This window comes from Carassius carassius, chromosome 20, assembly GCF_963082965.1.
Source record: "Carassius carassius chromosome 20, fCarCar2.1, whole genome shotgun sequence".
NCBI classification, from domain to species: Eukaryota; Metazoa; Chordata; class Actinopteri; order Cypriniformes; family Cyprinidae; genus Carassius; species Carassius carassius.
In genome coordinates, this window is record NC_081774.1 from 20276782 (window position 1) to 20520574 (window position 243793).

A 243793-nucleotide genomic window follows, 5' to 3' on the forward strand; every position below is an offset into this window, starting at 1 on the left:
TGTTTCCCTCAGCTACGTCTTTCTGCTTGCGTCTATAAGAGTGAAGCGCCTGTTTCCCGCTGACTAATATGAAATAAGATCATTAAATTGATTCCATATGTACATTTGTGGATAACTTTCCATCCACCAGCACATGCTTCAGCTCCTTTCCTGCACATTCCTCTTTATCTACAAAGATTTACCATCTGTCTGGCGCAAAAAAATCCATACTAATGTAAACAGTATAATATCGTATATTCTGTCTCATGATGTAATGATGGATATCTTTGTCAAACTCATCAAGTATTCCAACCTTGAACCCTGTAGCCTTTCACCAAAAACAAAATAACATAATAATATGCCATAATTACTTTGTTTAATCCTTACTAAACTGAAACATTAAACACTGTAACCAGTTGGTGAAAGGAATGCATTGACACTAAACTAATTGTATGTTGTAAATTATCATGCCTTTTGGGACAACATAAAAGTACTTTTTGGCAGTTCTGGACTCATTTTGTAAAAATTAATGACATGTGTTACTACCATCATCTCACAACAAACGCTTGACTGATGAATGCTGCTGATTGTGTCTGATGTCAAACTAATGGCTGTTTACAGAGTTTGTAGACATTGTCCTCATCCAGATGCCATCCAGTCATTAACTTGCTTATTGCAGACTCTCATTCATCAGTTTGAGCTGAATTCTAAGTTCACAGTGGTACAATCAAAGGAAATGTGTTCAGTGAGTATATTCTGATACAGTCTTATGATCACTTCAAGATGTTTAATGCGGTCTGTACTATCTTTTGTCTCATGGTGGCGCTGGTGCACTTTCTCACATGCTTAGATCATTTTTACATGAATGTCATTTGTGAATGACACATTGCGAATCAACACATTCAAATTCATAGTAGTCACTCTAAAAAAGCTTGAATAATGTCAAGATGACTTTAATGATAATGTCACAATATGTCATTCATCATAATGTTAATGTCAATATTTTTATAATATACTATATATACTTTTGAATTATGGTTTTACCTTTAGTCATAAATTAAGATAATGTACTTGTCTACAAATAATTTGTAATATTTCTTGCAATATAAATAAAGTGTTTATTATTATTATTATTATTATTATAAATAAAACTTATACCTATTACAATAATGGTGTCAGCTTGGAACAACATGATAATATAACTTACATTTATAATGGTTTATTACTATTTAATAATATACCTTTCATTTTTATGCTATTGTATTATTACATTTTAGCATTTGGTATTGTTTTACATAATTTTATTATTATAATATTATTTTTAAATTAATATTATTCTAATTATTTGTAATATATAGTAATATCATATCAATATTATGATACTTTGGGAAAGATATTTTACAGACAGGTGTGACCCCTTGAGGCCTGGTGGGAGGGCAAGAATCTCCCATGTCCAATATAGGAGCAATTAATGCACATCTGAATATTGATTGTAAACACCATCAATGAGCTTTCAAGAACCTCAAACACACCCTTCTTAGTGAAAGTTAACTAATCCTTATCCTCTGATGAAGCCTCTGCAGATGTTGTGGATGTGGTTAGTGTATTTTATTTATGTATTGATGTATTGTTAAATTCTTCCATTTATTATATTGTCATCTTACATTTCGAACAGTTGACTGTTGATGATATGACGGCGGGCAACAACTCCATAAATGTAAGATATTGTGTCAAAAATGCCCCTGTATTAGTTTTGTCTCAAAATTTTATATAAAAATAAAATATGATAGGCTATCACATGAGCACTGAGAGCAGTATTACACAAGTGCTGATTTTGTCCCATATATCACAAGCTAAATGTGATTTTATCAAGGCTGTCAGTCAATTAAATTTTTTTTATCAAATTAATTACATGATGTGACAATAATTTATGTAATTAATTGCACATTACATTTGGCTGTGAAAATGAACTATCCCTTTAAATCTTTTTTTCTTTCTTTTTTTTATTTATCTTTTTTTCTTTTTTGTTGAACTAAATTATATTATAATTATATAAATGATATAAAAGACGTTTGGAGTATTCCTATTGTAGTTGCATTACTGAAGTGCAGAATAGACATGTAAACACCTTTATAACAATATTGCCGTTTTTATTTCATTATTACTGTGTAGGACTTTTCACCGCATTTTGCAAAAGGATATATACACACGGGGGTGCTCAACAGTTTAACGCCAAATAAAAGAGCTTCAACACCCGCCGTCGTCTGTTTGCACATATAAATAATTAAATGCACTTGAAGTTTTCATAAAATATATATATCTTTTTTAAATACACCAAAAACTGTATATGGCATTATAACAAAGACAAACTATATGTTTATACGTGAAATTCTGGAGGGGAAGTCGGATGGTGTCATGTGGGGATGCAATGACGTGTTTTTCCCCCACTGATCTATACAAATGAGCAGGGCCGTTGCAGGCCAAATTGCTGCCCTAAGCAGAATTGTACTGTTGTGCCCTAGGGCTTAATATAAGGGTCAAAATACAACTTTAATACAATATGTGTGTAAGTGAAGTGAATATGTGTGTAAGTGAGCAGTTGTAGCTCTGGACAGTTACCCATGGCAATACATTTATAGAGTTGTCTGATTGAGTCCCCAACAACTTGTTGACATGCATGCAAGGATTTAAAAAAGAAAAAAAAGGGATTCATCAGTCACAGTGACCGTTTCGACTCACTCCAGATCTCTGTCACCTGATTACTGATCACCGGCACCTGCACTCACCAATCAAATCAGCTACATAACCACTCTCACAGTTTGTGATCATCTGGTCTACTGTTCACTACCCTGAACTATTCCCACATTCAGTGTGCACTTACCTGTATAGCCTATACCTTTTAGACTCCTGATGATCCTCCTGGGATTCTCCTACGTTGTGATCCTTAGTTCCTGGTTCCTGATCTCTGATGATCCTGCAATGAAAAGTATCATCAGCATAAAGCTAAGACCCATTGAACTGTTTCTAAGTCTGAGATTCTCACCTGCCATTTGCTCCCAACGATCTTCCTCCAAACCTGTCAATAAATCATCCTGTCATTTCACTTAGGCTACCTGTTGTTACTGGCTTGATTTGTGATGCTTATAATATGCATTTATTTTTACCTTACTTGCTCAATAACTCCAAAACGACTAGCTCTGGTTAATTTTTCTAAACCCCTCCTTTGCATGACGCTAATCTGTGTTGATTGGCGATTGGTCTTATTTTCATTTCATCATTGCTGCTTTGTGTTTTTACAGCTCCAAAAGCAGCACTTAGTGGCAAAGAATGAATTAGCATTTTCACTTAGACCAATGCCAAAAGACCAACAAGTGTAGTCATTATGCTAATGTTTCATGTTGGCGTCGACCTAAAACGACTTGTTTCAATGATTCAAAGTGGACTCATTCTTTTGAGAGACAATAACTTTATATACAGTGCACTTTCAGATTTAAAACTTTTCAGATTGTTTTCGTTCACTTAGAGCTATGTTACACAAGTGCATGAAAGTTAACTTTCGAAAATTCATAATAGGGGCACTTTAAGAAATCGTCCCCTTGGAATTATAAGGTTCTATCTGACAATTTTGTCAAAATTGAGTTATTCACATATTCTTATTCAGTGAACTTATTTATATTATGTGATAGATTTTGTAATGTTCTGTACATTTTGGGACTTTTTATTTAAATAAACAACAAAGTTGTATCTATACAGTCGAATGGAATGCAAAAACTTTGAAGCTCAAAATCTCAAAACTACTCGGAATGCAGATAGAACCTTATAATTACAAGGGGACGAAATGAGAATGAGACCAATCACCACGGATTAGCATCACACAAAGGATGGGTTAGAAAAATTTGAGAGTCGTTGAGCAAATAAGGTATTAAATTGAATTTTCTACCAATTATATTGTGTTTTATTAACTTCTGCAAAAAAAATTATAAAAATAAAATACACTTTTCACCACAGATTCAATTGTGGGGTCCTGTTGAGCTCGGGTGGTCACAGGCAACAAGTGATGGGAAGTTTGGATCATTTTACTGACTCGGATCTTTGAGTCTCGTTCAGCAAAATGAACAAATCTTTTTGAGTAATTTTGTTCACTTTAGCAAAATGTAATTACAGTAAAATGTTACTTCCATAACACATCTATTACTTACGCAAATGTTGATCACTCTACAAACAAGACAAAACTATAATGCTATAAGAAACTAAAAAAATAATAATTGTTTACCTGGATCTTTAGTCTATGCTAGCTCACCTCGCCTCTTATCTGGCAAGTCTTTGGGTTTGAGTCTTTCGTTTATCACGTGACAGTCCTATTAACTTAATCAAAAACACAAGACGAGTCACACTTATAGTTTTGAATGGGGAAAAAAGCAAGGCTCAAAATAGCCCCTAAATTGAGAAAGTTTATTACTGCAGCCCAGAGATCTCCAAATAGGGGCGGGAAATCCAAAATGGGGTGGGAGCTCCAAAATAGGGCGTGGTCTCCCATTGAGAGACAGGCGCATGACACGCATGAACAATTTTTCCTCAATCCAATTCAGTGCAAACTCAGCCCCACAGCTGATTCTGAAGTTTTTATTGTGTCAGTTAAAGTGTTTCCTACACTATGCAACAAAAAAAGGCTAAACCCAAAACCTATCCCACACCTTACCTTAACCACTGAAATTGACTGAATGAAATTTGTGCTGAATAGTGTAGTAAAGTTGCAGTTCAGGAGATTAACAGTTAATAAGATCATGCGATATGAGACTCACCTGACAATGGCACTTTTTTAGTTACACCCAGCATCACTACTCCCTTCTAGCCTGCGAATTTCGTGCCTCGGGATGGCCCCGTTGCTTGTAATAAAAGTAAAGTCTTTCCCCTTTCCGCTGGGATGGCTCCTGAGTGATTCCTGTTTATATCATGAAGCAGAGGTTCAGACTTGGGTCCAAACACCACTGGCCACAAGCTTTGGGCTCAGCTCTCAAGGAGAACATTAATATATATTGCATATTTTATTTAAGATGAACTAGAAACAAATGTTTAATTTATAAAGTTTTATTTTGAAATATAAGTCAGTAACAATTGGCTGAAGTCTTTGTGAAAGGAGACCCCGCCCCATTTTGGAGGTTCTGCCCACTTTTTTTAGTTCACGCCCCATTTTGGAGATCTCAGTTCTGCAGTTATACCCACTTGCATAAATTGCAGAAAACCCCACCTCTTTAATAATGGAGCCAATCGCTAATCGGTCAAGTCAGCGCATCCATAGACATCTATGAGCGCATCACAGGAGCTGCCGTTAGTAGTGTCGGTTGCTATAGAAACTGTCAGCACTCTGAGACGGGCTCTTAAGACTGCGCATGCGCACTGGCTGATTTCGCCTGAAAATAAGCTTTTTATCATGCTATTTGAGCAAAAGTAAAAAATTTATGGCACAGTTGTTGTCAGATTTCTTTGGTGATTTCAAATATAAAATTTAATCGTGAGCTTCGTAAACAGTTTTGGAAAATTTGATGTTTCCCCCATTCAGAGAGATAGGAGGTGCACTTGCATGCCCAACTCAAAAGATGAACTAATCAATTCTCTTTCTTACGGTGCCCGTAAGGTGACTTGTTCAGTTTACTTAGTTTTGTTGTGGCCACGAAATAATAACTCGTGGGAATGTGATAATATGTCGAGGCCACAAGATATTAATTTGTGGGAACATCATATTAACTCGTGGGAACCAGTGATGCGCGGGTCAATATATAAACAACCGATGTTTTCAACTAACCCGCCCGCAACTCGGACCGCAAAAAAAGAAAAAGAAAACATTATACCTGACCCGCTTCTTAGCCCGCGTTTTTTAGTAGTAAATCCGTCGTCCCTTTATATTAATTTAATTACTTAAATAGGCTATAGCCTACAGGATAATAAGCGTTATGACCGCACACAAGGCTTGCCACAAAGAACCAGTTAAAGTAATGATTATGACTGTGTCTAAATTAGCAAGGAGACATTTATTTGTTTAGTAATAAACTGGTGTTTTTTGTGTTGCTGCTAAGATGAAGGTGACCATGAGGAGTTGCTGTGAACGCCAGAGAGAAATGCACATTTCATATGGATTACATATTCAGATTATAGCCTATTTATTTTGTTTTTAATATTTTCGCTTAAAAGTAGACATTTCGAGCTTTCTGTAATATATCGCCTATATTTCTTTTTAAACCCACCGACTAAAAGATTAAGCCACTACCTGACCCAAAATATCACCCAAAGTTTCTACAGCTTTTTTCTTGTAATGCTGATGATAAATGCTCATCACTTCTGCTGCCGAAACTTTGTCAGCCTGTGGGTCATTTGCTTTATTGAAAATCGACTGCACTGATTTGCATGTTTCTTGATGATGTGCTTTTTTTCTGTGGTACTCACATGCACCATGTCGCTTCACGTCGTATTCTCCACCCTGTCCCACAGAAAAACTGCTTTTGCATAAAATGCAAAAAGCTCTCTCTGCTTCGCCATCTACAGGTCTTAACCAAGAGTATGTTGCGGTCTATTCGGTATTAAAAGTGCATCTTCTCTTTTTCGTGGCCACACTGGCTGCTTAACCTGACCGAACAGCGTGCGCGCTCTCCAATTTGAGATTGTTGACAATGTTAAGGATGTGTTCGTGCACCAGTCAACAGTTTGATTGACGTACGACTCAGCCTATCGACTAACGCTTTTATTGCTCTCCTCTGAACTATTGGGCATAAGTTAACAGTACGCCTATGGACGTATCCGTGTATTTATTAGGCAGTGTCGAATGAAAAAGCGGGACAGAAGCTCAGTTTGCGTGAGGCGGGACAAAGGGTAAAATTGCTGTACAACGTAAAGCAGGACAGGTGGTCATTCTATTCGTGCCAGTTATTCAGCCAGTAAAGTGTAGGCCAATGTATTTCAAAATTGTGTCTAGTACTATATAAATTACAATGGTTTAATTGGCATCTTTATTTAAAGCGACCAGACCGACCTCGACCCGAATATCATTAAAAATATTTTCGTAACCGCGGGTGACCGCAGGCACCCGCTCATTTCGGATCAACCCGCGCATCACTGGTGGGAACGTCATATTATGTTGTGGCCACGAGATCATTTTGTCAAGGTAACAAGTCACGACATCCTTGTGTTGTGGCCTAGAGATGCTCTGTTGAGGGAATAACATCCATTTCTCATGGCCACGACTTTTTATGTTGAGGGAACGACATGTTTTTCTCGTGGCCACGAGTTTAATGCGTAAACAAATCTGCGTGACCATAGAAACCCGGGATTATCAGAGATGGATTCACTCATATTTTATTTTGAATTACGATAATATGACGTTCCCACGAGTTAATATGTCGTTCCCACAAATTAATATCTCGTGGCCACGACATATTATCACGTTCCCACAAGTTATTATGTCGTGGCCACGACAAAACTAAGTAAACAGATAGTCACCTTACGGGCACCGTACTTTCTGGCTCAGACTGTATTGGTTAAGTTTATGGGGCTGTCACATGATGAACGAATGACTTAAACCCGAAGAGAACTACTCAATTGAGAATGGATTCCTACAAACGAGGATGTTTAAAAAATAAGGCTTTAGGAGCCTTTGGCATATTAATTTTTTTTCGTTTCTTTTTTTTTTTTTTTTTTTTTTTTTTTTTTTACTAATTTCTCGGTATATATGTGTTCCCAAAAATGTATTGAATATGTTTAACACACATACAGAAATGCATACGTGTTTATTTCTTTATCTTTAGGGGAAAATAGCACTGCCTATTATAACATAACACAAATATAACATAATTTAGAGAGGTTTAATATTTAATTTATTTTAGTATATTTACATATATTGTAGGCAATAAGGATTTATTTAAACAGTATTGTCAGATAAAACACAAAATTATTTATATAGCACCTTATACAAGTTGATTCAAAGCAGCTTCACAGTAAAGTCAGTGTGAGCATTAGAGTTTGTAATGAAATAACGTATAGCTTAAAGTCTTATTTTTTGTTATGTCAGTGAGTTTGTGGGAGAGAAAAAAAAATACTAGTTTCTTTTAATCTGTTACCTTACAGTGTTTTATATCTTGATGTTTATGCCGATAAGTTTATTTAGAGACATCTTTATTTTTAGTTTGAACCATGGGAAATGGACAGCGTTTTTCACCTGTTCAAAGTGGCTTTCCTGAACCTTTGAGGTCCCTGATTGGACAGAGGGGAAATGCAATTTTGTATATAAAATGAACACAAGCCTAGGTTTTGTTGTAGGATTTTCTCTGAACCAGGGAAGGATGAAGCTTTTAATCTTGGCAACGCTGCTTGGTCTGAGCCTTGCTCAGTTTAACCCAAACACCAGAGATGGAAAAACTGCCATTGTCCACCTGTTCGAGTGGCGCTGGGCTGATATTGCAGCGGAGTGTGAGCGTTACCTCGGACCAAATGGCTTTGGTGGAGTACAGGTATATTTAAAAGCAGCATTCTAATTAAGCCTGTAAGGAGTTCATAATTTTAGGCGGTTTTGAGAGAAAAAAAAATATAATAATAATAACCTATTGATTTCCCATTTCAGATCTCCCCTCCAAGTGAGAGCATTGTTGTCACAAACCCCTGGCATCCTTGGTGGCAGAGATATCAGCCAATCGGTTACAATCTGTGTTCAAGATCAGGAAATGAAAATGAGCTGAGAGACATGATCACTAGGTGCAACAATGTTGGGGTAAATATAAATGACAAATAGAGCATAACTTATGTATTACTTTATTTTTTTCTGTGTAAAATTCGTTTGTTTTGTAGGTGAACATATATGTTGATGCAGTCATCAACCACATGTGTGGAGCAGGTGGTGGATCCGGTACCCACTCAAGTTGTGGTTCGTATTTTGATGCCAACAAAAAGGATTTTCCTACAGTTCCTTACTCCAACTTGGACTTCAATGATGGCAAATGCAACACTGGCAGTGGAAATATTGAGAACTATCAAGACATCAATCAAGTATGAGATGATGTTATGTCAAAGTGTTCATTTCAACCATTAACTTATTGTGCAGAGTGGACTCTTGTCATTTCGTATTACAAATCTGAGAGCTGTAATAATGGCAGGTGAGAAACTGTCGTCTGGTTGGTCTTCTGGACTTGGCTTTGGAGAAGGACTATGTGCGTGGTAAGGTGGCTGACTACATGAACAAGCTGATTGACATGGGAGTGGCTGGGTTCAGAGTGGACGCCTGCAAGCACATGTGGCCCGGTGATCTTTCTGCTGTCTATGGCCGTCTCAATAATCTGAACACAAAGTGGTTTTCATCTGGTTCCAGGCCTTTTATCTTCCAAGAGGTATTTTCATTCATTTCCAAAATAAATATATAAAGGTGGCAAAATTTGTCTGTGACTTACTTGATATGTTATTAGGTTATTGATCTTGGTGGGGAGCCCATTACATCAGGAGAATACACTGGAGTTGGAAGGGTGACTGAGTTCAAGTATGGTGCCAAACTGGGCAATGTCATCCGCAAATGGAATGGAGAAAAACTGTCCTATGTCAAGTAAGTAAAGTTGCGAATTTATGTTACTATTAATTATACAGTACAGTCCAACAGCACTGGGACTTTCCACTGTTTTTATTACTCCTCTTGTCTGTGTTTGCAAATTCCAGACAATCTGTTGTACTATTAGTGGTTACAACATTAAGCCATTGCCAGATGGAGTCAAGTAATTGTACGAGTGAGTCACTGAATCATTAATTTAACCGATTTATTCAAGATATGTATTCATTAATTCAGGAACAAACAAGTTACATTTTTAAATTGCATGTGCAATTTGATCATTCATTCAGCTGATTTGTTTTGAAATACACATTCATTCAAAAACAAGTGAGCGTTTTTATGATTAGGTAATTTAATTATTCACTCGCCCCATTTTTTCAAAACAAGTGATTGTTTTTATGAGTAAACAACTGAGTCATTCACTCAGCCCATTTTTATAACACTGGTTCATTTAGGAACTAAACAAGTGACTGTTTTTAAGATTGAGCAATTGAATCATTCTCTCAGCCGATTAGTTTGAAACACTGATTTGTTCAGAATTGAAAAAGTGACTGCTTTAAGATAGAGAAATTGAATAATTTACTCTGCCAATTTGTTTAAAACACTGATTTTTCCAGGAGTAATACGAGGGACAGTTTTTTATGATTAACAATAGTTCTACAGTAATTGGAAATATTTAAATAGTGTAACACAGATAGTTTATGTAAGATGAAGTAAAAGTTATTCTATGTTAACTTTTGAACAATAAAACACAACAAGAAGTTGATATTGAGTGTAATATTGCATAGATACATGAACCTTATTGTTCATTTAAATATGTTCCCGGGGTATTCGCTCTGTTTTGTCATCTGGTTTTATTTATTGTTTCTTGCAACCTCAAACTGACAGATGAGCTGCTCTTTGTTTCAGGAACTGGGGTGAAGGTTGGGGCTTCATGTCTTCTGATAAAGCTCTGGTGTTTGTTGACAACCACGATAACCAGAGAGGACATGGTGCTGGAGGTGCATCTATTGTGACATTCTGGGATGCCAGGTGCAACCACATCTTGTTTTTTTTTTACAAAACAGAATTTGCTTGGCAAATGAAAACATAACATTTCCTTTCATCTGTATTCATCCTTCTCTTTCTAGGCTTTACAAAATGGCTGTAGCCTTTATGTTGGCCCATCCATATGGATTTACCAGAGTAATGTCCAGCTACCGGTGGGACCGCAACATCGTGAATGGACAGGTAGATGATTAAGCTTAGTCAAGTGAAAAAAACAACAACAACAACAAAAAAATGCTAATCTGGTTTAAGTTTTTTTTTTTTTTTTTTTTTTCTCGTAATAATTGCTCACTTTCTCATTATTTAGGACACAAATGACTGGCAAGGACCCCCCAGCAATGGTGATGGTTCCACCAAACCTGTTCCCATCAACCCCGACTCTACCTGTGGAGATGGCTGGGTTTGTGAGCACAGATGGCATCAGATCAAGTGAGTTTTATCCTACAGTTTAATTGCAAAATGCCTTACACTTCTGTAAGATTTATTATTATTATTATTTACTTATAATTTAATTATTTTTAAATTTATACTTTTATTCAGCAAGGATGCATTAAATTAATTTAAAAAATACATTAATGTTTCAAAAGACTTTTATTTAACCTAAAAATCTTTCAAGTTTAAAAGGAAAATATTTAATAATAAGCTTTGCCATCTCATGAATACATGGGAAAATATAAATTAAAATAGAAAACATTAATTTTAAGTTGTAAGAATATTTCACAACATTACTGTTTTTACTGTATTTTTGAGCAAACAAAAGCAGCCTTGATGCATAAGAGAAATCGTACCCCAAGCTTTTGCATGTTAATGTACCTAAGAATGAATAACTATTATAGTGAATGTACAATAAAATTAAACCTCACTCCACAGAAACATGGTGGCCTTCCGTAATGTTGTAAATGGACAGACATTCTCTAACTGGTGGGACAATGGAAGCAACCAGATCTCTTTCAGCCGTGGTAATAAAGGGTTCCTTGTCATTAACAACGATGACTGGTAAGAATCTATTAAGAAAGGTACAATATGAGAGAAGATTTTAGTTTGTACTTCTATTGGGAGATGTAACTGTATTTAAAACGAGCTACTATAGGATGTGCTGTGTATATAGCTACAGTCACTGTTATCGAAAGTATAAAATCTATAACATTTACTTGTGCTTTAGGGAGCTGAACGTTACCCTAAACACTGGTCTGCCAGGAGGCACCTACTGTGATGTGATATCTGGTCAGAAGGAAAGCGGCAGATGTTCTGGGAAAGAGGTGGTGGTTGGAGGAGATGGACTTGCTTCCTTCAGAATCAGCAACCAGGAAGAAGACCCATTTATCGCCATTCACGCTGACTCCAAACTTTAAATGACATTACTTAAATAAACAAGTAGCATGCAAGTTATAACTATTGTGATTTTTTTTACATGTTTTTGTCCTGTTGGCTCCAGTTGAAAAGTGCATTTCAAGTTTGTCTTTAGAATTTGAGTATTATTATTGAGTAAATATCTGAGTTTAAGAACTACTCCAAATTCCTTTCACGCTACATATTATTACAATGATACATAAAAAAGGACAAATAAATAAAGATGTAACTAATTTTTTAAGTAAATCTAAATATATTAATATAACCGTGAATGTACACTAACCAAACTTTACTATAATTTATTTAAAATAAGTTGTGTGTCCAATAATGGGCTGCTGTTTTGTCTCACGCATCAGTACAAATCCTTGTAATACTCTGAACACACTATACTTTTCAGTTCTTTCTGATCATTCCTAAGAGAAGCCCTTAAAGAGAGGACAAAAATAAAAGCTGCTTCTTTTCCTCAAAAACGGCAAAAGAAATGAATGCAACTCGGTCCTTGCAGTCCGTCACTCAGCATGATGGCCTATAATGACCTGTCAGAGATACTGGCCACACACTGCAGAACATAACCTAGCAGGTCTGCAGGGTCTTGCCTTAACGCATGCTGAGATGGACTAGTACACCCAAAGGGCCCGAGATAATGCATAATCTATTTCCCATCTAACATCAAAAGTGACACAAATATATTCCCTTAAACAATAGCTTTTAATAGCGTAGGGACCAGCATTTGATGAGTCCTAACCATGTATAATGTCAATAAAACCCGCTGTTAAACTCAGCTGTTTGAGAACTTTCTTTTTTTTCTTTTTTATATAAATAAAGGCAACAATTTTTTTTTCTTAATACTTAATTATTTCAATCAAATGTCTTCAGTAAATTTTGTATAAACACCTAAAATACATGAAACACATAAAGGGTAACAACTAAGTCACTGTTACGAACTCATTTTAAATGTACTAAGTTTAGAATAGTTCACCCAAAAATGGAAATTGTGTCTCTAATTACTCACCCTCAAGTTGTTCCAGTCGATTAAGACTTTCATTCATCATTGGAACACAACTGAAGACATTTTGGTAACACTTTCTATGTAGCCCATATTTTTAATACATTGTGAAGGTATTCTTTTAAGGCATTATAATGAATGCATAATGCACAAAAGAAAAATGTATTATTTTGACCCATACAATGTTTTCTTGGCTACTGCTAAAAATATACCTCAATGACTCATGAGTTTTTATTTATTTTTTATTTTTTTATGAATTATGCATTCCTTATAATGCTTTAAGTATACCCTTATAATGTATTATAAATATGGGCTTCTTAGAAAGTGTTACCATACTACAATACTGTAATGCAGAGCTCCTGTGAACGTGCATTGGAGATTAAAGCAGATATTATGCAGATTTTGAATATAATTGTGTGATTGGCACTCTTGCCACTTCAGAAAATTAACGTTAAACCACTGGAGTAACATGGACACTTCCATGATGTTTTCACAACATTTCTGGACCTTCAAAGTGGAAGTTAAGCTGTCAGTGGAGGGACAGAAACCTATTGCATTTAAAATATCATAAATTTACCTATCGGTAAGCCCTGACAAAACAATTAATTTAATTTACATTCAACCAGTTTAATATGAAGAGACAGTGAAATGTAAACCTTCTTTTATTTGTTTTTGCCCAACACTGTACTAGACGCGAGAACAGTCCACTATTTAGGTTTGTAATGTAATTGTAACTTAATGAGAGTATGACAACCATTGGGTTTCATTGGGATTGGGGGTGAATGAACGAAGGTCTTAGGTAAATCAGGGAATGGAACAAAGCATTAGAGTGACTAATCAATTTTCTTTTTTGGCTGATCTATCCCTTTGATTGATTAAAACCGAATCAAATCAACAACCACAATGTAAATAAAGCACAAATGATGAAATAATGCATCCATAGGTTAATGGCTCAGTGGATGCTGGGAAAAGGGTAAATAGGACCAAATCACAAAACCATTATTAAGTGTAAGCCTAAATGAATATTAGCACAACATGAAATGTGTTGGTGTCTGTAGAAACTGAGATTCACTGAGATTAATAAATGCTATATAATATTGTTCACTCTTAGTTCACAATTTACAAGCTAATTAGTTAAACTGAACCTTATTGGTAAGTTTTACCAATAAAACTAAGCTTCTATTGTGTTAGTTTACTACATTATAATAGATAAGGTACAAAGAGATGCATTACTCATTTTCCTGAATGTTGCCAGTTGTCCTGAAAAGTAGGTAAACATGGCATTTCAGCATTGATTATCTGTGAATATTTTTATTTATTTTTTTGCTAATTCATATGAATTTGTTAGGGGAAATGCAAACAGCATTGAAATGACAGCTTGTTTGTCTTCATTCTATCTTTAAAAAGAAGCATGATAAAAGAAAGTGTTCTGGACGTTTGCATCCTCCCAAAATTTTGTAAGGGACATTAAAAAAAAAGAAAACAAAGAAAACAAAACAACAACAACAACAAAACACTGTATTGCAGTCAATACACCTAGTTTTAGCCTTAACAGAGCTCTGGTTGTTTTTACTAGAGCCCCATCTAGACACAAGATCGGCTATTTGGCTTCCGGGAAACAGAATTCAGTCTTTGATCTTGGAGGGACATTTTCTTCCTGTTTTTTGGAGCTTTCATGCTGCTGCCACCACGTCGGTTTCACCTGAGTGCAGCTGTGGCAGGGCCGTCAGGGCAGCAGGGGCCCAGGGGGCCACCCTCTGCGCCCCGTCACACACACTCAAAAGCTCGACATATATACACACACACACATACACCTGAGCTCCAGACATGAGAGCTTAGACAGCAACGGTGACATTCACCACACCATCCCACTTTGTCGTCATGGCAACTCTGGTCTGATGATAATGTAGAAAACAATAACTTTATTATACAGATATATGAAGAGTGAGTAACATTTGTTTCTCTAACACTCTATTTTACAGTGTTTGTGTGTATATGGTAGCATGTTATAAGGTCTCATTATTTAATGTTCTTTAACGTAACTGTACATTTCTTACGGTATTTATTAATGAGCTGTAAACACTATTAACAATTACAACTTTTGATTTGAATAATAAATAATGAACATTAACATTAAGGCCCAATCCCAATTCTACCCCTTAGCCCTTCCCCTTTCCCCTACCCCTCCGTTTCGCACGTTCACGTGTCTCGATTCTCTTTTGGTTGGAGGATAAGGGGCAGGGCCAGATAGCCCTTCAAACGAAGATTTTTCGGGACCACACTTCAAATGAAGGGGTATGAATTATCTCGGCAAAAAGACACATAAATGTAAGCTTTTCTGACATAAATAAAGATTTTAACAAAAAGTAATAATTTGCATGTTACATTCAATTGTGAGTTCATTAACGGTCATGTTACTCAAAGAAATGTTTGCAAAAAATCGCTAATATTTGCTAACGTCATATCATTACAGACTGCATGATAGTGCCACAGCATATGTCTGATCAGGGCGATAACTGCCGTAGACTCATCCACCCAATAATTAGAAATCGCTGAACCATTTTCTCAAATATTGCCTATTCGAGAGAGTGAGAGAGAAAGAGAGAGAGAGAGAGAGAGAGAGAGAGAGAGAGAGAGAGAGAGAGAAATAAAGAGAAATGTAAGTTGCGTGTATTCGCGACTGTGTGTTTATCTTTTTAGAGTGAGTTTACTTAAAAACAGCGATTGTATCCTCTCGCCGCTGGAAAATATAATGCGCGATTTCCGATATGTGTGTGTCAGTAAGCAGCTCATTAATACAGAACGATGATTAATGGCTCTAATGCACACCAGTATATGTGTGTATTGAAAGAGCTAGACGACGTATGATGGCGTGTGACGTCATGGTAGTGGTGTCCCAATCCTTAGGGGAATATTTTTTCCCCTACCCCTTGACCCTCTGTTTCAAGGGACAAGGGGAAGGGTTAGGCGGAGGGGTAGGGGAAGGGGAATGGGTATAAAATAGAATTGGGATTGGGCCTAAGTTTATTAAATGCTATATATAAGCACATTTTTATTATAAATACTATTTTATTATATATTTTTTTTAATTAATTTTTTTTTTTTACTTTTTTATTACAAGGTGACACTGCACCATATTGGATTCAATAAATAATTGACCGGCCCTGCGTCTGTCTGGGTTGGACGGAGGGGAGAGCTGTACCTTCAGATTAGAAGCTCAAGTGTCACTGTTGCAGGTCAGAAGCTTGGACTTGTCATTTTTACTGATGTTTTTTGACATCGCCGTCAACACTGTCCCTTGTACCTACACCCCTGTCCCTTGCTCTATAATTTATTATGCTCACAGTGAACTTGACTGTCAGTGCACATATGGTGGACTGCCTAACCATAAACTTTTTTTCCTAATCAACTAAAGGTGGGAACGTGTGAACAGAAGCAAAACAGTTTCCAGAAGGTCCAAATATTATGCTTATAAATTCAAAAAATGTGAATAATCTAGATGGTTGAATTTAGATTAGGGCTGCATTTTTTTTTACACTATTTTTAATACTGTGACGGGTTCTCTAAATATAGATTTATGTGCAGTGGAGTTCTGAATTGAGGAGGCAAAGTACTCACATTTATTTTAAATAAATTCACGTACCAGTTACACATATAGAACTGGCTGTTTATTATTGCTTATAAAGCACATATCCTGAATGAACATGTTCTACCTCCCAAATCCTACCCTATACCTAAACTTAACAACTAAATAAATAAGTAGCAAATCATGATTTTACTTAGGCAACTGTTGTAGTTAAATGGTTAGTTCACCCAAATAGCAAAATTATGTCATTAATAACTTACCCTCATGTTGTTCCAAACCCGTAAGACCTCTGTTTATCTTTGGAACAGTTTAAGATATTTTAGATTTATATTTTTAGATTTAAAAATAAAATTTTTAGATTTAAAAACAAAGCAGTTTGTGATATCTGGTTCGCAAACGAATCATTCGATGTAACCGGATCTTTTTGAACGAGTACACCAAATCGAACTGAATCGTTTTAAACGGTTCACGTCTCCAATACGCATTAATCCACAAATGACTTAAGCTGTTAACTTTTGTTAACTTCTGTTAACTTTTGGAGACGCGAACCGTTTAAAACGATTCAGTTCGATTTGGTGAATTGGAAACAGATCCGGTTACATCGAATGTTTCTTTCGCGAACCGGATACCACAAACTGCTTTGTTTTGAACTATCTCAAAACAGACACGGAAGAGAAGACAATAATGAATAAAGTCGTAGTTTTTGCTATTTTTGGACCAAAATGTATTTTTGATGCTTCAAAAAATTCTAACTGACCCTCTGATGTCACATGGACTACTTTCATGATGTTTTTCTCACCCTTTCTGGACAAGGACAGTATACCGTACACACAGTTTCAATGGAGGGACTGAGAGCTCTCGGACTGAATCTAAAATATCTTAAACTGTGCTCCGAAGATAAACGGGGGTCTTACGGGTTTGGAACGACATGAGGGTGAGTTATTAATTACATAATTCTGCTATTTGTGTGAACTAACCCTTTAATGGTTTGGTAATTGCAAAAAAAAAAAAAAAAAAAGCTCCTTAAAATAAAGTATGAGCTTAAAGTGGAGAAATATTTATCAATATTAAATAAATAAGTCCTTTTTAATAATTCACAATGTATGTACAGGTGCTGCTCATATAATTAGAATATCATCAAAAAGTTTATTTATTTCACTAATTCCATTTAAAAAGTGAAACTTGTGTATTATATGTGACCGGTCTCTGTCGGGACTCTGCGTTGTGTTATAATGAAGGAGACCGGACAACAGAAATTTCACGGACCGGATTTTATTCTGTATGAATAAAAATAAAAGATCACTGCAAGCACGAGTCTGTGGCCTTCTTTCACATTTCAGCCTCTCTTCAGTCGCATTTACCGCGAACTGAAACCATTTACTCATTTTGATGTATTTGAGTTTCTAAAATAAACAACTCAATATTGTTTAACATTTCATAAAAAAAATAAAGCATTTTACATAAATTAAAAACAATAGAAACATAAACATGAAAATGAACATACCTGTATGAATAAAAATAAAAGATCACTGCAAGCTCGAGTCTGTGGCCTTCTTTCACATTTCAGCCTGTCAGTGAAAGGCATTATTTTAGCCAACAGAGCTTGCACACTCATGTTTACATTAATGATTTCTCTTCAACAATACATGCTTTAACTCATAACATAATTCCCACAAACATCGCACATGTTTGAATACGATTAAAGTACATTTCAGAACAAATTACATGTTATACTACGTTAAACAAAACTCATTTCAAACTTTTCAGACAGAGCGTCAGTAAAACCCACCTCTCTTCAGTCGCATTTACCGCGAACTGAAGTAGAGCAACCGGAACCGGAACATGACAGAACATTGCAAAGAGTCTTAAAGGAGCCACGCACCGTATTAAACAAAACTGAAAAATGACCGTGTAACCATAGAAATATGACATCTCAATTAATAGAAGAAGAATAATCAATATAAATCAATATTAGAAGAATAAATAAAATTCCAGAATACAAAATAATGAAAGAAATATAAGAAATGATAATAAGAAAGGGAGATTTTGAGTGAAATTAATTAATAAATATGACATCTGTTACATATATTAATTCATTACAAACAGACTGATATATTTCAAATGTTTATTTATTTTAATTTTGATTATTATAATTAACAACAATGGAAAATCCCAAATTTAGTATCTCAGAAAATTTTAATATTACTTAAGACCAATACAAAGCAAGGATTTTTAGAAATCTTGGCCAACTGAAAAGTATGAAAATGAAAAGTATGAGCATGTACAGCACACGATACATAGTTGGGGCTCCAATACTGCAGCAATGTGGCGTGGCATTGAGTCGATCAGTCTGTGGCACTGCTCAGGTGTTATGAGAGCCCAGGTTGCTCTGATAGTGGCCTTCAGCTCTTCTGCATTGTTGGGTCTGGCATATTGCATCTTCCTCTTCACAATACCCCATAGATTTTCTATGGGGTTAAGGTCTATGGAAGCGTATGGGTAGCAATATTCAATTTGGGATGTAATATGTAAAATGTCAATGTAATATGTAAAATGACAACGCATTTCTGTATTTACATTTACATTTTCCAATACATTTGTGCAACGTTTGGTGCAAAATGAAAATGAAAATTAAATTACATAATTTTCATTTGCCATTTCATACACCAGTTTTAATATGTAAAATGAAAACTAATTTTAACGCTTTATAAGTTGCAAATTTAAAATGAAAATGTATTACAGAAATGATTAGATATGTATAACATGTTCAAGCAAAAACTGTGGCAAAATTATCATTTAAATGCTATTTTTCTTAAATGCATTAACACTCACAGTCAAGACCCTTACGATTGCATTTTCATTCAGTGTCCCACAATGAATGTAGCAAAACTCAATGTGCACATTGAAAATGCATTCCGAGCCGATCACGTGTCCGCCCCCTCGCGCCATGTCAATCACTGCCTAAACAAGGCGGGGCTTGCAGAAGGTCAGAGACTCAAATCTCAAGAAGAGGATTCAAGTGACAGAACATGGACAAGACAGTTGGTCTGTGTACGTTTTGATCATTTCGGTTTATGGCTTCAATATTTCATTCGCACATTTCATTGTGGGCGGAGTTGAAACGCTGCTTTCATCTGATTGGTCAAATCGCTCCACCTTCAACTCGGTCTTTTCATTCTTTCAGGCAGAAAAGAGTCAGTGCGAGTGAAGCACTGTAATGTCTGAAACCACCACTCACTGTTAATTAGCATAATATTTGAATAAGTTGTAGCTGGGCACATAATTCGTGCTGCTGAGACCTGCAAATTATTTCTAGGTTGTAGTATTGTATGAATATTGTCCCACTGATAAATACAGTGCAAATAGTTCTGTCTCTTTGGATAAAAGTGAAGTGGAAATAAAAATCAATAATAGACTGAACAGTTCCATGTCTGTAAAATTTACCACTCTCATCTTTTAAGTCATAAAGCTCTAGGTATGTGTGTGTGACATTAATAAATAATTGTTAAAATTAATATAGTTACATTTCTGAAATAAAAATAGTAAAATTAGCTCTATGCTGCTCAGTGCTCCTGTAGCCTACCCCAGAGCACCCTCTCGAAGCTGTAGACGGTAATGTTTTCTCTTGGTTCTGAATAAATTTTTCCTCGTTATGACATATTTTTGGACTGATGTAACTTATACCGAAAAATACGGGTAACATTATTATTATTATTTATTATGAGAGTAATTGACAAAGACTAGAACTTTAATGTTTCACCAAATTCAGCTCAGATCTTCAGACTCGTTTGACTCATGTTGCTGTATAACTGGCCAGACTTACCTTCCCAAAAAAATCCTATTTAATTTTATTTCATAAATTTAACTATATTTATTTCCACTTCACTGTTATCCAAGGAGACAGAACTATTTGCACTGTTTTTATCAGTGGGACAATATTTATACAATACTATAACCTAGAAATAATTAAACGGGGTCTCTTGCAAGTCGCAGCAGCACGAATTATGTGCCCAGCTACATCGGATTCAAATATTATGCTAATTAACAGTGAGCGGTGGTTTCAGACATTACAGTGCCATTACTGAGCTGAAGGTGGAGCGATTCGGCCAATCAGATGAAAGCAGCGTTTCAGCCCCGCCCACAAGTGCGAATGAAATATTGAAGTCATAAACCGAAATGATCAAAACGTACATGGACCAACTGTCTTGTCCATGTTCTCTCACTTGAATCCTCTTCTTGAGATTTGAGTCTGTGACCTTCTGCAAGCCCCGCCTTGTTCACGCAGTGATTGACATGGGAGGGGGCGGACACGTCATCGGCTCGGAATGCATTTTCAATGTGCACATTGAATTTTGCTACATTCATTGCGGGACACTGAATGAAAATGCAATCGTAAGTGTGTTGACTGTGAGTGTTAATGCATTTAAGAAAAATAGCATTTAAATGATAATTTTGCCACAGTTTTTGCTTGAACATGTTATACATATCTAATCATTTCTGTAATACATTTTCATTTTAATTTTGCAACTTATAAAGCGTTAAAATCAGTATTCATTTTACATATTAAAACTGGTGTATGAAATGGCAAATTAAAATTATGTAATTTAATTTTCATTTTCATTTTGCACCAAACATTGCACAAATGTATTGGAAAATGTAAATGTAAATACAGAAATGCATTGCCATTTTACATATTGCATTGTCATTTTGCATATTACTGTACATTCCAAATTGAATATTGCTTCCCATATGCTTCCATAAAGGTCAGGCGAGTTTGCTGGCCAATTAAAAACAGGGATACCATGGTCCTTAAACCAGGTACTGGTACCTTTGGCACTGTGTGCAGGTGCCAAGTCCTGTTGGAAAATGAAATCTGCATCTCCATAAAGTTGGTCAGCAGCAGGAAGTAGGAAGTGGTCTAAAACTTCCTGGTATACGGCTGCGTTGACCTTGGATCTCAGAAAACACAATGGACCAACACCAGCAGATGACATGGCACTCCAAACCATCACTGACTGTGGAAACTTTACACGGGATCTCAAGCAACATGGATTGTGTGCCTCTCCTCTCTTCCTTCAGACTCTGGGAACCTGATTCCAAAGGAAATGCAAAATTTTACTTTCATCAGAGAATATTTGGACCACTCAGCAGCAGTCCAGTCCTTTTTGTCTTTAGACGCTTCTGACGCTGTCAAGAGTGGCTTGACACAAGGAATGCGACAGCTGAAACCCATGTCTTGCATACGTCTGTGCGTAGTGGTTCTTGAAGTTCTGACTCCAGCTGCAGTCCACTCTTTGTGAATCTCCCCCACATTTTTGAATAGGTTTTGTTTCACAATCTTCTCCAAGGTGCGGTTATCCCTATTGCTTGTACACTTTTTTTCTCCCACATCTTTTCCCTTCCTTTGCCTCTCGATTAATATTCTTGGACACAGAGCTCTGTGAACAACCAGCCTCTTTTGCAATGACCTTTTGTGTCTTGCCCTCCTTGTGCAAGGATTCAATGGTCGTCTTTTGGACAACTGTCAAGTCAGCAATCTTCCCCATGATTGTGTAGCCTACAGAACTAGACTGAGAGACCATTTAAAGTCTTTGCAGGTGTTTTGAGTTAATTAACTGATTAGAGTGTGGCACCAGGTGTCTTCAATATTTAACCTTTTTCACAATATTCTAATTTTCTGAGATACTGAATTTGGGATTTTCCTTATTTGAGAGTTATTATCATCAAAATTAAAATAAATAAACATTTGAAATATAACAATATGTGTGCAATGAATGAATATAATATACAAGTTTCACTTTTTGAATGGAATTAGTTAAATAAATCAACTTTTTCATGATATTCTAATTATATGACCAGCACCTGTACAGTGCCACAATCAATCAATAAATAAAAAAAAAGTTTTCAATACAAATTAGCAAAAAGTCAAGCTAAGATACCAAACAGGACCACAGGGAGTACCAAAGACCACTAATTCACCTTGCTTTACTACTATTCAGAGTCATTCAGAATCACCAAATCTCTGACCACCGCATAATCAGCGTTCGTTATAAAACTCTCTTGCTTTTAAGCCAAATACATAATTATATTATTTTCATTATAAAGTACTGATTCAAATTTATAATCAATAATTAATTATTATTCTACTACTCTGATTGTTTGAGTCTTTGAAGCAGCACTACTTATGGAATACATATGAGACACAGATTACATTCAAGAATGTTTCTCTCACTGTATAATGTTACAGAACATTGTCTGGTCAGTTGTCTGGTCTACAGTGTTGTGTTTCTGTTAATCTTCATGTTGACATAAAGATACTCTGGTGCTGCAGTTATTTACTAGTGAATGTATTGTGCATTCTGCATACAGTATATCGATGTAACATGTGGAACATACCAACTATACAAACTGTGTGGGGGGAACCTAAAATGAGCCATTCACTATATAGGCTACTACAACCAGGACGTTGCTGAAATTTTGTTTTTGAGTTTATTTAAAGAATGCTGTTGTCACTGTTGCAAACTCATATATAAATAATTATTCAAAAAATATAATTTCCCCTAAATTATGGGCCCCCTTTCCAGTGTAGGCCCCTGGGCATCAGCCCCATTGATAGAAACTTCAGCTCAACTGACTGCAAAGGCTCAAATGGGCCCTGCTGTAGTGATCTGAGCATTAGTGACAGGTCTCAAGAAGGTATAGAGGGGATCAAGGGAGGATTTAACCTTCTCGCCACCCTAAGGAACCTAATGATCAGGTCATGCTTCCCTACTGACTTCCCTTGCATTGGGTCATGTTAAGCAGCAATCGCAGTGACATAGACATTAAGGGCAGAGGGAGACAGCTTTCGTTCCAACACCTGCTCCAAAAAAGACATCACAACTCTGGTCCGGCATCTTCACCACTCTATGAACAGGTTCCACTTCAAGACATAAGCATGTCTCGTAGATGGTGCTCTCGCCGAAGTGATGGTGTCATCTACCTCTGGGGTAGATCACCTAGAACCTATGCGTTCTGTCCAGGGAACAGAAATTAAGTTTCCAGAGGTCTGGATGCAGGTGCCATAGGGTGCCTCAACTCTGAGTCAGTAGATCCTTCCTCAGAGGAATCTGCCAGGGAGGGGCTGTGGCTAGGAGCATTAGCCCCGGGAACCAAGTCTGAGTGGGCCAGCAAGGTACCACAAGCAGGAGATGCTCCTATTCCTCCATGAGCTTGCACAGTGTCTGTGTTAGAAGGCTTATTGGGAGAAACACATAGTTGCGCAGGCCCAGCTGTGTGCTTTTGCGTCCGTGCTGAAAGTTCCCTCAGTCAGGGAGTAAACAACTAGCAGTGAGAGGTCACTGGAGAGGCAAACAGGTCTCAAAAACATCTCCAAATCAACTGGACCTTCTGGTGATGGAGTTTACAATCTCTAGACAGTTGATGTGCCAGTGCATTTGGGGGCCTGTTCAAACCGCCCCACACTGTGTGCCCATTGTTTGTGGCCCCCCAGCCAGTGGTGGAGGCATCCATGTAAACCACAGCATGTCTGTAGACCTCTTCACTCATGCCCAGAGAAATCCCAGGTCTGACCACGGGGTGAAGGTTTGGCTGCAGGCAGGCATGACTTAGATCCATGTTTGTGGCGTAACAAACCCAGGTAAACCTTGCCCTTGGGAAAGGGTAGCAAAGGGGGCGAGTGTCACAGTTCGCAGGTCTGTGCATTCCTTCTCTATTTTGTGTGTGTCTGTGTGCGTGTGTGTTGCTGGGCAACTCATGATCGCTGATTAGCGATCAGGGTCAGCTGGTGCTGATCAGCTGCACCCTTTATATTGAGTTGTTTGTTGTTAGATCCCTGTCGGATTGTTGTTTGCTCACTCTTGTTTTCTGCTTCAGTGTTGCCTGTTCTCCCATTTGCTACTCTCACATCTGTGTGCTTTGCCGATGCCTTCCTGTGGAGTTACTGCCGGACTGTTGTGGAATCTTCTGTTACATTGAGGATCTTGCTTCTCTCTTGGAATCTGTTGTTCCTGTGACTGTTGTACGGTTCTCCTTCACCTGGCCATGCTGCGCTGCTTTAGAGAAGATGAAGAGAAAACTAGAGATGGACTTAAAAATCTATTCATATATGAATTGCCATTCTGTCTTCTAACGATTCTAATGGATTCACAAGTTTCAAAATCATTGTTCTAGAGCAGCGTTTCTTAATACTGTTCCTTGCGTCCCACTGCGCAGCATCTCTCTCTCTCATTCTACTCAGCTCTAACCATGAACTGTTCCAACACTTATTTTCACATACTGTACAGTAGCTTGAGAAGAGTTAAACATGGATGTGCGTGCAGTTGCTGTACTGTATTAAAGTTTTAATCAGGATAAAACCATGTATTAAAAGCTAACATAAGCAGTAGAAAGAACAAATAACATTGTATCTTAAAAGTATGAGACAACAGCAAACAATAAATTAGTCCTACCATTTAAAAGCTGTGCTTGCTCAGGTTTTGTATGATCCTCTCCAATAACATCCTCTGCTTCTCGATCAGGCTCAAACTGATAAGGGGATATTAATGATGCCGTTGTTTACAATACAACCAGAGCACATGTCACTGAGGTGAGGGGCAGGACATTAGACGTGTCCTAGAGGTGGTTTAGCCACTCACAAAACACACTGGGCTAGCTAACCAATCAGAGCCCATCGCCTATTTCAGAGGGAGGGGCTTCATAAAAGCAGGAAATGATCAGCGCATTTCTCAGAGAAGGGACAGATTGTTATGGAATAAAGGTAAATTATGTGAAAAAAAAAACTAAGCATTAACACATTAGACTGAAGCCCCTAAACACAATCAAGCCTAGAAATGAACCACCCCTTTAACCACCAGTACTGCTGTTGAGCCAAAAAAAGTACTATATCAAAATAATAATAATAGTATTTTTAAGTAATATAATAATACTACTGCTACTACTACCACTACTACTACTACTAATAATAATAATAATACACTTAATAATTATTCTTATTAAGTGTTTTTATAACATAATTAATAAAATGTGACAATACTATTTTATAAATTAAAAACAAGTTTTATTTTATAGTACATATGAATAAAAAAAAAGAAAAAACTTAAACCTACAATCCTTATACACTACAACTGACTGGAGATTGGTAATCATATACAGTATAACAGTTAGTTGTTCTAAAACGGTGATTGTGCATTAACAGCCGTCAACCATGTCAGCATACAAATGAGTGTTCTGAACATGATTTTATTACCTTATGCTCCTCTCTCTCTCTCTCTCTCATATATAATATGTCCTCATTTGGTAAAATAAATATTTTGATATGCTAGGTTGTTGAGGGTATTAACTGTCTTTTGTACCTCCCACTGGTTTAAACATTTCATCTGCTTGATTTATCCATTCTTCACAGTCAACACAGGGGTCAAAGGTGGAGGTGGAATGGTGCTGACTCCCAGAAAAAGTCAAGGGGAGGGAAGAAACAAGTAAAACCATATTGTTACTTTCATAAAAAGATTTTCCAAAAATGAATGATTGAATGAATGAATAAAAACATTTTTTTCAGTTTTTTTTTCTTTTACATAAAGGTGTGACATTCTTATGCACACCACTCAGATATCAGGAAACTATGAATTCATTATTCTTCAAACAAAATTATACCATAATCTGGCATGCGGAGTCTTCATATCACCTCCAATATCATGTCATTGAAGGTCATTGCCTTCATAACATCCCTTTATATATATATATATATATATATAAAGCCCATCTCCATATGCCCTACCAATACTATTCAAACATTTACACAACACGTGGCTAAAATATTTCAAGGAACTTTCAACAGATTTTACGGTCTAGCCATGCTTTTCCCCTCTCCATTGTTTGAACAGCTGTTTCCATTGACTGTTTGTTGACAGCTGACAGCAGCTGATATGACAACACCATGGTGTCCAAATACAGGCACTAATTCAAATGTGTTTATCCAGTAATTGCCAGCGATGTTGGAGGCGGACCCTGGGCCCCATTCCAAATGCTCCTGGGGCCCCTAGAGCTCTCTGCAGAGTAAGCTGCGATGAGAAGGAGCAGATGGAAGCATGAGTACTGCAGCACGTGCCCATCCTCCACTACCTCTCCCACATCACGGCCTCTGCTCTCATTACCCATGTGCTTAAAACCCCATCACACACTTCTGTGAGATGATTTTCCATCAGGTTATAATCACAGCCACATATTGCAGATGCTTTATTACTTTTTTGACTTTAAATAAACACATTACATGTGGCCTGACACACACTGGCGTCTCTCACAAAGGTCACATGATTTCAGATGATTAGGGTGTTGACTTTGGGTGTGTTTACACTTGTAGTTTGGTTTTCTTTGTTATTTTGGTCCCAAAAAAAAAACAAAAAAACTATTTGGTACATTTAGTCCTGGTTCAGGTAAGATAGAAATTCAAAGGAATTGGTCAAAACCTGATTAAACAACAAATTTACTGTAAATTCTAAAACGTGTCTGTGTATGCACATGCACATTTTTGCATGCAAAAATGCAACTCACAAAGAGCTTAAAGGGATAGTTCACCCAAAAATGCATTCAGCCTCCACTTATTCCAAAACTGTATGAATTTGTTTCAGTTGTTCAACATGAAAAAAATATATTTTGAGGAATGACTTTTGACTATTGACTTCCATAGTAAGAAAAAAAAAAATACAATGGAAGTCAATGGCAACCGTCAACTGTTTTGTTGCCAATGTTTTTCAAAATACAATTTTTTGTTTCCACCAGAAAAAAGAAACTCATACAGGTTTTAAACAAATGGAGGGTGAGTAAATTATGAAAGAATTTGTATTTTTCTATCCCTTTAATGTAAAATGTTTTGTACAGTGTGGATATTAGAAAAGTATCACAATGTACCTGTCACCACTCAAATATATGGAGAAATTCTATCTGTAAATATTGCATTTCACAGGGTGACTCCCAGTTGAATAACAGTCGATTTTAAAATGTCGATTTTAATGATCATTAGTTGACATAACTGGAGCCTGTGCAAAAATAGATCAGGACTATGCTGTCACCACCTGTGACACCACAAATAAAGCTAGCTCAACTATTTTGTGACTTGTCAAATCAATTATTTTGACACCACTGGAGCCAAGAAAAAAAAAAAAAGGTTAAATATTTATGAACGTGTATAATCACAGAAAGCATATCGGCAGGTGGGTAGATTAAAACAGGGTCTCGTAGATCAGGAATAGCCTGGAGGAAAACTTTATTTATTTGTTGTCACCAAGAATGTGATTACAAACTTGGAATGCTATTCTGCACAGAATCATGACATCGCCATCAGACGCACAATGACAGGTGTCTCTGCAGAATCACATAGCAGGGAATCACACACTGATAGATTACATACTATATTGCAATGTAAATAGTATGGAACGTATCTGACATGTAGAGGAATAGATCACAAAGTATCTGCTTGCATTGATTTTTTAAGAATATCAAACATTATAAATGAATCAAAACATAATGCTGACTGCTTCATCAGTTTTAAAATTATATCTCCAACCGATTTTTGTCAAATTTGCTATTTTCAACAAGAGGGAAGCCCACAGAAATATTTCAATAATATATGACTCCCTACGGCAACACAACACATTAAAATTGCATGGCTCGGTCCACTAGCTTTAGAATATGTCAAAACCTGTTTGTGACCCATCTATCCAGAACACCGCACTGCAGACTGCAGTTTAGATTTCACACACATAAACTGTGGCACATACAGTACCTGCCACATGATTTTTACCACCAGTATAAACCTCCATGCTCATTCCCAACACATGCAACTTTAAAAGCAAATCATTTGATATTATTTTAGTGTGCATATACACCCAAAAATATTAATTTCAACAAAGCTGAAAGATATATATATATATATATATATATATATATGCATACACACACACACAGTAGGGAGAGAGAAAGAGAGAGAAAGAGAGAGAAAGAGAGAGAGATCAGGGTTTGATTCAGGATTATTACCATTAACTAAAACTAAAACTAAATAATAAAACGGAAAATAAAATAAACGTTAACTGAAATAACCCTCTTGTACTAAAATAGCTTTTATCTAAAAAAAAATTCATTTCAGTATTTGAAATTAAAATAACTAAAATACAGACATTAAAAAAATAAAAATAAAAATGACAAAAACATAGCAAATTTACTAAAATGTTAATGTTAGTATGAAAACAGAAAATATAAATAAAAATTTAATGTAAAATACAACAACAAAAAAAGAATAATAATCAATGATACTAAAATAACACTGATCTGAGTCTTAAGTCCATTTACACAAATTTGTGTGTCATTGGGGAAAACAAATATTGTAAAATTTGTTACATACAAAATTTGTTGGCTAAAGCAGTATATTATATATGCAACTTTACATATGCATAAATGAACATTTTGAACAAAGAATCTGAATTCTGTTGTTTTATAATTGTTTTATTGATAAAATTTTGCTCAAAGCCTGTTTAATGGCAACGATGACTTCTTACCTCTAATAGTGTGTCAACATCATGGCATTTATTATTATTACTATTTATGTGTATTATATAAAAGGACATTTGTCTGAATATCTTAGACTGTACCAGCAAACATTAACCAGGTAGTCCAGGAGAACTATTTAATCACAATTAACTATATCTAAAATTCACATCTTTCCATATAGTCAGAATATGTTCTTTTCAGATTAATGATGCTTTATTCCAAAACCATTTCATTAGTTTTTTTGCTGCACTTATTTGATTTCTCAAGACTGTGTTTATGTCTCTTCTAAGAGCTGCTCTTTAGTGCCTATATGCCGGCAGCTTGATTGATTAGGTCTAAGAGGATTGCTACCTCAATGACAGGTGCCCAAATGAGAGTGGTGTTGGGACAGCATATTCTGGCAGGTCACTGCTGATCCTATTTGCTTCTGAGATAATGGCAATCTTTGCCATCAACTAAAATCCACTATAGGGCAGGTGATTTTTTGGTAAGAGTCAACTGGGAGATATATATTATATATCATATTATATATATATATATATATAAGTAATTTTTTTTGCAATTTCTAAAACGTGGCATGCAAAGATTTTAAGTGCAATGCGCAAACATGATTAGAAAAAATATATATATATATATATATATATATATATATAATATATATATAAATGGACAATCCAATGTAATATCACCACTTTTAGCCATTATCAACTACCTCAGTGTGTTCTGTCCTTCAGTAAAGTGTACTTTATACAAGTACATATTAATTAATTAATTTATTTTTTTGCAGAGGAAATGAATCAGTCTGCAATCTCTTGGTAAAGCACACACATTATTGAGAGCTGGTTATAAATCTGCTATAGAAAAGACATGAAGCAGACTCTCTCTCTTCTGGAAGTTAATTCACTTTCCCAGTATAATAGGTCTCTGTATGGGGTCCATATGGTTACAGCAGGGCAAGCTGGAGAAGAAGGGGGGTGAGTGGGAGATGACACACGTTTTAATGAAAACTCACAATGACTCCTGCACACCTGTGTTCATCCTACATGAAACTAAGCCAAATGTGGTTCGCTTCTCTTGCATGAAGTCCAAGGCAAAAATAACCATTTCATTCTAATCATTGTGTTTTTACTTTTAGGAATGTGGAATATTTTGGGATTTTGCTTTTATATTTGTTTGAGGTGCTGCCTGTGTCATCGGTTCACTGACTGATATGTCACTGTTGTGTCTGATCATAATATGTTGTGTATTTATCCATTATACACTGCTAGAAATTATATTTCTGAATAGCTGAGTGATTGGGACAGAAAAATGACAGATATGATCATTTGGTCCGTAATGAGATACTTTTGAAAGTCTTATAAAAAAAAAGAAAACATTTCCAAAACGACGGGGTTGACAGACGGAATTTCACAGTTGTTGTCAGGGAAACTGCTTCTTCCCAACTTCCCCAAAAGACAAAAATACTTTATTAGTATTCTACCTGTCTATCATCTTTTCTTTGACCCAATATGAACATTTATTTATTTATGAGCTTTTTATCCATTAGTACATTCATTATTTAATTTATTTATTTATACTCTCGCTTCTTTATTCTGAATTTTGGCCTGCTTTAACAGACAGCACAAACAAAAATATTTAAATATTTTACGATCTGCATCATAATCTTAACAATAAAGAAGTTAAAGCTTTTCAATCATAAACCGTTAACAAATTATATTTACTGCAAAGTAAACCTTTGCATCCACCAACAAACACTCACACAAACATATCAGATGGCCAAAACAGTCTGGACTGCGGTCCCCACAACATTTCAAATATTTATTACGGGCTCATCCTGAGATAAAACGTTACCCGACTGGACTGAAACACTGCGATTTGACTGGTTACGCCTCAGCGCCCAAGGTCAAGTTTTTGAAAACAGCATGTTATCAGAGCTGGGAAGGGTAAGCAGAGCAAATCTTCTCTGCAAGGTAAAGCCACTAGGGGCCCATTGCAGGCTTCAGGTTGGAGTGGCTTGTCAGGCATTCAGTCTATTTATTCTCTTCAGCTATCTTTTGAATAATTCACATCAGCATCAGGTGAGTCCTGGATGCTTGTGAGTCACAATGTAGTTACACGGTGATAATGATTATTGATTTTCTGAAACTACAAGAATCGTGGAATCATTTCTTAAATTCTGTCATCTTATTAAATAGCTGCTTCCTCTAAACTGTATTGTACAACAGGGATATAAAAAAGGCCCTTATGATTTCACTTACCAACCCATAAAACAATAAATAGCAACACCTATTTCACTGTAAAATCAGCTTGTGACATATGGCTTGACTAAAAGCATAATAATAGTAAAAGTAATACTTTATATTACTGACTCAAATATATGTTCAATCCTCAAGCATTCTCGAACATAACACATTTTTGTTCACTATACAATGAATAAATGTTACTATTTTGCTGTTTAGGCAAGAAATCTGTTCTTATCAGGTCTTACATTTTTTTAGTTGACTATTTAGTACCTGAACGATAATTAAATGAACAGTTCACCCAATTATGAAACTTTGCTGTTAATTTACTCACCCCAAGAACATCCAAAAGCAATATGGTCACAAGTTCTGTCATAATAGAGTTCAATGGAACTAACAACAATAGTTAGCTAACAAATGATATGGGAAGCACACCTACGATTAAAGAAGCTGACTTTCTTTCTTCAGTAGAACACTAAAGAACCATTCTAGCTGAATCCATAATCCTTGGTGATTACAGTATGCAAGCAATGGGATGGCGAGGATACTTAAACTACAAAACTAATAATTGTGACTCCTAATAATAATGATAAATCTTGTAAAGCGAAATGATCAGTCTGTGCAAGAAACTGGTTATTATGTATAAAAATGTATTACCTGTAATCCAAATCGAAAGACGAACAGTCCTAGAGCTAATAATTTCATTTTTGGGTGAATTATTCTTTTAACTCTAAGTTAAATTACAGCTTTACTATAAAAAGGAATAAAATCATATAAAACAGAAAAAAAAATATACTGAATATAAAATATACTTTTTTATACTGAATAGTAGTGTGTTAATTGTATTGTAGACTATATATATATATATATATATATATATACTATATATATATATATATATATATATATAAATAAGACACCATCCTAATTTTTTTTGTTCCTTTTCAGATTAGTCACAATATGGAAGAAAAGGTTGCTACTTCCAATTAATCGCAACTATAACTGTGTTGATTGTGCATTAGAACTCCAAATCTAAAAGTCATCCACACAGAACGGTGGCAAAAGCATACAAAGAGAATATGTGATCATGTTCTTCATTACCCATGCTGAGCTTCAGAATCAATGGCTTCCTGAGCAGCAGTTGAGCTGAGGTTCCATCTGCAGGCCATCTCAGGGATCTGGTTGATGTTAATGCCACCTGGGTGAGGAAATGAAGCAGCATCAGCACTGCAGAGGCCAAGCTCTGATCTCATCCCACCAAGATGACACAGCTCTGCTCCCCGATGAGATGAAGATACACTCTGGCCCTAGGATAAGGCATCATGGGAACACTTGGAAATACATCACAGTAAAAAAAATAAAAAAAATAAAAAAGTCAGGAAATATCAGAGATCTAGACAATTTTTCCTATTTTAAGGTACAAAGTAAATATGACTCATTTTTTCACACCCAAGTGTGCAAAAGGCTTTTCCTGTTTTTGCTATTTTACCCATCTAGATCAAGGTGTCCTGGTGGGATGTTCACACAAAACACAATAGCTTTCTATAGATATCTCTCTCATGTCTTTTCGTTGAGTATTCACAGAGTTACAGTTGATTTTAATGACGTGTTTGTAAATGAAGATCAGCGAAGACAAAGGCTGCAGACAGCACACCTTGTTTGTTATCATTATTTTATAAGTGCACAAAGTTTTGTTGTTATTATGTCTGTATCCAAAAAAAATAGACCCTTTACAGATTCGATTGATGTATTGCTCTCATCTGTACGATTAAAACTGAAAGTGTCATTTAAGTTCTTTTCGGGGTTAACAGGAGAAAATGACTCATAATGCGTATATGCGTTAATCGACTTCAGAGGGTTAATTAACTGTCAGCTGTTTCAATGGACCAAGTTGCCTAACCATTTTTACATTTATACACTAATTTAGCCGGTTTAATTCAGTAAAACATTCCACACTGCTACAGTGGAGTCCATGCCTCACAAAAAAAATTGTCTTTAGTGACAACCACTAGTGATAGCAGGTGCCTGAATACCAAATTGCTTTAGTTTGATTTCCTTGTTTATTTTTTAGCTAACTAACTAAATTGCTAGAATAATTATTCATGTTATCTGAGAATGTAATATAAGAATATATAATTATATATATATATGATGTAAGAAAAATGTATTTCATAGTGTCGACAAAAATTAACAAAATCACAACTTCCAAATGCTATCATCACATATGGTTTCAAATAGAACTGCTGAGGAAGTGACAGTAAATGTGTCTCTTTTTCCTTTCCTGTGACTGCTCTAATTTATCTATTTTTTTTTTTTTTTTGGTTTGCAAAAAAGGTGTGGAAACATGCTCTTTACTTGCTTGTTACTTTTGTGGAAACAACTTCACTTTAGCTCTTTGCAATTACATTTGCTATGATCTTCCATTTAACTGTTCAAGCTGTGCTGTCGACCCTGTTATTTCCTCTTCTTCAAACTCAGAAATGTGTAAAACGTGCATAAGAAATGGTATCTCTGCAACATTGTCAAATCTGTGCATATGAGCTATAAGCACTAAATTAAATTAAATTAAATTAAATTAAATTAAATTAAATTAAATTAAATTAAATTAAATTAAATTAAATTAAATTTAATTTAATTTAATTTAATTCACCTGTTGTCAGTGTAACATGATCCTTCAGAAATCATTCTGACATGCTTATTTGGTGCAAGCAACATTTCTTTTTGTTATCAATGTTGAAAACAGTTGTGCTGCTTAATATTTTTTTTTGTGGAAACTGTGATACCCTTTTAGGATTTTTGATGAATAGAAAGTTCAAAAGAACATAATTCTGTAACAATGTACTTTAAAAGTATTCACTTTCACCTTTGGTCAATTAAATGTCTTTCCTGAAAAAAAAAAAAATTATGAAAACAATTCCTGACCCCAAACTTTTGAATGGTAGTTTAATTATTGCCTATATACTGTTAAACCATGATATCTGTTTAATAAATGAGTGGGCTATGTTCTGTTGTAATGTAATTTCTTAATTATAAACTAACAAAAAATAAATTACCCCCCCCCCCCCCAAAAAAAAAACAAAGTTTTTCTCTAGTGCGTTCACAGTATGCTCCACATTCAGCTCAAGTCTCCAGTGTTCATGGGTAAAACCAAACTCAGTTTGCCATGCTGACATATTCCTGCGGAGAGAGCTATTAATCACAGAGCCAGTTCTTATATACTGTGATGTTTTTCTTTTTAAATAAAGTGTAACTTTGCATACTTAACCATTCAATCAATATGCTACCTAGAAACAGCACCTTGCTGCAGCAACAATTAATTCATGGCTGTCTAGTTCAACATTGCACTGTGGTGAATGTGACTTCCTTTTAGTGCTGAGAAGCAGCAGAGTTAGCACCAAACTAAATGGTCTTGTCACACAAACAGCTTAAGTTTAAAACAGATTCTAGACAGAATAAATAGAAAAAAAGTGCAAATAACATTTTCTTTCCTATCTTTTACCATCACTTCTGACTGAATTAATGCATCCTTGCTAAATCATTAACTTTTGAATGGAAGCGTGTCACGGTTTCAATAAAAATATTAAGCATTGTTTTTGAACACCAAATCGGCATTAGAATGATTTTGGAGGGATCATGTGACACTGAAGACTGAAGCAATGGCTGCTGAAAATTCAGCTTTATCATCACAGGAATAGATTACATTTTAAAATATATTCAGATAGAAGACTGTATTTTCAATCAAATAAATGCAACCTTGGTGAGCATAAGAGATTTTTTCAAAAACGTAAAAACATTTTAGCTATATTAACCGCCAATGAATAAATATATTCAGTATATAAGTAATATGATGTGGTATGTGCTAATAGATGACATATCCCCGAATCTCCCAATGCTCAAGCTCATGACAGCACTTTTAGAACAATCTCTGCTTTACAGCATTTGTGTTGGTGGTTTGTTTTGCTCTGTTCTCTTGTGTATTTCCGTGTGAGTTTGAACAGCTGCGTTTCAGGTTTGTTTACTTTTCTTTGACAGGCCTGACTAACAGAGGCGCCATTTTACTGAAATACTGTAGAGCCATTTGATGAGCATATGAAAAAAAGAATATTCCAGGCACAGAAAGCCTTCTAGATTTAGTAGTGGGCATCAAAAAGGGGCAATATGCTTAAAACGATTAGCTACGCTTCACTACACAGTCACAAACACACACAAGCTATAAACATCAAGGTAAGCAGCACAAAGCAGTTGCTGCATATAGTTCAATCACTATAGCATAGCTTTGAGAACATGCTGGTCGGTTTTGTCCCATTTTCAGTCACCAAGCCAGGATTATTTCATAAAACATCTTATGGGTTTTGCCAAAATTCCTGCCATTTATCAGCAAAATAATTACGCCTTTTCTTCTCCAGCCAACACTTTGCTCTTATCATTTTTAAACACGCAAAGTTCTGTCCTATTCCAAGCCTTGAAATCATTCCCCCCTTGTCCAAACATTGGTCACGTACGTAATCCACACTTTGTGTTTCACGAGGCAGTCGGCAGAGTGCATGTGTGGAGGATTAATTCCTGCTGCCAATCTAGAACACCCAGGGAGGATAGACCTTCACAACCTCGCCCTCACCTGTAGGCTGGATATCATTATTATCCAGGATCAAGCCTGAGCATTAACCACCAGAAGGCATTTCTTGATTGAGTATTGACAATCCGCTGCTGCCTGCAACTCTTTTGGATTGACTTGTTGTTAGGTGATGCCTGTCAAGGGATCAATTGAGCTGATGACAGGCGAGCATCTTTTTTCCCTCCCCGTACACTTTTCAGAGGTCAAATAATTCCATAGGCATAAAGTCTAAATAATAATTTTTTAACTGACACATTTTTGTAATTAAGGGTTAAGATTAGACTTTGTGAGACTTTAAGGATTAATTCAACCAAAAGGAACATAATATATGTCATCATTTACTCACTCTTACACTGTTGCAAACTTTCATTCTTAGGTTAAAAACAAAAGGAGATACTCTGAAGAATGTACTGGTTACTGTTTTCCATGCGGTTACAAAGAAAATGGGGACGGGAGCTTTCAAGCCTGAAAATGAGATGCAAAAGCATCCAAGCGAAAAACAAATATTCCAATATAATCCAAGGCTTCTAAAATCATACCTTTGATTAAAATTAAAATGTTAATCATTGGTTATTTGGTAATCATCTCCAGTGGGTTGCAAACACTGCATAGAGAACACCGATCTAAAAAGTGCTGATTCTAAAGAACTGCACTACTTTTGTTCTTACAGGTTTTAAATGATATGAGGGTAGGATATTTAAATTGATTTATGTTAACATTCGCTGTTGATTTCTTAAGAAATTAAACACATTAATCAGATGGCTGTGTGGCTATATGTTAATACCATATTTTACATATATAAACATATATCTGTGACCATAGTCATTATGTGTTCCCTATTAGTTTGGCACTGTAAGCTGGGAGAATAAACTTATGTGCTATGAGACTTTAATGAGCTGAAGGACATCTGAGGGCCAATGCATTTTCAGCCTCTGTCAGCCCCCCTCCCCAGCTCCATTATGCAGCTCATTTTGATACGGCTATAGCATCTAGTGAATTACAATTGGTGTTTGGATGATTACATTGTTGGACAGAGATATGCTCATTGCCCGGTGATCCGAGCAGTAATCAATATCTTTATGCAGACCCTCTCCAACTCCTGCATTTAAAACATTCCCAGCACACCATTTTCATCCACCCTAACATTAATTCCCTCAAAGACATCATGGCCCTGCGGCATCGACACAGAAATCTGTGCCTGGAAATCTGTCTACTTTAACCTACACAAAAGTCTCAGTTCACCAAATGTTATAGGGGAGTCTGGGCCTAGTTGTCACATATTCACTGGAGTAAAATGCGTAACAACTACCCCAGTTTTCTGTTACAAACTACATGTAAATATAAATAATTACAGCGGTAATATTATTTTACCCATAGATGTTTTCGTCACTGTCACTTTAGGGAATGGTACAAGCCATATTGTTTTAATCCATAGGCTACGGCGATATGATATGGAAACATGCATCTAACAATGTTATGAATATTTTGTATAAATAAATACACTTTAATATGAACAATGTACAGTATTACCAAAGTCGTATCTAAATGCAAATATAATGTAACGTAAGCTAACGATACGAGATCAAAAAAGTATATTTACAGTATATCAAAAAATACAAAACTATTGTAAGGTTGTATGACAGTTCAATAAACAAGAACTTCATATTGAGTAACTTAGATTTTAGAAGCAATGTTGCCAGTTCCTTTCTTTATTTTACCCCAAAAATTAAAAAAACTTCCAAATGAAGCTGCAGTGCAATAGCCTCGCATATCCATAGCTGCAATCGTTGGAAGTGGAAGAGATTTAAACTTATTTAGACCATAATCATAATGATAAATCTTGTTAGCTACTGAACACTTTGCAAAGATTGTTCAGAATATGCTCGGGGAAATGAAAACAGACATCATAACAGATGAAAATTCCCTAAACAGGAACAAGGTATAAGACTTGACATGACACACAATTTGACCTTAAAAGAATTTTAATAGTAATCTGTAGTGCTTCCAAGATGCCCACTCTCTTTTCACTGTGCTGAAAGATTTATATATTCTGACGGCAAAGTGCCTCATGTTAATTCATAGGTGCAAGAGCAGATTTAATCTGCCACAAACCCATGATGTTGCATGAAGGGTTAATTGAAGAGCATGGCCAAAGTTTGTTAAGGAAAGAACCAACAGAGCCATTCGATTCTTAGGATTCAGCATTGCAGAGATCACGCGCAAATGAAAACAGTGCCTTAGAACACGGTGCCCATAGCAGTGTGCTGCATTAATCAGGAAATCAATAGTGCTGTCGATCTGCTGCTTTGAAAGCAGAGTTGAAGACCTCAGTGGCACTAGACCAGAAAACTACCATCTCAATGGTAGAGCAGTCTGACATGGTCTTTAGCTTTTTACTTTACTTTCATTTATCTGTGATATTGACTCAGATTTGTTCCACTAAATTTTCAGTTAGCCATATGATTCATTTGATTAAGTTTGTTATGAAGATAGTAACTCTGAATGTGCATTGCAGGGTGAAATACAGAGCTCTCTACAGACAACAAACAAACATAAAAATGTATGAATATAACTATCAGTGTATTTCCCACATGGGCAGAGTTAAGTTTTGATTACTTAAGTTTCTCTAACTCAAGCACACATTAATATACAGTACAGAGCCCCTTATGGGATGAAAAGCTTCTGGCTGACCCACTATGAAAGACATGGTGATGGAAATATGTATGATCCATTTCCATTTGTATTCTCTTACAAGAAAGTTGGGTGTGTGCACACCAAAAGCGAAGCGAATATTCACATTACGTTATAGCTCTAGATTACTCATGGGATGATTTCATGTTACTCACGTAAATAAACACTATTAACTATAACTGTTATAATTTTGTCATTCATAACTACTGATTCTATTCTTGATTCTATTATTTTTTTATTTTAAGCTAAAACTTCCTGTACTCTGATTTTACTGTAAGCATATAAAGCAAACTACTTTGTCAGGCTGATTGCATTTTACCCCACCTTTGGGCAGAACTCCCCCTTGGTACAAATTAATTTTTTGTTAAAATTCTGGACATTTTTTATATATACTTGTTTGATCAATTATGATATTGCCACTAAAACTATGATAACAATTCTGGACACATTTAACTAGAACACGGCCTAGTAATGGAAGTACAGTAACAGTACATTAACCCCAACATCATTGCCAATCTCCCTTTGTTTGGATTGGAGCAACTCCAAGCGGCCATTTTGCAATGTCTAGTGGAAAGCCTTGAGAGAAGAGAGGAAGCTGTTGTATGGTAGAATCAGCTCCCAGCTGATATCCATGATGATGAAATTGTCTCAAATGCTCAAAAAACAAATATGGGTATAGGGTTTGGGTGTCTGTATACTTGAACATGTACTGTACAGCTATGGGAGTCAGGATGATTGTGTGTAGAGTGATCAGTATTTGAACATTCTCACTGATGTGTTCAGATGGTAGAAATTAAGGAATTCCCTGTATAGTTACCACAGACATAAGTATTAGAAACATAATTGAGGAAAATAAATAAAGCCTGCTTTTCTGAAAGGACCGAGTGTAGCTTTTATCCACCAGGGTCCCCCTGGTAGACAACGCCTCATTGGTGTTGCTCTCCCATGTGTACTTCAAACACTTCAGCCATCATATTCTGAGCTTGATCTGTCTGTTTGAAGATACTCTTTATGGTCAAAGTCCTGTGTGTCCTTTGTTATTGTCAGTCAGATGGATCTCAGCTGCATAAGCTGCAGGTAAAACAGAAGGCACAACCAACAAACAGACAAAAACAAACCAGCAGCTTGGGTGCAGTATATGTGAGCTTGAGAGCTGTGATAAAGGCATATGCAAACAGAATTAGAGAACTAATGAGGGTTAATGACTAAATTAGTTAAATGTTACAGCCTGGATTATTTAATAATGCTGTGCATGGTCTATACATAAAAGTAAAATTGAAGTGAAGTAAAACTAAAGTAAAAATCATAATTGTAGTGTGATGGATTTTGACTTTCAAAGCCTAGTCTAACAGTACTAAAAAAATGTTAGAAGAATCCTTTTGACATTTTCAAAATTGACATTCTGTGGAAAATTTCTGGTACAAAATCTTGTCAAAAATATCTGACCTCCAAAAAACCTTTCAACTTCATGCTCTCTGCCTGTTCACGCACAGAAACCTGACATTTACAGTACATACATCTGAATATATATATATATATATATATATATATATATATATATATATATATATATATATATATATATATATATATATGCACGAGAGTCAGTTGATTACATCGAATCCATCAAAATGCTTATCAGGGTTTCCCTGCTGTGAGCAGCTGCTTAATTATCAAGAAGAATCGTGTTGTAGATGCAAATGGGGCCTTTTGAACTAGAGCATCATGTTCACTGTCAGTCACTAAACTCATAAGCCCCTAAACTTTTCACAGGTCTTGTGACAAAATCAATATCTATTGTATCTGTTTAATTATTATTATATAGAAGATTCACAGTGTAATACAAATACCAAACATTAAAATGCTGACACTAAAATATTAATTTAAATTTAAATAATGCAATGAACATTAATTTAACAACATACAATGAAAATGTACATGACCGATTACAAAATAAATAAAAAATCTAAAGTGAAGTGTCACACAGGGAATCTTTTTTTTTTTCATTGTAAATTAAAAGGTGACTTGTTCTTTTACCGTACATAAAAGTATTTTACTGTAAAATTGCATGAAATCAGACTTCCGGTGGCGCGCTGCAAGATGGCTGCACAGCACTAGGCTCCTGACTAAAACCTCCTAATTGAACTTGTTTCTTCACGCTGAGGAAAATATCACATGTTATCAGAGCTGTACAAGTTTTATTTCAAGTATGGCAACTAAGAAATCGAGTTCACCACAGAAATCGGCAGCGGGTTGCAAACGAATCAAAACACTCGAGGACGACGTAGCCTCAATTGTTAACTATGCAATCGAAGCACAACAAGAGGCCATGCGCGAAATGGTTTCCCGCATGTTGACAGAGGCAATACAATCGGCCCTTAAGCCATTCAAGGACTTTATCGACGAAAACAACGCTGCTCTTCGTTCGATGAAAGAGGAAATGGATTCCTTGAGTAAAAATGTGGCGTCAATTACAACCAAAGTGGATAATATTCAAGGCAGTTTACGCAGCACTAAAAAGAACGCGAACCTCTGCCTATCTCAGCTTGAACAGATGCAACGAAAATGCAATGACCTCGAAGATCGGTCACGTCGCAAAAACGTCCGCCTGGTCAATCTACCAACTGGAATGGAAGGGGACGATCCGGTCGGTTTTCTACAGAAAATGCTACCTAATTGGATCCCCGACCTTTCGGCGCGCTCAAGTCTGATCGAGATTGATAGAGCTCACCGAGTGTATTCGAGTTCCAACTTACCAAAACCACGATCGTTGATATTCCGGCTCCTCCGTTATCCTGACAGGCAAGCCATCCTTCAGGGAGCCCGGAAAGCAAAACCCACTTTGCCCGGAGGAGCGCGCCTGGAATTCTATGCGGACTACAGTCACGAGACAGCTCAAAAGAGGAAAGCTTTTTCGACCGTAAGATTCAAGCTTCATCAGAAAGGCGCAGAAACTTTCCTAATCTACCCAGCATCGCTGAGAGTGTCCCACAAGGGTCAGAAATACTCGTTTGAATCACCAGAGAGTGCTGAAAAATATCTCGAGGGTCTAGATGTCGACGCGTCAGTATCCACTGTTCGTAGATCCTTAAACTTCCCGCTACCGGAGGAAATGGAGGGGTAGACCTGACCATAAGGTGACATTGTTTGAGTTTTTTGCTGAATAACAATACATGGACCAATTCTCTATCGGCTTTTTCGGACTTTAGTTCACCAAAGTGAAATGGTAAATTATTTTATTTACAAATATTTGCATTATGTCAAACTATTTTCAGTTTTCAAAACTCATTTTTCAATTCTCAAATTGTGCTGGTTGTAGATAGTTAATTATGAAGGTCTGGTTCTACTCAGAAAATGCGGACTAAATTACAATCCTTAGCTTAGTTAAATCTGGTTGCTGTAATTCTAGTTATGAGAATAGTGTATGTCTTACAGTTATTCTGATTTTGGAATATTTGTTCTTTTATTTTAACCTCCCCATCTGTCAAACTCATAGGGGGCTAAGAAGGTTAATAGTGTTCAGACATTGCCTCGCGATCGCCACAGACGTTTGCTAAAAAGGGAAGGGGGGAGAGGGAGGGGACGATTAGGCGCGTAAAGCACTCGGGACCTTTTCTGTTTTTGGTTTTGCTCATTACGGTTGGAACTTTAATGGTACACTCAATAACTTGCCCTAACCATTACATGCTAAGTTGTGAATGTCTGGTTACTACAGACCATGGTTAAAATAAACACGCTATCTTTAAACGTCAGGGGGTTAAACTCTCCTATTAAACGTACACAAGTGATAGATCTTTTACACAGGAAAAAGGTTGATGTAGCGTTTCTTCAGGAAACCCACCTGACTGCCATGGATGCTAAAAGAATGCAAAATAGGTGTTATATCCCCATAGTATCATCTAGCTGTAAATCTAAGAAGAAGGGAGTGACAATTTTATTTAAACGTAATTCTAACTTTACTATTGAGCACACAGGTTCCGATGAAAATGGTAGAATTGCTTATTGCTGTACGTTAATAGAAGGAAAGAGGTTAGCATTTGTTAATATTTATGCTCCGAACTCTTATGACGCCTCCTTCTTTCCAAATGTTTCCAAAATCATACTATCTCTCCAAGGCTATTCATTGATCATTGGATCTGATATGAATGCTGTGCTCGACACAGTTTTGGACCGTTCCAATCCTTCAGTTTCAGTAGCACAAACTCAGTCTTCTACAGCACTGAGATCGCTCATTAAAGATATAGATGTGTGTGATGCTTGCCGTATTCATAATCCAACAGCCAAAGAATACACCTATTTCTCCCCAAGTCATAAATCATTTTCAAGAATTGATTATATTTTACTCTCATCTTCGTTACTTGCAGGGCTTATCAATATTGAATTTCTACCACAAAGCGTTTCCGATCATAATGCTGTACTAGCACATCTTCAGATTAATACATCTTGTAAACCATCCCGATGGAGATTTAATAATTTTTTACTGCAAAATGAAGACTTTCTTTCTCAACTGAAAGCAGAACTGATTGAATTTATCAATATAAACAAGGACTCTGTTGATAATCAGGAAATGCTATGGGCTTCCATCAAAGGGTTTTTAAGGAACAATGCTATCTCCTTTTCGGCTAAGCTTAAAAAAATTCATCTTGAACAAATATCAATGTTAGAGAAAAGATGTGGGGAATTAGAAAAGGAATTAAGCAATCAGTTTTCCAATGATACACAACAAAAATTACATTTAGAGAGGGTCGCACTTAATGATCTTTTGCGAAGAAGAGCAGAGTATTTAATGCACATTACAAAACATAAATATTATATAGATGGAAGCAGACCGAGCAGACTCCTTGCGCTTACTCTTAAAAAACATGAACGACGTTTTAACATCCAAGCTATCCAGAGCTCAAAAAATGTTCTCACCTCACATCCCACCGAGATTAACAAAAAGTTCCTGTCATTTTTTGAAAAATTATATTCTTCAGAAATGCAACCCAGTAATGATCAGTTAAAAATTTTTTTTGATCAGTTGAGTTTAAACATACTTTCAAAGGAGGAAGCTGACAGTCTTGAATCTGAAATCACCATAGAAGAATTACACTGCGCATTATTAAGTTCAAATAAAGGAAAGTCCCCGGGAATCGATGGCTTACCAGTGTATTTATATCTAGCGCTTTGGGATCAACTTGGTCATATCTGGTTAGATACTATAAATGAGTCCATATTCAAAGGTCGTTTTCATAAAGATCTCAATACAGCTCTAATCACGGTTATGCCCAAACCTGGCAAAGATCATTCAGACTGTTCTAATTATAGGCCCATCTCCTTGATTAATGATGACGTTAAACTATATGCTAAAGTTATCGCCAGGCGTCTACAGTCAGTGATTCATAAACTAATTGACTCCGATCAATCAGGATTTATAACAGGTCGTTTGGCTTCCGACAATGTTCGTCGAGTTTTACATATCATTGCTGAATCCGAGAAGTTAGAAACACCCAGCGGCCTCCTGTTTATTGACGCTGAAAAAGCCTTTGATCGGCTGGAATGGAGCTATCTATGGTATACATTGAAGAAGTTCAATTTTGGGGATCATTTTATTAGAATGATTCAAACTCTATATGCAAATCCCATGGCCAGGGTTTCTACTGGTGGACTCATTTCAGATTCTTTTACTATTTGCCGAGGCACAAGACAGGGGTGTCCGCTTTCTCCTTTTATGTTCAACTTATCGTTAGAGCCTTTGGCACAGTATATTAGACAATGTAAACGTATTACCCCAATTCAGTTAAGGCTCATCAACCCATTCTATTTCTTTATATGCTGACGATACTCTGCTATTTTTATCTGATTTACAACGCTCACTTCCTAACGCCCTTCAAATTATAGACGAATTTGGTATATTATCGGGGTTTAAAATTAATCATCCTAAAACTATTTTAATGCCTCTCAATTCAGACGGTTTTAATTTTCCTATTCCAGGTAATATTCAGATTTCAACACAAGTCAAATATTTAGGGATTCAGTTGAGACCTACTTTGCCACTTATTTCCAAAGTTAACTATACGTCAATTTATGGGGGAGTTGAGTCAGATATTCAAAGATGGATGTGTCTGCCTTCATCTCCATCCGCTCGAATGTCAACAATAAAAATGAATATTTTGCCCCGCATCAATTTTATTAGCTCTATGCTTCCTCTCCCCCCACCAGTGAATTATTGGAAAAAGTTGGACTCTTTACTGATAAAATTTATATGGAATGGAAAGCGTCCTCGTATTAAGTGGTCTACACTTCAAAAAAGTAAAATAAAAGGTGGAATGGGCTGCCCTAATTTTAAATGGTATCACTGGTCTTTTATTCTGCTCTCAGTTTTGAAATGGTTTGATTCGAGCTCACAGTCTTCATGGAAACAACTAGAAAAAGATCGTATTTCACCAATTCGTTTGCAAGATTTTTTATTTTCAGGCCTTTCGCACAAGAAATGCTCACTGTATTATGGTCCTATAATTTCCTACACTCTTCAAATATTCAAAAAGATTGAAGCCTGTTTTGCATCTAAAACCTTATGGCACACTCATACCCCGATTTGGCACAACCTGAACTTACTGTCTGGCGGTCAACCTTTCATTCAGCCTTCCTGGTCTACAAAAGGCATTTTAACATTAAACGACATAAAAGGGGAAGATTCAATTTTGGATTTTCGTGACTTAATAGGAAGATTTAATATCTCGTCTAACACTTTATTTTTATATTTCAAATTACGTGCCGTGCTAAAGGCCCATAAGGTACCTTGGGGTGCAAATCTTCATACTCACCCAGTGGTGAATTGGATCTCAAACGCTCCAAGCACAGGAATTGTGTCATATTTTTATTTCTGCTTTCAAAATCTTAATACAGATAACTTTTCTAAAGCTAGAGCTTGGATAATAGATCTGAAAGTTTCTAACGGGACAATTGAATGGGATACAGTGTGGGATAATACATTCCATGCATCCACAAACCCAAATCACCAATTCATTCATCTTAAAGTTATTCACAGGGCATATCTAACCACACGCATACGATATGTAATGGGTCTATCACCCCACCCATTTTGTAATTTCTGTGGACCGGGTTGTGTGGACACTTTGGTACATATGCTGTGGGACTGTCCAGATGTGCAAAAATTCTGGGATAGGGTGCTTGATGTTTTGTACAAGGCGTCAGGGATTTGTATCCCCAAAGATCCTGTTATTTTATTGTTGAATGACAATTCTCAATTTCCTCTGTGTGAGAAGGTACGGAAATTCTGGTTAGCCGCCATGACCGCCACAAAAAAGTTTATTGTTCAACGATGGAAACCTCCCCATGACCTGTCTATTAAACATTGGCTTCACTCCTTACTGGAAATATTATACCTGGAGCTGTCATCTGCACGGACCAATCACGCTAATCCTAGGACTGTTTTGATCTGGGAGAACTGGATATCTAAAGTCAAGACATTTCTGGCTAATTAAGCTGCAGCTACGTATGGGTGTTATCATTAGCATTATTTAATTTGTCTTTCTCTGTATGAATTTTATTTTATCCCTTGTTATTCAGATACTGCTCAATGTCCCGAAGTGCAATGGGGTGGGGCGGGATGAGGGCTTTATAGGTAAATTAGTCACCTTGTCAATGTCACCTTTATTTATATAGCGCTTTAAACAAAATACATTGCGTCAAAGCAAATGAACAACATTCATTAGGAAAACAGTGTCAATAATGCAAAAATGATAGTTAAAGGCAGTTCATCATTGGATTCAGTTATGTCATCTCTGTTCAGTTAAATAGTGTCTGTGCATTTATTTGCAATCAAGTCAACGATATCGCTGTAGATGAAGTGTCCCCAACTAAGCAAGCCAGAGGCGACAGCGGCAAGGAACCGAAACTCCATCGGTGACAGAATGGAGAAAAAAACCTTGGGAGAAACCAGGCTCAGTTGGGGGGCCAGTTCTCCTCTGACCAGACGAAACCAGTAGTTCAATTCCAGGCTGCAGCAAAGTCAGATTGTGCAGAAGAATCATCTGTTTCCTGTGGTCTTGTCCTGGTGCTCCTCTGAGACAAGGTCTTTACAGGGGATCTGTATCTGGGGCTCTAGTTGTCCTGATCTCCACTGTCTTTCAGGGATGTAGAGGTCCTTTCTAGGTGCTGATCCAGCATCTGGTCTGGATACGTACGGGATCCGGGTGACTGCAGTGACCCTCTGATCTTGACACAGACTGGATCTGGTGGCCACGTTGACCTCGGAACAAGAGAGAAACAGACAAATATTAGCGTAGATGCCATTCTTCTAATGATGTAGCAAGTACATAGGGTGTTATGGGAAGTGTTTCCGGTTCCGGTTTACCTAATTAATGCAGCCTAAAAATCCTTTAACGGATTTGGATAATAAAAGCATATTAGTATGTTATGTGTATGCCAGGTTAAAGAGATGGGTCTTTAATCTAGATTTAAACTGCAAGAGTGTGTCTGCCTCCCGAACAATGTTAGGTAGGTTATTCCAGAGTTTGGGCGCCAAATAGGAAAAGGATCTGCCGCCTGCAGTTGATTTTGATATTCTAGGTATTATCAAATTGCCTGAGTTTTGAGAACGTAGCGGACGTAGAGGATTATAATGTAAAAGGAGCTCATTCAAATACTGAGGTGCTAAACCATTCAGGGCTTTATAAGTAATAAGCAATATTTTAAAATCTATGCGATGCTTGATAGGGAGCCAGTGCAGTGTTGACAGGACCGGGCTAATATGGTCATACTTCCTGGTTCTAGTAAGAACTCTTGCTGCTGCATTTTGGACTAGCTGTAGTTTGTTTACTAAGCGTGCAGAACAACCACCCAATAAAGCATTACAATAATCTAACCTTGAGGTCATAAATGCATGGATTAACATTTCTGCATTTGACATTGAGAGCATAGGCCGTAATTTAGATATATTTTTGAGATGGAAAAATGCAGTTTTACAAATGCTAGAAACGTGGCTTTCTAAGGAAAGATTGCGATCAAATAGCACACCTAGGTTCCTAACTGATGACGAAGAATTGACAGAGCAACCATCAAGTCTTAGACAGTGTTCTAGTTTATTACAAGCAGAGTTTTTAGGTCCTATAATTAACACCTCTGTTTTTTCAGAATTTAGCAGTAAGAAATTACTCGTCATCCAGTTTTTTATATCGACTATGCAATCCATTAGTTTTTCAAATTGGTGTGTTTCACCGGGCTGCGAAGAAATATAGAGCTGAGTATCATCAGCATAACAGTGAAAGCTAACACCATGTTTCTTGATGATATCTCCCAAGGGTAACATATAAAGTGTGAAGAGTAGCGGCCCTAGTACTGAGCCTTGAGGTACTCCATACTGCACTTGTGATCGATAGGATACATCTTCATTCACTGCTACGAACTGATGGCGGTCATATAAGTACGATTTAAACCATGCTAATGCACTTCCACTGATGCCAACAAAGTGTTCAAGTCTATGCAAAAGAATGTTGTGGTCAATTGTGTCAAACGCAGCAATACGATCCAATAAAACTAATAGAGAGATACACCCACAATCAGATGATAAGAGCAGATCATTTGTAACTCTAAGGAGAGCAGTCTCAGTACTATGATACGGTCTAAATCCTGACTGGAAATCCTCACATATACCATTTTTCTCTAAGAATATAATTGTGTGGATACCACCTTTTCTAGTATCTTGGACAGAAAAGGGAGATTCGAGATTGGTCTATAATTAACTAGTTCTTTGGGGTCAAGTTGTGGTTTTTTGATGAGAGGCTTAATAACAGCCAGTTTGAAGGTTTTGGGGACATATCCTAACGACAATGATGAATTAATAATAATCAGAAGAGGATCTATGACTTCTGGAAGCACCTATTTTAGGAGCTTAGATGGTATAGGGTCTAACATACATGTTGTTGGTTTAGATGATTTAACAAGTTTATACAATTCTTCCTCTCCTATGGTAGAGAATGAGTGGAACTGTTCCTCAGGGGGTCTATAATGCACTGTCTGATGTGATACTGTAGCTGACGGCTGAATGGTTGCAATTTTATCTCTAATAGTATCGATTTTAGAAGTAAAGTAGTTCATAAAGTCATTACTGCTGTGGTGTTGGGAAATGTCAACACTTGTTGAGGCTTTATTTTTCGTTAATTTAGCCACTGTATTGAATAAATACCTGGGGTTATGTTTGTTTTCTTCTAAAAGAGAAGAAAAGTAATCGGATCTATTAGTTTTTAATGCTTTTCTGTAGGATATGTTACTTTCCCGCCAAGCAATACGAAATACCTCTAGTTTTGTTTTCCTCCAGCTGCGCTCCATTTTTCTGTAGTCGTATAAGTTTTCTTTACTTTATTGCAAATATTTTGTAGGCTTTTTTCAAAATAAATAAAAACACTAAATTACAAAAAAAAAAAATTGCATGAAATGAAATTAAATAAAATGAAATTATGAAATGTTTGTCCTGGGAAATTTAAGAAAATCTACATATAAATATAAAATGTATTCATTCATTCATTCGTTCATTTGTTCGTTCATTCAGTCTTTTATTATTTTATTTATTCACGGTTAATGGAAACCAATCATTGCATGCATTCAGCTCAAAACATAAAAAAGCCACAAAAAGGAAGTGAAATAAGTTTTAAAAGTCACACTGCAGCAAGTCAATAAACTGGGGTGGTGCTAAGAATAATTTCCTATGAATTCACTGCAGCAGCTATGGGTTAAACAGTGGCTCACTAAAGCTGTGATGCTCTACTGTGCCCTGGCTATAGTGACTCACAGGATGGATGGGATGATCCACTCAGTAGAAAGCTTCTAACAAAACACATTAAAATCACTATGAGTAGCAAAAATAGAGAAATTAATTCTCCTAACCTAACTCCAATTCTGAAATTAGAAACAGTTCTGTTTTTGTTTCTTTGTTTCAAACTACTTATTTTACTGAGAGGCGTTTATTTTTGTTATAAAACCAAGATAATTATGAAGGGGTTAAAGGGAGATTGGGAGTGTGCAGAGATCAGGGTGTGTTGTCTTTGAGCGCTGAAGTTTGCAAAGTTGGGGAAAATCCATAGTCATGGAGGTTTTCCAAGGCACAAGGTCAGGAGATTGTCAACTAGACTGGACTGTAAAAAACACTGAGTATGCAGCATGATTTAAGCTATGTGAGTATTGAATAAACCTTATAAATAACTTCAGGGCTTGCATTTGTGACTAAAATGTAATATAAGCAGAGAATGTTATAGTTTCATAAACAAAAATATACACTGCAAGAATAATATTTTTCTGTGCCATGTTGGCTTTCTTTTTGTTTGTACTGCCATTTCGAATATACAAAGGTTTGGAGAAAAATACATAATGCAAATCATTCAACAAAAAGTCTATGCAAATGAGAAAAACTGATAAGCTGTAACCAGCAAAAGCACATCATAGGAATGTCCCTATCAAAGTTAAAACTGAACCCATGCTCTTGGTATGCAGTATGAGCCAGTTGATTTCAAGAATAAATTATTTACCTTGATTTCATTAACTCAGCATGGCAAAAGTAAATTTACTTGATGGAAAGCAATTACTATGGCTAACAGACAGGCCGAGGCAATTTGAAGGTTGTAATTTCATAAGACTTCAGATCAATTATAATGACATGAGGAGAATAGTGTTACTGTACAAGATCTAGAAATGGATATGACATAAAATGGCTGAAAATATACAAAAATGCCAAAGGAGATATAACTAGATATAACTAGTGTTCAGAAGTTTGGGGTCGGTAAGGTTTTTTCTTTTTCTTTTTCTTTTTTTTTCCCCGCTGCATTTGGTCAGTTATATTGTGAAATATTATTATAGAGAATGCCATAATTGTATAATCAGAATCAAGTATTCCAAAGAGCTTTATAATACCTGTAGTAAGTCTATATGTATTATATACTGTACATAATGTGAAGAAGCTCTACAATATATATACAAAATAATATGCATATGGCACTGGGATAATGAGATAAAAATCACAAACCACATTTAAAAAAATATAGCAATAAGGTTAGCTGTGAATCAATGTGATCAATACGCACGGCTACTTATGAAATTAAACATCATGGCATCATACTTACACAACAAGTCTACTATAATCTTTGATGCATGTTGCATATAAACATAATATCTTTATAAACAATGTATAATATATATACATCTCGGTGTGTGTGTGTGTGTGTGTGTGTGTGTAGAACTCTTCCAGCTTGTCAGTCAACACAGAGACATTGTATCCAATACAGAGTTAAATACAATCATGGTGCAAGCCAGTGGCATAGCAATGTAGTGGTTTGCTCTGGGCATTTCTAAAATAAAAATGGCAGAATGGTGGTGCAAGAGTGATCTCTAATCCTTCAATTCATAAGGAAAACAGAAATCGAGGTGAAGAGTCTTGTCAAAGAGAAGGATGCTGCATGGAATGTTAAAAGGGTGGAAACTAGCCACGGCAATGGGAGACGGAGGATAATATAATGTCACATGTTCTGTTTCCTGTCTGTCAAGTCTTGAAAATCCATTTGGCTATGTTTGTTTGTGGATGTGTGTGTTTTTGTTTTCTTTCTTCCGTTTTTTACCTTCCTGGGAAATATGCTGCTTAACCGCATTGTGATAAGAATACAAATTAATATGAAGGCTTTTTTTATATATCAGTTTTGATTTGCAGTATAATTTTAAGATAATTCTTCACCTCTTCCTCAGCCGTGGTCTTGTGCTAATGCCAATTCATTACAATATTTTTCATTGACTATAAATAAGAAAAAAAAAGTCTGGGTAGTTGTAATAGTTATATGTAAAATATATGGCTACTGCCACAGTAACCAGTATTGAATTATCATAGACATGAGCCTCCAGCATCTCTTCAGTAATGACTAACAGCTAAAAAACATTCACAATAATGAGGCGAGGATAAAGGAAGCCAGTGTTGATCAGGGCAGACTTCATTTCAATAAAAATATAGCTTGGTTATAGATGGTTAGCCTTGAGACAAGCTTTATTAGACAGAAGAATAATCATTGTTGGTATATGGGAGCTTTCCTACATAATTAGTTTATTAATATAATCAGCCCGCAGCCTTTCAGGCAGCTTCATGCAGCTTAGATTAGGATTGTTGGAGGAGAAAAAAAAGAAGAAAGGAAGAAAGGAAAACTTAATTATATTCATTAATAATCCTCACATATATTTTGAATGAGAAAGCAAACCAAATTACATGAATATGCCAAACATAAGCAGACCAAAATACAAAAGTTTGTGAGGATGCTCCAGGATATTTTATAAGAAAGAAAGGGGGTGGAAAAGGCCTTCTTGTTTTTTTTTTCTTCTTCTTCTGTAATATGAATAAAACATATCACATCTATTATGAAACTATAGATCAATGAACTGTGCACTGTGTATTTTTTGTTTAAGTTGTCGTATTCTGTCATCTCAGAGTTATAGTGATACCTAGTGGTGTGGATGCAGCATCACACAAAAAATAAACCAATAATAGAAATTGGCCATTTACAATTAATTATTAATTTAGTTAACAAGTCGAAAGTGTCCAGTAAAGGCAGATTACCAAAAAAAAAAAGCATTTAAAAAAAACATAGTATTTTCCTGCTCATGTGATCTCAATACACCTGTGTTCGCAAAAGAAGAAAAATGCAAATTGGGTGGTTCTCCATCAAGCTGCTTGAGCAGATGACGGTAGTAAGATAGTAACCTAGTAACCAACAGTAAATAAAAAAAATGGAAGGACAGCATCAACGGAAACAGCCAATTAATCACGTGAGTTTAATGTTCGCTACGTCAGAATTAATTCTGCAAATGTGTTTCCATCTCCCATTTTTCAGATAAGCAGGTTGTAAACAAGCAGAGCTGATGATAATCAATTGCGGATAATCTACTAACAACACAGGTGCAAAACAATCAACCTATCATTAAGCCCCTCCCCTCGAACACAGATGAACCAATGGCAGTTGAGTATCAGTTACACGGGACATGGATGTCTTTAGATTTCTGCGCCATAGAGAAACACTGGAAGATCCAATGCTCTCACTTGTAACATGGCTTGCAAACTCCCTGAGAGAGTAGGCAATATAACTTTTTTTTCATTATTTATTTATTTTATTTTTTTCGTTTCCAAAACCCAAATAAGACAGAGAAAACATTAATTTGGTGGTTGTCAAACTCTCATTAAGTTAAAATTTTCATCTGCTCAAGCAGAATGTTAAAGGTCCCGTTCTTCGTGATCCCATGTTTTAAACTTTAGTTAGTGTGTAATGTTGTTGTTAGAGTATAAATAATATCTGTAAAATTCTAAAGCTCAAAGTTCAATGCCAAGCGAGATATTTTATTTTACAGAATTCGCCTATAACGAATGACCCGTTTGGACTACATCCCTCTAGTTCCTGCAGTAATGACGTCACTAAAACAGTTTTTTGACTAACCTCAGCCCACAGGAATACACAAAAAAGGGGGTGTGGTCTTGTTTGCACTCCCACAGAGAAGAGGAAGAGTTGCGTTTGTAGATTGTGTTTGTCGCCATGTCATCGAAACGCTGTTATTTTCATCTCGGAGTCCAATCACCTTTGTTTGGGCTTCCCAGGGATGCTGTACTTAGAGATCAATGGTTACAATTTATGTTTAACTCAGTTCCCGAAAATTATAATCCACATGTAAAACTATGTGCAGCACATTTTGCTGAGGACAGCGATCTTCCTTAATCTCAATCAGTTTAATTCCGGATTCGCACAAAGATATTTCTTGAAAGATGGAGCAGTTCCCTCTTTGTCTGGAGAAGGCGTTGTTTATGGACCACAACCGGTAAGTGTATTTTATTATTTAAGTTGGTGCGTTTAACAGTTTCTGTAACGTATTACACAAAGGGCAACGCTGTTTAGCTTTGTTAACTAGATGTTAGGGCTGTGCAAAAAAATCGATTGCGATTTTCCTGCGCATCTCGTCAGTAAAGGTGTTCTGTGATTAGAAGTACATCTCCAGCACGTGCGTTCAGATCAAGATTGCCAGGTTTTCAAAACAAATCCTGCCCACTTGCTTCTTAAAACCAGTCCAAAACTAGCCCATTCGCGTTTCCAGGAGGGCAGCTTGTGTCGAATCACAACACAGGAACCACTGGCACAATCAGAACTCATTACGTATTTCTGAAGGATGGACTTCATAGAACAAGGAAGACATCAGCCCGTTTTTATCATAGACAGTAAAAGAAATGGACACAGCGACCCCATTGGAATCAACGGAGACAAGTGAAGTCAATTAGAAGCACGCACTTCCTGGGGGTCGAGAGAACTACGCTGACTCAAACTGATCTTGATGACGTAAATGTCACGTGAGCAACCTGTCTGACAATTGTAAGTCTTCTAATAGCTGTGCCAAGAGAAATCTGAATCCCCTACCGAATCTTGCAGAGAAGGCGAGCATGAACAGGAGCAGATTTTGGTAAGTATTCTGATTAATTATCTCCCTTGACTTTATGCCTCCGCGTCCCCCCGATTGCCTCATAGACAGTAAAAGATTGTCTGTGAGCTTCTCCTCCTGTCCATACGGTAATTTCTCTACTGTGCGACAGAGAGTCGCAGGTTATGACGCAATCATTAGCCTATTTTTTACAAAAACTGCTTCTACGGGACCATAATGTAAGATACAAGGTAATGGAGCCTTTCATACATTTTCGTGTTTCTTTAGAAATAATTAATGGACAAATAGAGTCTTTAAAAATCCTCAGATATAAAGTTATTCGCTGTCAAAGTGATACCAAAATGATTGGGAGTCAATGGAATGCTAACAGCAGGTGGTGGTCCGCTAGCCAATGGCGGCTCCCAGGGGTGCTTCAATAAAATATGAAACCCTGCCCCCCTGGTTTTTATGCCAGTGAAAACAGCGGTATACAGATAAGTGAATTGTGTGAAAAATACTGTGTTTTTTACACGCGAAACATGAACACGTTATATTGCACACTGTAAACACAATCAAAGCTTCAAAAAAGCGCGAAAAATGGGACCTTTAATTTCATCTTGTGCTTCAGCAAGGTATCTCTGGCTAAAACTAGCTAACGTTAAAGTAACATGCGTCCATGTTACATGTTACATGACTCAAGTCATGTAGGTAAAAACACATAAACAAAGGTCTACATTTCACTGTTTCTCCATATTAAACTGGTTAAATCTTAGTTAATTCATTTAATCTTAACCTTCGGTACATGAACAGTATTGATCCTTGATGTTTTGTGACGTGATCGTGACGACCTTAACATGAGGCTTCTCGCTCTTGTATTGTGATCAGTAAACCCTTGCTTCCAAATTAATCTTGTTACCCACCATATTTACTTTAATTTATTTTTTTTTTAATTAAGTTTTCACACTGACAGCTGCATTGTAAGATAGTTAGCAACTCTGTCTGTTTGTCCGAGTTAGTAAAAGCAGACTAAGGGGGGCAGGGCTTACCGATAGGTCAGTTGTCCTAAAGGTGGAAAAGTTTTTCTTTTGTATTTTTGAAAAGATTTACATACAGATTACAACGTTATCAAAACAACCTCCACTCACACATATCCACGAAACTGCTGCTGTTATATTAAAGTTTACATTTTTAAGCCCTTAAAATGCCATGAAACGCATAATTTTGGTTTTAGTTGTTACATGATTTCTCATTCCCCACATTTTGTGTGTGAAATTCTTACAAATGCATATGCAATAAGGTCAGCCATAAAAAAATAACTGTTTCACTGCATGTGTTCAGTAAATCCTGACATTTTTAAGGCATAAACAGGGTAAACGCTGACCAAAGTGGAAACCTAACTTTTAAACATCAACTATACACAGATATTCACATTCAGAAAGAAGAGAAATAGTCTGATTTAAAAATGGACCAACAAGCAAAAGCACTGAACATAACCATGTACATTTTACACTCACTGTGATTTTGGCTTAAGGAGGACAGGCTCCATTCAATCACAGACAAAAGCACCAGAATGAGAAACAAGGCACGTCCAGCGGATCACAGGAGTCAGTGGAATCAAAGAGGTAAAAATCTGAAGCGCTTAAGTCTGTGATGGTGAGGGCAGATAAAAGTCACTTTCATCAGAGCCAATTAAAAAAATAGAGGGCCACTGTTCTGGGACCCTCTTAACTTAATGGAGTATTTTCATACACCTTATGTTTGTGTGTGTTCAAAGGTTCTGCCTCACATCACCATCTCAGCTTTTAGAGACAATCTATAGAGGAATCAGGAAAAACAACCCAAACTGCAACCAAAAGGTCAACCTTGTGTATATTTTTAAAGCTGAAGCACCATGCCTATGCATGTACCCTTGTATTTTGAGTGAATTGTGAATGCAACTTCCAACAAAAGGATTTGACTACTAAAGACACTGTATCTAAAAATAACTCTTTATATATATATATATATATATATATATATATATATATATATATATATATATATATATATATATATATATATATATATATATAATTCAAACTCAAAATATGCAACTTCAGAAAAGTGTTGGCAATAATGAAGCAGAAATTAGTCATATCTCAACTTTGCCACAAAGTAAGCCAAAAAAAAAAAGAAAAGAAAAGAAAAGAAAAAACATGGTTATAGCTGTCCAGCTTAGTAAATAAAATAAAATAATTTTGCATCAAGATTTAAACTCACATCCTCTAGACTTCAAAATGATTAATGAATTAATGAGTTATTAAAGTATTTTTCTTTAGTCATATCTCACATAGGTCATAAGAAATATCTCACATAGGTCATAAGACACAAGGGCCCACTCAAAAAAAAGAAATAAAAATGCATATGAAGCCCATGTTTTTAAGTGGTGATTTTAGCAGACTTGTCAAAGTTTATTATGCTCAGCACACTAAGGTTTATTGGACGTGGATTTCCTATTATCCCTGCCTTTCCTGTGCGAGTGGAGCTATAAAGGAGTCCACACATGAGTGAGTGGGATAAGGCAGTGAGTGAGCGCAGTGGAGGTGAGGGCGAATAGGTATGCGTGGCAGCTCTCAGGCAGATGGAGAAGCTGCACTTCCACACGGTGGGATGAGCCTCAGGCATTTCTCTCTCTCCGCTGCTCCCCTGAGACTTCCTCCTCCAACCTCACACTCGCTCAGTCTGCCTAATCCAGCCCTGACAGGATGAGGCCAGCACACTCACATACACCTATGCCCAGACAAATACTCACAGACACTTGACCGTCCCTCATTAACACAGTTAAAACATCTCAATTTTTCACAAACACTCTTAACAGAATACATGTTTCTCATGACATTTTGATCTGAAGATTTATGCTTAAGAGGCTTGCAATTAGATTGGTAGAAAAATTAAAATGTCCCTACATATTCAATTATTTACATAAGAGCAAGTTTATTTTAAGGTCCAATTCTCACTATTAACAAACCATTAACTACGACTTTTGCCTCAATAAAGCATCAATTTGCTGCTTATTAATAGTTAAAAGGTAGTTGTTAAATAGGTATTGGGATGTAGAATGTGGTCATGCAGAATATGTGCTTTATAAGTACTAATAATCAGACAATGTTATTAATAGACATGCTAATAAGCGACTAAATAGTGAGAATGGGTACCTATAGTAAAGAGTTACCCAAGTTTATTATTAAACATCAATGCTGATTTTGTATTTTCCCCGTGGCACTTTTAATGCCACAATGGCATTTATATAATTTGGTTTCACAGGTTTTTTCTTTTTTTAACTATGAACTACTAATTACCAAAATAATATAATAATTATTTTAATGATTTGCGACCAGTGTTTAGAAAGAAATTAGAATGAAATGTTAATCTGAGCAAATTTGGCCAATGTAAATCAGGGTTATTATTGTTAACTAAAATTATATAAAACTATATTTTAAAAAATAACTTAATTCAGATGAAATAAACATTAACTGAAATATAATATAGCATTTCTCATTTTCAGTGAGTTTAAGCTACTAAAATAACCAAATTTAAATATATTAAAATTGAAAACTACATAGACGTGTTAAAAACTGATTTAATAAGAAAAAAGACGCAACAAAATTACTACAATTTTAAAACAAAAATGAAAAAACAAAACAAAACCTAATTCAAAATATGAATGAAAACTAATTGTACATTAACAATACTAAAATAAAACTGATATGAATTATTAAATGTATTATTAATTTTGCATTGTATTATGTTAACTTTGTCAATCCTAAAAATACAATATATATATATATATATATATATTTTTTTTTTTTTTTTTTTTTTATTTATTTATTTATTTATTTATTGCTTCAAATCTTACACTTGGTATATAAAATATAATAGGGAAACCACAATGTTAGGTTATATCTTTCAAATTAGACAGAGAGAAATTTAACAGTGTTAGGATACATCGATAATCATTCATTTTAATTAGCTCTCCCACTTCTTTAGCCATGTTGCTTTGTACGTCTCATCACTCTTTTATGTATGCCAATAATACAATACACATGAAAGTCTAATACCAAATGCTGTTTGTGTCTTCTTTTCCCTTCTGTTGTTTTTCACAGGTAAAGCTGCCAGTGTCATGCCACATTGACTTTGGTCTCCATTCTCAAGGTCAGAAACTACAAAGAAAGCTGTCCAAGCAGGATCAGGACAGGACAAAGGAACTGAATCACTGACCCCTTGTATTAATGAATAAGAGATGACAAAAGCATTTATTATTCACAGCGTGCTGTAGTGAGATTGGCCATTGACACACTTCCAAACTATGTAACTTCTAATCAATTTGCCAAATGAGACGTCATGAGACGCCCATCAAACTTGTAGACTTAATCATCTATACATCAATCATACATTACTGAAGGCAGAGCCTTTCATGCGCTCTCAAAATAGATACATTTCATACAGCTTCAAAAGATTTTAGATAATCTAATATGAATTCTTCCGTACTGTTTCTCAGTAGCTCAAAGGTCAGCAATGTGAGGACCAACAAGGAATCCAATATAAGAGATGGCTCTGGGAATTACATATGAAAAGGGTGTGTATTTCAGCCCCTGTTTGGAGATCAGATCCTCTGCTATTCTGTTATATGATCCAGATATGAGTTTTGAAGGGTCTGAAGATTGAAGATGTATTGGCGTGCTGGAAAACATATGGCTATTGTCATCACTGATCAAGCTGTCTCAGTGACATGACTCTGACCATACAAGGTCTTGACCAGTGTGATTCGCTTTTATATCTTGAGGCTTTAGAGGTGAGAGAAAATCGCAGCACTCTAATCTTTAAGCTAAATTACTCAAACAGTTGTAAGTAAGGTGGATGTTTACTCCATGTGTTCGATATTGACTGATTTCAGACAGGTTATTGATCTGATAGATCCAAAAAAAAAAAAAAGCAACCACCAAAGGCACAGAAACGCCGCAAATGAGATCTCTTACTTAAGTATTTTTCCCCTCTCCGAGACAGCAATTAGATAAAATGGATAGCTAATTTACTCTTTTGCTAAAAAAGACCATCATATACATCACCTCTGGAGTTGCAACAATGTTATATACATCGTAGTTAATTTTCTAAACATGTTTATAAAAAATATATATGTAAAATACAAACAATTTTATACATGTTGTGTGTGTTTTTTGTGTGTAATTTTGTAAAGTTGATCTGCTCTCTTGATATCTCTTTATAGAGACAATAAAAAAAACTGATAAGATAAATTCAGATGTTCTGGGCTGTGTTTCCCAAAAGCATTGTAATCTTAAATTGATCGTAAAAATGATAGCATGAATCATCTTTGACTTGCAGACCGTATCCCAAAACCATCGTACCTTAAGTAGTACTTGAAAGTCTTCATAGATCTATGAATGCTCTGGAGTAATTGTAAAGCCCTACGTGCATCGTAAGAAGAAAGAATTATAAGGTCACATGGAGGAAAACTGGCAGATTAAACCTTTAATTTTCTTCAAGTGCAATGTGATTAAAATGAAATCTTTTTTAGTTGTTGTTAAAATAAATGTATAAATTAAATAATTAAAAAGGGCAAACAAACAAGTAAACATAAATACACATCTAAATTAAATGAATGAAAAAAAAATGAATAAAAGAAGTAATGTAGGAATTATACAATGGCATTTTACGATGGCGTTTTAGTGCCACATTAAAATAAAAATACAAAACTATGAGAATAAAGTATTAAAATAAAATAATAATATTTAGTCAAAATTACAAAAATAAAGTCAAAATGATTTGTTTAAATCATAGAAATTAAAGTTATAATATTTTGAGAGTATGAAAATATATACTATAATATATATTATCATATATAGTGGATAAATAATATACTTTTATATTATATTATATTATATTATATTATATTATATTATATTATATTATATTATATTATATTATATTATATTATATTATATTATATTATATTATATTATGTCTGCGCTGTCTGAAATGCAAGTACTAATATTAAGAGCCATTCTATAAATTGACATTTTAGAACTTGAAAGATGGATAGCGACTCCTCAGTAGCACTTAAAGCAGTGCTACATGCAAATGTTTTAAGTCCATTTTTGGGAAACCCACATGAAACAATAACAAATGTTTGTAAAATGACTCAAAACACTAAGATCAATCATTATTTACAAACACAGCCCTGCAAATTCTGAAATTAAGTCAAATATTTCAGCAACACTTTATTTTAAGGTGTAACTTGTACTTACTATTATAATAACAATAAATTACACATAATTACATGCAAGAAACCCTAAGCCAAACCCTAACCCTGACCATAAATACATGTATTTAATTACAACCCGAATTCCGGAAAAGTTGGGACGTTTTTTAAATTTTAATAAAATGAAAACTAAAAGACTTTCAAATCACATGAGCCAATATTTTATTAACAATAGAACATAGATAACATAGCAAATGTTTAAACTTAGAAAGTTTACAATTTTATGCACAAAATGAGCTCATTTCAATTTTGATTTCTGCTACAGGTCTCAAAATAGTTGGGACGGGGCATGGTTACCATGGTGTAGCATCTCCTTTTCTTTTCAAAACAGTTTGAAGACGTCTTGGCATTGAGGCTATGAGTTGCTGGAGTTTTGCTGTTGGAATTTGGTCCCATTCTTGCCTTATATAGATTTCCAGCTGCTGAAGAGTTCGTGGTCGTCTTTGACGTATTTTTCGTTTAATGATGCGCCAAATGTTCTCTATAGGTGAAAGATCTGGACTGCAGGCAGGCCAGGTTAGCACCCGGACTCTTCTACGACCAAGCCATGCTGTTGTTATAGCTGCAGTATGTGGTTTTGCATTGTCCTGCTGAAATAAACAAGGCCTTCCCTGAAATAGACGTTGTTTGGAGGGAAGCATATGTTGCTCTAAAACCTTTATATACCTTTCAGCATTCACAGAGCCTTCCAAAACATGCAAGCTGCCCATACCGTATGCACTTATGCACCCCCATACCATCAGAGATGCTGGCTTTTGAACTGAACGCTGATAACATGCTGGAAGGTCTCCCTCCTCTTTAGCCCGGAGGACACGGCGTCCGTGATTTCCAACAAGAATGTCAAATTTTGGACTCGTCTGACCATAAAACACTATTCCACTTTGAAATAGTCCATTTTAAATGAGCCTTGGCCCACAGGACACGACGGCGCTTCTGGACCATGTTCACATATGGCTTCCTTTTTGCATGATAGAGCTTTAGTTGCCATCTGCTGATGGCACGGCGGATTGTGTTTACCGACAGTGGTTTCTGAAAGTATTCCTGGGCCCATTTAGTAATGTCATTGACACAATCATGCCGATTAGTGATGCAGTGTCGTCTGAGAGCCCGAAGACCACGGGCATCCAATAAAGGTCTCCGGCCTTGTCCCTTACGCACAGAGATTTCTCCAGTTTCTCTGAATCTTTTGATGATGTTATGCACTGTAGATGATGAGATTTGCAAAGCCTTTGCAATTTGACGTTGAGGAACATTGTTTTTAAAGTTTTCCACAATTTTTTTACGCAGTCTTTCACAGATTGGAGAGCCAAGACAAAGCTTCTCTAAGACAAAGCTATTATAGCTAATCATGTTACAGACCTGATATCAATTAACTTAATCAATCACTAGATGTTCTCCCAGCTGAATCTTTTCAAAACTGCTTGCTTTTTTAGCCATTTGTTGCCCCCGTGCCAACTTTTTTGAGACCTGTAGCAGGCATAAAATTTTAAATGAGCTAATTAAGTGGATAAAAGTGTAAAATTTCTCAGTTTAAACATTTGCTACGTTATCTATGTTCTATTGTGAATAAAATATTGGCTCATGTGATTTGAAATTCCTTTAGTTTTCATTTTATTAAAATTTAAAAAACGTCCCAACTTTTCCGGAATTCGGGTTGTAATATTACTCAGTACACTGTATAATTACATTGTAACACAAGGACACAAAATAAAGTGTATCAATTACTCAATTACTTCTTATCAGATTAATCCATTACTAAATAATCTGAGCTATGCTATCAACAGGCATGTATACGGTATGTCAACAACTGAATCCTTTGTGTCTGTTTTCATGTCACACAAAAACTAATAGCTAACTCTATTCAGTCTGCTGAGCCTTAAAAATGTAATAAAAAAATAAATAATCTGTAAGTGTCCTAACAATACCCTAAATGAAGGATACATTTTATGAAATTAAACTGCAGACTGTGTTAAACCAATATATAACTGGAGCTGGTTCAACTAGAATTGATTCAACTAGAACTAAGTTTAAGATATCAATTCTGATCAGAAATCTATGAAAGCATGATTGAAATCAACATCCTCAAATGACACACTGTTAAATGTTGCTGTAGATTTAGCAGCACAGTACTGTAAAAACCTACAATACAATACTGCATTTCTATATTACAGTAAAATACCGTAATTTGTATTGCATTCTGGGTAATTTTGATCGAGCGGGGACCTTTTTCAGTACATTTTAATGTTGCTGTAACCTAGCTGTAACCTGGTTGTAATATGCCAGGCAATAATACAGGGTTGCTGTAAACAGAGAGCGCGCGTGCCGCGCGTGACGTCAGAGCACAAATCCAGACCATTCACGGATGAAGTCTCAGCAGTCAGCAGATATCTGGATATTAATTGGTAAGTTAATTTTATAATAAGGTTTTATGATGTTACGCTATAGTGTACATATGTGAAATGACAGTGGTAGTTTAGTGGAAGTTTAGCCAGCGACGGTTGCAAAAACACTATTAACGTTAGTTAGATCTGCTGAACTCCGCTGCTTTACCGACATTTTCAAATCTTATCACTCCGTGAATTAACGTTAACAAGACCTTATAGCTGCTAACGTTAGTTTATTTCGACCAAAACAGACTTGATTGTTGTTGGAACACAAATCGAGGTGGTTTTGTCAGTTTTAATTACAATAAATATGTTTTACGATGGCCTGCGAGATGAAATTACTGACGTTTGAATGATTTTATAATAGCAAAAAAAATGTCTAACATCATCTGTTATCTCTGTTGGGATCATTTCAATAACATCCGAACTTGTCAGTGGTAAAAACAAGCACATAACTCATAGGTAACGTTATATATTTTGCTCAAACTGCTTAACGTTTTTGCAGTCCGTTTCCCCCGACGACGAACTTGTTGATTTTATGATTTAACGAACACATACAGCTGTATCAACATACTTTTAAGAATGTTAATTCACTGCACATGTGGCACAATTTACTGCAAAATTTACAATGGTAAATTGTTACATTAAGTATAAGGCGCCTTTAATCAAACTTCATTCACACACACGTAAAAAACTTGCATACACATATACTTAGTCACACATACATACTGCAGAATGCTCAAATACATGAAATGCACAACGACACACATAAAGTCGCTCAAGCACATACACGCAAACTCTACACACACAAGACGTGCGGAACTATCCACACATATACTCCTATGAGACGTACACGCACATACTTATTTGAGACACGAGCACAGACACACAAAATGACATAGAAGAGTATGTGCGCGAGTTTGTGTTTGTGTGTGCTCTCGTCTCACGGAGTATGTGCGTGTATAGTTTGTGTGTACTTTAAGTATACAAGTATGTGCTTGGAGAGTTTGCGTGTATGTGCGTGAGCACATTTAGGTGTGTCGTTGTAAATTTCATATTTATTTGTTTGAGCATTCTGCAGTATACATGTATGTGTGACTACTTAGTATATGTGTATGCAAGTGTTTCATATACTGTATGTATGTGTTTGAATGAAGTTTTATTTAAGACCTAGAAGTCTCAAACATTGTTCTTTCTTTTTTTAAGGACATTCAATCACGACAGCATCCAGGTGGATGCTGTCAATCGAGGGAAGAGTTTTGTTGACACTGGACAACAGTGACAATTTTATAACCGCCTTTGCAGTGCTTTTTGCAAGCTATTATATTTTTAACATCGAGTACCAGGAGTCTGCTGCATGTACATTAGAGCTTGCTCAGAGGCAAGTAAATTTATTTCTGCATTTCAATTTGTATTTTATTTCTGCATTTCACTTTTGTAATAGAAGCATATTTATTGAGTTGTATGATATTTCTAAGAGGTTCCTCGTCAGAATTAATCCGGAAGACGGCAATGCCAGCATGAAATTAAAGTGTACAGCCAGACAAGGAGTGAGCAAGAAAACCAAGAGGGTGGTCCAGAGGAAAGTGACAACCATCAAACCTCATGTTAATAGTTTTATTCGGTCGTTGATGGAGTTTGAATGGAAAACGTCAAACTAAACACACACGCACACACACATACAACACAAACATATACATACAGATGTTTGTACAGTTAAATCATACACTGTCAAACATACACATTTTTGTACAGCTACACTCACATCCACACACTCGCCTACACACACACACACACACACACACACACACACACTCACACATTCACAGACACAAATCGTACACTGTCATACATACACATATTTTTGTACAGCTACAATCACATCCACACACTCGCCCACACACACACACACACACACACTCACAGACACAAATCGTACACTGTCAAACATACACATTTTTGTACAGCTACACTCACATCCACACACTCGCCTACACACACACACACACACACACTCACACATTCACAGACACAAATCACACACTGTCAAACATACACATATTTTTGTACAGCTACACTCACATCCACACACTCGCCTACACACACACACACACACACACACACACACACTCACACATTTACAGACACAAATCATACACTGTCAAACATACACATTTTTGTACAGCTACACTCACATCCACACACTCGCCTACACACACACACACACACACACATTCACAGACACAAATCGTACACTGTCAAACATACACATTTTTGTACAGCTACACTCACATCCACACACTCGCCTACACACACACACACACACACACACTCACTCACACATTCACAGACACAAATCACACACTGTCAAACATACACATATTTTTGTACAGCTACACTCACATCCACACACTCGCCTACACACACACACACACACACACACTCACACATTCACAGACACAAATCGTACACTGTCAAACATACACATATTTTTGTACAGCTACACTCACATCCACACACTCGCCTACACACACACACACTCACACATTCACAGACACAAATCGTACACTGTCAAACATACACATATTTTTGTACAGCTACACTCACATTCACACACTCGCCTGCACACACACACACACACACACACACACACACACACACTCACACATTCACAGACACAAATCGTACACTGTCAAACATACACATATTTTTGTACAGCTACACTCACATTCACACACTCGCCTGCACACACACACACTCACTCACATTCACAGACACAAATCGTACACTGTCAAACATACACATATTTTTCTACAGCTACACTCACATCCACACACTCGCCTACACACACACCCACTCACCTGCACACATACACATACGACACAAACATATACATACACATGTTTGTACAGTTACCAATTGATATTCACAATCATACACCCACTCACACATTCACTGACACAAATCATACACTGTCAAACATACACATATTTTTGTACAGCTACACTCACATCCACACACTTCCCCTGCACACACACACACACACACACACACACACACACACACACACACACACACATATACAACACAAACATATACATACAGATGTTTGTACAGTTACCCATTGATATTGATACACACACACGCTTGTAAACTGTGTGTCCCTCAGTGTTTGACAGTTCTTGTCTTTTGAGGGTTGTGTAATTTCGAAGTCCTGGAGTTTTTTTTTTTTTTTTTTTGATGTTCCTGTTAATTTGAATCCTGAATTTGCAAATTAAATGAACTACATTGCAGTTCTTGATTAATCCTTGAATGTATCCATGATTAATAAAAAAAAAATGTTTTTGACAATAACATTGTTTGGATTGTCGTTTAATTTGCAGTTATTCTGATGTTGCATTTTACAATTGTAATCTATAGATTTCTATACTGTAAATGACTAAATATTATATAAATGTAATATTACCATTATTATTAAATTGAAAATTATATTATTTAGCAATAATATATCAATATAAATATTACAGTACAATACCGTATAATTAATTACAGCAGAAGTAGTACAATTACAAAATACCGTAAAAATACAGTACAGTATTGTCTTGTAGTTTACAGTAATGTTTGTATGTACTGTAAATTGAATTACAGTACAGTTACTGTAAAACAGAATACAGTAACTTGCTGGCCACCGTGCTGCCAGTACTGTACTGTATAAATACAAGAAAATTGTTAACAGTGCACAGTTATGCTTTAACAACTAAATTTTTGAGAGATCCTCTTTTTTTAAAGTAAATTAAGCATTTTTAGGAAGAACTTGAACTGAAATCTGAAACATATACATAATATAATGTGTGTGTGTGTGTGTGTGTGTGTGTGTATTAGGGGAAGTCGTGGCCTAATGATTAGAGAGTTGGACTGGCAATCGAAAGCACCACGACTTAGGTGCTCTTGAGCAAGGCACCGAACCCCCAACTGCTCCCTGGGCGCCGCAGCATAAATGGCTGCCCACTGCTCTGGGTGTGTGTGTGTGTGTGTGTGTGTGTGTGCACTTCGGATAGGTTAAATGCAGAGCACAAATTCTGAGTATGGGTCACCATACTTGGCTGAATGTCACGTTACTTTCACTTTTTTCTTTTATATATATATATATATATATATGTGTTTGCTGCTAAAAAGGTCATTTTTAAAAATGCTAGAAGAATTTTTTTTAAACTCTCCCAAACATCATGTGGTGATGTAGGTACTGTTTTTAGGTTTTCTGACCCCGAGACTCAACTATTTTCTGCAGTTCTCCAGCTGTGGTCTTTTGAGAGTCTTTAGCCACTCAAACTCTCCTCCTCATGGTGCATTAGGACAATATAGACACACGTCCTCTTCCAGACAGTTTCGTAACATTTTCTGTTGATTAGAAATTCTTAATTATTGCCCTGATGGTGGAAATGTGAATTTTCACTGCTCTAACTCTTTTCTTAAAGCTACTTCACCAATTTTTGAAGCTCAATTATCTTTTGCTGCACATCAGAAATATATACTTTGGTTTTTCTCATTGTGATGGATGGCTAAGGGAATTTGGGCTTTGTTTTCCCTCCTATTTATATTGCTGTGAAACAGGAAGCCATGACTGGATAATTGCATGTTCATAATCACCCTGGAGTGATCAAATATAGGCATATAGTTGAGAAATATATTGTGTCCAACGTGTATTTGAGAAAAAAAAAACATTCATTTCATAATGATTGTTCCCACATTTTAAATTCTTAATATCCAGTGGAAGTTTATATATATATATATATATATATATATATATATATATATATATATATATATATATATATATATATATATATAAATAAAAGATCAAAAGGATTAACAATGCAGATTAATTTTCACAGCCTCATTTGATCATATTTACCGAAGGTGCCGATATATATATACATATATATTCATTTCATATACAAAGTTATTTAGCAAATGCTTTCTCGTGAAAGTGACACAGTACACTTCAGGAACAAATTTCTGGGACAACCTTGGTGGGGGGCAAGTGTCTTGATGATGTTACAGATGTGGTAGTGCTAAACATAAAACAAAGGGAGAGAAGAGGATCTGGAACAAATAAGGAGTTTACTGATGAAATCGAAGGAGGTACAGACTATATTAACAACATTAGATTTAGCATACATTCAACAAACACATCAACAACGATATCAACAACGATAAACATCAACAATCACAGAACGATAAACAATCACGGACGAGGAGGAACTGAACAGAACGGGTACTTATACACACAGAAGGTAATGAGGGAACAGGAGACAGGTGAGGGTCAATCAATTAACTAAAACAAGAAAAGGAAGAGGACCAAATAAGGAAACAAGTTCATAAACGTGACAGATGAAGAGGCGTAATGTTAGTAACTCATGAACAGAGCTTTTTTCAAAAAATTTCAAAGTATGCCACCCATGTTCCATAGTACACTACAAAAATCCTTCCATTTTGATAATTTAGCAAATATTTCATTGATTGCATATTGAAATAAATTGTTTGTTTAATTAATCACAATCCACTATTTCACACAAAGTCACCTTTTTACTTTGTTGGTTGCAATGATAAAACCATGGTTGCTTTTTCAAGGTGAAACTGATTAAAGTACAAAAAAAATTACTACTTTTGTTTGGCACGAATCAGTGGTTAGTGTAAACAAACATCAAACAGCTATTTGATGTAAGAACTGAATAAAGTACTGTAGACAAGGCCCTGATCTCCCCTTAGGTCACAAGAGTACTTAAAGCTCATTTTTTCTTATATTTTCAGCAGAAATGCCAGCATTCTGTCAGTCAAATCCTGTTCTGAGCACTATGGTATTAGCATGCCCCCTTATTCATTACGATAACCCTCTTTGTGTGTGTGTGTGTGTGTGTGTGTGTGTGTGTGTGTGTGAAGCGTATCTTTTATCTGTTCCTCAGTCACTCAGAAGTCTCAGCCTTGAAAGAGAATGTGACAGTGTTCCAATTTCACATTTGATCTCTGAACTCAAGTACAAGCTTATCTTATCTTCATACCAAACACTTGAATCCATTACCTCACCATGCCATGTAAGCTAATAATGATCAGAGACTTGATCTTAAGAAGGCATGGTTGATATAAAAGTAATATATTCCTCTTCTTTCATGAATTTAGCTTGAAAAGTGTCCATGTGATGTTCTAATGCAAACTAGTCATACTTGTTTTTGTCACGTACTGGAACACAGGAGACGGAAGATCCAAGTGCAGTGTGAGTTTAATAGGGTTATCCAAATTCAGAGTCAAAACAAGCCGGGGTCGTAACCAAACATCAGTCCAAAACAGAAACAAACAAACAAACAGGAACTCGAAGACTAGGAACGCAAGAAAACTTGGTGACGGAAAGTAAGGACTCCATGCAGACAAATAGAAAAGGACTGGTTAATATAGGGAGGATAATGACTAACAAGTGAAGACACCTGAGTGCAATTAACAGGAGTGCAATTACTGTGATGAAGGGACAAGGCTAGTGGGAATTGTAGTGCCTACAGTGAGGTGCCTATGGGGAAGTGAGACCACTAGTGGACACCCAGGGAAACAGAGACCAGACAGCGTGACAGTTTTACTATAAAATAAGAGAATACTGCATGCCATAGTGTTACCTTTAGATAACTTTATGTAACTTTGAGTGATATATTGTATTTTATTGTGGTCATTTTTCAGTTCTCATTGCAGTGCCTCAGTGGGCCACATTTATATCATATAAAGAAAATATGATGAAGCGAATAATGAAGATTCAGTCATCTAACCACAAAATTATCCTCAAGGAGCTGTTAGGCCATTAGCATTCAAAAGAACAATTTGCAGTTGTATGATTTTAATAGCTGTGCTCATGCCCCATGTAAACAAAATACTAATTGTTTCAATTGCATCAAATTGTGTTAGTCCCTCCCCTTTTGGAAGAGGTGACAGTGTGTTTTCAACCGATGTCTGTTTCATGCTGTGTTTCAAAATGATTCATTTAGTCAGTTACTCAGTACAGTAGATCCATTCAAAATACTGATTAATTCCGGAACAAAACAAGTAGACTATCTTTCTGAGTCACTTAATCATTTAATCAATCAATACATTCACAAATGCTGATTCATTCTGGAACCAGTTTACTCAACTGATCTGTTCAAAGCACACATTAATTCAATAACAAAATGCAATGGTTCTGCTGTGGTTTCTTAACTGTAACGTTACTGCCATTATATCAACGTAACGCACACCGTAACTTAACATAATATTGTGTCTAAAATGAAAGTTATTCTGTATAAAATTGTGTTTAATGGTTGTACACTTGCAATTTAGCTTTTTTCCCAAAGCATTTTGATCATAGTCACGTGATTTCAGAAATTCAGCTATCTATGTACAGCATGAATGATTGCTTGGATTAAACATAAGTGTGAACTGATAATAATGCAGTTATAATACAGTGTGACTGTAATGCATTCAAACTCCATAATCATCGGGAAGAAGAAGGCGGGAACCGGCGGACAATCAAAAGAAGACTTTAATCACAAAATAAACACAAAACAGCGCACCAGCCCCTCACGGACGACTGATAAAATCAAAACCTAAAATAAAACCCAGGCCTGGTCCTCTCTCGTCCTTCACTGTCGTCGCTCCAGTTCTCTTACGAGAGCTCTCTCGTACAGCGTCTTAGCTAAGACGCTACGGGAAAAGTCTCTTTTCACGAAATACTGAAGCAAAAAATTATCCTTAATTTTGTATTTTTGTAAAGCGCATTTGCAGCAGTACACAGCCATAGGCGAGACGGCTCGTTCGCTCATTGGCTTGTTCTGCGGCAACTGCACAGCCTATCGAGCGCGGGCTGATGCAACATCAGACCAATAAGGAGCGCTTCGCGCCTTTCTTGCCACTTCCCGCCGAAATGGGTGTGGCCCAACCTATAAAAGGAGCTCGAAAAGGCTGACTCACCTGATTTTTCATCTCTTCAGCGAAGCTCACGCATCGCTGGATCACGGAGGAAGCAAGCGCCGTCTGAGAAAGCACATCAGCAGGACGAGCCATTCTGAAGCTGCTGGCATCGCCACCTTCCACTGCCGTTCCTGCTGCGCTATCCGGCGCCTATATCCTTTCAATTCTGTTATATCCAAGCTGTTCTTCATGTGTGTGTTCGCCCTGCGACACACACTCGTAAAAGAGCTCGCGTCTTTTTTAAGATGCCTTCCTGCGGCTCGTCAGAGCCCCACTCAGTGAGGGAGACCGGTACGACATCTGTGTCTCCTGCCTGGGTGAAGATCATGCATCGCTCGCGCTCGCTGACGGCGGATGCCCCCACTGCGAGCTGTTGCCATGGTGACTCTGAGGACTCGCCTGGCCTTTTTCTCTGAGCCTGCATTCTCCGCTGCGCTGAGGCGCCATCAAAGCATCACTTCCAGCGGATTCCGGAACCGTCTTCAGCTCAACCGAGCTCGCCGGTTCGCCCTGCTTCACCGGCCCCCCCTGCATCGCTTCCCGGTGGGCAGCGATCGCTGTTTGCCGGCGCGTCGTCCGAGGAAGTCGATCTCAGGGCCGCGTCGGGGGAAGAGGACACGCGCTCTCTGCTGGCTTCGGGCAGTGAGGGCTGGGCGAGCTCCGAGGATCTCGCGCCTTCTGCTCAGAAGCCCAGCAGACGAGCTGACATCGAGAAGGAGCCGGGGCGAATGCTCGTGTTGGCTGCGATGAGTCTCGGCCGCGAGTGGTTTGCACCAGCGCCCCCCCTCTCGTTCCCGGCTGGATGGTATTTCCCTTTCGGATGAGCGTACTTCTCAAAGCCCGCCTCATTTCTTCCTGAGCTTCACGAAGAGGTGGCGAAGGCTTGGAACGCTCCATATTCAGCGCGAACTCGTTCGTCTGTCTCACTAGCATTCTCCACACTGATGATGCTAAAAACAGGAACTACCACTCACTTCCGGCGGTGGAACAGGCGATAGCGACGCACCTTTGTCCGCCCTCTGCAGGACGGCGGCAAAAGCGGTGTTGCCATCTAAAGCCTGCTGTGTGACGCTGCGTCGGCACTACTAACGATGGCTGCTTCATCGAAGCGCAGGTGTACGAGTTCCGCTGTGGCCGAGCTCTCACCCAAGCGCGCCGCTGTTTCAGTTCCAGGAATTGTGACTGTCTCAGCGTTCTCTGCAATGCGCAAGCCTGCACAGTTGCCCGCTTGCCTGCACACAAAAGCAGTTATCACAACAGCTTCAGCAACGCAGCTCGAGACCCCCGTTCTCGCTCTACCGGCCGTCGCCCCGCGGGCACTGCGGCAGAGGATTACGGTGAGGCCGGGAGCCCCGAAGCCATCCTAGGAAAGCCATCTATGCATGCTGCATGACGCTGCGTCGGCACTACACACGATGGCTGCTTCATCGATGCGCCGGTGTACGAGTTCTGCTGTTCTGAACTCGTGTTCCATGACGGCGCGGCTGTCACCACAGCACGTGATGGGCATTCAGCGCGCAGCGAGTTCTTTCCGCTGCGGCGCGACCGTGTCGCTCAAACACTGTCAGAAGATGCTGGGCCTCATGGCCTCAGCATCTCCGGCTCTGCAGCTGGGCCTGCTCCGCATGCGCCCCCTGCAGTTCTGGCTGAAGACGTGGGTGCCGCGCAGAGCGTGGGCGTCTGGCCGGCTGCATCTCAAGGTCAATCAGAGCTGTGTCACAGCTCTGGCACCTTGGACAGCGAACGGTTGGTACCGATCAGGTGTAAGCCTGGGGACTTCCCCGAATGTGAAGATGGTGTCGACGGACGCCTCCACTTCGGGATGGGGAGTACTGCTTTTTGAGGGCAGACCGTCCTTTGGCCTATGGTCAGAACGGGAAAAGCTCCATCATATCAACTGTCTGGAAATGCTGGCAGTGGAGAACGCGCTGATGCGCTTTTGTCCCCAAATCAAGGATCACCACGTCTTAGTCCGTTCGGGCAACATGTCTGTGGTGTCCTACATAAATCGCCAGGGCGGTCTCGGGTCCTGAAACCTGTACAGGCTAGCAGAACGCCTCCTGGTTTGGGCTCAGCGCGACATGCGTTCGCTGAAGGCAGTGCATGTGCCTGGGCTACAGAATCTGGGTCCAGACAGGCTGTCCAGAGGCAATGTTCCTACAGGCGAATGGTCTCTACACCCGCAAACAGTCCGGCTGTTGTGGGAGAGATTTGGCAGGGCGGAGGTGGACCTCTTCGCGTCCCACGAAATCGCTCACTGCCCTGCGTTCTTTTCCAAGAACGAAAGTGCGCTGTCACGGGAATGGCCGTGCTGCCCGCTTTATGCTTTCCCTCCCGTCTCCCTCCTTCCGCAGGTGATAGAACGGGTGAGAGAAATGAGATGTTCAATACTGCTTGTAGCACCTCTTTTGAGGAACCAACCATGGTTCCCAGATTTGATGCAGTTAGCAGATGTCGCCCCGTGGCCAGTACCGTTGAGGAGGGACCTCCTCTCGCAGGCCAGGGGCTCGATTTGGCACCCTCAACCGGAGTTGTGGTCCCTCCATGTGTGGGCGCTCAACGGTTACCCGCTGATCTCGCAGTGGGAGTGCTGAATACCATCACTCAGGCTAGAGCTCCGTCGACACGACGTCTGTATGCCTCGAAGTGGTCGGTGTTCTCCAGCTGGTGCACAGCTCGATGATATTCACCCCTTAGTTGTGAGGTGACGGAGGTTCTCTCCTTCCTACAGGAGCTGTTGGATAAGGGCAGAGCCCCATCCACACTCAAAGTTTATGTGGCGGCCATCACAGCGTTTTCTGAAACAGCGCTCGGTTAGTCAATAGGAAGGAATGATTTGGTCATCCGGTTCCTCAGAGGAGCTAGGAGGCAGAATCCTCCCAGACCTCCATCAGTCCCTATGTGGGACCTCGCGGCGGTTTTGGAGGCCATGAAGGGTCCCCCTTTTTGAGTCTATCCAATCGGTTAGCCTTCAGCATCTGTCGTTCAAGACAGTATTCTTGTTGGCTCTCGCTTCAGTGAAGCGTCTGGTTGATTTGCACGTGCTCTCGGTGAGCCAGTCGTGCTTTGAGTTTGGCCTAATGACTCAAGGGTCATACTCAAACCTAGGCACAGTTATGTGCCGAAATCCCTCAACACGCCGTTTCGGGATCAGGTTATTGCCCTGTCAGCCCTGCCGGTGTCAGGAGAGGATAGAGACTCGAGTCTTCTTTGCCCTGTCAGGGTTTTAAGAGCTTATGTGTCTCGCTCTGCTGCCTTTCGGCAGACGGAGCAGCTGTTTGTTTCGTTCGGTGGACGTTCCAAGGGAATGGCTGTTTCGAGACAGACTCTATCCAGATGGATAGTTGACGCCATAGCGTTAGCTTATGCTTCCAGGGGCCATCAGTGCCCGTTGGGCGTCAGAGCACACTCCACAAGAGGCGTCGCCTCGTCGTGGGCGTGGTCTACTGGGATCTCCTTGCAGGATATATGTATGGCGGCAGGTTGGGCCTCGCTGTCTACATTTATCAGGTTCTATAACCTGGAGGTTCCCGCCTTGCAAGCAAGGCTGCTGTCGGTATAGTCGAATCAGGGCCCTGAGGGGAATTCTGAGTTCATGAGCGCTATGCGCTGCCGACTGTTATATGGGCAGTATTGCGTAAGACCCGCATTGCCACATTGGTCAGGCTTGCCTCGGCTGTGTGATGTCATACTGCCGCATCTACGGATGCTGCTAGATATGGGACGGAGGGCTTTCCCCCTTTTCTGTCCTGGACTCTCTGTGAGTCCCTCAGGTGACTGTGCACTGTAAATCCTGGGCGTTGCTTCAGGTTTATTGGTGTGTGATCCCTGCGCGCACGGCGTTTTGCATTGGGTTCCTGTAGCGTCTTAGCTAAGACGCAGTATGAGAGAGCTCTCGTAAGAGAACGTACTCGGTTACTAAACGTAACCTCGGTTCCCTCTAGAAGAGCGAACGAGTACTGCGTTCTCTGCCGTGCGCACGATTCACTCTGGTTCGCTTCGGCGATGAAATAAATCAAGTGAGTCAGCCTTTTCGAGCTCCTTTTATAGGTTGGGCCACACCCGTTTCGGCGGGAAGTGGCAAGAAGGGGGCAAAGCGCCCTTATTGGTCTGATGTTGCATCAGCCCGCGCTCGATAGGCTGTGCATTTGCCGCAGAACAAGCCAATGAGCGAACGAGCCGTCTCGCCTATGGCTGTGTACTGCTGCAAATGCGCTTTACAAAAATACAAAATTAAGGATAATTTTTTGCTTCAGTATTTCGTGAAAAGAGACTTTTCCTGTAGCGTCTTAGCTAAGACGCAGTACTCGTTCGCTTTTCTAGAGAGAACCGAGGTTACGTTTAGTAACCGAGTACGTTTTATATCCTTCAATCTCCTCCGTGGGCCTCGAGACCGGCGGGTCGAACAGGTGTAGTTCATCTCCAATCACTCCACCGGCCTCGCTCCCACGTCCCTCGGCCCCGCCCCACTCGTCACATACCCCCATCGCCCCTCGCAGGCCGGGGGTACTCCTGAAACTGCGCTCTACTCCCCCCCACCTCCCTCCGGGGGGGACCGCTCACAGTGACCTGCGGGGACCTGGGGGTAGGACAGACGAGGCGAGAGAAAAGGAGATGGAAGGAGGAGCGACAGAGACAAGAGAGGGGAGAGAGGAAAAAAAAAAAATCCGGTTCCCAGACGCACTGCTGCTCGGCCCTCCACCAGCTGGGTGATCTCCTGCGCGGTGCCTGGTGGTGGCACCGGACGGCCCTCGGTGGACGGCACGACACGCCTCCGTCGCCCGGTGGATGGCGACGGCTCCTCCGGTTTTGGGCAGTCGGCAGGAGTCCTCCATTCCCTGCTCCTGCCCATTCCGGCGGATGGCAGCAGGCTCCGGCCACCTGGCGAACGGCGCCGACTCCTCCGCTCCCTCACAGACGGCAGCCGCCCCTCCATATCGTGGGCGGCCGGCAGCGAGCTCGCCCGTCCCCGGCAACCCGCTCCAGTCCACCGCCTAGAGCGTCCATGGCGGCACACTCCTCGCCTGCTCGATGGCACCGCGGATTCACCACAGCGGCGAGGGATCTTCAGCAGCGCGTCCCTCCTTCTACCGGGTTTCGGCACCACTGTAATGAATTAAAACTTCGTAATCATCGGGAAGAAGGAGGCGGGAACCGGCGGACAATCATATGAAACTTTAATAATCACAAATAAACACAAAACAGCGCATCAGCCCCTCACGGACGACTGATGCGCACAAAATAAAATCAAAACCTAAAATAAAACCCAGGCCTGGTCCTCTCTCGTCCTTCACTGTCGTCGCTCCAGTTTTATATCCTTCCATCTCCTCCGTGGGCGTCGAGACCGGCGGGTCGAACAGGTGTAGTTCATCTCCAATCACTCCACCGGCCTCGCTCCCATGTCCCTCGGCCCCGCCCCACTCGTCACAGTGACTAATTCTTTATACATTACATTTCAGCTATTTATTGATAATGTATTGCTGTCAGATTTAATGAGCTTGTCATGACGTACCGTATGAGCATATATTACACGTTTGCCTCTGGTTTACACTAGATCTCATAAAAGTATTCATGTTCAGAAAAAGCTCTGACATCAGTCCTTGGGAAAACTATTACATAACCTCTTATACATATGATATAGCCATTTACAAGTTCAATTATTTATTGATCACAAGTCCTCTTCCATCAGAAAGTAATTTTGATGCAGTGACGTCAAGCCAAGGAATCAGGGGCGGGCTTGATTAGGACTGTGCTCAACAGCGCAATGTCAAAAATGTACCTATTCAGCTACTAAAGTGATTCGTTTACATCAGCTAAAAGAGGGTATAGCCTGTAGTCAGACTCAATTCATCAACAGCCCATGAAAGAGCAACAGGAAAATGGTCGGCCCTTTTGAAAAATGAGCCTGTCCTAAGTGTGATCCTCAGTCACCATGTAATAATAGATTTGCAATACAAGCATCGTACACCCCGGGTTTCCAAATTGTTGCTATTAACCTTGTAAATGGACCTACAATATTTTTGCACAACACAATTATAACCTGCCTAGTGGTTATCCATGTGATGAGAAAAATATAATTAACACAATGTTGAATTCTAATATAATCAATACACAAACATATTGCAATATATATATATATATATATTACCTTAAAGATAAAACATAATCATAAATTATATTAAATTTACAAACACTTGCACACAGTGCATGGAAGTTTCCAATGTAGCAAGAAAATAAAGAAATATATGTAATTACATTATCATCAAGGTGTAAGCCAGCAGGCAAGAAATGTTACAGAAGAAAGTGGATTTCTGCACACTTTCTGCTGCAGCTGTGTTTAAATACATACATTCCTGCCCCAGGGGAGTTGTTGCTTGTTTAGATGCTCTTCCAGACAAGAGGAGGTGGAAGACTGAGTGCTGAGGTGTCTCCAACACACTCGTTTCCACAAATGCTCTTTCTGCCCGCTGTCAGTAAGAGACTGTCAGTAGAAATGCACACTCCCTCAGGAACTAGTTACAGAACAAACAATATGAGCCCCGCTACCTTAAAATGGCATAAACAGCCATCTTCTTGAGCCACCCATCTACAATTGCAAGCCATCCTATAAGCACATGCATTTAGTCAATAAGGGAGGGGAAAAACATGTTTTTCATACATTTTAGTTGGAATCAACAATCTTCAAAGAGTACTCCATATAGCCATAGAGAGATTTCTGATATTGTACATAAGAATTGTTGGTAAAACTTTACAGTAAGTCCTATAGTTAGCATAATTAATACATTAACTGACATTAACTAAAGGAGCATTTCACCCGTGGGAACATTGATCTTCATTGAAAGTGGGTCATATATGTAGTCGAAATCTATTAAAACTTTCGAATTTGGTGCCTTTTTGACCGAGTTATTACAGAAATTAACTTTAGGGCTCATTTGTATGGAAAACCACAACTCCCACAATGCAACACATTTGCACAGCTCCACAAGCCACTCCCACTAATCCAGAACATCGCTGTTAGGCTGTTAGGCGATATTGTCTACAAGACATTGAGGACACAGTTAGCGATGTATGGTATTTACCAGCTCGAGCACGCCCGGGCTCCTCGGACGTGACAGGCAGGTCTCCGGCCTCGGCTGCAGCCGCCGCCTCCTGTTCCTCCTCTGCGCTATATTGTGGCTCGTATAGATAGCCAGGAACATCTGTTTCGAGCAACAGACTTTGAAAATCCTCTTCTTCCATATCATGAGTTGTTCCTCCAGCCATTCTCGTAAATCTGACTCCATAAGCGCTTGTTAGCTTAGCTACATAGCTTCCAAACAAGATGGCGGATTTTCATTTTCGTTTCTGTAAGTTTAGTCCCACCCACTGATCTGTAATAGGCCTGTAGGGTGAGTGGGTCCCACCCCCTGGAATAATAATAAGCTAGTGTCTGTAGTCTCTACACTTTTCAATGAATTTTGACCTCCTGCTTATTATGACGCAAAATGACGATTTTTACGTCATAATAAGCAGGAAGTAAAACAATTAAATCCTTATTTCTCCCATCTCAGGGAAAAACAAAGGAAAAATCCATGATCATTATAATATATGACTGGGTTTCTAACAATACAAAGCTAAATGCAAATGGGTGAAGTGATCCTTAAGAATGAGCAATACAATACACTGCACCTTGTTTGCAAGCAGAGGAATTCACATGGATGCATCAACCCAGGCTGCGTTGAAGATTGACATGGAAGAGAAGAAAATAATGAATCAAGTTATTTTAGTTTTCTTTGCACACAAATAGCAACCTATTCTTGTAGCTTCATAAAAACTAGGGTTGAACCACTGTTGTCGCACTTGATTTTTTATCCATGTCCTTACTACCTTTCTTTAACGTTTCAGTTGCTGCTGATGTTACCATTGTTCATGTTGTTGACTAATGTATTTATCTATTTTTTCCAAACAAAACCTTGCTGTAAAGTGTTGAACTGTCAACTGCTGATCATATATAGATTTCTGTGTTTCACTGCAGTGCACTGTAAGGATGATGGAAAGCATTGTAAGCTTACAGAAGCAAATATCTATCATTTATTTGCAACTATAGCCAGGGCAATCATTTTCATTTTATTTTTTATTTTTTTCACACACACAAAAAAACACCTCACTTCAAATTTTAAGTACTACTTAACATTAGATGCAATGCAACTTATTGTGTACATACATGTTTTTACATTGTACTATTTAAAAACTACTTGCATGTTATTACATCTGTAATTAATATCTGTAATTACATTTTTAATTAAACTGTTGATCCATCCCTTACACTTTAACCCACCCTACAACCTACACATACCAACAGACCTGTCCCTAAACCTTACCTGTATCCCACCTCCATAGCAGCAAAAGTGTTTTGTAAAACAATATAAAAACAATAAGTACATTGTACTTATGTTTCATGTAAGTACATAGCAGTTAAGGCCACCTAATATAAAGTGGGACCAAAAAACACATTACACAATAGCACATATTACATATTGACCACAATATAGCATACTGCTGTTGTGTATAAATGCTTCAGGTGTTTGGTTCTTCACTTAATAAATCAGAGATGAGCTATACAGAGATGAGCCAGATGAGACAACATCACAATAAGCTCTTGATAGCATTATCTAATATTTTTAAGAGGCTGGTGACTGCTCCATCACAGAAAATAAAAAGATGACTCATGTAATTAATGTGAAAATGTGGCGAGTGCTGGGGTAGGATGCTAGCAAACACTTATCAGTGCTGTCAGCCTCATATCATTCCAAAAAGGAAAACTACTGGCAATATATTCCCCCAAAAAAATCCAGGAAAGGCTCCATTGTTACTTGAACAATATAAGCTATGGCCTGAACATTTTGAGTGTACTTCCTATTGCACTCAACCTGGCTGGAGAGTTCAAATCAACACTTAGCTAAAGTGAAATCTCAGTATGAGAGAGCTCTCCCAGGTGACTGTACAGCATCACTAATGGCCTTGTTCGGGGCCTGGCCAGCACAGCCTGTCGATATAATTCACTTCCGCCTTTTCCGGCTGCCATGTCCCATCTGGAGCCAATTCATGATCTCAGACGGTTTGCACCTTTCACCAGACGCTAGCTCCTGCTTGCCTGTAACACATTCTCTCCATCCGGCGGGTTCTCTGTCCCCTGTCCCCCTCCTGTCGACTTCTGTGTTTGCTGTGACATGCCTAGAATGTGTCCCCATGAGTTAAACTGAACTTCATTGGTTCAGGTAAAGCAAAATTACTGCTGTCACTACTGAAAGGACCCTGCATCATAAACATCCATTATGATTTTAGCCATTGAAATGATATTTGCTGGAAGGAACTGACCATAGATTTATAAAACATACAAAAAGCAGATAATGCTAATTTTGTTCATCCAATATCCATTTTAGTAGAGATGAGTGGATGATCTGAAATATGGATGGTGAAATATTAAACATTCGATACTATATTTAAAAAAAAAACGATCCACAAAATTATGGATTTTTTTTTTTTTTGCTAGTAATTTTATTATTTATTTTAGATGGAAATTTGTGTATATCATCCTTCGTGGAAGTTATAACAGCAAAGAGAAAAAAAATAGCAGAGAACAGGATAAAAGGTTGTTTTCTGCTTTTTTTATTTTAAATAGTTATACACTGAAAAAAAAAAGAAAAGAAAAAAAATATATATATATATATATGTATATATATATATATATATATATATATATATATATATATATATATTGCCAAAATATTTTTCCATTACTTCAGCTCATTAAACTGACTGAACCATATGTTATTTGTAAACAAATTAAGATTGATTTTAGTCAGTTTATTATAATTGAATTTGAAATACCAGTTTGAGCAGCAACTGTATCAACTGAACTGTGTTTAAGGGTAAGTAGGTGGATTGATTGATTGATTGATTGATTTTTTTACAGTGTAATTACACATATTATCCTTATATGTATTGGTATAAATATCAGTGAAATTGGCCTTAATATTATTTGTTCCCTTTTCACCAAGGTGTTATGCGTTTCTTGTTTTATTTTTATTTAACATGCTGGCTTAAATGGTTAACTGAAATACACTTTGTGTAATTCAAAGGTTAATCGCACTGAAACTTCCCCCTCGTTTAAGTAGCGCTTCTTTTTTAATTTCATCAGAAGAGTATGTGCCATTGCCATGACCAATGAAATGTCACCCATCTCATTTCTTCGGTTTCATCGGGATGTGAAAATCAGGTGCTGCAGTCATCCTGCTGTTGCCTGGACATGCATGATTCATTCGTTTTAGACAGAGATGACCTTGATCTCATCCTCTCTGTCTCTCTCCCTCTCTTCCCTCACCACTTCTCTACAGACATACTGTGGATGAATCACACTTTTAGGAGTTGGGAGGAAGTTGCGGGAGCTGTTTTTTATAGTACATTTAATAAATTGCTGCCATCTTTAAAGGGCTAGATCACCTCAAAATGAAGATCTTTCATAATTTCGTCACATTCATGTCGTTCCAAACCTGTATGACCCTATTTTATTTTAACACAGAGCACAAAAGGAGACATCTTTAAGACTATGCTCACAGTCTTCACACACAGTTATAGTTTCCATGTACTTACAATGAATAGACTCTCAACAATATTTCATGGGTGAAATATAGACATTGCACAATTTTTTTTGGAGCTTGTGAGCAAAAAAGTCCTCTATGCAGATTTTTGTTAATTAAGCAAATTTGCCATGTTGACCAAGAGAAATCTACATGGTTTGAAAGTGACTTCTGTGTGAGCAATACATTTATGCATTTAGCAAATATGTTTATCCAAAGAAATTAGTCATAGAGCCAACTATATTGACTGTACACAGTTTTCACATTTATGAGAAATATATTAAGAAACAAGCCAAAGCAGATGCTAAATATAATGAACATAAATAATATTCTTTTTTATGTTTTAGAGGTGTGGAGTAGGTAATTGCTAGTGGAAAATGTCTTCAGCTGCTTCTTGAAAATTGTGTTGGTTTTAGTAGTTTGGGTTGAGGTTGGCATCTTGTTCCACCAGAGAAGAGCAGAGAGGGTGAAGGTTTTGAAAGTGACTTTGTGGCTAGTAGTAAAGGAACAGAAAGGTGAAGCTCATTCTGTGACTTTAGTTGTAGGGAGCATACGTACATGCATTGCTACACTATAGACAATGATCAATGAACCCTTTTTGTTCTTAATGTGATCACACATTAAAGCTCTCAAGCTTCAAAGGCACACAAAAGCACTATTAATATCATGCTCGAGCACTATATTACACTCCTCTGAAGCCATGTAGCTTTGTGTGAGAAACATACCAAAGTCTTACTTTATAATAAATACTGATAATTACTGAACACAGAGAGGGTGTCACACATGCACCCATATTGTCTTTTCATAATATCACAAACGCTGTGTGTGTGTGTGTGTGTGTGTGTGTGTGTGTGTGTGTGTGCATGTTTTTGTGACATATCAGGACACAACTTTGTATAATGACATGGGTATGACACAGGTATTACAAGGAGAGGGTGACTTATGAGGACATAACCCATGTCCCATTTTTCAAAACGCTTATAAATAATACAGAATTAGTTTCTACAGTATAAAAACCAATTATGCCTATGGGATGTCCCCACTTTTCACAAAAACAAATGTGTGTGTGTGTGTGTGTGTGCATGTATATATATATATATATATATATACATACACACACATATATATATATATATATATATATATATATATATATATACATATATATATATATTCACACAACATTTGTGATATTATAAAAATGCAGTCTGCTTAGTGTGAATATGGTGATTCTAACAATAGAACTCTTGTGCCCTGACAAGAAATACATTTTTGAGAAAACAAGACAATTTATAATGCAAATATATTGTGATTTGAACATTAAAGCCCTGAAGCATGTAAATAATTGAAGCCAGGATGCTGGTTTAGCCAATTTAAGTGTTGTTAGCTGAAGAAAAATCGATATTTATAGCCTGCAACTCATATTTCAATCATTTTAATTAGTTATCACAAATTAGTCAATTGGATTTCTGTGGGATTAATTGTATGGCAGATGAATATTGCTTAAATCTAATCATTTGATGTATAATTCATGATTTTAGAACAAATAGTTTATTCAGATGTTTTTAAACACTTTTTAAAGGTCCCGTTCTTCGTGATCCCATGTTTTAAACTTTAGTTAGTGTGTAATGTTGTTAGAGTATAAATAATATCTGTAAAATTCTAAATCTCAAAGTTCAATGCCAAGCGAGATATTTTATTTAAAAGAATTCGCCTATAACGAATGACCCGTTTGGACTACATCCCTCTAGTTCCTGCAGTAATGACGTCACTAAAACCGTTTTTTGACTAACCTCCGCCCACAGGAATACACAAAAAAGAGGGCGTGGTCTTGTTGCACTCTGACGGAGAACAGGAAGAGTTACGTTTGAAGAGTGCTTTTGTCGCCATGTCATCGAAACGCTGTTATTTTCATCTAGGAGTCCAATCACCTTTGTTTGGCCTTCCCAGGGACGCTGTACTTAGAGATCAATGGTTACAATTTATGTTTAACTCAGTTCCCGAAAATTATAATCCACAAATATAATATATAATGTAATATAAATAACATTAAAGAGGTGTGTGAACTTGCAAGCACAATGTCAGACACTGTAATATGCTCTGGTCCCCTCCCTGCTTACCGTGGTGATGAGATGCATAGCAGATTGTCATCACTCAATGGCTGGATGTCTAAGTGGTGCCCACAGAATAACATAGGTTTCATAGACAATTGGACGAGCTTTTGGGGCAGACCTGACCTGTTTAAAAGAGATGGTCTTCATCCCTCCTGGGGTGGCGCCACTCTTCTCTCTAGAAATATGGCAAATAGTCTTAGTGTTTATACTTGACTAACTGGGGCCCAGGTCAGGAAGCAGACAGACTGGCTAAACCGACCGTCTGCTAGCTGCCTCCCATCACAGAGGTCAGTTAATTCTCAGCACATAGAGACTCTTTCACCTAGATATCACACTATAGAGACTGTGTCTGTTCCCCGAACTAGAAAATACAAAAAACGTCCAAACCAAGTTAAGATTAACAATTTAATTGAGGTTCAACAAATAAAAAACAGAAGCAATATGGATAAACAAATGATAAAGCTTGGCTTATTGAATATCAGATCCCTTTCTACGAAAACACTTTTTGTAAATAATATGATCACTGATCATAATATAGATGTACTCTGTTTGACAGAAACCTGGCTAAAACCTGATGATTACATTATTTTAAATGAGTCCACCCCCCAAGATTACTGTTATAAACATGAGCCACGTCTAAAAGGCAAAGGTGGAGGTGTTGCTTCAATTTATAACAAGTTTTTCAGGATTTCTCAGAGGGCAGGCTACAAGTATAACTCGTTTGTAATGGTACTTCATATAACATTATCCAAAGAAACAAATGTTAATGATAAATCCCCTGTTATGTTTGTACTGGCTACTGTATACAGGCCACCAGGGCACCATACAGACTTTATTAAAGAGTTTGGTGATTTTACATCCGAGTTAGTTCTGGCTGCAGATAAAGTTTTAATAGTTGGTGATTTTAATATCCATGTTGATAATGAAAACGATGCATTGGGATCAGCATTTATAGACATTCTGAACTCTATTGGTGTTAGACAACACGTTTCAGGACCTACTCATTGTCGAAATCATACTCTAGATTTAATACTGTCACATGGAATTGATGTTGATGGTGTTGAAATTATTCAGCCAAGTGATGATATCTCAGATCATTATTTAGTTCTTTGCAAAATTCATATAGCCAAAATTGTAAATTCTACTTCTTGTTACAAGTATGGAAGAACCATCACTTCTAACACAAAAGACTGCTTTTTAAGTTATCTTCCTGATGTATCCAAATTCCTTAGCATATCCAAAACCTCAGAACAACTTGATGATGTAACAGAAACTATGGACTCTCTCTTTTCTAGCACTTTAAATAAAGTTGCTCCTTTACGCTTAAGGAAGGTTAAGGAAAACAGTTTGACACCATGGTATAATGAGCATACTCGCACCCTAAAGAGAGCAGCCCGAAAAATGGAGCGCAGCTGGAGGAAAACAAAACTAGAGGTATTTCGTATTGCTTGGCGGGAAAGTAACATATCCTACAGAAAAGCATTAAAAACTGCTAGATCCGATTACTTTTCTTCTCTTTTAGAAGAAAACAAACATAACCCCAGGTATTTATTCAATACAGTGGCTAAATTAACGAAAAATAAAGCCTCAACAAGTGTTGACATTTCCCAACACCACAGCAGTAATGACTTTATGAACTACTTTACTTCTAAAATCGATACTATTAGAGATAAAATTGCAACCATTCAGCCGTCAGCTACAGTATCACATCAGACAGTGCACTATAGACCCCCTGAGGAACAGTTCCACTCATTCTCTACCATAGGAGAGGAAGAATTGTATAAACTTGTTAAATCATCTAAACCAACAACATGTATGTTAGACCCTATACCATCTAAGCTCCTGAAAGAGGTGCTTCCAGAAGTCATAGATCCTCTTCTGACTATTATTAATTCCTCATTGTCATTAGGACATGTCCCCAAAACCTTCAAACTGGCTGTTATTAAGCCTCTCATCAAAAAACCACAACTTGACCCCAAAGAACTAGTTAATTATAGACCAATCTCGAATCTCCCTTTTCTGTCCAAGATACTAGAAAAGGTGGTATCCACACAATTATATTCCTTCTTAGAGAAAAATGGTATATGTGAGGATTTCCAGTCAGGATTTAGACCGTATCATAGTACTGAGACTGCTCTTCTTAGAGTTACAAATGATCTGCTCTTATCATCTGATCATGGGTGTATCTCTCTATTAGTTTTATTGGATCTTAGTGCTGCGTTTGACACAATTGACCACAACATTCTTTTGCATAGACTTGAATACTTTGTTGGCATCAGTGGAAGTGCATTAGCATGGTTTAAATCGTACTTATATGACCGCCATCAGTTCGTAGCAGTGAATGAAGATGTATCCTATCGATCACAAGTGTAGTATGGAGTACCTCAAGGCTCAGTACTAGGGCCGCTACTCTTCACGCTTTATATGTTACCCTTGGGAGATATCATCAGGAAACATGGTGTTAGCTTTCACTGTTATGCTGATGATACTCAGCTCTATATTTCTTCGCAGCCCGGTGAAACACACCAATTTGAAAAACTAATGGATTGCATAGTCGATATAAAAAACTGGATGACGAGTAATTTCTTACTGCTAAATTCTTAAAAAACAGAGGTGTTAATTATAGGACCTAAAAACTCTGCTTGTAATAACCTAGAACACTGTCTAAGACTTAATGGTTGCTCTGTCAATTCTTTGTCATCAGTTAGGAACCTAGGTGTGCTATTTGATCGCAATCTTTCCTTAGAAAGCCACGTTTCTAGCATTTGTAAAACTGCATTTTTCCATCTCAAAACTATATCTAAATTACGGCCTATGCTCTCAATGTCAAATGCAGAAATGTTAATCCATGCATTTATGACCTCAAGGTTAGATTATTGTAATGCTTTATTGGGTGGTTGTTCTGCACGCTTAGTAAACAAACTACAGCTAGTCCAAAATGCAGCAGCAAGAGTTCTTACTAGAACCAGGAAGTATGACCATATTAGCCCGGTCCTGTCAACACTGCACTGGCTCCCTATCAAGCATCGCATAGATTTTAAAATATTGCTTATTACTTATAAAGCCCTGAATGGTTTAGCACCTCAGTATTTGAATGAGCTCCTTTTACATTATAATCCTCTACGTCCGCTACGTTCTCAAAACTCAGGCAATTTGATAATACCTAGAATATCAAAATCAACTGCAGGCGGCAGATCCTTTTCCTATTTGGCGCCCAAACTCTGGAATAACCTACCTAACCTACCTAATTGTTCGGGAGGCAGACACACTCTTGCAGTTTAAATCTAGATTAAAGACCCATCTCTTTAACCTGGCATACACATAACATACTAATATGCTTTTATTATCCAAATCCGTTAAAGGATTTTTAGGCTGCATTAATTAGGTAAACCGGAACCGGAAACACTTCCCATAACAACCTATGTACTTGCTACATCATTAGAAGAATGGCATCTACGCTAATATTTGTCTGTTTCTCTCTTGTTCCGAGGTCACCGTGGCCACCAGATCCAGTCTGTGTCCAGATCAGAGGATCACTGCAGTCACCCGGATCCAGTACGTATCCAGACCAGATGGTGGATCAGCACCTAGAAAGGACCTCTACATCCCTGAAAGACAGCAAAGACCAGGACAACTAGAGCCCCAGATACAGATCCCCTGTAAAGACCTTGTCTCAGAGGAGCACCAGGACAAGACCACAGGAAACAGATGATTCTTCTGCACAATCTGACTTTGCTGCAGCCTGGAATTGAACTACTGGTTTCGTCTGGTCAAAGGAGAACTGGCCCCCCAACTGAGCCCGGTTTCTCCCAAGGTTTTTTTCTCCATTCTGTCACTGATGGAGTTTCGGTTCCTTGCCGCTGTCGCCTCTGGCTTGCTTAGTTGGGGACACTTCATCTACAGCGATATCGTTGACTTGATTGCAAATAAATGCACAGACACTATTTAACTGAACAGAGATGACATAACTGAATCCAATGATGAACTGCCTTTAACTATCATTTTTGCATTATTGACACTGTTTTCCTAATGAATGTTGTTCAGTTGCTTTGACGCAATGTATTTTGTTTAAAGCGCTATATAAATAAAGGTGACATTGACATTGACATTGACACAAAACTATGTGCAGCACATTTTGGTGAGAACAGCTTCCTGAATCTCAATCAGTTTAATGCCGGATTCGCACAAAGATTATTCTTGAAAGATGGAGCAGTTCCCTCTTTGTCTGGAGAAGGCGTTGTTTATGGACCACAACCGGTAAGTGTATTTTATTATTTAAGTTGGTGCGTTTAACAGTTTCTGTAACTTATTACACAAAGGGCAACGCTGTTTAGCTTTGTTAACTAGATGGTAGGGCTGTGCAAAAAAATCGAACTCGATTTTCATGTGCATCTCGTCAGTAAAAGCGTTCTGTGATTAGAAGTACATCTCCAGCATGTGAGTTCAGATCAGGATTGCCAGGTTTTCAAAACAATTCGAATAACAACACAGGAACCGCTGGCCCAATCAAAACTCGTTACGTATTTCTGAAGGAAGGACTTCATAGAACAAGGAAGTCATCAGCCCGTTTTTATGACAGTGAAAATGTAGTACCTCTGAAGAAGAAGTACAAAAAGGTTAAAGAAGAATAAAGAATAAAATAAAAGAGAGCGCTGCAGTGATTGCTTCTTTAACAGTTTATTGAATCAGAATGGCAAATAATAAAACATACATGTATAACAGATGCTCAGTACATTACATTATCAGTGCATATTAACACTTTTCTTACAAAGTAATGACTAGCTGTGAATATAAGTAACTGCATGTCTCATCACACTAGAGACACAACTGACACAGTGACACTTGTTATAAAGAGAAAGAGAAAACACATTTTCAGAAATGACAGTATGAAATTGACGACAATAATGCAGCTGAGATATATTACATGCTCATGTCTGACCAATGTGCACTCCATTGTCCAATGTATTTCCTACAATAACGTCACTTACAAGATTGATGAAAAAACTATTGAAATGCATAGCCTAACTCAATTCACAGACATGAAGGAGTTAATTACCCAAATGCAAGTTTCAGATAACTCATAAAACAAACAACTTGATAAACTTATATTCAAACAATGTTGACATAAATGACTCTCTCTCTCTCGTAAATAGCGGGCTAACTCGCTAATCGCGAGGCATCTATGCTAACCATGTGCTCAGAAATGCTAACACATGACACACTATCACTACACTAAAATAACCTGCTTTCAATCCGTACAACTCATCAGTATTGCATTAAACAGTGTTACTACTCAAGATCGACGTGTTTAAGTTACCTGAAGAAGAAGTACAAAAAGGTTAAAGAAGAATAAAGAATAAAATAAAAGAGAGTACTGCAGTGATTGCTTCTTTAACAGTTTATTGAATCTGAATGGAGCGTATCACGGGCGCGCGCCACATACCGAAGTGTGCGATGACGTCATCACGCTGGTATGCCAAATGAAAATAATTAAATGGATTAATGCACATAACCCTCTTACTCATTTCGTTTACCTAAAGCCCAAATAACCATTCAAAAAATATTAGCAATCAAGAAAATTTTTATCAAGAAAATAACAATGAACAATTTTATAATGCATTTGAAAATAACATTGAACGATTCTATAATGCATTTGAAGAAATTAATAAACATAAAAATCACTATATCACATACTCTCCCACAGGATAAGATGTCGTCCAATGCCCTAATAAATTCCTATTTCTATTCATACCCATCACATATAACATCTTTTTTTTTCACATCACGTTTCCTCTATAATGACACTTTTAGTTCACATTTGTAAATAATCCTTGTCAACCGATTAAGTCTTTTTGTACTCAAATGTAATAGATCGTACCCCATCTCAAAATAATTTCAAGTTCAGGGATTTCATCCAGTGTCCAAAAGGAAAACAAAACACAAAAGTCCATTTCAGTGCACAAAAATACTTTGAAGTCCCAGGCCGAATGTCATGTAGAAAATTGCAAAAATAATGATTCAAAGTCTGTGCAAAAATTATTCAAAAACTTTTTTCCAAAGTGTTCGCTCAATGTTTTTATAGGCCTTGCAAAACAGTCCATGTCCCTTTGGCCTAGAAACAGTCCTGTTTATGTGTACGTGCATATGTGTGCAACAGTTCTTTGTTTTTTTAAAAGTTCTTTCACAGTCCATATGAACAATTAGTGTGTGTACTAGTTGGTAAGAACAATTAGTGTGTGCTCTCAATCTCTGTTTCAGTTTCAGTTCACGTTTAATACACAGATGGTGGTCTTGGGTAGGGAAACACTGTTGGCACCCAAGGCGTAAATGTAGGTGTCCACATGTTAGGAAAGTGTGGATCATATCCAGAACCAGTTACTTGCACTTTGTAACAGATAGGAGTCCCTAAACTATCATAGGTGAACTTCTTTGGTGGACGTCGTTGCCTCCCTAAGTACTGGTATTCTCTTTGCACCTCAACAGGTCTGTCACTTGACTCAATTTCCTCTGGTTCTTTCGCAGGTAAGTTTTCATGTGCACTCGCTGACTCATTTTCAATTTGTCTTCCAAGCAGTTCAAATCTGTTCTCTTTCACAGGTACATGAGCAGGTGTGGGAACATCTTGTTCCACTTCAGCTGTAGGTAACGGTTCTAGTTCAAGCCGATTCAGTGGAGAACTATGTGATGCACTCTGATGAGCAGGTAACTCAGGAGGTGAAAACTGTATTAGTGCTTCCTCTCGTCTCTGATCATAACCACTAGGTTGCTTTCTCACTTGGCAAGGCTCAACTGGTATATAATACTCAGAGTCACTTTCACTTTCCAACTCACTTTCTTCCATTCGGTTTACAGGTATGCTGGAGTTTCCCTGTGGCTGTCTCCGCTGTGATTTGAGTTTCGGCGTTGGATTGATTTCAAGAGGTAAGTAATCGCATGGCATCAACAAGTTTCGGTGTAATACTCGTGACCTCCCCTTTCCTCGTTCAGGCTTTATCTCATAAATCGGCACATCCTCAGCAACTCGGTGTACAACAACATGAACTTGCTCTTCCCAATAGTTCCGAAGTTTTCCTGGTCCTCCCCTCGGAGTCAGATTTCTTACAAGGACTCGACTTCCTGAGTCAAGGTCTGTGTATCTCACTTTTTGATCATAACTTCTTTTATTACGCTCGCTTGCCTTTTTTGCATGTTCTCTAGCGATCTCTTGTGCTTCTTGCATCCCTTCTTTTCAAGTCTCCAGGTACTCACTTTTGTTTGTGGGCAGGCTGTCTGCATTAAGCCCGAAGAGAACATCAATGGGCAGTCTCGGGGAACGACCAAACAAGAGGTGAAACGGGGAGAAACCAGTCACTTCACTTTTTGTGCAATTGTAGGCATAGATCAACTTGTTCAATGAGGCTTTCCAACTTGATTTCTGTTTTTCAGTGAGAGTTTTCAACATTTGCAACAACGTCCGATTAAATCTCTCAACTTGCCCGTTTCCTTGGGGGTGATAGGGAGTAGTTCTTGAACCAGTGATCCCACTATACTTTTGCAATTGTCCAAACAGCTGATTTTCAAATTCTCCCCCCTGATCATGGTGTATTCTCAACGGAAATACAAACTTGAGGGCGAAATCGTTAAAGAGTCTGTCTGCCACAGTCTTGCCAGATTTTGACGTTGTCGCATATGCCTGTGCAAATCGTGTGAAATGATCAACGATGACAAGTATATATTCATATCCTCCTCTGCATTTGTCTAAGTGAAGGAAGTCCACTGACACAAGTTCGAATGGGCAAGTCGTCGTGATGGGTTTCAGGGGTGCTCTTATTTCTCCTCACGGTTTCTTTTGCTTAATGCAGGAGCAGGTCCTCAACACAAAATGCTCAATGTCATACTGCATGTGGGGCCAAAAGAAGCGGTCTCTCATTAAACTTGTGGTCCAATCGATGCCTTGGTGTCCCATTTTGTCATGCAATTCCTCCAGTGCAATTTTCCTGAATCCCGTTGGCAATACAAGCTGAGTTCTCTGTGCTGTTTTTCTTTGCAGAATGCCATCCTCATCCAGCATCAACTTATCCCACCCTCTCATCAAACTTTTCGCTGCTGAACCCGCAGACCTCCACTGCTTAGAAGAAGGCTTTACTCCTGACTGTAAGTGACGAATTACCAACTCTATGTCGTTGTCTTCCCTCTGAGCTCTTCTGATCTCTTCTTTTGATAGGGGTCCTGCTGATGTTGTACTGGTCTCTGCAGATGTTGGTGAACTCTGGCAAGCTATAGCAAAGGACCATGGTATCCCTGATTCAGACTGGATTTCCACCGCCTGTATCATGGCTCCTATTGAATCAGATGAAAGCTCCTCTGTGTATTCTGGGACATTTTTTTCTGAGATTGTTGTCAACCTGGATAATGCGTCAGCATCATTGTTTTCCTTTCCACGCCGATACCGGATAGTGAAGTGGAAATCAGCAAGCTCTGCGACCCATCGGCATCCCGTTGCGTTCAACTTGGCAGACGTCAAAACGTAGGTGAGGGGATTATTGTCACTGTACGCTGTAAATGTGGGCGCATAGTAAAGATAATCTCTGAATTTTTCAGTGAATTTACTACTGTGCGAATGGTAATTCTGTTCTGCTGTCGTTAATGTCCTCGATCCATAAGCAATCACTCTTAATTTCTCTTCCTGGTGTTGATACAGGACAGCTCCCAGTCCCTGATTTGACGCATCAGTGAGCAGTACAAACGGCTTTGTAAAGTCTGGGAACCCCAGCACAGGCGGCTTAACTAGACAATCAATCAGTTTTTCGAGTGTTTTCTGATGTTCCTCCATCCATTCAACCAACTGACTTGATGGAACCACATGACTCTTAAGGTAAGTCCTTCTTTTCCCTTTACCTTTCGTTTGTACCTTGTGAAGTGAAGTGACATTCAGATACTCAGAATATGTGCTCTGCATTTAACCCATCCGAAATGCACACACACAGAGCAGTGAACACACACACACACACTGTGAGCAGACACCCGGAGCAGTGGGAAGCCATTTATGCTGCGGCGCCCGGGGAGCAGTTGGGGGTTCGATGCCTTGCTCAAGGGCACCTAAGTCGTGGTATTGAGGGTGGAGAGAGAACTGTACATGCACTCCCCCCACCCACAATTCCTGCCGGCCCGGGATTGAACTCACAACCTTTCGATTGGGAGTCCAACTATCTAACCATTAGGCCACGACTTCCCTGTTATTATCACTTTTCAGCAGGCCATACAGGGGGCAAGCAATCCTCGAGAAGTCTTTAGTGTAAGGCCGGTAGTAACTTAACAAGCCTAAAACCTTCCTCAATTCTCCAACTGTGGTGGGTCTCTTTTCCTTCAGGGCTATCACTGCTACAGTATCTGCTGGATCCATCCTGCTCCCTTCTTTTGAAACTATCCTTCCCAAGTAGCGGACCTCATCTTTGAACAACTCACATTTTTTGGCTTCAATTTCACCCCATGCGACCGCAGCCGCTGTAAGACTTTTCTTACCACCTCAACGTGCTCGTCAAAGGATTTAGTGAAGACTAAGATGTCGTCGAGGTAAGGTACACAAATATCATCTCGTAGCCCTTTCAGACATCCTTCCATGAACTGCTGGAATGCAGCCAGAGCATTCATGAGCCCGAAGGGAATACGGACCCATTCATATAACCCCCACGGTGTACAAAAGGCCGTCAACGGTCTACTTGCTGGTGTCATAAAACCTTGATGGTACGCCTTTCCTTGGTCCAGTAAAGAGAAACACCTATTTCCTCCCAAGCCATCCAGTATGTCCTGTACTCTGGGAATCGGTTGTCGGTCAGGCACTGTTTTCCGCTTGAGGTCCCTGTAATCAATACACAACCTCAGGCTGCCATCTTTTTTCCTGACACATACAATTGGAGATAAATAAGGCGAATGAGATTTTTCAATCCACCCCTGGGCGATCAAATCATGAAGATAGTCTTTCATTTCTTGGTACAGCGGTTTTGGAACAGATGTATACATTCGCACAACAGGTGTCTGATCTGTTACACTGATGCTCAATTGGATGTCTTTGACACACCCGATGTCCTCATCTGATTTTGAGAAGGAATGACACTCCTCTCGCAGCATTTGCCTGACTTTCTGTTGCTGCTCCAGAGACAAATAACTGACGTCCACAGGTGGGTCCCACACACCTTCACCATTAGTCTCATACTCACTTGTTGGCTTCGCACTTTCATTAACACTGGTTGTTGTTACACCAGCTGACGCTGTCACTGGTAACACTGACTTTATTGTTTGTACCGTCCCAAGTTCAGTCTTTCCTACCAGAAGGATATCGTGTTCCGTCACATTCTGGACACTGATTTGGATCACAGGTCGGCTCCCCTTTTTCAGAGTCAAGAGTGTTTCAATGGGTTCCAGTCCATCAGGGTACTGTAGATTAACAGATGGTTCAAACAACATGACACTATCCTGCTTCATACGTGGTGCTTTTACTTGACACTTGACCTGCATGATAGCATGTTTTGGCACAGTCACATAGTCTCTTGTCGTCTTCACTAAATACTCATTTGACCTTTCAGTTGTCACAAGGTTAATGAATGTTTGGACTTTACTTCTCCTCAAACTTGGAAAGGCACATCTAACAGTCTTATTCAACAGTCCTTTGCTCACATCACATTGCCCACTCGCTTCACTCTGTTTCATGACCCGCTCAATTACATTGTAACCAATGATTGGCTTGGACAACTGCTGGCCTCTTAAGATGAGTACAGGGATGACTAATTATTTCATTCTGTTTGCAGGGGGAGCCAAGTTGAACGTAATTTCTACCCATCATTCATAGGGCATGATGGAACCATTGGCTGCGACAAGATGCAAATTGTCTGTGGCCTCTGTCGCTTTGGAAACTTCTCGTATCTTTACTCCAGGTGTGTACTGATCCTTCCACTGTCGATCCACAATGCACACTTGGGATCCTGTGTCCCACAATGCCTCTGTTTTGTGTCCATTCAGATAACATGTCACTATGCATTGTTTACCAACCAGGGAAGTCACAGGCGAATGTTTGTTGACTTGACACTCAGAAATTAGATTGCACTCATAAGGGATGATGTCTGGCTCCAATCCCACTTCTTCCCACTTGCTGCTTTGGATACGAAGGGGACAATTTCACTTGATGGGTCACTCCCTGTCCCGCGGTGGTAACCCGTCCTCGTTTAACTGAACCCTACGCTGTGTTCGGGTACCTCTCTCTTTGCAACCCGCCAGGAAATGTTCATTGCTGCCACAGCGGTAACAATGGGTGCACAGTTCCATCGATCTCGCTTGCTGACAATGAAAACACTGCCTTGGCCTTGGGGGGCGTGACTGTCGGTATGGCTGGAAAGACTGTGATTGTGGCGTTGCGACATATGACTGTGACTCTGCGTGAAACTGCTGCGGAATGAACCCTTGAGCTGCATACTGAGATGAATGAGTTGGCTGGAAATACTGCACTGGCATCTGACTCATCCGCCGTTGATATGGTTGTGGTGTGAAATGAGAAACTTGAAATGGGTACTGTTGTTGTCCTCCATTTTGACTCTGCCTCCAGGCCTGGCTCTGCGGCACCTGATTCTCCTCTGCGATGGATTGATGGGCTGTTCTTAAAGTTGAGACATCATTGTTGACAGTGCAGCACTGTTGCGGCAGAGGTGAGGGTTGCTGCATCGATTCCTTGATCTGCTTAACTTCTTCACTTAAACTTTTCAACTGTGACATCAAATCAGATTTTGGCTGTTTTTGTTGGCTTTTTAAATGCAGAGTTGGTTCACTTATATTACTGAGTAATATTCACAGTGGCGCTGCGTTCACTTTTCCGTTTACTCTGTCTCTCAGCCTCTTGGGAGCATGCAACATTCAACTTTTCCAGCAGTTTCTCATCTGTGACTGTGGTGTCTGTCAGGTACGGTTGGAGATCACTCTGGATACGGTCATTTTGTAGACCTGTTAACACAGTGTGAAGAAACATATTCTGCACGAGTGCTGGGTCATATTTTAACCCCGACTCGTCTTCTTGTGACGCAAAGAGAATTTTCTGCCTCAAGTCAAGCACACGTATGAGGAAACTTTGGGGTGTTTCTTTTGCACGTTGTGATTCTGCAGTAAGTTGCTTGTACAATTCGGTGGCATTTTTCTCTTGGTAATGGGACCGAAGAATTCGTCTCAACATTGGTAAGGTCAAGTCAGTTTTCCCTTCCAAGTAGCTACGTAATTGAAGGCCTGGTGTAATGGCTCGAATCACTGAATCAACTATCTCTTGTTCTGGGTAACCTTTGTTCAGTCCACGTTCAATTTGGCGTGCCAGACTCGAAAAGGTTAATCTGTCTCTTTGGCCAGGTTCTCCAATAAAACCTGAGATTTTAAACTCCCTGTGCCATACAGTCGGTATAATTTGTCCCTGTGGAGCGAAGAGTTAACTGCTACACTGTCTGGTGATGCTGGCCTCAGCCTCGTGCTCTGTGAAACGGTTGGATGTGTTTTTTCACAGCAGGAAGCAGATCAGTTGTGTGCTTAATTTCTCCTGATTGTCTTTGTACTACATCTTCTCTTTCCTCTACCTGTCCCGGCTCTGGGCTTGGTTCATTCACGTTTACATCAGTTAGCATTATTTCACTCAATTTATCATTTATGCTTAATAGTTCAGCCATGCCTCCATCCTCAAGTTCCTCCAACTCACTTCGTAGCAGATGATTACTGAGACGACTAACTAGAGAAAGGCGTGTGACATTTGCTTCTAAATGAATCTCAAGGAACTGACTCAGTTCAATTAATTTTCCTCTTGGCAATGTACACAGTCTCTCACCGATTTCTTCCTGGATACTTTGCAAGTCATCCATTGCTGCAGTTTTTCGCAGTGTTTCAGTGTTGTATGTGAACTTTGACTTATCTGATTTAACTCAGCTGCCTCTGTACCTCAAGTGCACGCTCTGTTCAATCAGTTCTGCCTTGTCACTTTACTCAACTGATAAACATTGGGTAGTTAAGGGATGAATGTCGCTAGGCGGTTCCCTGCTGATCAAGGTGGATAAACCGTTTGACATCTATCCCAGCGGTGCCTCCAAAATTGTAGTACCTCTGAAGAAGAAGTACAAAAAGGTTAAAGAAGAATAAAGAATAAAATAAAAGAGAGCGCTGCAGTGATTGCTTCTTTAACAGTTTATTGAATCTGAATGGCAAATAATAAAACATACATGTATAACAGATGCTCAGTACATTACATTATCAGTGCATATTAACACTTTTCTTACAAAGTAATGACTAGCTGTGAATATAAGTAACTGCATGTCTCATCACACTAGAGACACAACTGACACAGTGACACTTGTTATAAAGAGAAAGAGAAAACACATTTTCAGAAATGACAGTATGAAATTGATGACAATAATGCAGCTGAGATATTAATGCAGCTGAGATATATTACATGCTCATGTCTGACCAATGTTCACTCCATTGTCCAATGTATTTCCTAAAATAACGTCACTTACAAGATTGATTAAAAAACTATTGAAATGCATAGCCTAACTCAATTCACAGACATGAAGGAGTTAATTACCCAAATGCAAGTTTCAGATAACTCATAAAACAAACAACTTAATAAACTCTTATATTCAAACAATGTTGACATAAATGACTCTCTCTCTCATATATAGCGGGCTAATCCATGCAAACCATGTGCTCAGAAATGCTAACACGTGACACACTATCACTACACTAAAATAACCTGCTTTCAATCCGTACAACTCATCAGTATTGCATTAAACAGTGTTACTACTCAAGATCGAAGTGTTTTAAGTTACCTGAAGAAGAAGTACAAAAAGGTTAAAGAAGAATAAAGAATAAAATAAAAGAGAGCACTGCAGTGATTGCTTCTTTAACAGTTTATTGAATCTGAATGGAGCGTATCATGGCTCGCGCCACATACCAAAGTGTGCGATGACGTCATCATGCTGGTATGCCAAATGAAAATAATTAAATGGATTAATGCACATAACGCTCTTACTCATTTCGTTAACCTAAAGCACAAATAACCATTCAAAAAATATTAGCAATATCAAGAAAATAACAATGAACAATTTTATAATGCATTTGAAAATAACATTGAACGATTCTATAATGCATTTGAAGAAATTAATAAACATAAAAATCACTATATCACAAAAACAGTGAGTGAATTGTGTGAAAAATACTGTGTTTTTTTACATGCGAAACATGAACACGTTATATTGCACAATGTAAACACAATCAAAGCTTCAAAAAAACACGAAAAACGTGACCTTTAAACTGAACTGTTTAAACCATAACTATCAGCATCTGGGTTTCTTGTCTTAGCAAGATCATTAATATTTATTTATTATATTCTAAAATTTTGTTTTCACTTAGGCCACATTATAAACCACCATGAAAAGGTTCATATGTTTTAGAAATTTATTTGATCCGAAATACAATACATCAACAATATTGTGAAATAGTATTACAATAATAATAATAATAATAATAATAATAAGTATAGAGTCTTCTATTTTAATTTATTTGAAAATGTAATGTATTCCTGTAATGGCTAAGTTGAATTTTCAATAGCCATTACTTCAATCTTCAGTGTCACACGATCCTTCAGAAATCATTCATATGCTGATATGGTGCTCAAGAACATTTCTCAATTTAAATATTTAATCGGTTTCTGCTTTATATGTTGATGGAGACTGTGTGAATAAAACTTATTGCTGAATAAAAGTATACATTTATTTAAAAAAATAAATACATATTTATTACCATGTCATAAATCCAAAAAGTTTGACAATATAAAGCATTCAATCGGCATGATGAGAGGTAAAACTATAGCTCATCTCTCACTGATATAAGAAAATGAGACACATTCATCTCTGTCCATCAGGCACATCGATAGCTCTGGTGAAAATTTACCCACGTCTAGTCTTAGATGAAATGAAAAAGAGAGCAGACCACCAAGGCAGCAAAAAATCCCACTGGAAAAGTTGTCAATCCATCAGAGAGAACTGGATCAGAGTCAGACTCATTTTCCCACTGGACCTATAGAGTGTTATTACATAGCTGGTTTAATATCCCTGGGCTCCTTCAGTAGGGAGTGGATGGATCTATTAATGTGTGAATCTGAAGATCTCATTTAAACATTTAGCATGGATGAAATTAGATCATATGCAGCAATTCATGGCTGTTTGTAATCATTTCACTGATTAACCACATATTATCCAAGCTGCATGCTTAGCAACCATCATCTAAAATAAAATGATAGTATAATTTATGGTTACAGACTATCCTGAGCTTTTCATTTTGCACTATTATAGTTCCAATAAACATTTCTATCAACATCACCATCTAAATACAGCCTAAATACTCGCAGAAGCTCTTTTGAAAGCAGAGCTCCCAGTGAACTAGAGAACACCCGCTTGTTTGGCTTATCTTTTCTTTGAAGGGCACACAAAAAGGACAACAGAGACAGACATGTAATTTGAGGTAAGTGAGTGCATCAAAGAGCAAAGTTTAATCCCTGATTTATTCTAAACTGGAACATGGAGGCTTGTCAAAGCAGCTCTTTTGAGAATGAATTTGGCGACATCAGCTTTTCTTCTGGATTAAATGCTTGGTTTAGCCTTAAGGCTGACATCAACAGACCAATGTGAGCACAGACAATCACCAATTACTATAACACTGATTTCTCGCAAGAAATAACATCAAAAGTGCAAAAAGTTTTAGTCAGAAACATACATTTACACACAAGCTGACCACCAAATGCAACTTTCAGATGCATCTTTATTTTTTAGCTCAACTGTCACGGAATGGAACGCACAGGATTATGGGATATCCAATGCATCTATGCTGCCTTCGATCAGAAGAAGGTACCTCCAAAGACAGGAAGTAAAGCAGAATTTCGATTCGGATGTGCCTTGATGACATTTAAAGGAGTCATACCCTCGTATTACCTTGGATACCTACTGCTGTATTATAGTCTTTCAGGCCCTTCTAAAAAAGAAAAGTGGAAAAAAAAATAAACACAGAGCTCCTCAGACCCTTATCTCTGTAGGCATTATTGTCTCGCGAGATCTGATGCGATATTTTGGCTGTCGTGGACGGTCATTATAATAATGCAAATGAGGGGCACGTTGATTGGTTGCAGGAAGGAGGGGGGTTGACACCTCAGGTAACGCTTTAGCATATCATTACAAACTAACATCATGGCGCAAGTTGTGAATGAACGCGACCGGCTTCCCGGCCAGTGTATAAGTATGAGGCGCCGTTTAGGGCTTAAATCAAACTTCATTCACGCACACATATGAAACACGCTTGCATATATACTAAGTACTAGTCACACATACATGTATATGAACTATCTACGCACATAAAGTTACTCATATGAGACGTGAGCACAGCACACACACACAAATATAAGACGTGAGCACACACACACACACAAACTAGACGGGGCCTCATGTAAGCGTTAGGCAATAAATAAACAATAACCGAATTCATGATGATCTCAGTCATTTGTTTTTTGCAAAGTACGTTAGCAGCCATTCCCCATACCTCGAAGCTAATACTCCCGCCAGAGTTGTACCTGGACGCGTTCATTGAACGATAATTCATGAACTCGTTCATGTTTTGGACTGAACTGAACGTACCGCATTACTGCCTGATGAACGTTACTGTGAAGTCGTTCATTCTGGTGTCTGTGAACGCCACGCTCTCTCAGTTTAACTTCGTTCAGTAGGATGCCAGATTTCTATAAAGCCTTCCAGGCGAAAACCCACCTAAAACCCACCGTAAACCGGCCTTAATATAGAGCGGAAAAAACACCCAATCTGGCAACGCCAGACTCTCTTGTTCAAACTCGCTCATCAAAATGAACAAATCTTTTTTCGAGTCATTTCGTTCATTTAAGGGGCTTTGAATGTTACTATTAACTGGCAAATTCCCCGAACACATCAACCTACGCAATCTTGATCATATTCTGAATTAAGAAATCATTATAATGCAGTCAAAAGTCCGTTTTTGCAGTCCGTTTACAGGGAACATAGATAATTACTTCACCTCCAGTCTTTCGTTTATTTGTCTAGTGACAGACGCAATAGCATACAATGGCCGCATTAGCAGTTATGCTGTTTGTTACACACAGTAGAGCAATAAAAACACAGTCTTACCGTTTCAATGGCGTTTGTTGTCAATGGCGTTTGTTGGAATGGCGCTTTTCCCGAGCCTCGATGCCAACTTCGCCTGATATTGCCCCAAATTTGTGAAGGATTTCGGCGTACAATGTTTAGCACAAACACGTAACGATAAACCAGTGGAAGGGTTGAAGAAACCGCGTCATTAAAAATGAATTTAATCCACTGGTCTCTGATAGCTAGGTCCGTTCTTGGTAGAGAAAACACATTTACATGTTGATTCTGGCAGTCAACCACAGAGCAACTCACGTGTGCACTAGTTCCAGCGTCTTTCTCGACTGAATATGAGGGGGAGAGGGGAAGGGCGAGCTTCCTGCTGCGGTGTCCATATATGGTATATCCTGCCCCGTCTAGACGTCAAGACGGGGAAGAAATCAAAATCTCGTATTTGAGTGCGCGTGCACGTGGGCTATTTTACAAACCCTGAGGTAAACAAACGCTTCACTTTTAAATATCGGCTTCCCGGCCAGTGTATAATCGTTAGGCAATCATAACATACATTGATTCTCGTGGAAAAGTGAAAATTGTGGGTCATGACTCCTTTAAACTGCTTTAAACATTTGTATTGTTAGATACCCAAGTACTAGTTGAAACCTAATACTTGGGTATTTCCCTCAAAAAGCTCCTGTCATCACCAGCATGCACTGAATCTTGAGATAGTCTGGGCCATGAAGGGCCTATTTGTCTGGGCCTATTTGTTTTATCCCTTGTGGCTTGAAAAATGAAGGGCACATTTCGAGGCTCCATTCAAAGAAACCTTCAAAACGTGCCGTTGTGACGCATTTGGTCTTGGACTGCAATCTTTGAAGGATGCAGCCTCTAAATTGGGGCACAGCTATTGTTAATGTTATAGCTATCATCCTTGGTGTAAATTCATTTTATTCTGTAGGTCTAATCTTTTTCATGATCCTTTTTGCAATACCATATTGATCTTTACATGTCAAATAAACAGTATTCTGAATGTTATGGGTGTGACAAATCAATACATTAATCTGAATATATAAAGATTTTATGCGGCACAAAGTTAAATGACAAATGTATAGCCACGGTGAATGAGGCCATTAAAACAAAAGAAAGAATTGCAGAGCCATTATAGAGCTTTGAACAAAATATATGAATTAATAAACTACACTTTTAGTCTCAGTAGTATTGCATTTCAGCCTTTCCCTCAACCATCTTACAAAATAGTATAGAATGCAATTTTTGGAGGTTTTTAAGAGCCATGGAAGTATCATTCGATCCCATGTAGCAGGTTGTTCTCTGTAATGTATTATAATCTAATTCTGTAGCAAAGTAACTGATCCAGGCCAAGACCTTGGGCGGGTTGTACAAAATGTTCATGTGCTGTTATTATGAAGTCTTACTGGTCTTAAAAATCATAGCTCGCTGCCTTCTTAAGAATTTTGAATATTTTTAGCAATATTTTTCTTCAATCTCCCACAGTTTACATCTGTACAGTTGCCTTCTTTGCACCTTATGATTACTGAAAGCCAATTTATCTAGATACATCACAGACACCATAGATTGCATATACATCTTCAAGGATTAATTTCACTGAGAGATGAAACCACAACTCACAGCCTTCATGGGCATTGTTTAAATATATTATTGGCTTGTTGAATATCCATTCTGTGTGCAGCATGGCAAAAATATGTGAGATATGGTCACTTCAGAAAACAAATGGCACCTTTCCGTTTTCTGCTTTAGTTTCACAATGAAAAAGTGAAAATAAAAATACTTTTTTAAACAATGAGAATATAGCCTTTGTATTGTTCTTTCAGATACAGTATATTTACCCCATGGTGATTATTTTTCATTTAGCCCTGTCAAATTAAAAGATAAATGAATGAATGTAAAAGAAAGTTTCGAAACAACATGTGTTCTGTCGCTTGGTAGAATGATAATATCAATTTGGGAGATCTCAGAAAAAGAAAAAAATCAGATCACTCTTGCTGTCATGGGGAAAAAAGCTAGAAAAGGTTATTAAGAACTAGAACATCAAAACTTTCTTGTAGCAAAATGGAAGCACTCATCACAGATTTTACCTTTTTGTGAAAATGGCTGCAAGGAAGCTTCTCAAAAAGTCTGACCTTAAGTTACACCTGGAGCTTGCTACAAGCCATGTGACGAAACTCAAAAATGACTGAAAGAAAATTTTGTTGAGCTTGAGGATGAGGTATAAAGCTACTGCCGTAATGAAAGTCCCTAATCAAAGGATCTAGTGGAATGTGAGTGCTAAAATGTTCTGCTCATCAAAATGAATGATGCCATCCATCATAGCAGGCAATATGGCTCAGGTGCCAGGGAGATGGGCATGATGCCTGCACTTCACCAGACAGAGTCAGACGGCACCCAACCACTTTATTCTGATTCCACTCTAAACGAGATCAGTTACACTGCATGAAAAAAGAAGAGAAAAATAATACTTTTATCCTTATAGTACTTCTGTTGAGTACATGTCATAGTTAAAACTATCTTTTCTTCCACACCTGTTAATGCCAACAATAGAAAGATAGATAGATAGATAGATAGATAGATAGATAGATAGATAGATAGATAGATAGATAGATAGATAGATAGATAGATAGATAGATAGATAGATAGATAGATAGATAGATAGATAGATAGAAGAATCTTTGACTGTATGGTTCTTTGTGGAACCAAAAATGGTTCTTCTATGACATTGCTTGATGTTTAGTGTTCAAAACATGCTTAGTCTAGTCTAGTATTTAGACCCTGGTTACAACCTTAACAAAATCTTTTTTGTTTTGTTTTTCTTTCTTTTTTTCATATTGCCTTTAATGCAAGAAAGGCAGACAATAATAAGAGTGCATCCCTCCAGGTCCCTACTGAAAGGACACACGAGGAATCCTTATGCACTACCACTACATAATATAACTGACAGCATAAGTCACTGAAATAAAGATAGTTGGTATAGGGAAGGGAATGGTGGCAAAGTAGTGCTCTGAATTGTTTGATACAGTGATGTGTCTTCATGAAGTTTAATGGTCTTTCTCATAGCGAAGCAACAAGAACAGTACAGCTCCCAGTTTTCTCAGCTGCACTCTGTGTTGCTCACATTGTGTGGGAAGTTGTAAATGATAAAAGCCATGGCAGGTGGGCTTCTCTTTGAAGCCATCAATAGACCCAACAGTAAAACAGACTCAAAACTTTCCAGTCCCCTATAACAGGTGTCGGGTCAAGAACAGGGAATTATGGTAAGTGATGCATGCACAAGTCAACAAAACAACCACACAATCAATCAAACATCACGCTACACTTGTCACTTAGTAAGGTTATCCAGTTGGAATAAATCAAAAGAGACTCGGCTATCAGATAAAATATAGATGGTTAGCAGCAAACCACTGACACTGACAGCATCCATAGAGCTTGTTGTTAATTTGTACGAAGCAAACCGTACAAATGCAGGGCTTGAGCTCATGTGGCTGACTGATGTGTAGTGGTTAAGCTGATACAGTCATCAAAGATTTAATAGAAATATCAAGTACAGCGCAATGCTGACTGGAAGCAAAGGCTGCACCTTCTAACCCTCACCAAGTTGTGTGCTTCAGTCAAATGTTAATAGCTATTCAGAACTTGGCTGCTGTAAAATCCCCTTCATCAGAATGGAAATTGCCTTGCAACTTTTTAATGGGTTTATAGGGCTTTGTTGCATATAAATGGCTTAGGTAATCAATAACAATGTGTGCATGTTGGGTCACGCAAGACTGCAATCACACAGGATCTCTATCAGCAAAGACACGCATTTTAAAGTCATTTGTATAGCGAAGATAAAGCCTTTACAAGCATTTTCCACTTACACTAGAGCCAGTTCTTTTAAATGTACACATCAGTTGTCTTTAAGCATTATTTCTATCTCCCTCACTCTCTCTTATAAACACATTTACCCTCTCTAGCATTATATAATGAAAACATAATATATAATTATCAATATCACAGGAAACTCTAGGCAACTGACAGTTCCTTAAAGGCATAATTCACCCAAAAATTACAATTCTGTCATAATTTACTCACCCTTATGTTGTTCCAAACGTGTTTACGAATGTCTTTCTTCTTTAGCTCTACAGCTAAAGAAGATGTTTTGCAGAATAGTAGCAACCGCTACATTTTGGTGACCACAGACTTCCATTATATGAGAAAAAAAAAACTTTCAGAAGAAAGTATCTCATACAGTTTTGCAACAAGAGGGTGAATAAAGTTTGACAAAATTTTTATTTTGGGGCGAAGGACCCTTTTAACCTTTGCAGTTCAGTTTGTTCATTTAGAAACTGCCCACACCCTGAAAATGGAAGAATACAAACCCACCCTCATGTGATCTCAAGTTGAACTTGTAATCATTTGCATTTAACTAAACAGATGGCAAACTCATATGACGCAGTATGAGTTTGCTCATACTAAAATGTACAACAAACTATTCCCCTGGAGAAAAAAATAAATAGATTTTCAAATTAATCAAATTCAAACTATGCATTTTTCCTAAGGCTAACTGCATCCTCCACAACATTACAACCTAACCAAGATTTAATATCATATATATCAATTAGAGTGCATTTTCTTTGATTTTCAATGCAACAAAAGTTAATGGGAACTGGAGCTGTCATGCTCAAAAAAGGACAAAACGTACCATGCATGTTTATATGATTCCTTCACTATATTCCAAGTCTTCTGATGTCATGTGCCAGCTTTAAAATCTAGTAAATTCAAATCTGCCTATGATAGGCACAGGATTCTGAGGTAAATTTTAATGTGGGAGTTTTGAAAGCTTGGAAGGACTTGGAATCCAGCATGACTCGAATGGAACATTGTGTTGTTTTTGGAGTCAGACATCCCCAGTACTCATTCAATATAAAGCATAAGCAAAATTGTATGACATGAGCAACAATTAATGAGTTTCTTTGTGTGGCTGCATGATTTGATTTTAGATTATAATGCACTGAACTGTAATATAATGAAGCGACTGTGAAGAGAAAACGCTGCTGTTAATTGCAACGTTGTATTGTTCAATCCAGTGTTTGTCTTGTTGTACTAACCGCCTCTGAATATCAAATTTATCAAAAAAATTTACGTTTCAACTTAACTTTAAGGTAATTGGCACTAAAAAAGGAAAGGTAATAATAATAATAATAATAATAATAATAATAATAATAATAATAATAATAATAATAATAATTCTGTAAGAAATCATTCAAATGCTTGGAGCCGATAAAGTACATGCTCATGTGGAATGACTGCTGCTCATCAACATGCGCACGATCTGAACTGCTGAAAACACTTGCGAGGAAGGAGACTATTCATCTTCAGTCCTAAGTGGTCATCGGAAAACAACACTTATTAAGTTATTTCTGTAAGAGATCGGAAAGGTCAGTAACAGTCAATTACTATTCACAAATGACAGCCTAAGCGACTGTACTGACACTTAATTTAATTCACGCGGATGCATTTTTTAATAACGATCGGGGTCTTTTTGCGATTTGCTAATTATTAAATAAATTGCAATTCAAAATAATCATAGGGACTATTCTATTGAATATGTTTAGCAAAATTAATATATTAGGCTTTGATTATTGTTATTATTGTTATTATTATCATTATCAATAATATTTTCTAAGACTAATGTCTAACTTAACAGTGATTCCCATAACAAACAACATATTGTGGTATGTAGTTCTATTTCTTGGGATAGCCTGAATGTAGGTATCTGAAAGGTTAACCTGGTTAACCAGCTGTCCAACTGTTCTCGCGGCTGAGGGTCCTAGGACCCAGCGGAGAGCTCAAGTGCGCGGCTTGAATACGCTTCACTCCCTCAAACTTACATTTGGAGATGATCGTTTCAGCAGGTTAGTTATTCTCTCCCGGGCAGGATAGGTAAGCGCTGGCAGCAACTGAATTTAACTGGAGGTTTGGCTGTAATAACTCTCACTTTACGGACTGAGTGTCATTACAATGACTTTTATTGACAAAGGCTGGAGTTCTTATCATTGAGGTATGTTGAGCTGGCCGATGATGTAGGAGAACCTGTGCACTGCATTCAGTCAATTGCTGTGGAGTAACATTTCTGGGACATGATCTGATCAAGACCGGGTTCATTCACTGGATGTTTTCTGTCTGGAAAACTGTCAAGGTGGGTTATTTTTACCATCGCGTGTTGCAAAAAGAGTCTAATCATCATCCATGTACTACAGGTATTTTCTCAGCATATCTGGAGGAAATCAACTGAGGCAGATATTAATACTTAACTAACATTAAATGTGACCCGTGTTTTTATATAAGAGATCGTTAGGTGTTTTTCCTGTCTAATTAGTTATGTCTGACATCTTTTGTCCATTAATCTATCAACGTCTTTATCCAAATTTAGAACTATATTTCCCTCAAAACGGCAGAGTTTACTTATTCTTATAGTCGTTTTTTATCTTTCTGTTTTAAAGGAATGCATATCGAACTTTCAGTATGTAATTCGCATAACTTGATAACTTAAAAATGTAATTTTACATCACGCGCACGAGCTTTCCTGGTGCAATTTGGTCAAGACATTGAAGATCAACAGTGTTTTGTCTCCAAAATAAAGCGTTTTGTCTTGTGCTTTGTTAATACTATTACCCTGTTGCTGTTTCTCGTTCACAGTCTTAAAAATAAAAGTTTCAATTAGAAGCAAAATAATAATAATAATATAATAAAATAAATAATAATGGTTTGCAACATCCGGGGAATAAGATAAAACGCCCCTTTTTATTCTATAGTTATCTAAATTATTAATATGTATGCGTTTTTGAGAACTCAGAAACTATTGTAAGAAACTAAATGAAACATTTAAATTAATATTTAAAGAACCATACAGTATATTCAACTATACAGCTAATTAGAGGAAAGATCTTTACTTATATATATTTAATAATAAGAGACTGTCCATTAATCATGAATGTCATAACTAGGGTATATAGGACGTTTCCATTTAAAAATCTAATAAGGGAAGATTACAGATAAATCACGTTTCAGTCCCTTAATGATTATTCATTAAATGGCATTTGTTTCCCTCATAACTGGAGCTCATCAAAGATATGTTACTTCAGTGGAGTTACCTGGAAGGACTTGACTCTTTGTTGATCTCAACAGTGTGACAGTACATCAGTATGGGAATGAGAGTAGAACTTTAGACCTCAAGACACTTTGTGTGTGTGTGTCAGAGCATGCAAACATTTCAGGAAAGAGGCATTTAATTATGCATGTTCCTCTGGTAGGCTATGTGGTGAATATGGTCCGATGTGAAGCAAGTGACAGGCTGATTGGCATTACTCATGGAAAGATTGATGTATTACATGTTTGGAAGAACATTCTAAGGACTTTAGATGTGCTTCCCTGCAAAGTTTATCAGCTTGCTGTATGTATAAAAAAATAAATAAATAAAAAGAGAGAGGGAGATTTAGAATTGAAATGTAAGCTGGTACTGAGGTATTGGCCTCTATGGTTTAGTGATAAATATCTACAGAAACTTGTCATTGCACTAAAGGTTCTTTGTTGTCGAAAAGGTTCTTTAGATTAATAAAATGTTCTTCAGAATAATGATAATAATAATAATAATAATAATAGTGCTTTTCAGAACTTTCCACTGAAATGTTCTTTTGGGAATCCAAAATGTTTCTTCTATGGCATGGCTGTGAAACCAACCTTTTGCTTTATTTTTAAGAGTGCAGATATTCTTCTTTTTCTTACTGACATCATTAACACCATAGCAGATGCTAATCTGTCTGTTCAGAAACTGACAGAAAATAAAGCTTCACAACCTTAAAAAAAGATTACAGGGTGCAAAGCTGTTAGAGCTTGTTTCAGTTTCAGCACCTGAACAGCTCCAGTCTTATTGCGCACAAAGCTACCATGTAAAGAATGGAAAGAGAGGAAGAAAACAGTGCAGAGGGGGTTAAGGGAAAACGTAGAATGATCAAGGCATGTCAGTAGAATTGACACTTTGAGGGACAACAAGGTTAGTGGAAAGACCATTGAATAGATAGAAATATTCACAGTGGTTTTACAGGGTACCTGAGAGGCTGTAGCCAACGTGAGCCATGTGCCATGAGTGTCTACTGATTTAAAAACACTTTGGTATGCTTCGGTTGCCTCAGGAGTGAAATACAAGTGGACACAGGAGGATGTTTTCAGAGGATCTGAGAAAAAAATAGGGATAAAAAAATACCTGTGTTGCTCTTTGTGCAGCATAGAGATATGAGAATCTTTCAAATGGAATTAGCCCCCATTAATGGGATAGTTTGATAGTTTGACAATTTAAGATTGTCATTTGTCCACCCTTATCTTTCCAAACCTGCGTTATTTCTTCTGTGTAATACATTTAAAAAAATTGTATATATATACTTTCCCCCGTGGATCACAAAAAGGAACATCGATCTTTTTGATGCAATTAAAATGAATTGCGATAGAAGCTTTCAAGAAAAAAGACACAAAAGAACCATAAAAATATCATAAAAGTACTTCACAGAACTCATAAATTGAATGGAATTGTAGTAGTTATTCACTTATAATCTTCACCTCAAAAGAGCATCTAATTTGTTCCTTTTTATGATCCACGGAGGAAAGTAAGTCATATGGGTTTGGATTGGAACTTGAGGTTTCATTATCAATGAATTATGAAAGTTTATTTTTGGGTGAATTATTCTTTTGAGATTTAGGATATACTGACATTGCAGTTCTGTCAATAATTGTTTTGGTGGTTTGTAAACGCTATTTTGTAAAAAAAAAAAAAAAAAACAATTAGTAGAGTACCTTTAAATGCTGCAAGTGGAATTAGGCATTAATAAAATAACTGATATTATGAAATATCAACATTTTGAGATCTGCTTAAGATTGCATAATAAAAATAAAATAAATAAATAATAATAAATAAATAAAACAACCTACATTTAGTTTTATTTATTTTGATGTTATGACAGATAACTGACAAATGGTACACTATTTAAAAAAAAAAAAAAAAAAAGAGGCAGCAAGTGAATTTAAACATCACAACAATATAATTAAAATGATGAAAGAATAATATGGTGATCTGCCATGGAGATAATACCGATATATATATATAACATACTGTATTATGTTTCAGATGACATAAAGACAGGGTGTTGTGAGACAGAATGTTTTTACTTATGAATCTCAATACCAAGGTGGCGAGAAAGCCACTTCTGACCGATTTTGGAAAGACCCTCCTTTTATTTGTGATGAGCTGGCGCTTCCACAGTCTCCATTCATCTCTAGAAAATTCCAGGAAGCTCTCGTTCCTCTGTTATCCTTCTCCATGTATTAGTTTCCTCTCTAATGCAGGCCTGATAAGCTCACACTTCTCAAATTCCTAGTGTTAAGTGCATGGGGGGCAAAAGTCTCTCCCATCTCTACTGTAACCCAATCACAGGACTGGGAGTCTGACTCTTTATCTGGATTAGGAGTGTGATAAAACACGTATGTGATATCGGACCACACCTTATCTATCCCTCTATCCATGACTGCCGCCTTTAAATTATTGCCTGTTCTTGTGCTTTAGAGCAACCACTATTTCAGTCCTATTACTGACATTATTTATGAAACCCATGTTGCTGACGGCTGTACAGTAATGTCTTATTAATCACATCCTGCCCCGTGCCAGGGGCTGAACGTGGTAATTGGCTCCTTGTTAGACGTCAGCATGATTGATAAAAAAAAACATTTAGAGGCTGCTCTGTCTCATCTATCATGGCTCGTCCCCCTATTTGAGGGGGCACAGACCTAATCAAGTCAACCAATCATTCCCCAACATCAAGGATTCCTTATTTTGATGGATATGATGGAGAAGTGCATTCAAAAACCTTTTGTTTTTCCATTCTGTATGGCCAATGTGTGTGCATGTTTTCATTATTGATTTTAAATGATTGACAGTTACTGATACACTGTAAAAAGTGAAAATCTCACACTAAAAAGACTAAACGTATTGTATGTGGTACACAAAGGAGACGTTTAGCAGTATGTTCATACTGCTCTTTTCCATGTAATTAAAGTGAATGGTGACAAGGGACTGAAGCCAAAATGTGAAAAGGCACCATAAAAGAAGACCAAGGACAATAACATTGTAAGCATCCACAACAATGGGTGATAATGTTCTGTTTATTATAAGTGTGCATTGCAGACATATAATTTCAAGCTCTTTGAAGCAGGATGGATTCTGATCAGCTGTCAATGTTTTTATAATTCATCAGCTAGAGAAATTGCTCTGCAAGCTATACCAGTGATATCATTCTTGTGTCTTTATCATTGTATTTGTGATGTGGACTTCAGTATTCTCATAGAATTACAATAGTTATTAAAACTTTATAGTTATATGTAGTTATTCTTAATGTGATCATGCCTTTTCTTACTGTATATGATGTGTTCTAAGTCTTCTGAAATCATATGATAGCTTTGCGTGAGGAAAAGGCAGAAATTTATTAATTGATGATCTCTACCCCCAGTGCACCTTTCAAATCTCATTAATGTTCATGCATATTCAAATATGGTGCATTAAAATGAGTATCACACTAGGTTTGATGGCAACAATGCCACAGGTCATTGCTTCTTATGTGTTGTAAATGATCGCAATGTACCAAATTGTAATATGTGCATATTTTTAAAAAAAGAAAGAGAGAGATTTGAGAGCTGTGATAGATGGGATATTTTATGAATACCTACTTGTGTTCTCTTTAGTCCCTGACACAAAGCTTGTGAATTACTTTAGAAGACTTAAATTTAATGCTTGGATCATACAGACCACTTTGATGAAACTTTTATGATGCATTTTTGTCACATTTGAAACTTGACAGCCCCAGGTCATGAGGGTGAGTAAATGATGACAGAAATTTCATCCTTTGGTGAACTAGCCCGACAGCTAGTTCAGCCTGACCTGGCACTTAAAAGTGACTTTCATTTGCTGTAACCTGCTGTGGCCTGGTCGGTTCAGTCATATTAAATGGATCCAATTAAATATTTTTACTTATAAAAAAGCAGTTACTTTCATGTTATTGCATGAAGCGCATTTTAGGCCACCTCACAAAATATTTTTGCAGTGTAGCACTAGTAATAAGGGCATCTGTCTCTGACATTAAATGGTCTATGAAATCCATTAAGGTCTATGAAATATGAAGTATGCATACCATTTCTATGTCTAGAAAAAATATTGGCCTCTTTCCACCACTGTTTGCCTCACACTAGAACAGAATCTGTGAAATCTCAAATTGCTGAGAGACTTTTGAGTATTGCTCTTTGGAAAGATGTGGAGACTTACATGGTCTGTTTGTGCCTACAGGGATGTTTGGCTATTTGTCTTCCGTAATAAGCAGGTATTTTTAGGATATTTCTCTATGAACTCCATCTCAGCTATAGAAAGCACTTGACCTGCACCTCCTCACCTTTTCCACCAGGCTCCTCGTTATTCGCACAAAACCAGCCCTGAAAGCTCCTCCACTGACACATTCTTGTTTTCCTCTCCTTTTGTTCTTATCCCCCACAGACAGCGGACAGCATAAGGGAAACAGTGATGGACAGGTGGATGATCTGCAATGGCCTCCACTAATGGCTTCAAGAAGGAATTAATATCATTCTTTCACACCGGTGACCTGCACTTACCACAACTGTGTCAAAACACATTCTCCCTCATCATCCTCTGCCTGCTTATTATCTATCAGACTCCATTTAATGAGGCATCAGAAGAAAGGTGCAACCATGTACTTACTGCTAGTGTTTGTACTACAGGCCTTGTGGGTGAGTTGCTGCCATGCCACACAGCATTACCCGGCCTCATGGGGGCACTATGATGTTTGTAAGTCCCAGGTTTATGCAGAGGACCGCTTGGCCTGGCACTATATGGCCTGCCAGCCTGAGGCCACTGATATGACCAAATACCTGACTGTCTCTCTGGACCCACCCAACATTACCTGCGGAGACCCACCTGAGATGTACTGTGCCCTGGTGAGTTTTATACATTTTTACAAACTTGATGAGTGACTAAGGGAATCACATAACCAGTATACAACAACGCATTACATTGCTTGTATTACATGGCTAGAATACTTAATTCTGATTGGTCAGTCGTGGTACTCAGCAACATTTTTACATAACTTTTAAATGTTTGTAATGTCTTTCGTATAACTCATGAAAAACAAACAAACAAAGCAAAAAAGAAATCTGCACGCCAAACAAATGTTCAAGATCAATTGAAAAATAGTATTTTACTGAACATAAATATAAAGTGCTGTTCTGTTGTCACTTTATATGATGGTCTTCAGTAAAATACTATTTTTCAATGGATCATGAATTTAAAATTTGTTTGGTGTGCAGATTTCTTCTATTTCCCGCCTTGTGGGCAGAGGCTGTTTACACTAACTCTGCCCACCAACATGTGATTAGGGAGGTCATAGGGGAGTTAGGTTCCAGGTTTTTCAGAGTTGACTCCGACTCCCGATTTCTACCCGATGTGTGCCGAGTGGTGCGTATATGCAGCATTGCAGTGATCGTTTCCATACTGAGTCATTTTTTGCTGGGCTTCACATGCTGAATTAAAATGACAGGGCATTGCTCACATTAAAAATATACATGGATTGATATGAAATATAGGCTGTTAATTGCAACATAAATGCATATAGGCTAATTAAAATAGCTTTAGCTATAGGGGTAAAGCAAGGAAAAGCACCATACACTTTAAGATAAATATGGTAACCGATGGCACTCATGGAGTTAGAAAACAAAGTTCTTTTTATGACCAACATGATTACTTGTAATGTAAATAAAAAAGAAAAGGCACGAGATGGTTGTTTCTGTCAATAGTACGTTTTAATTTAAAATTGTGATAGCCTACTGTCTTTTAACATAAGAAAAGTAGACTAGGCTGGGATTGCATGTTTTGCCACTTGCTTGAGAATCTTAATATAGCCTATACATCAGTACAGAAGTAAATGCATCTAATAATATTGGGCTTAAACATGAACAGGGCTATGAAAGATAGTATTACTGTGTGAAAACAAACAACATTCAAATTTGAAATCAAAATAATGGTGCTAAACAGCCGCAGATCATAACTGTCACGCCCATGGACTGTCTGTGTGTGTTTCTCTCATGTTTAACGATCGTTTAACGATTCATTTTTCCAAACCACTCCTTTGTGTGACACTAATTTGCGGTGATTGGTCCGATTTGTCTCATTTTCATTCCATAATGCCTGATAAAGCAGCCTTTGTAAGTGCAGTGCTGCTTTGTGTACAGCCATACTCGAGAAACAGCTATTTTTACAGCTCCAAAAGCTGCACATAGTGGAAAAAAAAAACCCATTAGCATTTTCATTCAGGCCAATGAGAAAAGATCAACAAGTGGGCCAGCAATATGCTTTTTAAGTTTTTTTCATAAGTTTTTTATGTTGATGTCAACATGAAACGTCTTGGGATTCGGTTTAAAATGACTCGTTTCAATTATTTAGAGTTGACTCTTTCTTTTGAGAGACAATAACTTTATACACAGTGCACTTTTAGATTTAAAATTTTGCAGGTTGTTTTCATTCAATTAGAGCTGTGTTACACACTGCATGAAAGGTCATTTTCAAAAATCCATAATAGGGCACTTTAAACATCCGTTCCAGTGGTGTAGATTGTGAAGTGTGAGCTTTTTGACATGATCGACCTGAGTTCGAACCTGCCTTTTGCCAAACTTTTTTCTCCCTTTTCAAATGTCATATCAAATCAGAAAGGCATTTATTTTCAATAAAAATAAAAGAAATAAGCAAAAAGTTTAAATTAAATTATCAGGTAGGGTTAGGATAGTTCAGGGGTAGGCAAGTTCAGTAGAGAGCCGCAGTCCTGCACAGTTCAGCTCCATCTTTGAAAAAAAACCTCACCTGCCTGTACCGTAGTAATCCTGAGTGGATTAATAAGCTTGTTCAGGTGTGTTTGATTAAGTGACGTGACATTCAGCCAAGTATGGTGACCCATACTCAGAATTTGTGCTCTGCATTTAACCCATCCGAAATGCACACACACACAGAGCAGTGAACACACACACACACTGTGAGCACACACCCAGAGCAGTGCAGAGCATTTATGCTGCGGCGCCCGGGGAGCAGTTGGGGGTTCGATGCCTTGCTCAAGGGCACCTAAGTCATGGTATTGAAGGTGGAGAGAGAACTGTACATGCACTCCCCCCACCCACAATTCCTGCCAGCCCAGGACTCGAACTCACAACCTTTCGATTGGGAGTCCGACTCTCTAACCATTAGGCCACGACTTCCCTTGAAGGTTGAAGCTGAACTCTGTAGGTCTGCAGCTCTCTAGGACTGAACTTGCCTACCCCTGGGATAGGTGAAGGAAGGAGTTTATTGTCCCAATAAGGTGTCATCCATTTAATAATTTTAATTATAATTTACATTCAATTTGTTATTTTTCCAAACTGTTTTGTAATGTACTAAATACTGAGGTGCAAATAATTGCCACTATTTGCCAGAGGTGGAAAGAGAACAAAAATATTCTACTCAAGTAAAAGTACCATTACATTAATGAAATTTTACTTAAGTACAAGTAAAAGTACCAGTCTAAAAATCTACTCAAGTAAAAGTAAAAAGTAGCTCATTTAAAATTTACTCAGAGTAGAAATTACTTAGTTACATTTTAACAGTGGGAGCGAGGCAAAAATGGGACAGGCCAAGGGTGTCGAACTCAGTTTCTGGAGGGCCACAGTCCTGCACAGTTGAGATATAACCTTAATTAAACACACCGGATCCAGCTAATCTAATCATTTAGGCTTATTTGAAAACTACATGATATGTGTGCTGGAGCAGGGTTAGAACTAAACTCTGCAGGGCTACGGCCCTCCAGTAACTGAGTCTGACAGCCCTGGTATAGGCCTATTAATCTCAAACTAGTTGTTTTAAATTAAAGGAATCAGTTATTTAGAATAATAAAACATTTGGGCTGTTACCAGGCAAATCAGTATCAACAAACTCATCTTTTCAATGCAGACGAAATGCAGAAGCTAGATCAGAAGTAGCATTTAGATGTATTTACACACTGTTTAGTGCAGGACAAGAATGCATTTAACCTGCAGTTACAAATGCATGAAAAATGTTTTGATACAAGACGTAAAATATTGAATACTCATTTGAAATAATAAGAAAAAAAAAAAAAGAAAAAATCAAAAGATACTTTAAATGTGAAATTAAAATGGCCAGTGTGTGTCAGCAAGTCACTGTTAATAAGTAATTAATTGCGATTGAACCGAATCATTTAAACAGTTGAATCATTCAGGAACAAAACACTGTCATGTTGCCCAGAGACGCAAAACTGTTCTTTGGTGGCTGTGTTTGGAATTATTCTTTGTTGTAGAAATAGACCAAAAACAGGCAATGCCAATATGGTGTCTAAAACGCAACTCTCTTAATTAACTTGTTTACTGACCTGTTGTATATATATATATATATATATATATATATATATATATATATATATATATATATATATATATATATATATATATATATATAATCATGATGATTTTTGGAGGAAAAGACGGCATTCTTTGATATATAATCATGATGATTTTTGGAGGAAAAGACGGCATTCTTTGTGTGATTTTGATTTACTATATGAAATGATATAAATATGTAATTTTTCTGCCTCTATATCTTCAATTTTGTGATCATTCTAAATGCATTTTATAAGACTAAATCTAAAATGTCAAAGCTTCATTTTAACCACCAATGCAACAATGCAAAAATATTTAGCTTACCTCTACATGCTTGCAAAGGGTTGATGTCTTGTCGAGATTTTATAAGCTGCTAGTTTGGTCTCGGTAAGCCTAGGTAAGCACAGTTTACCCTGCATAATAAAGCATAAATATGGCCAGGGGTTCACTTCATTTCCTTCGAGTTCAACTTCTGAATATGACAGGGTTTCGTTTTCAGCTGTGTCTGCACCACTAACGCCTGTTTTGTCCGTCTGCATCTTGTGATTTTAGCACCAGTTTGCCCTCCTGCCCATTATATACTGCAGTAGTTTTTTTTTTTTTTTACTCAGTAATTAATGTTTTCAAATGTAGCGAAGTACAATACTTCAAACAAAATATACTTAAGTAAAAGTAAAATTACAGATTTTAAAAATTACTTTAAAAAGTAGAAGTACACAAAAAAGCTACTCAATTACAGTAACGCAAGTAAATGTAATTCGTTATTTCCACCTCTGCTATTTGCAATAGTTGTATAAATATCAGAAAATCTTGCTATTTTAACAAAGTGTAAATATAATCTATAGCTATTTGCTCTTAGTGTAAATTTGGATTTGCACTTAGTGTAAATAGCAATTTAGTGCACTTAGTGTAAATAGCATCTATCGCTAAAATATACTATTTACATTTAGTGTAAAAAGGATCTAATTGCTATTTGCACATAGTGTTAATAGCATCTATCGCACTTTGCACTCAGTGTAAATAGCATCCATCACTATTTGCACTTAGTATAAATAGCATCTGTTTACACTTACTGTAAATAGGCGCTGCCTTTTTTATGTTTTATACACTGAATCTATGCACCCAAAAAATACATAACATGAACAAATTGGCACAGGACTTTTCATATTTCTCATAACACTCATATCATATGTCTTTTTTCACCTCACATAAATTAAATAAGTTTAACTCAAATCAACAAGCATTTCTTTATTTATTTGATAAGCAGTCACATAACTACAGTTCAAAATTTGGGGTCAAAAGTTTGAGACTTTTTTTTTTTTAATTAATAGTTTATTCAGCAAGGAGGCATTAAATTTATTAAATGTATAATGTTACAAACGTTTTTATTTATTTTTTATTTTTATTTTTTCATATTAATTTCAAATGAATGTATCACCAATAAATATAAATCAGTCCAACTGTTTTTAACACTGATAATATTTTTTTTTTCTTGAGCACCAAATCAGCATATTAGATTAGATAATTAAATTTCTGAAGGATCATGTGGCACTGAAGACTGGAGAAATGACTGCTGAAAATCCAGCTTTGCCTTCACAGGAATAAATTACATTTTAAAATATATTACTGTAAAAAATGTTTTGGTTACTTATAGCCTCATTCCCTGAAGAAGACCAGTCTACTTTAAGTGTAAACTAAATGATCCAATGCACATTGGCACATTAGTGTGCGATTATTGCATCAAGCCGCCACTGATTACAGTGTGAGCATAAAACGCCAGCAGGTGCAATTCATACCAAGAATTTCTCTGGGGAGCCGAGCCAGTGACCCGGACGCTCAGCAGTGGTACAGCAGCTGTAATGACAGGACGAGATGTCTCTGTTCCCTCCTTCAGGGAACTAGGGTTACATACATAATCCATTTCCTTTCAGTCAGTCACAGTACCGACTTCCCTTCCATGGGTTCATGGTTAGCAGCAATTGCAGCAACATAGACTTTAGGGTGGAGGGAGACAAAGGAAAGCAGGACCCTGATTGGGCTTCTCCAGGTTATTCTCAACGAGAAGTACACCACTCAATGAATAGGTTCCACTTCAAGGCGTAAGCGTGTCTCGTAGACAGTGCTCTCGCCAAAGTGCTGTCAACTACCTCTTGGGTTAGGTCACCAAGAAACACTACGCCCTCGCCGTATCATAGTCAGTAGATCCTTCCTCAGAGAAAACTGCCAGGGAGGGGCTGTTATGAAGAGCATTAGTTTCAGGAACCAGGTCCAAGTCCCCACAAGCTAGACCTGCTCCTCATTCTCCCTGACCTTGCACAGCATCTGTGCGTGAGTGCTCACTGGGGAAAACGCATACTTGCCCAGGCCCTGCAGCCAGCTGTGTGATAGTGCGTCCGTGCCGAGTGTTCCCTCGGTCAGGGAGTAGAACAACTTTGCAATGAGAGGTTTCTGGAGAAGCAAAGAGGTCTACCTCAGTGGCTCCAAAATGTCTCCTAGTCAGCTGGACCGTCTAGGGATGGAGTCTCTATTCTCCAGGGAGTGTAGCTCGTAAAAGTTCATTGGCCATATGGTTGAGCAGACCCAGAATGTGAATGGCACTTAGTGACCTCAGAACGTTCCGACTCCAAAGGTGGAGGTGGCGGGCAAGTTGCGGCATGCAACAGGAGTGTAGACCACATTGTCAGTTGATGTACATGGTCGCCGGTCGACCGTGATGTCCGATCGGACCAGAACATGCTTGCCTCATAAGCGCCCTTGGAGATGGCTCAAGGCAAGGCACACCAGTATCAGAGCACCAGGTCCCTGTGCATGCACAACTGATCCCGAGACTGTGCTAGTATAAGCCAATCATTGAGAATGCGAACACCCTGCTATCTGAGGGGAGACAGGGACAGCCCAAAGGGCAGGACCTTGTACTGATATGCACGTCCCTCTAATACGAACTGCAGAAATGGTCTGTGCTGCTGGAGGATTGACTTATAAATATATGCGTCCATCAGGTCTATCACTGCAAACCAATCTCAGGGACAGATGCACCTGAAAATGCATTTCTGCGTCAACATTTTGAACAGTAAACAGCCAAGGGCCCGGTCCAAGATGGGTCATAACCCACCGCCTTTCTTGGGTACAATGAAGTAGGGGCTGTAACACCCTGAAGTCATAATGGCGGGAGAGACTGCGATCTCTGCATGCAAGACAGGAGCATCAGCCACGGAGTTTCTTGTCATGAAGTGGATGCCACTGAACTTGCTTTGGCCTGATGAACCTGCAGTAATGAGGTAGCATGTAAGGCAGAGGCAGCTTCTCTACAGACCGTATAAGCATCGCTTGCCAGACAAGTACCTACTGACCTGGGAGGGGAGGCTGGGTTCGCCCTGCCAGGTGGAGGTGGTATTAAGACACATCTGCATCGCAACTGACCGATCCACCAGGGGGACCCTGTATACCCCCAAGCTGCACCACCGTCAAGGGTGGTGAGGGAGGAGGAACCAACGGATCGGTTTCCAGCAGTAAAAGGTGCCATCCATGACCTGGTGAGCTCCTTATGCACCTCAGGGAAGGAAAAGCAGCATGCGCCACCCTGAGAAACCAATCATCCAACCATGAGGGCTCAGGACGTGGTGGAGATTTCCACTCGAGCCCTACCCTGTCGGCAGCCTGGAAAAGCATAGCCAACATCTTCGGATCTGATTCGGGCCTTGCCACTGACCCTGAGGCTGGCAGAGCAGCTTAATTTTACTCTCAGGAGAGCTCTCTCTCCGATGCAGTGATCAACATCCAGTCATCGGGAGAAGCACCGAAGGATACCGCTGGTACACTCTTTGAAGAGGGCCCAGCGCATTCCTTTGGCAGCTCAAACTTAAAGTGCTAGAGGAGCGATGGTCCCCCGAGGGTTGGTTTCCTGAGGCGTTTGCCACCTCTGTAACTCTAAAGCCACCTGTGCTATTGGTGGAAGTAGACCTCACCTGGCAGTCGCCAGGACGAGCACTAGATTGCGGCAGAGGCAACAGAGATTGGCCCCCCTGGAGGAAACGGAGCCAGGCCCACAACTAAGAGATGGTCATCTTTCCGCAATGGGAACATGACTCATCCACAAACACCACCTCAGTGTGTTTAATGCCCAGACATGTGAGGTAGCGATAGTGATCCATCACCCAGCGACAGGTATCGACTCTGTCCAGAAACACACTGGTGAAACAGCATTTTTAAAAGGGAAATGCTCTTTTAGGTGCTGAGACCCACTGGGGAAATAGCCGTTTGCAGCATGACAGGGGGTAGTGCAGCCTGAAGTGTACAACCCACTCGACACAGGAATGACCACCACTGAAGCACCGTCCGCCAACACAAGAAGCTGAACACAAGTGCACTGAACTTGTCACACACAAAGCAGTGATGTTGTCACTCGGCTCCGAAGCTAAAAGCTAGTATGCATTGGACCTGCTGCCTTTTTATCAGCGGCAGATGAATCCAATAATCGCATGCTAATGTTCAATGCCTCGTTTAGTTTACACTCGAAGTAGATTAGTCTCTCTAAGCAAGATCCCAACAGTTATTTTAAACTGTAATAATATTTCACAATATAATTGTTTAATTTATTTTTTATCAAATAAATGCAGCTTTGGTGAGCATAAGGGCTAAGTCTACATCAGATAGCAATAACATAATAAATTAAATATTGGGCAAAATAAACTCAGGCGACGCATCAAAAAAATTTATCTATGCAAAATGTTTAAAAGCTAGACATGTGTACAGCATTGGCGGCACACATGCACCGAAAAAGGGAAGGTCATAAAATGGTCCTTAAATATTAATCTATTTCATGCTCACTGAATTCATAACATACTCTGTGAAAATCTCACAGATGGTCAACAGAACTGCAGCAAGGTGTTAATGTGCTAGCATGATAAGTACAGTTAATACAAACAGGCTGAATTATTAACACATCCCATAACAGTATACTAATAAAATGTTACACCTTTACAGTTTCAGTGACATTTACAATAAGCTATAGATCAGCAAATCAACCCAGAGAATGTGCGAGAGACTCTTGGCATGTAGAGTGACAGATGACCTGATATAAGTGAAATGTGCATTTTTTTTACATGTTTGAAGGTAATTTATTTTATTCATGAGGGGCTTTATTTAGAAGTGAATCCAAGAAATAGTGTCAAGCAGTGATACAATTTCATAAACAGGAAAGCTGTAAATGGGTCTTTGATCTCTATATGCACTGTACAGTAGAGACCATTGTAACAGAGCTGCATCTCAGCATCTATAGCTTTTTTATTTAAAATGTTCAATTGCTCACATGTGCAGTTTCTCTAGCAGTAGTTTTGTATGTTTATTTCAATCACCTTGTTAATTAGAATAATTATTTAACAAGAATATTATAAAATGATGTTGGAGTATTAACTAGAATCCTCCAACATCATCATATTTTTGATGGTGGACTATAAAGTTGGACCGTAAGCAAAGGCATAATTTTGCCTTTGCATAAACAAGGTTATTTTTCATAAATGTCTGGAGGGGGCAAGTTGTTGTGCACTTTATGTGTTGTAATTGTATGATATGTACATTTTATATAATTTATAAATGTTCTAAAATCACAATTTCTTTTGGCCAAAACAATTATTTGTTTCATGTTTAATAAATGGGTCATTCCACAAAATCTGTGCCTTTTCCACTTGTATTTATATATATATATATATATATATATATAGTTTAATCAACATTTTTTAAATATCCATGAAATGAAGACACCTTAAAATGACAAGAAATTGTATTGTGCCATCTCAGGCTATGTAATTTATTATTTTATGACTATTTCTCTACCTCATGCTTTGATATTTTTGTCAACCCTGTTGCTGACACGCAGTGTTGGGGAGTAACTAGTTACATGTAACGGCGTTACGTAATTTAATTACAAAATTATTGTAACTGTAATTAGTTACAGTTACTAAGAAAAAATGAGTAATTAAATTACAGTTACTTATGAAATTTTTTACGATTACAAAGGGGATTACATTTGAATATTTACACACATCCACATACAGATTTAACTGATTTCTTTCCCAAATTGCACTGACTATTCTGAGACATACGCCCTAATAATTTCCGGGATGCGGAAACACAGTCTGGTTCGTAGAATACAGTCATTAAAACGAAATGCCTAACGCGGACGGAATATGCCACATTTTGGATGACTAAATCAAAAGTAGGTCAGTACACTTGAATCAAAACATGACATCGACTAGTGTCTGTTAATATAAAGCCCCAAAAATGCAATATATGACTTGCACGTTCTGCGTGTCTGTGGAAATCAGGCGCGGACTGGACACCGGGAGAACCGGGACAATTCCCGGTGGCTTGGCAGCCGATTTTGCCCCACTATTTAATATCATTATTGTATATTTGCCTGCCGAATGTACTAAATTGCGAATCCGCCATTTGATAATTGAAGCTCTAATAAGTCATGAATTGTTAGTCATGACTCGCGCGCTCTCCGCGCCTCCGCCAAACGGTTTGGATCAGACTCAGAGTAATCAATGCGAGAGAGAGAGAGAGAGAGAGAGAGAGAGAGAGAGAGAGAGAGAGAGATAGAGAGAGAGAGATAGAGAGAGAGAGAGAGAGAGAGAGAGATAGAGAGACTGACTAGAGTGGACTGCTGGAGCAGAGAAGCAGAACTCCTGTTCTGGGTTTCATCTGTAAAGATGCTTTTTTGTCTTTGTTTTTTTATTTATTTAATCAAGCAGCAGCACGTTGCTCATCAGTCATCACTCAAAATACTATATAAAGGACATCATTATTATCTGTTGTAATGTTACAGTAGGAATTTAGCTGAAAAAAAAATTCAGATTTTTTTATAGGTTTAGGGGGAGCTACGACAGACAACAACACAACCCTTACGAAAATTAACATTTTAATATTTAACTATAAATCCAGAGAAAATGGTTACTATTGTTTAACTGTGATAACCAAAAATGTAAAATTATTTTACAAATGTATTTATTTAAAAATAAATACAAATCCATTTGCAAAAAAACAAGGTTATTTTACTTTTTTATAGGCTAATAAAAGCATGGTAATTTTTTGTAAGGGAAAACATGACTCGTGTACAGTATTAGGATTTTTCTATAAAGATATTGTAGTATTGTATTGTAAAGTATAGTTTTTTTCAATCTTGAGTATTAAAGTCATGAGAGAGATGGATAACAGGGCAAAATAAAGAGACTGAAGAGAGAAATGGAAGTGAAGGTGCAGTTCGGGAGAGAACTTTTAATTATTTTGCATGTCCCCAAATTAAAGATTTAAACCTTTTTTATGTCAGGTCCATACAAAAATATTTTTTTTAAATTAATGGCAAAGACATGGTTTCATTTACTACACATAGGCCTGCCTCAGTATAGGAGTACACAAGCACATAAACATAATTTCTAGAACTGCTCTGTGTCACTTCATGTGCATTTTACTTATTTTGAGAAAACTATCATCATATACAGAAACAGCAGTTTAAAAAAAACACCAATGTTTCAGGAGTTTATTACACAGAATACGTCACATGCTTATTAGATAACTGTATTTAAGTTGATGTATATGCTTTTATTTATTATTCTTTAATTTTTACAAATTTAGAAAGTAATCAAAAAGTACTCAAAAGTAATTAGTTACATTACTTTAATAAAGTAATTGAAAAAGTTACACTACTATTACATTTTAAACAGGGTAACTTGTAATCTGTAACCTATTACATTTCCAAAGTAACCTTCCCAACACTGCTGACACGTTACTTATATGAACAATTGTTTTTTTTCTTTTTTTTTCTTTTTCATTCAGATGACCAAGAACACCCCATATTTTCGAGGGTGACCACGTCAATTAAGAAAAAAAAAACATTTTTACAAGAGAGACATTAAAAAAATGTTTTGTCCAAAATAGAATATAGTTAAAGTTACTATGGAAAAACCTGGAAGGCTGTATAAAATATATATATTTTCCTTTTGTATTAAATTAATGACAGTAACAGGATTGACGTCATAGTCAAAGCACTGACCAGAGTGACAGGGATGACAGGACACACATTCGTCAGCACACTGCACATATTTCTTTGCATAATCCTGTAGAGTTTTACAATTTTTAATTGCATTATATTGTTTTGCACTTACTCAGAATAGTTGTATGACAATTGTAAACAGTCAGTTTTTCATTCTAAGTCAGTTCATTGTTGATTCAGCATATTCAATTACAGGACTTGGACTCAGGATATACTGACCAATTATTAGGCAAGGAAGATTATCAGATCTTGATCTATCTGACTTTCTTGAACATTGCAAGACTGGGGTCAATGTCTGCAGTCATCTTGCTGTTCTTGTTTGTAATTGAATTGGCATGGATGCATTATTGACAATGAGTTGAAGAAAAAAAAAATAGTTTTATTGAGACTTAGCATCCTATCCCCTCTCATTAAAAACAACAGTAATAGTAGCAATACCAATAGTAGTGTGACAACATCCATATCATGTTAACCCTACCTTAAAGAAACAGGCTTTTTCAGAAATAAACCTACCCTGAAAACTTTCACTGGATTAAAATAGACTAGTTGTCACATTACTAGACAACATGTTTCCTCTACTACATTATTATTATGGTGAAAACTAATAGTCTTTTTTTTTTCATAATTCTCCGGATCACAAACCAGTTTCTGTTTGTCCAATATATTTTTCCACTGTGTGCACCTTCGCATTAGGTAAATTACAGCCAGCTATAGCTTGTTTTAAAATCTTGACACATTTTTATTACAGTAATCTGACAACAAACTGACAGTCAGTCTAATGGACGTCAGCATTACAGTGCTTCGGGTCAGTCTAACCTATGTAAGGTCAGCATAATTTGAGGTAACAAGCCAGTCACGGAGGTCCATGCTGATCTCATAGCCGGTGAAGCAATGAGAGCTGATTTTTCTATTCCATTGTGCCTTGGGGGAAGTGGGGTTGGGGAAACAGGAGTGTCATGTAACAGCAATGAGGAGTTATGTGTTAAGTGCAGTGCTCAAGGGCACAATAGCAATGCTCAGTGGTTGCTGGTATAGAACACATAGAGTATCTTGTTACTCAGCGATATTTTCTCTTGATGCCTCATTAGGCTTTTTATAGTGAGAGGCGAGTGCAATATTTCTGATATAATTACACAGTTAAACTAATTTACTAACTCCACACCATGGCTTCTATCCATTAAAATATTCAATCAGTTGTGTTCGCTAAGAAGCTTAAACTTCCTGGCATGATCAAATATGATAAAGGGAAAAGGAACAGCAGATGGTTAATTTAAGATGCTATCAAATTTTTATGAGTAACCCCCCCTATTGTGAGATAGAAGAACACAGATGACTGGTGTAAAGTAAACAAGGAAATAAAGCACTGCTGTGGGCCCCATCCCAACATGCTCAACATTTCACCTTGTGTGGAACATAAATTCAATGAACACATACACACACACACACGTTGGTACATTTGAGGACTTTCCATATACGCAGTGGTTTTTATACTAATTAATGATATTTTTTATCCCCTAAATATAAAGCTCAGAGAAAACATTCTGCATTTTTACATTAAATAAATAAATACATTATGTCCATTATCCTATTTGATTTTCGGGGACAGCTGCATGAAACCTGAATAAACTCTACATAACAGGATACTTAGTGTGTGTGTACAAGAAATTTAGAACTTTTACAAAGCAAGAAACAAACTACTTTTATTAAGCTAAATATGATTTATTTTTAATGACTTTAAATATGTGTGGAGTCAACTTTTCACTTACATAAGATAAAGACTTGGCATTTAATAAAACATGCCTAGTTGTATTCTATATGGGGAACTTTGCCATCAGTCATTAAACGTCACTTTAATACTGTAAACATTTTCAAAGTTCTAAATAAAACATTTTACAAGAAAATGTTATAATATTTTAATATATTTCAGTCTTTCTACTTTAGAATTTCACATTTAATTCAGTTATTTTTTTTTCTCTTACAATTTGCTTGTAATCAATTGTGAAATTCCCTACCAGTAAATTTAATTTGAAAAGTGAAAATTGTTTCTACACCAGTTTTTTTTTTTTTTTTTTTTTAATTCACATAGTATTTTAATAAGATATATCTAACTGTTTATGGCATATTTACACAATGGAATCAATAACACTTTTTCATTAGTATGATGCTGCATTCAAATCAGTAGGTCTGAGTTAAGTCCAAGATGATTTTCACATGTCAGCACAAGGAAAGCAAAAGAAAATTACTGCACCTTTAAATTTAGATAAAACTAAATTAAGAATTTGTATTATGACACATAGACATTTTTACGAGAAAAGTTATTTTCCTTAAAATTACCCACCATATTCTGTCTATAAGTGAATAACAGGGTGTATTTAAAATAGCCTGTATAATTTACTGTTTCTCGAATATTAAGTATGTCTGTGGGGAGATCTGACTCAAACTTATCTTATTGAAGTTACTGTTTTCCTGAAGATGTCTTCGATTTCAGAAAAGTCTGCCTACAGGTAGATTCATGACAGGAATTTTAAGCAGCTAGCAGTGCAAGACTTAAAACATATTCCTGGGGAGAGAGATTGTTTGAAATAATCTAAGCTAAAAACACAAAAAGCATCTTGTGAACCCAGCCAGCAGTTATATTCCAGTGTGGATCAGTAGTATCGTCTCTAATAACACTAAAGAGAAGGGAAACTTTCATGGCCGTTGCATATTGCATTTGCATAATCAGTATACTGCATGAAAAATAAATGTGAAAAAAACCTTGGACTTGTCCAGCCATCCTTAATGTTAGTATTAAAATAATATAAGTCATTTATATTAATTCTATATACAGTGCCCTTCCTAAGTATTGGAACAGTAAAGACAAAATTGTTCTATTTGCTGTGGAGTCAATGAATGTGTAAATATGATTAAAAGATGAATATGAGACAAAATTACAGAATCTCAGATTGTATTATTGGGTGATTCAACACAAATATATTTTACCAGAGCAAGAAGATCAGCACTTTTAGAGTTTCATCTCTCTATCTGATGTGGGCATAAGTATTGGAACAGTTGCCTCACAGGTCTTTCTAAGTGTTCAGCTGTGTCCTGTTGCATTAATTCTTCAGATAATAAAAGCAGGGAATGTGTCTTATCAGTTAAATCCATTGCTTCTGCATTCTAAGTCTTTCATTTGATGATGACACACACAAACCAGGATGAAGACGAGGAAGCCGATGCTGAAAGAAAAGCAAGCAATTTGGATGCTAAAAGAAAAGAGGAAGTCAATTAGAACTATAGGAAAAACTATAGGAAAAACAAAAGGCATAGAGAAATCAAGAGTTTGGAAACTACCGGTGACATCAGCAACCAACGATGACTTGACCGGCTCAGAAAAACAACAGTAGTTTATGATAAATCATAAAGCTGTGAAAATGCCCCCTAAAATACATGTCTGTAAAATCACCAACAACCTCCAGAAAGCTGGGGTGATGCTCTGTCAATCTAGAGAATTACAGAAGCTACTCACTAAAAAATGTTGGGTTGAAAATAACTTAACAAGTAACCCAACTATGGGTTAACATAGCACCTTCCCAACTGTGGATTATTCTAACTCCAGTTAGGTTAACTATTTACTTTTATTAATGAGATCATTTTAATGTATAAAATACACATTTGTCAAATACAAAAAAGTTTTTAAAACACATTTATTGATTTTCTACTTAATTTGTATTCCACATAATTTTAATAATTCCTATTAATTATAATTTAATAGTTCTTAATCCACATTTGCGCAGGAATTATTAAAATGATGTGGAATACCTACAATCCTGCGCAGACATTCAGACTGTAATTGACAGGAGACGGATGATTGTCAAACACACTGTTGGAGAGGAAAGAGAGACGCAGCTTGTATTGATGTATATTCAGATCCTGTGGAAAATGAGTAATGGAACCATGCCAGATATTTTAGTATCGGTATCAAAATATAGATATTTATGATAACACTACCATGCAGTTTGTTTCTCCAAGATCTGAGTCCATAAATGACGCTGAGCTCCCTCACTGTCTGATCAGCTCTTCACCCCCTGCAGCGGCGCTTTTCCCGGTTCAGATCTCATCGCTTTTATTGGTACCTTTACGATTGGATATCTTTATTGGCTACTGAAGTGCTGTCAAAAAATTTAATATCAATTCAAATTGTGGGCGTGCTCAGTAACGAACTATGATTTAAAAGTAACGAAGTAGATTATTTTGCTTAATTTGTATTTAAGTACAAGTCACCTTTATTTATATAGTAAATAAAGGTAAACAAGTAAAAGTACAGCTTTAAAAATATACTCAAAAAAGTACAAGTACCCGAAAAAACTACTTAATTACAGTAACGTGAGTAGTTGTAATTCGTTAATTCCCACCACTGCTTGACAGTTGTCCAAAAGACAACCATTGACATCTTGCACAAAGACGGCAATACACAAAAGGTCATTGCAAAAGAGGCTGGCTGTTCACAGAGCTCTGTGTCCAAGCACATTAATAGAGAGGCGAAAGGAAGGAAAAGATGTGGTAGAAAAAAGTGTACAAGCAATAGGTATAACTGCACCCTGGAGAGGATTGTGAAACAAAACCCATTCAAAATTGTGGGGGAGATTCACAAAGAGTGGACTGCAGCTGGAGTCAGTGCTTCAAAAACAACTACGCACAAGACATATGCAAGACATGGGTTTCAGCTGCCGCATTCCTTATGTCAAGGCACTATTGAACAACAGACAGCGTCATAAGCGTCTAAAGACAAAAAGGACTGGACTACTGCTAAATGGTCCAAAGTTGTTTTCTGATGAAAGTAAATTTTGCATTTCCTTAGGAAATCAGGGTCCCAGGGTCTGGAGGAAGAGAGGAGAGGCACACAATCCACATTGCTTGAGGTCCAGTGTAAAGTTTCCACAGTCGGTGATGGTTTGCGGTGCCATTTCATCTGCTGGTGTTGGTCCACTGTGTTTTCTGAGGTCCAAGGTCAACTCAGCCGTATACGAGGAAATTTTAGAGCACTTCATGCTTCATGCTGCTGACCAGCTTTATGGAGATGCAGATTTCATTTTCCAGCAGGACTTGGCACCTGCACACAGTGCCAAAGCTACCAGTACCTGGTTTAAGGACCATGGATCCCTGTTCTTAATTGGCCAGCAAACTTGCCTGACCTTAACCCCATAGAAAATCTATGGGGTATTGTGAAGAGGAAGATGCGATATGCCAGACCCAACAATGCAGAAGAGCTGAAGGCCACTATTAGAGCATCCGGGGCTCTCATAACACCTGATTCCATGCCACGACGCATTGCTGCAGTAATTCAGGCAAAAGGAGCCCCAACTAAGTCTTGAGTGCTGTACATGCTCATACGTTTCATGTTCATACTTTTTAGTTGGCCAAGATTTCTAAAAATCCTTTCTTTGTATTGGTCTTAAGTAATATTCTAAGTTTCTGAGATACTGAATTTGGGATTTCCTTAGTTGTCAGTTATAATGATCAAAATTAAAAGAAATAGACGAAATATATGAGTCTGTGTGTAATGAATGAATATAATATACAAGATTCACTTTTTGAATGGAATTAGTTAAATAAACTTTTTGATGATATTATAATTATATGACCAGCACCTGTATATGATAAACACAGTATTCTAATCGCTTCATAACATTAAGTTTAAACCACTGTAGTCATGTTGACTATTTTACGGGTTTGGGATAAGTAAGTTATGTAATGTCAGTCAGTAATGACAGAAATTTCATTGTTGGGAGAACAGACCCCTTAATGCTTTGATCCTTTGAGCAAGTTACAGGCAACTGTGGCAAATAACAGTAGCACTTTATTTTACAGTCCTGTTCCTCATGTACATACTATGTACTTATTATAGTAATTACAATAACTATGTAATAACTAGGTACTAACCCTGAACCTACCCTTAAACCTAACCTAACATGTAGTTACCAGAACTTTCTTAGATAAAAACATTGTAAGTACACTATAAGCACATGTAAGTACACGTACTGTAAAATAAAGTGCAACCAAAATAACTCCTTTCTGGTGATAGAGGGAGAATAAAGTATTGGGAGAAACCGGGCTACACCAGATGAGGCAGTTCATTACCATTAACAAACACAAGTCTTTGTTAAAAAAAAAATAATAAAAATAAATAAAAAAACTTATACATCACTAAATTAATTAATCACTTACCTTGAAATGTTTCTATTAAAGTGCAGAGGTTCCACTGTTGTAATATTTCCTTTACAAAGGAATCAATTTATCTTACAAAGGAATCCATTTATCTAAAACATAAGTATGAATGGTTTAGTTTAAAACATTTAATAATGCAAAATTGTTATAGCTTCATAAGAAAAAAATTACTGTAATTACAGACTATTCCATTATTCCTGTAATGGATTTAATACAACATGCATATGGCTACTGTATATTAAAATAACTGTATGCATTTTTTAACCTTAAAATAACACTTTCAAATAATTCTGATACACTGACTTTTTATAAGACAAATGGATTGTCTTCTGTTTTACGCTACCCTCTTAAAGTCGGCATGAAACGGAAGTTAAGATTGTAGTTTTTCATTGTTGTGACGTATATCTGAGTGAAACAGCTTCTGAAACGGGGAGAAAAAAAATGTAAGGAGGGACTTGATTTTGTCCTTTGATAATTGATTGGATCGTTAGAAGATGGGCGTTGCTAACAAAATGGATGCAGATTTGAATGTATCGCACACAGACTTGAATTAGCTGTTATTCCTCCTTGTTCAAAGTGCAAGAATTCAAGCCAGTGGGCACGCAGACTGGGTTATTTGGGAATAGGAAAAAGGACTTGAGGAGGAGCGCAACCAAAAATGCACCTAACCACCATACTGCCAATTGCTAATTGTTGCAATCTTCTCAGTGATATGTTTCTGAAGAATAGAAAGGCATGATTCTTGACAAATGTGAGCCAGTAGAGTTTTGGAACTGAGTTGATGGACCAATGAGACAAAGATGAACCTTTATCTAAGTGATTGGAAAGCAAAAGTGTGGAGAAAAAAGGGAACTGCAAATGATCCTAAGTCAAGTCACCTTTATTTACTGTATATAGTGCTTTAAACTAAATACATTGCGTCAAAGCAAATGAACAACATTCATTAGGAAAACAGTATGTCATAATGCAAAATGACAGTTAAAGGCAGTTCATCATTGAATTCAGTGATGTCATCTCTGTTCAGTTTAAATAGTGACCCCAACTAAGCAAAGCAGAGGCGACAGCGGCAGTAGTTCAGTTCCAGGCTGCAGCAAAGTCAGATTGTGCAGAAGAATCATCTGTTTCCTGTGGTCTTGTCCTGGTGATCATCTGAGACAAGGTCTTTACAGGGGACCTGTATCTGGGGCTCTAGTTGTCCTGGTCTCTGCTGTCTTTCCGGGCTGTAGAGGTGCTTTCTAGGTGCTGATCTACCATCTGGTCTGGATACGTACTGGGTCCGGGTGACTGCAGTGACCCTCTGATCTGGACACAGACTGGATCTGGTGGCTACGGTGACCTCGGAATTAGAGAGAAACAGACAAATATTAGCGTAGATGCCATTCTTCTAACGATGTAACAAGTACATCAGGTGTTATGGGAAGTGTTCCCGGTTCCAGTTTACCTAATTAATGCAGCCTAAAAATCCTTTAACAGATTTGGATATTAGAAGCATATTAGTGTGTTACGTGTAAGCCAGGTTAAAGAGATGGGTCTTTAATCTAGATTTAAACTGCAAGAGTGTGTCTGCTTCCCGAACAATCATACAAACTAAGCATACAACCACATCTGTAAAGCTTGGTGGAGGTGGTGTCATGGCATGAGCATGCATGGCTGTCTCTAGAACAGGACAAATTTATTTTAATGATGACTTAATGCAGGGATAGGCAACTTTGGTGCTGGAGGGCCACTGTCCTGCAGAGTTTAGCTCCAACGCTAATTAAACACACCTGAACAAGGCAATCAGTGTTTTGGGGATTACTAGATAGATACAGGCAGGTGAGTTTTTATGAGGGCTGAAGCTAAACTCTGCAGGATAGTGGCCCTCCAGGACGCGAATTGCCTATCCCTGACTTAATGTATGATAGCAGTAGCAGAATGAATTTGGAAGTGTACAAAATCATCTTGGCTACCAATATTCAAGAAAATGCCACCAAACTCATTAGAAAGCACTTAATATTGGATCAGGACAATGACCCAAAACACCCTGCTATTTTAGTCAATGACTTTATCAGGGCAAAGAAATGTAAAGTCTTAGATTGCCCAAATCAGTCTCCAGATTTAAAACTGATTCAACATTAATTTCACCATCTGGAGAGGATACTAAAGACAGAAACTCCCCAAAACAAGCAACAGTTGAAATTGGCTACATTAAAGGCTTTTAAAGGGAAAAGCATTTCAAAGCATAAGACCAAGAGTTTGGTGATGTCTATGGGTTGCAGACTCACTGTTCTGATTGCATGCAAGGGATCTGCAACTAAATATTAGCTTTTAATCTTTTACATGTGCCTTAAATTCAACTTTTAATCATATTTGCAAATGTCTTGACTCCACAGCAGAGAAATCAATCTTTGTCTTTACTGTTCCAGTACTTATGGAGGGTACTGTATATATAAATATTTTCAAAATATGTGCTGTATGTATGCGTATTAATATATACATAATAAATATGCACAGTACACACACATATATTATGTAATCAAAAACGTTTATATTGGATGCAATTAATCATGATTAATCGTTTGACAGCACTAATACACACAAAAACACACAGAGTAGATGTACCATACAAGGATTATGTGAATGTCTCTTTACTGTTTTTCACCATGATTTATTCAGTCATTCATATTTTTGCTTAATTTTACAAAAACATATTTTTGCTTAATTTTTACAGTAAAACAGACTCACCCGGAGGCTATCCAAGACGTAAAAAAAAAAAAACATTAGTAATCCACATGACTCCTACATTAAATTACAACCCCCCAATGGATGCACCAACTAACTGTATAGATGTGCTGTTCTCTTAAAATACATTATTTGGGGGGGGGGGGGGGGGGGTACAACAGACTGGGAACTATTATCTTCTTGTTTAGAAGAAAAAAAGGATCATTAAAATGTTATTGTAATGTTTGTAAGTGATGTAATATAATGCAATGTACTGTAATGTGATGTAAAATTCTCTAAATATGTTCCATACATACTCAATACCTATAACTATTGCTAAAACAATCATATCATTACTATTTATCATTTAGTTTCAATAAATAAAAATAAAAATCATACTACATGGTCGGGTCAAAATTGACTAAAAAATTGACTAAAAAAGTGACTTCTGCCACTATTTGATTATCAAACATACATTTTTTTTATTTATTTTTTTAGAAGCTGAATAAAATTAATGCTGCTATTCATCGTGCCCTTAGTAAAGTGACACTGGATACTATTATTACAAAGGGAAAACAAACAGTCATTTTTGATCTAATTTGTGCACCCTAAATATTACCTCACTCTATATGAAGCTTGAGCATGAGGACAATATGACCTGTGGTTCCACAATAGCAATGAATCTGTTGTGTTTTATGATCTATCACCTCTTTCACTAATTTATCACCTGCACAGAGGTGGGAGTCTGGGCTGCACACACACATAGCAGAAGATGGAGTGTATGGGACAGCTTTTTTGCAGCAGGGAGTTAACCCTGAAATTATTTTTAGCTGCAGCAACAAGGGAATGTGTCCAAAAACATGTAAATGAGCCTTTTCTCCTCTAGTTCTCTCTCACCTTACATCTTCAGCTTGTTTGCAACATCAACAAAAATACAGCATAAAACACAAAACAATGCAAAGTTCTCTCCCTTTGTCCATTTATTATCCCATGCAAACAGGGATACAGAATGACCTGTTAGGGATGATAATTTGATATTGAGGCTTCACAACATAATTTTGTCCACAAAGCTAGATGGCCCTATTAATAAACCAGTTTTAGCATAACACATTAATCTTGTTAATTAAAACAAAATGTTCAATTACTCTACATCTATTCTAATTGTTTTGGGGAGGGGCCATGAGTACAAAGATGTTCTTGCAAGATTTTAAAGATCAATTAAGACTACTGAAGTGGGACAAGCAGAGCACGATGCTTGGTATTTTTGAAGTCTAGAGAATATTAAATCATTTAAAAAAATGCTGAAAAATCTCCAAGGAAAGACTTGGCATTATAAATAAACTTAATTGCTTTTTCATCAAATTCTAATAGCTTGTTCTATTTAAGGAGTTAACGGTTATGCGTGTATGACACCATTCGGATTATTTGGATGCTGAATGCCACAAAACCAGTTTCTTTCTTCTGTTGAATAGAAAAGAAGAAAATTAGAAAAATTAGAATAATCAAACAGTTCATTTTTGGAGTTACATGAAGATATTTCATTTACCCCATGATTTACTCACCCTCAAGCCAGCAAACCATATGACTTTCTTATTTCAGAAGAATGCCATCTGAGTTATATATAAAAAAAATATGATGGCTCTTTTAAGCTTTGTAATGGCAGTGGCAAGGCAAGGCAAGTTTATTTATATAACACATTTCATATACAATGGTAATTCAAAGTGCTTTAACATTAAGAAAAGAAAAGAAAATAACAGCAACATTTTGTCACATTTAGCTTCAAACAATGTTTAAAAAACTAGTATGAATTTTTGACGGTCACTTTTTAGCACATTTACAACAATATTTGTCAACTTATATATTTTAAATAGTTAAATATAAATATTACATGTTACACCTAAATGTTCAATCAGTTCAATCAACAATAAGTTCAGACATTGTACAGTGCTCATTCAATAAATGCACAGCTAAACAGATGAGTTTTTCTGCATTTAAATGTGACTAATGTTTCAGCGCATCTGGTCTCTTCTGGAAGCTGATTGCAACTGCGGGAATAATAACTAAAAGCGGACTCTCCTTGTTTTGTGTGAACCCTTGTTATTTCTAACTGACTCGATCCTAATGATCTGAGTGGTCTGTTAGGTTTATATTCAGTGAACATATCTGCTATGTATTTAGGTCCTAGGCCATTGAGTGATTTATAAATGAGTAAAAGTACTTTAAAGTCAATCCTAAATGTAACTTGAAGCCAGTGTAAGAACCTGAGTACTGATGTGATATGCTCAAATTTTCTGGTTATAGTCAGAATCCTGACAGCAGTGTTCTGTATAAGCTGCAGCTGTCTAATGGTCTTCTTGTGATGGCCGGTGAGGAGACCATTACAATAGTCTACCCTGTTGGTGATAAATGAATTAACAAGTTTCTCTAAGTCTTGGCTGGAAACAAAACATCTAATTCTTGCAGTGTTTTTTAGATGATAGTATGCTGATTTAGTTACTGCTTTGTACATGACTACTGAAACTTTATGTGAATGCTAGTCAAGATTTTGAAGTCAAATGAAGTGCATCCATCTACCATAAAAATTGCTCCACACGGCTACGGTAAAGGCCTTTTGAAGCAAAGCAATGTGTTTGTGTAAGAAAAAATATCCATATTTAAAGCTTTATAAAATGTAATCTCTAGCTTCAGCTAACTGTTACACATTAACGAAAGAGTGGCGTACCAGTGCATGATATAGGTCGTAATCGTAATCGTAGTTTTATTTTTTTATTATATTTTATTTTTTTACACAAACACATTCCTTCTCTTCAGAAGGCTTTAATTACCCCTGATCCCCTGCAGATTTTGTAAGTTTGCCCACTAACAAAAAAAATGAGGGGTCTATAATTTTTCATGGTAGTTTTATTTTAATGTATAGAGACAGAATACTAACCAAAAAATCCGGTAAAAAAAATCCCCAAGCAAAACATGACTTAGTACTTAGTGTAGAAAGCCTTGTTGGGAAGCACAGAGGTAAGACGTTTTTTGTAGTTGGTCACCAGGTTTGCACACATCTCAAGAGGGATTTTGATCCAGTCCTCTTTACAGACTGTGTCTAAATTCTTAAGGTTTCTTAGCTGTTGTTTGGCAACCCAAGTTTCATTTCACTCCACTGATTTTCTATAGGACCGAGTTCTGGAGACTGGCTTGGCCACTCCATGACCTTTACGTGCTTCTTCTTGAGCCACTCCTTTGTTGCCTTGGCAGTATGTTTTGGGTCATTGTAATCCTTAAATACAATTTAAATGCCAAAGAGCTCAATTTTGGTCTCATCTGACAACAGCACTTTCCCCCAAGCCTTCTCTGAATCATTAAGATGTTCACTGCCAAACTTTAAATGAGCCTGTACATGTGCCTTCTTGAGCAGGGGGACCTTGCGGGCGCTGCAGGATTTCAGTCTATTGCTCTGTGCAAATGTGTTACCAATGGTTTGCTTGGTGACTGTGGTCCCAAATGCCTTAAGATCATTAGCAAGCTCCACCCGTGTAGTTCTGGGCTGATCCTATACCTTTCTCATGATCATCTTTACCCCTTGAGGTGAGATCTTGCTCAGATCTCCAGACTGAGGCCTATTGATGGTTATTTTGTATTTCTTCCATTTCCAAATAATCGCATCAACAGATGTCTGCTTCTCACCAAGCCTCTTGCTGATGGTCTTGTAGCCCATTCAAGCCTTGTGCAGATCTACAATCTTGTCTCTGACATCCTTTGACAACTCTTTCGTCTTGCCCATGGTGGTGGGAGAGGTTGGAATGGAAGATACAGATTGTGTAGACAGGTGTCTTATACACATAATGAGCAGACATTTTAAGTGGCAGGGCTAATCTGTGTTCCACATGGGCACATAACCAATCTGTGGGAGCCAGAGTTCTTGCTGGTTGGTAGGGGTCCAAATACTAGTGGGTAAACTTACAAAATCAGCAGGGGATGAAATAAATATTTTCCCCACTTGTAGGATTGCTTGAGGGTGATGGAAATTTTCTTTTTAGAGTGAATTATATCTTTAATTATACCTTTAACATGCCACTTCAACTTCTTGTCTCAAAAGTAAGATTAATAGTAAAAAACATATTAAGCAATTTGATCAGGTTTTTGACAAAGAGTTGCTCATAGCTATTGGCTTCCATATAGTATGAAAAAATAAAAACTATAATGGAAGTAAATGGTTATTGTTTTGTTACCAGCATTCTTCAAAATATCTATGTGTGTCTCTGTTCAACAATACAAATAAATTCAGATTTGGAACAATATTTGGGGTATACCACCCCTTTAAAGAGTTTATCCAAAATTAATAAAATGCAAATAATATAAAAAATAAATTTTTGCTAAAAATTTACTCAACCTCAAGCCTTCCAAGATGTAGATGTTTGTTTCTTCAAACAGAGTTGGTGAAAATTATCATTGCATTACTTTCTACCAATGGATCTAGAGCTGGAGATCTTTGCCCGAACCCGACGGGACCCGATGGGACCCGACGGGTTCGGTCGGGTTCGGGCTTAATTTATGTAATCTTACGTGGGCTCGGGTCGGCTCGGGTTTGCACTCCGGTTTGCGAGTAGGTGAGTAGGATGCTGAGTAGGTGTAATGGAGGCTTGCCTTGCGATTACGTTTTGGTTGCACCAGCAACTAAAGCAAAGTCTGGGGTGTGGAAAAGTTTTGACCATGTTTATAATGAGAATAATGAGTGAATAATGACGCACCATCAATGAGCGCAGGAATGCGCTGAAGACATCTACAGTGAATTCAATCATTTTCCTCCACAAAAACATGCAGGTTTAGCCTAATCTCTGTGAGTAGAGGGTTTTCAAATGATAACTAAATATTCATTGAGTCTTAAATAAATAATGTGGACAGAGTATTTACGCTAATGGGAGTCTTTCATTCTTTTATTAAATGTCAGCTGCTAGTGGCGAAGCAAATCCGGTGGAGCCTTTATCTTAATTTCGTTATTGCCAAAAACCAATCTTAATTTACAATTTATCTTAATTTAATTTGTTTAAAAAAACTAATTTTTATTGGTGCGTTGGTCTATTTATAGGCCAAATGAGCCTATGTCTATTTAGAGTGCTGAGATGTTACAATGTTATAGAGGACTTATTTTATTTCTTTATTCCAACTTCCAAGTGGCCTATAATCTACGTTAGTTATGAATAAATTATGTTAAAACACGTATAAATGACTCATTCTTGATAAAAAAGGCAAAAGAGCTGTGTGTGCGCACATTTGAATAATGTCGTGCTGTAAACGGGTTCGGGCTTTAAAAAAGCTGTCAATCAAAATGTACTTGTCGGGCTCGGGCCGAAACCTTTCGGGCTCGGGTCCTGTCGGGCCTAACTTTTAAGGCCCGATTACAGCTTTAAATGGATCTTCTGCAGTGAATGGGTAATCAGAATGAGAGTCCAAACAGCTAATAAAAACAGCAGAATAATCTACAAATAATCCAAAAGACTGCAGCCCTCAATTAGGTGAATTAAAGCTAAATTTCTCCAAATATGTTCCAATGAAGAAACAAGCTCACCCATGTCTTGGATGGATCTGCACAACAAATACTAAGACCACCTATTAGTCCACCTATTAGAAATTACATCAGAATACAAATTCTAAATTGACTTTGCTTCAGAGTGGTCCAGACCCGAAAAAGAGACTCCTTTAGCTCAAAGAATCAGAGCTAATTAGCATTTATAGCACAATGGACAGCAGTGCTCTGAGTCACTAGATTACTATAATTCTTCTGAACTCTGACCTGCTCTCACAGAATGCATGAAAGTAAACAGAGGTGCCAGATTACCATGTGGTCCCCAAGCAGCTTAAGCAAGGAAACGAGGATGAATGTGTGGCTTAGAGCTGCTCTGAGATCATCTTAATATTGACAGGCTTTATGGCAGAATTGTTTTTGTTTGGCAATGATAAGCAGAGCTATTTATAGAGCCTCTTGTTTGGTGGTTCAATTGTCAGTCACTGAATTTAGTACAAAACACTCTACGGACAAAGACAAGATGACATGCCCTGACAAGGTGGCTTTTGGTTTCAGAACCACACTTATGCAACTATTCAATAAGGGTGAACAACTTCATGATCAACAAGGCCACAAACACAATTTCCTGTCAGATCTATTCTTATTTGCAATTTTTCTATAAGCAATATGGTACTTTCTCTCTGCCTGTATTTGGATGAGGATAAAATACCATTGTGCAGAGACTTTGAAGCATCCAGACGTTTAATTTCTCAGTCAATGTGCAAAGATAATGAGATAAATAATGTAGAGATGTGTAAACAGGACTGGCGGTTTCCAGGACCAGTAATCTTTTGTGAATGTGCTGAGAATGAGAAAGAGATGTGAAATGCCAAAACCCCCACATTGGATTATTTTCACATTGTTAATAAAAATAGTAGCACTGCTAAAAATTATTTTGTAGTGAAGTAATTATTATGTAAAACAAATTTAATTTCTAAATTAAATAATTTAGCTTGTAGAAATTCAAGTTTGAAATTATAAGCATATTTTACTTGGAATTGTTTATTATGTTTACAAGGATTCTTTAAGAAAACTATCAAAGTTATGATCCCATTTTTCCCATCATGCACTGGGGCATGAATAATTTAAAAAACTAAAACTAAATAATTAGTTTTTGAGTTGTATTTACACTGTTTTATGGTTTACTTTGTCGTTAGGTTTAGTAGCTCACTATTTTGTGATATCTGGAGTTAATTTTCTACTCAAAATTACCCATTTATACTCGAACACTACCAACTGATTGTTACCATCATTATGTATGGTGGACCAAATGTACCAAGTCGAGCTCTCTGTGTTCATTTGGGTTATAATTATATTGAGTGGACATATTATCTTTACTGGATAATAAGCTGTCTACTTGATTACTTACATGTTTGCAAGTGAACGAAATGCTTTAACAGCATGGATGTTATCCAGTGCTACCTTGTTAAAATAAATTGTATAAAATGTACTAAAAAAGAAATGTACTAGAGCAGGGATGTCACACTCAATTCCTGGAGGGCCGGAGCCCTGCATAGTTAGATTGAACCGTAATTAAACACACCTGATCCAATTAATTAAGTCATTCAGGCTTATTTGAAAGCTACATGGTATGTGTGTTGGAGCAGGGTTGGAACAAAACTCTGCAGGGCTCCGGCCCTCCAGGAATTGAGTTTGATACCCCTGTATTGTAGTATTGCATTTAACAAAATAAATAAGTAGATATTTCTCATCAAACTCTAACTAGCCATGTTAAATTTACTTAACTAAGTTAGGTAAATTTAGCAAAGGAATTAAGTAGATTTTACTTATCTACTAATTGTTTTTTTTTGTTAGTTTTTTTTGAGTGTAGTAGCAGAAATAGCAGTGATACTGATAGTAATAATAACTAAAATAATTATAATTAAAAAGTAAATAATATCTCAGGCACACATTTGCTCCTTAAATATACTCAACATTCATTGACATTTAAATGAGGTTAAATACAAATTCATGTGTGTATGTTCATTTTGTGAACTGTGAGATACTGTATAAATATAAATAACCCACGTACATGTATTTCTTTTATTTATGTATTATTATACTATAGGGCCATTGAATGCTTGAATCTGATTGGCTGACGAAAGTTCTGAGGTGTTCAATTATTTTCAGGGAAATGCACGGCGAACGTAGTTCCAGGCAGCTCTTTTGACCACATTACAATTCCATATCACTTCGCAGCACACAAGACTAAAGAAAACAACAGCATGACAGACAATTTTCCAAAAGTAAATACATATGACATTTTTAACTAGTGAGGTAATAACAGCATTGCTTAGAGACGCTGCTACAGAACACTGTTGATAGATGCACAGAGGTAACATTAATTTCACACAAGCTCTCTCTCTCTCTCTCTCTCTCTCTCTATCTCTTTCTCTGTGTGACTCTGTCTCTCTTGCTCTCTTTCGAATAACTTCCTTAATAACTGCATTAGAATGCTATCAGTGGTTCAAGCCTCCATTACCAACTTTAAATGAGAGAATTTAAAAAGTTTAAAAATTAAAGTAGTTATGTATTAGAAATATATGGTCAATCTATCTATCTATCTATCTATTAGAAATATTGTATATGTCAATAATCTATATGCATGTTATAGTATACACTATCCCAAAATGTATTACTGTTATACTCATAATTTTATTCTACCACACACTATACATTACTTTCTTCGTGTTATGGGTAAAACAACCAGACATAAATTACCAGGAATCAACTTGCCGGGTCAGTCTCATTTCCCCAAAAAGCCAAGCTGAAGCCAAGATCCAGCAAATAAATTAATGAAACTAAGGGCTTTTGGCAATCCAGTGCAAACTGTCTGCCAGCAATGCGCTCCAGACGGCAAGGGATTCCTGTCAGAGTCTGGCCTGCTGGCTGGCACTGTGAATTTCCCATCCTCCTTCTGATCTGTGCAGCTTGGCAGTCTTTGAGGCAGAGCCTCATGAGCATGTGTCAGACCTGCATCCGAAGAGAGCTGGACCGAAGAGTGCTGGACTGAAGGCTTGTTCAGGAACATAGGGGTTACAGATGCTGAAAGCCTCGTCACTCAGAGAAATACAAAAGCACTGAAGCAGTTGAAAGACGCATTTGTTTCGACAGTTTCTGGAGAGGTAGTTTATGAGTAATGTACTTCATAAAATGCCACGGTCATAAACACTGGAACACTTCATGTGGCATGTGGGGACAACAGTTGCTTTAATGACTTGAGACTTTTATTTAGTACAAGTACTAGTGTCATTCTTCAGCTATTCCATGTGGAATTGTCAGCCTAAAGGTGTTGCTGGGCCTGAGAAACCTGTGTGAGTGTCTGAAGGAGAGGAATTGACACTGCCATGTGTAGGTTTGGCAGTGAAGGTAGAGGGGTCAGTATCCACTCTTTTAAAATACATAAGGTAGTTGAATATTGAATAGTATATTCAGGGGTTCACATAAGTTTTTCAGTCTGGTTCTCATGGGAGCACCTGGAGATTTGATCTGCTAACACTACACATACACTGTACAGTGAGCCATGATATATACACTGAACAGAATTATAAACGCAACACTAGTGTCTGAGACATTTTTTCTATGTACGCAAAAGGCCTATTTCTATCAAATATTGTTCACAAATCTGTCTAAAATTGTGTTAGTGAGCAGTTCTCCTTTGCCAAGATAAACCATCCACCTCACAGGTGTGGCATATCAAGATGATGATTAGACAGCAGGATTATTCAATAAGTGTACCTTAGGCTGGCCACAATAAAAGGCCACTCTAAAATTTGCAGTTTAACTGTATTGGGGGTATGGGGGGGGGGGGGGTATCGGGTATCTGGTGTGACAACCATTTGCCTCAGGCAGTGCAACACATCTCCTTCACAAAGAGTTGATCAGGTTGTTGAATGTGGCCTGTGGAATGTTGGCCCTCTCCTCTTCAATGGCTGTGCGAAGTTGCTGAACATTGGCAGGAACTGGAACACGCTGTCGTATACACCTATCCAGAACATTCCAAACATGCTCAATGGGCAACATGTCTAGTGAGTATATGCCCATGCTAGAAATGGGATGTTTCAGCTTCCAGGAATTGTGTACAGATCCTTGCAACATGGGGCCGTGCATTATCATGCTGCAACATGAGGTGATGGACTTGTATGAATGGCACAAAATTGGGCCTCTGGATCTCGTCACGGTATCTCTGTGCATTCAAAATACCATCAATAAAATGCACCTGTGTTCGTTTTCCATAACATACGCCTACTCATACCATAACCCCACCGTCACCATGGGCCACTCGATCTACAACAGTGACATCAGCAAACCACTCATCCACACGACGCCATTCACGCTGTCTGCCATCTGCCCTGTACAATGAAAACCGGGATTCATCCATGAAGAGAACACCTCTCCAAAGTGCTAGACCCCATCGAATGTGAGCATTTCCCCATTGGTCGGTTACGATGATGAACTGCAGTCAGGTCAAGACCCCGATGAGGATGACGATCATGCAGATGAGCTTCCCTGAGATGCTTTCTGACAGTTTGTGCAGAAATTATTTGGTTATGCAAACCAATTTTTGCAGCAGCTGTCCGGGTGGCTGTTTGTGGCCAGCCAAAGGCACAGATTTCTGAAACAATATTTGAGAGAAATAGGTCTTTTGTGTACACAGAAAATGTCTTAGATCTTTGAGTTCAACTCATAAAAAATGGGGGCAAAAACAAAAGTGTTGCATTTATAATTTTGTTCAGTGTATATACAATAATTAATAATAGCAATAATAGTATTATCACAACAAAACTATTTAATAATAATAATACCCAAAATTTTGGTATATTAATAATGTTTTTCATATTATTATATTTATTATTATAAGTGAGTTTTAAATTAAAAATACAATTATTTTATAGTACACTTAAAAATACAGTGCTGATATTTATTTTTTATTTTATTGCATTTTTACTTTTTTATATATATACATTTTCAAACCTTAAATCAGCAAACTTTTATTCTGACAAGTTGCCAGTAAGTATTTATATACTGTATGTGCTGCCTATGTGTTTTACTGCTGCCAAGTGAAGTGCATCAATATATGTAATGTTGTTGTTTTACTCTAAAACCATCAGCACATTGCCTAGCATTATGTTTTAATTCGATTAGATATCTTATACAATAGTACAGTGAGTCGATCTAAAATGGTGATTGTGCATTAAGAACTGCCAACCATGTTGGTATGCAAATGACTGGTCTGAACTTATTTACCCAGCTTTTCTTTTCTTTTCTTTTTTGTACATGTGCACTTGTGCACAACTTACGAAAAAAATGACATTTGTCTATATTGATCTTGCCTTAGTAGGGCAGTGTTGGGTACTTCCACCTCAATCAATACTTGAGAAACTTTACATATCAAATAGTCAATCTTTTTTATTTTTTATTATTATTATTATTATTATTATTATTATTATTATTATTATTTTAAGTCACATTTTGCTTTGGCTCACTTGTCTGCTAGACTTATTATAAGTGTATTATTATTATTATTATTTTTTTTTTACTGAAGGATGAGTTGAAATTACCATTGTCATATTTGGCAGCATATAACAGATGTAGTACTTACAGACTAGGTTCAAAATAACACTGAATATTCCTTTGAGCAATAATACAAGGTGGTGACAGCTTTGCAATTTGTATTATTAATTGGCAGCTAAAAAAGGATCCTTCTTAAATCTCTTAGTAGCTTTACCTGCTATAGTCTTGTGAAAACGCCTTGCCCATGTGATGTGTAAAACAGACTGTTATTATGAGAGATTTGTTGAAAGCCTGGGATGAGGTGGTGGGGGGGACTGGGAAAGATCTGGAGTGTATTTCCCAAAAGCATTGTTAAACAACAATGATCACAAGTTCCAATAAAAGCAATTAACAGCATCGCAAAGTTGTGTGGCTGAAACTACAGTTTTCGGCCTGCGTATTTCTTCATATGGAATGGCCTTAAATAGACAATACGCTTCAGGAAAAGTAAGTTAACATGTAGTATAATCATTCCATACATTTAAAAATTTTATTCCACATTTTTTTAGTTTGTAGAGATTAGAGAAATAAAGAGAATTTGAAGAGTGTGCATGTCTGTATGTGCTCTGGTACCACAGGGGAACCCGCAAACCTGCACATTCGTTATTAACAGCAATAATCTGACATTAATCTGATTTTAAAGTAATTAATTAGCAGAAGTTATCACACCACCTCCTCATGGATATCATTAAAGACAGTTTGAGCATAAATATGTGGCATGGATGTGTGAAAAGTCCTTAGGGAAATAGCTGTCTCGCTAGTTAGTTTCTCCAACAATGCATCGTAACACAGCAGTTAAGCAGTGAGTTACATTATGGTTTGAGAAATGTGCCCCTTGTCTTTAATACCTGAAAAAAAATATATCTGTTAACATCCCACTGGATGATTCAAGACCCTCTGGAAGTACATGGTTTGAAATGTGATATCTTTGCTCAAGGAGGGACCAGTAATAATCACTCTGAATCTACATGATAAATGACATCTTGAAAATGCCGATTGGTTGATGACACCAGGAGAAGATGGAAAATCAATTCTAGTAATCTATCACCCTTCTTCACAATTACAAGAGTATTATTTTTGAACCCTACACTGAAAATGAGCATTACAATTTGATCGCTCCCATTATATATTTATGCACAAAAAAAAAATTATATATATATATATATATATTTGCACACAGCTAATAGAGAAAGAAGCCAAAATAAAGGAGATGGTGTATTTTCAGAATATACAGACATGCTAGAAAGCCAAACCTTGAGATGTGGAGTCAAAAAGGTTCTAAGGGACCTTTGACAACATTTGGTGTGAGTAAGTGAGAAATTGATATTAATCAGAATGAGTCACAGCGCTTAAACTCATCTTCAGTTTCGCCACTAGAACCAAGCTGATTTGAGAAACAGCTAATTAATCATGCTATGAAATTTCTATGACTAACCCTACAGTAAAGTGGCAATCAAGAATACATGAATAGTCAGATGGTTAATCAGCTGAGTCTGTTGTATAATTCTCTTCATAAGTGTGACATATTAAAATTATTAGTGAGGGTCACTTGTTTTACAGAAACTACCTCTGTTTTGTTCAGTGCAACAGATAGATTAGAGCTGATATGACTCAGAGATGCATTTGTGTTATACAATGGAATAACAAAGAGCTGTGAAAGGGGAGTAAAGCGTCAGGGAGGGCAGATGTGAAAGTTCAAGGAGCGCAAGCATAACAGCTTGGTTGTGGTATGGGTGAACAATGGTGGTGATGGGCTCAAAGGTCACTGGCTTGCTGGCAGCCCTGCCATGTGCCACACATGAACCTCAAGGACATTTAATGCATGAACTAGGAGAAAGCATAGAAAAGATATGATGATGATATAGTCATGGCATCAGCAATAATATTCCCTTTTTATCCCTTACATTATATCCCTTGCATGCATTGTGCACAAATAAAAATACAATGCTTCTGTTGTAAGCTCATTTCCTCCACAAAAAAAAGAAAAGAAAAACATTCTATGGTAAATTATTACTATGAGATAAAAATGATTAATTATTATTAAGTTATGATGTCACTAAAGTTGAAATTATGAGAGAAAAGGATGACATTTTTTTATTCATAACTATGACTTTTTATCTCATAGGCCAAATTTCAATATTTATTATCATAATTTTAATTTAGTATCTAAAAATGTTTACATTTTGTAAGAATAATGATTTAAAGAAGCTTTATTCATGTGGCAGATATTCTATTTAGGTCTCATCATTACGAAAAGAGGATTAGGGCTAAATAATAAATAAGAATAATAAAAAAAAAAAAAATATTTAGAGATTAAAGTCATTATAATGCAAAGATTAAACCAAAACAAAAAGCGAAATAAAATGTTGAGAATAAACTCATTCAATTTTGAGAATGAAGTCGTTGTTTCACATGAAAACTTGTCAAATTTCAAGAAAAAAAAGTCTAAATAAAATGTTGAAAACAAACTCATACTTTGAGAATAAACTCAAACACTCAAAACGCATAACATTTAGAGAAATTTTTTTTTAAATGTTCAGAATAAATACAATCACATCATGTTTATTTTATCTTGTTGTACAGTGTTAAACTGCATCTGCAGTGGCATACTGTAGGTCATAGAGAGTAATGCTTGTGGATGTAGCATATGATACGACTGACCCAAGTTCAAATCCACCTTTTGCAAAACTTTTCTCTTCTTCCTTTTCTCATCACATGTCACATTGGGAAAGTGGAAATCATATGCCTAACAAGTGTTTAATAATCGGTAGGTAGGCTTTTTAATCATTTTAATAAATATAATAATCGAAACTTTATATTATCATTGCATTCTATTAATTTACTGTAAAACAATGGTGTGTAAATAGTATCTGTCAATATTTATAAACAGCATTTGCTACTTTTACATAGCCTAAATAGAATCATTTAAATAGCACATCACTAACAAATGCTACTGTTGTCACTCTGTGTAAATAGAACATATCACTATTTTCACTTGGTGTAAATAGCATCTTTGGCTATTTGCACTTATAATGTAAACAATATATATTGCTATTTTCACCTAGTGCTAATAGCTGCTGCCCTAAACCAAAACCATTCTGCATTGCCATTAATGGCTGCACAGATGTGCACGCAACCATCAACAGTCCTAAAGTAATAGACAGTTTTTCTCAAAACACAACAACAACTTTTTTTCTCATAATTTAACAAGTTCATTCTCAACATTTTATTTAGATTTTTTTTCTCAAAATTTAACGAGTTTTTCTGGAAACACAATGGCTTTCCCGTAATGTGATGGATTTATTCTTAACATTTATGTAGACTTTTTTTTTATTATTATTATTATTTATTTTTCTTGAAACATGCTTGGTCCTAATCCTTTTCCAGACATCATGGGTAGATGATATACGTTCAAAAACATAAACAGAGCATAATAAAAAAAAACAACCCAACCCAACCCCATGTACTGTTAAACATGAGAGACAGAGGACTAGCAGAGTGAAGTGTAGGGTAGGACTGCTGATTGAATTCTGACAGCTTGGTGAATCCAGTCTCTTCCACCCCCTCTGGATAATAAAGTGGCGATAAGTTTACCCCAGCCGGACGAAGCCCCATGGGATAGATAATGAGGCCAGTTGTTAATTAATGTGGAGTTATCCTGGTCTCTGTATGCTCTGTGAATCCTAATTAGTCTGAAGCTAAACAAAATGTTGCACTGGAATTTTTTTTTTTTTTAGTTCACTTCAAAGCTCAGGGTTCTTCTGCCGTTTTGTGAGTCGCTTCTTTCTCAGGGTCTTTATACTAAAGGGAAAAACAGCAATGTGTGCACTTCTGCTTAGACGCTCACGTGTCAAATCATTATACACTGTGTCCTAACTAGACGAGACAAGTCATTTATCTGTCTGCACTAAATGTGAAAATGCAGTGTGATTCAACACAATCACAAATCACAGCCAACCTGAACAGCATGTGGAAGAATTTTGTCGATTTGCGTGCACAGATTCTTGGATTCACAACACTCAGAAACCACATACCCTGTATTTTAATGACGATGCTTCTCCAGGCAGCATCCTTTTTATGGTTTTCCTCGTGGAAGATGAGTTATTTATATAATATCTTATACTTTTAACTTAAAAAATCAGTCACTTTTCACAGAGGTGGTATTATTAATATACATAAGGAGAGGTACTTTGGTCCAAAGAAATGTTGGTGTGTGCAGGGCTACATGGCCTGAAACTGCAGAAATAGAAACAACACAATAATGATAGAAAATAATACCCATGAATTAGGTATACTTGATATTTTTCATTGTTTGTACTTTACATTATCTGTATTTAAAAATAATATTTTAGTTTTAATATATTTTCAAATGCAATTTATTTCTATTATGGTCGGGATTAGTTTTCAGCAGCCATTAATCTTCGTCGTAAATCACTTTAATATGATGAAGTGCTGCTCAAGAAACATTTGTGAATGTTGACATCAGTTGTGTTGCTTAATATTTTAATGGAAATGGAATAGAATTTGATGAATATAAAATTCAAAAACACCATTTATTAGAAATATATACAACCCGAATTCCGGAAAAGTTGGGACGTTTTTTAAATTTTAATAAAATGAAAACTAAAGGAATTTCAAATCACATGAGCCAATATTTTATTCACAATAGAACATAGATAACGTAGCAAATGTTTAAACTGAGAAATTTTACACTTTTATTCACTTAATTAGCTCATTTAAAATTTAATGCCTGCTACAGGTCTCAAAAAAGTTAGCACGGGGGCAACAAATGGCTAAAAAAGCAAGCAGTTTTGAAAAGATTCAGCTGGGAGAACATCTAGTGATTAATTAAGTTAATTGATATCAGGTCTGTAACATGATTAGCTATAAAAGCTTTGTCTTAGAGAAGCAGAGTCTCTCAGAAGTAAAGATGGACAGAGGCTCTCCAATCTGTGAAAGACTGCGTAAAGAAATTGTGGAAAACTTTAAAAACTATGTTCCTCAACGTCAAATTGCAAAGGCTTTGCAAATCTCATCATCTACAGTGCATAACATCATCAAAAGATTCAGAGAAACTGGAGAAATCTCTGTGCGTAAGGGACAAGGCCGGAGACCTTTATTGGATGCCCGTGGTCTTCGGGCTCTCAGACGACACTGCATCACTCATCGGCATGATTGTGTCAATGACATTACTAAATGGGCCCAGGAATACTTTCAGAAACCACTGTTGGTAAACACAATCCGCCGTGCCATCAGCAGATGCCAACTAAAGCTCTATCATGCAAAAAGGAAGCCATATGTGAACATGGTCCAGAAGCGCCGTCGTGTCCTGTGGGCCAAGGCTCATTTAAAATGGACTATTTCAAAGTGGAATAGTGTTTTATGGTCATACGAGTCCAAATTTGACATTCTTGTTGGAAATCACGGACGCCGTGTCCTCCGGGCTAAAGAGGAGGGAGACCTTCCAGCATGTTATCAGCGTTCAGTTCAAAAGCCAGCATCTCTGATGGTATGGGGGTGCATAAGTGCATACGGTATGGGCAGCTTGCATGTTTTGGAAGGCTCTGTGAATGCTGAAAGGTATATAAAGGTTTTAGAGCAACATATGCTTCCCTCCAAACAACGTCTATTTCAGGGAAGGCCTTGTTTATTTTAGCAGGACAATGCAAAACCACATACTGCAGCTATAACAACAGCATGGCTTCGTCGTAGAAGAGTCCGGGTGCTAACCTGGCCTGCCTGCAGTCCAGATCTTTCACCTATAGAGAACATTTGGCGCATCATTAAACGAAAAATACGTCAAAGACGACCACAAACTATTCAGCAGCTGGAAATCTATATAAGGCAAGAATGGGACCAAATTCCAACAGCAAAACTCCAGCAACTCATAGCCTCAATGCCCAGACGTCTTTAAACTGTTTTGAAAAGAAAAGGAGATGCTACACCATGGTAAACATGCCCCGTCCCAACTATTTTGAGACCTGTAGCAGAAATCAAAATTGAAATGAGCTCATTTTGTGCATTAAATTGTAAACTTCCTCAGTTTAAACATTTGCTATGTTATCGATGTTCTATTGTGAATAAAATATTGGCTCATGTGATTTGAAAGTCTTTTAGTTTTCATTTTATTAAAATTTAAAAAAATGTCCCAACTTTTACCGGAATTCGGGTTGTATATTTTTGTAAATTTATACAATTCTTTACTATCAGTTTTGATCAATTTAAGCTCCTTTGGAGAAGTTTGCGTGAGTGTGTGTGCATGAGTAAGCACAAATGAATAAAAAAACTACCAGTAGAATGATGAAAAATGAATTCAAGATATAATTTCTGAAAACATGTCCACACACTGTACATCTACATTACACTATACTTTTTTCACCATTCTTTAATGAATAGAAAGTTCAGTATCATTATTTAATGCACTGAGATCCTGTGGGGAGTGACTTAACATTATGATAAGAGGCTCAGCATCTTATCATAATGTTTTCATTTTACGGCCAATGAGGTGATTTCCAGATATCCAATCGGCAATCTGTCAGGCCTACGCCACAGATCTTATTCTGCAGCGTGTGCAGGTCTCGCTGGCTTCACAGTTCTCCACCGCTTTGCTTCATTTCTCTCATGGTCAGTGGGGTAAGTCCTGCACTGCAGAAAAGCACCTCGATGACTATGGACCATTAAAGTGCTATTGAGTTTCTGTCAAATTGCCAGCACCTACAATCTCTCACTGTCCCTTCTCTCAGCCCTCTCCATTATCAAGCCCCTCCAGCCAGCATGGCTCAACATCACTATAGACATAGCTTAGACTTCCATACCTTGACAGAGTCTGCATTAGTTTCAGCCATCGAAACTTTGCTTTAACCCTTGTATTATGTCCTGGGTCAATTGGACCCATTTTGATTTTCGAGCTGTCATCTGATTTGATTTTTAATCCATCATCTGCACTTTTACAACTCTCTGGTTCAGCTCAGCCACCAAATCTGACCTCAGAACATTACAGAGGATAGTCCGGACTGCTGAGCAAATCACTGGTACAACCATCCCTACTTTCCAAGATCTGTACTTATCCAGAGTGAGCAAAAGGGCTGGCAAAATCACTTTGGACCCCTCACATCTATGACATCTAGCACACTTCCTTTTTTGAACTGTTGCCTTCTGGTCATTGCTACAGAGCACTGAGCACTAGAATGACCAGACACAGGAACATTTTCTATCCTTAGGCAATCCATCTCATGAACTCTCAACAATAATAGTGGAACACACAACACTAGTATACATGATTTAACACACATAGTTACATTTCAAATTTGCTCATATCATACCTGTACATACATAATTGTCTATACTACAGTATATATTGTGTTTGTGCTTTTTTTGTACATTGTCTACTTTGTATATTTTATATTATTCTTTTTATTATCTGTGTCCTGTCTTGTCACTGTCATTCTGTTGCACTGTGGAGCTTTCTGTCACTAAAACAAAAATTAATATCAGATGGCAAAAGTGAGCTATTATTTTTATTTTCAATGTATATCAAATGTTATATAACTTGTCTTTTTCTACCAGAAATGTTGTAACTTTTTGTCATTTTAGGTCCATAAACATGAACACTAAATAAGTTGTATTCCAAATTTGAAGTTGATATAAAAACACAAATGAATACAATTATATATATATATATATATATATACTGTATATTGAGATTCCTTTGCAATTTAGTTTAGGCATTATACAAAAACTAGCCAGAGGGTGCAATTTAAACTCCATAGATTTATTTATTTATTTATTTATTTATTTATTTATGCATTCATTTTTCTATTTTTCTGTCGCAAAATTTTAAATAAAATTTAAAATATATAAAATAAAATTTTATTTTTCGCTCCATAGTAATATCAAAATGCTTAAAATGCTTAAAATAAATAAAATATCTATTTAGGAGTCTTAGACCATTACAACGATATATAGTTTGTCATGATTAGATTAGGATTTAACTGTAATATATAGGGGTGTAACGGTTCACAAAATTCACGGTTCGGTTCGATACAATACACTGGTGTCATGGTTCGGTTCGGTACGGTTCGGTACGTTTTAGATACAGCAAAAAGAAAAAATTGGCAGATAAATTTCCTTGATTTTTAAAAAAAGTTTTATTTATTAAAACTACAAAGTATGTTTTTTTTTTTACATTGAACAATGATGGAGCTATTCTTTACCCATCTTCTATGGTGTTTTCTTAGCAGCATACTGTATAAAACAAAAACAGCTCCTTAAAAAAATGAAAATGTTATATTAGTTATGAACAAATACAAAGATGTAACTTTTTATATGGAACTCTATAACTCTTTATATTGAGTGTGTTTTTACTCAATTGGTTCCCTATTGAGGCGCTCGCTCACTCAGTACGCGCCGAAGGCTCGTTGCAAAATGGCTAATGCGTTTAACAAACCAGAAATAGAAGATCCTCCAATAACCAACAGGTCTGGTGTTTGGGTGCACTTTGGATTCCCTGTAAGCTATAATGGTGATGATAGAATCAATGGTAAATAGTAAGGTCTCATATCCGCGGCTATAACGTAAATGTACCAATCGCCGTGGTGATGTCTTTTGCCCTGTTTGAATCCGTTGGAAATGTCTGTCTAAATGCTGCGGGGATAGTTTGTTTTGTGTATGTTTCACCTTTTTTCCGTCTTTTCCCAGATACTGACACACTAAGGTGATGTTGGCATATATGAGTTGACATGTTTCAAGTATTCCCGCTGGTGTTTTTTTTTTTTTTTTGTATTCCCGCTGCTGTAACCTAGATGCGACATATCGTTGTTTTTTTATCCACCACTCTCTTGCCATCACCATTATAGCTTACAGGGAATCCAAAGTGCACCCAAACACCAGACCTGTTGGTTATTGGAGGATCTTCTATTTCTGGTCTGTTAAACGCATTGGCCATTTTGCAGCGCCTGACTGAGTAGCCTAACATAAACATATAAGTTGGTGTTTTTTTCTTCTTCGGGGGTGTCAGGGGCGTTGCCTGTTACGTCGTTTGGGTTATTGGGCTACCTTGTTGAACGCATATCATTATATTTTACAATTTTTTTTATTTTCCAAATATAATTAATTAGTCCAACGAACTGGGTGGAGGACAGACTCCTGGGAAGAGGACGATGACAACCAGAGTCCAGGGTGGATCAGACTGGAGGGAGGAGCCAGGGAGATGCCATAAGGTAATAGGAAGAGCCAGGGAGGACCCAGGCAACAGCCATGATGGCTGCCCATAGTGGAACTGATGGAGGGAGGAGCCATGGTGGAGGAAGTGCTGATGACTCCAGGGGGCCAACCAACATTGGCAGAGCAGGTGGTGTTGAAGATCGAGGCAGAGAGCTGATGAGCCAGGACAACGGGGAGGATCCAGAGGGTCAAGGCAGAGGCAATGGCTCCAGTGACCAAGGTGGAGGCAGCGATCCAGAAGGCCACGGTGGAGCCAGAGCAACATAGGTGGAGCCGGAGAGAGGGAGGAGCCTGGCGGATATGGTTGACTGACAGGTCACGGTGGAGTCATGGTGGAGCCGCTGAGTCGAAGGGCCGAGGTGGAGTCCGAGACTCAGAGGCTAGAGGTGGAGATAATGGATTCTCCAGCCATGACGCCGATGGAGACTGGCAGACCCGCGTTGATCCCACCATACAGATGGTGGGCTGAGGGGCTGCCAGGAGACAGCGGTGTACAAAAGGCGCATGAAGAAGAATAATTCAAACTCAAAAAGGGGTAAATCCACAGAAGCCAGGAAGGAATCACACACACAACACACTGTACACATTAACACTGGACAAAGAATAACGGAACTGAATGGACTTAAGTACTTAAGTAAAGCAAATTGGGATAGTTACAAGACACACTTGAAACAAATAGCATAATCAGACACAGATGGGAAACTAGATCACAGAGCACATGATGGAGAGAACACAACAAAACAGGTCCATAGGTCTGACAGCTGCAAAATTTCTAATTTTAGTGTTTGAAGTTATTTAATTATTAATTGCTATGCTTATTTATTTATCTATTTATTTATTTATTTATTTATTTTAATTAAATTCTTAGAGCCACAGCACACTATATAATATAATATAATATTTGTATTAGCTTCACTTTCCCAAAAAATAGGAACAATGGAAGATTTAACAGTTTACTATTCTTGCAGAGTAATTATATTGTGAGATATAAAAATTTTAAATTATATTTTAGTATATTTGAAAAGGTAATTTATTCCTGTGATGGCAAAGCTGAACTTTTAGCAGCCATTTCTCCAATCTTCAGTGTTACATGGCCCTTCAGAAATCATTCTAACATGCTAATTTCATGCTCAAGGAATTTTTCTGATTATTATCAAAGTTGAAAACAATTGAGCTGCTTAATTTATTTATTTTTTATTATTTTTGTATTATTATTTTTTTCAGGATTCCATGATGAACAGAATAATTTAAAAAGCAGCATTTATTTGAAACAGTTTTTTCTAATATTAATATTTTATTTTATTTCAGAATTATTTCAGTCAACCACTTTTAGTTTATAGTTTTGCTTAAAGAAACTGAACAGTAAGTAAAATATTAACACTCTAGCTTTGTAAATTCCACAAGGAGCATATCACATCTATGAAACAAGACAGATTAATAAAGACAAGTAATCAAACATGATGTTAAAGTCAGACTTCCTCAGGCATTCCCTTGATCCGAGTCTAACCAGTGAATCACACAACCTCCATGATCCAATATTTTATTGAAAGACGTTTTCTTTTTCTTTATGTGAAACAGTGAAATCACATGCATGAGGTTCAGTGCATTTTATTACAGGAATTACTCAGTTTAGGTTGCTTGTAGTGATTCGATACATGGAAGAGATGGGAAATTTAGAGGCTTTGTGTGATCTGGTGTGTGATTTTCCAACATTTGTCACATCAGCTGATTTGTGGGGCAGCTTGGACCTATTCATCAGGCCCTGCTGTCACTGGGCAATGAATTTATGTTCTTCATCCACATACTCGGTCCCATACTGCATCAACAGAGGCTCTGCCTGTCAGTCTCATAGCCTTCATGTCTATCACATTTGCTGTTGTTATTGATTTTTTGTTTATTTGTTTGTTTTTTCAGTAACTCCACTAACTACTGTATATATGATGTACCAGTACTATTATTAGACAAAAACACAATAATTGCATTAGTTTGATATTTTAATTTATTCCTATCGCAAAGCTGTTTTTTTTTCTTTTTTTGCCAGTTATTTCTGCAGTCTTCACTGTTAAATGATGCTTCAGAAATAATTCTAAAATGCTAATTTGGTTTTTAAGCAATATTTCTCCTTATAATCAGTGTTGAAAAGAATTGTGCTACATAGTATTTTTTGGAAACTGTAATACTTTATATTTATGCATTTTGCAGACTCTTTTATCCAAAGCAACTTACAATGCATTCAGGCTATACATTTTTTTTTTCAAGTATGTGTGTTCCCTGGGAATCAAACCCATGACCTTTTGCACTGCTGACACAATGCTCTACCACTTTTTCTTTATCAGGATTAAATTTTTTTTTAATATTATACATTTATTTTGATCAATTTAATGCATCCTTGCTGAATAAAAGTATTATTTTCTTTTTAAAAAATCGTAATGACCCAAACCTTTGAATAATAGTGTATATTTAAATTTATTAGTTGATTATTTATTTGATTATCTTTTAATTTCAGTTATTGTTGCTATGATGTTTAAGCAAACATTTTTATGTAAGACTCAGAATAATGATCAAAGTGCATTTTGATAAAATTATATATAATATATATAATAATATAATAATATATTATTAATCACTGATAAATCATTGACATGTCAACATTGTCCTATTATCTCACAGCTTTTAAAATACTCCATGTGTCAGAGAAGTCATATGTTTACATCCTCACCAGTAAGCCCTCACACTGCAGTACACACTACAATGTGTTCAAAACCTGTTGTGTAAACATATTAATAAATAATTTACTACATTTTCTGCATCCCCTATTCTAAAGTGTAAACTACCTATCAGTTGTAAATGTTTTACTCATCATTTGTAGATCTTTCCCCTCAGTGTGTACACACACACAACCTGTAACCAGCAGGTTTGTAAAACAAACTGATGAGTAGTTAACACTTTAGATCCCAGTTTTTTTAACAGAGTAAGATAATACAATGTTTACATCTCAATTATTTATAAGTAATTAATAATATATTAACTAGTAACTTAACTAGTAACTATACTCAGTTTTTTTAGTTAAAGATAGTTTAAGATAGTTGTTGCAATCAATTTATTTTAGCTACATTGAAATAAACAAATTTAGTTGACTAACTTTCAACATTTTGTTTATTTAAATGTAGTTAAAATATATTGTTTTCAACCACTAAAAAATTTAGTATAATCTTTGTTTTAGTGTATTAACCTTTTACTAAGGATCTGTTAGATTTTTTCATTTTGCTATTTTTTGAGATAACTTACAAGATTTGTAAATCATTAGCATATTACTTAGTAATCATTTGTGAATGTATATTCATGTTTTGTAAATGATTAGTTAATCATCATCTAATCACTTGTAAATCTTTTAAAACAATCCACAAAACATAGATAAAAATATGAAAATATCACTTATTAATCATTTATGCGTGTTTTGCAAATGATTAGTTCATCATTAACTAATCAATTATAAATGACTCACAATTGAACATTACATCCTATTCATCAGTATACTACTGTATCTTTTTTACATTATTCAAAGGGTATTACAGGTACTTACTGTAAAGGGAATTTACAGTATTATACTGGATGATATACAGTAAATAACTGTAGAAATTACAGAAATGTCTAATAGTATACAAAAGATCTTGTTGTGTTCAGTGTTATCGAAAATTTACTGAATAGTTCAACAATTTACTTAGTTGAAGGCTTGTGTCAGTGGCCAAATTATTACAAATTTGTTTTTGATATTATATATTAATCTATCTATTCTGTACCATAATTCATCTTAAGTTTGAAATGTACAACCTGTTTTTCTGCTCTGGGTCAGTTGGGGCAATAACACTGAATGCTTTCATCGGAGCACAGCACATAAATACTCAGTTAAGACAGGCTCATATTAATAACGCTCTAACATCCTAGTTCAAACCATTGGCCTGCTCACAGAAACACAATATCGGATTGCCCCTTTGGCTTTATGAGGCAGGACCTCATTAGCGACCAGTCTAACATGACCTTTATGTTGAAGTGTGTGTGATGCACACTTCTATGGAGGTAGTCTAATCAACAGGGATTAATAGAGAGCAGCTTTGGAAATTACTGCTGTGGTCCAGTGCCGCTGATGGAGATGTCAGCTATTCTAATGAAACCACTGCACTGTCTTCCCCCCTCTGACAGAGACCATGTATGGAATGGAATTTAATCTACATTGATTTTTCAATGGCCACCTTCAACACTGGTCACTCTATCCTCAAGTGTTAAGAGAAGAGACAGCGTATTGATCGTGATAAGGCAGCTGCTTTTAGTAAGGGAGCCACTGTAGAGAATCCAGTGGATGTTCTGGCCATTTCAGTTACATAAAGCCACTCATTTTTGTCTATATCAGGGTATGTAAGTGTTGTAATGTGGTGGAGGAAGAAATCAATGAAACTGTGTGTGCAGGTGGTAATTCACTTCTCTTCCTGCACACAGAGAGGAGACCGATCATTTAGTAGCATGTCACCTCAAAATAGTTAATGACTCTTATCTTCCTCATGTTGTTCTTAAATCCATATGTATTTTCTATGGGACACTCTTGCTAAATGACCATTTGCAGTGACCAGAAACAACCATGCTGGGGGAAAAAATGCTGAGTTAAATTGTGAATTGAAGAACTTACTCCATTTCATAAGAGAACTTCAATTCAGCTTACCACAGCCAAGAGGAAGACAAATTGAAGTTTTAATTGGATTCAAAATGAGAATTTACTCAGTAACAATTCTGAGAAATATAGCAGGTACTGGTATGTTCTGGGAGATTCAGTCTTTCATCTTTGTCCATAAATTGGCTTAATAAAAATAAGTTCTGTATACAGTTCAATTCACTTTACTTTTCAATGTAGATGTAAGCAATTTATTGTGAGTGTGTGAGATTTCCATAGTTGCTATAACTAAAAGAATAACAAAGTGCAGGAAACACTATTATTATATTACTACTATAAACAGTATTAATTGTTTGGGCTACAAACCAGTGTGTTTATGATTACAATTATAAATAAAATAAAATGTATCAAATACCACTTTGCAACATCACACAGCATATCAGACAGCTAAAATGACTGGAAGTGGCTGACATCGGAAACCTTGCAGATTCCAGTTAAAAATGGTTGAGTCTTCTGTTATGTTAAAAATAAGGCAGAATGTACCATTTCAAACAGATCCAAACTATCTATTATAAAACATTCAAAAGCGTTTTTTAAATGACTTTTAATTCTTTCACATTCAAATTTCTATTATTTTTCTATTCTGTTTGCTACCACATTTTAGTATCAGAAAAAAAACTATTCAGAATTTTGCACAATTATGCCTTAAGTAAGAAGAGTAATATTATGTTGTTGTTTTTTTATGTAATATTTGCAGATTGAAAGCCACTGGTTACTATGAACTGTTTTTGTATAGCAAGAATTGTGTAAAGATTCTTAAAAAAATCTAATCAAATTGTGCTTCATGGAAACCAGTATATGGATTTGGAGTGATATGAATAGGAGTAAATGAAATTTTCTTTTAAAGATGTGTTTATTCTGCCTGACTAAACACTTGTGCCCAAGTGAAACAGTCTTTGCTTAGCACAGCATCTAAGATCCAATTTCCCTGTGAACATTCCTGGACTAAATAAACAAGGGAAATACATTTTGATCCAACAACGCAGAGCAGATAATTAATTTGATGAGAGGAAGCATCACAATCTGTCAGTTCTTCCACTGACAGCAAGTGATGGAGATAAAATTATTCCACAAACAAAGCTAAATATTTTGTCCCAAGAGCCTTTAGATGTTATACATCTTTTGTAATTGCATTCCGCCACTGTTTGTGCCTGAAACAAAACAAGATTTATGACAATTGCAGCCGATCAAACATGTATACAAGATGGAAATTAATGGCCATCTCCTCAAAGTTCATAGCTGATTGTCATTTGCTCTATGGCTCAGAGGTGTGCAGAATGTTAATGAAAAAGTTGATCTGAAAAACAGTGGCTCAGCAGTGCAGGGCAGACACAGACGCATGAAAAATGCATGGAGCTCCATATGTACCTCCAACTTCACTCATCGGAATTCCACTCCCATTCCAACTGGCCAACAAGCAAGAATATCAATTATATTAGCAATTTGGGTGGTAGTGAGTGAGCGGGTAATCGTTGAGCAGCTCTCATGAGGCACACCACTCTGAAAGCAGGCTCTGGCCATTCAGAGTGTCGTATTCAGCAGTCAACTCAGGAAAATTTCCAACTTACTGCATTAATGGAAGCTGAAGTGTTTTCACCAAAGAATATGTTCATTAAAATTATGAAAATATGTGGAGAATCAAACATCTCAGTGTTGGTTCACCTCAAACAAGTGCCACTGTCTAACAGGAAACCTGTTACTATTAGCGTACTGCATAATTAACACATCCGGTCTCTCTGTGTGTGTTTCAGGAAAACCCATATATGTGTAATAACGAATGCGATGCTGATACCGAAGAGCTGGCCCACCCGCCCGAGCTCATGTTTGACTCTGAAGGACGAAACCCAACCACGTTCTGGCAGTCAACCTCCTGGAAGAAATACCCCAAGCCCCTTCAGGTCAACATCACGCTGTCATGGAACAAAACAATAGAACTCACAGATGACATTGTCCTCACCTTCGAATCTGGCCGACCCGAGCAGTTGGTCTTGGAGAAGTCCCTGGATTATGGTCGTACGTGGCAGCCGTATCAGTTTTATGCATCTGACTGTTTGGATGCCTTTACTATGGAGCCAAAAGCAGTACATCAGCTGACCCCAAGCACAATGCTAGAAATCATCTGCACCGAGGCCTATTCAACAGGCTACGTGTGGAAGTATGATAAGACTGTGCGCTTTGAGATCAAAGACCGCTTCGCCCTTCTTGCTGGCCCGAGACTGCACAACATGGCTTCTCTGTATGGGCAGCTGGACACCACCAAGAACCTAAGGGATTTCTTCACCCTCACTGACCTTCGAATAAGACTTCTACGGCCTGCCACCGGAGCCACAATGGTGGATGAGAACAACCTTTCTAGATACTTCTATGCCATCTCAGACATTAAAGTGCAGGGCAGGTAAGTTAATTCTCTCATAATTAAGTTTTAAATATTTTGCTTAATTCTAAAACTATAAATACTAAATGAAAACATCAGTATAAAAATAAATGCAAATAAAATTCCCATTAAAAAAAACAAACATGCGATTGAGGTGGAATAATTATTCAATTATAACTCATCCCTTTAATTTATATTATGCCTTAAAGTTCTGCATAATTAAGGGCGTGGCCACTTGAGTTACAGGTAGTTTTCCGCTGCTGACACTGTCATTGAGGTAGGTGGGCGTGGCTTCAGTAACCAGCTCCCGCCTTTTTGCCCATTTCCGATGACCCGGGAGCAGGGCCGCTGCTGACCAAATGGGTGCCCTATCCAGAATAGTATTGTCATGCCCCCTCCCTAAAAAAAAAAAAAAAAAAAAAAAAAAGGAAGGAAGGAGAAGGGAGAAAAAAAAACATCTACTATAAGGGGTCAAAATAGAACTTTAATAATAAAATATTAGCCACAGTTAACAGTACAGAGCAACAATTGTAATTTATAAATAATACAATTTAATTAAAGTTTATTTATTTACTTTTATATTTTATTAAAGTTGTCTGATTGATTTTATAGTTTCAAGCATTCAGAAATCACACAAAATTAAATTAAACAGGTTTATCTACAATAAAACCATGGTTAATTTTGGTAAGGGATGTGATTTCCACATGTTTTTGTTGAAGAATAAAAGAGTTTTTAGCATTTCTATCACAAAAAGTTAACCAAAATTTACAAATTAAGTGGATATTTGAATTTAATGTTTGGTCAATATTAAACAAGGATTTGATCATCAACAGCAATTACCAGGCCATTGGTGCCCTTTGCAGGCATTTGTAATAATTCAAATTCAACCATATGATTATTTTTAATAAACCAATCGCCACATTGTTTTATATAAAACATTTTAAGTCATTGAAAGTACAATATTAAGTCAGATGCGTTGTTAGTGGTGGTGAAAGTACTGTATTACTGACATTAAAACGTTACTAACGTCAACAGTCAAAAAAGTTTCAAAGGATTATGAGTGTATCTACCTGAAGGTGATGCATGGGCTTAATCTTGGGCTTTTCTTTTTTCTGTGCCGGACTGCACTGATGTCTTTTCCTTGATATAGCCTAGTTGTCCATTAATTATGATAATCATTTGTATTCAGCCGCAAACATGAGGTGAGAGCGAGTAGGTGCAGATGCTGGAATACCACGTCATGTGCATACTGCCTACTTCGTTCATCATAAAATATTTTTTTTAATAATTATCTAGTACAGTGGTTCCCAACCTTTTTCAACTCGCGGCCCATACAACCAAACACATATGTTTGCGCGGCCCACTGCAAAAAAAAAATGAACTGACCCCACTATTGTGGGTTTAAAACTTAGTACTCAGAAGCTAGATTGTTAACTGTATTTATTGAATGAACTAGGGCTGTGCTATCGCGGTTTCTTTGATCAATTTTGCGATTTCGATTTTAATCACAATTTTGACACACACGGATATGCTTTAGGCTACAGTCTAAATGCATTCAGGATGAATTTGAAACATATTTCCAAAAGAAAACCAATTAAAGCTTTATCAAAAAGTTGTACTGTCTCTAGAACAGAAATAAGTCAAAATTATCACTATAGTAAAGGTGTAACAAAATGTATAGACTTGTGCCAAAAAAATAAAAAATAAATAAATAAATAAATCCCGTGTCCAGGGACTTTTTTTTCTTCTTTTTTTGCCATGCATTGTTCATAGTGCTCATTAATTGTAGCGGTGGCTCAGGTGTTGAAATAGATTTGTTATACATTATACAGGTTCACATGTACTCCGTTTGCAGTGTGTATACAGTATGTATATGTGGTGCAGAAGCAGCAGCGAGAGCGCGTTATTGTAACGCGAAAGAACATTAAAATAATGCACGAGCTCAAATCTCTCTGTTCGCACGCAGATTTCCTTTGCGCTGTCATAAAACCAGACGTGCTTGCCCGGAGAGAGTGCGCGCACTTAAAACATGTCTCCTCTCACTTAAACTGCGTCCTGTGCACTCACAATTCTCTCTATGCTCATGGGTTAGATATTAATTATTTTCGCACATTTTTATTTCTAGCCATTTACCGCGTGCAGTGTGAAAGCTCTGATCCATCAACATGGGCTCGGAAAAAAAGGCGCATCACAGACAGTGTGTGAACCTGTTCTGTCAGGGCCGCGGAAAATCGTGCTATAAAGCGATTTAGAAATCGTGATGCTCAAATTGTGACAATTTTATGACAATTTCGATTAATCACACAGCCCTAGAATGGACTGGAAATGAACAGAAAATAACTTGGACTGGCACCGCTCAGCAAAACGAGAAAACCAGATCCAGTCCAAGATCGGCAGCGGGTAGACAGTCAGTGGAGCAGTCAGGAGGGAACACGTTGACACAGCCATTTATGTTGAGCCTGTTGGCAGCCATTTATGCACGTTTGAATTTGTTGTTCTGTAGCAAAAATATCTAAGATAAATTAGTGGTTTATTCTTAAGCGAGCTCGAATAGTGGATTTTTTTGTTATTTAATTATATATATGGAATGATGTTATTATGCTATTCAGATTCAAACTGAAGCGCGCGGCTTGAATACGCCCATAACAGAAGAAAAAGCAGCGAGACTGTTCAAGTTTTTTTTATTTTACTGTTTGCTTCGCGATGAGAGGAATAACACATAATTCACCCCAAAAAGATGTGATGTGGTTGAGGATTTGAGAAATGGATTTCCTCAGAAAAAAAGAATGAAGCACTTTATTCAGCAGAGATCATAAACATGAGTAAGTCTCTTTTTATTTATTTATATACTTGTACTAGTTTTCACATAACGTGTAAACGTTTTACTAGTTAGACTTTTTCCAAATTATAATTCCTGACTAAATGTATAATCAAGTGAAACATTATGAAGTTTCAATAACAATATACAACACTATACCCTTCGAAAGCTTGATGTAAATAATATAAATGTAACAAAAAGATAACTGTAACAAATGTAAAAACAATGCTTTTCTTTCCATTTATTCCCCCTAAAAACCCAGAAAAATATTCTCAGCTCTTTTCAACATTAATAATAATGATGATAATAATAACAACAAACGTTTTTTTTTTTTTTTTGTAGAAAATAAGATTGTTAAAAGGATTTCTGAAGGATTGTGTGACTGGAGTAAGCATGCCAAACAATTTGTTTGAAAGTCAGCTTTGATTGTTTCTAATAAACTGTTTAACTGCTCCCCCAAGTGGATATTAAATTATGTTGTGGGATAATTAAATATATTCTTAATAAACTACAAACATAAAATTATATAGATTTATTTTGTTCTCACATTCTCTCTTGTAACTCCTCACTCACAGTGGCACAGATGATTGAATGGCTCATTATGCAGCTCATTATGCGGCCCTTTGTCTTCTCAGGTGTAAATCACAATGATATTCATGGTAGTTGACGCCTACTCGCATATGACTTTTACCAACAAAAAGTGTCTTAGAAAATTTAAATCAATATATTGTTTTCTGTGAGTGAGTAAACAAGATGATTTTCACATCATTTAGAAAGAAAAATTCTAGGCTACAAGCTCCAGTTCTCAAAAATCCCGGGAACCATTGTTCTTTATGTGTTTTTTTGCCTTATTCAAGCGTTTTAACATTTTTAGTTTTTCACTAACCACGCATAATATTTTTTTTCTCAAAAACACAATCATGTACATACATGCATTTCACATATTATTACAGCCCAGTTTGTGCTGATTACAGTGAGATTAGTCTTTACCCATTTAGATATTTATAAGAAACTGAAAAAAGCACAAATGTCAAGGCATGACAAAACTTCTCCAGGCCCCAAAAATACCCTTAGACTCCAGAGGGTTAAGCTTTTTTACATATATTAACAGTATTATTATTTCTTTTAATAGTAATTGGCGGCCCACTTGCAATACCACTGCGGACCACAGGTTGAAAACCACTGATCTAGTATATTTGTTCATGTTTAGATTTGTATATATACATGTAATTGTTAATATTAATATAGAACAAAAGTTTTTTTGGAGGGGAGAGGGGGGGGGGTGTAATGCCCCACTGGGAGTTGGTGCCCTACGCAAAATGCATACTCTGCATATAGGGAGCAGTGGTACCAAAATGGCAACGACCCGCTCTGCCCACTTTGCGCTTTGAAAACGCTCTTCATAAATCCACGGGTGATGTCTCGGACACTACATCCATGTTTTTATACAGTCTGTGAGTGTGCCCCTACCTAAATATTTGTACAACTTATACATACAGTTCACTGCAATGCAATTATGATTACAGGGCAAATTATGATTTAATAAATAATTATTGGTCACACTTTAATTTACTGTCCAATTTTCGTTGGGACCAAACCATTAACTATGACTTTTGCCTCAATAAACTTCTAATTTTATGCTTATTAATAGTTCAGATAGTCGTTAAGTTTAGGTATTTGGGTAGGAGTAGGGATGTAGAATATGGTATGTAGAATATGTGTAAGTACTATTTTTGTAAGTACTAATAAACAGCCAATATGTTATTAATAAGCATGCTATTAAGCAACTAGTTAATAGTGAGAATTTGTTCTTATGCAAAAGTGTTACCAAATTGTTTTCATGCTATTATCTCAAAATAATTTAATATGATGTACGTGATTTTTCATTAGTTAAATCATGCATTTTGATGTTTGCATAACATAACTTTTTTTGACATAGTAAACTTAGCTCACCTGATACAGTGGTGTACTGTACTTGCAGTACAGAGTGCTAAGGTCACGAAACCAGAAACCAGTCACGATAAAAGAGCTCAAAGATTTGTAGAAGCAAACTAAAATGGCAAGGCTGCTTCAGCAGAACTGTTTTCTTAAATCATACCTGTGTTTTATTCACACTGCTTTCATTAACACATCGGTTTTGGGTTTCAGGTAGGGTGTAGTGTACAGTAGGTGGTAAGTAATTTTCAAATGCCATAGAGCATTAAAAAGAATCAACGCAATAAAATGATGTGACATGATATTGTCAGAAAACATACAAGTTGCTACATAATCATATCTACTTAAAGGTTACAATTACTTCAGGGGCAAAATTATACAATGAAGTATTCTATACTACTATAGAATATACCAAATGTTACTTAAAATTACAAATGTTAACAAGAAAATTATTTTAAATATAAAAAAAATTATAATAACTAAATGGAATCATTGGCATATTGATAAAATCCAAATAAAAATAGCATTAAATGATTATATGCACAATTGAGATTAATATTTTGTAATGACAATGACATGAAAGTTTTCTGATTTTTTCCTGAAAGCTCAGCTGTGTGTACTCAAACTTTCAGGATTAAATTATTGGCGAGTTTTATATGTGTAGCGGCAGCCCAGCTTTTGTTGAGCTCCACATGGTGTCAAACGACAGATAGCATAAAGTGACCACTCATATTCTTCACTAAAATTAGAAGTCAAACCGGATGAAGGGAAATTGCAATGGGCAATAAAGAATAAAATGGACCTCAAAGGTCTCATTTAGCAAACATAAAAAAGCAAAAACAAAAGTGCAGCATGACTTCACAATGTCTTCACAAGTCAAATGATGGCACAATAGAAACAATAACACAGCAGCTGCTCTCCAAATTGGGCCGGAATGGCTTATAAGCAGTTGGTTTATGTGAGAATAACTTGGTTCATAATGACGCATTTGATAGGTCGCCTGTGAATCTAAATGCACAGCTCTAAATTAGGATTCAAAGGACTGCAGTGGTAGATTAGGGCAATTACAGAGTGAGCTAATTGGAAAGAGACTAATCTACTAATTAAGACCATTTACTGCTGATTAAATGATAACCACTGGGGACACATCACCATGCAAGTGTGCCGGTTGGGCGACATCAATATGACTTTGCATCTGTAATGATTACTGAGGGTATATTATGAATGGTGCTGCATGGTTTTTGATCCTTCATATTGCACTCCTTTTGACTTTAGAGCACATGTTTTCATTTGAAGTCGCATTGCACAATAAATCAAACTGATTTTATAATTCAAAGGAAGTTGTACGCATGCATGCCCCAGCAGACAGTATTCTTCGTGTCAGGAATTGTTTGCTTATTGAGTTGAATGAACCGACAAATCCTAAGTTAGGCTTGGGAAATCATGCACATGGTCCATCACTGAGGCATGGACAAACAAAATAAGAAAAATGAAATGTTTGACATTTCACAAAATGAGATAAATAAAATTAGAGGCTATAAATTAAGTGCTATGACAATCTCAGTTATTCTAGCACAGTGCACATAGCAAGGTGTTTATAAATATATCCTGGAATGAGTTATGGTTGATGAAGCAGTATAGAGAGGTTGTGATGAAGTGCTGGGTTGGCCTAGACCACTAGCAGTTCTGTCTTAGTCAGGTTGAGTGGAAGGTGATGATCCTTCATCCAGCAAGAAATGTCTGTCAGACAGGCTGCAACATGAACAGCTACTGTTGGATCATCTGGTTGGAAGGATAAGTAGAGTTGAATGTCATCAGCATAGCAATGATAGGAAAAACCATACTTCTGAATGACTGATCCTGAAGATGACATGGAGAAAAGAAGTGGTCCAAGCACTGAGCCTTGAGCAACCACAGTAGCAAGAAGCTGTGACCTCACCCCTCCAATGAAGAGCAGTGCAGTCTCAGTTGAGTGGCCATTTCTGAAGCCAGATTGGTTGCCAGTGTTGGGGAGTAACTAGTTACATGTAACGGCGTTACGTAATTTAATTACAAAATTAATGTAACTGTAATTAGTTACAGTTACTAAGAAAAAATGAGTAATTAAATTACAGTTACTTATGAAATTTTTAGCGATTACAAAGGGGATTACATTTGAATATTTACACACATCCACATACAGATTTAACTGATTTCTTTCCCAAATTGCACTGACTATTCTGAGACATACCGCCCTAATAATTTCCGGGATGCGGAAATACAGTCTGGTTCGTAGAATCCAGTCATAAAAACGGAATGCCTAACGCGGACGGAATATGCCACATTTTGGATGACTAAATCAAAAGTAGGTCAGTACACTTGAATCAAAACATGACATGGACTAGTGTCTGTGAATATTAAGCCCCAAAAATGCAATATATGACTCCTGCACGTTCTGCGTGTCTGTGGAAATCAGGCGCGGACTGGACACCGGGAGAACCGGCACAATTCCCGGTGGCCTGGCAGCCGATTTTGCCCGCTATTTTAATATCATTATTGTATAATTGCCTGCCGAATGTACTAAAGCGATCATTTGCGAATCCGCCGTTTGATAATTAAATCTCTAATAAATCAGGAAGTGTTAGTCATGACTCGCGCGCTCTCCGCGCCTCCGCCAAACGGTTTGGATCAGACTCAGAGTAATCAATGCAAGAGAGAGAGAGAGTGGACTGCTGGAGCAGAGAAGCAGAACTATACTGTTCAGGGTTTCAGGTCAGTTTCATCTGTAAAGATGCTTTTTTTTCTTTGTTTTTTTATTTAATTAATCAAGCAGTAGCACGTTGCTCATCAGTCATCACTCAAAATACTATATAAAGGACATCATTATTATCAGTTGTAATGTTACAGTAGTAATTTAGCTGAAAAACAATCAGATTTTTTTAATAGGTTTAGGGGGAGCTACGGACAGACAACAACACAACCCTTACGAAAATTAACGTTTTAATATATTTCTATAAATCCAGAGAAAATAGTTACTATTGTTTAACTGTGGTAACCAAAAATTAAAATGATTTTACAAATTGAGTTATTTAAAAATAAATACAAATCCATTTGCAAAAAACAAAACAAAAAAAAAAGGTTATTGTATATAGGCTAAAAAAAGCATGGTCAATTTTTGTAAGGAAAACATGACTCGTGTACAGTATTAGGATTTTTCTATAAAGATATTGTAGTTTTGTAGAGTATTGTATTGTAAAGTATAGTTTTGTTCAATCTTGAGTATTAAAGTCATGAGAGAGATGGATAACAGGGCAAAATAAAGAGACTGAAGAGAAAAATGGAAGTGAAGGTGCAGTTCAGGAGAGAACTTTTAATTATTTAGCATATCCCCAAATTAAAGATTTAAACCTTTTTTATGTCAGGTCCATACAAAAAATAGTTTTGTCCGTGAATTTGTTTGTATGAGTTTGAATTTTCCAGTCTGAATTTTTTTCCCAGTCCGCCCCTCCTGTAAATTAATGGCAAAGACATGGCTTCATTTACTACACATAGGCCTACTGAAGCTTGCAGTGTTTTCAACCCCTGCCACCTCAATATAGGAGTACACGAGCACATAAACATAATTTCTAGAACTGTTCTGTGTCACTTCATGTGCATTTTACTTATTTTGAGAAAACTATCATCATATCATATACAAAGAGACAGCAAAAAAAACACCAATGTTTCAGGAGTTTATTACACAGAATACGACACATGTTTATTAGATAACTGTATTTGAGTTGATGTATATGCTTTTATTCATTATTCTTTAATTTTCACAAATTTAGAAAAGTAATCAAAAAGTACTCAAAAGTAATAAGTTACATTACTTTAATAAAGTAATTGAAAAAGTTACACTACTATTACATTTTAAACAGGGTAACTTGTAATCTGTAACCTATTACATTTCCAAAGTAACCTTCCCAACACTGTTGGTTGCTGTCCATTAGGTTGTTCTGTGCAAGAAACATAGAGAGTTGGTTGAACACAAATAGCTCAAGTGTCTTTGCAATGAACGGAAGAATGGATACTGGTATGCAGTTTTCTAATAGTGCTGGATTTAGAGAGGTTTTCTTAAGCAGTGGGGTTAACCGAGCCTGATTGAATGCTGTGGGAAATGTACCAGAGTGAAGAGAGGTGTTGATAACCTGAGTGAGCGTGGGTATAAACTGAAGAAGAAATGACCTTGAAGGAGGTGAGTGGGGATATGATCAAGCGAGAGTGGAGAGAAGGAGGAGAGAGAATAAGTATGAATGGATGAAGACTGACGATGAAACCATAGAGAATAGGTGAATGGGAGAGAGCGAGTGTAGGTTTCACTGAAATGTGACCTGCGGAGCATTGTGCATTGTGTCCAGAGTCAGTGTGAGGTTAGAAGTGATGAGGAAGTGGTAGATAAGGCCCAACTAGTTACCTGATTTGTGAATAGCTGTATTAGACACTTGAGGTCAAATGAGGCAAGCAGAGTGTTGAAGTCAGCAGCCTGTGGTTTATCTAGGTGGATTTTGAAGTCACCGAGCAGTACCAGAAAAATACCTTCCTGAAGGAAAGTTTGAGAGTAACACATCCAACTCATTTAGGAAGTTACCCAGTTGACCTGGGGAATGATAAATAACTACAAAATGGATTATAACAGGTTGGGTAATAGTAATTGCGAGTGATCTCATTTTAAGAGATGATAGACTATCAAATTTCCATTCTCTTGAAATAAGTAGACCCACCCCTCCCAAATGGTTGATGGGTGTGGGAAAAAGTGAAATTAGTAGAGAGGGCTGCAGGAGTGGCAGTGTCCTTAGATTTGATTCAAGTCTTAGTTAGGGCCATGCGGTTTAGACTTGAATTATTAGCAATAGATGAAAAAAAGCCTTTGTTTGGCTTTGTTTACAGCAGATTGGCAGTTCCAAAGACCAATTGGAGTAGAGAGTAAAGTAGTGAAGGACATAGGGACAGTATGCAGATTATTATGATTGAGCTGCCTCCAACGTACAGTCCGTTTATGAGTGTTAGTTGTAATAGTAGAGATTTGAAAGCACATATTGAGTACAATTGACTAGAACAAGTAGATGAGAACATGTTATACAAAAAAATAAACAAAGGTGGGTACGCAATATTCAAGTGCCTTGTCGGTGGAGTCGCACAGATAGAGTCAATTCAATTCAATTCAATTCAAGTTTATTTGTATAGCGCTTTTTACAATACAAATCGTTACAAAGCAACTTTACAGAAAATTATGTTTCTACAATATTTAGTAGTAGCTAGTAGTTTGTGCACGTTTGACAGGATTTTAGAAAAATAAAAATAATAATAATAATACAAGACGTAGTCAGCTAGATGATGAACTATCAATATTATTAATTAATAGTAATTATATGATGCAGTCACACATGTAGCAATAATTGTTAGTTCTGTTTGTTGATTCAAGGTTAGGATCATCTGGGGTCCTCTGAGGGTCAGCATCATCTCTTCTCAGGTGTTCTGGATCCAGACTGGAGCTTGTGTAAATCCTAGTTACCACGGGATGTAAATCCCGTGGCAAAACATAGAAACAAGATAGAGACATCATTAGCATAGCTGCTGATCCAACAAAGTAAAATTAGTTTAACCCAAGCTAAAGAATAAAAATGCAGATGCAACTACACTCACAATTTAAGAGATACATTATTCGAATTCTTGGCGAAAGAGATGCGTTTTTAATCTAGATTTAAACAGAGAGAGTGTGTCTGAACCCCGAACATTATCAGGAAGGCTATTCCAGAGTTTGGGAGCCAAATGTGAAAAAGATCTACCTCCTTTAGTGGACTTTGCTATCCTAGGAACTACCAAAAGTCCAGCGTTTTGTGACCTTAGGGTGCGTGATGGGTTGTAGCGTGGTAGAAGGCTAGTTAGGTACGCAGGAGCTAAACCATTTAGGGCCTTATAGGTAAGTAATGATAATTTGTAACAGATACGGAACTTAATAGGTAGCCAGTGCAGAGACTGTAAAATTGGGGTAATATGATCATATTTTCTTGACCTGGTAAGGACTCTAGCTGCTGCATTTTGGACTACCTGTAGCTTGTTTATTGACGAAGCAGGACAACCACCTAGAAGTGCATTACAATAGTCCAGTCTAGAGGTCATGAATGCATGAACTAGCTTTTCTGCATCAGAAACAGATAACATGTTTCGTAGCTTGGAAATGTTTCTAAGATGGAAGAATGCAGTTTTTGTAACATTGGAAATATGATTTTCAAAAGACAAATTGCTGTCTAATATAACACCCAGATTTCTGACTGTAGAGGAAGTAACAGTACATCCGTCTAGTTGCAGATTGTAATCTACAAGATTCTGTGTGGTGTTTTTTGGTCCAATAATTAATATCTCTGTCTTATCCGAATTTAATTGGAGAAAATTATTTGTCATCCAATCTTTTACATTTTTAACACACTCTGTTAGCTTAGATAATTGGGAAGTTTCATCTGGTCTCGTTGAAATATATAGCTGAGTATCATCAGCATAACAGTGGAAGCTTATTCCGTATTTTCTAATAATATTACCAAGGGGCAACATGTATATTGAAAATAGAAGGGGACCTAGGACGGATCCTTGTGGCACTCCATATTTTACTGATGATAAATGAGATGACACCCCATTTAAGTAAACAAAATGGTAGCGATCGGACAGGTAGGATCTAAACCATCTTAGAGCCTGCCCTTGAATACCTGTATAGTTTTGTAATCGATCTATGAGTATGTCATGATCTATGGTGTCGAACGCAGCACTAAGATCAAGTAAGACTAGAAATGAGATGCAGCCTTGATCTGACGCAAGAAGCAGGTCATTTGTAATTTTAACAAGTGCAGTTTCTGTGCTATGGTGGGGCCTAAAACCTGACTGAAATTCTTCATACAGATCATTTTTATGCAGGAAGGTGCTCAATTGAGCAGACACAACTTTTTCTAAAATTTTAGACATAAATGGAAGATTTGAAATAGGCCTATAATTTGCCAGTACACTAGGATCTAGTTTTGGTTTCTTAATAAGAGGCTTGATAACCGCCAGCTTGAATGGTTTTGGGACGTGACCTAAAGATAACGACGAGTTAATGATATTGAGAAGCGGTTCTTCGGCTACAGGTAACAGCTCTTTTAGTAATTTAGTGGGTACAGGATCTAATAAACATGTTGTTGGTTTAGATACAGTGATAAGTTTATTTAGCTCTTCCTGTCCTATATTTGTAAAGCACTGCAGTTTATCTTTGGGTGCGATGGATGAAACTGAAGTGTTAGACGCTGTAGAATCTACATTCGCTATTGTATTTCTAATGTTATCTATTTTATCAGAGAAGAAATTCATAAAGTCATTACTATTTAACGTTGGTGGAATATTTGAATCAGGTGGCGTCTGGTAATTTGTTAATTTAGCCACTGTGCTAAATAAAAACCTTGGATTGTTTGGGTTATTTTCAATGAGTTTGTGGATATGCTCTGCCCTAGCAGTTTTTAGAGCCTGTCTATAGCTGGACATACTGTTTTTCCATGCAATTTTAAAAACTTCCAAGTTAGTTTTTCTCCATTTGCGTTCAAGACTACGAGTTACTTTCTTGAGAGAGTGAGTATTACTGTTATACCATGGCACAGTACGTTTTTCTCTAACCTTTTTCAATTTGATGGGGGCAACAGCTTCTAATGTATTAGAGAAAATAGTGCCCATGTTGTCAGTCATTTCGTCTAATTCATGTGTATTTTTGGGTACAAATAGCAGTTGAGATAGATCAGGCAGGTTATTTGCGAATCTGTCTTTGGTGGCTGGAACAATAGTTCTGCCCAGACGGTAACGCTGAGACATATAGTTAATATCAGTTATACGCAGCATGCACGATACAAGGAAATGGTCTGTAATATCATCACATTGGGGTACAATATCTATAGCAGTAAGATCGATTCCATGCGATATAATTAGATCTAGTGTATGATTAAAACGATGAGTGGGCCCGGTGACATTTTGCTTGACTCCAAAGGAGTTTATTAGGTCAGTAAACGCAAGTCCTAATGTATCATTTGCATTATCAACGTGAATATTAAAATCTCCCATGATTAGCGCCTTATCAACTGTAACTAGAAGGTCTGAGAGGAAATCTGCAAATTCTTTTAGGAATTCTGTATACGGCCCTGGTGGTCTATACACAGTAGCCAGAGCAAGAGATACATTAGATTTCTTTTGCATGTCTGACAGTGTAACATTTAGCAGAAGTATTTCAAAAGAGTTAAACCTGTATCCTGTTTTCTGGGTAACATTGAGAATATCACTATATATTGGTGGCCGACAGCCAACGGTCTTCACACGAGGGCTGCCACAGTGTATTGAGCAAATATATACTTCCCTGATTCCACTTAATTGAATACAGCTGGCCACGCCTTATGTTACCCGCCTCAAGTCTGGGAAGTCTGAGTGGTTAAGTTAAATGTAAGACTCTGGCCAGCACTGTAGAATGAAAAGAGAAGCTGCAGAATGAAAAGAGATGCTGTGAGACAGAGGAGTACTGACTGCAGTCATCAGCAATATTTAATTGATTCTGACTCGCACATAATTAACTGATGAATGAAAATGAAGACAATGAGTTTACACAAATTAATATTAGTAATTAGTATTTTTAAAGTACAAATACCACCAAAATTTTAAGGGGTGTTTTTTTTCCTCTACCCATGTAGTCATGTATTTTGAGCACATTCATTTTTACCAACCTCCTACAATTACTATTAAACCAAAACTGCAAAGCCACACAATATGTACGATAACAAAGGCGACTTCAGCACGTGTTTACCACGGTAAACACAATAAACAAAACAATGTGTCCTAGCAACGATAGCCATGCTACAATCTAATGAGTAAAGATACAAAACACTTACAGACTGCTGTACTCTTCTACTGCTTGACTGTTTCCAAGATCAAGTATGCAAATATGCATAAGAACAAATGCGACTTCAGCACGTGTTTACCAGGGTAAACACAGTAAACAAAACAATTAGTGTCCTAGAAGCATGCTAAAATCTAATGAGAAAAGATACAAAACTCTTATAGACTGCTGTCCTCCACAATATAACAAAATATCCTAGAGTGTATTTACTTTTTTCAAACATTTACCTTTTGTCATCATTTTATTGTATACACCCTTATATTGTTCCAAACCTTTATGTCCAAATTCATTGACAAAATTTCCCTAAAATCTTTGAGCAGACAATCAATTATAAATATGTTTGTGTAAAAAGACATTGACCATGCAGATCTAAAATGAGTGTCAGCGCCCCTCACGTTCACTTTTGGAACTTATAATAGAGCAAAGAAGAGATAAGTGACTGCTCTGTCTTAAAGGTCCCTTTTTTCGTGCTTTTTTTGAAGCTTTGATTGTGTTTACAGTGTGCAATATAACATGTGTTCATGTTTCACATGTAAAAAAACAGTATTTTTCACACAATTCACCTATCTGTATACCGCTGTTTTCACTGTCATAAAAACGGGCTGATGACTTCCTTGTTCTATAAAGTCCCTCCTTCAGAAATACGTAGCGAGTTCTGATTGTGCCAGCGGTTCCTGTGTTGTGATTCGACATCAGCTGAGTGCTCGCTGCCCTCCTGAAAAAGCGATTGGACTAGTTTTGAGAAGCAAGTGGGCAGGATTTGTTTTAAAAACTGCTGGAGATGTACTTATAATCACTGACGAGATGCGCATGAAAATCGCATTTGATTTTTTTGCACAGCCTTAACATCTAGTTAACGAAGCTAAACAGCGTTGCCCTTTGTGTAATAAGTTACAGAAACTGTTAAACGCACCAATTTAAATAATAAAATACACTTACCGGTTGTGAGCCATAAACAACACCTTCTCCAGACAAAGAGGATACTGCTCTGTCTTTCAAGAATAATCTTTGTGCGAATCCGGCATTAAACTGATTGAGATTGAGGAAGATCGCTGTCCTCAGCAAAATGTGCTGCACATAGTTTTACATGTGGATTATAATTTTCGGGAACCGAGTTAAACATAAATTGTAACCATTAATCTCCAAGTACAGCGTCCCTGGGAAGGCCAAACAAAGGTGATTGGACTCCGAGATTAAAATAACAGCGTTTCGACGACATGGCGACAAACACAAACGCAGCTCATCCTCTTCTCCATCGGAGCGCAACAAGGCCACGCCCCCTTTTTTGTGTATTGATGTGGACGGAGCTTAGTCAAAAAACTGTTTTAGTGATGTCATTCCTGCAGGAACTAGAGGGATGTAGTCCAAACGGGTCGTTTTTGTAGGCGAATTCTGTAAAATAAAATATCTTGCTTGGCATTGAACTTTGAACTTTAGAATTTTACAAATATTATTTATACTCTAACAACAACATTACACACTAACTAAAGTTTAAAACATGGGATCACGAAGAACGGGACCTTTAATGAAGGCACGAGGGGCTGCTGTTGTTTGGCAGGTGTGGAGGCTGCAGTACTTGTTGGGAAGGACCTCCACCCAGAGGCGTCATGCCCATTCAAAGTGAGGGGGCCCCTCAGATTTCTGAGCCAAGTGGATTTTGAATGCAGCTTCCAAAAAAAAAAAAAAAAAGTATATAATATAATTTTTTTATATTTGATACAATCACACCATTATGGTTAAATCGTTCAGTGCGGCACAACATCAACTGCTAAATTCAAACCTGCATTTGCTGGCTGGCGCTGAGCCAGAGACAGACGTTTGTACAGCGCTGCATTAACCAATCGCACACGATTCTGTAGAGCATATGAATGCAATGGCCAATCAGAGACATTCAGATGAGTCATCACTGAAATGCGGTGTTTTGTTTACTCGCTCGCTGACTGAATTATCTGCCGAATTCTCTCATCAGAAACAACTAAGTGCAGATGTGTGTACAAATGTAAGTTAAGACATTAATTTCACAGTGTAAACAGCCTCAGTGATTTTAATGGGAGTTTTTGAGAGTGTCTGAGCTCTGGCTAGACTGTAAATGTAAATGTTCTTTGCTCTCTGTAACATGAAAGTGCTATTTGTGCTAATTTGTAACTTACAATATTGTTATTAAATTTGGATTAAATACAAAGTCAGCTGTATTAAAAATATTTTATGGCATGACACCCATATATGGTACTTAAGTAAAAAGGGGGGGGGTTTATGTGTAGCTAATAGATTATACTATTAGTGTACTTTGTCCATCACCATTTATTGATCATATAACATAATCTATAAAGGTGTAAAAACTCCTCTACCTACAGTCTCCTTGTGAACTATGGCTTTCACACAGTCTATACCAAATTATCCTCTGTTATCCTGACAGTATTAGGTTCATTAAAAGCTAATACTAAAAAATACTGCTTTCTGTTAATAAAAAATAAGGCTATAATAAAAAAATAAGGCTATAATTGTGATGCATCAATTATAATTCACTGGGGACTTTCTTCTATGGTAATAGAATGATCTTCTCTTTTACAACGTAATGAGGTAGTCTTTATATTGTTTATAATGGACAAAATTGTATTTTCAAATGAAGAAAAACTACTTGATGTAATAGAAAGGAAAGAAAAGTGATGTATGTTTCAGGAAACAACTTTTGTTTATATTTAAAGTGTTAAATCTGAGGTCTCTGCTTCTTTGCAGTCACCATATTTTGCCATTTATTAGTTCCTGGGGCAAATCAGAGGTGAATAGGTACATCAAATAACTTCTCCTGTCTGTGGGTTTTCAGTTTAATTTAATCCCAAAAATCTCAGACACAGAGAAGAATATTACAGTGGAGGTCTTTTGATCATGGTTGTGTAATTATTCACTTGGATGGGGTTAGTAGTGTTGAAGGAAGCAACACCTCAGTACACTCCGAAGAGCTTAGATTCTTCTCTTGAACCCCACTCGAGTTCCATTTTGCAAATTCCATGCTTTCACACAAAGGGTTGTAAAACTCTTCATTAATTCCAACCTCCCACTTGGAATATCAGCCTTTCTCATTGGACAAGCCCATCCTGAGAGGCATGAACCTTCTCAGACCTCAATGGCCTCACCTCAGTAACCCACCTTCAGTTTGTGGTTCTTTTAGATTCAGGAATTCCAGGAGAAAATGCTGAGCTGAGAGCCTTAAAAACCACCCTAAGTTTGTGCTAGTCCCGTCAAGATCCTCTGATTCGAAACTCACTTCAGCAGAGACCAACTAGAGTCCCAAAGTGCATCAGGACTCTTTTTCAACCTAATATATATATAAAAAAATCTTGATAACAAGAAAACCAAGTCTGAAATCATCAGGATGTTCTCCAGTTTCTCTATCAAAAATAAATAAATAAATAAACACATAAATGGACAAGTACATGCTAATAACATGCAAAGCTAAACTGTGAAAATGAACAAAAATGAGTATGTGATAAACACATTTTGCTTCAACTGTTGACCTTTACTTACATTTTGCATTTATATAACTTTGTACAATGTGATGCTATGCGAAACTTAATCATGCATGTAAGATGCAAACAAAATTGTCTTGTTATATATAAACCACCACTGGCTCTGCACCCCTTCACCTAAAGTCATTACTTCAGACTTATGTGCCATCTAAAAGCTTGCATTCTGCAAGTGTACATCACTTTATTGTGCCATCCAAAAGAGGCACAAAATCACTTTCAAGGACATTTCAATTAAATGTTCCGTCCTGGTGGAAAGGCCTGCCCAACTCAATCCGAGCAGCTGGTATTCTTAGCCATCTTCAAGAATCGGCTAAAAACACATCTCTTCCATCTTTATTTAACCCTCTAACTCTAGCAATCTAAATCTAGCAATCTCTATTCTATTCTTTAAAAAACTTGCCCCTTTTAGACTTGCACTCTATTCATTTACTAACTGTTTGTTTTCTTTAAAAAGTAATAAAACCTAACAGTAGCTTCTCTATTCTTGTTCTATTCTATCTATTCCTTTTCTTTTAATTATACAATTAACAAAAGCAAAAAAAGCCTCTAACAATAGCTTGCTCTATCCGTTTTCTATTCTGTCTGATTTATTTTTATTTATTATATAATAAAAAAAATAAAAGTAAACTCATGTAAAACAATATAAACTATATACAGGTGCATTTCAGTAAATTTAGAATGTCGTGGAAAAGTTAATTTATTTCAGTAATTCAACTCAAATTGTGAAACTTGTGTATTAAATTCAATGCTCACAGACTGAAGTAGGTTAAGTCTTTGGTTCTTTTAATTTTGATTATTTTGGCTCACATTTAACAAAAACCCACCAATTCACCATCTCAACAAATTTGAATACTTCATAAGGCCATTATTACTACTACTTATAAATGGTCTTGTAAAGTAGCATAAGAAAAATGGCAAGATATGAGACTTATAATACATTATAACTATGAGAAATATAATCCATTGTAATAAGGGATACAACGTGTTTATTGTGTTATAAATCATCATACTCTTAAAAGCTATAACCACAAATAAGTAAATATTATAATATATTAAAATTAAAATCTTATGAGTATTCATGAGATGATACAACATGTTATAAGGTTTTTTTATAATGCATTATGCATTCATTATAATGCCTTAAGAATACCGTTATAATGTATTATAAATATGGGCTTCATATGCCCCGTTTCCACCGCAGGAACTTTACCCAGGAACTAGGGACTTTGGCCTGGTACTCGGTGTGTTTCCACCGCAGGAACCAGGAACTAAATAAAGTTCCGGGTAAAAAAATGCCCCTCAGAAAGTCCCTGCTGGCGAAGGTGGTACTTTTTCAAAGTTCCGGAACTTTCGGGGGCGGGACTTGGGCGCTAAACATCCTGATTGGTTGAGTTCACGCAGCATTGGTTGAGTTCAACCACCATTTATTCGGATCAACATTTTCAAAATATTACTGTTATTGTGTCATGAAATGTAATTTTAAAAGTATTTCAGGCGAGAATGTAGTTGTTTAAAACTCAAATCTGTGGTTTATTTATAAAGACAGCGCCTATTTAAAAATGTGTTTCGCCGATCTCAGAGACGGTCAGCTCCACGCGACCAGCGGGAGCTCAGTGATCATCTATCCGCCGAGAAGCAGCCTCACCTCGGCTAGACCTTCTGATATGTGCCGCTGGCTCTGATGTCTCTTTAGTGGTTAAACATAAAATATAATACGTTTTGGGCAAATCTAACAGGTTATCTTTGGTCTGTATTCAATTTATCTATAGCCTATGTTAAAATGAAAATAAAAAAGGCGAATCTATATAATATTTAGTTTCATTGTAATGGCTGTATATACACATATCCCTGAACTAAGTACATTTCTGCAGCTGTTATTATGTTTAAATGAAAACGAAAGGAGGCAGTGGTATTTGATATCCGATTTCGTTTTATTGTAAATATACTGAGAGGAAAATTGCAGTAGCCATGGTCAGCTGAGTTCAAGCAGCATTTATTCGGATCATTTTCAAAATATTAGTGTTATTGTGTCATGAAATGTAATTTTAAAAGTATTTCAGGCGAGAATGTAGTTGTTTAAAACTCAAATCTGTGGTTTATTTATAAAGACAGCGCCTATTTTTGCCGATCTCAGAGACGGTCAGCTCCACGCAATCAGCGAGAGCTCAGTGATCATCTATCCGCCGAGAAGCAGCCTCCCCTCGGCTAGACCTTCTGATGTGTGCCGCTGGCTCTGATTTCTCTTTAATGGTTAAACATAAAATATAATTCAGCTGCGGGGTAAATCTAACAGGTTTTCTTTTGGTCTGTATTCAATTTATCTATATGTTAAAATGAAAATAAAAAAGGCAAATTTATATAATATTTCGTTTCATTGTAATGGCTGTATATATATATATATATATATATATATATATATATACACACACACACACATATCCCTGAACTAAGTACATTTCTGCAGCTGTTCTTATGTTAAAATGAAAACGAAAGGAGGCAGTGGTATTTGATATCCTATTTCTTTTTATTGTAAATATACAGAGAGGAAAATTGCAGTAGCCATGGTCAGCTGACTGAATTTATCAAGTACACTGCTGTTTACAGATTTACCGGACTTGCTCGTCGTGGACATCACACTCCCGAGACGAATGCACAAAGTCTGAATTACCGAGGAGGATGCACATCCAAAATCAGCTTCATTTGTTTTGAGAAACGCGCGCAGACCTACGTCACCAGTCTATTTGCCTAATCTTCCCGGTACTTTACACCGCGGTGGAAACGCAGAAAGCAACAGGTCTGGGGGGAAAAAAGTTCCTGGGAAAAAAAGTTCCTGGTACAAATGTTCCGGGTAATTTCGGTGGAAACGCGGCTGTAATGATAAAACCTTTCATATTCATCCGGAAGAAGGAGGCGGGAACCGGCGGACAATCAAAACAACATTTTAATAAAGCAAAATAAACACAAAACAGCGCACCAGCCCCTCACGGACGACTGGTGCGCGCAAATAAAAACCAAAACACAACTAAAAGCCCAGGCCTGGTCCTCTCTCGTCCTTCACTGTCGTCGCTCCAGTTTTATATCCTTCCATCTCCTCCGTGGGCCTCGAGACCGGCGGGTCGAACAGGTGTAGCTTATCTCCAATCACTCCACCGGCCTCGCTCCCATGTCCCTCGGCCCCGCCCCACTCGTCACAGCGGCAATAGAAAGTGTTACCAAAAACATTTTTAGTGAATTGTTGGCCTTCTGGAAAGTTTGTTCATTTACTGTACATGTACTCAATACTAGGTAGGGGCTCCCTTTTCTTTAATTACTGCCTCAATTCAGCGTGGCATGGAGGCAATCAGTTTTTGGCACTGCTGAAGTGGTATGGAAGCCCAGGTTTCTTTGACAGTGGCCTTAAGCTCATCTGCATTTTTTGGTCTGTTGTTTCTCATTTTCCTCTTGACAATACCCCATAGATTCTCTATGAGGTTCAGGTCCGTTAAGTTTGCTGGCCAGTCAAGCACACTAACATCATGGTATTTAACCAACTTTTGGTGCTTTTGGCAGTGTGGGCATGTGCCAAATCCTGCTGGAAAATGAAATAGGCATCTTCAAAAAGCTGGTCAGCAGAAGGAAGCATGAAGTGTTCCAAAATTTCTTGGTAAATGGGTGCAGTGACTTTGGTTTTCAAAAAACACAATGGACCAACACCAGCAGATGACATTTACACCCCAAATCATCACAAACTGTGCAAACTTAACACTGGACATCAAGCAACTTGGGCTATGAGCTTCTCCACCCTTCCTCCAGACTCTAGGACCTTGGTTTCCAAATGAAATACAAAACTTGCTCTCATCTGAAAAGACCACTGGGCAACAAGAGGCTTAAAGGGATAGTTCACCCAAAAATCTAAATTATGTTATTAATAACTTACCCTCATGTTGTTCCAAACCTGTAAGACCTCCGTTTATCTTTGGAACACAGTTTAAGATATTTTAGATTTAGTCAGAGAGCTGAATTCCTCCATTGAAGCTGTGTGAACGGTATACTGTCCATGTTCAGAAAGGTAAGAAAAACATCATCAAAGTAGTCCATGTGACATCAGAGGGTCAGTTAGAATTTTTTAAAGCATCGAAAATAAATTTGGGTCCAAAAATAGCGCATTAATGCGTATTGGAGACGCGAACCATTTAAAACGATTCAGTTCGATTTGGTGAAAGATCTGGTTACATTGAATGATTCGTTCACGAACCGGATATCCCAAACTGCTCTCACAACAGACACGGAAGAGAAGACAATGCTGAATAAAGTCATAGTTTTTTCTATTTTTGGACCAAAATGTATTTTCAATGCTTCAAAAAATTCTAACTGACCCTCTGATGTCACATGGACTACTTTGATGATGTTTTTCTTACCTTTCTGGACATGGACAGTATACCGTTCACACAGCTTCAATGGAGGGACTGAGAGCTCTCAGACTAAATCTAAAATATCTTAAACTGTGTTCCAAAGATAAACGGAGGTCTCACGGGTTTGGAACAACATGAGGGTAAGTTATTAATTACATAATTTTAATATTTGGCTGAACTAACCCTTTAAGGCTCAACAAGAGTAATACAACAACTGTAGCCAAATTCACAAACTTGACCCCAGCCTCAGTCCATTCCTTGTGAACAGTGTTGAGGAGTAACTAGTTACATGTAATGGCGTTACGTAATTTAATTACAAAATTATTGTAACTGTAATAAGTTACAGTTACTAAGAAAAAATGAGTAATTAAATTACAGTTACTTATGACATTTTTAACAATTACAAAGGGGATTACATTTGAATATTTGCACACATCCACATACAGATTTAACTGATTTCTTTCCCAAATTGCACTGACTATTCTGAGACATACCGCCCTAATAATTTCCGGGATGCGGAAATACAGTCTGGTTCGTAGAATCCAATCATAAAAACGGAACGCCTAACGCGGACGCAATATGCCACATTTTGGATGACTAAATCAAAACTAGGTCAGTACACTTGAATCATAACATGACATCGACTAGTGTCTGTGAATATCAAGCCCCAAAAATGCAATATACAGTATGACTCCTGCACGTTCCGCGTGTCTGTGGAAATCAGGCGCGGACTGGACACCGGGAGAACCGGGACAATTCCCGGTGGCCTGGCAGCCGATTTGGCCCTCTATTTTAATATCATTATTGTATAATTGCCTGCCGAATGTACTAAAGCGATCATTTGCGAATCCGCCATTTAATAATTAAATCTCTAATAAGTCATGAAGTGTTAGTCATGACTTGCGCGCTCTCCGCGCCTCTGCCAAACGGTTTGGATCAGACTCAGAGTAATCAATGCGAGAGAGAGAGAGAGAGAGAGAGAGAGAGAGAGAGAGAGAGAGAGAGAGAATAGAGTGGACTGTGGAAGCGCACAGCTGGAGCAGAGAAGCAGAACTCCTGTTCAGGGTTTCAGGTCAGTTTCATCTGTAAAGATGCTTTTTTGTCTTTGTTTTTTTATTTATTTAATCAAGCAGCAGCACGTTGCTCACCAGTCATCACTCAAAATACTATATAAAGGACATGTTATTATTATTATAATTATACATACATTGTACATTATTTTAAACGTTATTATTAACGTTTTATTATTTTACTATAAATCCAGAGAAAATGGTTACTATTGTTTAACTGTTGTAACCAAAAATGTAAAATTATTTTACAAATGTATTTATTTAAAAATAAATACAAATCCATTTGCAAAACAAAAAACAAAACAAGGTTATTTTACTTTTATATAGGCTAATAAAAGCATGGTCAATTTTTGTAAGGGAAAAACATGACTTGTGTACAGTATTAGGATTTTTCTATAAAGATATTGTAGTATTGTAGGGTATTGTATTGTAAAGTATAGTTTTTTTCAATCTTGAGTAAGTCATGAGAGAAATGGATAACAGGGCAAAATAAAGAGACTGAAGAGAAAAATGGAAGTGAAGGTGCAGTTCAGGAGATAACTTTTAATTATTTTGCATGTCCCCAAATTAAAGATTTAAACCTTTTTTATGTCAGGTCCATACAAAAAATAGTTTTGTCCATGAATTTGTTTGTATGAGTTTGAATTTTCCAGTCTGAATTTTTTTCCCAGTCCGCCCCTCCTGTAAATTAATGGCAAAGACATGGTTTCATTTACTACAGATAGGCCTACTGAAGCTCGCAGTGTTTTCAACCTCTGCAATCTCAATATAGGAGTACACGAGCACATAAACATAATTTCTAGAACTGCTCTGTCACTTCATGCATTTTACTTATTTTGAGAAAACTATCATCATATACAGAGACAGCAGTTTAAAAAAAAACACCAATGTTTCAGGAGTCTATTATACAGAATATGACACATGCTTATTAGATAACTGTATTTAAGTTGATGTATATGCTTTTATTTATTATTATTTAATTTTCACAAATTTAAAAAGTAATCAAAAAGTACTCAAAAGTAATTAGTTACATTACTTTACTAAAGTAATTGAAAAAGTTACACTACTATTACATTTTAAACAGGGTAACTTGTAATCTGTAACCTATTACATTTCCAAAGTAACCTTCCCAACACTGCTTGTGAAGTTCATTTAAATTCTTGAATCGATTTTGCTTGATAATCCCCATAAGGCTGCTGTTCTCTCATTTGGTTGTGCATCTTTTTCTTCCACACTTTTTCCTTCTATTCAGCTTTCTGTTAACCTGCTTGGAAACAGCACTCTGTGAACAGCCACAGCTTCTTTGGCAATACATTTTTGTGGCTTACCCTCCTTGTGAAGGGTGTCAATGACTGTCTTCTTGACAACAGTCAGATCAGCAGTCTTCCCCATAATTGTGTAGCCTAGTGAACCAAACTGAGTGACCATTTTGAAGGATCTTGAAACCTTTGCAGGTGTTTTGAGTTGATTAGCTGATTGGCATGTCACCATATTCTAATTTGTTGAGATAGTGAATTGGTGGGTTTTTTGTTAAATGCGAGACAGAATCATCACAATTAAAAGAACCAAAGACTTAAACTACTTCAGTCTGTGTGCATTGAATTTATTTAATACACAAGTTGAATACTGAAATAAATGAACTTTTCCACGGCATTCTAATTTATTGATTTACACCTGCAGCAAATACTTGATTGTTTGTACAGATGCAAAATGTAAACTTTATCATTGCCCAAATCTATTAAAGTCCCTGTAAAGACAATATTTATTATGTGTTCTGAGTTTGTCACACCACATAAAAATGTATTATTAACCACTCAGCCATATTAGAATTACGACAAAATTGCCAAGTAAATAAAATAAATGATCAAAATCTTGAAAAATGGGCGGTATCCTCTGCACTCAAACTCTGGGGGTGTGTCCGCTTTTTGCGCTGAAACCATGCCTTCTTGCGGGAAAGCTGCCACCTCTTAATACCGCAACAGCCTGAATGGATGCTCTTAGTGCAGCGGTTCTCAATTCCAGTCCACTGGCTCCTCCTGCTCTTTACATTTCGTATTATTCTCTTATCACTTCAGACGTTTGTTATATTCGAATGCAAGTGCCCTGCGAAGAGGACATCACTGGATATTCCACCATAATACCAGTTTGAAGCGAACAAATATGTTCTGTTCAAAGTGCATTGAAGTGTCTGAGATGTGAATTTAAATTGTATTTATTTACTGAGGTATATGATGTCACACTTGTGCATGTGCAGTGCAAATCCATGAATGAATGTTCCGAAGTGAAGTAAACTTCAACAGACAGATTTTACCCGCTCAGGGAGTAGGGAGCAATGAACACTGTGTAGGGACCATGTCAACGGAAACACAGTTAATGCATGGAGCTCACTTCTAACGAGCTGATTATCTGAATCAGTTGTGTTAACAAAAAGAGACATGCAAAGTATGCAGAGCTGGTGGGCGCAAGGACTGGAAATGAGAACCTCTGTTAGGTTTGTTACTAACATTTCTGACAGCTCGTGATTGAGCGTGTGAACTGATGCGAATGTGCTCTAGTTATAGCGTTTGGGGAGGGACCATGGCTCTGGGGTTCCAGTGTGTCATTGAACCCCCTTTTTAGCACCCACCCAAAAAATTCTGAACACAGAATTGGTGAATAACTGTTTAACGGTCTAACTCCACTATTCAGTACTAATAAGTTCACAGTCTTTGTAATGTGTTTCATCAGTACATTTGTGACATTATAATGGATTCAGAAACAATGACATTCTCAGAACTGACTTTACAGGGACTTTAAACTAAAATTAGCATGATTCGACATTCCCATAAATGCACCAATGGGAGAGGAAAATTCTGTGGGTGATCTGCTGACGATGCACAATTATCGGGGGCAAGCTATTAAAAACACAGCTGTAAAATTGGTTAATGCATGCTTTTTGGCACATTATGTAATGGCACAAAACAGACTAGCACCCAGGGCCGGATTGGGACTCCTTTTCAGCCCTGGAGTTTCATGCCTTAGACCGGCCCACTTTAGTTCACAACTGACTATATTAAAATAATGTAATTAAAACTTCAGAATATAATTCCCTACAGCCTTGTAATTCATTGTATTTTTAAAAACATCATCATTTCCAATTCAGTGCAAAAACAATAGCCTATGTTTTAATTCACAGTGAAGATTTATTAGAACAGTAAATGACAGGATAGTGTAAGAATCTCTTTTCTTTAAGATTTAGTATTCATAAATATCCAAACATTGAAATAAAGAAAAAAAATCTAATAAAAACATATAAAACAAAATAAAAAATAAAGATTAAAATAAAATGTATTGCACTTTCTAATGACAGTATCATCTCAGTTTCATTAATGTATTGCTGAATCATCAGGTATCATTAATTATCTCAGGGCATTTTTCATTGAGCAGGGCTCTTCATTGCTATTAGTTCTTCTGAATGACAATTCTACCTGCCCATTCTGGTGTGTTGGGCTCATGAATGGAGCTTGGTAACGTTACTGGGCCTTGCTATTCACTGTTAGCAGCAAACTGGACTAAAGGCGGCAGCTGCTGAAGAGCTACAAGAAAAAGTTTGATACATGAGCGGTGGTTTGCAAACAACGTTGTTTTGCAATGTCGCTAGCATCTTGAACTGCTCCTAACTACCTTAACATTAGCTTACTTACCGGCCTCATCGTCTCCGTTTGTTTTTGTTGAGGAAGAATGTGCTCAGCTTAGAACATTTGTCCGTGTCAGTTTCCAAAGCTTTCTTCTTATTTATTCTGGACTTTTCAGCGCCGCATTTCCGCTTTCTGTTATCCATTTTTATCTCACTTTTTTTATATTTTGAGCAACTTGCAAGGTGACGTGTTGGGGACGGGGCCAGCGAGTCAACAGATAATCACTTGCAGGCTGCAGTCTCTGCGAGAAAATATTAAATAAAAAATAGTGGGATGGTGGTAAAATAATAAATAAAAAGAGTGGGGCTGCGGTAAAATAATAATAATAATAATAATAATATAATATATATTTATATATATATTTAATTTTCCCGGTGCTCCCAATTAGCCAATCCGGGCCTGCTAGCACCTAGCCCAGTGTGTATTGTGAAAAGTGCTACAGAAATAAATTTGACTTGACTTGACTTGACTTGACAAAGCTTTCACACTTCTAGACTTTGAATATAGTGCATGAGTAGTATGAACACTTTCTGTAATATTTTGATTCCCTTTTGAAGTTTAAAATACGGTCTCCTTTATTGTAAGTGCATACTGTATAGAAAATAGCAACCAGCACAATCATCAGAATTTACCTTCTGTTTTCCATAAAACAAAGAAAGTCATACAGGTTTGGAATGACATGGGGGTCAATAAATGATGACAGAACTTTCATCTGCAGGTGAATCATTCCTATATTGACTGCTGGTGAGTAGATTTTAACAGCTAAATGACAACAGCCCATGCATGGACTCATGATCTAAAAACTGCCTTCAAGATCCCTTTCCATAGCACTCCACTTTTAGGATTATCTCATATTCAATAAAATATATTTTTAGGCCATTGCAATTTTTTCAGCCCAATTTAAATATGCATGACCTGAGGAGAGATTATTCAGATGAAACGGTCCAAAGGAAAAATCTCTAAAAAAAGCTGCATCACTTTGACTGTTTCAGTCCCAGCAGACTCTCACATTGTAATACTTAAATAAATGCTTCACAAGTCAAAGAGTGCCAACTTACAGATTCTCGAGAAGATCTACCTAGTCATTCAACCCTTCAGTTATCCAAATTTTTCACTCATATGATTTATGTTCTTTGAACTCATACTAATGCAAAACCATAGTGGATTTTTTTTTTTTCAGAAACTGTCAACAATCACAGTTACCAAATTTAATTCACAAACACTGAATTAGTTTTATGTTGAATGTAATATTTCATTCAGAAGGTGTCAGTCGATGATAACATGTCCTCGTAAACACCTCGGAGTGCAATGCAGAAAGGCAATTCAGACTGTTAAACGGCAAATTGCTCTATTCGCATGAGGCTTGATTTGAAAGTCATAGACTGAGCTTCAGAGTACAGGTGTTTGTCGCAACTGACCATGTTCCCTGCCAATCATTTCTGATTCACATCTAAGATATTTAATTATGCCTAATGAGAAGCTTTGCTGCAGTCATCAATAATAAATGAGCAACTGGGGAAAAAAAAAACATCAATATAAACTCTCCCTTGAGGCACTGCATTAAACTTGAACACATTTTGCACTCTCAAAAATAACACTACATTTTACATTTATCCCAGATGCTTTGGAGCCAACATTATGCATGTTTTCTTTTAGAACAGAATTTATGGGAATATAAACACAGACACATATGCTGATCAAATTATATTGAAAAGCACAGTAATGTCAATCATTCCATTATATTTAGGCACCTTTTAATTCCCCATTTTCCAGAAACCGTTCCGCCTACTTATCAATAATCATAGCACTTTATCACATACTTCCACATATGCTGTGTCCCAACTTCACTGTTTATCCAAGCAGCTTTGAAGATGAGGTAGAGGTTGTGTTTGATCAAAGCAGGGATGGGACAGAGTCCCTAATTAGCATAATATTCATGCAGATCAGAGTAAATGCTCCATAATAGGGGCTGTCGTTGAAACAAATTGCAGGCGTAGCTCTCAGCAATGCCAACCAGAATGCCACAAATTCAAATCAGATTTGGCCACAGTGGAATAATCGGAGTAGGCAAATTATGCTGAGATGAATTCCTAATATTTACCCGGAAATCTGGAGAGCCCCTCCAGGGTCTACTACATTTTGAGGTGAGACAAAAAATTTGCCTGAGATGTATTACATTCCACTCTGACGAGTGAGGAAATTGGCCACCGCGTAGAGTCAGTCAGTCCTAATAGGAGTCCTCATTTCAACAGCACCACAATGGCAAATTATGTGGCTATTACTTTTAGCATCATTATTGAAGTTTCAATACACCCAAGGCACAGGGCATGCCAAAATACAATTGTGTGACTTGCACATTGCTGCTTTAAGTATCATGTAAAATTAAATGAAGTAATAACATTGGCTATGCTCAAAGTATTTCACCGGAGCTGCTGTTATAATGTGGGTGATAGCTAGACATAGTAGCTGACCTCAGTCTTGAGTTTATGGTCATACATAGTATTATGTTTATACTTCTTTTATTTTATTTTTTATTTTTTTGAGGACAAACCCCTGTAATGGTAATTTTAATTTTATCATCCTGTCATATTTCCTGATAATTTACTCAGCCCCATGTTATCCAAGATGTTCATGTCTCTCTTTCTTCAGTTGAAAAGAAATGAGGGGTTTTGAGGAAAACATTTCAGGATATATATTATTATTATTATTATTATTATTATTATTATTATTTATTTTTGTATTTTTTTATCTACTGGACTTCAACAGGGAACAAACTGCAGTTTCAATGCAGCCTCAAAGAGCTCTACATGGTCCCAGCGGAGGAATATTGGTAATATCTAGCATAACAATCCGTCATTTTATAGAAATAAATAAAAATAAATACAAATTGGTATGCTTTTTAACTACAAATGCTAGTCTTGCACTAACTCTGCGATGTGTGTCAACAACTTCACGCATTCCGTAATCAATTTGGACAGGTACATTTTTTTCCTAGTGGAAGAAATCTTTTAGGTTTCAAAAGATTTAAACAACCAAGATACACACATGAATGGACCATTTTAAACAAGAAGATTACACAAAGATATACAGAGATCAGCATTAAACTATATAGCGCAGTCTGATAGGTTTAACTCAATCTGACCCAATGACATCATTACACGACACAGCTGATTGGTTCTCTCCTGTATTGGTAAACAATAGGGTCTTTCACACCGCTTTAGTTCCAAAACTAAATGTACAGTTCTAAAGTACTGGTACGACATTTGCACCGACCGTGTGTACTAGGACGTGATGGAAGCCAGTCGACCGCGATTTCATTTGTGTGTCCGTTCAACTAAATTAACAAAGAAGAACAACATTAACAATAGAAGGATGGAGGACGCTGTGATCGGGGTTGTATTTTTGTTGTGTCTCGCGGGTTTCACAATAATAGACATGGAATGTCGATGTATACGTAAAGTGCTAGAAGTGCTACATTTGCTACAAGTGCCTGCACTTCAGCGTCCGTCCATCTAAAGCTGTTCATCATACTTGCGAAATAAATTGATACAATGTTTACACAGCGTTTTAAATCATGGCAGGTGAGGGTGATTTAGAATTCGTCTGGCCAATCAATGTATACTTACGGTCACGGTTAGTACCAGTTGTGCTGGTTAGACCCTGCTCCGGAGTAGAAGCTAATTTGGTTCTTGAGGCAGTCCGGTACTAAAATCGCACCTAGTTCCTGCGGCGGGTAGTTCCACAATTAGTTCTGGTACTATAAAAAGGTTCCTGTGGTCCGAAAGGCCCTAATGTTTTCACTGCTCAACATTCAAATATATGACTAGTGCTTGCTATAGCAGTTTGCAGCATACATCAGAAACCCTCCACCTTCCCCAGCTCAATCTGTGTAGATCTGCTAAGAGGTGATAAATGTATGTTATATGGGGGTTATTTCATGTATGTTATACTTGCAGCAGCAGTATTTCTTACATGCTCACAGCAGCATGTTATGGATATTTTGGCAGTAGCAAGTCTCTGTACTTGCTCGGCCGCAGCAGCAGCAGCAGCATATATACTGTATACCTCCAAGACTAAATACATTAACATTGTCATGTACAATTTACCATGCCGATCCATTCGAGAGTTGTCATGACAGAAATATAAATGTGTCATTAAACATAAAATTTTTTTAACTATAATTTTTACTCTACATATCTAAAATACTGATGTGCACATAAATCCCTTATTATTGTATAGACACAAAAATTTATTGTTCAAAATAACAGTTTTATTTATCTTGCTGTTATGGTTAATTCTCTGTTTTAGTTATTCATTGTCTGTGTTTTAGTGCGTTGTTAAGGAAAGAGCGCAATCACAATGTGCCTACACGTACTAACTACTAGCACATAGTTGAAATTTGATGCATTTGATGATTAATCTCATATGTGAAGGATGCATTTGGGTGAGCACTGAACAGTTTACTTTGTTCGTTCAGTGTTCAGCTTCAGCTCAAGCATCTCAAAGTGGGTCAACATTATTGACTGTGATTGGATTGTTTGAAACGGAAAATATTTTTTCACTGCTTTTGCATTTATTTGCAAAACTTTTTGTATTCCCTAAAAAAACTGAATTTGGTCACAAACATTTTGCTACTGCAAAATGGGTGATGGCAGTAATTTAAAGAGGAAGGAAAAGCACACAACTTCATTGAAATATGATTTTTCATCTTTTAAGTTTTTTTTTTTTTGTTCTTTTTTGAACCACCATTTCATCTTACAGGCCCCTTAGTTCTGTCACACACTGTGTCAGAGTGAACAACGGAGACGTAGATTAGAATAAACAGCCTTTAATGAATCCACACAAGGGGCAATCCACCAGGAATGGGAGAAGACACACGTACATCACACTGTTAGACCCAACAAAGACAGAACGCACAGACAGGGACTTAAATACAAGGGGTAATGAGGACAATTGACAAGTCACACCTGAATCACATGAAACCAATCAAACAAGGAAGAAACTGGGTCAAGGAGCACATGGGGAGGGAAAACACACCAAAACAGGTCCATAATCCTAATATATCGCCCCCTCCCGGAAGCACCATAAATTCAACTTAGGAAAGGACATGTGGGAACTTGGGAAGAGGATGGGCAACCACGAGGGGGCCAGCAGAGAGTTCTAGGTTAAGACAATGGAGGGAGGAGCTAGGGAGGAGATTTTAAGCAGGAGGCTTTAACCCTCTGGAGTCTAATGGCGCTTTTCCATTACCAGTACCAGCTCGACTCGACTCGGCTCGCCTCGGCTCGGCTCGCTTTTCGCTCCGTTTTCCATTGCAGATAGTACCTCCACAATAGTATCTGGTTGTCATAGCGACGCTGCAGGAAACTGCCGTGACGTAATCTTCTACGCGACACAAACCCGCTACCCACACACACAGGACAATGGAGGAAATCGAGTGCATGTTGTTTTTGATCCTCGGGATATATTGGATATATCACGCAATCTCTGGCCAAACTTTTTAAAAATGGCGGGGTTATTCTGGATACTATCTGGATACTATTGCTGGCACGTGTAATGATGACGCAGTGAATAGTGACGATTCTCTCTGACCAATCAGCAGTCTGCTGTGTTTTCACGTCACATTATAGTATCGCCTCAGCTCGCTTGGAACCTCGCCGGAGGTGGTACGAAAAAAAGTACCTGGAAGCCGGTACAGGTACAACTTTTACACAGTGGAAAACCAAACAGAGCCGAGTCGAGGCGAGCCGATGCGAGCTGGTACTGTGTAGTGGAAAAGCGCCATAAGGGTATTTTTGGGGCCTGGAGAAGTTTTGTCATGCCCTGACATTTGTGCTTTTTTCAGTTTCTTATAAATATCTAAATGGGTAAAGTCGAATCTCACTGTAATCAGCACAAACTGGGCTATAATAATATGTATGCATGCATGTACATGATTGTATTTTTGAGAAAAAAAATGTTATGCGTGTCAGGAGAAAGCAGGCTGGATTCAGGTGCGGGTAAACTCAAGGCTTTATTCACAAAGCGGAGACAGAGAAGAAAGAGTCACGTTCCACAGGTTTCACTCGCAGTGACAGGATGAACAGCAGATGAGTCACGTCTCACAGGTTTCACTCGCAGTGACAGGATGAACAGCAGATGAGTCACGTTTCACAGGTTTCACTCGCAGTGACAGGATGAACAGCAGATGAGTCACGTTTCACAGGCTTCACTCGCAGTGACAGGACGAACAGCAGAAGCTACTAGGAGCTCTGGGCTTGTAAGAACTAGAGCAGAGAAATGAGCTAAACACACTTGAGCCTGAGGACAAGACACGACAGGGTGAGTACAAAGAGCTGCTAGATGATCGGAGCTATTGGAACGAATAACAACAGTCTGACAATAGACAGAGAAACACAGGGAATAATAAAGGGGAAAAAATTAGAAGGACATAGAGAACAGGTGGCGAGCAATTACGGTTAACAACGGGGAACAAGGGAGGCGGGGAAAACACAAACAGGCAGACGTGGTGAGCTGTCAAACCATCCCAACACACACACACACCCACACCAAAAAGACAGGTGATTAGCCCCGAGACCCGACAGTACCCCCCCCTCCCAGGAGCGTCACCTGGCGCTCAAGGAAGGGGCCTACCTCGATGCCGCCGGAAGTCCTCAATCAACGAACGGTCCAGAATGTCCCGGGATGGCACCCAACACCTCTCCTCTGGACCATACCCCTCCCAGTCCACAAGATACTGAAACCCCCTGCCGCGGCGCCGCTCATCGAGTAATCTCTTAACCGTATAGGTAGGAGATCCATCCACAAGACGAGGGGGTGGGGGGGTGGGGCGACTGCAAGCAGGATTAAGGGGGGAAGAGAACACAGGCTTGACCCTGGAAACATGAAACACCGGGTGAACCCGACCAAGAGTAGGAGGGAGGTTGAGCCTGATCGCCACCGGACTAACCACCTTGGTGATGCGGAAAGGCCCAATGAATCTGGGTGCCAGCTTACGAGAAGGCGCCCGGAGAGGCAGATCCTTGGTAGAGAGCCAAACCCGTTGACCACACACATAGGTAGGAGGAGAGGACCGGCGACGATCAGCTGCAGCCTTGGTTCTGTCAGAGGCTTGGACCAAAATCGTCCTGACTCTCTCCCAGGTGCGACGACAGCGCTGGATGAAAGCCAGGGCGGATAGAACCGCTGCGTCGGGTTCCTGTGATGGGAACAGAGGTGGATTATAACCAACAGCACACTCAAAAGGGGACATACCTGACGCAGCCGCAGGAAGGGTGTTATGGGCGTATTCTGCCCAGGAGAGCTGCTGACACCAGGAACTCGGATTGTTGGATGCTAGACAGCGGAGCATTCTTCCTAGATCCTGGTTGGCCCGCTCACACTGCCCATTGGTCTGAGGATGAAAACCAGATGACAGACTAGCAGAGGCCCCAATCTGTCTACAAAATTCCCTCCAGAACCGGGAGACGAACTGGGGACCCCTATCAGAAACCACATCCACCGGTAACCCGTGGAGACGGAAGACGTGATCCACCACCAGTTGGGCGGTCTCCCGGGCGGAGGGTAGCTTGGGCAGGGGAATAAAATGAACCGCTTTGGAAAAGCGATCCACCACCGTGAGAACTACACTGTTTCCCTTCGACGGAGGAAGCCCAGAGACGAAATCAAGGGCAATGTGTGACCAAGGACGGGAAGGGATAGGGAGAGGATGCAGTAGACCATCAGGAGGGCGATTGACAGGCTTACTTTGGGCACATGTGGGGCAGGCCAACACAAACTGTCTAACATCTGCGGCCATAGTAGGCCACCAAAAATGCTGTCGGATGGCAGACAACGTTCTCCGAATACCTGGATGGCAGACTAACCTGGATGAGTGACCCCACTCAAGGACCTCAGAGCGCAGCGCAGCCGGCACCAGCAACCTGCCCGCCGGACACTCTCCCGGCACCTGCACCCCTCGACCGGCCTCCTCAACTCGCTGCTCGATACCCCACGAAAGAGCCCCGACCACCACCCCATCAGGAAGGATGTCCTCGGCCGCAAACTCCCCCCCCCCCGGAGCACCGAACAGGCGAGAGAGGGCATCAGGCTTGGTGTTCTTAGATCCTGGCCGGTACGAGAGGGTGAAATTGAATCTGGCAAAGAAGAGCGCCCAGCGGGCCTGACGCGAGCTCAGCCTCTTGGCCGAACGGATGTATTCTAGGTTCTTGTGATCCATCCAGACCAAGAAGGGCTGCGCTGACCCCTCCAACCAATGACGCCACTCACCCAAGGCCAATCGTACCGCCAGTAGCTCTCTGTTGCCGATGTCATAGTTACGTTCTGCAGGGCTGAGACGACGAGAGAAGAATGCACAAGGATGAACCTTCCCATCATGGAGGGAACGCTGAGATAGAACTGCGCCAACCCCAACGTCAGAAGCATCAACCTCGACAATGAACTGGGCCTCCGGATCTGGAACCATCAGAATAGGTGCAGAGACAAAACGGGACTTTAAAATGTCAAAGGCTACCTGCGCTTCCCGGTTCCACCTGAAAGACACCTTAGTGGAGGTTAAGGCTGTCAGCGGTGCAGCGATCTGACCAAAATTCCAGATGTAACGCCGGTAGAAGTTGGCAAAACCCAAGAAACGCTGCAGAGCCTTCCGGGAGTCAGGGACCGGCCACTGGGCAACAGCTTCAATCTTAGCGGGATCAGGCTTGATCCCCTCCGTAGAAATAATATGGCCAAGGAACGTAACAGACTCAGCGTGGAATTCGCACTTCTCCGCCTTGACAAACAACTGGTTCTCTAGTAACCGCTGGAGAACACGTCTGACATGCTGGGTGTGTAATTGGAGAGAAGAAGAAAAAATCAAAATATCATCCAAATACACAAAGACAAATTGATTAATCATGTCACCCAACACGCTGTTGACGAGTCCCTGGAAAACGGCTGGAGCATTGGTCAGACCAAACGGAAGAACCAAGTACTCGTAGTGTCCCGAAGGGGTGTTAAATGCCGTCTTCCACTCATCCCCCTCCCGAATGCACACCAAGTGGTAGGCGTTGCGCAGGTCTAACTTGGTGAAGACCCGAGCTCCCTGTAATAATTCAAAAGCAGAAGACATTAAAGGTAGGGGGTACCTGTTCTTGATAGTAATGTCATTCAAACCTCTGTAATCAATACAAGGGCGCAGGGAGCCATCCTTCTTCTGAACAAAGAAAAACCCTGCACCAGCGGGAGAGGAGGAGTGGCGGATGAGCCCAGACTGAAGTGACTCACGTATGTACTTGTCCATGGCCTCTCTCTCAGGACCTGAAAGGGAATATAAACGACCCTTAGGCGGAGAAGAGCCCGGGAGGAGATCAATGGCACAGGTAGCGAGGTGGCCCGGGCCTTACTGAAGACCGCCCGAAAATCATGGTACTCCGCCGGAACACCAGTCAGGTCAGAGGGATCCTCCTGAGGAACACAAGACACAGAGACAGGACAAAAAGCAGCACCCAAACATGACACGTGACAAGACTGACTCCAGGCTAAAACAGAATTATAGACCCAATCAATGTGGGGATTGTGCTTGTGCAACCATGGGTGTCCCAGAACTAAAGGAGCCTTAGGGGAATCAATAACAAACAGTTCAATCCGCTCATGATGACTGCCAGCAATATGGAGGTCTATCTTGGGAGTGACGTGGGTGATGGTGGTAAGGGGACGGCCAGCTAATGACCATGCTGAAACGGGGCTAGCCAAAGGAACAAGCGGGATCTTCCAACGTTGAGCATAGGCAGCATCAAGGAAGTTCCCCTCAGCCCCTGAGTCAACAAGGGCGAGTCCAGTGTGTGAATGACTCTGGAAGGAGAGTTGGAACGGCAGCTGAGTGCGTGTTGCAGGAGAGCTTGAGCTGAGAACCATGCCCACCAGGACGCCCCGCCTCACTGGTGGACCCTGGCCCTTTAATGGGCACTGAAGGGCGAAGTGGCCTCCCTTGCCGCAGTATAGACACGCCCCCGACAACAGACGCTCCTGCTTCTGCCGTGGTGTAAGCCGTAGACGACCCAACTGCATGGGCTCCTCCTCCGAGGGCTGTCGGCTGGCTAAACTGGCTGAAGAGGACTCAAGGTGGCGCCACGGGGCGGGCGTTTGCCGTTGTTTGCGGCGCCGGCTGAGACGACCCTCAATGCGGAGCGCGAGACAAATGAGCCTATCCAATTCCCGCGGGAGCTCTATGGCCGCGAGTTCATCCGAAATGGCGAAATCCAACCCCTCAAGAAAACGAGCGCGCAGCGCGCTCTCATTCCAGCCGCATGCCGCAGCTAAAGTCTGGAACTGGATAGCATAGTCAGTGACGGAGCTCCTCCCCTGAGACAGTCGTGATAACTGGGCCGCCGCCTCGTCACCCTGAGCAGAGCGATCAAACAATTTGGCCATCTCATGACTGAAATCCGCGAAGGTGGCACAACAGGGAGCCCGCGATCTCCAAACGGTGATTCCCCATTCACGGGCACGGCCCGAGAGGAGTGTAAGGACGTAAGCCACCTTGGTCTCTTCATTAGCGGAACGCCGGGGCTGCAGAGAAAACACCAGCAAGCATTGGGAGAAAAACGCTTGACAGGCGTTAGGATCGCCATCGTAGACCAGCGGATTGTTGGCATGGGGTTCGGACTCGTGTGACATACCGGTGTGAGAAACGGGACCCCGGCTCGTTGCCTCTTGCTGAAGATCGTCCACCCGTGTGAGGAGTTCGGAGACTCGGGCACTGAGAACTTCCACATCCAGTGCGGTGGTGTTGAGCTGAGTGGCATGCTGCCCTAACAACACTCCCTGTTGAGCGAGAGCCGAGCGAAGCGGACCAGATCCCGCTGAATCCATAATCTGGTCAGACTGTTCTGTCAGGAGAAAGCAGGCTGGATTCAGGTGCGGGTAAACTCAAGGCTTTATTCACAAAGTGGAGACAGAGAAGAAAGAGTCACGTTCCACAGGTTTCACTCGCAGTGACAGGATGAACAGCAGATGAGTCACGTCTCACAGGATTCACTCGCAGTGACAGGATGAACAGCAGATGAGTCACGTTTCACAGGTTTCACTCGCAGTGACAGGATGAACAGCAGATGAGTCACGTTTCACAGGCTTCACTCGCAGTGACAGGACGAACAGCAGAAGCTACTAGGAGCTCTGGGCTTGTAAGAACTAGAGCAGAGAAATGAGCTAAACACACTGGAGCCTGAGGACAAGACACGACAGGGTGAGTACAAAGAGCTGCTAGATGATCGGAGCTATTGGAACGAATAACAACAGTCTGACAATAGACAGAGAAACACAGGGAATAATAAAGGGGAAAAAATTAGAAGGACATAGAGAACAGGTGGCGAGCAATTACGGTTAACAACGGGGAACAAGGGAGGCGGGGAAAACACAAACAGGCAGACGTGGTGAGCTGTCAAACCATCCCAACACACACACACACCCACACCAAAAAGACAGGTGATTAGCCCCGAGACCCGACAATGCGTGGTTAGTGAAAAACTAAAAATGTTAAATCACTTGAATAAGGCCATAAAACACATAAAGAACAATGGTTCCCATGATTTTTGAGAACTGGAGCTTGTAGCCTAGAATTTTTCTTTCTAAATAATGTGAAAATCCTCTTGTTTACTCACTCACAGAAAACAATATATTGATTTAAATTTTCTAAGACACTTTTTGTTGGTAAAAATCTTATGCGAGTAGGCGTCAACTATCATGAATATCATTGTGATTTACACCTGAGAAGACAAAGGCCTGCATAATGAGCTGCATAATGAGCCTTTCAGTCATCTGTGCCACTGAGAGGGAATAGTTACAAGAAAGAATGTGAGAACAAAATAAATCTATATAATTTTATGTTTGTAGTTTATTTAGAATATATTTAATTATCCCACAACATACTTTAATATCCACTTGGGGGAGCAGTTAAACAGTTTATCAGGAACAATCAAAGCTGACTTTCAAACAAATTTTTTTGTATCATTACTCCAGTCACACAATCCTTCAGAAATCCTTTTAACAATCTTATTTTCTACAAAAAAACATTTATTGTTGTTATTATCATTATCATTATTATTATTATTATTATTAATGTTGAAAAGAGCTGAGAATATTTTTCAGGTTTTTTAGGGGGGGTAATTTGAAAGAACAGCATTGTTTTTACATTTGTTAGCCTACAGTTATTTATTTGTTACATTTATATTATTTACATCAAGCTTTTGAATGGTATAGTATTGTATATTGTTATTGAAACTTCATAATGTTTCACTTGATTATACACTTAGTCAGGAATTATAGTTTTGAAAAAGTCTTTGGAAAAAGTCTAACTATTAAAATGTTTACACTATATGTGAAAACTAGTAGAGTATATAAATAAATAAAAAGAGACTTACTCATGTTTATGATCTCTGCTGAATAAAGTGCTTCATTCTTTTTCTTCTGAGGAAATCCATTTCTCAAATCCTCAACCACATCACATCTTTTTGGGGTGAATTATGTCTTATTCTTCTCATCGCGAAGCAAACAGTAAAATAAAAAAACTTGAAGAACAGTCTTGCTGCTTTTTCTTGTGTGGGCGTACTCAAGCCGCGCGCTTTAGTTTGAATCTGAATAGCGCGTTCAGCGCGGGGGCGTGGTCACATTAGATATAATGAAGGGAGACGTGAAAAACAGACGTCGCGTTGTTTTCATATGGATTACTTTTTCACAGAATATCTGTTTTCGGCGGCATGTCAAGCTTTCTATAGATATCTCTCTCATGTCTCTTCGTTGAGTATTCACGGAGTTACAGTTCATTTTAATGACGTGTTTGTAAATGAAGATCAGTGCAGACAAAGGCTTCAGACAGCACACCTTGTGTGTTATCTTTATTTTATAAGTGCACAAAGTTTTGTTGTTATTATGTCTGTATCCAAAAAAAAGTAGACCCTTTACAGATTCGATTGATGTATTGCTCTTATCTGTACGATTAAAACTGAAAGTGTAATTTAAGTTCTTATCGGGGTTATCAGGAGAAAATGACTCAAAACGCATATCCGCGTTAATCGACTCCAGAGGGTTAAGGGGCTTTAAGCAGGAGGAGCCAAGCAGGACCCAGGACACAGCCATAATGGTGACCCACAGTGGAGCCAACATAGGGAGGAGCCATGGTGGAGGAAGGGCTGACGACTCCAGGCAGAGGAGCAGATGGTGGAGGAGCTTGAGGTGGAGACGGAGAGCCGATGAGCCGGAGTGACAGGGAGGATCCGGACAGCCAAGGTGGAGCTGATGGCTCAGGTGACCGAGGTGGAGAAGGGGATCCGGAAGGTCGCTGTGGAGCTGGAGTGATAGAGGACCGAGGAGGAGCCGAAGTGAAGGAGTAGTCTGAAAGAGCCCTGAGTCGACAGATGGATGGTTGATCACAAACCAAGTTGGAGCCAGAGGAACAAGGGAGCCTGGCAGAGCCAGTGGACTGCCGGGCCACGGACAGAGAGCTAGAGAGCTAGAAGTCGTGGTGCAGCCACTCGATCAACGGGCTGAGGCGGAGTCTGGGACTCAAAGGCTGATGGTGGAAGCAAGAGATTCTCCAGCCATGCAAATGATGGAGACTTGCAGCCCCGCGGTGCTTGCACCAAACAGATGGTGGGCTGAGGGTGAGCAGAAGGGCTGCCAGATGACAGTGGTTGAGGAGGCAGGAGCAGGAGGGTGGGTGGGCATTCTCAGGGCTCTCAGAGCTGTAAACAGGAGCAGAAGCCCTCTCGGGCTGGACTCGGGAACGCAGCCCTCTCTGGGCCAAACTTAGGAGCAGGAGCCTTCTCGGGATGGACCTTGAACCGGGAGCCCTCTCTGGGCCAAACTTAGGAGCAGGAGCGCTCACTGGGCTTCATTTCAGGGACAGGAGCCCTCTCTGGGCTAAACTAGTGAACCGAGGCCCTCCCTGGGCCATATGTTGGAACCACAGCCATCTCTGGGTTGGACTTGGTAACAGAAGCCCTCCCTTGGCTGGACATGGAAACAAGAGCCCTCCTTGGGCTAGACTCGGCATCTGTGGCCCTCCCTGGATCATACGTGGGAACAGCAGCCCACTGTGGGCTGGACATGAAACAGGAGCCCTCCCTGGGCTAGACTCGGGATCTGTGGCCCTCCCTAGGCCATATGTGGGAACCGCAGCCCTCTCTGGGCTGGACGTGGAAACAGGAGCCCTCTCTTGACTCTGGTCAGGGGCTGGAGCCATCAATCATCTCTGGTCATGGGCTAGAGCCATCTCTCAACAATGGTCAGGGGCTAGTGCCATCTCCCGACTCTGGTCAGGTGCTGGAGCCATTTCTCGACTCTGGTCAGGGGCTAGAGCCAACAGTCCTTATCTTCCTCATTCTCCTCTTCTGGGCTGAGGTGAAGGAGATGAACTGCTGTCATCATAGGGCTTGGGAGTGATTTGGCCAGTAAGCCAGACTTGGGTATAGCAGCCATCTCTTGGCTTGACCTGGGGACAGGAATGACAGAGGGCTCAGATGAAGGAGGGAGGACAGAGGGCAGGTCAGCACATGCATCCAAAACCTTTCCTTCTGATCCCAGATCTACATTAAGCTCACCCTCAGCCATGGTGCAGGGGGCTCCACTCCACTGCATTTGTGGCAAGCGATATAGCCCATCAGGTCTTCTGTCACGCACTGTGTTGGAGTGAATGATAGAGATGTAGATTAGAATAAACAATATTTAATGAATCCACACAAGGGACAGTACAAACCAGGAACAGGAGAAGACACACATACATCACACAGAATGGGACTTAAATATATGGGGTAATGAGGACAGTTGACAAGTCACACCTGAATCACATGAAACCAATCAAACAAGGAAGAAACTGGGTCATGGAGCATATAGGGGGGATAAACACAAAAAAGGGTCCATAATCATGACAAGTTCAGTATCATTGATGAAAAAAAAATAATAATAATCTTCAGCGATTTTGTTATCGAGACTCCAACCATTAAATTTGTTCCTTTTCCTTCGGCACATTTACATATCCTCTTCTCCCATCTTCACTTGTGTTGTGTTTACTTTTCCTCTTGATACAGGTCACATCACAGTTGTCGCTCAACAAAAGCTGTAAGGGCAGATGTCAAGAGTCAAGCAGCTTCTCCAGTAACTAAGGTTGTTTGACATACAAAAGTGACCGAAACTTCAGCTACATCTGTGAAGTTCAGGTAGACAGACAGCTATGGCGTTCTTTCACCTTCCTTATTGATGAGATGGCTGTCAGATGTCTTTGTGCCTCCACTAGATTTTGCATTTGGAGTCCAAGTCTGCTTCACACTACAGAGACATCTAAGACTCTCTAATCCTCAAGAGCAGAAGGTGAAGAAAGGTACCAGGGGTCAAACAGCATGAGTAAAACCATGAACAAATCAAAGTTTAAGATCTCTTATAAATATTTAAGTTCTACTTGCTGCAGGTATGAGTTTAATGTACACATATGCAGTGATAGAATATTACTGTGATTACTGTAAAATATGTATATAATTCTTATATAAGTTTTAGCAGTTTTCAGCCCACATTTAAATTACATGACATATGTTTCATTAAAGGGGTCATATGATGTTTCTAAAAAGAAAATTTGCGTATTTGCTGTAATGAAATGTGTTTACATTACATTACTGTTCTACACTGCTCAAAACTCACATTTGAATCATCAGTGGCAAATCCTTTACATATGTAGACATATCTACAGACTGTGAGACAGAACAGTTAGCATTGTAGTCTTCTCTCCCAGGATCAGGAATATTTGGGTTAAATTGTTCTGGAGCAGTGTTGTAAATACAACTTAACCACTTATTTCTAGTTGTGTCCTCTTTTAGAATGCCAAACCAAGTATTTTCACTTTCACAAAGAAACGGCATATCCACAACATGGCGCTGGCAGCAACAGTGAGAATCAAAGGTTACGCCTTCTTTCTATGCGTGAACATTTTGGTGGTGTTATGCAAATCTTCCAACATCATAACGTAGACATGTGAGGCATGTTTAAATTAGGTATTTTAGGAGGGCGTGGACGAGTCTTAACTTTTATAAAGAGTATCTCTGGGTTTGAGACTTTAGTCTTTGCAACTTTACAGATCTTCTTTATGCACCAAGAGCTTGTAACACTTTAAAGAGAAAGTAAAACTTGAAATCGCATCATATGACCCCTTTAAATGATCCATATTCTGAATTCAGAATATGTAATAGATTTAATCAAATAAATTAAAATATGAACTCTTAAAACTCAAAGAGAAAACATTTCAAAATTCTAAATAATAAAGTCTGATGAATGGCAAAGAAACAACATTTTCTTTGGCATTAATAAGCTAATTTAATCAAACTAAGTCGAGCATTTTTCAACATATTTAGTATAAACTATTTGTTTAAATTATACCTTTCCCAGAAATTATTTTCATTTATTTGGTGCAGGAGGTAAATTTGCACACTTTTGTAGATAAAAAGCGTATCTGAGCACTGGCCAGGGAACTACAGTAACCTTTTCCACTGGTGGCACTTGCGCAACTAACTTTTTCAGTTACTTGCGCAAAACATAATTTGGTCGCACAATATTTTTATAGTAAGCCGCTCTGGATAATAATGAAACTGTATTGCATACAGATGTGCTTTTTATTTTACTTGCCATCTTTTAAACCACATGTCTTCTTGTTTTATTTCTTACAGTACACACAGTGCATTGCTCCATCTTGGTACCTTAACCCAGGGCCGTAGCTCTGGCTGCCATTTAAAGTTAGCTATGTATTTTGACAAAGAAATTTTTTGCGAACAACATATAAATTATTATTTTATAATAGATGTTTTACCATGACAGTTTTACGTCACAGCTAACAATACACATTAAGGGAGGGTCGTGTAATTTTACAATGAGGTGACCAGCTTCATGTAAAATAAAACAGCTTTTATTATAATATATATTTATCATTTTAAAAAGTACTAAAAATTTCTTCTTTGGGCCAAGCTTTTTAACAAGGTAAAAAATTCCACCTTTAACTTACAAATTATGATATCATCTTTGAAAATTTTACTTTGCCTGATAAGACTTCACATAACAGCCTTCATAGCCTCGGAAATTTGCAATGCCAACAATATAAATTATATAACAATATAAAATAAGGTTGACAACTAATAGTAAACAGCAGGACTGTGATGAACCCGTGATACACATCAGCTTGAAAATAACTCTTTCATTTAGTCTCATTTGCAGAGGCCATTAAGTAATAAAACTACAAGATACAGTAACATGCATTCTATTCATTATGAATTCATCTTTGAAAATGTTACTTTGCCTAATAAGACTTCACATAACAGCCTTCATAGCCTCGGAAATTTGCAATGCCAACAATATAAACTATATAACAATATAAAATAAGGTTGACAACTAATAGTAAACAGCAGGACTGTGATGAACCCGTGATACACATCAGCTTGAAAATAACTCTTTCATTTAGTCTCATTTGTAGAGGCCATTGAGTAATAAAACTACAAGATACAGTAACATGCATTCTATTCAGCAGTAAAATTATGGTATTCAAGTACAATAACAATTATGGAGAAACTGCCAGACAGTAGTTTTTGTTATTTGTTTTCCCACTCTGGAATTATTTTTATGAGGCATAGAGTATAATAAAAAAAATTAAGCACAAACATAAAACAATAAACTATTAGAATTAGAGGTGATTACAGAGTCAAATTTCCAACATCACATCCTGATTGGTAGTATAACGGAGTTTTACAATAATTTAAATATGTAATTTCATTAAATATAGCAATATGTATTTTTATTTGTGGGTGGTCTCACAAATACTGTGCAATAAGATATAAGGCAAGGCAAGGCAAGTTTATTTATATAGCACATTTCGTACACAATGGTAATTCAAAGTGCTTTACATAAAAGAAAGTAAAAAAACTAAAATAAAACAAGCAATTTTTAAACTTTTAAAATGATTTAAAAATGTACTTATTTAAAATGATTTTAAAAACAGTTAGAAACAGAAATTGATTACAAAATACAGTGCAATCAGTTCGGACATTGCACAGTGCTCATTCAAGAAATGCACAGCTAAACAGATGAGTTTTAAGTCTAGAATTAAATGTGACCAGTGTTTTAGCACATCTGATCTGTTCTGAAAGTTGATTCCAACTGCGGGCGGCATAGTAACTAAAGGCCGACTCCCCTTGTTTTGTGAACCCTTGGTATTTCTAACTGACTCTATCCTAATGATCTGAGTGCTCTGTAAGGTTTATATTCAGTGAGCATATCTGCAATATATTTTTGGTCTTAGGTCATTTAGTAAATTTTTTTATGATTAAAAGTACTTTAAAATCAATCCTAAATGTAACTGGAAGCCAGTGTAAGGACCTGAGGCTAGGCAAATCTGGGTATCATCAGCATAGCTGTGATAGGCAATTTGGTTCTTTCTCATTATTTGACTTAGTGGAAGCATATACAGGCTAAACAAGAGCGGTGCAAGAATTGACCCTTGTGGGACTCCGCATGTCATGGACGTCCACTTAGACTTATGCTCTCCTAGACTCACATAATAGCCTCCTCCTTCTAAGTATGACCTGAACCATTTGAGTACAATCCCAGAAAGCACGACCCAGTTTTCCAGTCTCTCTAGTAGTATGTTATGATCGACAGTGTCAAACGCAGCACTGAGATCTAGCAATACCAGCACCGATATTTTGCCAGAATCACAATTTAAGCGAATATCATTTATTATCTTAATGAGTGCTGTCTCTGTGCTGTGATGCGGTCAAAAACCAGATTGAAAATTGTCAAGGTATCAACTTGAGTTTAAAGTATTTTTTCAGCTGATTAAAAACGTCTCAAGGTTACGAATGTAACCCTGGTTCCTTGAAGGAACGAGACGCTGCGTCAAGCGCTTTGGGGAACGTCCCTGACGAGACCGACTCTGAATATCGTTTGCAATCTTTCCAATGGAAGGGCGTGACGTCACGGGCGGGGTGACGTAGCGACCAGGAAGCTATAAAGGCACCTGCCACGCAGCTGGCTTCAGCTTCGAGTAGGGAAGCAAGCGCCGGCAGGGATGCCTGGAGTATGGCTCTGCGACGCAGCGTCTCATTCCTTCAAGGAACCAGGGTTACATTCGTAACCTTGAGACGTTCCTTTTCAGGAACTCGAGCTGCGTCAAGCGCTTTGGGGAACTATGTGCCCACGCTGCCAGACTTCCAAATCCCTGCCTAGTGTGTATCCAAAGAGCACAGCTAAGACGAGAGAACAGAAGAGCCCAGAGTGGCTCGCATATCAAGGTCATAAAATCTGGCAAATGTAGAGGGCGTGGATCATCCCACAGCATTGCAGATGTCCAAGAGGGACACACCTGCTAGTGAGGCCTTAGAGGCAGCCATACCCCGAGTGGAGTGAGCCTTGGCTCCCAAAGGAAGGGGAAGACCAGAGGACTCATAAGATACGTTGATAGCCTCGACTATCCAATGACTAAGGGTCTGCTTAGAGGCAGGAAAACCCCGAAGAACGTAGCAAACAAGCAATTGGTCAGATTTTCTCCACAGGGCAGCTCTGTGGACGTATGCGTCCAGCGCTCAAACTGGACACATACAGTTTAGCTTCTCCTGGTCTGGCTCCCGAAAGGGAGGAAGGCAGAAGGCCTGCAGTACTATGGGTTGTGGAGTAACAGAGGGAACTTTAGGAACATAACCCTCTCGAGGGTATAAGAATGCTTTGGCCATACCAGGGGCAAAGTCTAAGTAGGTAGGGGCCACCTAGGGGGCCTGAAGATCTCCAACTCTCTTTAGAGAAGTAATAGCCAGTAACAGGGCAGTCTTAAGGGTCAGATGTCTATCTGATATATCTTGAATTGGTTCGAATGGAACTTTACAGAGAGCCTCTAACACCACAACCAAGTCCCACGGGGGAATACGGGACCGTACTGGAGGTCTCTAACGTGTAACTAGGGGGTGTCTACCCACTTACTGACCGTTGAATAGGACGTGGTAAGCAGCTATGGCCGCCACGTACACCTTTAAGGTGGAGTGAGTTAACCCCGCAGAGAGCCTAGCTTGGAGAAACTCAAGAACTGTACCAACTGGGCAGTTAACAGGGTCAAGCTGGCGGTCTCTGCACCATGAGGTGAAGAGCTTCCACCTCAGGGCGTACAGTTTCCTCGTAGAGGGAGCTCTGGATTGGAGGAGGGTCTCAATAACCTCGGTTGAGAGACCGGAAGCTATGAACTGTGCCCCCTCAGGGGCCACACCCACAACTTCCACAACTCCGGGCGAGGGTGAATTATTTTGCCCTGCGCCTGAGAGAGTAGATCTGTCCTGATCGGAATCTCCCATGGAGATCTGCGAGCCATAACGGGCCCGACCAGAACGGGGCTAGTAATAGAAGACGGACCCCGTCCCGGCGTACTCTCGCCAGAACTCCCGGGAGCAGAGCGATAGGGGGAAAGGCGTACAGATGAAGCCTCAGCCTGGTCTGTACCAAAGTGTCCCAGAGGAGCTGGATGAACTAGAGAGAAACAGAGGGGACATTGCGATATCTCCGTCGCAAAGTCGCAAAGAGGTCCAAAAACTCTCCATATCTACTTCACCACCTCGGGGTGAAGCCCCCCGGGCCTTGGCTCCTGTCTCGACAGTATGTCTGCTCCCACAGTCCATCTCCCAGGAATATACACTGCTCCGAATGAGAGGAGTTTGTCCTGGGACCACAGAAGGATCTGGTGTGCCAGCTTGTACAAGGCGAATGCAGATCTCTCTGGTGACTGATATAAGAAATCGCCAATGTGTTGTCGGTGCGCACCAACACATGGTGACCTCTCAGGTCTGGGAGGAAATATTTCAATGCTCGATGCACAGCTAGCATCTCTAAACAACTGGTATGCCATGTCAGATGGCGACCGCTCCACAGACCGTGGGCAGGGTGGCCACTCATGGCCGCACCCCAACCTGTGAGGGACGCGTCTGTCGCTAGCGTTACACGGCAACCAAGAGCTCCCAGCACCGGGCCCTGATTCAAGAACCAAGGTTTCTTCCACATGTCTAAGGCATGAAGGCATCGCCGCGTGACCTTGATAGTTCGTAATGGATTCCCCCTCGGGGAAAATCCCTTGGTCTTGAGCCACCACTGTAGGGGTCTCATGTACAGGAGGCCAAAAGGTATCACGTTGGACACAGCTGCCATAAGCGCTAACAGTCTCTGAAACTGTTTGACAGTGAGTTACTGGCCTTCTTTGACTCTCACGACTGATGTGAGGATCGACTCGATCCGAGCAGGAGACAGACGTGTCTGCATCATGGTCGAATCCCACACTACGCCTAGATAGGTGGTTCTCTGAACTGGAGAAAGTACACTCTTCTTGGCGTTTAGTCCCAAACCCAGCTCCCCCATATGTGCGAGAACGACATCTCGATGTCGAACCGCCATTTGCTCTGATTGAGCTAAAATCAACCAATCGTCGATATAGTTCAGAATGCGGATGCCCTGCATACGGAGGGATACCAGAGCCGCATCTACACATATCTTGAACGTGCGGGGTGAAAGTGCAAGGCCGAAGGGAAGGACTCGATATTGGTAGGCTTTGCCCCCGAAAGCGAACCTCAGAAACTTCTGTTGTGGAAGGATGGATATGGAAGTATGCGTCTTTGAGATCTATTGTGACAAACCAGTCCTCGGATCTGATTTGAGCTACAACCTGTTTGACAGTGAGCATTTTGAACTTCAGTGACATTACTGAGAGGTTTAGATGACGTAAGTCTAAGATCGGACGCAACCCCCCATCCTTCTTTGGAACTATGAAATGCCGGCTATAAACCCGGACTCCCTGTCTAGAGGAGGGACCACCTCGATGGCCTCCTTCCTTAATAGGGTATTCACTTCTTGTTCCATAACCAGAGCCTGCTGGGGGCCGACTATTGTCGGTGTAACCCCGTTGAATGTCGGTGGTGGATGGCCGAACTGAATGCGATAGCCTCTTTCTACTGTGTGCAGGACCCATTGAGATACATTTGGCAGTAGTTTCGACGCTGCTAACTAATGTACTAAGGGAATCAGTCTCTCGAGACTGACCTCTGGTGTAAGAGGCCCCCGAAGGGGCGGCGAGCGTCTCAGCTCCGCTACGCTCATAGGCGGAAATAACTGAGAGCAGTGCTCGCTGGAAGCCGCTGCACCCTGAAACTCTGGCAGGGTTGGCAGACCCACCTCCCGAGGGCACTGAGGTGAGACGGGCACCGTGTAATGAGGTGAACACCGCTTTACACCAGTAGGGGACGCCCTCTGTAGTCGTGACCGAAATGCGTCATGACTTCTTGGCCGTGGACCTCCCAGCCTGAAGTACGCTCCATCGGATTCGGATTAGGCTGAGAAGTCACTGGCCCAGAGCGTTGCTTCAGCCTCTGGTCCCAAAGCGGCAACGCTCTGTTTGTACGCGGAGGGGGCTGCTCCCGCCCAGCGGTCCCTCCAGTACATCTAACTTCATGAATCAAATAACTGTCATTATATTCCTCAGAATTTAATGCAATCAAACAATCAGACAAGTAAATACGGTCTGGATTGTGATACAATACACATTGAAGTGATATATTGAACTTCTCGAAGTTAGATAACAGTCTTTAGATTCCTCAGAATCCAATGCAATCCAACAATCAGACAAGTAAACACGGTCTATATTGTGATAAAGTACACATTGTAGTGATATGTTGACTTCTCAAAGTCATCATATTCCTCAGAATTTAAAATAATCGCGAGGAACGCTGGTGAAGGCTCACTTCTCGAAGAGAGCCCTCCGGGATCGAAGCACACATGAAATCATATGCAGCTCGCTTTGATCCCGGGCAGACCACGCACAGACCGTGTGTATCCCCGCCGCTAACGTTTAGCTTTGTTGAGTAGGGAGGAACACACAATCTGAACGCGGTCTGGATTCACCCTTCAGATGCCAGTCTTAGCTTTGCTCTCTGACATACTATAGCTACTTAAAGGAGCTAATAGTGACAAACGACAATAAATAAGACTGACAAGACTGAAAGACGTGCACACACAGAGCGCTTGCTGAAGGACAAGGAGCTGAAGCCAGCTGTGTGGCAAGTGCCTTTATAGCTTCCTGGTCGCTACGTCACCCCGCCCGTGACGTCACACCCTTCCATTGGAAAGATTGCACACGATATTCAGAGTCGGTCTCGTCAGGGACGTTCCCCAAAGCGATTGACGCAGCCCGAGTTCCTGAAAAGGAACTACCTTTTCTATAATTTTGCCTATAAAGGGAAGATTAGATATTGGTCTAAAATTGCTCAAAATGGTGTTATCAAGATTGCTCTTTTTCAGGAGGGGCTTAACAAGTGCTGTTAGAGGAACTGACATGAAAGTCTGCTTTCTACTTCCTCTGAAGACAGTCAATATATTACAGACATTGCTATGTTTCATAGTAATGGGGCATGGGAGTATAGACGCCTCTATGTGAGGGCTTACGTTTAGACTGCGTTGCATCATAAGATTTCATAATGTAAGCCACACACGTTTTCTGTTTAAACGTTAAAAAAGCAGGATATATTATACTTATTCAAAACTATTTCTCAGAAACATTTGAATTGTGAAAAGATGCCCCTTTGTGGCCAAAATTCATGAATATGAGTTATGAACTACACCTCACAGACAATGCTGCTCAGTATAATGCCCCAAGCCATATCTTTAGAGAATGCGCAAAGCAAAACACTTCGACCTCAATTCATAACAGGAGGGAGGAGAGTGGAGTTAAATGAGTCACTGAGTGGTGCCACTCTTAGATAATGGCCAAAGCCCACTGTGGGAGAGCAGGGGAGAAAAAAGGCCAATAAAGAATCATTAAATGGATTTTCATCTTTCTGCCAGTACAAACGCTTGCTGTGCCAGGCGTTCTCCCAGCGGCACCCACCGAATTATATTCTATGGTCTCTCCAATTTCAATATGACAATGCCAACGGCAACAGCATCACGTCCCACAATGATGTGCCTCAGATACACTGAACTTTGTGACATCGACTTGATGATCCAGTTTTGGCTGGTTTTTAATTAACCCAAGGGTCAGATCTCAAAGCACACCACTTTAGGGAATTTTACTATCTGGTTGAAGGACGGTTAGATACATCCACAGATTAGAGATATGGAGGAGATTTAATTGACTGCCTTTTATGATACTTCAGAGAGGTGATGAATACGTGCACTTCCGTAATGCTGAAATTGGCCTATTTGTAATATTGCCAAAACATACACTGCATAATAATACAGAATGCTCTATTGAAAAATTTGTCTAACTAAATGATGATTGAATGGGTCCATCAAAGTCAATGTCGATGAAAGCACTTACTGTAGCTCCATTTGAAGTTAAATAGACCATGTTAAATAGATCATGAAAGCTGAAATTAGAGGTTTTGTTCCACTGTTTTCCCGCAGTTATTAATCATTTATGCGCAATGTCAGGAAAAGTAGAAAGTCAATTGGAATGGATGTATTTCTGTAACACGTCTGTCTCGGGTTCACAGCATGAGGCAGCCACGTATCCTCACAACCGTGATTCTCCAAAGAGCAAAAGTCCTCCCTCGAACACATTGCAGAAAAACAAATATTGCCTTGATATCATACTGAACACAAACCCTCCAGAGAGCTATAGCATATCCTGAATGCTCAATGATCTCATTAACTGCTGCCCATCTCACAGGGAGGCGGAGGTCAGAAGAACACAACACGGTTGTAACCTTTTGTCTCCTGGCAAAATCAATGACTGCAAATTATATTTAGAGTAGATATGGAAAGTGAGACCACTCATCTCGAGTGGCAGCTAAGATAATCTTCCGTAATCACATGAATGTCTCTGAAAATCTTGCCGCTTTAACTAGGAAATTAGGATGAATAACTACACATGCACTAAAAAAGAAACAAATTTCACTGAGAAATTGCTAGTAAATTTCCCAAACAATGATTAAACATGAAATTCAGGAACAGTATCCCCATGTAAAATGTACTCCAGTAATCTTTGTTTTAGTTACAGCTTTGAAAAGTCACTGCATGCATCTTCCAGTAAAATAAAATGCATGGAAAGCATCCATGTTTTGACATAGACTTCACAACTCATGATTTCCTCTTACATTTAATGCTCTCTAAACACACTGAAAGAACAGAGAGTCTGTCAAAATTTCTTTCCCAGCAGACATCAGAGGAACTTTGAAGAGGTGCTGTTAGTGTCGATAGACTTTCCACTTTTTATTCTTTCCCTTTTTTCAATGTTAAAGCCCAACCACTGAGAGGCTTTCATTCTGCCTTTGTGTCACAGATGTGACCCACGCTTCTATTCAGTATCTCCGCAGGGGCACACTCAAATGAGCTCTGTTTTTAATGGCATAATGAAGCTCTCTTCCGCAGCATCATGGGAAGCCAACGTTAAAGGTTGAAGTTTGTAATGGATATGCCATAAAGAGGCTCCGAACGCATTGCAAATGAAATTAATATTACGTTTCGGATAAGACGTCAAACATTGTGGCTGGTTCTTTGTTCGTGCCACCAACATAGCAACGGTAGTCTGGGCTGACATTTCCTGTTTGTTATGATGTTTTGTTCTTCATCCTGCTAGGTGCAAGTGCAATCTGCATGCCAACAGCTGTGTTTTTGACAAAGGGAAGCTGGGGTGCGAGTGCGAGCACAACACTACAGGGCCAGATTGCGCACGCTGCAAGAGACACTACCAGGGCCGAGCCTGGAGCATGGGCTCCTACCTGCCCATCCCCAAGGGTACTGCCAATATCTGTGAGTACATCCTGCCGTCTCCTTTTTGACATGACTCATGGGAAAGCATAGTGCTCCATCAAGCACCGAAATATGACCTTTTCAGTCGAGTTCCAAATGACATTTTACTTTGAGAGCAACAAAAGAAGGGCTGACAATAAGCCTGTAGGCAGCATAGCTACAAAAAAATATATAATTTGTGGTAAATGGCAAGCTTGTGAAAGTTTTATTTTAATATTACTGAAATACTTTTCTATGTTTTGTGAATATTTTGAATGTTTGAGTTTTACTTTTATATTTTGTGTTTAAGTTTTTAGTAATTTTGTTTTTTTTTAGTAGTTTATAAATGTGTAAATATAGTTTATTTAGCTTTAGTTTTTTAATACTTCAAGAAATGGTGCCTTGATAAGCTTAAAGAAAAAAAATTATATATATATATATTTTTTTTTTTAAAGGTGGTTTTTAGTTGTACTTAGTTTATCAGTTTTAGTTAACTATAATTACCCTGCTTGAAATTAGGAGCTAAAGATATAAACAAACATCAAGCTTCGCATCGCAGACCGCACCGCGCAGCGTGAGCATTTAAGGAAAGTGCGTGTAGTCGCACATTCAACTTTCACCTTGGAGATGAGCCTTTCTGCTTGTGCAATCACCAAAAAAGAGAGTGTCTACAAGACAGCATTCACGAGTGTTGGTGTTATGGTGCATCAGTGGAGGTTTGTTGGTCAAGTGCAGCTGCTTTTTTCTGATTTAGATGGCATGCTGCAGCTCATCTAACTGCGGTGGTTCTGCAACCTCCCCTGAGCTCCATAAGTGTCTTGGCATCGTTTTAAAGATGGCCTTTCACTCGTGTGTTTCTGGATGCGGTCACTTCATGGCTCCGTCTGATGGTCATGATCGCTGCATCTCGGACGTGGGCTTTGAGCACACTGAGGCAGCGTCCATGGATTATTCTTGTTCTCATTGCGGGAACATGTCCATCGCAATGTTGCGATCAAGACCCCTCTTCGTTAAATGAGGGGGAGTACCCTTTGCTATGCCCCATTCTAGTTCCTCTGTCTCACAGCAGCGGAGGACTACTTTGGCGTATGGTCAAGGTGATCTGAGGATTACAGTGAGGGCTTCCCCACTGAGTGCACTTCCGTGGGCCCCTCCCTGCTCCAGCACATCACACCCGTGGTGTTCCATGATAAGGCAACTGAGTCCCCAGAGGCGAGGTCTAGCGTCTCATTCAGAGCCCCGGCAGACGACAGGATGTCAATCAGGGGATGAGCTAGGCTCTGAAGATAAAGTGTGTTGCCTCTGTCAGGGAAGGTGATGTTGTCTGAGTCAGATCCAAAGCTAATTGCTATGCTTTCTTGGGCTACTGAAAGCGCTTGGAGACCCAGTGGTGCCCAAACACTCTACAAAAGAGCAGTTTCCTATTTCTCACTTCTCTTTTCTATTTCTTTCCTATTTCTCATGGTCAAGGTCAAATTTATTTATATAGCACATTAAAACAAAAGAATGTTGACCAAAGTGCTTGACAAGCAGAGCAAGTACACACAAATAAAACAGGGCTGGAAGGTGTGCAGTCCAATCATAACAAGATCATTTAAACATAATTTTAATATATATTAAAAATAAAAGATCAAAACCTACTATATCCCAAAAAAATTACAACCCCTAGCATTTAAGAGATACATAAGATAAACCAAAATTAAGAATAAGCCAGAGAAAAGAGGTAGGTTTTAATTGATTATTTAAAAAGGCTTAATGTAGGAGAAGCTCTGATAGTTAAGGGTACTGTGTTCCAAAGTTTTGGAGCATAGACTGAAAAAGGCCTGTCGCCTTTTATTTTCAACCAAGATTTTGGGACATTTAAAAACAGCTGGAATGAAGATCTGGGTGATCTCTGAGGAGAATAGACATTTAAAAGTTTTGATATATAGTTAGGGGCAAGTCCATGTAGAGCTTTAAACACGTATGTTAAAACCTTGAAATAAATTCTGTGTTTCACGGGAAGCCAATGGAGAGAGGCCTGTATAGGTGAAATATGTTCTCTCTTTTTTGTCCCAGTCAAGAAACGAGCTGCAGCATTTTGGACTATCTGTAATCGTGAGAGTGATGACTGACTAATTCCAGCATACAAGGCATTGCAATAATCAAGCCTTGAGGAAATAAAAGTGTGAATTACAGTCTCCAAATTCTGAAAGGTGAGGAGGGGCTTTAACTTTCGCAGTCGCTTTAGCTGGAAAAAGCTGGCCCTGACCATTGAATTTATTTGTTTGTCGAACTTCAGGTCGGCATCAGAAATGACCCCTAGAATTTTCACATAGGAGTAATTTTTTGACTGAAAATGCCCCAAGAGACCACTGTATTTGTCAATCTGTGGTTTAGAGCCAAAACTTATTTTCATTTAACTGAAGGAAATTCTTATCCATCCATTCTTTAATATCCTTTAAACATGCTAACGGAGAAAGGACAGATTCACTACAAGAATCTAATGGTAAGTAGAGCTGGGTATCATCTGCATGACAAAAATTGGAATGGCAATGGAAGCATATAAAGAGAAAATAAAACTGGACCCAGAATCAAACCCTGTGGTACCCCACAGGTGATTGGCATAGGGGATGATGAAAATTCTCCAATTTCTACAGATATGCTCCTATTTGATAATTAAGACTCAAACCAATCTAAACCAGCATCACAAAAAATGCCTGCCTCATAATTTCATCTTTTTAACAAAATGCTGTGGGCCACAGTGTCCAACAGAACAAGAACTGCACAGTTTCCAGAGTCAAATGATAACAGAATATCATTAGTCACTCTTAGTAGAGCAGACTCAGTACTGTGCTTAGCCTTAAAAGCAGACTGAAAAGGATCTAAGATGTTGTTAGAAGTTAAGTATGGTGTAATTTGGAGTAACACCACTTTTCCAGAACTTTCAACAAAAAAGGCAACTTAGAAATAGGTCTATAGTTGTGAAGTTTTAGCAAGGGGTTAACCACAGTGTGTTTTAATCAAGATGGAACAGTGCTGCTATGCAAAGAGGTGTTTATAATGGAAAGTATGCTAGGTAAAACAACATCTAATACCTCCTTAAATAGAATAGCAGGGATAATATCAACAGAACAGGTGGTTAATTTCATACTAGAAATCACAGCTAGCAAATCAGAATGGGAAATAGTCTAAAAAAACCAACAGGCTACATTAACTGATCTGTAAATTATGACAGCTTTTGGGTAAAAGTGATACAATCTGAGACCTTATACCAACAATCTTGTCTATGAAGAAGCTACAAAATGCTTCATGCCTTCTCACGTGCCCCCTGTCCAACTGTGGATCCAGTTAAGCGTTGCACTGCGCACTCAGACCCAACTCTGGGATGATTTGCCTTCCAGGTCGAGTCCCTCCGCTCCACCTCACACAGTCCCACTTGCTCAGTTTCTGGGGGACTGGCTAGCACTTCACAGACAATCTGGCTGGCTCACGAGAATCATCAGATGCAGCTTTGCAATTCAGTTCATCCGACGTCCTCCAAAGTTCAGGGGCTTTCGTTTTACCTCTGTGCTGAACACTCACCAGGTCTCAGTCACCTGATCCTGCCACCAGGCTTTCAGCCGGTGGTTGGACATTGGCTTTCTTCATGCGAGAGTTCATGTGTGCCATCTCCTTCTTTGGAGTCAGAAGCATCTAAAGTCTATTCAAGCCATTCACATCCCAGGAGAGCTCAGTCGAGCAGCCGATGAGCTCTCACGCTGGCCTGCCCTTCCGGGAGAATGAGGACTCCAGTGGTCTGTGGCCATGTAACTGTGGCCATGCAACTGTGTCCAACAGCTGATTCCACTTTGTGGGGTGACACGTGTCTCTCCTCACAGGCCTGTGGGTATTCATCAGGTCTAATTGGAAGTGCTTATAGAGCTTGTGGGGAGGCGGCTTCTGCCCTTCATGCCATAGCATTGTTGCAGTTTCATCAGGCCAAAGCCCTGATGGTTCTGCATGAACAATGTACTGCGAAGGACCTCACGCTTCGAGCAATGAAGGTCACCACACAGTCTGTGGCTGCATGCATATTCGGTCGATGAATCGTGCCTTTAGTTTGGGCCGGCTGATTCCAGTGCAGAAATCAGAACTCAGGTTGCTTGCTCACTCCACTAGGGGTGTTGCATCATCCTGGTAGCTGGCTCATGGTGCCTCACTAGCGAACATTTTTAGAGCTGCGGGCTGGGTGACTCCTAACACGTTCACTAGGTTCTATAGCCTGCGTGTCGAACTGGTTTCCTTCTGTTTTCTTACCTCAAATCGGTAGTGGCACTGAGAGGGCCTGTTCAGAGTTGGCTTGCGGTGTCCTGTTTCAGCCAATGAATTCCTGACATCTGGTGTGAGGCTAGTGCCCATATGAGTGACCCGGTTGGGATCCCACGGTACACCTATTAAGGCCTTGTTTCCCCTGACAGACAATGTTCTTCTGTCTCTAAATGATGCAGCCATGAGTCATCAGAGACTTCTATGAGTAAATGTGACTTAACCCCTCTCTGGGAGGAGGTGACTCTGCAGTGTGTCCTCTTCCAAATGGAAGAGCACACTTTCCTAGTGTTATCCAAGTCCTACTGTTGGGTTGCGAGGAACAACTGTAGTAGACCTTCTCTGTGTAGAGCCTGGTCATATTGTCTGCCTCATAGGAACGATCAGGAGGCCTACACAGGGCACTGGAGGGGGCAGCACCTGTGGCGAGTTGGTAGGGATCCCAATTTGTCTGTCATCACCAACCTGACATTGGGAGTGGCCGATGGAAAGGGAACATCTTGGTTACGTTTGTAACCCTCGTTCCCTGAAGGAGGGAACAGAGATGTCACGTCCCATCTCCACAGTTGTTGTACCCCCGCTGAGCTGCCGGGTCACCGGCTTGGCTCCTCAGCGAAAGCATGAATGAATGTGGTGCACCTGCTGCCTCTATACTCACGCTGTGATCAGCAGGAGCTGGATGCAATAATCACATTCCAATGAGCATTGGCTCATTTAGTTACACTCAAAGTGGATTGGTCTCTCTGGTGAGATCCCAATTCGTCGGTCATCACTGACGTGATGTCTCCATTCCCTCCTTCAGGGAATGAGGGTTGCATGCGTAACCGAGACGTCACATACATAGCCAAGGTGTTTTTTTTACATTGGTAATAAGAGATAGCTTTCAGCTTAGTCATCATAGAAATAAATTTAATTTTGAGGAGTATATTAATTTTAATTTTAGTCATTTTTATATTAATAATATAATTATTTATTTTATTTCAATATTATAGTAACTTTTAATTGCAATAATATTTCACAATATACTCTTTTAGTAGAAGTAATACTGTAAGTGCGGTTTTGATGAGCATTAGACTTACTTTAAAAAAAGTCTATGATGTAATATAATATATTATAATATAATATATTTTTCCGCATGTCTATCAATTATATCCTCACCTGCACTGCCACTCCTGCCTCCTCAGACACCCCTGAAAGAAACTCTAAAATCTTCTGTTATTAGCTTGCTTGTGCTTTTCCCAACCTGTGAGAGCCAGAAGTCATCCTCTTCTTTAGCTTCTTCATCTTGGCATTGAGTAGAGGCACATCTGTCAAGTTCTCAACCCAAAGCAGGGGGCTCATTGCCCTAATAAATCTAATGAAGTCTGTAACTGTAGCTCAGGGACAGCGAGAGGCTCGGCACTGTCCAGATGGTGGGAGGAAAACTCTCTGGCCCCTCAGTGCAAGTCCACTCAAAACCTAGTCACTGCCATCAAGCACAAGCCATATACTTATGCAGTTTCAACAAAAGATGTTTTACCGTATTCTGCATCGCAAGGAGGAATGTGAGAGCAACATTTCGGTTTATGAATGTTTTTTTTTGCATTCTCAACACTCCAGTGATGCATGCGTGATCTTTTATGGAAATATTAGATTTGTTTCTGTACCTGAAGTGCTTTTGTGTGAGAGTGTAGGTGGTTGTGTATGAGTATACATGCTTTTGAAAGCCTTTAATATTGCTCTAGCCTTTTCCCCGTTATGAAGGCCCTCATAATGAAGGGACAAAGCTCAGACTGACAGGCAGTTATTAAAAACCCAATACCAGGACACATCTGTGCCCAACAGAGGAAACCAAGGACCACCTATATCAAAAGCAATATTAGCACCTGTTTTGGCAAGAAATCCACAATGCAACAGGCTTGCATATGAAATCAAAATAACGTTATACTCCCTGCAGCTTTGGTGAAACCAATAGTCCTCGACTGTTTCATCGTTTCCCTTCTCGCAAATGAGCATAATCGCAGCGACATGCCATTTTTCCTACGTTGCTTGTATTACATGTGAAGTTATGAAACATATGGCCCTCACATAAAGATACGTTTGCTGAAAGTGCAGAATTTAATCAAGCTGTAATAGCTTTCATCTATCATCAAGTCTTCTGCCATGATTACAAGGGCAATTTTTCTCTATGTTAAGATTCATGGTATGCAGGACCCTGCTCATGCAGATATATGGCTACATGTAACCTCGCGTCTAATAATTCAGCAGGAAATGAAATCCATGTCTTTGTCTGGTGGGATGGGCTTAGAGAGTCAAGAGGGAACATTTTGAGTGAGAGCTAAAATGTTCTGCTGTGCCTTTACACCAGCACCATACTGCCAGACAAAGTAGAGGAGATTTCTCTATGTACATGTATAAAACAATGCTGAAAAAGGTTTTGGTTTTTGATAACACTGGGTTTGAGTTAACTAATTGGTTACTGTTAATGGCTGCAACAAAATGCTAATCATCGTGGTTGAGGATTGAGAATGTGTCCAATTTATCTCCTTAGTTTAAATTGGATTTTTTTTATTATTTATGAAGGGGACTATATATATTCATAGAAATTTCTCAGTGTATTTTTGTCAGTGTTGGGGAGTAACTGCTTAAATGTAACGGAATTACATAATTTAATTACAAAATAAATATAGCTTTAATAAATGTGTAATTAAATTAGTTAATTATGAAAATGTTTGTGATTACAAAGTGATTACAAAGGGTATTAAATCTGAATATTTTCACACACAAACACACACACACACACAGATTTATTTGATTTCATTTCCAAATTACATTGACTTCTCTTAAATATGAGACACCAGTGTTTCAGGAGTTTAGGACACGGAGTAGGACACATGCTTATTTGATAACTGTTTCATTTCATATTTGGGCTTATATACTGTATATGCTTATTCTTTTCTCCAAGGCAACTGTTTTTGTTAGATGCCAGTGTTTACTGTCGTTTAGAAAATATATATCATAACTACTAAACTATAACTTGTGGTTTCCAGTCTGTATTTAACCTCAGAACTATCTCAAAGTAAGAAGAGGTGCTAAAGGCGTAAAATTTTGTGGTGACTGTGCTTTAAAATTAAACTTGTATAATCTTAATCCAAGAGTCCTTGTGTTACGATTTCCATTAACATTAATAACAATTACAATTAATGTTATTATTGTTAATGAAAATAATATACAGATATATTATGTGTATGATCCCGTTTATGGGTTATTTTACAAAAATTTTAAATATATAATAATTAATAATAATTCTATAATATATAGATATTGAATATATATGTTCTTATATATATATATATATATATATATACTCAGATTGTGACGCTAACAATGGAGGACAGGAGGCAGATGCAAGTAAAGAAGGTTTATTGACAGGAGTTGTGATGGATGAATGCTGGTGAGTGACGCTGGAACCACAATGGCAGCACAGACAGGTGAGTAGGTGATTTGAGTGCGTTGGTAGCGATGACGGTGGTGGTAGATCGGTGGTCCGTGGTGATAATCCGTGAGTGACTGTGATAAACCAAAGGAGACCGAAACAGGAAACAAGGCAAGGACAGGAACACAGGAGCACGAACTGACATCAACACAAGGACCTCAAACAACGATCTGACAAACAGGAGACGAAAGACAGGGCGTTAAATAGGCGGTTGGAATGAGATGCACCTGCCGCTGATCAGGCGATCAGTGGCAACACCCACATGAACCAATCAACATGACATAACATAACTAGAAAAAGAAGAAGAAAAAAGTGAAGTGACATTCAGCCAAGTATGGTGACCCATACTCAGAATTTGTGCTCTGCATTTAACCCATCCGAAATGCACACACACAGAGCAGTGAACACACACACACACTGTGAGCACACATCCGGAGCAGTGGGCAGCCATTTATGCTGCGGCGCCCGGGGAGCAGTTGGGGGTTCGATGCCTTGCTCAAGGGCACCTAAGTCGTGGTATTGAAGGTGGAGGGAGAACTGTACATGCACTCCCCCCACCCACAATTCCTGCCGGCCCGGGACTCGAACTCACAACCTTTCGATTGGGAGTCCGACTCTCTAACCATTAGGCCACGACTTCCCCAAGGAACTGCTGCTGCATTGGCCGGGAATCGGACCCGGGTCTCCCGCGTGGCAGGTGAGAATTCTACCACTGAACCACCTAACTACAGCTGGAGACGGTGTATTCACGAACCGTGACAGTACCCCTCCTCCTAAGGACGCCTCCTGGCGTCCCCAGAATCTCTTACCTGTTGATTGTAATCATCTATAAGGGAGTGATCCAGGATGTCCCTAGCAGGTACCCAACTTCTCTCCTCCGGACCGTAACCCTCCTAGTCCACCAAGTACTGAAATCCGCGTCCCCTCCTTCTAGAGTCCAGAATTCGATTTACCAAATAGGTGGTCTCCCCATCTATGAGACGCGGCAGGGGAGGGACCGGGGTAGGCGGATTAATGGGAGAATGAAATACGGGCTTAATTTTGGACACATGAAAGGCGGGATGAATTCTCCTGTATGTAGGAGGGAGTTTAAGGCGGACTGCCACCGGACTAATGATTTTGGTGACAGTAAACGGGCCAATAAATTTGGGAGCCAATTTATTAGATACGGACCGGAGAGGAATATTCTTGGTAGAAAGCCACACCTTTTGACCCACGACGTATACGGGAGGCCTAGACCGGTGGCGATCGGCCTTGGCCTTGGTGCGCGCCCCCACTTGGAGTAGAGTCTCACGGGCTCTGGTCCAAGTGCGGTGGCACCTCTGGACGAAGGCGTGAGCGGAGGGGACCGCAACTTCGGATTCCATACTGGGAAAAATAGGTGGCTGGTAACCTACACTACACTCAAAAGGAGATAGGCCCGTAGCTGATACTGGTAAGGTATTGTGGGCGTACTCCACCATAGACAATTGTTGGCTCCAGGAGGAAGGATTCTTGGAGACCAAACATCGCAACACCCTTTCCAAATCTTGGTTGGCTCTCTCGGTTTGACCATTGCTCTGGGGGTGAAACCCTGAGGACAGACTTACAGTCGCTCCCAGTAGTCTACAGAATTCTCGCCAAAATTTAGCCACAAATTGGGGTCGGTAAATAAATAAATAAACGGTTCGGTGGGCACCCGGGCAGAGGCGTTACCCCTTCTAAGGCCGTTCTGACCTTCGATTCGATCTCCCATGTGAGAGTGGAGACCACTAATGTCTCAGGAAAAATACACTCGGGAGTGGACGGGCATTCGGAATGGTCAAAAATACGTGACAAAGAATCGGGTTTGATATTTTTGGAACCCGGGCGGTACGAGATAGTAAAGTCAAAACGTCAGAAAAAAAGTGCCCACCGAGCCTGCCTGGAGTTCAACCTCTTGGCGGTGCTAATGTACTCTAAATTCTAGTGGTCAGTCCATACTATAAAAGGAACCCCCGATCCCTCTAACCAGTGTCGCCATTCCTCCAATGCCATCTTAACTGCCAACAATTCTCGGTTACCAATATCGTAATTTCGTTCTGCCGGAGATAAACGATATGAAAAATATGCGCAAGGGTGGACCTTGTCGTCTAAGGGAGAACGTTGAGATAACACCGCTCCTACCCCCACCTCTGATGCGTCGACCTCCACCACGAACTGACGTGTAGGGTCAGGGGTAATCAGATTAGGGGCTGAAATCAAATGGCTCTTCAGTTTGGCAAACACAGCCTCAGCTGTGTCTGACCACCTGAACGCAGTCTTGGCGGAGGTCAAGGCGGTCAGAGGTGCGGCTAGTTGGCTGAAGTTGCGAATGAAACGCCGGTAGAAGTTAGCGAACCCCAGAAACCTCTGTAGGGCCTTACGGGAATCTGGGCTTGGCCATTCTACCACAGCCTTGACCTTCTCGGGATCCGTGCGTATTCCCTCAGTCGACACGATATACCCCAAAAATGGAATTGACTGTGCATGAAATTCGCATTTCTCCGCCTTGACAAAAAGCCCATTCTCTAGCAACCTCTGAAGCACTCGTTGGACGTGCTGCACATGTTCCTGGAGAGAAGAAGAAAAAATCTATATGTCGTCCAGGTAGACATAAATGAACTGATCGATCATATCTCGCAGCACGTCGTTGACAAGTGCCTGGAAGACCGCTGGGGAGTTAACCAAGTATTCAAAGTGCCCTCTGGGGGTGTTAAAAGCGGTCTTCCATTCATCCCCCTCCCTGATCCGAACCAAATGATACGCATTGCGTAAGTCCAGTTTTGGGAAAATTGACGCTCCCTGCAACCTCTCGAAGGCCGAAGACATCAACGGCAAAGGATAAGTATTCTTTACCGTGATGTTGTTCAGTCCCCGGTAATCAATACAAGGTCGCAGAGATCCCTCCTTCTTTCCCACAAAAAAGAACCCCGCCCCCGCAGGAGAAGAGGAAGGGCGGATGAATTTAGAAGCTAGAGAATCAGAAATATATTTCTCCATAGCCTCCCTCTCTGGAACAGAAAGTGAATAGAGTTTGCCCTTAGGCGGAGACTTACCTGATAGTAAATCTATGGCACAGTCGTAAGGACGATGCGGAGGAAGAGAAGCAGCCAGAGACTTACTGAACACTTCCTTCAGATGGAGGTACTCAGCGGGCACGTTAGACAAATCCACCGCCTCCTCCTGCAACACAGACACAGACACAGACGGACAGGCAGACACTAGACAAGACTCATGACACCTTTTACACCAAGACAAAACGGAGTTAGAGAGCCAGTCAATGCTAGGGTTGTGGAGGAGGAGCCAAGGGTGTCCGAGGACAATGGGTGCCAGGGGAGAGTCAAGGATGTGAAAAGAGATGGTCTCGGAATGATTGCCAGAGGTGATGAGTGTAATGTCTTCAGTGATGTATGATATGGTGGGAAGTTGCTGACCAGTGAGGGCGTGAACCGTGATGTGGTGCGGAAGAGGTCTGAGGGGAATGTGGAGCTTGTGGGCTAATGTGCTGTCCATGAAGTTACCTTCTGCCCCGGAATCCAGTAGTGCCTGACAGTGATGTGTCTGTGCTGACCACCGCAGCCATACCGGGAGGAGCGTAGAAGATGATGGTGATGATGATGATGATGATGATGAGGTCTTCTCGGCGGAGATCCCACCCGATAGTAGCCTCATACGTACTACCGGGCCTGGCCTTTTACCGGACAGGCGTGGGCTTTGATTTCCGGCTCCCCCGCAGTAAAGGCAAAGGCCCAGGGACCTCCGCCTCTCCTTCTCCCCCCGGGAAAACCGAGCTCGCCCTACCTGCATGGGCTCGTGATCGTAGACGGGGCTGGCCACGTCCACGCCGCTGAACCGCACGTCTGCCGGTCCCCTGCATCCGTGCCAGACGTGCATCGACCCGAAGGGCCAGCTCAATAAGTCCATTGAGCGACGGGGGAAGGTCCAGGGTGTAGATCTCCCTCTGGACGCGGTCAGCCAGCCCACGAGGCGTAGCATGGGTCCTGGTTCTCCCACACCGCTGTTCCCCACAATGCCGCTCTCCCAGAGAGCAGGGTCAGAACAAAGGCCACCTTGGCCCTCTCACTGGCGAAAGTTCTAGGCTGGAGGGCAAAATGCATATCACAACGGTTAAGGAAAGCTCTACAATAGTCGGGCTCACCCGAGTACGCTTCCGGAATCGGGAGACGTGGTTCCGGCTGGGAGGGGGCCTCCGATGGTGCTGGTGGAACAGGCGGTGTGAGTGGCGCAGTGGGAGCTCGTAATAGCTGGAACTGTTGGGTGAGCTCGGACACCTGCGTCACTAAAGCCTGAACCGCGCGACCAGTGTCGTTAAAAGTCCGCTCCTGGGAGTCCATCCGCCGAACACTGGCGCTGAGGAATTCTTCGAGGGAGGAAGATTGATTACTCGCTGCCTCCATGTTGGTCAGATCGTTCTGTGACGCTAATAATGGAGGAGAGGAGACAGATGCAAGTAAAGAATGTTTATTGACAGGAGTTGTGATGGATGAATGCTGGTGAGTGACGCAGGAACCACGATGGCAGCACAGACAGGTGAGTAGGTGATTTGAGTGCGTTGGTAGCGATGACGGTGGTGGTAGATCGGTGGTCCGTGGTGATAATCCGTGAGTGACTGTGATAATCCAAAGGAGACCGAAACAGGAAACAAGGCAAGGACAGGAACACAGGAGCACGAACTGACATCAACACAAGGACCTCAAACAACGATCTGACAAACAGGAGACGAAAGACAGGGCGTTAAATAAGCGGTTGGAATGAGATGCACCTGCCGCTGATCAGGCGATCAGTGGCAACACCCACATGAACCAATCAACATGACATAACATAACTACAGCTGGAGACGGTGTATTCACGAACCGTGACACAGATTTACATTTATATATACTCAGATTTACATTTATATATCCAGACTTACATACATAATGTCTTCCTGTCATTTCAGTTCAAATTCCAATTCAACATCCAGCGGGATGTGACAAATTCAATTAAAATTCCAGCTCATTAACTGAAAGGAAGCTAATTTCATTACATGAAATTCATGCCAATGAATTTATGCTCTGTGTATAGTATATAGTTTTGTGGAATTGATCGTATTCGTTCATGCATAAATGTCACATTAGCATTGCATACTGATGCATTCTTCATATAAACAGCAAAAATGTATGAAATACTTATAATGAGTGTGTGGCAGCCTTAACCAGGCAGAACCTCAAGATCCCGATTTATTTTATGTTTGAAGAGGAGGATTTTCAATCCTGCGCTCTTGTTGTGTCCCATGTGGGAAGAACAGGTGCTGGAGAAGCGAAGAATTATGTGTGTTTGGTACTTTTGTGATGAATAAGATGTGTTTTGGTTTAATCAATGCACACGGAGCTCATCTACCAGCTGTACACTTTTGCTTGTTTTCCTGACTTGTCATTCATAGCTCAGGTGAGCAGAATTCCCAATTAGCTTTGAGTCGCTAACGCTGAGGCCTATGATGTGCCGTGAGAGCTGAACGTGAGATTTCAACCACATCTGAGTCTGAACTCTTTTGGGGCTAAACATAATGTGGCGATAAAATATCTGTGAGTCGCTGTTGCTAGGTTAAGCATTGTGCTTAAAAAACTGGAAACTATAATACAAAAGATCACAAAATGTAAAGCACCTCAGTGGTCTTTGGTTCTGAAAGAATTGCATGCTGAGATATTCAGTTCTGTTAATCTTGACAGTGTCCTATAGACTGATTGAGAGCAGCACGTAGGTGCAATGGTTTGAAATGTCAGGCCTGTCATAATAGCTGATGATTGAAAATAATAGTATAAAAATAGAATCTGATGGATAGAAAAGTTAAATCATTTATTAAATTGTGTGCTAACTAACAACACCGCTGATTAATGAATAATAAATAACATAAAACACTCTGACAGGCCGCATGTACTCCAGGAGTTAAAAGAATGAGCTGCACAATTCATTTTGAAGACAAATGCAAACTGTGCACATGCATTTAATCACAAAATTAGCATTTGTTTTTATTCTAAATGTTGGTGTGGGTAGTAGAAGAACGCGTATCTACCACACCTGGAAACTCCTTCAGTATGGTTTAAAAAATCCCACATACTGCCATTTGTGTTGTTTCATAACATATAGTTTACATTTAGTCTAAATGTAATGTTTTGCCATGTATACCATCATTTTATACTGTTCTTGAGTTTCAGTCCTGTTTAATAAAAAAAATCAGGTGCTGGAAAAATATTACATTTACATTTACATTTAATCATTTAGCAGATGCTTTTATCCAAAGCGACTTACAAATGAGAACAATAGAAGCAGTCAGGTCGACAAGAGAACAACAACAGTATACAAGCACCATGACAAGTCTCAGTTAGTCTAGTATAGAACGCATAGCCAAGTTTTTTTTTTTTTTATGAAAATACAAGAAAAGGAAAAGTGCTAGTATTAGTTAGTTAAGTGCAGGCGAAAAAGAGGAGTCTTTGGATGTTTCTTGAAAGTGAGTAAAGACTCATTCTTAAATTCATACATACATATTATAAACAACTGGCCCAAAAGCTCAAAAAGAAAAAAAAACGCTCATTGTTGATCCCTGCCAATGCAAGTGTGCTTTTTGAAACCACCCAGTTTTGTAATTCCCAGTGATGATTCTGTGGCACACAAAACTGCTCATTACAATCAGAGAGTGGCCAGAATCATATGAGCCGGTTTGATTATGTTCCTCACTGAAATCATGAAGCTGTGAAGCAAGGTTTTCACATATTTATCTGACTTTTTAAAAAGCTTCTGTAAATGTAGTTTAATTCATGCTATTTCTTTCTCTTTTTTTCCCCCAGGTATCCTGAATAATCTTGGCACCTCTGGTGAGTTTTTCACTCAAGGCATAATGAACATCATTTGTATTGTGTTTATATGGATAAGAATACTTTAATATGTAAAACAGAATTCTTTCAAAAATTCAAACATACTAAATCAAGGTCTGTTGATAAAAGTGACTCAAATCCAGAATTGATAATACTGAACAAAAGCCAATAAATATTTTAATTAATATTAATATTTTTAATTTCATCAAGTTCGACCGAATGCTTCTTCTCTTGGAGCAGCAAACCGAAATCAAGGTAAGACTTTCAGAAATCATCTCATTAATGCCTATAAAACATCCAACCACAGAATTTTGTATTTTTTTTTTTCCCAGCTTGAGGACCCAAACCCTCATACTAACAAAGGGGCATTGTTTGTGTCTACTTTGATCTCCTCTACGATTTCAGTCCAGCCTCAAATCTCAAAAGACTTAAAATCTCCAAGAAACAGTTTTGAGTGACTCATTGTCTGCGGTTTGTTTGTTGTTAGGGTGTTGATGACAACTACAGTATATGTTTAGAATTAGAAAATAACATGAAAAAAAAAGGTTAACATTGTCATATTCAAAGACCCATCATGGCTATGAACTGTGATTTGAAAGTTTCTAATGCTAGTCAGAGGCTGCTAAAATGTATTTTGTCACTGGCGTGATTGTAGATGGTCCCAAAGCTTAACAATGAACTAAAAGAAATTTGGATTTCATGGGGTTTTTAAGAAAAGAGGATTGAAAAAAAATGAAGGCTTCTCATTTTCAGCTCTCCTGCTGATTGTGAGTGACAGAGAGCAGTCTCTTTTCTGTCAGGACGAGAAGCAGAACAAAACAGAGGATTGTGAGATTGTGAGAATCTGTCTGGTTGTTCAACACCATACAGATACAAACCTTCATTTAGTAAGCATCCAGTGGACAGTAGTGTTTAATGATGACCTCTCGGATATCAGGCTCTTATAATAACCTCTCAAATGTAATTAGTTTCAAGTATCTGTTTTCTTCTGCCTGGCCTCTTCATGGAATAGAAGAGTGAATGTGAGTGAAAAAAACATGAGATGGTGGTAGGTTTATGTACACAGATGTCAAAGACTTGATTGAGAATAATATCTCAAGCCTATAAATACAGTGGAGAAACCATCACTCAGACCATTAAAAAAAAGAGATATACAGGGTAGAAAAGAGTGCTAGAAAATATGTGCACAGTACACTGAAATTTGTTAGCGAGTTGGAGAGAAGTTAATGCTGATAATACTGTGTATGATGTATGGGAACTTACAGTAAAATAGCTTGTAGATGATAAGCAGAAAGCACAATTTTCTGAATCTATATTTTATTCTAAAATAGTGGTTTTCAAATGGTGGGTAACAGCCTGAAAGTGTCTTACAGGTCTGTTCTGTTCTGAGGGGAGAAAGAACAATGCTAAATGAAATTCAACTGAACGTATGAATGTGCCTTGTTCAGACAACTAGATAAATAGATTTATACAGTATATACTATTTTGTCTAAATGAATCAAAAACTAGATAAAAACTACAATCAATAATAATGTACATTATGGAAAGTGGATAGTTATGCTGAAATTAAAGATTACATAAAAAAAGGCCTAAATAGAATTTTTTTTTGTTTAACTTTTGTACAATGAACAATTTTGGTATTGCATTGCTGACTTAATGTCCAAATTATTAACAATTTTAAACAAAACAGGTTGAGCACCACTTCTCTACTGTAGGCTTATCTACTGTAGGCAATACAATGCACAGTGCTTTAAGTGGCCCAAAAGAGGTATATATATATATTTTTTTTTTTTTTGATGACTCCCTCCATCCCCTGAGGTAACAACAACTATATTGAAGGGGTTTTATATACAGCAGTCAACAGACGACCTTATAAAAAATAATAAATCCTTTTAATAATGCACTGTAAGTCGCTTTGGATAAAAGCGTCTGCTAAATGCATACATTTATTTAATTTAATTATTTAATTTATTATTTTGTGGATTTTCTTGAGCTAGAAAGTGCTACTGAACATAAATAAAATGTGCAAAAGGATTTTGAAAAAATACCCTCAGAAAGAGCTACTGAACATAAATAAAATGTGCAAAAGGATTTAGAAAAAATACCCTTAGAAAGAGTTACTGCATTACCTCAGTTGTTGACCATATTTTGGGTTAATTTAATGGGCAGTCTTTGGTCTGGACAGTTGACTGTTTTTAACTGGACTGTTTTTGAATTGGTTATGGAGGCTTAGGAAGAAGTAGTTCTGCACAAAAGAGGGTTTTTAAAGTATTTGGCATGCCATAAAACTGTTGCATACAATATCACACTCATAGTCATTTTATATGGCTTTATATCAGCACGCTGTGATTACCTACAGCACTTGTGTGGTATTGCTCATTTAATTATTAACCACAACATTAGCATATCTGATATGTGACCAAAACTTTGAACATGGTCATAGACTGCCCCACTAATTAACCAAGTGTTACCTAGTTACTCCGCAGTGACTTTTAGTGAACTGGACCATATACTGTACATTTTAAAAAAAATAATGCTCCACATCTTTAGTAGTTCCTGCAGAGTAACTTTGTTACACTGGAGTAATTAATGGTGTGTTCTATGACCATGTTCACACTAAAAAAGAAAATTGTTCACATTTAAGACTTGTTAGTATTGTGTTCACGTTAATCTCATTTAGACATTACTGATTACCTAATTATCAGTCCTCACTATAATTAGTTAATCCTGTTTCCATACTAGTTAATTGGACAGTTGTAGCTGAAGTGTTACTATTATAATGAATTACTTCCTGCAGTTACCTATTTATGACTCGCCATTGTTCTAATCTAAAGCATTATCAATGAACTGATGAAGATCTTTAGTCTCATCCAAAATAGTACACCTCTCTGAGATTGTTCATTTTAAAAAGGAGCACTGAAACCTCTTTTCTGACCTGTTCTGATCTGTTACATATATGCGTCACTATTGCTCAACTCAGGAGCTGCCTGTTCTGTTAGCGTGTGAAAAAGTCACCATAATCATCAAAGGTGCCATACAGCACATATGTCTCCCAGGGAGAGACAAACCTCGGCCAGGGTTCACACCTCTCGTTTTTTCTTAGGTCAGAAAGTAAAGCGCAACACAAGTGCAAATGCAATCTACGTCACTGTACGCCACATGTGACGGATGACCTTGCACGTCTTTGACGATGAAAATGAAGACTGGGACAGACGTGAGTGTCTGTGTGTTCAATGCTCTCTCGTTGCGTATATACATATTTGAAGAAAGATGCAGTCAAAGGAGCAGCAGCAGCGGGTCTGTCTTCTGGGTACACTTGAACCGCACCCTTTGCTCGAATCTAATCTTGGCTACAGATGCTCATGGAAAGACAATGGCTCTGTAGGGTCCTCTGGAGGCCTGTCAACATTTGGATAATCCCATACACAGTGAACAAAGTAAACTCCAAGCCTGGAGATTTAAAGTTTAAATCCCAGCAAAATCTTTCCATAGTTGTCACTCAAAACGGACACTGAGCTTTTCTGAGCATCAGTTAAACCATGCCAGATGGGCTTTTCGTGGAGAGATATGATTAAAAAAATAAGTGATATTTCAGTGTTAAAACTGCCCTCAGCACTTAAAATGTTCAAAAGTGTCTCTTTTGAGATGATGCATTTCTGTTTGTGTGATAATAGTAGAATTTCAGTAATAGTGCAGAAAAACTATATTTAAAGGGTTAGTTCACCAAAAAAGGAAAATTATGTCATTTATGACTCACCCTCATGTTGTTCCAAACCCGTAAGACCTCCGTTCCTCTTCGGAACACAGTTTAAGATATTTTAGATTTAGTCCGAGAGCTTTCTGTCCCTCCATTGAAGCTGTGTGTACGGTCCACTGTCCATGACCAGAAAGGTAAGAAAACCATCTTCAAAGTAGTCCATGTGACATCAGAGGGTCAGTTAGAATTTGTTGAAGCATCGAAAAATACATTTTGGTCCAAAAATAGCAAAAACTACGACTTTATTCAGCATTGTCTTCTCTTCTGGGTCTATTGTGAGAGAGTTCACTGCAGTGTAGTGATATCCGGTTCGTGAACAATCATTCGATGTAACCGGATCTTCTTGAACCAGTTCACCAAAACAGTGTACTGTTTACTCAAACTGATGATACTGCGCATGTGTGATTCAGCGTGAAGCAGAATGAGACACAGCCCATTTGAACCGAACTGGTTCTTTTGGTGATTGGATTCTGTCATTAAGTCGAACGCAAAAGAACCGGTGAACTGAACTCATGTTCGTGAACAAAATGAGCACATGTAGTACAATCTATATTTTTCATTTTATATATGTACAAAACTCTACATCTTTTATTAGTTTGTAAAGAGAATGAAGAGTGTGCATGTGCATAAGTGGTTTAATCCCGCGAAAAGCTGTAGGAGGAGGACTCCGAAGGAGTTTGACAAGAGAAAGAACTTGCAACTGGATAAAACATCTGGAAATAAAGCAAAACAGTGGAGAACAAATAGCGAAGGATTCCTCAGATGCTATGTTGATTATTTACAACGATAATCTGACATGAATTTAATCTTGAACCAATTAATTTTTCAGTTTTTACTCAACTGCCTGCTTCATGTCATTAACAACAGTTGTTGATTATTGAATCAACATGGCTTGAACAACAACTATGAAGATTTACCGCAGTTTAGACAAACAGCCATGAGCTAGTTAATTTCTCCAATAATGCAGTGTTATTAATGTTAGTTAAGCAACAAGTAACATCTTATGTATGGGAAACACACCTCTGGTTAGACTGATTTTAGAGGGTCAGCTAAAAAAAACTCTGCTTGGCCTGCTGGGAAACCATCGTAAACCCCTTATATCTAGCTGGCTGGTTTAAATGAGGTTTTAGTAGGACTATTGCTCATTGCTGGTTTTCTTTAGTTTTGTTCTGTCCCTGCTTCTCAGAGGACCAAGATGAAATCCTTCTGAATGAAGACAGCAGCATGTAATTACACCCAGTTTCTGAGCAAATAGTCCTGTCTCTCCTCCCAAAGCAAATATTTTCCTCAATAATGGAAGCTAGTACAATGCAATAGCAATCATCTTTTTTCCACTAAAGAGCTTGTTTACAGGTCAAGGGGAGGGAGATTAGAACAATTCAGACTGGATTGGCATCATGACGTATATTTCATTGCACACTACTTCCCTGTTTGTCTTGAATTTGAACTTGAAATTTGAACTGGTGGAAAAGCCTTGAATCTTAATTATGTGGTGTTTATTTTTCATTTCGCAATGATTAGATTATGGCTCTAACATCAGAAGTGTCAAAGCATCATTGAACAGTTCATTTAACAATGGGTGTTGATTGAATTTGCTGTAACCTTCACATGCTAAAAAGCACTAATCAACCAGCAATGCAGCATCAACCCATTCTCACGAAAATGAAAGGTGTTGAAGGTCAAGAAAAAAAAAGGCAACACTTTAGTATAAGGACCGATTGTCAGTTTTAACAAATTGCTTATTAACAAGCCCATTATTAAAATATTGGCTGTTTATTAGTACTTTAAATAAACACATATTCTGCATGACCATATTCTACACCCCTATTCCAACCCAATATCTAAACCTAACAACCACCTTACTAACTTTCAATAAGCAGCAGATTAGGAATTTACTGAGACAAAAGTAGTAGTTAATGGTTTTTTAATCGCGAGAATTGGACCTTAAAATAAAGTGTGACCGAAAAAATTATAATTAGGAAGTAGTAAAATTCAGATTAATTATCCAACAATTTGCCATAATGTAAAATAGTTAGGAATCGCCATTAGATTGTGTTGGCAGCATTTGCACTTTCACTGGTAGCTTCATGCCAGATATTTGCCAAAAGTCAGCAGTGGTATTTTCGATTTTTGGTCACACACTAAAAAATGAGTCACACAAAGATATATTTCCTGCTCCAAATCCCACCTCTCACTCTATGATTAATCATATCACTTCTGCAATGTTACAGTGGGACTAACATCCCCTGTGGTGTCCTTAAAAGACACCACTGAGCCTCTCGCCAGCACCCATCATAAACAATCACACACACAGCAACCTGATGATCATCTTGATGGATGCACACAAGTGTTTCCTGGCGGGGGGAGGGAAGCGATGCATGTTCACCTCTCTTTTTCTCTGCTCCCCACAGCTCGAGTGTGTGACAACGTGCTCCTGCGCTGTCAGAACGGTGGTGTGTGTCACCACCACCAGCGCTGCCAGTGTCCGGCCGGTTTCGGCGGCATACTTTGTGAGAAGGCCCAGTGCAAGGGTGACTCTTGCGAGGATCTGCAATCCAGCCAGCCGTCCCTCCGCCCCCTGTCCACGGCCCAGACTCTCCCGCTGGCTCTTCTATCTCTCATCCCCTCCCTGCTGGCCGCCCGGGGCCTTACATCACTCTGAGGGGAATGCTTTCGCCCCAAAGACTCCACGGGGGCTCCAATCATGACTTCCTGTTAGAGGACACACGACGACTGAAAGGAAATGCTCCTTTGATGTGGTGGGGGGGGGGCATCTTTTTAGGAAACCGTAAAGTTTTCTATTCAGTATTATGTCAATTAAAGTTTGCCAGAGATGATGGATAAACTGACAAAATAGAAAGTGAAAGGAAATTAACAAAAAAAAAAAGAAAAGAAAAAAAGAACAACAACTTATAAAAAGCTGACACTAATGACCATTTTTGTCTTTATTGAAAATGTTAGGAAGAAATCAAATCAATACACTGTTACACTGCTCTGAAGCCATCCGTCAGATAAAATTCTATCTCAAGCCTCAGAGCACAGAAACACTGCAATACATTTTTTTTTTTTTTTTGGAGACAAATCATCAATGTGAAGATGAATCAAGATGTACTTGTAGACTGCCACCTGAATTTACGCACACACCAACATGACTGGTTGTCAAACTTCTCACACTTTACCTTTTCCTGACCCTGTCTCTTCTTCTTGTAACTATGTGAAGTCATGTAAAAGACCCATGGTGTATGTCACACAACAACTGAACCAGATTATCATTCAGAGCTGGTGTAAGATCAAATATACAGTAACATGAGAGTCAACTGTTGACATTTTGTGCTGGGATGTTTTAATGTCAATGAGAATTAGAACAAGAAGAAAGACCCTGATCAGCAACGTGACATTTTGCATCGCAGCAACATCCTGTAGAATTTGGGTTGGTCCTTTATTGCCCCGATGAAGTTGAATATTCCTGTTCAGTCGCTAATCGTTTTGCTTAAAACATATGTTTGCATTCTCACTGACCGAACTGTATGAAAGGTTTCACCAAAGGGCGTTGGTGAGAAATTCTTTGTTGCTTGAAGCCAACTATGTTTGTGAATTAAAGATGAAAAAACAACTTTATTGCCATTTTGTGAAAGTGAATCTTCAAAGTTAACAGATGATTTCTGTTCATGTGTTCTCAGAAGTTCAGGCTTATTTTCAAAGCCCTTAGCAACCGTACAAATTGCAGGTGTATTGAATTTAGTGGTTAGCAATGTCCCAAACATTACAATCATTAAGAATGGTGTAAAAAGGCTAGAAATGATAAACTGTCAAAGTATCAAACTTTGAACTCAAAATCGAAAACTGATATACAGTAGATGAAATACAAATTCAGCCTTATTATGTCAGTGTTCTGAAACAGGAATTTAAACACGATGGGCCCTTATAGACAGATTCTGTTTAGAATTAGCAATTAGCTAACATACTGTAAAGACTGATATTCCTGTAAGGTAAGGTCATTATCCAGCCAGTCATAATCACAGAATAAATCACATCACAGTGATCAGAGATTAAGGCCACTTTACATTCATCATTATCCTGCTTATTAAATGCTAATTTACCAATTTGATACACTACAACTATATTATTGCAATGTTTGTACTTGGTATATAGCCTGATAATAATATACACTGCTGTTGGAAAGTCTAGGATCAGAAATATTTTCTTTTAATTAATACTTTTATTCAGCAAGGATTGAATAAATTGATCAAAAGTGACAGTAATGACATTTAAAATGTTACAAAGGATTTCGATTTCAAACGCTGATTGAACTTTCTATTCTTCAAAGAATCCTGAAAAAAAAAAAAAAAAAAAGGTGTACTGTATCATAGTTCCCACAAAAATATTAAGCCACAAAAAAAGCGCTATACAAAATTAAACTTGAATATTAATCATTTTCAACACTGATAAATAATATGAAATGTTTCTTAAGCACCAAATCAGAATGATTTCTGAAGGATCACGTGACACTGAAAACTGAAGTAACCACTGCTGGAAATTCAGCTTTGCCATTACCGGAATAATATTAAAAAAGAAAATAAATATTTTAAATTGTAATCATATTTTAAAATATTACTATTCTCACTGTATTTTTTATTATTATCTTATATGTTTAGATCTATTTAAAGTTCTCTCTCTTTGCGGGTAAATGTTTGGGTGAACTATCTTTTTAATGTATCCAAATTGTCAATCACTGGATGACATTCCTGTAGCTCAAACTGTAAAACATGCTACTAAACAAAACCAATGGGTCATGGGTTCAATTGCATAACCTGGTAAAACTTAAAAACCTTCAAATGCATGCAAGTTTCTTTTGGTAAAAATGTGTGCAAAATGAATAGGTTTTAATGTAAATGACCCTATCACTCAGTAACTGGTACTCTACAGTCAAGGCATAATTTCTGAAAGCTCAAATTTCAGCTGAAATCTATTCATAAATATAGTACTAACAGGGCTAGATCTGAGGACACGGCAATAAAAGTTTTCCAGCAGAGACTGAAATCAAATGTAAATCACAAAACGAATGAGTAAGAGAAGTGTGCTGACGAAATATGGATTGCAGAATGTCACTCACTGCGAGGCATAACACGCAGTCGTGATACGGCAATCATTTTCAAGTCCACGCTGGGCACTCGAATAGAAATGAAGTCATTCTGTGCCTGTGACAGACGGTGGAAGCGGGTCTGAGGCTGGATAGATTACATTAGTGAGATTAGGCCTCTTCATTTCAATCAAATGAAACCCTCTATCGCCCATGATCTTAATACATTTTATCCCAAAAGACAAGTATAAGTGAAGATGTCATTTTATTTTGAAAAATAATTGCCATGTCCATTTACTCCGCTGTAAATTCCATTGATGAATAGGTCCAGGTTCACCATTTTTGTTCGACTCATTTCATTCAGCTTAATAAATGCGGGCAAATAATTAGAAACACTTTGCACTTCCAAGATGGAAATTTAAGATTGGCCAGATAAATGAGTATAAACATCGCACCTCCCAAAAAAATAAGCCGTACCGCATCTCATTAGGTTAGAATGCAAATGCTGTCAGAATGTTAATGAGTCTGTAATGAGACTGAATGCAAACTCCCCCCAGCAGACTCTATTTCTGACGGACATCAAGGGTCAATGAGAGTACATGGCATTACTCATTCCTCATACTTTCCAATAATAACTGAATGAGAATTAGAAATTAGAAAACAGCTTATTTTTCAACCGAGACTATTGTTATACATTTTAGCAGCTATTTTTTTACACAATGTGTCCCTGATTGAGTATTTTGAAAGCTCTGCATACTAAAAAGGTGAAACAATTCTTTGACTTACCCTCAAGCTGTGAATGAATCCTGAGGCTATTATTGGTCACATGTTGCAAACCACATCAACATGAGTATATACACACAAACTCTAGATGAATGATTTTATGGTGCTATTTCAAAACTACACAAAAGGCACCTGAGACGGTGAAATCTCTTTCAGTATGGTCTTTATACGATCACTATGGGATTATCAATGGCTTACAAAACTAATGGCTCGTTCTCAAGGTCCCATTTTTCAAAGCGGCAGACTGGCATGAGGAGCTTCCCACTTGAGACTGTCCCTGACAATGTTACTAGGCCAAGATGTCCCACACCTGAGATGAGAAGGAACATGGAGGTATATTTCAACAAGGCTGTAAAACATCTTTTCATGCCTTCATGCTTCTCCTTCAACTTTCTGGACCATTTTTTAACTTTTAAAGGTTATAGTGTATCAGGATTTTGTGCATAGCTCATGGACATGCACTTGATGGATGATTATTGAAGCACAATGTTTTTCAAAGTACAGGAGACTCCGCAGAGTAGATATCATAACACTGCCATAAAACATTATGCTCTCTCTCTCTCTCTCTCTCTCTCTCTCTCTCTCTCTCCAGGATGTGGCCTGTTTACCAAGAATGACGCTTTTCTCAAAATAATGGCCACATCCATCTCTAAGCAACAGGACTGTAATGCTTTATTCAAAGCAGGATGTGACACTTTGTGAAAGCAGCTGCTCATTTATACTTCTTGGAGTAAAAACCAGCTCACAGTACATTAGAGATCCAGTTCGCCCTTTTCCCTTATGACACACACTAGTGAAAATACTTCTGTTTACTGATTATTATTAATAATAATAAACTAATCATGCCAAATTATATTATCAATCTTAAGGTGTCACAAATTTGCTTGTTGGATTAATTGCAGACATAGAAGAAGACTTTTTCCAACTTGTTTATTTATTTAGGTTTAAATTGGATTTTGAATATCTTATGCCCTGATCAGATTTGAATCTCTCAAATATATGCTGCACATTCTCATAAGATGATTAAAGGCCATATACAGTGCAGTATCATGTAAAGCCATTTACTCTATCGATACACTATCAGTTTTTTTTTTACATTTTTGAAAGTCGTCTCACCAAGGCTGCCTTTATTTGATCAAATAAAGGCATTTGATCATTTGATCAAATAGTCTTAGTGTTTATACTTGACTAACTGGGGCCCAGGTCAGGAAGCAGACAGACTGGCTAAACCGACCGTCTGCTAGCTGCCTCTTTCACCTAGATATCACACTATAGAGACTGTGTCTGTTCCCCGAACTAGAAAATACAAAAAACGTCCAAACCAAGTTAAGATTAACAATTTAATTGAGGTTCAACAAATAAAAAAACAGAAGCAATATGGATAAACAAATGATAAAGCTTGGCTTATTGAATATCAGATCCCTTTCTACGAAAACACTTTTTGAAAAAAATATGATCACTGATCATAATATAGATGTACTCTGTTTGACAGAAACCTGGCTAAAACCTGATGATTACATTATTTTAAATGAGTCCACCCCCCAAGATTACTGTTATAAACATGAGCCACGTCTAAAAGGCAAAGGTGGAGGTGTTGCTTCAATTTATAACAACGTTTTCAGGATTTCTCAGAGGGCAGGCTACAAGTATAACTCGTTTGAAGTAATGGTACTTCATATAACATTATCCAAAGAAACAAATGTTAATGATAAATCCCCTGTTATGTTTGTACTGGCTACTGTATACAGGCCACCAGGGCACCATACAGACTTTATTAAAGAGTTTGGTGATTTTACATCCGAGTTAGTTCTGGCTGCAGATAAAGTTTTAATAGTTGGTGATTTTAATATCCATGTTGATAATGAAAACGATGCATTGGGATCAGCATTTATAGACATTCTGAACTCTATTGGTGTTAGACAACACGTTTCAGGACCTACTCATTGTCGAAATCATACTCTAGATTTAATACTGTCACATGGAATTGATGTTGATGGTGTTGAAATTATTCAGCCAAGTGATGATATCTCAGATCATTATTTAGTTCTTTGCAAAATTCATATAGCCAAAATTGTAAATTCTACTTCTTGTTACAAGTATGGAAGAACCATCACTTCTAACACAAAAGACTGCTTTTTAAGTTATCTTCCTGATGTATCCAAATTCCTTAGCATATCCAAAACCTCAGAACAACTTGATGATGTAACAGAAACTATGGACTCTCTCTTTTCTAGCACTTTAAATAAAGTTGCTCCTTTACGCTTAAGGAAGGTTAAGGAAAACAGTTTGACACCATGGTATAATGAGCATACTCGCACCCTAAAGAGAGCAGCCCGAAAAATGGAACGCAGCTGGAGGAAAACAAAACTAGAGGTATTTCGTATTGCTTGGCGGGAAAGTAACATATCCTACAGAAAAGCATTAAAAACTGCTAGATCCGATTACTTTTCTTCTCTTTTAGAAGTAAACAAACATAGCCCCAGGTATTTATTCATTATTTACAGTGGCTAAATTAACGAAAAATAAAGCCTCAACAAGTGTTGACATTTCCCAACACCACAGCAGTAATGACTTTATGAACTACTTTACTTCTAAAATCGATACTATTAGAGATAAAATTGCAACCATTCAGCCGTCAGCTACAGTATCACATCAGACAGTGCACTATAGACCCCCTGAGGAACAGTTCCACTCATTCTCTACCATAGGAGAGGAAGAATTGTATAAACTTGTTAAATCATCTAAACCAACAACATGTATGTTGGACCCTATACCATCTAAGCTCCTGAAAGAGGTGCTTCCAGAAGTCATAGATCCTCTTCTGACTATTATTAATTCCTCATTGTCATTAGGACATGTCCCCAAAACCTTCAAACTGGCTGTTATTAAGCCTCTCATCAAAAAACCACAACTTGACCCCAAAGAACTAGTTAATTATAGACCAATCTCGAATCTCCCTTTTCTGTCCAAGATACTAGAAAAGGTGGTATCCACACAATTATATTCCTTCTTAGAGATAAATGGTATATGTGAGGATTTCCAGTCAGGATTTAGACCGTTTCATAGTACTGAGACTGCTCTTCTTAGAGTTACAAATGATCTGCTCTTATCATCTGATCGTGGGTGTATCTCTCTATTAGTTTTATTGGATCTTAGTGCTGCGTTTGACACAATTGACCACAACATTCTTTTGCATAGACTTGAATACTTTGTTGGCATCAGTGGAAGTGTCACGGTTCGCGAATGCACCGTCTCCAGCTGTAGTCATGTTATGTCATGTTGATTGGTTCTTGTGGGTGTTGCCACTGATCGCCTGATCAGCGGCAGGTGCATCTCATTCCACCGCCTATTTAACGCCCTGTCTTTCGTCTCCTGTTTGTCAGATCGTTGTTTGAGGTCCTCGTGTCGATGTCTGTTCGTGCTCCTGTGTTCCTGTCTTTGCTCTGTGTCCTGCTTCAGTCTTCATCGGATATTCACAGTCATTCACGGATTATCACCGCCGATCACCGATCTACCATCACCGCCATCGCTACCAACGCACTCCAACCACCTACCCACCTGTCTGTGCTGCCATCGTGGTTCCTGCGTCACTCACCAGCATTCATCCATCATACTTCTGTCAATAAACTACCTTTACTTGCATCTGCCTCCTGTCCTCCATTGTTAGCGTCACAGAACGATCTGACCAACATGGAGGCAGCGAGTAATCAACCCTCCTCTCTCGAAGCTTTCCTCAGCGCCAGTGTTCGGAGGATGGACTCCCAGGAGCGGACTCTTAACGACACTGGTCGCGCGGTTCAGGCTTTAGTGACGGAACCACGCCTCCCGATTCCGGAGGCTTACTCAGGTGAACCCGATTATTGTAGAGCTTTCCTTAACCGTTGTGATATGCATTTTGCCCTCCAGCCTAGAACGTTCGCCACTGAGAGGGCCAAGGTGGCGTTCGTCCTGACCCTGCTCTCTGGGAGGGCGGCATTGTGGGGAACAGCGGTGTGGGAGAACCAGGACCCATGCTGCGCCTCGTTCCAGGCCCTCTCCGCCGAGATGAGACGGGTCTTTGATCGGGCCGCCGCAGGACGGGAGGCGGCCAGGAGGCTGGCGGAGTTGCGCCAGCACGAGAGATCCGTCTCGGACTACTCCATCGAGTTCCGGACCCTGGCGGCGGAGTGCCATTGGAACGAGGAGGCGCAGTGGGACATGTTCCTGCATGGGCTGGCTGACCGCGTCCAGAGGGAGATCTACGCCCTGGACCTTCCCCCGTCGTTCAATGGACTCATTGAGCTGGCCCTTCGGGTCGACGCACGTCTGGCACGGATGGAGAGGAGGGGGCTACTCAACACCCCATCCAGGGGACCGGCAGACGTGCGGTTCAGCGGCGGGGACGTGGCCAGCCCCGTCTACGATCACGAGCCCATGCAGGCAGGGCGAGCTCGGCTTTCCCGGGAGGAGAAGGAGAGGCGGAGGTCCCTGGGCCTTTGCCTTTACTGCGGGGGAGCCGGACATCAAGCCCACGCCTGTCCGGTAAAAGGCCAGGCCCGGTAGTACGTATGAGGCTACTATCGGGTGGGATCTCCGCCGAGAAGACCTCATCATCATCATCACCATCATCTTCTACGCTCCTCCCGGTATGGCTGCGGTGGTCAGCACAGACACATCACTGTCAGGCACTACTGGATTCCGGGGCAGAAGGTAACTTCATGGACAGCACATTAGCCCACAAGCTCCACATCCCCCTCAGACCTCTTCCGCACCACATCACGGTTCACGCCCTCACTGGTCAGCAACTTCCCACCATATCATACATCACTGAAGACATTACACTCATCACCTCTGGCAATCACTCCGAAACCATCTCTTTTCACATCCTTGACTCTCCCCTGGCACCCATTGTCCTCGGACACCCTTGGCTCCTCCTCCACAACCCTAGCATTGACTGGCTCTCTAACTCCGTTTTGTCTTGGTGTAAAAAGTGTCATGAGTCTTGTCTAGTGTCTGCCTGTCCGTCTGTGTCTGTGTCTGTGTTGCAGGAGGAGGCGGTGGATTTGTCTAACGTGCCCGCTGAGTACCTCCATCTGAAGGAAGTGTTCAGTAAGTCTCGGGCTGCTTCTCTTCCTCCGCATCGTCCTTACGACTGTGCCATAGATTTACTATCAGGTAAGTCTCCGCCTAAGGGCAAACTCTATTCACTTTCTGTTCCAGAGAGGGAGGCTATGGAGAAATATATTTCTGATTCTCTAGCTTCCAAATTCATCCGCCCTTCCTCTTCTCCTGCGGGGGCGGGGTTCTTTTTTGTGGGAAAGAAGGACGGATCTCTGCGACCTTGTATTGATTACCGGGGACTGAACAACATCACGGTAAAGAATACTTATCCTTTGCCGTTGATGTCTTCGGCCTTCGAGAGGTTGCAGGGAGCGTCAATTTTCACAAAACTGGACTTAAGCAATGCGTATCATTTGGTTCGGATCAGGGAGGGGGATGAATGGAAGACCGCTTTTAACACCCCCAGAGGGCACTTTGAATACTTGGTTATGCCCTTTGGGCTCTCCAACTCCCCAGCGGTCTTCCAGGCACTCGTCAACGACGTGCTGTGAGATATGATCGATCAGTTCATTTATGTCTACCTGGACGACATATTGATTTTTTCCTCTTCTCTCCAGGAACATGTGCAGCACGTCCAACGAGTGCTTCAGAGGTTGCTAGAGAATGGGCTTTTTGTCAAGGCGGAGAAATGCGAATTTCATGCACAGTCAATTCCATTTTTGGGGTATATCGTGTCGACTGAGGGAATACGCATGGATCCCGAGAAGGTTAAGGCTGTGGTAGAATGGCCAAGCCCAGATTCCCGTAAGGCCCTACAGAGGTTTCTGGGGTTCGCTAACTTCTACCGGCGTTTTATTCGCAACTTCAGCCAACTAGCCGCACCTCTGACCGCCTTGACCTCCGCCAGAACTGCGTTCAGGTGGTCGGACACAGCTCAGGCTGTGTTCGCTAAACTGAAGAGCCGTTTCATTTCAGCCCCTATTCTGATTACCCCTGACCCTACACATCAGTTCGTGGTGGAGGTCGACGCATCAGAGGTGGGGGTAGGAGCGGTGTTATCGCAACGTTCTCCCTTAGACGACAAGGTCCACCCTTGCGCGTATTTCTCATATCGTTTATCTCCGGCAGAACGAAATTACGATATTGGTAACCGAGAATTGTTGGCAGTCAAGATGGCATTGGAGGAATGGCGTCACTGGTTAGAGGGATCGGGGGTTCCCTTTATAGTATGGACTGACCACAAGAATTTAGAGTACATTAGCACCGCCAAGAGGTTGAACTCCAGGCAGGCTCGGTGGGCACTTTTTTTCGGACGTTTTGACTTTACTATCTCGTACCGCCCGGGTTCCAAGAATATCAAACCCGATTCTTTGTCGCGTATTTTTGACCATTCCGAACGCCCGTCCACTCCCGAGTGTATTTTTCCTGAGACATTAGTGGTCTCCACTCTCACATGGGAGATCGAATCGAAGGTCAGAACGGCCTTAGAAGGGGTAACGCCTCCGCCCGGGTGTCCACCGAACCGTTTATTTGTGCCGGAGGGATTAAGGTCCAACGTTATCCAGTGGGGACATTGCTCGAATGTAGCTTGCCATCCAGGGGTTAACCGTACTAGATTTTTAGTCAAGCAACGATTCTGGTGGCCACTTATGGCTCGCGACATTCACAGTTTTGTTTTGGCTTGCTCGGTTTGTGCCACTGGTAAGACTTCCAATCGGCCCCCTGATGGGTTACTCCAACCGCTGCCGGTTCCTTCGAGACCCTGGTCCCACATCGCTCTAGATTTTATTACCGCCCTCCCGCCCTCCCAAGGCAACACGGTAGTTTTAACCGTGGTGGACCGGTTCTCGAAGGCAGCCCACTTTATTCCCTTGC

General features: G+C 38.6%; 2 protein-coding genes across 2 annotated transcripts; both read left to right on the top strand.

The window, feature by feature from the left end:
* Nucleotides 1-8269: 8269 nt before the first annotated feature.
* Nucleotides 8270-11988, top strand: amy2a (amylase alpha 2A). Its single transcript, XM_059502120.1, has 10 exons — nt 8270-8477; nt 8588-8734; nt 8812-9009; nt 9117-9347; nt 9423-9556; nt 10466-10588; nt 10687-10786; nt 10911-11032; nt 11474-11599; nt 11766-11988. Exons 1-10 carry the CDS (start codon nt 8310-8312, stop codon nt 11953-11955), a joined length of 1539 nt encoding a protein of 512 aa, XP_059358103.1. The 5' UTR covers nt 8270-8309; the 3' UTR covers nt 11956-11988.
* Nucleotides 11989-112365: 100377 nt separating this feature from the next.
* LOC132096646 (netrin-G1) lies at nt 112366-234610 on the top strand. The gene is made up of 6 exons (XM_059502125.1): nt 112366-112680; nt 159915-160558; nt 212473-212645; nt 227232-227258; nt 227469-227513; nt 233427-234610. The coding sequence occupies exons 1-6, from the start codon at nt 112408-112410 to the stop codon at nt 233675-233677; spliced, it is 1413 nt and encodes a 470-aa protein (XP_059358108.1). The 5' UTR covers nt 112366-112407; the 3' UTR covers nt 233678-234610.
* Nucleotides 234611-243793: the final 9183 nt, after the last annotated feature.

Excerpts from the sequence above, each read along its gene's own strand:
- amy2a (XM_059502120.1), top strand. The coding sequence starts at position 8,310 with ATGAAGCTTTTAATCTTGGCAACGCTGCTTGGTCTGAGCCTTGCTCAG. Across the intron at positions 8,735-8,811 it reads CTAGGTGCAACAATGTTGGG|GTGAACATATATGTTGATGC; the intron begins GTAAATATAAAT and ends TTTGTTTTGTAG. Across the intron at positions 10,589-10,686 it reads GTGACATTCTGGGATGCCAG|GCTTTACAAAATGGCTGTAG; the intron begins GTGCAACCACAT and ends TTCTCTTTCTAG.
- LOC132096646 (XM_059502125.1), top strand. The coding sequence starts at position 112,408 with ATGAGGCATCAGAAGAAAGGTGCAACCATGTACTTACTGCTAGTGTTT. Across the intron at positions 112,681-159,914 it reads CTGAGATGTACTGTGCCCTG|GAAAACCCATATATGTGTAA; the intron begins GTGAGTTTTATA and ends TGTGTGTTTCAG. Across the intron at positions 227,514-233,426 it reads AGCAGCAAACCGAAATCAAG|CTCGAGTGTGTGACAACGTG; the intron begins GTAAGACTTTCA and ends TGCTCCCCACAG.